The 284,325-nt window shown below is 29.6% G+C and overlaps 35 protein-coding genes and 2 long non-coding RNA genes across 78 annotated transcripts; 19 read left to right on the forward strand and 18 right to left on the reverse strand.

The window, feature by feature from the left end:
* Positions 1-1,457: 1,457 nt before the first annotated feature.
* Positions 1,458-6,639, reverse strand: LOC107072986 (sodium-independent sulfate anion transporter). Of its 2 annotated transcripts, XM_015333351.2 has the most exons (12): positions 6,282-6,639; positions 6,091-6,140; positions 4,993-5,177; positions 4,693-4,888; positions 4,314-4,534; positions 3,679-3,823; positions 3,368-3,532; positions 2,769-2,930; positions 2,355-2,495; positions 2,000-2,145; positions 1,754-1,918; positions 1,458-1,653 (listed from the first exon to the last, which is right to left on the reverse strand). In XM_015333351.2, the coding sequence occupies exons 2-12, from the start codon at positions 6,125-6,127 to the stop codon at positions 1,507-1,509; spliced, it is 1,710 nt and encodes a 569-aa protein (XP_015188837.2). In that variant the 5' UTR covers positions 6,128-6,140; positions 6,282-6,639; the 3' UTR covers positions 1,458-1,506. The 2 variants fall into 2 exon arrangements, with proteins under 2 accessions (XP_015188837.2, XP_089027371.1); XM_089171245.1 differs by lacking the exons at positions 6,091-6,140; positions 6,282-6,639 and adding an exon at positions 5,637-6,067.
* Positions 6,640-8,902: 2,263 nt separating this feature from the next.
* LOC107073012 (trissin receptor) lies at positions 8,903-39,057 on the forward strand. Of its 3 annotated transcripts, none has more exons than XM_089171249.1 (5): positions 8,903-9,430; positions 9,981-10,475; positions 17,800-17,990; positions 33,929-34,580; positions 36,048-39,057. In XM_089171249.1, the coding sequence occupies exons 2-5, from the start codon at positions 10,423-10,425 to the stop codon at positions 36,466-36,468; spliced, it is 1,317 nt and encodes a 438-aa protein (XP_089027375.1). In that variant the 5' UTR covers positions 8,903-9,430; positions 9,981-10,422; the 3' UTR covers positions 36,469-39,057. The 3 variants fall into 3 exon arrangements, with proteins under 3 accessions (XP_089027375.1, XP_089027374.1, XP_015188883.1); XM_089171248.1 differs by lacking the exon at positions 8,903-9,430 and adding an exon at positions 9,529-9,756; XM_015333397.2 differs by lacking the exon at positions 8,903-9,430 and having other exon boundaries at positions 9,529-10,475.
* LOC149033030 (uncharacterized) lies at positions 19,763-21,547 on the forward strand. Its single transcript, XM_089170952.1, has 3 exons — positions 19,763-20,462; positions 20,545-20,593; positions 20,695-21,547. The coding sequence occupies exon 3, from the start codon at positions 20,711-20,713 to the stop codon at positions 21,545-21,547; it is 837 nt and encodes a 278-aa protein (XP_089027078.1). The 5' UTR covers positions 19,763-20,462; positions 20,545-20,593; positions 20,695-20,710.
* Positions 39,058-40,326: 1,269 nt separating the features above from the next.
* On the forward strand, positions 40,327-47,206 carry LOC107073002 (uncharacterized). Its single transcript, XM_015333384.2, has 7 exons — positions 40,327-40,949; positions 41,679-41,819; positions 44,797-44,948; positions 45,037-45,389; positions 45,480-45,698; positions 45,778-46,209; positions 46,301-47,206. The coding sequence occupies exons 2-7, from the start codon at positions 41,685-41,687 to the stop codon at positions 46,543-46,545; spliced, it is 1,536 nt and encodes a 511-aa protein (XP_015188870.1). The 5' UTR covers positions 40,327-40,949; positions 41,679-41,684; the 3' UTR covers positions 46,546-47,206.
* On the reverse strand, positions 47,194-49,138 carry LOC107073042 (uncharacterized). Its single transcript, XM_015333446.2, has 5 exons — positions 48,778-49,138; positions 48,543-48,648; positions 48,232-48,423; positions 47,932-48,141; positions 47,194-47,848 (listed from the first exon to the last, which is right to left on the reverse strand). Exons 1-5 carry the CDS (start codon positions 48,930-48,932, stop codon positions 47,792-47,794), a joined length of 720 nt encoding a protein of 239 aa, XP_015188932.2. The 5' UTR covers positions 48,933-49,138; the 3' UTR covers positions 47,194-47,791.
* Positions 49,139-49,287: 149 nt separating this feature from the next.
* Positions 49,288-50,798, forward strand: LOC107073036 (nucleoporin Nup35). The gene is made up of 3 exons (XM_015333434.2): positions 49,288-49,471; positions 49,668-49,778; positions 49,855-50,798. Exons 2-3 carry the CDS (start codon positions 49,668-49,670, stop codon positions 50,713-50,715), a joined length of 972 nt encoding a protein of 323 aa, XP_015188920.1. The 5' UTR covers positions 49,288-49,471; the 3' UTR covers positions 50,716-50,798.
* Positions 50,799-51,522: 724 nt separating this feature from the next.
* Positions 51,523-52,928, reverse strand: Hou (GID complex subunit 8 homolog protein Houki). 7 transcript variants are annotated; one of them, XM_089171253.1, is made up of 5 exons: positions 52,788-52,894; positions 52,497-52,548; positions 52,286-52,410; positions 51,804-52,198; positions 51,523-51,720 (listed from the first exon to the last, which is right to left on the reverse strand). In XM_089171253.1, the coding sequence occupies exons 3-5, from the start codon at positions 52,404-52,406 to the stop codon at positions 51,544-51,546; spliced, it is 693 nt and encodes a 230-aa protein (XP_089027379.1). In that variant the 5' UTR covers positions 52,407-52,410; positions 52,497-52,548; positions 52,788-52,894; the 3' UTR covers positions 51,523-51,543. The 7 variants fall into 7 exon arrangements, with proteins under 7 accessions (XP_089027379.1, XP_015188959.1, XP_015189003.1 ...); XM_015333473.2 differs by lacking the exon at positions 52,497-52,548 and having other exon boundaries at positions 52,286-52,442; positions 52,788-52,928; XM_015333517.2 differs by lacking the exon at positions 52,497-52,548 and having other exon boundaries at positions 52,788-52,925.
* A 109-nt stretch (positions 52,929-53,037) lies between these two features.
* hyx (cell division cycle 73 hyrax) lies at positions 53,038-55,331 on the forward strand. Its single transcript, XM_015333364.2, has 4 exons — positions 53,038-53,197; positions 53,545-54,815; positions 54,907-55,048; positions 55,130-55,331. The coding sequence occupies exons 1-4, from the start codon at positions 53,067-53,069 to the stop codon at positions 55,164-55,166; spliced, it is 1,581 nt and encodes a 526-aa protein (XP_015188850.1). The 5' UTR covers positions 53,038-53,066; the 3' UTR covers positions 55,167-55,331.
* A 1,094-nt stretch (positions 55,332-56,425) lies between these two features.
* On the reverse strand, positions 56,426-66,192 carry LOC107073029 (doublesex- and mab-3-related transcription factor A2). Its single transcript, XM_015333420.2, has 4 exons — positions 66,097-66,192; positions 59,697-66,016; positions 58,593-58,808; positions 56,426-58,348 (listed from the first exon to the last, which is right to left on the reverse strand). Exons 2-4 carry the CDS (start codon positions 59,901-59,903, stop codon positions 57,617-57,619), a joined length of 1,155 nt encoding a protein of 384 aa, XP_015188906.1. The 5' UTR covers positions 59,904-66,016; positions 66,097-66,192; the 3' UTR covers positions 56,426-57,616.
* Positions 66,193-66,244: 52 nt separating this feature from the next.
* On the reverse strand, positions 66,245-74,333 carry LOC107073089 (GTP-binding protein Di-Ras2). The gene is made up of 4 exons (XM_015333536.2): positions 73,412-74,333; positions 72,351-72,581; positions 71,273-71,491; positions 66,245-70,853 (listed from the first exon to the last, which is right to left on the reverse strand). Exons 2-4 carry the CDS (start codon positions 72,486-72,488, stop codon positions 70,620-70,622), a joined length of 591 nt encoding a protein of 196 aa, XP_015189022.1. The 5' UTR covers positions 72,489-72,581; positions 73,412-74,333; the 3' UTR covers positions 66,245-70,619.
* LOC149033031 (uncharacterized) lies at positions 71,383-72,462 on the forward strand. Its single transcript, XR_016176140.1, has 2 exons — positions 71,383-71,523; positions 71,738-72,462. It is a non-coding gene; the product is annotated as an uncharacterized LOC149033031 (long non-coding RNA).
* On the forward strand, positions 73,803-79,822 carry LOC107072980 (putative ATP-dependent RNA helicase DDX10). Its single transcript, XM_015333343.2, has 12 exons — positions 73,803-73,940; positions 75,905-76,202; positions 76,279-76,470; positions 76,837-77,109; positions 77,197-77,318; positions 77,388-77,589; positions 77,672-77,834; positions 77,900-78,083; positions 78,164-78,570; positions 78,650-78,840; positions 78,944-79,332; positions 79,420-79,822. The coding sequence occupies exons 2-12, from the start codon at positions 76,107-76,109 to the stop codon at positions 79,547-79,549; spliced, it is 2,349 nt and encodes a 782-aa protein (XP_015188829.1). The 5' UTR covers positions 73,803-73,940; positions 75,905-76,106; the 3' UTR covers positions 79,550-79,822.
* LOC107073096 (ARL14 effector protein) lies at positions 74,840-75,650 on the reverse strand. The gene is made up of 3 exons (XM_015333548.2): positions 75,509-75,650; positions 75,097-75,362; positions 74,840-74,962 (listed from the first exon to the last, which is right to left on the reverse strand). The coding sequence occupies exons 1-3, from the start codon at positions 75,593-75,595 to the stop codon at positions 74,878-74,880; spliced, it is 438 nt and encodes a 145-aa protein (XP_015189034.1). The 5' UTR covers positions 75,596-75,650; the 3' UTR covers positions 74,840-74,877.
* On the reverse strand, positions 79,693-82,202 carry Idh3g (Isocitrate dehydrogenase (NAD(+)) 3 non-catalytic subunit gamma). Its single transcript, XM_015333409.2, has 3 exons — positions 82,049-82,202; positions 81,719-81,949; positions 79,693-81,572 (listed from the first exon to the last, which is right to left on the reverse strand). Exons 2-3 carry the CDS (start codon positions 81,932-81,934, stop codon positions 80,634-80,636), a joined length of 1,155 nt encoding a protein of 384 aa, XP_015188895.1. The 5' UTR covers positions 81,935-81,949; positions 82,049-82,202; the 3' UTR covers positions 79,693-80,633.
* Positions 82,203-83,075: 873 nt separating this feature from the next.
* CaMKI (Calcium/calmodulin-dependent protein kinase I) lies at positions 83,076-91,781 on the forward strand. Of its 4 annotated transcripts, XM_015334946.2 has the most exons (10): positions 83,076-83,872; positions 84,196-84,343; positions 85,641-85,775; positions 87,918-87,989; positions 89,134-89,208; positions 89,292-89,554; positions 89,636-89,776; positions 90,499-90,625; positions 91,168-91,255; positions 91,351-91,781. In XM_015334946.2, coding segments are annotated over exons 1-10 (1,236 nt in total). In that variant the 5' UTR covers positions 83,076-83,871; the 3' UTR covers positions 91,537-91,781. The 4 variants fall into 4 exon arrangements, with proteins under 4 accessions (XP_015190432.1, XP_015190433.1, XP_015190435.1 ...); XM_015334947.2 differs by having other exon boundaries at positions 83,076-84,343; XM_015334949.2 differs by lacking the exon at positions 84,196-84,343.
* A 536-nt stretch (positions 91,782-92,317) lies between these two features.
* On the reverse strand, positions 92,318-97,154 carry SH3PX1 (sorting nexin 33-like protein SH3PX1). 2 transcript variants are annotated; one of them, XM_015335015.2, is made up of 6 exons: positions 96,681-97,154; positions 96,320-96,509; positions 95,762-96,216; positions 94,962-95,657; positions 94,617-94,874; positions 92,318-93,546 (listed from the first exon to the last, which is right to left on the reverse strand). In XM_015335015.2, exons 1-5 carry the CDS (start codon positions 96,693-96,695, stop codon positions 94,623-94,625), a joined length of 1,608 nt encoding a protein of 535 aa, XP_015190501.1. In that variant the 5' UTR covers positions 96,696-97,154; the 3' UTR covers positions 92,318-93,546; positions 94,617-94,622. The 2 variants fall into 2 exon arrangements, with proteins under 2 accessions (XP_015190501.1, XP_089027373.1); XM_089171247.1 differs by lacking the exons at positions 92,318-93,546; positions 96,681-97,154 and having other exon boundaries at positions 93,553-94,874; positions 96,302-96,440.
* Positions 97,155-97,490: 336 nt separating this feature from the next.
* Positions 97,491-101,704, forward strand: schlank (ceramide synthase schlank). Its single transcript, XM_015334943.2, has 7 exons — positions 97,491-98,887; positions 99,109-99,226; positions 99,443-99,555; positions 99,625-99,955; positions 100,130-100,248; positions 100,364-100,508; positions 100,755-101,704. Exons 1-7 carry the CDS (start codon positions 98,709-98,711, stop codon positions 100,875-100,877), a joined length of 1,128 nt encoding a protein of 375 aa, XP_015190429.1. The 5' UTR covers positions 97,491-98,708; the 3' UTR covers positions 100,878-101,704.
* A 755-nt stretch (positions 101,705-102,459) lies between these two features.
* On the reverse strand, positions 102,460-108,066 carry LOC149033032 (uncharacterized). The gene is made up of 3 exons (XR_016176139.1): positions 107,923-108,066; positions 107,736-107,833; positions 102,460-107,230 (listed from the first exon to the last, which is right to left on the reverse strand). It is a non-coding gene; the product is annotated as an uncharacterized LOC149033032 (long non-coding RNA).
* A 7,579-nt stretch (positions 108,067-115,645) lies between these two features.
* Positions 115,646-119,072, forward strand: PIG-T (phosphatidylinositol glycan anchor biosynthesis class T). Of its 2 annotated transcripts, XM_015333997.2 has the most exons (9): positions 115,646-115,777; positions 116,455-116,600; positions 116,690-116,867; positions 116,967-117,198; positions 117,281-117,445; positions 117,507-117,804; positions 118,023-118,175; positions 118,367-118,613; positions 118,728-119,072. In XM_015333997.2, exons 1-9 carry the CDS (start codon positions 115,764-115,766, stop codon positions 119,026-119,028), a joined length of 1,734 nt encoding a protein of 577 aa, XP_015189483.2. In that variant the 5' UTR covers positions 115,646-115,763; the 3' UTR covers positions 119,029-119,072. The 2 variants fall into 2 exon arrangements, with proteins under 2 accessions (XP_015189483.2, XP_015189482.2); XM_015333996.2 differs by lacking the exon at positions 115,646-115,777 and having other exon boundaries at positions 116,337-116,600.
* Positions 119,073-120,167: 1,095 nt separating this feature from the next.
* On the reverse strand, positions 120,168-123,554 carry ova (ovaries absent). Of its 4 annotated transcripts, none has more exons than XM_015334003.2 (7): positions 123,158-123,554; positions 122,232-122,531; positions 122,019-122,159; positions 121,758-121,955; positions 121,501-121,683; positions 120,914-121,421; positions 120,168-120,835 (listed from the first exon to the last, which is right to left on the reverse strand). In XM_015334003.2, exons 2-7 carry the CDS (start codon positions 122,439-122,441, stop codon positions 120,201-120,203), a joined length of 1,875 nt encoding a protein of 624 aa, XP_015189489.1. In that variant the 5' UTR covers positions 122,442-122,531; positions 123,158-123,554; the 3' UTR covers positions 120,168-120,200. The 4 variants fall into 4 exon arrangements, with proteins under 4 accessions (XP_015189489.1, XP_015189486.1, XP_015189488.1 ...); XM_015334000.2 differs by having other exon boundaries at positions 123,062-123,211; XM_015334002.2 differs by having other exon boundaries at positions 123,044-123,199.
* A 12,867-nt stretch (positions 123,555-136,421) lies between these two features.
* Positions 136,422-140,902, reverse strand: Yod1 (Yod1 deubiquitinase). Its single transcript, XM_015334004.2, has 3 exons — positions 140,509-140,902; positions 140,079-140,395; positions 136,422-139,956 (listed from the first exon to the last, which is right to left on the reverse strand). The coding sequence occupies exons 1-3, from the start codon at positions 140,900-140,902 to the stop codon at positions 139,738-139,740; spliced, it is 930 nt and encodes a 309-aa protein (XP_015189490.1). The 3' UTR covers positions 136,422-139,737.
* A 1,265-nt stretch (positions 140,903-142,167) lies between these two features.
* Positions 142,168-145,371, forward strand: LOC107073366 (putative ATP-dependent RNA helicase DDX23). The gene is made up of 9 exons (XM_015333986.2): positions 142,168-142,781; positions 142,840-143,172; positions 143,248-143,670; positions 143,770-143,896; positions 143,976-144,099; positions 144,175-144,290; positions 144,385-144,645; positions 144,716-144,890; positions 144,966-145,371. The coding sequence occupies exons 1-9, from the start codon at positions 142,168-142,170 to the stop codon at positions 145,187-145,189; spliced, it is 2,397 nt and encodes a 798-aa protein (XP_015189472.1). The 3' UTR covers positions 145,190-145,371.
* A 666-nt stretch (positions 145,372-146,037) lies between these two features.
* Pbp45 (proximal sequence element A Pbp45) lies at positions 146,038-151,125 on the reverse strand. Its single transcript, XM_015333988.2, has 5 exons — positions 150,105-151,125; positions 149,692-149,986; positions 149,281-149,616; positions 148,130-148,383; positions 146,038-146,255 (listed from the first exon to the last, which is right to left on the reverse strand). The coding sequence occupies exons 1-3, from the start codon at positions 150,242-150,244 to the stop codon at positions 149,335-149,337; spliced, it is 717 nt and encodes a 238-aa protein (XP_015189474.1). The 5' UTR covers positions 150,245-151,125; the 3' UTR covers positions 146,038-146,255; positions 148,130-148,383; positions 149,281-149,334.
* fest (wurstfest) lies at positions 146,135-148,387 on the forward strand. The gene is given in 5 exon segments (XM_089171263.1): positions 146,135-146,722; positions 146,904-147,028; positions 147,102-147,219; positions 147,299-147,465; positions 148,162-148,387. Coding segments are annotated over 5 exon segments (1,224 nt in total).
* A 4,909-nt stretch (positions 151,126-156,034) lies between the features above and the next one.
* ND-42 (NADH dehydrogenase (ubiquinone) subunit ND-42) lies at positions 156,035-158,088 on the forward strand. Its single transcript, XM_015333987.2, has 4 exons — positions 156,035-156,326; positions 156,569-157,207; positions 157,328-157,723; positions 157,796-158,088. Exons 1-4 carry the CDS (start codon positions 156,264-156,266, stop codon positions 157,913-157,915), a joined length of 1,218 nt encoding a protein of 405 aa, XP_015189473.1. The 5' UTR covers positions 156,035-156,263; the 3' UTR covers positions 157,916-158,088.
* A 91-nt stretch (positions 158,089-158,179) lies between these two features.
* On the reverse strand, positions 158,180-160,672 carry Ykt6 (YKT6 v-SNARE homolog). 2 transcript variants are annotated; one of them, XM_015333990.2, is made up of 4 exons: positions 160,446-160,672; positions 159,864-160,059; positions 159,504-159,775; positions 158,180-159,388 (listed from the first exon to the last, which is right to left on the reverse strand). In XM_015333990.2, the coding sequence occupies exons 2-4, from the start codon at positions 160,051-160,053 to the stop codon at positions 159,248-159,250; spliced, it is 603 nt and encodes a 200-aa protein (XP_015189476.1). In that variant the 5' UTR covers positions 160,054-160,059; positions 160,446-160,672; the 3' UTR covers positions 158,180-159,247. The 2 variants fall into 2 exon arrangements, with proteins under 2 accessions (XP_015189476.1, XP_015189477.1); XM_015333991.2 differs by lacking the exon at positions 160,446-160,672 and adding an exon at positions 160,241-160,271.
* Positions 160,673-161,105: 433 nt separating this feature from the next.
* Positions 161,106-163,365, forward strand: Ing5 (inhibitor of growth protein 5). 2 transcript variants are annotated; one of them, XM_089171259.1, is made up of 4 exons: positions 161,106-161,828; positions 161,963-162,409; positions 162,492-162,670; positions 162,760-163,365. In XM_089171259.1, the coding sequence occupies exons 1-4, from the start codon at positions 161,792-161,794 to the stop codon at positions 162,862-162,864; spliced, it is 768 nt and encodes a 255-aa protein (XP_089027385.1). In that variant the 5' UTR covers positions 161,106-161,791; the 3' UTR covers positions 162,865-163,365. The 2 variants fall into 2 exon arrangements, with proteins under 2 accessions (XP_089027385.1, XP_015189480.2); XM_015333994.2 differs by having other exon boundaries at positions 161,107-161,828; positions 161,957-162,409.
* A 503-nt stretch (positions 163,366-163,868) lies between these two features.
* On the reverse strand, positions 163,869-165,585 carry beta3GalTII (beta-1,3-galactosyltransferase 6). The gene is made up of 2 exons (XM_015333992.2): positions 164,418-165,585; positions 163,869-164,343 (listed from the first exon to the last, which is right to left on the reverse strand). Exons 1-2 carry the CDS (start codon positions 165,140-165,142, stop codon positions 164,058-164,060), a joined length of 1,011 nt encoding a protein of 336 aa, XP_015189478.2. The 5' UTR covers positions 165,143-165,585; the 3' UTR covers positions 163,869-164,057.
* A 178-nt stretch (positions 165,586-165,763) lies between these two features.
* Positions 165,764-167,746, forward strand: Pmm2 (phosphomannomutase). The gene is made up of 5 exons (XM_015333995.2): positions 165,764-166,211; positions 166,527-166,608; positions 166,757-166,951; positions 167,019-167,286; positions 167,369-167,746. Exons 2-5 carry the CDS (start codon positions 166,549-166,551, stop codon positions 167,635-167,637), a joined length of 792 nt encoding a protein of 263 aa, XP_015189481.2. The 5' UTR covers positions 165,764-166,211; positions 166,527-166,548; the 3' UTR covers positions 167,638-167,746.
* Positions 167,747-168,436: 690 nt separating this feature from the next.
* lic (dual specificity mitogen-activated protein kinase kinase lic) lies at positions 168,437-171,180 on the reverse strand. 2 transcript variants are annotated; one of them, XM_015333965.2, is made up of 7 exons: positions 171,029-171,180; positions 170,623-170,815; positions 170,362-170,527; positions 169,965-170,201; positions 169,364-169,543; positions 169,056-169,273; positions 168,437-168,954 (listed from the first exon to the last, which is right to left on the reverse strand). In XM_015333965.2, exons 2-7 carry the CDS (start codon positions 170,685-170,687, stop codon positions 168,810-168,812), a joined length of 1,011 nt encoding a protein of 336 aa, XP_015189451.1. In that variant the 5' UTR covers positions 170,688-170,815; positions 171,029-171,180; the 3' UTR covers positions 168,437-168,809. The 2 variants fall into 2 exon arrangements, with proteins under 2 accessions (XP_015189451.1, XP_015189450.1); XM_015333964.2 differs by having other exon boundaries at positions 170,970-171,109.
* A 214-nt stretch (positions 171,181-171,394) lies between these two features.
* Positions 171,395-176,209, forward strand: Grip91 (gamma-tubulin complex component 3). Of its 4 annotated transcripts, none has more exons than XR_016176141.1 (11): positions 171,395-171,792; positions 172,006-172,172; positions 172,334-172,466; positions 172,839-173,256; positions 173,319-173,821; positions 173,890-174,085; positions 174,201-174,405; positions 174,505-174,726; positions 174,893-175,024; positions 175,197-175,396; positions 175,529-175,716. XR_016176141.1 is itself a non-coding variant. In XM_015333966.2 (11 exons), the coding sequence occupies exons 1-11, from the start codon at positions 171,714-171,716 to the stop codon at positions 175,703-175,705; spliced, it is 2,493 nt and encodes an 830-aa protein (XP_015189452.1). In that variant the 5' UTR covers positions 171,395-171,713; the 3' UTR covers positions 175,706-176,209. The 4 variants fall into 4 exon arrangements, 3 of the variants coding, with proteins under 3 accessions (XP_015189452.1, XP_015189453.1, XP_015189454.1); XM_015333966.2 differs by having other exon boundaries at positions 175,136-175,396; positions 175,529-176,209; XM_015333967.2 differs by having other exon boundaries at positions 173,893-174,085; positions 175,136-175,396; positions 175,529-176,209.
* fl(2)d (Pre-mRNA-splicing regulator female-lethal(2)D) lies at positions 175,920-182,091 on the reverse strand. 9 transcript variants are annotated; one of them, XM_015333970.2, is made up of 6 exons: positions 181,691-182,091; positions 180,707-181,077; positions 178,470-178,594; positions 178,206-178,384; positions 177,978-178,132; positions 175,920-177,852 (listed from the first exon to the last, which is right to left on the reverse strand). In XM_015333970.2, exons 2-6 carry the CDS (start codon positions 180,936-180,938, stop codon positions 177,125-177,127), a joined length of 1,419 nt encoding a protein of 472 aa, XP_015189456.1. In that variant the 5' UTR covers positions 180,939-181,077; positions 181,691-182,091; the 3' UTR covers positions 175,920-177,124. The 9 variants fall into 9 exon arrangements, with proteins under 9 accessions (XP_015189456.1, XP_015189458.1, XP_015189461.1 ...); XM_015333972.2 differs by lacking the exon at positions 181,691-182,091 and adding an exon at positions 181,560-181,661; XM_015333975.2 differs by lacking the exon at positions 181,691-182,091 and adding an exon at positions 181,522-181,628.
* Positions 182,092-182,245: 154 nt separating this feature from the next.
* On the reverse strand, positions 182,246-183,381 carry LOC107073365 (uncharacterized). Its single transcript, XM_089171264.1, is given in 3 exon segments — positions 182,246-182,688; positions 182,810-182,993; positions 183,101-183,381. Coding segments are annotated over 3 exon segments (621 nt in total). The 5' UTR covers positions 183,258-183,381; the 3' UTR covers positions 182,246-182,408.
* Positions 183,382-183,528: 147 nt separating this feature from the next.
* LOC107073364 (high mobility group protein 1.2) lies at positions 183,529-186,611 on the forward strand. 10 transcript variants are annotated; one of them, XM_015333982.2, is made up of 6 exons: positions 183,529-183,605; positions 184,508-184,675; positions 184,753-184,889; positions 184,977-185,116; positions 185,206-185,380; positions 185,530-186,611. In XM_015333982.2, the coding sequence occupies exons 2-6, from the start codon at positions 184,567-184,569 to the stop codon at positions 185,590-185,592; spliced, it is 624 nt and encodes a 207-aa protein (XP_015189468.1). In that variant the 5' UTR covers positions 183,529-183,605; positions 184,508-184,566; the 3' UTR covers positions 185,593-186,611. The 10 variants fall into 10 exon arrangements, with proteins under 10 accessions (XP_015189468.1, XP_089027386.1, XP_015189463.1 ...); XM_089171260.1 differs by having other exon boundaries at positions 183,587-183,605; positions 184,538-184,675; XM_015333977.2 differs by lacking the exon at positions 183,529-183,605 and adding an exon at positions 183,606-183,903 and having other exon boundaries at positions 184,538-184,675.
* Vps53 (vacuolar protein sorting 53) lies at positions 186,428-190,735 on the reverse strand. 2 transcript variants are annotated; one of them, XM_015333998.2, is made up of 13 exons: positions 190,237-190,735; positions 189,666-190,066; positions 189,459-189,579; positions 189,251-189,387; positions 188,681-189,122; positions 188,264-188,607; positions 188,020-188,175; positions 187,819-187,944; positions 187,656-187,734; positions 187,370-187,518; positions 187,117-187,297; positions 186,923-187,057; positions 186,428-186,850 (listed from the first exon to the last, which is right to left on the reverse strand). In XM_015333998.2, exons 1-13 carry the CDS (start codon positions 190,321-190,323, stop codon positions 186,821-186,823), a joined length of 2,388 nt encoding a protein of 795 aa, XP_015189484.2. In that variant the 5' UTR covers positions 190,324-190,735; the 3' UTR covers positions 186,428-186,820. The 2 variants fall into 2 exon arrangements, with proteins under 2 accessions (XP_015189484.2, XP_089027381.1); XM_089171255.1 differs by having other exon boundaries at positions 186,428-186,852; positions 186,924-187,057; positions 187,117-187,282; positions 190,237-190,733.
* A 16,895-nt stretch (positions 190,736-207,630) lies between these two features.
* Positions 207,631-210,939, forward strand: LOC107073060 (uncharacterized). The gene is made up of 7 exons (XM_089171116.1): positions 207,631-208,057; positions 208,417-208,644; positions 208,741-208,926; positions 209,005-209,460; positions 209,544-209,754; positions 210,225-210,384; positions 210,470-210,939. The coding sequence occupies exons 2-6, from the start codon at positions 208,428-208,430 to the stop codon at positions 210,226-210,228; spliced, it is 1,074 nt and encodes a 357-aa protein (XP_089027242.1). The 5' UTR covers positions 207,631-208,057; positions 208,417-208,427; the 3' UTR covers positions 210,229-210,384; positions 210,470-210,939.
* A 14,105-nt stretch (positions 210,940-225,044) lies between these two features.
* LOC149033033 (uncharacterized) lies at positions 225,045-227,225 on the forward strand. The gene is made up of 2 exons (XM_089171144.1): positions 225,045-226,694; positions 227,046-227,225. Exon 1 carries the CDS (start codon positions 225,599-225,601, stop codon positions 226,691-226,693), a length of 1,095 nt encoding a protein of 364 aa, XP_089027270.1. The 5' UTR covers positions 225,045-225,598; the 3' UTR covers position 226,694; positions 227,046-227,225.
* Positions 227,226-284,325: the final 57,100 nt, after the last annotated feature.

Raw genomic sequence — 284,325 nt, forward strand, 5'->3', positions numbered from 1 at the left:
GCTATAATTTAAACAAAAAAACCATTTAATTTGTCAATTTGAGCCTATCGAAGCGACTGTGTAAAACCAAAGAATATAGAATTAAATATATAGAACATCAAAAGTTCACATTTCGTATAGAAAATTCATCTTAGTTAGCATCAGAACTACCAGTAGGTAATAGTAACGCGATGATAATACAATACTATCGAAGAACGGTACAAACTATCAAAGAATGCAATATTCTCCCTATTATCTCTCAAGTTTGGTCCCAGTGTTAAGGTGAATTTTTTATATGAAAAGTGGACTTCTAATGTTCTATATAATTCTACATTCTTTGATACTGCTTATCAAGTTTTTATCAGTCAATAAATCGAAATCTACTTTTACCAACTGATTTGTAATTTTGTTGATAAGGTAAATATTTACCATGACTATCTGCGTTGATGGGTAAAACAATTACTTTTTTTGACTTTACTTTTTGAATTAGTCGGTAAGGATTATTGTATTGTAACAATCAAAGAATATGTAATATAGTAGAACATTAGAAGTATACTTTTCGTATAAAAAATTCATCTTAATTAGCACGAACTACCAGTGGCGATATACTTTACCCGATGACAATACAATACTATCAAAAAATACAATATTTTATCTACTAACACCCACTGGTGGTCCCGATAATAACTAAAATGAATTTTTTACATGAAAAGTCCACTTCTAATGTTTTACGATATTATATATTCTTTGGTAACAACACCATCAAACGGACAAAAAGGAAGAGAATCAAGTCGCTTGCAGGTATAGATAAATCATAGTTGCACTTAATCGCTTTTTACAATTCTCTTGACGTGATGGAAGACCTTGAATGCTTTGAGGACCTATAAGGCTATTCCGAATGGATGTAATCGTATTTAACAGATTTGCAAAGAGGAATCAGACAAAGAATAGATCCATGAACGTGAATAAATGAATGGATGGATTCTTGACTGAAGATTTAGTATAAATAATATAGTAGATACTTACATTACATACATTACTATATATATATATATATATATATATATATATATATATATCATTTGTTTTACTGTGCTATTTGTATTCCGACTCTATTCTCGAGTATGAATGATCATCGTAAAAAATAATTTATTTTATTTCTTACTTTTCGTATTTTAATTTTATTTACAAAAAGTACACTATCAGTCATGTTAGAAACTTGACTGATTGCACGTACAAAACAATCGTTCATACAATGAATTTCTAAAAATATTTTGTTTCTTTTTTTAGATCTGATGGATATTTTGATAAAGAAAAAAGAAGAATCAGAAAAAGATAAAAAAGGATAGAAGAACTTCGATTTTTTTTTTTTTTTTTGAAAAAAACTTAACATTTGAGAAGACAAATTCAGTATCATTTTACTTTGTATCTGTCTTCTCACAATGATTGTAAACTCGGTCGATGTATCTTCTATATACTTCCTATTATATCTTATCTTCTTTTCTCTTCGTCTATTTTCCACTCTTATCAAATATTCGCAATAGCAACTTCACGAAACTCAGTTTGTAATTCTGGTGCAACTGTCCTCAAGATATTCTCAACATTCTTGCAACAATTAACGTAAATTAGTTCTTGTCCTCTCAACGAGAGATCGTTTGCAAGTAATTTTATATTCTGCAAAAAGAAAAGTCATTTTTTCATATAATTTTAAAATTTACAAAAATAGATCATTTTCTTAATCAGCTTTTCATATTTATATAAATAATTATTTTACCTTAGCAACAGTAACATCAATTCTTTTAAGATTTTTGAAATCCAGTACAACGTTGCAACAACTTTCTTCTGTAAGCTTCATTACATTAGAACGCAAATGTTCGGCTGCTGGGAATGCAAGAGCTTCTTCAGGAATTATGTGTATCATAACTCGGTTCTGATCATTCTAACAAATCATGATTGAAATAAATGTACAACAAATGAAAAAGAAATATCAATGAAATATTTTTCTTCTATTATAACAAACCTGTTCGAGCTTAGTTTCGACGGATGGCCTTGCCGAAAAATATAGTAACGTCATTAGGTTAAGGACTATACCAATGGCTATTCCTAATTCAAGACCAAGGAAGATACATGGTAGGAGCGTTAATACCATTACGCAAAAATCGATCTCTAAAAAGTTTTCCCACTTTTTTTATACATAGATATTTATAAATATTTATTTAAAATAACGAAAGTTTAGATATTTTATTTATTAGATAATTAATGTAAGAAGTAAAAAACATTATGTTTTTTATTGTATTATATTAATAGAAAAATAGAATAAAACGGGTGGATAAATTTAAGATTAATTAAAAAAAATTTTTTTAAATAATACTTACTTCTCGCACGCCATAGTAATAAATAAGTATCAAAATCTAGCATATAATACATGGCACATAGGATGACACCTGCCAAAGTAGCTTTAGGAATAAAACGAAAGGTACCTGTTAAAAAACCTGCTGCAAGCAGAACGAGACAACCTGTTAAAGAAAAAGAAAACAAGAAAATATAAATTCCAAATGTTAAATGCAGGAAAAGAACTGAAAAAAGTAATGTTTTTTTTCTATTTTTCTATCTCACGCTTTTTCTTTCTATCGAAATTATGTTTTTGATTATCACAAAATCTTATTGATAAAAAAGAAATCTAAACCATGTAAGCTTTCGTTTATCGATTTATCAATTTAATCTCGAAATATCTAATAACGAAATACTAGGTATTTTCTATTACATTATATATATTAATAATTAATTACCTGTGAATAAACCACCGAAAGGTGTCCTCACACCTGACGCATGATTAACAGCCGTTCTTGTGAATGAACCTGTAACTGGCATTGATGATACAAAAGATCCTAAAATATTGCAGATCCCGAGAGCGAACATTTCTTGAGTTGCATCCAAAGATCTTCCCTTTGCTAATAATAATAATAATAACAAATTAAAATAGAAAGCAAATTTAAATTTTTATCCAAAATTATGAGGTTGGATTAAAAAGTTTTGAGCCTCAACAAAAGATTTTTACTTTTTAAAAATAGAAGTCAGTTTGATCGAAAAAAAATTGTTTCTGTGTTAGGCTTCCAAATTTTTCAACCAACTCACGTATATATAATATTCTTTTTTTTTAATTATTATATTATCATTATTATTATTTTATTAAATATGCAATATGACATTTATATGTATTTTATATATTTTTTTATTTTTTTATATAAATAAAAGTGTATGTAATAATATAATAATAGTATAATGTATGTATGTATTAATTAATTGTACAAAGAAATTGTTTCTTTTTTTCTTTTTTTTAATATCTAATTTTTTCTTCTTAAAATTTATTTATAAAAAAGGAACTTACCAAAAGCTTTGGCAATTGCCATATGTTCGATAGTAGAAACAATAGGAATGGAAATGATCGTTGATCCCATAATCGTCGTCATTTCTATGAAATCATAAGTTTTATTTTGGTAAGTCGTTGAAAAGGGCGGTGGTTGGAACGGTGGTAAACCTTGTCCCATTGATCCTAAGTATCATCGTAAGAATAAACTATTAATATTGTTAGAAAGGAAGAGTTTAGAAAATAACAAGATTCATGGCAATGATGTAATCTCGAAAATTGTTGATCTGTTTCTTAATATTTATTTATTTTTATTGTATTCTTTTTTTTACCTGTAAGTTTAAATATTTCTTCTCCATTATAATAAAAAATGTAAGCTATAATAGTTCCTGCGACAACGACTATAGCATTTCTAGCTAATGTTAAACCCCATAAAAATTTTTGCACCCAAGTACCGTTTCGTCGTCCAGGTAAATTCTATAAATAAAATAAAAGTGTATATATATAAAGTGTAATAATAATTATGATCTTTTATTTTCTAGTACATTAATCTGTCGATTAATTAACTCTTGACAAAAATAATATATATATATATATATATATATATAGTATAATTGTGATAAATGATATTATCAAATCAATTTTCGAGATCTTATCATTGATAAAAAAAAAAAAGAAAGAATATCTTATAAAAAGAAATTGTGTTTCTTAACATAATAACAAGGACGATATATATAATAAATGTATGCAGGATGATCCATTTTAATGAAATTAATAATCTTAATATCCTATACATAATTAAAAATGTTTTTTTTCTCTTTTTTATATTGAAATGTGATATTATATAAAGAAACATCAAACCCCTTGGGTCGTACAACGTAATAATATACCTCAAAAAGCAAAGTAAAGAGGAGTAAGTAAAAAATACAAGAAGAAGAAGAAGTAGAAGAAAAAAAAGAAGTTTTACCTTGAAAATAACCAGGACGATGATCGTGGATATACCCAAGAGCGTATCCTGATATCTGATCGCGTTTAAATTCGAAAAAACTTGTATAACGGAATCTAGAAAGCTTTCAGCCCTTCCCGGAATACCAAGAAGAGATTTAAATTGCGACGAGGCAATGTTAATAGCTGCAGCCGAGGTAAACCCGGTGATGACAGGTAAAGAAATGAAATCCAAAAGAAAACCTGTAAATCATTATGTTCAAAAGAAAGGATGTATATGTGTCTATAATTTTTTAATTAATAAATGAAAAGAAAAAAAATACGATAATGTTGGTCTAGGGTGAAATGATTTTCCATGCAGAGAAGAAGAAGAAGAAAAAAGTATGAACTTTCTAACATACCTAAATGAAGTAAACCCGATAACGTGATAATACATCCTTTTAAAAATGTCAACAATATAGCCATATCAGGACCATGACTCAATACAAGCGGTTGTACCATAGTTGCCATAATTGCTGTTGGCCCAATAGTTATGTTCTCACAAGATCCAAAAATAATATAAACGAAGGATGCCATAAAAGCTGCATACAAGCCATACTAAAGACGATCATATTAGATGAAAGATAATTGAATAGATAGAAACTACAGTTAACACGATTATTCTATATTAACTGTATTTACAAAGATAACGAATAAATTACCTCAGGACTCAGTCCAGCCACTATTCCATAAGCGATCCCTTGAGGGATTGCTGTGAGACCTACTGTAAAACCAGCAAGCGCATCTTGTAACAACCATGGCGCTTTATATCTTGGTAACCAGCCGAAAATTGGTAACCTACGTTTCAAGTAACTTTTGCAAGCATTTTTATCCGTTAATTTGATCGCTGCAGCAAAACAAATCAAAATTATAACTAACATAAGCTCCATTTTCATCTCATATTTTTATACCGATATATCATATTTACGCCTTTCCTTCATTTTTATTCATATAATCGAATATTTATACATATTTTAACGCAAACAAAATTTTTTATAATAGAACGTTGAATTTTTTAATTTACATAGATTTTTTATTAAAGCCGAACTATTCGAATTCTTTTCAACTTTCGGACAAGTAATTCCTTTTTATTTTTCAAAATGTAAGTGATAATCAAAAATATCTACACACACAGAAATATATATTATATATATTACATATATTTTTATTATTATTATTATTATTATTATTATTATATTTAAATATAATATATTCATACTCTTGTGCAGAAAATATTTAACGGTAGAACGTGAAGTTAATTCTCTATTAGAGGAAGTTTATTTTAGTTCTTGTTTAAAATGAATACCTGAAATTCTTTTCAATTTTTGAGAAAGTAATTTTGTTTATTTGTCGAAACGGAAATAATAATTAAAAGTGTAGAACAAAAAATTATGTGTATAATATGTATATGAAGGATCGCGTGTAATAAATTAAAGGAAACTATCGTGATCGCGTGAAATCGTAAGTTTCGAAAACTGAACGGACACTTATCGAACAATGTTACGTATTAACTCAACCCAATAGAGAGAGAACAAGAGAGAGAGAGAGAGGGAGAAAGAGAGAGAGAGAGAGAGGGAGAAAGAGAGAGAGAGGGAGAGATCGAATAATAGGGAACACGTTAGGATAGGATTTGTGTGTTCCAACAATAAAGTGGATGAATCGATCGTAGGAAACTTTACTAGGATAAAAAGCTAACATTTCTTTATCCTTTTTTACTATCCTAGTCGTCTAACTTGGAAACAAGAAGTTAAACAGCTTACCTGTCTCGCTCACTGTACCACGTATCCGGTTGAACATTATTTCACTTTATCTTCAATTGCAATAAAAGAAAAAAAAAAATAATAAATAAACAAAATGGAAAAAGTATTGATAAGAAAAACCGCAAATAAAAAAAAATGCAAATAATAACAATAACAATAATAATAATTAAAATCAAAATTTTCGAACTTACCTTTGAATGATAAATTTTCTCGAGTGCGCACCTGTCGCACTGACAGATACAATTCACTTATGTATCGTTCTATCGTATCGTTCAAACTTATATAAGAAATTTCTCGTTTTTTATCTTTTCCTTGAGAACTTTAAAGAGAAAAAAAAAAGAAATAAACTCGTTTATCGTAAGCAATAATAATGTTCGATTATACGTGACGAGATTATTAGGCTTTTGGTACGATTAGTGTTAATCAATAATAACAACAAGTAAAATTATTTGCTACGTGTTGATCGTTCATGTTTGAATGAAACAAATATTATAATGTATGTGTTAACGATACGAATACTAAACGATATCTCGGAACAACTTTCGTGTGACGAGGATGAAACACAACTGAAGAGGACTTATAGATGTAATCATTGGCAGAATGTTTTCTGGCTGTCTTTATCTCTTTCTCTCTCATACACTCTATCTATTTCTCTTCACTGGTTTTCTCCCTCCTCTTTAATTATAATACAATTGTCTCGGAAAAAAATTCTCTACCTTGCAAACTAGTGTAATCTTACACTTTCCTTCTTCTCTTCCTTTTTAATATTTTATTCCCTGTTTTTTATAATGTTCTTTTTTTTTTTTTTTTTTAAAGTAACAATTATCGGGAGTCGAGCAAATATTTATTTTAATTTATATATCAATAAATTTACAGGTGTGATTATGATTATAGAATTTTTAATAAATAATATTTTTCAATATTAACGAGAATGAATAGCAAAGATTTTTACCTCTATAAATTATTTTCTTTTCATTTTTTTAAAAGTGAGTTTGACGGAAACAAGATTGTTTCTATGTTAGAATTAAGACTTTTCAACTTAACTACGTAAAATATATGTATACATTGCTATACTATTATATTTTATAGTTTATTAAATTACATGACAATTATATGAGTAATTTTAATAATATAATAATAGTTATTTTTTATAATAACAATAATATATATCATTGTAATTATATATTTAATTATTAATAGAAAATCTAACAAAGAAGAATTTTGTAAGATTTTTTTATATTCATGAATATTAAATATATTATCAAATGACATTAGTAATCAAATGTTTTAATAGCAAGCAAAATTATTAGGGCATAGAGAAATTCTTGAAAATAACACAACAGGTAGTCGTATGTCACTATTAGGCATGCTTCGTTAGCATAACAGCCAATATGTCAGAAAAGAATAGACAATCGTAGAAGTTGGAAATTTACTTTTTAAGTTATAAATTTTTGATCATAATGAATCGCTAATTCAAAACAATTATTTAAAAACTTATCAAATTCACATCAAATAATTTAAAAATCAAAATAATATTTAAAATAATGAAAGAACATAAATTTTTATTCATAAATTCAGTTTGATAGAAAAATAAATAGAAAGAAAAAGAATATTCCATTTTAACTTTCGAACGATAAATTCGACAAATAACATATTGTTAGAAAAGATTACTCGAATATATTTGCCAATAAACCCAATGATTAATTAATATTTAAATCCAAATATGTAGATATATGTAAATGTCATGAATATGTGTAAATTTTCAGTCAAGAAATGATTGATTGTTATCTAACGAAATATAAAAGTAAAAAATGCAATATTACAATTCATATCTAACATGGATCAAAATAGTGGCAATACTTTTTTTTTTCTATCTATCTAAACACATTTGTTAATTCAATCAATATATACAGGGTGTTTCAAAAAACCATTCAATATTTATATGGTATATATAGGATATATTGTTTTGAGTAGAAATGCTTTAGTAAACATTTTCGTTTGTTATTATCATAATTGCTACTACTGAATTTTCGATGTTTACAGAAGATTTTCTACCTTCCATTTCTACACATGCTTGGCATCTTCTTTTTTACAGATTCGCGAACTCTTTTGAAAATTCCACATTTCTGTTTTGACAACCGTGATGAATAATACGCTTCCATTTTCACGATACTTTGTAACTGTGTAATATCTATAATCGCTGAACCGCAACTGACCGAAAAATCTACTTTCGGCACTTGAATAAGAACATTTAGAATGCGCTTTAAAAACACAATAGTTAGCATCTCATGCAATGGAAGCAATTAAGTCAGTCATGATACCAGCAAACAAAAATGTTTATATCACAGAAACGGTTGACTTTTCGACCTATGTTTACCAATGCTTTTTTATTCACTCAGTACAGTGTATCCCATTTATCATATAAATATTGAATGTGGTTTTTTTTAACACTCTGTATACATTAATTTACTCTTATAATTCTTTTCGATAGCGTATAAATTAAACAACCGAGATTTAAGATTTTTTCTCTCTTTTTCTCTCTCTGATTTTAAAATAAAAATGAAATATTTTGAAAAATGAAAAATAAACGATTGTAAATGAGAAGACCATAGCTATTTGATTTTATCGAATCTTTTGTTTTTCTTCTGTTTCTTCTATTTTTTTATTCTTCGTCGATCTGTGAGCTTGAATGAGTTTGTTGAATCGCACCGATATAAAAGCTACCATTACGCTTGCGCCTTTTCATAAATGGTAGGGGATATGTAAGGTGTTATTCGTTGAAGGTGGTAGTAGAGGGTAAACGAGAATCCTTTGCGATCAGTTCCGCGCGTAACGCCGACGATAACGTTAACATTATTATCTTATTCCATTTCAAATAGATTTTCATTAACTATACATTATTTTCAATTCAAATTATAAACAACAACTACGAGAGAAAAAAAATTAACAATTCTTCGTTTCGTCAGATTTGTGATAAATTATATTTCATTATTGAATTAATAAAAAAAATTAAATAAAAGTTTGAATAGACGGACGAACGAATAAATAAAACGAATAAATTGAATAATCAATAATAATTAACTCAATGTCAGCAAATAAATTCAATTAAAAAAAAAAAGTAACTTTCAATGAATCGCAATTAATGAAATTTAAAAAAAAAAACAAAGCACGAAATTAAAGTATAAATGTTTAAAAATTAGCATGAATAATAGCAATTAATTAAATAATTAATGTAGTGTATATATATTATTTTTATGATGTTTAAATGAATGTAAAAGCTATGTGTATATACGTGTTAAATTACGAACATTGACAAATGTTAAAAACTTTATATCTTAAAGTATTAATATTGATATAAATAAGTATAAATAATAATTAAATAAATAATATAAGCTATATATTATCAATTTTTAATATAATATGAATAAAGAAATAATCTGTACATAGTTCTGAACTGATAAACAATGAAAAAATTAAAATAATTTAAAATATAAATATCAATATAAATTAGTAATGAATAATTACTATTTTACTTTTTTGAAATATTACTATTTATTCAATTAATTATTGAATAAATAATATAATGTGTATGAATTATATTTATGATATGAAATGAATAAATAAATGATGTGAATGATACGTGTTAAATTATAAACATCGAATAAGGTAATAAATAGTTAAATTTGATTCGAAAGCATTAATTAAAAATAATACAAATAATAACTGACGTAATTAAAAAAACTTTAGTAAGGAGAAATCAGTGATGACGATATCAACTCGTATCAATTCGAACAAAATAATCGATGTCTCTTTTGGGAAAAAAAGAGTCGAGGGGTGGGAGGAGATCGTCATATTAATCATTTGATTTACTTTGTTATCGAAATGTGCAGGGAGATGCTGTGACGTGTCTGTTATCGGCTTGGTTATATCGGGATTGTTAAAGAAAAAAAAAAGAAAGAAAGAAGAGAAAATGAAAAGCAAACATTAATTGTCACGCGAAGGACACTACGACGAGTAATAATAATAATAGTAACAATAATAAATAGTATTTACAGTAGTAGTAATACTAGTAAATTTGTTAGTATAACAAAACAGAAAACGATAATATCAATGAGATTATTTGATTCGAAGAAATGAAAATGTTTATAAAAATTGAAATTTATAATAATATATTTATTTATTTATATTTTATTTACAAATAAACAAAAATTACCTACAAAAAAACAACCATTGAAGATTTATTCTTCAATATTTTTGTTGTTATTTGCGAATGAAAGTGGATTTTTAAATTGAAGAAAGATCGTGAATTTTTTCGAAAGGTAAAAGCAAATAATGATGGCCATCACAGAAGAAATGCTGTTAATTGGCGAGAACACGAGTATAAGGTAACAATTTTTTTATTGTTTTTATTTTTTAGTTTAATCACGCTACAAACAACTTCTTAAATTATTTTTTTAAATGTATACTTGAAAATTAATCTGTCTAGAGATGAATAATTAAATTATTCGTATTTTCAATATATTCGAACGAAAATAAACAATCATCAATATCTGATACTCCATTACTGGATTGTATTAATTTAATTTAAAAATAAAGTAACAGCTACCACTGAAATAAAATACTTTTATTTAACGGAGAAATAATTATATAATTAACAGATAAAATATTTTGATATATGTAAATAATATTATTAAATAATCCTGGATTATTATTTTATTACAACGAAAATAAACATAGAAAATCACTATTACAGTATACCGTTTGGTGGTTAAATGTACGTTTAAACAAAATTATTAGAGAATACTGATTGTTTGTTTTCGCATCAATAAAAACAAAATTTCTATTTATTTGTAATATATCAAAAGACAGAATCTTCTTCTTATTATTTTTCTTATTTAAAATAAACTATAAGATATAATTATTTGCTATTTGTAAACTCTGAATATATTGAAGGATATCATTGTCATTAAAAGGATTCAACCATTACAATCGATCGATTGATGTGGTTAAATTCGATAGAGTAGAGTTACTAATGAAATGCCTATCTAATCAATCGTTAATTCGATTTAGGTTCTACATTATATTTTTCTTCTTTCTTTTTTTTTATTTTATTGAAAACACAGACGTAAATAATAAAAACAGTTTAATTACGATTCGAAAAAAATGATCTCTAATAACGTTCGTTTTCTAATAAATCATTTTATTCAATTTCAATTCTTTTATCTTTTCTTTAATAATACAATATTTATTATTAAATTTATAAATATTTATACATACTAATTCATAAATATTAATATACTAAATATATATTCATAAATATTTATATATAGATTTATATTAAATATAATAATAATAATAATAATAATAATAATAATAATAATATATAATTTAAAATATAGAATTTTTGATAGATTTATTTTATTTGAAATTAAATATAATATTAAATAAAATATTATAGTTGATAGATTAATTTTTAGAAAATTCAATAAAATATAATAAAATGGCTACATTTATGATAGAAGTAAATAATAAATTAAATTAAGACAACTTATTTTAAGAAGGTAACGATGATGTTGGAATTATAAGAATGAACTTCCAACACAAGTATAAATAACTTACTCTTGCTTAGCTCAGAAAGTTTAATTAAAACTTTTGCTAAATATTCCGATTTCTTGGCTTACGCAGAAAAACCTGTCTACTGCGATACGATTTGTTGAGACTGCTTGCATGGAAAAAAATAGTAATAGTAATAATCAGAAAAAAGAAAAAAGAAAAAAGGAAAAAAAGATCAAATGTAAACATCGTTTATATACTGTAAAAAGCTTCGTAGTTACAACCGGGGATAGATTCAGATAGAATTCTAGTCACGGTAAGAATCTACGAACTTGACCTATCCGTTCGTCACTCATTCGTTTACATTTCCCTCGACGCGAACCTCCTTGAAATTTTCATTTCTTTTTCTCCAGGATAAACGATATCCACGTTTCTTGTTGATTTATCAATTTACTTTTTCTTCTTTTTTTCTTTTTTATTTCCAGTAAAAAATGGAAACGTTAACACCACCACGTTTCTTTAAACAATCTCGTACATTGAAATTACAATTTGATTTATGATTTCGTTTATAGTATGATAATAATCATCTATATAATATCTGATATTATCACAATTATATTATATTAAATAACAATAGATATGTATGATCTTTTTATTTTCTATAAGAGAATTTTGTATTATATGATATATGTAATAAATGTAGTTTGATAATAATTGATAAGAAAGTGTATACCACACCAGATCCATTATCTCGTCACAACTTTTTCATGTTATCGATATATAATTAGAATCGACCTTTCTAAATTACCAACGCGAACACTCGATACAATTTTTATTTAGAAAGAAAAAGGATTATATAAAAATAATAAGATAATCAAGTAAAATAAAATAAAACAAGAAAAGAAAAGACACAAATAGAATTTGAATATCTAATTGAATTTAGAAGTTTTAAATTATCAATGCAAACATTCAAAATAATTTTTTGTTTCGGAAAAATTATAAAATTATATAAGAAAAAAATAAAATAAAAAAAAGACAAATAGAATTTAAATATTTTTTTTATTCAATCTTAAAAGTTTTAAATTGTTAACGCTAACGTTTAATATAGTTTTTTTTCGGTATAAAAAATAAAATTATATCTAAAAATTTAATAAGAGAAGGCATAAATAGAATTAAAATATTTTATTCAATCTTAAAAGATAGATAAAAATGAAGGTCGAACCGAGCTGCGACAATAATTTTCTTAGTTATTCTCGATGGAAGGAAATTGATTTCGTTTCAATTGGATAATGTTTAATCTACTTCTCTCTCTCTCTCTTTTCTTTTCTTTTTTTTTTATGGAAAGAATTTACTTTGATTATAATCTATGCTTCTTCACGTTTTAACACCATGATTCTCACATAGACAAATTCGATTAGATTTCCATATTTAATATTAAGTTTTAAAAGTATTTTTCTCTATAATTTGTAGAAAAATCCATAATATACTAATAAGATCCTATTAATGGTTATTCCATACGTAATTAATAATCATATTACTGTCTTTCTATCTCTATTTTTTTTTATTGGGAAATTTAATTAGTTGAATAGCCGAATGAATAATCATTCACATAAAGAAATGAACATTTCTAGCCCAAATAGAAAAAAGAATTTCTATTTTTTAAATTTTTTATGATTGATAAATGCAAATTAAAATAAAAGAAAGATGAAGTTGAATGAACAGAATGATTTAAATAATTAAATATAATAAATTCAATATATGCTGCGTATTTTATTCTATAAATTAATAAATAATCATAATAATGATATATCTTAATTACTCTCTTTTACGGATTTCATGGATTCGTTCCCTTTACAATTGTTTCAGAACAAGTCTTACAATATGTCATTAAAAATAAATAAATAAATAAATAAATAAATAATAATAATATTAATAATCTTTTTTATAAGAAAAAATTATAACAAATTTCTAAAACAAAATTTTTCATAACAAAATATGAAAAATAATGTTCACGTAATTATTGTACGATAAAAATTAAAATAAAACAATTATTGAATTGACAGAAATTGAATAAAACATTTAGAAATATTAAAAACGTATGGGCGCTTGAAAAAGAAAATAATCCATGTTCGTTAAGAAAGAAATAAAGAAAGAAAGAAAGAAAGGAAGGAAGGAAGGAAGAAATAAAGGAAGACAAATTGTCCATATTTTTCCTGAAAGCTTATTTAAAAAAATAACCTTCTTATTCAGATATAAAGAAAAAAGTGATATAGTCAGTAAGGTTTTTTCTTCTTTTATTAAGTTCTCCTTTTGACTATTATCATCTTTTTCTTTGGTTTCAAATAAACGATCTCGTAGAACGTCCTAAGGCACATAAATATAAATAATATCCCGATCGTAGAATATCGATGCGAATGCAATGCTGGCTTATTCGCTGCAAAGATCAAATATTCCAACATCATATGTTAATACAAATTCCAATCGGATGCTGATCGTGTATGCTAAATATATATCTATTTATATCCATATATATGAATATATATATACATTGGAATATCAATTTAGAACGAGAGAAAGAAAGACAGTAAGAGATAAATTAAGCAAAGAGAAAGAAAGATATAAAGTGTGATAATAATAAATTAATTATTATCTATATTTTACACAATGAGTTATTGCATTATATATTTTTTTATTACACGTATATTGGTTGAAAGACTTTGAGTCTCAAGAAAAGAATAACTTTTATTTAAAAAAAAAGAAAAAATAGAAGATTTTGTTAAGGCACGAGTCTTATGTGTATATACCAGTGACTCAAACAATTGATCAAATGTTCTCACAGTGTTTGAATTTTTACATAACTTTCGTAATTCACATAGTACAGAAATAATTTAAATATGTTACACATTTTACATAGCTTTCGTAATTCACATAGTACAGAAATAATTTAAATATGTTACATATTTTAAGCAAAATTAAATGAAATTAACAAATCCGGAATTTGATCAATTTTTTGACTTTGCAAAAATAAAATTTTAGTATACCTTCGTATACCCTCTTTTAGCTTTCAATACGGCTTTCATGCGTCTTGACATGCTACCTACTAAATTTTTGCACTGTTCAGGTTTAATTTATATTTTTTTGCAAACAGCTTCAGACAAAGCTTCCTGTGCCACTTATAGGAGAGGTTTCTTTATTTTTGATCACGTTCAATATTAAAGTTTGGAGGAAGTCATATCTTGTACATTAGGGTTGCATGACCAGTGAGGTCGTCGGATGCGTTGAAAAAATTGAAGGTCGAATGACTGCAACATCATACACATTCATTCTGCAGAAAAGTATAATTGGAAGCTTGACAAAATGGAATAAGAACGCAGAAGAAGTCATTTTTCAACACAAAAACGATCCTAGACACCAGAAAAAAATCGTCAAAGAATGGTTTAAAGCTCATGGATTTACTTTTTTAGACTAACCCCCATAGTCTCCCGACCTGAACCCAATAAAACACCTATGGGGTTTACTGAAAAGAGCAGTTGTCAATTTTGATCATAATTCGAGAAGTATTATTGAATTGTGGTCAAAAGTAAAAGTCGCTTGGAAAAAAATTAAGCCTAAACAGTGCAAAAATTTAGTAGACAGCATGTCAAGACGCATAAAAGCCGTATTGAAAGCTAAAAGAGGGTATACGAAAGTATACTAAAATTTTATTTTTGCAAAGTCAAAAAATTGATCAAATCCCGGATTTGTTAATTTCATTTAATTTTGCTTAAAATATGTAACATATTTAAATTATTTCTGTATTATGTGAATTACGAAAGCTATGTAAAAATTTAAACACTGTGAGAACATTTGATCAATTGTTTGATCCCTGTAAATTATTATTAAATTATTACATGTATATAAATTTGTGTGTATGAAAAATGTGAGCACGATTAATTCGAACATTCGAAAGTTTAAATATTTTAAAATTCGAGTAAAATATTGTAGTAATACATAACGGATAATATTCGTAATACTTAAGGATTTAAGTTAGATGCAGAAATATATTCTGAAATCTGAGATAATAAATTGAAATAGTTTTAATTATTAATTTTCAACCGGATGTTATACGAATTTTGCCTTTTATTTCATTCCAAATAACTTTTCACTGTAATCATTAAAGTATTTCGTTCGGTTGATATATTGTGGAAAACATCTTAATATATAATTTAAAATATTTCAGTAACAAAATTTATCATAATTAATCGCAAATATATTATTTCAACAAATTTCGTAGAAATAATTTTACTTAAATGGATGACTAATATGATAGACTCACAACTTTTCAATCGATTTGCTTCTAAAATAAATTTATTGTTTCTTATTTAATATTAATTATATTAAAAATATATAAAAAAATTTTGTTTATTTGAATAACTATAGGAAAAAATAAGCAAACGATTGGACGAAAGTAGTCCTTGAAAAGTTTCTATCGTAAAAAAAGCAAATTAAATATCTAAACTTAAGTCCAACAATAGCTACGTGAATTTTTACCAAAGAAGAATATATACTTCGTACCGTCTACTTTTTTAGTTAAAACTCAAAGAATTGCAAATGGCCAATTTAAAAGAAAAATTTGAACTTTTTCGAAATAACTTTTTCGAGATAATCTTATTTATCCTTTCCTTTTTTATTTTTTCCTGGCTCTCTTTTTTTCTATTTCTAAAACGAATTCCTCAAAAGTAAAGGATTTCGAATAAAATGTTACGATCTTTGTGTATTCATATGAATAAAAATAATAAATAAAGTAAAATATAAGTTATTATTCATTAAAAACTAAAATCACTATATTATAAAATAATGAAAAATATATTATTTAAAATTAACTAATAAAGAAATTAAAAGAAAATAAATTATTACAAATGTAACAATAAATAAAATAACCATTTTTTTTTATATATTAATTTAAATTTTATTTATATATAATCAAGAATTAAGTAATATTATAATTACTATAACGCCAAATAACTATACTATACTATACTATACTATACTATACTATACTATACTATACTATATTTAATAGTATAAATACAAAATTAATATAAAAAATTACTTAATTTACAAATCCAATAACAAAAATTATTATAAACTTTTAAACAAGTTTTTATACCGTAATGCGTTTTTAATGTACGTGTAATAAACTTAGCGACTTTTAAAAAACAAATATAGCCGTTATTTAATTATTTAAATATCCTTATATTTAAATATTTTTCTTTTATACATTCAAACAAACGAAAAAGAAAGAGAGAAAGAGTGAGAGAGATTTTAAAAATGTGCTCGTCTCATGTAATTAATTTTCCACGGTACTTTGAATACTAGAAACTGGACGATAAATCAGGAATGGTTAAACAAAAGATAGAGAATCCGTGAACATGCATTTAATATAAAATGTCAGTAATTTAGTATACTTTATCGTAGTAGACATTTTATTTGTGTATGTTCGAATTCTGACTTTCCAACCATTACTTCCCTCTTCAACATACCTAATTTCTTTTCTCTATCTCTTTTAAACGATCTATCTCTATTTCTTATTAAACGATGATATTTATTTTACTTTTATTTTACCTTATTTTATTAATTTTCTTATTTATATTTTTAACGAAATTCGTATTAAGGCTTATTACAAATTTAAATTGTTCAGTTAAATTTATTTTATAATAAGCTTCAATTATCACCTGTTCTATGTAAATAATATCTTTGTAATTTACAAAAATTATCTAATTGAAATCGAAGAGATAGAGAGTGGAAAGAACGTCCCAACAAATTATCTGTCACCCATTACAAACAAATCACGTGTGTAGCAAACGGTTTCCTGAAATATCCAATTGCATTCTTTCGAAATAATAATAATAATAAAGATTGGAATTCGAAAAACCTTTCGTTGATTTCTATTCAATTATATAAATGAATTCGAAAAAAAGAAAAAAGAAAGATAGACAGATAATAAATAATATTTTATATTGTATAAATTTAATATAAACAAAAATATTCAATCATTTTTCATTGATCGATTTAAAATTTTAATGTTTTTATAAACGTATTTTTGTGATAACGAAAAATCAAATCTAATTGGAACATTTCGAAAATATAATTTCTTGTTTTTTATTATTTTTTCAGAATAAACAGCGATCCAGAAATAAACGTTTACGAATTGGATAATAATATAAATGGAACTTTCATCTACAATCAAAGTAACTATCATCTGTTTTATAATGATTCTATGTCAGAAGATTACATCTTCGATAGGACCGACGTTAAAGTGATTTTTATTTTACTCTACACCGTCGTTTTCGTTTGCTGCCTTTTCGGTGAGTAAACATTTATTTAGACAGATAAATTTATAATGACAAAAATTCATAATCGAATCATCGTAATCATTACAACCCAGTTTCTATATTAAATAATTATTTAAACGAATGATGTATATGTAAACGAAATGTAATTTCATTGATTTGTATTTCCATATTCGAGATACTTTTATTCAATTTATTTTACGTTCATAATTTTCTCATTAAAAGTGATTAAATTTTATCATTAATAAAGATAAAATTTTTATTATGCTACGATATTGACGTAATAATAAATTAAATGATAAGTAATTAGTTGAATAGATTATAAAAGAAAATACACAAGAATTCTTTAATTAATCTTTATTAGAGATTCATCTTATAAAATATATTTATTGTTTACTTCACTGCACCATCTACACTAAAAATAATTTAAATTAATACAAAATTTTACTTTCTTTGTATTATTGCTATTTTGAATTAGCAATAATAATATAGTAATAGTAATAATAATAGTAATTACAACATACTTAAGCATCTATACAAAAACAACAGCTGCAATAATAACACAAACGTAATCATAGTTAGAAAAAACTAACACGTATAAAAATAATGAAAATAAGAAAGAGAAAAAGAAAAAGAAATTGTTTTCCATTAAAATGTAATAATCTTGCCATCTCGAAAACAATGTTTCTGCATTGTCACAAATTAACGTAAATCTTATATACTTAAAAGAAAAGATACTTTCAATGAAAACAAGATATTAACGGGTTTAAAGATCATACAATTAGCATAATTCGGTCTAAATTTATGGTGATATTATCGTAGAGAAACCATAGGAACCATGTTTGTGCTATAACAATTCTTGGCTTTTTTCTCTAAAAATAAAAAGAAAGAAAAGAAACGTGAGGAACAGGGACAGAAAAAAAATATAAAAGGGACGAAAGTATTATATAAAAAGTATATATATATATATATATACCTAAGCCTCTTGGGTAACGTTTAGAAAACGAAATCCTTTGCCATAGATTAAAAAGAAAAAAAAAATTCTTACACATACACACACCTATACACCTACGCATACACCCTAAAGAAATTCTCGTTTTTTGTGCTATATCGAATTTCGAAGAGATAAATTGTAAAGAACGGATGAACAAAATATCGAAGGATAATAATAGCACATACATAATACTTTGATATATATATTATATATAATATGTCGGAGCCAGGTGATTCAAAACTAATCACGTTAATCTCTATATAAATTACACGTAGCATGTGGAAACGAACCATCTGCGGTGTAAAATAAACCAACGTAAATACATATTATATGCAATTTATTTATTTATTTATATAAGTGAAATAAAATGTAATCGGTAATTATTTATTGGATTTATATGCAATTTTCACATTTATTTTATTAAATTTTTGTTTAAATTAACAATTATACATCTATCATAATACTCCATTAATTTGATTGAAATATATTTATTTATTTATTTATGAGTAGAGTAGAATGTGTTTGATAATTATTTTTTAGATTTATATGTACATCTATTTTTTTTGTTATATCTATTCAAATTAAAAAACATACATCTGTCTAGAGTCATTCATTATTTTTAATGAAAAATTTTTTATTTATTACATTTTATACTTTTGAGAGAGTTGCATATATATAGATGTATATGTGTGTGAGATAGGTTTTGGAACAAAAAGTAATGATCGAATGAGAGTTTGAATCGAGCTGTCACTATAAATTATTATACATGATGTACTACTACATATATATATATATATATATATATCTATATATATATAAAAATCTCGTGTCACAGTTTTCGTTCCCATACTCCTCCGAAACGGCTTGACCGATTTTGATGAAATTTTTTGTGCTTATCCGGTATCTATGAGAATCGGCCAACATCTATTTTTCATCCCCCTAAATGTTAGGGGTAGTCCACCCCTAAACTTTTTTTTTCATTTTTTAGACAAAATTTGTAATTTCTATTTTTTTATGATACAGCATACAAAAATACATACAATCCTTAATTTTCACCCTTCTACGATCAACCCTTATTTTTTAATAGCTATTTTAGTAATTTAATCATTTTTCCTCTCCGGTCGATAACTGATCAATCGTCATTTATTTAGTTATTATTATCCCCGCCAGATGTTTATAGGTGTCACTTCTGACCCAGTAAACAGCACGGAGTAGGGATGAGAACGAAGCCGGTTTCCTTTATTTTTTACTCCCTACACAGTTGTCGGCCATCATTATTGTTTATGCATCAAGTGTAGTAGTAACGTTGACAATTATTATTTTGCTATCTCAGTGTAACTCTTATATTAACTTTTAATCATTCCTATTTTATCAATAATAATTAAATTATCAATTTTGAGTGTATTTTGCACGATTAGTTAATCAAGTGATTTTATAACCTCAAAAGTACTCAACACGTGACACGAGCTTCCAATAACAACGGATTTTGTGTTGTAAGTATACTTTTTTTATTTATGTTGTTGATCTTATAAAAATGTAATTTTAATTTAATTTTATTAAATTATCAATTTTGAGTTCAAGTGATTACGTGACACGAGCTTCCAATAACAACGGATTTTGTGTTGTAAGTATACTTTTTTTTATTTATGTTGTTGATCTTATAAAAATGTAATTTTAATTTAATTTTATTAAAAAAATGTAATTGAACAATTAAGATTTTCATAGTTTCCAGAAAATCACAATGCCAAGAAAACGCAAAGGGGCTGATTTGAGCCGCAGTACAAGTAAAGCTCGAAAGTTGCGAAATAGCAGATCCGAAAGAACAGAAGAACAAATCCAGCAACAAAATACTGATGCACGTGTCAGAATGGCGCAATTGCATCAAGAAGAGCCAGAAGATACACGAGCTGAACGCAATGAAGTCAGAAGATTAGAACAACGAAAATCACGCCGTTTCACAGTCAATAGACGAAGAACAAGTGACCAACAACGACAACAGGTACATCGAGCATTTATATCTGATTCATTCCTGCGTCTAGCATTCCAGTATGAGCCCGATATTGAATATTATGCTCATTCAAAAGTGGTAATTGGTGCTATGGACAAGGAATGTCCGCATTGTCATGCTCTGAAATTCAAAAATGAGCCAGCTGGGATGTGTTGCACGTTAGGAAAAGTGCAACTACCTGAAATTGAAACACCACCTGAACCATTGAACGGCTTACTTATCGGCACGGATCCAGATTCTAATGTGTTCCTGAAGTCAATTCGAAGTTTCAATTCATGCTTTCAAATGACATCGTTCGGAGCAACAGAAATAGTTCGAAATACTAATGCAAATGGTCAACAATTCAATTCTACATTCACAATCAGAGGCCAAGTTTATCATAAAATGGGCTCACTGCTGCCAATGCCAAACGAACCACATAAATTCTTACAGATCTACTTTATGGGCGGCGAGGATTCCGAAAGCGCACTTGCCAATCGCGTGAATGCACGTTGTGATTATAATAACCTTGATTCACTTTATGCCAGGCGCATCGTCAGCGAGCTAGATGCTCTTTCGTTATTTCGCTAATTCTTGCTGAAATACGATCAAATAATGGCATCGCATTGGCCGTTGCATCATCGGGCATTGCAGCAACTTTATTGGATGGAGGTAGAACAGCTCATTCAGTATTTAAGCTACCACTAAATATTCAGAATAACCCTGACGCAGTATGCAACATTAAGAAACAATCGTCCATGGCCACTGTGCTGAAACGGTGTAAAATTATTATTTGGGATGAATGTACTATGGCACACAAACATTCACTTGAGGCGTTGAACAGGACATTGAAAGATCTTAAAAACAGTGACAAACTATTTGGCGGAACTCTGTTGGTCCTTTCAGGTGATTTCAGACAAACACTTCCAGTCATTCCACGTTCAACATACGCTGATGAGATCAACGCTTGCTTAAAATCATCTCCATTGTGGCGTAATGTTGAAAAATTACAACTAAAAATAAATATGCGCGTTCAAATGCTTCAAGATCCATCCGCTGAAACATTTTCAAAACAACTCTTAGATATCGGTGATGGAAAACTTGCTATAGATGAAACTGGATACGTAAAATTACCGACCGATTTCTGCACAATCGCTGATTCGCAAGATACTCTCATTGAACAAATATTTCCCGATGTACACACACAGTACATAAATCATGAATGGCTTGCCGAAAGAGCGATTTTAGCGGCAAAAAATGTAGACGTTGACAATTTAAATCTGAAGATACAAATGTTGTTGCCAGGGAACTTGGTATCATATAAATCTATTGATACAGTTTGCGACGACAGCGAAGCAGTAAATTTTCCCACAGAGTTTTTGAACTCACTGGATTTGCCAGGCATGCCACCGCATAATTTACAATTAAAGGTTGGATCTCCAATTATCTTGCTTCGTAATTTGAACCCGCCCAGGCTGTGCAACGGTACGCGATTAGTCATTCACAAATTAATGAAAAACGTGATCGAAGCCAGGATTTTAAATGGCAAGTTCAGAGGTGAAAATATACTCATACCACGGATTCCTATTATACCTACAGATGTGCCAATTCAATTCAAACGTATTCAGTTTCCGATTAGATTGGCATTTGCAATGACTATCAACAAATCCCAAGGTCAAACAATGTCTGTTTGTGGATTAGATTTGAGAACACCATGTTTTTCACACGGACAATTATACGTGGCATGCTCTCGAGTGGGTAAACCATCCAGTTTGTTTGTGTTAGCTAAAGATGGACTAACAAAAAATATTGTTCACGCTATAGCATTAAGAGATTGATATTGTTTAATAGTGTTACTGTCGTAATTGTTTAATTAATGATATATAATTTTAAGGAATAAATTATAATAACTTAAAAATAATGTTTGCCTTTTGTTATTTTTATATTCCCTCATCATTCACAGCGCTCCATGCTTATTTCACGCATATACCACATTCTTACATACATACAATATACACACTCTAACATACATACATACTTACAAGGAGTAAGCTATTTTTTGTCTGGAATAAAAAATTATATACTGAATTTTATTAATTAATAAATTATCTTTGTTTTATCAGTTTTACGTTCTTTCATTTAACGATTTTTAAATCGATCTGATTATGAAAAAGATTTGTCTAAAAATCATCAAATTTAAATCTTCAATATCATTCAAATGGTGAGGTTTTCGGAAAAAGTATAAGATACCTTTTTTGTAGAGCATTAAATTTCCTACAAAATTCGTCTTGAACATTTTTCTGTACAATCAATAAATAATGAGGTATGAATTTTAATCTATTGAACTGAAAAAAAAATAAAAAACTGCGATGCGGAGGATCTTCCTATTAAAATTAAGAGCTCATATTGGGTGAGAATTCTTTTAAGGTGTCTAGGAACCCATTTTTGCGTGGCACTTGAAAAAAAAAAAAAGTCATTTTTTTGACCCACCCTAATATATATATATAATATATATATATATATATGTATACTTTTTAATTAAAACCTGGCAGAAAATAATAAATGTACGTCAAGTTCGATATTATTAAAGTGGTTATTGGTAATATGAAATTAATTGCGATACTTCAAGATTTCGTCCAATTTGTAGACAATATTTTATTAAATAAAATACATATTTTGCATTTATACAAAAATAATAAAAGATTATTGTAAAACATTATAATAATAAATAAATAACAGAAGAAGGAGGTAGGATTTACATATTATTATACGCGTATTATTATGATAATTGAATTTAACTTAAAAAAAAATAAATAAATAAAAAGGTAGAACTTGTAATTTAATTTTAACACAATAGAAAGTTTATTATTTATTTGTAATTTTCTTTCTACGTAATGTTACACGGAAAAGCAAATATAAAAAATTAATAGAAAAGAAAACATTTTTGGTAGGATCTTCACAACTTCGTTGAATTGTAAAAGTAACTGGGCAAATAAAAAATTCGAGAGAATAAAAGCACGCGATATGCAAACAACGCACGTGATACATGCATCATTCAAATAGGAAAACGTTGTCAGAAAAATGATTTCCGATATTCCGAATCATAAAAGAAATAATAGAATATATCTATATTACATAAGACAATGTGACACGTGATAAACATTGCTTTCACCTAATATAGAATTTCTATAACTTCAAAAACAAGATTGATTGAAGTTACAATCTATAGGTTTCTTCTCGATGAAATTTGCTTTCAAAAGACGACAAAATAATAACTTTTTTATAAAGATTAAACATATCTTAAAATATAAAGAGAATTTTTTTGGTTTTGTTTAAATTTAATAAATTATATAAAAATAATTAGTGTAAAAATTCGTGTTAAAAGTTCGATTTTTAAAAGATCATTTGGAAAGAAACATAACCGTGTAGAAGTATCGAATTTGCAGGAATGTTGTTCGGTAATTTTAAATATTTTTAAATATATAATAAACTTTATACAAAATTGAATAGTCAAAAAAATAAGTTAAAGTAAAAATGCGTGTTAAAAGTTTGATTTCTTGTAGAAAATATTTTGTTAGGAAACATAACCGAGTAGTTGAATAATATCAAATTTGTACTAATGTTTCCTGGCAAGGTATAAGATTCGCATAATAAGCTTTTAAAGTCACCATATGCACAGTAAAAGGTGCGGTGAGTGGAATGGGTAAGCTTCAATCGGATGTGCTTTTATCGATCCCTCGAAAGATTAAGATTAAAACTTAGCCAAGTTCCTTCTTGCTTCTTCCCTCAGAAACTCGGGAATGAAACTTTCTTATTCTTGCTCGAAAGATGGAAAGCTTTTGGAAATCTTAATGAAATTTATTGTCCCGATGACAATAATAAGAATGTTCGTTGAGCCGACACAAAATGCAATTCAGACTATTTTGAAATAAATTATTTGAATTGTCTTCTTTCTCTCTCGCTCTCTCTTTCATTATCAATTTAAACAACCTTCAAACACCTACACTTATTTGACTTTTATTGATTGGTAATTCTTATATTTAGTTGATATTTATATTCGTTATTATTTATTTTTTACTATTATATTATTAACTTTATATAGAATTTATATATTATTTAATCTGTTTGTTTAAACAACCCCCACTTCCGCCCACCCATTAATAATCTATATAAGTATACTACAATAAATACTACATGTGCTAAATATAATTATATATTAAAATTAGGAAATAAATTTAATAGATTAAGTTATTAAATTATATAAAAATTAATAAATGAAAATTTTTTTAATCTTAATTTTTTAATTTAAAATTTAAAATATTTTTAAGAAAAGAAAGGTTATATCGTAAAAAAGAAAAAACCAATGTTAAACATACTTTTATTCTTTAGCTATGAGCTAAAATAAACTACTATTACAACTATATTATTTTTATATTTCTAACATTATTTAAATAACATATAATATTTATTATATCTTATATTTTTTATCCTTTTTTTTATTAATTCTGGAAAAAATATGATAGATAAATGATTAAAGTTAAAAGGAATAAACATTTGATCGTTCTTATTCATGACATCCATAACTATACAACTTAGTATGATATAATCCAAGTAAATTCAACTAGTAAGCGGTCTTTACCGGATATCTACTCGGACTGAATGCAGCTGACAAGAGTTCGATGTCAAAGGGGTTATCAGTAGACTCATGTGTGGTATGTCTACTCTTAATTATACTGATATCTATACGACGTCAAAGTCTTTGTGGTTGTATTACACGTGTTGTTACTCTTTGAGTACAATTTTTTTCTACATATTTGATTAAACCTTTTGTCGTTTCAAAGAATCATTGCTAATACCTGCATACGTGTAACCTTTCTTCCAAATAAATTTAACGAAGCGTTAGAAATGTAAAATTGTATAAAATCACGTAGCTGTAATACATTTGTTTCGTTATATTTTAGAACAGTAGTAACACAGATAACTGAATTTTATTTACTAAAAAGATAACAAGTTTATGAATTTATTTGTATGCATTTGTGTTTATGTGGTGTGTGTGTGCGTGTTCTTTTTATCTTTCTCCAACTTGAAAATAGTTTATACGTGTGTGTGATAAAAGTGACCAAATGAAATTCGATCGATCACTTTTATGTGTATTCTTCCTATGTGTATTTTTCTATGTATGTGTAAACATCACATATGTAAACGTTGACGGAGACGTTAAAGTGAGAAAAAGTATATGGAAAAAAAAAGAAAAAGAAGAAGAAATATTCAACATAGATCTTTCAAGGAAAAAAAAAGAAACGTGCGAAGAGGAACATCATCAAAGAAATAGGAAAAGGGTGAAAGGAAGAAGAAGAAAAAGAAAAAAATAGGAAAAAGAAATACTTACGTAAGGGATATAAACGAACAAAACACCGAGTGATCGATCGTAGAACGTCTGAAAAAGGGAGAAAAAAGTTCGGATGGATAAAAAGTGAAGGAAAAAAAAACAAACAATGGGATTTGCGACAAAATGGAAGAGAAAAAGACTTCGACTAAAAAGTTTTTTTTTTTAATTAAACGAACACTATTGTTTTACGTATTATTATTCTTTCAAAAAAAAAAAAAAATTATTAACTCAGTGCACACTTTTGATGTTTTCCTTTTTTTGTTTTTTTTTTATATTACTCGTAGAAAAATATTTTTTTAGCAGTTTTATATAAAATTTCTATAATAACAATACTACTACTACTATTACTACTACTACTACAAATAATAATAATGATAATAATAATAGGTTGAGATATACAAATTTATGATTTTTTTTATGAATATATTTTATGATTATATTTTTAATAGCACGCTTTTCATTAAAAACGTTCTTAACATTTTATTTGAAGAAAGAAAATTTTGTTATTCTTTTTAGATTAAACAAAAGAACGTTGTTGACATCAAACGGAGGTGGATATATACATATCATATATATATTTGATATTTTTTGTTCTTTTCTTTTGAAATCGTATTTAAAAGGTAATACTCTAAAGAACGTTAAAAAAAAAAAAAGCTTTTAAAAGAATAAACGTGTAACGCCTACACGATGAGAAGTTACGAATTAGAACTATCAAGAATAGAACTATTTGCATAAGCCTCTTGATATTTGATCTAACGTAATCATTTATACAGTGATCCTACTCCTATCCCCTGATTCTGTTCGATACTACTATGAAACGAGTATAGTTCATGACGTATGTATACTTAATCGAACTCGTTCCCCTAAATAGAATTACACAATGTGATTAATATATATATTATACATATAATTATATATATGTAGTTGGTTACATTAGAATACCTAAAATATTTGTCAATGCAACAGGAAAATTTAAAGATAATAATTGAACTTTCAATTTTCAAAATTGTAAACATTTAATAATAGAAGTAATAATTATTACTTGTTTTATTATTAATAATTATTTTCTTTTGAATGCAATAATTTGTTCCTTGTTACATATTCGAAATGTTTAAAATTATGATATAAAGAAACATAATGACGAATTCGAGTAATCGTAAAAAAGCTACATATGTTTCTGGAAACTGGCTGAAGTTCGAAAAAAAATAAATTTTCTTGTAAAAATTTAGGAATTATATTTTTCGTTATTGTTCATTAAATGAAATAAAACTTACAGCTACAACAAGCGTTAACAGACGTATTATTATAATATATTATCCGAAACGGGAACATGCAAATTTTCTATTATTAGACTTAACGGATTAGGAACAACAGTAGAAATAAATGTGGGTTTCAAGCAAACATTTGGTTGTACAAGAGTAAGGTAGACGTCAGAAATCGTTTCGTTGAGTATCGCAATGTAAATTATTCCTTGTAAATTAATTCTAGAGAATAACGATGATATTAGAAGCTTTATCTGATGAATAAAAATTATAAAAGAAGAATTGAAAAGTCGAGCTCGTTACATTTTCTCGTGTTTTAATGTCATTTGTAAAATTACATTTCAATTTTACTTTATGTTCATACAGAAAAGAATTTAGAAAATGATTGATATAATTTTATAATCCTGTTTTCATTTTCTTTGCAATTTTTTTTACAAATCAATAAAATAATGTTGCTTGTGTGTATTTCTGTTTGAGTATGTGCACGCACGTGCTTCACAATTGTATTTGTTTTTATTCTCTACCTTTTCCCTTTCTTTTTTTTTTCGTTGATATCAACGTAAAGAGAGAAGGAAAAGTCTCAAGAGAGAGATTTTCCACAAATGTCTTTCCCCCGTTTCAATGTTTCGTAGAATATATTTACTTTTTTATTTCCCACTAGTATATAACTAATTTATCACTTTTTTTTACAAATCTTTCAACGTCCATTTAATAATGTCAACAATAATAACTACAATGCGCAACCAAATGTAATATAAATTCATTAAAAAAAAAAAAAAAATAAAAAAAACCCAAACTACAATAAAAATGATTGAAAAAAAATACCTGATACGTAGGATAGATAAATAAAAAAAAATGTCAAAAAAAGTATAAAAAGAAATATAAACATATAAAAAAATATGTCATATAAAATGTATAATATTTTATATGATATATACAAAAAAAGGACGAGTGTCAACGAGTGCAGAATATGAATTTAAACAAAATAAAAAAAGAATTAGAAAAGGAAATTAAAACGATCTTAAAGTATAAATCAGAACGCATTAAAACGGACATTAATCGAAGGTACATACGATTCGTAATGAACGAAAATTTCTTATCAGAGAGAAAGAAAGAGAGGGAAAGAAAGAGAGAGGGAGAGAGAAAGAGAGATTGTAATCAGTGATATCGATCTACCCAAAGGAACTTTCACGAGTCAGCTTTTAATACTCTTGTTAGATGGCCGCCAACGTGCTTCTCGTGTCCATTAGAATCAACTTTTCTTACTCTTTCTTTTTTTTTCTCTCCCTCTTTTTCCTATTTTTCTATTTATTTCTTTTTTTTTATTTCTAGAAAAATTATCTAATTTTTAAGACGCGATCCTCCGAGGAATCTATATTTATTTGTTATACACTTACATCTAAAATTTAATTTTGAAGTGTACTCTTTAATTGTTTTTAGTATTTATCGTTGGTTCAATATCCAGTTTGAAAGACATTTTTTTGTCCTTTTTTCGTTCTTTATTCCTGTTGGATAAATTTGTATAAATATATATTCTTTGTATTTGTAATAATATTTTTGAAATATTTTTAATATTCGGTACTGTCGTGATATTTATTTTATTCTATGAAGAATTCTATTCGTGATATTTATTTTATTCTATCATCGTTTTAATTAAAAGCATGAACAAGTATCTCGAGTTTGCACTTTTTTATTTAAAAAAACAACATCCATTTTTTTATTATTATTATTATTATTATTATTATTATTATTATTATTATTATTATTATTATTATTATTATTATTATTATTATTATTATTCTCGTAAGAGAACGTCTAATATTTCCAACTCATATATTAATTATGATATATAAATTGTAATAATTCCCAAAAAAATATGTATATAAATAATAATAATACAAATACTAGAATAATATTTTTAAATAATTTTAGAATAAAAGGAAAATTTATTAAAGTTAACTCAGACACATAGAAGAATAAACAATTGAAAAATATCTTATTTGATTTAATTTTCGGGATGTATGACGTTCCAATGTCACCTTTAAAATATTATTTCCCATTTATACTGGGATATTTTATGAATGTACGTGTGTATGTATGTATATGAATGCAAATTAATCAATATTATTTCATTGATATTTTTTCCCCATTGTTTTTGATCATTTATGAAATTTTAAAAGAATTACTAAGTCTGTGTTAATTAATTTCCCTTGCGAGTTTGATAGTAAGAACAGCAACAATGCGTGATTCGACTTACAATTAGAATCCTATACTTCGTACTTCTGACATAGAAGAGGCCATTCGTGATCACTTTGAATCGAGTAAATGACCATTTCAAAACGATGTTATATGTGTGATATTATGTGTGTATAAATGCGCTCGTGCGTGTTAGGTATATATGTGGTGTGTGCTTTATTCTCTCTACAATTGTTCCTGTCTACCTTCATCTCTATTATCCTTTCTGCAAATCTTTATTCCTTCCTATCTAACTCAATTAATTGGACTACGCAAAAAAATATTGATTTATTAAATTTAATAACCAAAAAAATATCATTTAAAGCTGATCGATTATCTTTCTTTTTCTCAAACGACTAAAAATCATCTCTCTTTTTTTCGTAACCTACAATTTTACTTTTATCTTCTTTTTCCTTCCCCTAACGAAGGGAAAGATTTAATCAAAATTAATAAAAAATTGTGAAAAATGCGGTGGTAAAAAATTTCTAATAGCTTTAAGAAGTTAAACGTTTAACTTTCTTCGGTCTAATTACAAAATTTTTTTTACAACAATTTTCAAAAACTTCTCGTTAGTTAATTGAAAGTACGTTTTTCTATTATTCAATAGTTTTATCGATTATTCATCGTTTTAATCAATTCCTCATCGGATATTATCTGTTTATTTTATCGTTTAACTTGGCAAATTTTTTTTTCAAAGAATCAAATATAATGTATATCTTTCTAAATCATTTATATGATTAAATAATTAATTGTAAATCCAAATTTGAAAATATTTTCTTTTATTAAAATATTTGTCAATATTTTCACATTTATTTTTAAAGATTTTATTAAATGTTATTTAAAGTGATTCTTTTTTTCTTTTTTATTAAAATGTTTGTTTTTTATCGAAACCCAGAAAATATTATCTTTCATAACATAAATGGTATAGTATCACAGATATTTGTACGTACAGTGATATCCAATTCAGAAAAATTTAAGTTGAATTTACTATGGGATCCGAGGTTTCGTTTAACATACGACTTCCATATAACACGATACGAATTAAACGTGTTATTGGAGGACTACTTATATTTATTGCAAAATGTGTGTCACTTCTTTTCTCCAGTGTATCGATAGGTAGAACCAAAGTAAAGAGTAAAGAAATAAATTGCCGAGGGCCAACTAGCTGCTTCTACTGGAAAACCATTTTACTCCTTTGATACACACCGCAATTTTATTTTACTACGAGAAAAAGAAAGTACAAATAAAAATATAAAGAAATTATTGAATTTTTTTCTTTCTAACAATTTTCTTAATTGTAAATTGTAAATTGTAAATTTAACAGTCAAAAACATAAACAATTGCGTTTAAGTAAAGTACAAAATTTATAAATAATATTTAAGTATTTTAATATTTCATATCAATTTAAATATTTTTTAATTATTTTATATATCTAAAAAACATAATTTTGTTTATTAAAAATATCTTAGTATATATTTACTGTTATTATTAAAATTTTGATATATTATTATCATTATTTTATTTAAATCCAAAACATTAAATCTATTAAAATTAAAAGATTCACTATACTACATTTTTAAAAAACAAAATTTATTTTTATTAAATATTTTTGTATACACATTTATTATTAGTATTATAATTTTATTTAAATCAGAAAGATAAAATTCAAAAAAACTAAACGATTCTTACACCCCTAGAGTATGATAAAAATATTTCATTTACCATAGAATTATCAAAATATATGAAATTAGGTAATAAATAAGAGTAGACACGTAACATTTGAATTGGAAATACTTAAATGAGATTTCTTCAAATTTCCTTCGATCCCCGTGGAAGAAGAAGAGGAGGAGAAAGAGGCAATGGTGGTGGTGTATTTATAAGAAAACGATCTAAAAGAATGTTCTTTTTATGTTCATTCGAAGAACACTGTCGAATAGGTAGAATTAATGGCTCGTGGATTTACGATTTAAAGGGATCTACCGCAAAAGTGGGGAACATTTAGACGAGGCCATATTTTCTCTTTCTTTCGAAAACCTCATACAATAAGGCGAAAAATAATAAAAAAAAAAATAAAAAAAAAAAATAAGAAAATAAAAAAGAAGAGAAAAAGGAAAAGAAAGAGAGAGATTAGAGAAAACCCCATGAATAAACGGCAATGGTTGAGATGTTGAATATTAAAATTGTTGAGTCTTTTTCACCATCATCTTCTTCTTCTTCTTCTTCTTCTTCTTCTTCTTCTTCTTCTTCTTCTTCTTCTTCTTCTTCTTCTTCTTCTTTTTCATGTTCTACGATCTACTTATTCTACTTCTTTTTCTTATTCTTTTTCTTTTACAACCATTATTTACATTTCATTTATCAATATAATTCAAAAAGTCTCTTTTTCAGTTCGAACTTTTAATAACGTGCAAAAAAAAGTTACAAGGACTTGAACTTCTTCATTTTCCCCCTCCCTCTACCCCCTCCACCCACCTCTCCCTCTTTTCTTTTGCTTTTTCTTTTTCCTTTAACAACAACTTTGAATTTTTTTCTCTCACTTTTTTTTCCTTACTTTTCTTTTTCTTTTTCTTTTTTTCTTTGTTTCTTGTTTTCTTCCCCTTCATTTTTGGAAAAATGATGTCCCATTGTCATTCGAGAATCGTACGAGCAACTTACAGGCGCGATACAAGAAAGCAGCATTGCTGAGCAATAAAACTCGAAGCTGGGATCGAACGTGATCGGCATTGAATTGAAAGTGGCAATGGAAGGTGAACCTTATGTCGTTGCACCTATCTTTCCTTTTCTTTTTTAATAACACGATCTTTCTCTCTCTCCCTCTCCCTCTCTCTTTCTCTCCCTCTCTCTTTCTCTCTCTCTCTCTCTCTCTCTCTCTCTCTCTTGGAAATAACATTTTTATATATAAAATATTATATATGATAATTTTTATTATTAATATAACAATAACCTATTTTGTTTCTTTACAGCACGGGTTATAGATACATATGTTTATTATTTCATATATTAATATTGAATTAATATTAAATTAATGTTTATGCTATGTCTTAAAATTTATTCTAAATTTATTTTAAATTATTATACCGGTAATTATATGGCAATGAACTAAGTGAAAAAAACATTGTGAAAAAAGAATTTTATAATTTATTTATTATTATAAAATAAATTTGTATAATTTTTTTTACTTATTCTATTATCATAATTATCCGACATAATTATTGTATGCATGCATGTACGTGAAATTATATTTTTGTAAGTTTTTACATTATTTCCAAATTCAACAAGATACTTAGGAAGAATATTTTCCTTAAAGAGTGTAAGCTGCACAAGCAAAACGATTAATCATTATTACGAGGTATTAGATCTAAGGGGCGGAGATCTTGAAAAATGATACTCATATAATTTCACCTGTGTCTGAGCCAGAAGACGAAAAGTATTTTTCGAATGAAAATGTAAAATTATTTTTTCCCTTTAAAATGTTTTTTTGTTTTTTTCAAATAAAAATTCCCACTTTCATTATAAAATATTATTTTAACTGTAAAAAATAAAAAATTGTTTATCGTCATAAAAAATATTTTAAATTTAATATGATAAGCTTAAGTTAATTAATTAATATCTACAATATGTTACTATAATAGAATTATAGTAGGAATTAGTATTGGTGAACGACAGATCGCAAATACATTTAGATAAATGGATCTTAAGCTCATCGGTATGCACGAATTTCCCTGAATAATTGTAAACCTCAAACGTGAGAACCAATATATTAAGATAATTCCAATATTTGATTTATCGAGATTAAATAAGAGAACAAACATTGTGCCAAATTCTAATTATTTAAATTGAAACCATAATCCCTTGGGATTGACACGTTTTATTTTTATTTTTATTTTATTTTACTTTATCCCATACAAATCTTAATAATATTTTAATTTCTAATAAAAAATTACATATTCGTGATATTTACAGTAATTTGAATGGCTAAGAAAAAAACGTATATAACGTATATAAACGTTAAGTATACCGGATAAGAAAAATATGATTAATAAGATAATCTGTCCAATCCAATTAACTAAGAGTAACTATCTGTTTCAGGTAACCTAATGGTAATTCTGGTGGTGACGTTTTCCCGTCGCTTACCCAACATCACGAATTTTTTCTTGGCAAATTTAGCAGTGGCAGACTTCTGCGTCGGTATATTTTGCGTCTACCAAACTCTGATAAATTATTTGATGAATAGTTGGCGATTAGGTAACTTTCTTTGCAAAGTTTATATGTTTGTCCATGCACTTTCATATACGGCAAGTATTTTGATACTGATGGTTGTATGCATCGAGAGATATTTGGCAACGGTACACCCAATAAAATGTAAATCGATGTTAACGAGAAGTCGTTTAAGAGCAGTCATTGGTATCATTTGGATAATAGCAGCATTTTATGCATCACCGAGATTTATTTATTTCGAAACAATAAGCAACGAATTGAGCGACGGTGACGTTGATATCATCTGTGGACCCAATATGAAAAAATACAAGAAACACGTCATCGATGCAGTTAACTTTATCTTCCTTTATCTTCTACCACTCGCACTGATGTCCTATCTTTACACTAAAATTGCTGTACGTCTATGGAGAAGCGGTGTTGCTCTCGGTGGACCTGGCCTAGTAGCAAAAACTAAGAACGGTAGAGTTCAGCATATCCATACTTCCTGCAGGAAGGTTCTTAGAACAAGACGTGGTGTCATAAGGTATTCTTCTTATATTTTGAAACATTTTCTTCCTTGAAATATACATACTTTATTTATTCTTACGTACACGTATATAAAATACAACATTGGGCACCAAAAATTCACTATTGATTGTCTCAATCAATTTTAAACTTATTTTGAAAATTGTTCTTTCTTGTAATAAGATAAATATAAGGATTTCCAAGTTTGTCATTTGTCACAGTTTGAACGGAATTAAATTATTTTCATATACAAGATTTCGATAAAAAAAATTAATAGATTTTTCAAATTATTTAAAAGTTTTATTCTTCAGCTAGAAATCTTCAGTCCATTCTTACATGTAGTACTTACATGTGGGCATGTGTCAAGCTCATATATAACTAAACTTCCACATTTCATTTCTCTTTTTATTTTACTTGTCTATCTTATTTTCTTTCTTATTCTCTGTCTTCTTCTTTTTCTTCTTTTTCTTCTTCTTTGTCTTTGTCAAACAAAATTTGTTTAATATTTGACGTTTCTCCAACTCACACAAGGTTCATTTTTTCAAAATGATTAGATTGAGGGCAAATCGTCAATCAATGTGATCGAGTAACCTCCATTTATCTGAACGAATGGAGCATCGATAACGCAATTTACCACGCTATTATTTTCCCCTCTTAACGATGATTTATTTTCGAATTTCATTTCGTTAGAAATCTACGTGGCTTGAAAGAAAACACATGGTCTTTCTTCCAAACTCACACAATCAGATTTATTTAAAAGTAATATTAAATAAAAATGTTCATTTTGATGGATACAAATAAATATACGTATATCAAAATATTCATTAATACATGTAAAAATATATTCACATACTTTAGACACATAGATAAATGTTACAAATGCATTTATACGTCATATAGAAAATATTGAGTTGCTTCGAAGGTTCTTATCAATTTATAAATAACTAAATATTCCGTGTATATACATATAAAATAAATATAATATTTTAATCAATAATTTCTTCTTACATAAATGAACACATAAAGGGTACATTTTAAAAAATAATAAATACATAGATATAAATGGATTTAACATAAACTTTATTTTCACCAGTAGTAGTAGTAGTAGTAGTAGTAGTAGTAGTAGTAGTAGTAGTAGTAGTAGTAAAAAGTAAAGTTAATTTTAGAATTGCTTTTTACTTTTTACAATATAAACTTCCATGTTTTTTTTTAAACGCGACTACAGAAATCTCTGAATAAAAAAAAAAATTACTATTCTTAAATCAGCACAAATTTTCCAAGCAATCCAATATAATATGCATGTGAAGGCGAAACTACAATATAATGTGAAACTATATTCATGTGTTGCATAAATAAAATATATCTACCTTCGGTTCTGATCATTTCCAATATGTGTATCCACATATTATTGTTATATAGTCATAGTTATATTTGTATTTAATTATAAGTTAAAAACTAATTTGAAAATCTTATGTATATTTAACAGGATGCTGATTGCCGTAGTAGTACTTTTCGCACTTTGCAATTTACCGCAACAAGTTCGCATAATTTGGCTACACTGGGGTCCAAATTACGACCGAACTTCGAATTTTACAACTCTCCTGACCGTATCGACTTTCTTGATATCTTATACGAATTGCTGTTTGAATCCATTTCTCTATGCCTTCCTATCGCGTAACTTCCGTCAAGGAATGAGAGAAATTCCTTGTTGCAAAGGTAAAGGAGATCGTGCAGCAGGTGGGTTAGCTTTAACTGGTTGTGCTAGTGGCGAAACAACAAGACAAGAAAATGGGACAAGCGGGAATCTCATTCCGCATACTATACTTGTACGATTGAGTTCGGTACAAGAGAGTCCTTGTACAACACATACTATACCGAGAAGGAATACTTACGAGAAGAGTACCTAGTGGCATTCATTTCAAACACGAATATTAATTTCATTTATCTAATTGAGTGTAATTAAATCCAATTTGAATTTTAATAACGTAAGAGATATTTATCAGTTTTTAAAAAAGAAGAAAATAAAAGAAACACCTCTGAAAATGATCTAAACAAAAAGATCTATCCATAATATAACATAGATCTCATGAAAAAAAAACAAATGAATTTCCGTTACAGAAAAAGATGGGTATTTTAGTAATAGCACTAAATAAAGTCAGATTGATTTATAAATCGTGTACTATCAAGTATCTGAATTCGTGTAATCGGAAGTTAACCTTAGAAAGGGAAGATAATGTCATCGGTATGTGATAACGATAATGCAATGAAACTGTTACGATCACGTAAAGCCATCATTTGTTGTTCAACGAATCATTAAACTTTTTTATTTAAATACGGATCAGAAGTGATCCGGAATTTCTTTAAGTACTTGTCAACGTCCTACCTTAAAGAGAATACCTTCCTACCTACCGACAGAAATAAATTTCCTATATGCTAGAACATTTGCACGAATATTTGCATAGAATGTATATGTAATTCATACGATTTACGTGTCAACTGCCCATATACCATCTACCACCACGACTACCTTACAATAAGAACGAATTAGGAATAGGCTTTTGAGCTTTTATTACATTTCAAATATCTATTAAATATGTATAATTAAAAAAATTAATACTTTCATTGAAAAAATAATACAACTCTTTTCAAATAAATCCAAATCAGGAATGGAAGTTTAAGTTTTTATTACATTAAATGTGTTTGGTAACAAAAAATATTTTTATTTAAAGAAACAGCTCCTTTCAAATAAGTCTAAATTAGAAATAGGAGTTTGAAATTTTATTATATTAAAAATTTCCATTAAATATATAAAGTAAGCTTTTAACTTAAAAAGCAGCTCCTTTCGAATAAGCAAGAATTAGGAGCAGAAATTGAAGCTTTTATTACATTAAAAAATCTATCAAATATGTTGTTATACATATAGTAATAAAATAACATTTACTGAAAAAAGAAAAGATTATGTGAAAGACAGAGAGAGAGAGAGAGAGAGAGAGAGAGAGAGAGAGAATGAGATAAAAATTGATCATATAATATAATCCCATCAAACAAAATGATACTTCACGTGGGCTTCCTCTCATAGAGAAAGATCGAAATATAAAGTGTATAAATGGAAACAAAAAAAGAAAATAACTATGAGACATACCAGTTGTACAATATGTAAGTGTGGCATATATTTAATAATATATTCTCGTTCCTCTTACCGTTCGAAAGGAAATCATTTCTCCTACTCACTCGAATCATGTGAGTGTTATCGAAAGTATTATATTTCTTGTTCACTCTCTTTCTATCTGTCTCTATCTTGTCAAGTGTTATCTATTTCGATGAGGTCTCGAGTTCACAAGCTTTTAACCAGTTAAAACTAGTATTAAAGTAAAGAAGATTTTCAGTTGAACCGATTTATCAATGCCGGACGTATCAATTTTTATTGCATTCATTCAAATGATACTTATTGACTTACTTATTTGCTTACTTATTAAAAAATAAATTATTAGAAATTAAGAAACATAATTAATTACAAATATTAGAATGTATTGTAAAAAAAAAACGTAATAAGTCATAAAAATGAAATTCTATTTAAATCTATGTTATCGTAATCCAAAAAATGAATCTTAAGGAAGAAAGAAACAAATAAAATTCAATGCAATAAAGCAAGTTATTTTCCATACATGGATAAGATAATTTTGTACGTTTGTTCTGCTGGGGGTATCCGAGTCGAAGAATTCTTATTAACAAATCAATATCGTGACGTACGTATCGTTTGCTTATTTTTTTAAATGAAATCACTGAACCGCTAAGAAAATAGTAGTCTTCTCTATCTTGAAACAGTGAACAACTTATTTCGTAAATGCAACTACTTTATTATGCCACTACTATCTTAAATTAAGTTTAAAATATCAGGTTTTCTCAATTTGTTTGTTAAGAATAATTTACATAAATAGATGTGTACGTACAAATTCATCGTATATTCATTAAATTTAAAAATACTATTTAAACTTCGAATAAAAAATTAGAAAAAATATTCTATTTTTTCTTTTAAATTTATTTACAAAATTCTAACGTAAAAAATGTTTATTTTAATATCAGATAATAGCAAATAGAATATTGCAACACATACACACATTGCAATTTTTATTTATTATTGAAAATCTAAAATACACTTTCATTTACTTTTTCGAATAACATAAAATTGTAAACTAGATCTGATAAATAGAAGCAAAAACGATAACAATCTATTTATAAGCAAATGAAATGGCTTCTATAAAGCCATATACAATTCTACCTAAATACGTTTGCTGATAACAATAATGGTTCCCAAAAACATAAAAAAAAATAACAGAAACGTTATATTATGATATTATCGTCGTATCATTATTACGAAATCAAATATTTTTTGGTAAAACGTGAAACAATATTTTTATCTCATTAGTTAATACGCGTTTAAATGGATCAAAAAATTTCTAAATATCTAAGATTTTAAAAATACAAAAACAAAAAGAGAGAGAGAGAAGGAGAGAAAAAGAGAAAAAGAGAGATAAGGCGTAATCAAGAAAAAAAAAGAAATCAAAAGTACTCATGCTACGTATGTCAATAATTATCGTAATAGTTATTATTCTTCACTCAGACCCCCAGCAACGATTGCATCACTCGACATCGTGTGACCCTCTGATAAATAGAAAATATGTTTCACAATTTTCTATACGAAAGAACAAATGAAGTTTGTGCATATTATTTTCTGCCTCTTCTTTTTCTTCTTTTTTTTAAGTAATTATTACATTACTTTTTATTTATTTTTTTCGTTTGAATAGGCACAATTTAATTTATATGAATATAATAATTTTATTCTTTAAATATTTGAGAGATAAAAATAATGTATTAATTAATTATCTTGCTTCATTCAAAGATAATTGTAATTTACAATCAAAATTAAGTGATAAATACAAAATATATATATATATATAATTTTTATTATATTTATATAATTTTATTTATTGAATTTATAAATTTATTAGTTATATGTTACATATATATTAGGGTGGGTCAAAAAAATCAATTATTTTTTTTTTACAAGTGCCACGGAAAAATGGGTTGCTAGACACCTTAAAAAATTCTCACCAAATATGAGCTCTTAATTTTAATAGGAAGATCCTCCGCATCGCAGTTTTTTATTTTTTCTCAGTCCAATAGAATAAAATTCATACCTCATCATTAATTGATTGTACAGAAAAATGTTCAACACGAATTTTGTAGGAAATTTAATGCTCTGCAAAAAAGATATCTTATATTTTTTCCGTAAACCTCACCATTTGAATGATATTGAAGATTGAAGTTTGATTATTTTAAGACAAATTTCATTTTTGTTTGTGAATTTTATAACTCGACAATAAATGACTATTATAAGATGCGCAATACAAATTTTTGTAAGAAATTAACTGCTCTATAAAAATGGTGTCTTATATTTTGGCGATTAAATTAAGCGTTCAAAAGATATTCGGAGACAGAAATCAGTACACATGAAAGTTTGATGATGAATGATGATGATTTTTTGTAGAGCATTAAATTTCCTACAAAATTCGTCTTGAACATTTTTCTGTACAATCAATAAATGATGAAGTATGAATTTTATTCTATTGGACTGAAAAAAAAAATAAAAAACTACGATGCGGAGGATCTTCCTATTAAAATTAAGAGCTCATATTTTGTGAGAATTTTTTTAAGGTGTCTAGCAACCCATTTTTCCGTGGCACTTGTAAAAAAAAAAATAATTGATTTTTTTGACCCACCCTAATATATATAAAATACGTAAAAGTAGAAAAAAGAGAAGCCATTTTGAAGAAAACACTCTTCCTTGTAATTTTGTAATATAATATATTAATTAATTAAGATTCTCTTGTATTTCGATTAATCGAAAAAAAGAAGAAATATTTAAAATAAATTAAATATACATGTATTATTTTATTCGATAAGTATAATATATCATTTTTGATTCGAAATGAGGATTTTTTTCTGTATTTTATTTTAGATACAATAATAAGATAATTGCAGATATTAATAGATATTTTGTTCCACCAGTTTCCTACTTATATTAATATGAATTCACACTAACATTTCGCTTAATACAATTAAAATATAAATTGTTCTAAACCTCTAACGAAAAAGCAAACAACTAAGAAACAGGAGCGAGGGAAGCCCACGATTTCTTATCGCTGGAGTGGGAGTTATGCTATAAGAAGATAATTGACTGTAGAAGAAAGCAGTTAGGTTTCAAACCAGCATCGAAGAAGGAACACCAAAGATATTCTTACGATATAATCATAACTACGAAATATAGTAAGGAAATCATTTCTATATCAAAAGAAAATCTTCAATTCAACTTTGTTCACTAAACGAGGTATGTTTAACGATATTTTCAATTAGAATTCTAATGATTAAAATTTTGTTTAAAATTATTTCTCCATTATAAGATTTTTCACTTCAACCAATGTATGCTAATTTTACATTATTTTTTTTTAATTTTATATTAAGCACTTGTAAAAATAAGTCGAATAACGTATATTTTCGAAATATATTCGTCGTAATAAAAATTAAAAAAAGAAATCTAGAAAAAGTGTTATTTCTATCCATATAATTATGAATAATGGGTAGCGTGTATTATTACATAAAATAGATGTGTAGATATTACATTCAAGGTGACTGAGTTGATCGAAGCGCGATCGTGTTATTTTATGTACGCTTGTGTATTATATTTCTGTTCGTATTCATTAAGACTTGTTTAATTGATATCATATATTATTATATCTTTTCTGAATTAAAATATAATATTTTAATAAATTTGAAATAATTAGTTAACATAAAATGTTAATACATATGTGTATCAACATAATGTATTTTATGTATTAACATAACATAAAGTGTCACAAATTATTTCCATAAACAAACATAACTTATTTATTTATTAATCTTTATGCATCTTAATTATTATTATTATTTGAAAAATAATATAAACGTTAACGTATAAAATTATAAAATCGCAGATATAAATTGATTTAGAATATTGTGACCTTCGCATCTTATTACCATTTCGAAGTAAACATCTTTCAAGGGCTATACTATGTTCAAGGATACCATGTCTATCAAGTTGAGAAACGTTCTCATAAGTGATCCGGTGGATGAGTCCTGCAGTTCTCTTCTTTCGGAATATGGTATTCCTGTAACTACAAAATACAAGCTTTCGAAAGACGAGCTTATTAAGGAACTACAGGTAATTAACAATGAACATTTATTTGTAAAAAACAACAATTTTTCATTCCATCGTTTCATCATAATTATACAGTACATTTAATTGTGCTTTACAAACAATTTTAACAAAGCAACTAATTATTATTTTCTTTAACATTTCAGTTAAATTAATTAGAAAACTTATAATAATTACGATAATTAGACAATTCATTAGCTTTGCAATCAAGATAGATATCGATTATATTGTTCGATCATTATAATTATTTTCTTTGATATTATAAATAATTTGTATTTATAAGTTCAGTACAGAATTATATCTTTTATTATGAATAACTTTTTTAGATCATTTCTAAAAGATAAATATGAAAAATTTCTTCATAATTTTTCTTTTTTACATAACTAAAAGATATTTATTTTTTTATCTATTTAAAAATAAATGTACAAAATAAAAATAATATCAAATCGATTCGTTATATTCATCGATTACGATAGAATACAAATTATACAATATAAATAACACTTATAATTGATTTTCGTGTGAGTATTGCCTATTTCCATTCGACTTACTCGATTCGAATCAAATCAAGGTTTTCATCGACATTCGTTCTATTCATATAAATCATTTAATATTATTATTATTATTATTATTATTATTATTATTATTATTATTATTATTATTATTTCAAATTTGAAAATACTCGAAAAATTTAATAGAAATATATTTTCTCATTTAATAAAAATAAATGATGTTATTTAAAAAATGCATGTTTTCAATTTCATTTGAATACGTCCAAGATAATAAGATAGAAAAAGAAAGTAAAATAATATTAAAGAATAGGAATCATTTGTTATTTTTAAATTAACATTTATCAATCATAAAAAATATTATGCAAGCAAATGTTCCATGTATTTTACATACAGAAAATGAAATATCGTACGAAATATTTCTTACAAAAGTATGTAATTTTTGTTCATAAACCGCATTTCATCTAACTTTAATATTTATAAAATTCTAATATTAATAGAAAATAAAAGAATACAAATGATTATTCATACGGTATTACTCATAAAGTAATTTTTATCAAACATACGAAAGATGTACATATGTGCATGCAATTGTGCAAATAAAAGACATTATACGAGATATTTTTTGCATAAGAAAAATATTCAATTTTATCTTAACTACATTCTTTTATAAAATTACAAATGAAAATATAGAAAAAAGAATAGGAATTAACGATCTATTATTCATAAATAAAAATTTATAAAAAATATAAGATACGTAAAAGTGTCTCGCAAGAATATGCAAATTTGTCCTAGCCAATTATCTTCAAACTTATTCTCCTAGTAGTGAGCCCATCCCCCTAACCACCCTTTTTCCCATATACACAATTTCTTATAACAGTTTAGTTTCCCTTTCTTTCTCCATCTCTTAATCCTAGCCGTGTTTCTCCGGCATCCTCGGAAAGTAAGCTTATTCGTACGTTTTTCTTTTATCACTTGCAATTCGGTCTGCGAATCCAGTTCTATCCAGTTTTGTCGAGGAGGCAGAATACCAGTTAACTGCATAGGAGGTCGTTGTACCAGAACAGCCTGGAGTCTCTGTTTCTGTCTCTTTTTCTCTCCCTCTCTCTCTCTCACACACACACACGCGCAGTTTCTCTCCTCTCTCCTCTCTTCACACTTTATTCTTCCTTCTATCTCTTTTCCACTTTCAGTAGTCAACTAGTTTGTTTCGTTCCTCCTCCTCCTCATTCTCCTCCTCTTCCTCCTCTTTCTTTTTTTCTTTTCTTCCTCACAGCATTCACTCCTTCTCTGAATAACCTTTCCTACCTCTTTTTCTACCTTCATATTTCAACAGACTAAAGTATCGACGCAGAAATTGCTTATATCTTTATATGAAACTTTTCGATCTCGATAGATCTTCATAAAAAAAATCAAAAAAACAGAGAAAAAGAAAGAGAGAGAACGAGAGAGTACTGAAAAATTGCTACTATTTCTTTTTACCTATACGAATTGTCGGACTTTAATCTCTGTCTTTTGATTTTATGCTTTTAAACAAAAATATGATAAAAATTATTTGTTATATTTTTCTTTTTTCCTAAAAAAATTTCACAAAAATTCAATAATAAAGTTCAGTTCATTTTATCAATTCATTTGTAACTGAAATATGATCGAAATAATTTTTAATATTATTTTGAAGAAGGAAGTTCAAAGAAATCCGATGATTAAAAAACGGTTCATTCCAAATATAATATTCTTTTATTATTATTTTTTGTATTTCTTATTAATGCTTAGTTTTCGAAAATAAAAATAATAAAAAATTCTCCTTGGTACGTACAACAGTCAGGACTAAAATACGGTTCTTTGATCAACGCGTTTAATACCTATTGTGTTTGTTTAAGCAAAACTAACACAGCTCGTGTAAATGAAACGTTTGTGGAAGTCGCTTAGATATTATGCATAATACAAATATCATGATCTCACTTATACATAGTTTTCAAACCTGTTTTCTACATAAATAGACAAACTAATAAAATATCAAAATTTAAAAAGGATGAATTAATTAAAATATATTACATTAATTTTTAATATTTACGTATTGCATTTATAATTTATAACATAAATATTTACGCAATAAACAAAATATTATATAATCTAAGATAATGCAAAAATGATCATTTACATATCTATCTCCTTTATATAAATATAAAGGATATATATAATATAGCAATAATAATTAATTCATTTGTAGAACCAAAATGGGTACAAGCCCATCCTCAATATCAAAAATAATACAAAATAATAAAATATAAAATAAAAGAAAGGACGAATTAATTAAAATATAGTATAACTAATTGTTAATCCTTACGTGTTTATTTAACTAAATCTAAATATTTACAAACACACATAAAATATAATATTAAAATAATAAAGTAATAATAATGTTCATATCTTAAGTCTCGTTAAATGTAGCAATAATAATAATTTTATTTTAGAATCACGATGCTCTAATTGTACGTTCAGAAACGAAGGTCACTGCTGATATAATATCGGCCAGTTCAAATCTTCGTGTAATAGGTCGTGCTGGAACTGGAGTGGATAACATTGATCTTGAAGCAGCAACACGCAAGGGAATCCTCGTATTAAAGTATGTGTATTTTTTGTAATCTCTAACGCAATTATATTTCCTTTTATCATCCTGATTATTAAAAATTTGTATATTTGTTCAATTGTAGTACGCCAGGTGGTAACAGTATAAGCGCTTGCGAGTTAACATGTTCGATGATATGTGCATTACCACGTAACATAGTTCAAGCAGGCCAATCGATAAAAGAAGGAAAATGGGATAGAAAATTGTATTCCGGTTTTGAATTGTATGGTAAAACATTAGCAGTCTTGGGTATGGGTAGAATTGGTCGAGAAGTTGCATTGAGAATGAAATCTTTTGGTATGATCATCGTTGCTTTTGATCCATTGCTGAAGAAGGAAGTTGCCGAATCTCTTGGTTTTAAAAAAATTACATTAGATGAAGTATGGGAAATTGCCGACTACATCACCGTACACACACCGTTAATCCCAAAAACAAGAAGTAATTTCAACCAAATATAAAATTTAGTTGTAATTTTATTTTTTTGTTGCAATAGTATATTTATATCTAATGCATTCTATTGAATTATAGATCTGATAAACGCTACGACATTGGGAAAATGTAAGAAAGGTGTGTACATTATAAATGTAGCTCGAGGTGGTATAGTCGATGAAGAAGCACTTTTAAATGCATTGAAAAGTGGTCAATGCGGTGGTGCAGCTTTGGACGTGTTTACAGAAGAACCACCTAAGAGTCCAGCTCTTATCGAGCTTATTAAACATCGTAATGTTATAGCTACTCCACATTTAGGTTGGTCATTGATCTTTCTTTATTTTAATAAATCAAAAATTATTTGTTGAATTTAAATAACATATCTATATCATGGCAGGAGCTAGTACTGCTGAAGCTCAGCAACGTGTCGCTGTTGAGATAGCCCAACAATTTTTGACATTAGCCGAGAAAACAACGGAATATTCTGTAAGTGGTATCGTCAATGCTCCTCTTTTAGCTGCAGCAATGATGGAAGATAATGCACCTTGGATAGAATTGTCGAAGAAACTCGGCCAGTTAGCAGCAAGGCTCGTTCAAAGGAAATTAAATACACCTGTGCATAGTCAAACTATTGGCCCAGATATGGAAGACAAGAAATTTATTCATACATCTGTATTAGTTGGTATACTTACAGGTCAAACGAAAAATGGTTTGAATTTGATCAATGCACCGATTTTGGCTGAAGACATGGGTGTTGATCTCAAGGATAGTCATGTGCCAGGTGATCACAGAGCGGTATTGGTTACTGTTGGATCGCATCAAATTAAAGGTAAATCTATTGTTTTGTTTTTTACAAAATTAACATTATACATATAATAAGCATTATATTAATTATGAATATTGTGATGTTAATTAAATAGGAACGATTCGTGATAACCAACCATTATTAGTCTCAGTCGATGATGCTCTCTTTCCAAATGACATAGCACTGACGAATCATATCTCTCTCTACCGTGCTAAAAGTGTACAAAATGTGGCCGATATTGTTAATGTATTTTCATCAAAAGGTATTAATATAAGCGGTTTAAATGCCAACGGCAACTGGATAGTCATACAAACTAATCACGAAGTCTCTGTTCCTGTTGATGGTATTGAAAGTTTTTAAAATGCATTATGCATTTATTCAGAACTCTAATAGTATCACCAAGACCCCTGTTGAATGATTACCCTTAAAAAAACAATGGAATCGTTAGTTTTGTTTTTTCAATCATCTCAGTATTTTAGAAATTTCTTATCTGAAAAGAGAATAACATAATGGCAAATTATATTAATTATAAAAAAAAGAAGAAAAAATGGCTTCAAAAAATTTATTTGAATCAATGGCAAATAAAAAGCTTATGTAGTTTATCGTATAAAAAATTGAGACAAACGAGCTTAAAATTGTACATAATTATACATATATATATATATATATATATATATATATATATATATATTTAAATATGTTAAAAATAAAATGTAATGAACGAAATAGCTCGTTATCGCTTTTTTTCTTGATATTTCTCCATCGAGCGGACCGTTTTAGAGTCCAATTTTTAAGATCTTATTAAGAAATTCATTTTTTCATGTTAAGATGAGATCATAATTTTATCGTTTAAACTTTTAAATATATTTATATATATAATTTTCATTAATATTCCTTTTTTACCAAACCCTGTAAGAAAGTCTAAATGTATACTTTTATAATAATAATTATGCTTATTAAAATAAAATTTTCACAATACATTTTGTAAAAATAAAGTGAAATAAAGAATTTATTTTTGGTATACCTTGTTATTGATTTTTTTTTATTCTTACATTGTCTTTCGCTTAAAAGAAAACCTTATTTATAATGGGTTTTGCATCTTAATTTTAGAATATATTTAAATATATATATATACTAGAATTTATATTTTAAATTCATAACAAATATCACATTTTTTCATTTATAATATGTACAAAATGATATCCGTAGGCAAAAGAATAATAAATATATATTTATCTTATCGGAAATCTGCTTGTGTGGTTCTGTGATTACAAACGCATGTATACATCATATATACATATACATCCTTGTGTGTATAGGTATACTGTAAAAAATTTGTAAAATAATGAATATTCACAGTAAAATGTTTCCGAATATACGCCGGATTACTAGCTAGCAAATGTATATGCTATATTAAATAACTTTCGTCTTCGTTCTTATCAAATATTATAGCACACAGATATGTTGTAATTTATAAATATACAATAAGATCTAACATTTTGGATATTTATAAACGCACTATTTTAAAGATGTATAAATTAGGACCGAGTTTGTACACATTAGGTATAGTATAAAAAAATAATATAGATAAAATCTCATCAGAGATTCATATTCTTTCATAACTATCTGCTCTGCAGCAGTTAAAAGTGAAAGTAATGCCATCCTAAAAGAAAATAATAAAATTTATTCATCAGATTTAATCGCACAATCGTTTATTTAGAATTTTTAATAGTATATAATACTTACTCTAATAAGCGATGGAAGATCACACCAAAACTCGTGATTAGGTAACATTTCCCAACCAGTCGCACCTCTTAGCATCCTTAATGTTATTGCACCACCAATAAAATATAATCCACTGAACACGAAGAATAGAATTACCAAAGTAGATCCTATCGAAATGGTAGCTAGAGGCAGTTGTTTCTTGCATGGATTTATTGTCCCCATTGGTGGAACCTAAAATAATATTTAATATCATTTTTTATTTAAATTTAAGAAACTAAATTATAAAGCATAGATTACCAATTACTTATATATTATACGTACATGATAGGTAACATTGTTGGAAATAAATTGTGCGGTACATTTTGTGCAACAACTAACCGTTGTTCGTAAAACCGAATTTTGATAAGTTATGGATACTGATATATTATTATACCCTGATACCAATTGTACGTCAGTTTGATTCACAACCCCTAATTCAGTAAGTTTTGTTGTATGAAAATTATTGGAGCAGAACTATGAAAATAAAAGATTAGCATTAATACAAATATTATAAAATATACAGATAAGTAAAGACCTAAAGCATGAAATAAAGCGTCACATTATATCATTGTTTTCTTTACTAATTATATTACCGATCCATTTTGTTTAGTACAATGGAGTTCATTTTCATTAATTTTTTCTGGTATATTCTCACAATAATCGATGTACAATGTATGAGGCAGTTTCTCTTCAGGTTTTCTGTAAAAAGAAACCCAAAATATAATAATTTAACATTTTTGTAAATATTCGATATTAGTGATTCTTTAAAGTTTTTATACAATACAATTATCAAAAAAAAGTAAGGCTAGAATCACCAACTATACGAACCCTTTGTATATAATATTAATTAATATCTTTGCTTCATTGTCAGGAACGATGCAAGTACAAGTCTCGATGTTATTACATTTTGCCGAAGTCGTGTCAAAAAATATTATCAAAAATAATCCGAATACAATAAACATTGAACTATACGTAAACATCATTTAACTCTTTTCCTACGAAACGTTATGCAACTTTACATAGCACTTCTCTATATTGTAGAATAAAGTCTATTATAAATGTAATTAGCTGATTCTAACCTCATTATTGTTAAACATTTCTTATTTAATATTTGGAAAATTTTTAACTTTCTATAATAGTATATAATACGTTTAAATATAATTCTTTTAATATTATTTTTATATAATAAATCATAGATCTTATAGTAATTGTAGATGAGAGAGAAAATATCTTCTATCTTTCTCACATGCATTCTAAATGAATCAACCAATGATCACGCGTTGCACAACATGTACTGCTCGCTGATTGACTAGAATCATTTTAACCAATCAGAAAACAAATAATCGTGCAAATGGTGACAATTAATGCGCATCGATAAAACGAAATCTTTCTCATAGATTTGTTTAAAATATTCAAAGAACGCTCGTATATTTAATCGTTAATTGCGTCTAACTCACTTGTAGTGTTATTAATTTTTGATAAATATACAATTTGTTGCTCAATATTTGTACAACTTGTTATAGTAAGTATTAAAAGGTTTAATTCTTATAACATTACTTTTTCAAATATATAACCTTTAACTCTCTACTGATTATTGTTTACAATTTCATGTTCTAATGAATACTGAGAGCTATTGAGATAAAAATTAATTAAGCTATTATTAGAAATTTAATTTGAATTAATTTAAGATAATTAAATAACAATAAATAATTACATAGATGGAACCTATGACTTTGGGATCACCTGTTAGCAATGCAATACCAAATCCAAGTAGTCCTGGTAGTAATACAATGTATCTTCCAAGTTTTCTTTTAGGAGATACAAATACTGTAATTAATAATTATTTGTATTTATTTATAAAAAAATTGTTGGTTAGCAAGTCTAATATATAACTAAAATTTTTAGCCTACCAAAATCGGAGGAACTACCCCCCAAGATAATAGTTTTAGACATTTGAATGCAAATATTAATATGATATCACCAATTTCACAATATGGTACACCAGACTATCGTATTAATCGTCAGAAAGCTGTTTTTGGTAATACTACGACACCTAATACATCACAAATAGGTACAGAAAATCATGTTGGTGGTCCACCAACTCGTGGATTATTCGATATTGTAGAATCTTCACCGGCTATAACGACTCCTAAAACAGCACTGAATCAAACTAATCAAAGTTTTTATTCAAATCATTCAAAAAAATTAATTAATTCGACCAATAATATGTTATTCCCAGATAGTCCATTAAGTTTGAACAATAATGAATCGCAAGGACTATTACAATGGGTTACTGTTTTTGGTTTTCCACCGAATGCGATAAATACAGTACTTTCGCATATTTCTAGCAAAGTTCGTATAATAGATAAACATTCACCACCTTTGCCTATAAGCAATTGGATACATTTGAAATGCGCATCTGAACAAGAAACGCAAAGGGCATTAGCATGTAATAGTAATATAGTTTCGGGCTCAATTATGATTGGTGTAATACCATGTACGGATGAAGCTGTTATTTTAAGTTGCGATAAAGAAAATCGTTCTATGTTAAATGGAAGTATGAAATCATTTTCTACATTTAATAAAATTGATTTGAGTAGAGAACAGAGTACACCTCATACGCCAATAAAAATTAAAAATGCAAGACCACTTGTAGCAGGTTACAGTCAACATTTAAGTCCACAATCAGTAACGTTGGCAGAAAATGTTCCACAAAAATCTACTGGATTAGTTACTAAAGCGATGGAATATGTATTTGGATGGTAATTTAAATAGTTAATTGCAATCTAATTTTTATATTAAATAAAATTGTACAATTCGAATTAAAAATAAACGCATTATTGAAGATATTTAATTAGCTAGGAATAAATAAATATTTCGTTACTTGTTTTCTATAATTATATATTAAATTTTTTCGTATCTTTATTTCTCGTTTTAAAAATTTTCAAATGGATATTAAGTAATTGTTAAATGATCAGTAATATTATTTCTAATTTCTAAATGAATCTGTTTTGATATGGTACCACACATCTAATCTTATTATTATTCTAATACATATATGAATAATAATTAAATCTTATTCTACAATATGATATATATATATATATATTTTTTAAATTACTTTTAATCATATGATAAATTTTATTCATTTGTAAGATATAATTTATAAAAACGGTAATTTTGCATTTGTTTCATATTCAAATATATTTCAAATTTTTTAGTATTGTTAAACAATTGTATTGAATTTGTAATAAAAATGACGATTTACGATAGATAATGAAATAATTCTAATGTATACAAAGAAAGTAATATACACTTTTTAATCTAAATATATTAATAGATATCAAGTCGTTATTACATACAACATGTTACATTTTTTTCATTCTATTATAGAGATGACGATATTTTTTACTTTACTTTATTTTTTTCATCTAAAACAGACAAAATCGTTTTTAATAATTGAAACCAAAATATTATAATAATGAGAATTAATATTTATGTAATAACAATATTAATATATAAAGATATTCGACCATTATAAACACTAATAAATAAAATATTTCATTAAAGTACCTATTTTTGAATTAATTAGTATTATTTTGGACTATCAATAGTCGCACTGCCTAAGTCGGTCATTTTAGGATATTTAACTTTTTTCTTATCCAATTCATCCTGTGCCCATAGGATCATTTTTAATAAATTATTTAATCTAGGACTGGTTGATTCCCTGTGTTCCATTTTCAATATAGCAGCGTTTAATTCACTGGCGATCTGTAAGTAATGTAATTATAAATATATATTAAAAATAATATTAAATAACCATGGTAAAACGAGAAAAACATATATTATATTACCTTTTGTCGATGCGTGGGGTGAAGAAGATCACTAAAAGGACTTTTATGTGGTTCGTCAAAAGCCAACAAGGCTAAAGTACGTTCCAATTCACACAAAATATTATCATCCGATTCTCCAGCTTCGCTGAGCTGATCTTGAGCAAATTGTAATGCCTCTTCGATTCTGCCAGTACGAATTAATTCAATGAGATGTAATTGTTGTAGGTGAAAATAAAGATATCTATCATTGTCGAGTAATTCAGGATGTAATTGATTGACCAAATCTGTAGCTTCTTGAATGCGACCATTTTGTATTGCATCTCTGATACGAATTCTATCATCCAATGAACTTAATTCTATCGTAGGACCAACTCCGGATTCTTGTTGAAATTTTTCAGCCGCTTCTTTAAATCCCTCTAAAAAATATACAATAATTATTAAACATAAATACAGTAGTAAATTAACAGATAAATGAATCTTTGAATATTAAAGAAAAGAAGTACCGGTTACAAGATAATTCATAATCAAATTATTCATAGATACTCTTTGCGTGTGGGATCCTTCTTCGAGTTTAGCTACCCACTCATCTTTAGTTATACCATCCTGTTTTTCCGGAAAACTCATTGTCCTTCGAAGAATATTCATTTAGAGAATAAACTACTGAAGATTAATAAACAGAATATTAGACTTCCTAATTATTAACTATCTACTCACGTACAAATGTATTATTGAAATACAATGTTTCAGAAATATGATTATTATATTCCTACAATTATATATACATTTATATACATATATATATATATATATATATATATATATGTATGTATGTACCGTTAATAATTTAGGATCACTCAAGAACACACTCTTTCTATTTAATTCTACACGTAAATAATCGACGAATATATAAAAGGGAAGAACCAAAAAAACAATTTTAGTTTGCACTTTGTATTTTCATTAGATATTTACTTCAAGATTATATATTGTATTTTAATAACAACCTACTTTTACAATTATTGATTATAATTTGAGCACTCTGGGAATGGAAACGTCCAAAAGTTTTACTCCACTTTGTAACAATCTTTTTTCTAATACGTTTTTTTAACTGTGTGTACGTTTATATAAATGGATTACCTGTCAACATAAAGTTGAAAACATTAGGCATTGTATTCAATGCATAACATAGTATAAGAAAACACAATTATTTACATTACATGTGAACTTACCCTTGTATTATCTCTTTGAACTGTCACCAGATGTCATCGTTGAATTCAGTTTGCAATCATGGCGGATCCATTGAGTTTGTTGCGTCAATATAATGTTAACAAAAAAGAAATTATTGAACGTGAAAATCAAATTATTTTTGGCGAATTTTCTTGGCCAAAGAACGTTAAAACCAACTATTTAACATACGGGTAAGTTTTTTTTTAAATCATCGAAAATAATATTTTTATTCGGTACAGTCTGTCTCTGATTATCACTATTAACGGGATTGAATATTGTAATGCTATGTAGAAATAAACAATATATATATATATATATATAATGCATCTTTAAATCGTATAGTATCGTACAATTGGTGAAATCTCTTTTCTACGTATGATATGCTTGTAATGCACAATTAGCTTACTTTTATATAATATATTACTTAGAAGAATAATCCAATATTTTATTATGAACTGTGTAATATTTATATTGCATTATAATTGTATTTTATATTAAATTAATATTTGTAAAGATTATCTTTTATATATATTTATAGATCCGGCAAAGAAGGAACAGCAAAGGAATATTATACACTAGAGTGCCTCCTATTTTTATTAAAACATGTACAGCTTACGCATCCTGTGTACGTGCGACAAGCAGCCGCAGAGAAGGTTCCTGTCGTACGTCGTCCTGATAGAAAAGATCTTTTGGCCTATCTCAACGGAGAAACTGCCACATCAGCCGCCATAGACAAATCTGCTCCGTTAGAAATTCCAACTCAAGTTAAGCGTACTGCAGAGGATAGTCTTGAAAGTGGGTCATCTAAGAAACCTCGTTTTGAAGAGACGCATGTACAGAAAGTCAAGGAACAACTTGCAGCAAGACTTGATGCTCCTAAAGAAGCATCAGTCACAGTCGACAATATCAAGTCTCTTTCAGAGGCTATGTCGGTTGAAAAAATTGCTGCCATTAAAGCTAAACGATTGGCTAAAAAACGTACTACTATTAAAGAAAATGATGATATTGGTATGGGCTCAGATTTACGTGTTATTCTTGATATGGATGTAGATGATACAAAAGATATAGTTTCGAGAGAAAGACAATGGCGAACGCGTGCTACAATTTTACAGAGTAGTGGTAAAATATTTGCTAAGAATATATTCGCCATTCTTCAAAGTATTAAAGCTCGAGAAGAGGGAAGACAAAAGGGTCCTGCCATTCCAACGCCAATGGTTACGCCACGTTCTACTCCTATGAGACCGTTACCTCAACCGGCTGTTTATAATCGTTATGATCAGGAAAGATTCATCAGGCAAAAAGAAGAAACTGAAGGATTTAAAATTGATACCATGGGCACTTATCACGGAATGACACTTAAGTCTGTGACAGAGGGTACTAATCCGGCAGTAAGGAAACCACAGGCCAATCCATCCACGACTCCAACTTCTGGACTATTACCGACATCTGCTGCCAAACTTACACCTCAACAGGCAGCACAAAATAAAAGACCTAGCAGAACTCCTATAATTATTATCCCTAGTGCAAATACTTCTTTGATTACAATGTATAATGCAAAAGATATTCTTCAAGATCTAAAATATGTTAGTCATGATGATAAAAAGTCTCAAGGTTGTAAACGAGAAAACGAAGTTCTTTTACAACGTCGTAAGGAAGGTGGCTTAACAGTACCGTATCGCATCATTGACAATACGCAAAAATTAACTCACGCCGATTGGGAAAGAGTTGTAGCAGTATTCGTTATGGGACCAGCATGGCAATTTAAAGGTTGGCCGTTCGACGGTAATCCAGTTGAAATCTTTTCTAAAGGTATGTATGAAATTAATTATTTCACATTTGAAAAAATACAACTTTTATTTATACTATTTAAAAATACTAAAGATCAATCATTCCTTTACAGTTTGTGCATTTCATTTGAAGTACGATGAAATGAGATTGGATGCAAATGTAGCACGTTGGGCTGTTACAGTAATCGAATTAAGTAGGACAAAAAGGCACTTGGATAGAGCAGCATTAATGATATTTTGGGAACATTTGGATAAGTAAATATTATCTTTTTTTTATATTTTCTTTTAATCAATCAATTCATCAAGAAAAATTTTAATAAATTCTTCTTCCTACAGACACATGATCAAAAATAAGCCCCACTTACGATTTTAAATCGACGGAGATTATTAATGGAACATAGTTATTGCGAACAATAAAAACAGCTATAATAAAATTCGCATTTTGGGTACTTTTCATAAAAGCGAAACTTGTATATAGATTATTAAGAAAAAATAGAAATAGAGAAGGAAATAAAAGAATTTTGTACATATAAATATATTTGCAAGATGGTATAGCATATATATTATCTTATCGAAACAGAAAACTAGGATTCAAATCTGCAAATTTAATTATTAATTATAAAAAGAAGCAACAAAAAATCGCTTACCATATATGGATATACGATTTTTATACATATCCACAAGAATGAGTATCATCATTGATAAGCGTAATGAACATAATTCACTTAATGGATGAGATTGTTCGTAACTGCCTTTGTTTCACGTTTAATAATTATTTAGCAAATTAATAAAAAATATTAACTATATGTGTAGTTAATACACATTAAATATACAAAGGTAAATCATTATAGGCTCGTGATACTAATATAAACGCATGTGCCTATTATTAAGTAATATATTTTAAGTAAAGCACATTATATACGTCTATACGTATATAAAAGAAAGAAACTGTACTATGATTTAATGTAAAATATTTGGTATAACAATGGCATTACACAAATTGAAAGTATTATTCAACGGTGTTACATTGATGAAATTTATTAAAAAACCAAATAACAATACAATCTTGTACATGTCATTTTTAATGTATTTTAAATTTAATGATACACACACACACAGTATACATATATTTTTTTCATTTCAATTATAGTATCAATTCCTCTATTTAATTTATATTCTTAGTAAAAAAATATTGCACTTACGTTCACACATATATAAATAAATATATATGTGGGTATATATACATAAAAAAAGATTTTCGTTTCTTATCACCGTAGTGTCAAATTTCAGGGTGTATTTAGTAATTCGAAGCACGATGGATCACGAATTCCCAAAAGGGGGTAGAAAAGGATCACCGTATTTTCTCTTCCTAAAAGTGAAGCCAAAGTAAATCCCTTCAGGGCATTGACTCTTGTGTTCAACCGATGCCGATTCTATTTACACAGAAAATCGAATCTTTCTAACTCGGTTACAGAATTTCTATTACTTTGGTAGAAATCCATTGCTTTTTCTCACGGAAACTGATAATAACAACACAGTAGTAAAGCTTTTATTTTTTATTTCCAAGTATTCCTTTAGGATATAAAACAAATTTACACCAACTTTTAAACTAAATTAACATTACACAGCTACGTATTTTTTTTTTTTTTTCAATATACGCATGTGTGTGTGTATATATATATGTGAAGATGAAGTATGACCAATAAAAAAAAAGAAAAATTCGATGGTCATCGAGTTTGATTAATCTGCATTTTATTTTACGCTTGACGATCAAAGGTCAATCGTTGAGGTGTATCATAATAAGTGATGCATGCATTAACACGCTCGAATTGACCTAACTGTTGCGCTGAACTTTGAAGACGAGCCTTTCCTGTAGAAAAGAAATTACCTTATCGATTCGTAAGATTCGTTAAATCCCACACAATATACATGCATACCTTATATATGTACACATGAGTTGATTTTTTTTAAACATCTAACGCCTATAATATATACATATATGTATGTGTATTCGTGCACGATGAACTCAGAACATTAAAGATTTGTATAGCTCGTTATATACAGGATATGTGTGACATTTAATTAAAGATCTCTTGCAAAAGGATAACATTTTTTTTTCTTTTTCTTTTTTCTTTTTAATTTTTTCCTTTTTTTTATAACGATTATGAAATAAACATATTTTCTTGCAATTAAAAATAAGCGGATTTATTTTCTAGTTTAATTTTATAAGATAAAAAACAAATGTTTACAAGAGAGAGAAAGAGAAGAAAGATTATTATATATTACATTATTAAAAAATACGTTACAAGATAAAAATTTTTTGTATGAAATTTAAAGAGTTTCCTTAGTTCATTTGTCAAGTTTTTCGAACGGTTTATAATTATAGAAGAGAATTGCCACACAAATTTGTTTAAAAAGTCATCAATTTTGTTCTTTTTCTTTTTTAAATATAAATAATAATTAACAATAACAGTATATAAATATCAAACATTTAACAGGTAGCGTATTAGATGTCTTGAAGAAAACATCAACTTATATTCATTAATATTAATTTATAGAAAAATTGGTAAAAAATAGAAACCAATTTTAATCTTAATGACAAATACAATTTTGACAATTTTCTCCTATAATAATACTTTATCTACCGCTCATAATAAACATTGATGATAGTTTTATAAAAATCAAAAATCCAGACGATACAAACAACATTTCTAATTTTATTTTCAAGCATCCAGTTGATCAAAATTTAATGCCCCATTAAATGGAATATTAATCAGTTAGCGGTAGTTAAAGTAATAATAATAACATTAATCGAAAAACGAATCAGAGTATATTGTAGGAACACTGAGTACAATTAGGAAGGACACAAGGAATAGCAGGAAAAACAGGTGGTAAATGTAAAGTAGCTGATCTTGGTGTTAACTGATCAGCTAGATGATCGGCAAGACGATCGGTAACTTGAGCATAAACGCGATCTCTAAGTTGTTGTTGCATGTTTGAAGCAAAGTAATCATTGTATCGAACAGTTAAAGCTACGGTTTCTTGGTCATAAGAAATTGGTAGAGTCGAAGGATCTGGAGATTCGGAATGATGGATCATCGATGTTGGATAAATCGTTGGTCCAGTATTTGGGGTGATATTTTTAGAAATGTGATCAGGTAAAACATTGAGAAGTCGATAAGCATCTTCAAGATAAAGATTTCTAGTTAAATTCGAGGAAATTGGTGATAATAAATTATTGCTTGATAAATCTAGATCATTCGTCGATCTTTCTCGATCCAATGGTACTTGCGTTTGAGGTGGTCGAAAGGCTGACGTTGGAACCTCATTATTTGACATGGAATCAATCCCAAGACTCTCACTAGCGAAATACTCAATGGCTTTTAATAAATCTTGACCACATCGTTGGAGGACCAATTGTAGGACTGATAATTTTGTTCTAGGAAATAAACGTGCCAAAGTTTCGACTGATCTTCGAGATACCGAAACCTCTTTATCTGTTGATCCATTTATAATTCCTTTCAACGATTTCGTTGTTCCTTCCTCGGTCGAATTCTGAAGAAGAAAATATCTTCTTCCTAGTATTTGGTAACGAAATGGTTCAGGATTTCCCAAAATTTTAAAATAACCAAAAATCACTATAGAAAACACATTTTTCACAATCTAAATTTTAAATTTTCATAAATGACATGTTAACTATTTTTATGTTTCAATATTCAACACAACTTTAATACTTTAGGAAATCTCTGCGACAGATAATATGGCTGATCTAGTCTTCCTGATCTCTACTCAAACTTACCTTCTTTGTAGAATCTTCCATCGGGGAATCAACTTTTCGTGGACTCATATCCCTACCATTTCCTTCTTCTTCTTTATTGGATATTCCTTTTGGTTCGGTTACAGACATCCCAAATATTTTCCCTGCTGGAAGTCGGCTTAATTTTTCACCTGTAGCTACTTTTGCCATCCTCAAAGCTATTGCATCCTCGGCAGCTTGTTGTCTCTTCAAAGCGACCTTATATTCGATACATTTTAATTGCGAATTTTCTTTTCTTATTTTCTTGTTTTCTCTATATTCGTTTTGTCTTCACCCCCCCATCCCCACCCCTTTTTCGTTAAAATAACTTTCGAATACATTGAATCGAGTTCGCGAGATAATTCATTTTCTTTTCTTTCTAAACTGATTCATTCGTTTACTTGATACTCTTCTACTGTATGTCTTTTATTAGCATCCATCGTATATAAAGTATACTAATGTGTCTACACACGTATGGAACCATTTGCCACACGTTATTTCAAGCTAGACCACCCACTGGAAATTCTTTTCTCGTGTTTTACAATTTACACGCTATCAATGATATCAATCAATTTTCGACAAATACAATAATAATTATTTTTAATTTATTAATTATTAAATAAATAAAATTTTTAAAAATATTTAAAAGGTAAAAGAGAGAGGAAGAAAGGAAAATTTCTTTTTCATTGTCCAGGGATTTTTTTTATACATTTTCGCACCCCTTTCATTGTACATTTAGTTACAGATTCACAACTACCACCACCGCTAATACTTCTTACGCATTTATTCGAGTTTATCTCGAAAAGATCGAAAGCCTTGATATTTGTAGTATGTGTGTGTGTATATGTATATATGTATGTACGTGTTTATGTGTGTAAGTTAGTAGAGACAGGATCGAGTGTCATAATGCCTATGCAAACAGAAATGAAACGCTATACCGCGGGTTAATGGATTTCGTTTTCATCTTTCTCTATTTTCTTCTCTTCTTTTTTTTTTCTTCATTATATGTAACGTTGAAAGATAAAAAAATGTTTAACAATACATTTATACTTATGTGCAAAAGCAAATAATCATTTTATTTAATAATAATAATAATGTAAAAATTACCTGAGCAGCCATAACTCGTTGACGTTCAGCAATGAGAGAACATTTTGGACAGAGACATTCTCTGTAACGACATTCTCGTTTGTGTCCCCTTAACCAGGAAATTAACCCGTGATTTCTACAACGCGCGCATTTTGGCCTCCTTTGTTTACTCTGTTCTTCATTAGGGATCTCTTCCGTAGATTTGTTTTTACTCTTGTTGCGCAGCATCGATATCGATAGTTTATCTTGTAAAATAAGTTCTTTTAAAAATTTTTTTTAAACTATTCACAAATGATTTAACAAAAATATAATTAGCACAGTATTTTAATGATATCTTTTACAACACACATGTTTCATTTCGTTTATATAAAAAAAAAAAAAAAAAACAAAAAAAAGGAAAAAGAAGTTTAAAATATATTTAAAGTTTTATAAAAGTGAGTAAAAATGTCCACGTGGATTTTAGATTTAAAAAATGTGTGTTAGATACTAAAAAAAAAAGATAACGGATATTAAATGATCAATGATCTCGTACAATTGTACGTTAATCACAAACTGGAAGAACTTTCTCACTCACTGAAGGAAGAAGATCTCAAAGCTAATCTCCTGGAGATTTAGTTTCTTCCGTAAGAAACAGACGATTGGCTAAGAGAAATGTACAGGGTGTCGACTTGAGTGCGATTCCAGCATCCCTTAAAGCAAGAAGGGGATATAGAGATCGGGGGAAGTATAAGAGAAGAGGGTAAAAAGACAAACATCCACCGGGCCAGCCTTTCCTCCCGATTGGTCCTGTTTTGTTTACTTTAACCGCCACTCCCACTCCGATCGAGAACTTACTCGTGTATATCCACTCGATTTTCAAGTATGTGTTATTATCGTTTATTCACGTCCTTCTCTGGATAACAGGAACTGAATCTCGATGTATAAAGTAATGCATATATATTACCGGTCATAACTATTTGACCACTTTACCAAATAATAGAAAGTTAACATAAATGCATACCATATCCAATTTATTTTTAGTATTTATAGGAAATTTAGAAAATAAATTGTTTGTTTAAAATTAATTATGTTCAATCCGAAAGTGTCAACTATTAATAAAAACTTCATTTGTGTAAAATGTACTTTCAATACACATTAATTATAAGTTTTTATTGATTGCATTTATAAGTCAATTTCAATTATTATTTAAAACAAATTACTTATACATACATACGATTACAGAGGTCGTTATTTAGGGATGCAAAGACTATGCAAAGCAATATTGAAGCAAGAAGTAGTGTGTTTTGATGAAGCTAATATAAGATTGAAATATTTCATAAGCATTCTATAAGTTCTTTATTTTTTTTATTTATTCGAAATATTTTAAAATTTCTCTACATGGTTGTAAAATAATTTTAACTAGTAATGTATATGTGCTTCTAGGAAAGATCTTTGACTTATTCTTAATGTGTACACTTAGGTATATAATAATTGATTTTACGTTAAACATAGGAATATAAGATTTTCATACAATTATAACGAAGGTCAAGTTTTATCTACTTACCGAGTAAAGTATATTATGTATAATTCATGAATAGACTGAAACTTGTTGCTTCAAAAGCATGAGGATCTGTCCTATAAGAAGTACTAAACCTAGAGAATATATATCATACATAGATAAGTATCTATAATGTTTACACGATCTATACTTACTACGATATATACCATGTAGTATCAATACATACTTATTATAATAATTACGAGTAAATGATCAAATTCATTGAAAATATTAACACGGAATGTGTTTTATCGAATGTTATTTTTAACAATCGTTTAATTTTATAAAAATAATACTTCTATTTTTTTAAGAATAAATATATATGGATTGGTTTGGAAAATTTTTAGCCTAACTTAAAAAACTTTTAAATCCATCCAAGTAAGTTAACCTATTAACTGCCAAATTATGTTTTGTTTAAAAAATATTTATATTTTTTAAAATGTCTTAAATGGAAATTGTGGCTGGTTGTACGAAAAGAACTAATAAGAGACTATTTCTTTTATTATATGCGTTATCTTATACATACAAAATATGCCATTATTATTATGCCATTTTTCCATATAGTCCAAATGAAACCGAGTGATATATGTAACATAAAATTCCAAAATTTCCATATAGGGATCGTGGCAGCTAATGGGTTAAATAATTTACATTTTTATAACATAATTATTATTCATTGTACATTAGTTTATACAATCTATCATATACTTTATTATTTTAAAAATTGAAAATCAACATTGTAATTTTTCAAATCAAATCAGAATGAACAAAAAATAAAGGGTCGATGGAGAGATAAAGGATATATGTATACGTAATAATTAAAAATAAGTAAAAAACAACATGTTTACTGCCAAGAATCAAGATCATTTTATTCGTATTTTTATCTTGTTTTTTCTTCTTTTTTTCATTTATTGGGGATTTTCTCTTATTTTCCTTTTTTTTGCTTTTCTTTCACGAATACAGAATTCATAGGTGGATTTTTGAACGAGATCTGTATGGAATAATAGAATGAATGTTACCATCGCAAATATTATTAAATCGGTCACATTCGGTGCATGTTCGCGCACTTATAGATTATTTTATTTTTTATTTATTAATTATTATTATTATTATTAATACAATATTAAAACATGCTTGTGCCGTACTATAAGTGCATTCTCTCGCGCGAGGTCTATTATTTAGACGCAGCCATGATATGTAATTCCTTCGTTAAATCCATCTGGGCACTTACGAACGATCGAAACAGATCGGAAGCTATTTTATTCAATGCCTTGGCTTCCTATCTTTTTACCACTTTATTTTTCTATGTTTTATTCTTCTTTGTCTTTTTTCATCTTTCTTTCTTTTTCTCTCTCTCTCTCTCTCTCTCTCTCTCTCACACACACACACACACACACAGCACAACGTTCAAAAATGCACACATTCACGCACGCACTCACACTATTATCGACACTATGCTACTTTCTTAAAACGTTCGCTTAAATATTCGTCACTTTTAATTTAATCTCTTTTATTTTTTTTTATTTTACTTTTTTTTTAGTAGATTGAAGTATTTTATTTGTTTTTTAATAGTAGTATTAGATCTTTCATGAAGCAAATTCGTAATAATAATAATAATAATCATCATCATCATCATCTTTTAACGTTTATTGTAATTTATAATACATCTACAATGAGTCATAGAAATATTCTAATATAAGTTTGGAAATATTTGATAAAACATTCCAAAGTAATTTTTTTTTATGGTTAGTTCGAAAATAAATTAGCGCGTACATGTAAGAAATATTTTTTCTATAGAATAATTAACGTTTTAATGAAAAAAGCCAAGGTTTTTTGTCGTAGCACGTTATTATATGCTTCTATTGGATATGTAATTAAGTTTAATATCAAAATCAACCTATCATAAAGCGAATTACGTTTATTTAAAGATTATTTATAGTATCGTAAGAAAATGATGAATTATGCAATGTAAGTAGATTTATTTTTGTATATTTATGTAATTATAATAATTATTTGAATAAATCTTTTCACAAGTGTAACTCGCTTCAGGATCGATCAACTTCGATAAGATATTTTTTGGTAGAATATGCATGTATATATAAGAAGAATCAAATGTACAAAATGCATATATATATAATTAGTGATGATTTTTTGTTCTTTGTTTTTTATAAAAGTACATGATAAAAAATTGAAAAAATTCACGTTTAATATCTTTTTTTTTGTTCCATGCTACGACAAAAGACCATCCTTTCTCTCTTCTTCTTGTTTTCATTCATCCTTTTGCACGAATAGTTTTTATATACATAGCACACTAATTTTTGTTGTTATTTTTTATATATTGTATAATATAATTATATATATATATATCTATTTTTGAAACTTCAAATTACTCGACTTGTAATAAGATACATACAAAACATTCTTCTTCTTAGATTTAAAAGAAGAAAAAAGATAGAAAGAGGGAAAAAAGCATTGAAATATTTCTCTAACTCGTTGTATATTTTTTTTCTCTAACGTGAATTCTACGAAGATAAGAATCAAGAATGGTTTTATTTAATTTTTTTTTATTTTTTTAATTATAATAAGTCGATTTTGTTGTTGTTATTAAACGACAAAGAGCTATTAATGATCTAAGAAAATGTTATCAACAAATTGATACAAAGTGGCACAAACGACCATTTTTTTTGTTTAATTTTCTTCTTGTTATTTTTATTGTTGTTGTTGTTGTTGTGTTGTTGTTGTTGTTGTTGTTGTTGTTGTTGTTGTTGTTGTTGTTGTATTGTGTTGTTGCTGTTTGTTTGTTGTTTATTGCATTATTCGGAAAAGGTCGTTCCTCGAAGGCGACAAATTTCATATGTCATTTTTTTCTCGAATAATTATAACATACATTGCACTCGAGTATTGTCAATAATGTCCGATATTCACACAAAACGATCGAGTAAGACGATTAAGTTCAGTTTTATTTCTTTTTTTTTGTTGGATATGGTCAAAAGATATGGTCCATACGTGTGTCATTTGTACTGGGTTTACAGATTGTGTTTATTTTTCAGAATTAATTGATCATCCTTTAATTAATTAAAGAACTTCGAACAACGACCCCGTTACCGAATCTTTTATTTCTTTTTATCTCTTTCATGTATTTTTATTTATGTATATTTGTAATCCATTACAGGTACTATACAAGTATCTTAAAAATCATTTGATCTTGGGTTCGTTAAAAAGACGAATAAAAAATAATAATACAATATTAAATGTTCATATAAACGGCATCGATTTGATAAAAATTATTGTAAAATGTATCATTCGTTTATTTATTTATTTGTTTGTTTGCTTTTTTATCTATTTATTTATTTTTTTTATTAATTTTTTTGCGTATATATAATCTTTCGGTCGTAAGTGCCTGTGCTTTTTTTGATGCTCTTATATTTTCTCTTTCTTTGTTTTTTTTTTCGTTTTATATACTTTATTTTATTTTATTTTACGTTTATGTTTATATTATTTATTTCTTTTCTTTGTCAATAGCATAATACAGGTATATGTTTTTTACGTAAAAGCGGTATAATGAAAATTCTTTTCTATTTTTTTTATCTTCTTTCTTCTTTTTTTTCGATGTATACATTTTGCTCGAGCGAATGTTAAAGAAAGTCGAAAAAGTATGAAATTTGTTCATACAATCGACGGAAGCAGATTTCTCTATTTATTTTTACTTTTTTATTTATATCCATCTATCAACCGAACAATAATAATAATAATAATAATAATAATAATAATAATAATAATAATAATAATCATCGTTTTTCTTCATCAGAATTGAGAAAAGGATACATCGGATCTTTAATAATAATCGTAATTCTGTTTGTTTGCTCGTTTGTGCTTGTCTTTTTTCTTTCTTTTGTAAAAATGAGCTTCGATGCTTGCTTGCTCGTTTATTTCCTTTCATGAAGGCAGTTCAATTTGCACGTTTTTTTTTAATTGTCATTAAATTAATTTATTATTACAGATATAACGAAAAGAGATTTAAAAAAAAGAAAAGTAAAGTTTATCAACGCGACAATTATTCGCAATTGAACTAATCGAATAAATAAATTGGAAGGGCAAATTGTTTATTTCATTCATTTAAATTAACTCTCAATCATTTAATTTTTATCTAATTAAAACAAAAAAATAATATTATAACATATACTATACATCGTATTAATTAATTTTTATTAAAAACTTACTCTTTTACCTTATATGCAAATTTTTAATAACGTATAAACCAATTAAAATTAATGTTGTAACGAAGGAAATAATAGAAATATGAAGAATAATTTTAAAAATGCACATTTAATTATAAAAGTAAATAAATAAATAAATAAATAAAAATTATATAACGTTATGGATAGAATAATTTCGTTGAAAATTAATGATATTAATTCATTTTGAATGATGAAAATGATACAAATATAGCAATTCTAGACTGCCTTTACATTACATTTCACCGCATAAAATTTCTCTCTTTCTTTCTCTCTCTCTCTCTTCTCTCTCTCTCTCTCTCTCTCCCTCTATCTATCTATCTATCTATCTATCTATCTATCTATCTATCTATCTATCTATCTATCTATCTATCTATCTATCTATCTTTCTATCTATCTATCTATCTATCTATCTATCTATCTATCTATCTATCTATCTATCTATCTATCTATCTATCTATCTATCTATCTATCTATCTATCTATCTATCTATCTATCTATTTATCTATCTATCTATCTATCTATCTATCTATCTATCTATCTATCTATCTATCTATCTATCTATCTATCTATTTATCTATCTTTCTATATATCTATCTATATATATATATATATATCTATCTTTCTATATATCTATCTATCTATCTACCTATCTATCTATCTATTTATCTATCTATCTATTTATCTATCTATCTATTTATTTATCAATCTGTCTATCTTTTTCTCTTTCTCTCTTTGCTTTCATACCAATTGGCCCCGAAATATCAGAGGATACGTTTACCCTATTTTTCTTTCTGTCTTTCTCTCTTTCTCTCTTTCTCTCTCTTTCTCTCTCTTTCTCATTCTTTTGCATTCTTTATTTCCTAATTTTTCCACATCAGCGGGACGTTTTTTTCAATATCGTTACCTCGACTTTTTCTCTCTTATTATTTAATTTTTCTCTCTTTCTCTGTATCTCTCGCAAATCCGAGAATCGAGGGTCGATTTCATAAAAGACTAAATTTTTGTTTTTGTTACTATTTTTTTTATCTAGATTATTATATACGTATTTTATTTATGTATATTATTTACTCTCATGCACTTTTCTATATATACATAGATGTTGCTAAAAATAACTATTATAAATCTCTAAAAACCGACCAATATATATAATGAAGTATTATATTAAGAGAAATAATAAATTCAATTAACTTATTCGAATTTATTATTACTAGTATTATTATTATTAATATTAGTATTAATATTATTACTAGTATTATTACTATTATCGTTATTATTAGTATTATTATTATTGTTACTATTATTAATTTCATTTGGTCGGTTTTTCGAAATATGTATCGCGATGCTATTACGACTGTACATAAAAACAGGTCCAAAAGAACAAATGTCGAGAAAAGAGATACAAGCATCCCTTTTTCACCTTACACATCTATTTTTTATTATTTAATTATTATTTTTCTTTTCCTTTTTGTTTTTTACTGGAATATAGAAAAAATCTTATTTACAATTTACAGCTAAGAAATTGATTGAACTAACGTGTATATATATTTATATATCATATGAGTTTGTATATACACGCATAGTATATGTGCGTGCTGATATAATGCATATACATCATACTCAGAGTAAGGGTGAATAAGGATAATTGAAGAGAGAGAAAGAGAAAGAGAGAGATAAGAAAAGTACAATATGATTTTTCTTTCACTTAAAAATTGTATAAAAACAATTTATAAGGGAAAAGATATCTAGAAAGTCGTATAAAAATTCAAATAATTCCATTTTGGTTGCTACTTTTTTAAGGAAAAATTAATTTTATCTCTTAAAATCGGATATGAAACCGGCCCCCGTTTGCATCATACTGCACGTTTTTTACATTTTTAAAAGCTTTTCGTATTTACCGACCAATAATATGCCTGGCCACATATTCAACAATAATATAAGATATGTATTCTTTTATCAGCTTGTATCATCACGTTTACATTTTAAAACATTCTCTTGAAAATCCTTCAACATCGTCTAACAAATTTATATATATGATAAACAAAACAAACGAATAATGCAAGAATTTTTTCAAATCATCGATCAATTCGACTTGAATTAATGTCGATAAACGTATATATTATACTTTATCTTATAATGTACGTTTGTCAACTCACGCGCAAAATATGGACACAAAACATTAGCGTTGGAATCGAGCAGCTAGTAATTATCTTATAAATTACTATTCTACACGGTCAATACCAAGGACGAAGGGAAAAAGAAGAAAATTTTGGTAAATTACAATTAACTAGAATTCGTTGAACGGTCGATATTACATCAACTTTTTTTCTAATCTTTAACGATTTAAATAAAATCCATCATTACCTATCAATAATTTACAATATCATCCTAATTAATTATTATTATTATTACTATTATCTTTTATTATGATTATTATTAATAATATTAATTATTAATTATTATTATTATTGTTAATACGAGTGTGGGCAAGTGTACAATGAACGGCCTACGATAATAATAAATAACGATAATCGGCCATAGCCCATGGATATTGTCGATAACGGTATATGCCGTAGGGCCAACTTTCGACTGGTTATTTTATTTTATTTTTTTTTTTATCTTCTTCTTTGTCTATCTCTCTCTTACTCTATCTTCTATCTATTTATTTATCTCTCTCTCTTTCTCTCTCTCTTTCTCTCTCTCTCTCTCTCTTTCTCTCTCTCTCTCTCTCTCTCTCTTTCTCTCTCGTAATATCGTTCACTCGTCCTGATTGTGAAATTAAAAATCTCTTGTTTTAACTTACGATCTACATCGAAAAATATCTAACGTCAGTTCCTAAGAGACTCGCTCTTCCTTTCCTATCTTATCCCTTCCTTTTCTTTCCTTTCTTTCTATTTGTTTATTTTTATTTATTTATGTATATAATCCTTTTTTAATTTTTTTTTATTCTTTTCTCAACGAAACAGGAATAAGAAACTATCGTGAAGTAAAATATACAGCGAATACACTCGAGAAAATTTAAATTTGTTCAATTTCTAAAATCTATAGGTATTTTTTTTTTTTTTAACGTAAGTAAATATGTATTGGAATTTGTGAAAAAACGAACATAGTAACTTTTCTTTTCTTTTTTTTTTGCAAAAAAAAATGTAATATAATCTTTCTCTCCCTCTTTCTCTCTTTCTCTTTCATTCGCGCATGTGCATTCTTTTAGGATTTTCTCTTGGCAAAAGAAAATCCGTCACCCACGTTTTCCCGTTAAACTCACGATAAAATGTCAAGGTGACAGCTACCAGAGATCTATTTTTACAGATAAAAAATAATAACCTACGAGGCGTGGGTTCGATCGTGCATTAAATCGACGAAAGTAAGATACACATCTCTTTTTTCTCTTTTGTTAAAACCATCCTTGCTTACTTCGACAACTTTTACTTTTCCGAACTCGATCTGTATAGTTTTCTTTTTTATCTAAGATAATCCACAGGAAATAAAGATAAAAACGATGACAATAATGATGCATAATTATGATCACGAAACAATGATGATGATAATGACGATGAAGATGATAATGAAGATGATAATTGATTCACCGTACATTCGCATATTTCGTCGCATCAAATATATGTATATGTATTTGTGATGGATATGTACTTACTTACGTATGCATTTATGTATATATATAAGAAAAAAGGACGAAAAACAGCAACCATAGAAAAACATATTTTCGCACGTAATTCTAATGATCACAACAGCTTCGACGGCGATTAGATAACTCGTGTCACGATTTCCGTATATGTGTCTTTCTTATTTTTTGTTGTCACATTATATATCATACGTCCATTATAACGCACACATTGAGTATCTATTTTTATATATCCATGCATGTATGTATGTATGTATGTATGTATGTATGTATGTATGTATGTATGTATGTATGTATGTATGTATGTATGTATGTATGTATGTATATGTATATGTATATGTATATGTATATGTATATGTATATGTATATGTATATGTATATGTATATGTATATGTATATGTATATGTATATGTATGTATATGTATATGTATATGTATATGTATATGTATATGTATATGTATATGTATATATGTGTTTATGTACACGTGCATATTACCGCAAAATATCTCTCTTCTCTTTCTAATATACTTTCAACGTGACGTAATAATAAATCTTAAGTAGCCGCGACGTTACAAAAATCTTACAACTATTTAACAAAAAGGAATCTCTTTAACAACTCTTATCTATTTACTTGTCATCACCTTTCTTTCCATACAAACATTATATATATTTGTTCCACTCTAATCCCTCTCTTCTTCTTCTTCTTCTTCCAAATCATTAATTCGGTCTCTCATCATCTCTCTTTCTTTCTTTTTTATTTCTTTGTTTTTCATTATTTTGTATAAAAAAAAGAAGCAGAAAGAAATCGATAAAGAAGAAGAAGAATATTATTAATAATAATAATAATAATAATAATAATAATAATAATAATAATAAAGACAGAAATGTGTTCTTTTATATGCTCGCATTACTCACATGTAGAAATAGTGTGATTGTGAGAGAGAGAATCATAATATATAAAATGTCGATTTTCATTATCAACGAAGGTATTACTAATTTTGTATTCATAATTGCGTCCCTCACGATTATTAAGCTCGTATTAGATTTTGGTTTAGAGAATTCTAAATTATATGGAAATGAAGGGATAATAATCTTTGAATAGACAGTGAAAAAAAGAGAAAGAGTATTGAAAATGGGAATGAAAAATAGATAGATAGATTGATAGATAAATAGATAGAGAGATAGAGAGAGAGAGAGAGAGAGAGAGAGAACAGGGTGAAAGAGAGATAGATGTTGAATTGGTCGACTGGGAAAGGTTTCGTGTAAAATCCGATCTCCCGATTGGAAAAAAGTTAATACTAAAATGGAATTCGACGACTTGTTATCACTGAAAATATTATCTCTCTGTGTCCCGTTTTAAAAGATGAAATTATCACGATTTAAATATGAGAGAGAAAAAAGAATGATGATGACGACGACGATGATGATGTTTGTGTTAATTTGTTTGACATGGAGTCGTTGGGATTGAGTAAAAATGTATCGAGATAATCGATAATTATAATAATAACGAATATATATATATAACGAAATTATTACATGACCGCGCATTTTTCCTTCAGGCTTATCGCATTGTGACTTTCCACCGGCTGTAAGGAAACCGAACGATTCTTCTCAAGAGTAAGAAGATCCCGGAATAGTGCATTAACGTTGTGATTAGTTTTAGCGGATGTCTCCAAGAAACCGCAGCCCCAATTAGCCGCTTCCGCTGCACCCTCGCTCATCGGAATTTCGCGTACCGAAGGACTCTCGTCACATTTATTACCAACCTGTTCGAGAGAAGTAATAAATGCAAATCGAAAGCATTCATTAGGAATAATAGGATGATTATTGGAATTGGTAAATAAGTACGCAAGTATTCGGAAAATAAATCTTCTATAATCATTTGTGCTAGAATAGGATTGATTACTGTCTGACATATAAACGTCAACGACTATGTATATATATCTGCACGTTTTTTGATTAGCAGATATATATAGAAGATAGTAATTTATTCAAAATCAATTTCAAGAATATTTGTTCACTGGGACAATTATATTTGACGGGTTTACCCTTTAAAAAATTTGTCTATAGCACAAGTGATTATTAGAGAAGTTTATGTACTACAAATAAATAAAGATAAATTGTTATCGTGGGTAAAAAAAGAAAGAAAAATACAGTGAAAGAAAAAAGTCGTATAGACTCTTACCAGCATTATCGGTATCTGTGAGATTTCTTGACCCTTCAGCTCCCTTATTACAGCCCAAATTGGTCGTAGTTCTTCGAAACTTTGCCGTGAGCATACCGAATATACCAGGATGAAGGCGTGACCCTTACTTATGGAAAGTCGTTGCATCGCGGGAAACTGATGGGAGCCGGTTGTGTCCGTAATTTGAAGCGTGCATATGTTTTTGTTGCAGCTTATCACCTAAAAATGATGTTTCTTATAGGAGACTCTTGGTAAGGGCCTCCTTCTTTTCTCACATTTTTTGTCTTTTCTTTCTTTTTTTTCTTTTTTTTTTCTTTTATTCTTTTTTTCTTTTTTATTCCTTTAGTTTTCTTTTAGAAGAAATATTTTTACACGCTTCTCGTCGCGCACACAGCACGAATCCCACCAGTGTCCTCGCGATACGTAAGGACGAAGCATTCTTTTTTTTATTATCTTTCTTTTCAGTCATTGCAGGCCATTCCTGATAAACGCAGGTAATAGAAACAAAAGACGAGAAAGAGAAAGAGAGAAAAAAAGAGATCAAATTAAAAAGAAATCAATTCGAAAAGTATCTAGCCGGCTGACTAATAATAGTATCTACTACTGTCGGTCCTACTACATGCTACTACTACTATTACTACTGTCTGTTCTACTACATGCTTCTACTATACTATTACTCTTCATTAATTTTTATCGTGTGTTGTAAAACAAATATAAATAAAATTGTACGATATATAAAGGAATCAAAAATAAACAATGATTTTAAAAGATTAGATTAACATTATTTTATCATTGAATATACTATTTATAAAAAAGGACAAGAAAATTAAAGAAAATAACTAAATATAAAGTGAGAATTGGAATAAGAAACACACGCGATGCGCGATGAATTGTGCGCCGAAGAAACTTGTCCGTCATTGTGTGTTGCGTTGCGTTACGTTGCATTACGTTGCAGTGTGTCAAAGGATTAAACAAAAAAAATAAAGATAAAGGAAAGATGGAAGGATGAATGAAAGAAAGGAAAGATTAATCAAAATAAATGACAATAAAATGATGTGATAAAATTTAAAACACTTACCTGTCTGTAAGTATCCTCGATGGTTGGTATATAGGACTCACGAAAGGTTCCTTTCACGAAGCGTAGGACGAGAGAACTCTTACCAACGCCACCCGCCCCAAACACGACGACACGATAGTCATTGCTCTGCTCCGGCATCCTGACATCTGCCGTCCCGATGATATAAACCCCCGTCTTTCGGGGTCCCCTTTCCACGTTTAGGAATGACACGAAACCCCCTTTCCGGCCGACCTACCGCACACACATACGATCTAACATCAAATGGATAAAGGAGTTTCATTTGGGGGTGAGATAAAAAGAGAAAGAAAGAAAGAGAGAGAGAGGGAGGCATCCCCTACTGCTACTGCTACCACTACCACTACCACCACCACCACCATCACCACCACCACCACCACCATCATCGTCGTCGTCGTCGTCGTCGTCGTCGTCGTCGTCGTCGTCGTCGTCGTCGTCGTCGTCGTCGTCGTCGTCGTCACCCCTACATCCGTCTCACCGCACCGCATCGCACCTCACTACCCACGACAATTCGAAACTTCGCGAAAAGGTTATGTCGCCCCTTCCCGCCGTCACTGATCTTTACTTATACATACATACGTATATATATGCATGTGTGTGTGTATTTTTTTTTAATATATAGAAAATGCGAACTTTATAATCGGCATGCCGCATGAACTCTACAAATCTTAAATCTTATAATATTATCTTATAAAGTAAAATATTGTATTAGAATAATTAAAATTTTTCTTTCTTTCTTTCTTTCTCGTAAATTTAATAAACATATAAAACAATCGTTTAATCGCGTTAATATATTCTATATGAAATCAATTGATTGACTAATTAATAATAATAAACATATTATTTGTGTTATCGTAATGTTAGACATCTTTAGAATATGTGATCGTTCTTTTATAATCCTTTAGCTGAAATAAATGTACATACTTTAAAGAATCCCTTTTCGAAATGGATAAAAATAGAGTAAGAAAAATACGCCGGCACGAATGGATATTTATGTATATTATTTAGGGGAAAAAATAATAAGAATAAAGAAGAATTTAATGAACCTATTTAGGTTGGACGACGCCCTCGAAGGAATATCGTTGCTCGTTGACAAGCTCGGTGCAGTTGTCAAGGTGGTTCGTTATTCTTTCAACGTCAATCACTCTTCTTTTTCTTTTTCACTTTTGTATTTTTTTTTCTTCTTCTTCTTCTTCCTTTCCTTTTCTTGTTTTTTATTTCTTTTTCTTCAAAATTAACGACAATTGTAGCACACGTTTACGTTCAAGGGAGTAGGTAAAACACTACACTGATGCGATAGGTGGATCCTGGGAGAAATGCCGCTACTGTTTTAGTCGTAAGCTCATCGACCGTCGTAGTCGTAGTCGTCGTTGTCGTCGTCGTCGTCGTGGTCGTCGTAGTCGTCGTAGTGTAGTCGTAGTGTAGTCGTGTAGTTGTGTTGCAGTTGTAAATGTAGTTGTAGTTGAGTCGTAATCGTAATCGTAATAATCGTGCACTAACTCGATCCTCTCCTATACTTTTAATGCTTAAAAAATGATAAGAAAATTATTGTATCTAATTGTTGGTAAAGTAAAAGTAAGGGAAAGAAAATTTGAAATTAGAGAGGAGAAAAAGGTGGAGGAAAAGGAGATACACATTTATCTAAAATATTATTTTCTTACTTGATTATTCTCACATTATAGAACGAAAATCTACCGGTTGCAGCACCACGTTCATTTAACACTGATCGATTAAAATACTTGCATTCGATTTTTTCGCGTCAACGACATCGGGATATTCTATACTCTCCTTCTTCCTTCCGCCCCCCTGCCATCATTCTCCTTCCCACCGAATTATTCACCCCCTACTTCAATCCCGTCGGTTTACTCACCGCACGATTCTCTCTCTCTCTCTCTCTCTCTTTCTCTCTCTCTCTCTTTCTCCCATCTGCTCACTATTCGCGAATTAAGTAAATGCGCACGCACCTCAGTTGGTGCGGCTCCTTACAATGAGGAACTCGTGTGATTCTCGATTAAAGGTTATTTTGCGTTAGATTTGAAATTGATCTTGATCGTATTTTATAGAAAATTAAGATTTAACAGATTCGATAAATGGAAAAGGAAATTAAAATTCTCAGCCTTTTTTTCTTTTTGTTTTTAGTATTTTATTCAGAACATGTTCTAATATCCATGTATTTAATAGTAACAGACACGTGCATTAGCTAAGTACGTGCGCATTACGTGCACACTTAGTCTAAGAAGAAATGCGAAAAATCAATAATATTTTCGTAGGACATTATCGCTTTATTGCATATAATAATTCTTTTCTCGTGGGTGCAACAAAATGCATAATGTTCGATGATAATAATTATTATAATAAAAACCTTTTTATATATAGTTTTCTTACTTCTTTTTATTACAAATGTATATTCAAATTTTGCTTACTTATATTATTGTGGGTAAATGTTGACGAATGTTTATTGATTAAAAGAAAAAAGAAAGAGAATAGATTAAAAAACAAACCTCATTTGTATTTAGGTTTCTTTGAGTATTGGATTTTTCGTTATGATGTCACTACCCTCGTTTTCGACAGAATCATAAGTCCACTTACGATTGATCCTAAAAAAAGAAATGCACTTTTCTTTATTTAGGCACAAGTAATTGACATTTATTTGACACCTTATAAACATAGAACATTATTTATAACAATATTTTAATGTAGGTAAAAAAAGAAAAAGGGGAAAAATAATCACCTGCATTCGTGTCCACATTTTCGAGATGAACATTTAGGACATGGAAAATGACATCCTGCGCATTCTAAACTTAAACAATCGCATAAATTGTCTCCAGTTATAATCCAAATGCCTTCTTCGTTGTACAAAGTATGCCGTTTACTTCCTTGATATAAACGACGATGTAATTTACGTTTCTCTCTTTCGCTACGTTCAGGATCGAAATTTCGTAGAAATTTGTTGGTTACGTTATCCACTGCTTTTTGCCTCGAACTTCGGGCACTTCTCTATACATTTACATAACGTAAAAAATAACAGAAAAGGAATAATATATTTATCTTTCGAATATCATTTTTGTTTGTTTTTTATAATTATAATATAATAAATATTCTTCCATTCTTTTAAATAAAAATATGTTTATATTAATATTTACAGATCGTAACTGCACTTCCCCACTGCTTGTTTGTTGCGTTGCACCTTCTCCGGAAGACGAAGTAGTTTCTATGTTAGTTTTCAACATTTTTGTGAATAATATTAATTATAAATAAAATATAATTAAGTATTAAGTATAAATACTAATAAGCATAATTATATGCATTGTATAATGTTGCAAAGATAAATGATGGAAGTATGATAAATAACGCTGATTCTTAACACGATAACATAACCTATATTATCGAATACTTAAATATTGTATAACAAAAATCCCTTTTTGCATATAATTTAAAAAAACTTCTACGTCTAATTTAATATGTACTTTTTTAACTATATACGATATTTTATGTTGATAAAAATGTTGAGTTTTAGAATTTATTTTCATTGAAAACAGATTTTCTTTTCCAAATTATTGGTGTAAGCTGAATGGTTAATCTCTTCCGGCTCAATTCAATTCGACTCGTTTCAACTCGATTCGATTCGATTTGATTCGTTTCAACTCGATTCGTTTGTGTGTGTATAACGTAACCTAACTTCAAAGTATATGGAAAGGCATGGTTGTTTATTATACGTAAGAAATTAGTTATTAGTTTATAATGAGTAAGGCAAAGGAAAAAGTAAAAATATATAAGAAAAAAAAACAAATTCCTGAGAAAAAAATTATCGAGGATCTACAATCTAAATATAAAGATGTAAGTAATAAAATAAATTTTAATCACAATGTATAACCTATTTCATTTAATTTCAAATATTATCTTTCATTTTTAGATTGATGAAACTAAAATAACAAAGTTTATTCATTTACCATTATCAAAAAAGACATTGAAGGGATTAAAAGAAAATGATTATGTTGAATTAACGGATATTCAAAGACAAAGTATTGGGTTGGCTCTGAAGGGTAATGATATATTAGGTGCAGCAAAAACTGGTAGTGGGAAAACATTAGCATTTCTTGTACCTGTAAGAATTTAGTCTTCAAATTATATATATATATATATATATATATATATATATATATATATATATATATGTGCTCATAATTATGAAAGTGGTCTAAGTCAAAATAAAAAAAAAGAGTTTATCAGTTATTACGCATCACATTATTTTAAACTAAATAAATTCAATTTAATTTTCACAATATTGTCAAAAATGAATCGTTAGATAATGCTTGTTATTTCAATATTATATAGAATTAATATAGTGTTCAAATATAAAACTTTAAATATCTCGAAACAAGAGATACACGACTTAGACCACTTTCATAATTATGGGCACATATATATATATATATAACAATTTTATATTAATACATTATTATTTTTATAGGTATTAGAAATTTTATATTGTAAGCAATGGACAAGATATGATGGTGTTGGAGCACTTATTATCACACCTACTAGGGAACTTGCCTATCAAATATATGAAACATTACGTAAGGTTGGTCGATATCATGATATATCAGCAGGTCTGATTATCGGTGGAAAAGATTTGAAATTTGAAAAGAAACGTATGGACAAATGTAATATAGTTATATGTACACCGGGTCGTTTACTTCAACACATGGATGAAAATCCTCTCTTTAATTGTGTTAACATGCAGGTATATATTTTACTATGATTTAACAATTTTATTTATTTATATAGATATATGTGAAAGAGTAGATAAAGTTATATTTTTTATTTACAGATATTAGTTCTCGATGAGGCAGATCGTTGTTTAGATATGGGTTTTGAAAAGACTATGAATTCTATCATCGAAAATTTACCACAAGACCGAAAAACGCTTTTATTTTCAGCGACACAGACTAAGTACTTATTGTTCTTTTTCTTTTCTTATTTATTATGTCCATTCTAATCTTTCTTTAATTTTTTTATTAGATCAGTTAAAGATTTAGCTAGGTTGAGTTTAAAAGATCCTATGTACGTATCTGTGCATGAACATGCTAAACATACCACTCCCGAAGGACTTCAACAATCTTATATTGTTTGCAATTTAGAAGATAAAACAGCCATGTTATGGTCTTTTTTAAAGAGTCACTTGAAACAAAAAATAATCGTCTTCTTTTCTAGTTGCAAGCAGGTATTATGAGAACATTATTTACTTATTCTGTTCTATATTAATTATTTTATTAACTATAATAATTGAAACATTTATGATAAAGGTCAAGTACATATACGAATCATTTTGTCGATTACGACCAGGAATTAGTTTGTTATCTCTGTATGGTACTCTTCATCAACTTCGAAGAATGGAAATTTATGAATCATTTTGTAAAAAGCATCATGCCGTATTATTTGCTACGGATCTTGCTGCACGTGGATTAGGTAAATTATTATTTCAACATTCGTTTCTTTTGTAAATAACAAGAAATTGACTAATACTATTGTAGATTTTCCTGCTGTAAATTGGGTTGTCCAAATGGATTGTCCTGAAGACGTGAATGCATATATTCATCGGGCGGGTAGAACAGCTAGATTTCAAGCAGGTGGAGAATCATTATTAGTTTTGTTACCATCTGAATTGGAAATGGTTGAACGACTTCAGGATCGTAAAATACCAATAAATATGATAAAGTATGATTATGAAAGTAATATAAAGCTTTACGTTATGATAAATATGCATACCGATTACTAATCATTTATATTATGTTTAGAATTAATCCAAATAAATTATATTCACCACATCGCAAACTCGAAGCACTATTAGCCCGAGATGTATATTTAAAAGAAAGCGCAAAAAGAGCTTTCAAAGCATACGTTAGATCAGTTTTCTTAATGAAAGACAAAAAAATATTTAATGTAAAAGCTTTAAATACCGATGAGTATGCCAAATCATTAGGTTTAGCTATACCACCAAGAATCCGATTTTTACAAAAGCCGCAAAAAAATACTTCTAATATACAAAATAAAATAAATAAAGAAAATGAAGAAAATGTAAATTCAAAAATATGTGATAATAATGAAACAAGTATAAATATTAGTTCTAACGAATCTGATAACGAGGAAGAAGACGATATAATGAAACCTATGAACAAATGTGATAATAGTGGTTTTATGAATGGTAAGTATAAATATCAATTTAATGAAAATGTGAATAATTTTATTATAAAATTATTTTTTCCATTTTTGTTATTATATAGATGATAGCGACGATGATTTATTGACCGTAAAGAGGAGAAATATAGACATTGACGATATGTCTGACGTTGTCGAAAATACAGAAGATAAGAATAATAAGAAAAAAGTTATTACGAAAGCTGCAATAGCAAAGAAAATACTTAAGAAGAAAATTATTCCTAATAGTAAAAAAACTTTTGATGACGAGGGAAAGGTAGTATTTCCATCATATTAGCATGATATTACTTGTGAATATACCTATTACAAATTTTTTTCTTTTTTTTTCTTTTATTCTTTTATTTAATTTCAAAATTTAGGAAGTGATAGATTCAACGAAAAGCAAAGTATCTGAATTAGCTAAGAAGTATGAGAATGAAATAGATTCGGGTATTAACATTGAAGTAGCGAAACAAGTTTTACGCGAAGAAGATCAATTTGATAAACAAAGATTTAGAGATAAAATCAAGGAAAAGCATCGCCAAGAAAGACTTAAATTGAAAGCTCTTAAAAAGGAAAAGAATAAAGATACAAGCGACAACGAGGAATTACAGGAAGAAAATAATGACGAAGCGAGTGAAAGTGAAGTTAGTGAACAGAATCTTTCGTGGTTGCCAGATCCAGATAAAATATATGGAGAACAAAAAGTAGACTCCGATAAAAATTCTCTAGATAATTCAGAAAGTGAAGAAAATAGCATGATTCATGTGTAAGTTAAAAATTAATATTTAATCATAATATATATATATTCTATAAGTACGCAGAATTATATAAATGAAATTTTATATTATTGCAGTCCTTCAAAGAGAAAACTAATAGAACAAAATGGTAAAAGTGTCAAAAAGAAACAAAAATTAACCAATGAAATTGTTAATTCCAACTTAAAAACAGTCGAGGAATTAGCTTTGCAACTTTTACAACGATGAAACTGAGTTACAATTTTTATATGTATTTATGATATAAAAAATTGTAAAGAAATCGTCTTATACAAAATATTTTTTTAATTCTTTTGTCTTATTCTTATAGTTTATATAGAATGTAAGTACAGGATTATAGAAATTACACGCTGCACAGTTATATGTATGTATTATGTATTATTATTAATGAAGCATTAATATTAATACTTCATTAATCACTTACATGTTTCATTGACTTAATAAGATTATTTACAAAATATATTTTACATTACTTCAATCGTAGATTAAAACCAGAATACTTAATGGCACGTTTTATTATCTAAAAGACAATAATGAAATATATGAATCATTCATAATATTAATTTCATTTAACATTGTGCAAATGAAATTACCCCTACTTAGTACTTAGAGTAATTTCTTTCCATCTTACTAACAAGCAGATATTACGGTTGTGCCCGAATGGATTTTAACGAGCTTTGGTATATTAGTAGTATATACCTTTAAGGTGTTCTCGTGGTAAAGTATTTTCATCAAATGCCCAGCCAATTTTAAGTAAAAAGCTTTTAAAGTTTTACTTTTTCTTATATTCGTCTTGTATTCTTTTAAATCTAAATATTTAGTAAGTAGTAGCGTTATTGTTTTTTGCTTTTTGTAAGACTTATGGATAGAAAAACTTCTAAAATATAAAACTTCTCTCAGAAAAAATCGAACACTATTCACCTGCAAGAGAAACGAGAACGCTTCTACTTACGCTAGCGCGTCAATTAATAAATACTTAGATTTAAAAAAATATAACGCGGATATAAGAAAAAACAAAAATTAAAATGCTTTTTTCTCAAAATTGGCTGGCCAATGGATAAAAATATTTAACTACGATAATACCTTAAAGGTATACTGATATACCAAAGCTCGTTAAAATCCGTTCAGACACAACCGTAATGTCTCCTCGTAAGATTTATATAAAATAATATAGCAACATGTCAGAATTAAAAATGTATCTTTATAATTTATAAGATTATCGTTTGTTATTTTATTTTATACAAAGAATCTACAAGTAATACGCCACGTAATATTCATTTACTGCTAAATGTACTTATTCTGATGCTATTTTAATATGTTTTAATATAGCATCAACAACTTCCCTACTTGTAGCTTGACCGCCAAGATCACGCGTATGTATTCCCTGATTGATAGTTTTATTTATTGCACTTTGAATCAAGGTAGCATGATTTTTGTGCCCCAAATGACGCAACATATCGACTGCTGCATTTAACATAGCAATGGGATTAGCAATATTTTTTCCAGCAATACTTGTGCCGGTATTACGAGTACCTGGTTCAAAAATTGTATAATGGTCACCATAATTTTTACCAGCTAATAATCCTGCTCCACCTAACAGACCACAAACTACATTGGAAACAATAGCTCCATATAAATTTGTAGTAAGTACAACATCAAACTGATGCGGGTTAGAAACCAATTGCATACAAGTGTTATCGATGATCATGTCATTATGAGCAATATCTGGATAATCTTTAGCAACGTCTCGTGATATTTCTAAAAATAATCCATCTGAAAGCTTCATTATATTAGCTTTATGAACTGTAGTAACCTTCTTTCTTCCATTTCGCTTAGCATATTCAAACGCATAACGTGCTACTCGTTCAGAATTAGACCTAGTTATAACTTTCATGCTTTCAACAACTCCACTTACGCTTTCATGCTCTAACATAGCGTATTCTCCTTCTGTATTTTGTCTAACGATAACGATATCAATGTTTTTCTGGCGAGAGTTAACACCCTTATAAGAAACACAATGTAAAACATTCACATAAAGATCTAATTCGTTACGTAGGGCAACATTACGAGAAAGTACTCCAGCTTCTGTACTACGTGTTTCTATATTCCCTTTCAATGCTACTCCATTTCTACGAATTGACGTGATTGCATAATCTAAATCATCGTTATTATCGGCATTGGGATCAATATCTATATCTTCAAAGTCTACGGGTACACCCGCATACCGAAAAACCTAAAATATAATTGATTTAACTAAAACAGATGAACAGAACTATGCACATAACAAAAATAAGTTTCACCCAAATAACTCTTCAATTTATTTTCATTATTATTCTTAATAGCTTAACTTATAACTACCTGAATTAATTTCTAACATACCTCTTTAACGTATCCCATTAACTCAGGTCCAATACCAGCTCCAGGTAAGACCGTTACTGTATGTCGTCCACCATAATGAGCCTTTGGTATTGGCATGGTTTTTTTTATTGTAGGCGTTTTATGTTGAATTTCAAATGCTGATTGAGAGGCACAACGGTGTATCTGATGTATCACTGTTTTTGAATGCAAATATCTAAGAACTGAACGAGCAGCCATTTCGAATTATTTTACCTATTTTAGATAATAAAAAGAAATTTTATTCAAATTTTTATATCCTCTAATATATTTAAAAATAATTTTAATTTATTAGATCTATTACTCAATACCTACTGTATTTTGCAATTCTATTTTCAAAGTGCTTCTAAGGTCCTTTAGATATAGAAACAAGAGCTGTTTGCAAGTGTGCAAATTTACGTTAGGTCTGTTTTGGATTTATAATAGAAATTCTAGTGATGTGATTGGTCAGAAAACAAATTTTAAGAAAATATTAATTAGAAGCTGGATTTAAAGTCTTTATAAAACAACTTTGAAATTAAATAAAAATATAAAAATTTTGTAATATTACTTGATATCGCAACTATAATTAAATGTCAATATCTGGACAATGTTTTCTATAGTACTTTAAATTGTAACCCTCATCGTTTTTTTAAATAATCATTCTCAATTAATTCCTTATAATATTATTCATTTAATTGTCACTATATAAAATTTAATGCAATTATAGATTTTTATCAATAAGTATGATATATTAACTGTTAATTCTTACATATATATATATATATCGCGAGTGAGTTATTAGCCAATCAAATTGCATTCGTCGTGACACTTTAATTTACGCGCCAATAACCCATCGTAATAGTGCTATGAAGGACGGTTGTACAATAATCTATTGTTCCATCATGGTTCCGAACCGATAGAAAAACAGATATGTTCGAATAATAGAATTTTTTGACAATACAATAATACTTAAATAGTTCTATTAATTAATAAAAAACTAAATACTTTCGGATTTAAAGTATTCGGAAACGGAACGTTTTATCATCATTTTAAAAACAAAGTTATTGAGCGCGCACAGTATACAGAAAAAAAAATTTATTTTCTTTCTTTATTTAATATATTTCAATTTCATATATTCAGCATTCAAATTATTGTATGCTAATATTAGTTTGTTAATATCAACAATATGTATACTATACTTTTCGTTTTATATTTATCGATTTGTTACTTGGTACTCGACATTTAGAAAATTTTAAACGAATTCAAATTTGGCGGCATATTAAAAACGCTTATCACTTGACTGCAGTTGTGTGCCACAAGACTTAAATAAGTCGATCAACTATAAAATTATGTTAGTTTATGGATTGCTTAATTAACAAGATACGTTAAGATGGTATCAAGCTGTGTATAATAATTATATAGAAAAGCTAAAATCAAAGAAATTCTTGTAAAAGTATATTTGAAGAGAAAAAATATCATTAATAAAAAAAAGATAAAAGAAGAAGATAAAATTAATGACCTGAGTGACAACATTTATAGACTAACAAAATTATTCAAAAAACATTAAAAATACGAGGCAAGGTTGATATATGCTTGTATAAAGTGATACGAGTGTAAGAGAGTATTGGTAAAAAGAACTGTAGCGGTGAAAGGGGTAGAAGAAGAGAAGTAGGGGAAGGGAAAAAGAGAAGGAAGAAGAAGAATAAGGAAAAGTGTAGGAGAAAGAAGAGTAGAAGGAGTAGGAGAAGGAGGTGGTGGTGAAAGAGGAGAAGGAAAAGAAGGAGGAGCTTATCTACAGTGCAGATCGTGAGGGCGCGGGGCCGCGACCCTGAGCCCGATACGCGTAATATTATCCTGGGCAGAAAGAGAGCCGAACCGGTAGTAGAATAGTGTAGTTGTGGTAAATGCAACCGAATGCTTTGGAATACTTATCTAAGAAAGTTTTATTCGTATGGAATAGAAGTGAGGTACCAGGATAGTTTCATATCTCGAGATAGATATCATTAGAGTGTATTAAAGGTCAAGAGTTCATGATCGGTTAAACAGAAAAGAAATGATGATCTGGGTCTTGCGAAAAGTTTGATGACAAACTTTGTTTCTTCGTTTATTCTTTTCTAGAAGAATATTTTTCTCAATCCCTCTACACAAAGATCTCAAGTAAATTTAAATTATTTTTATGTTTGAAAAGAAATATTTTATTTAGTAAGGTGTGCCGAAAGTTAGAGAGAGAAAGAAAGAAAGAAAGAAAGAAAGAAAGAAAGAAAGAAAGAAAGAAAGAAAGAAAGAAAGAAAGAAAGAAAGTGGTTAGCAAATAGTATAAGTGTATGCGGCCGTGCGACAAGTGATAGTTTTTTTTCCTCCTCTTCCTCCTCCTCTTCCCTTCCCTCCCTTCTTACCCCTTCATATCAAACCATACATAACTGATTACATCTTAGAATTATCTCTCTGTTAAGCCAGTCTTTTTTCTACTTTGTTAAAAGTGTTTGCTCGTGTGCGTAATCGTTTATCAAATTCAAAAATGCCGCTGTTCGGTAAGAAAGATTCTAATAAGAAAATGAAGAAGGATAGCAAAGACGATAAATCACCATCCGTCGAAGACAAATATATTTTAAAGGAATTACTTGGAACGTGAGTTTTAATTACCATATTGTTTTTGTATGTCATGTACACATACATATATATATATATATATATATATATATGTATATATACACACATATATATACTTAACATACGTAATGATACGTAATCTTCTTCTTAACTCTTATGTAGACATTGTTTGTTGAAAGTATCTCTACCACATGGACATGTGTTTCTGTTTATTTATCTCTTTTTATCGGTTTAAACTGTGATTCCACTTGTTTTTTATTGATAACATGTAGAAATCGCTTGATAGTATATAACATTTCATATTCTGTACTAAATTCATCAATTGGAAATTTATTTACATTATACTTGATACTATTTTGTGTTATTGAAAAATTTTATTTTATTTTATTTTATTTTTAATGTTTTACATTTTAATTTATATATTTATTTTTATAACAGGTTTTCTACACAACACACACACACACACACATGTTTGAAAATGTTGCAAGAAATTTCTATAAATAATTTGTTTTCTTTAATGAAAGTTATATATGAATTACAAAAATAAATTACAGAAAGTATCATTTTGCTATAATTTTTCTTATCAGGTTGAATTCTTTGAAATTTATTTATATATATGGACCGTTTATTTAGAAAGTGGTTTAAGTCCACTTTCTTTTGTTTCGAAAAAATTAAAGATTAACATATCAATGATTACTCAATTTCTTTTACCGATCAATTTTAAATTGTACAAAACATGGGCACTTTTTAAGAAATTAAATATTAACTAGTTATCCATAAAAAGTTCACATTAAATGAAGCATAAATTACGTGATATCTCATTTTTTTAGAATGTATATTTTTATATGTAATTGTATATATATATATACAAGGTGTTTTGTAACTATTAATACAAGACAGCAGAGGATGATTTTATGTGAAAAACTAAGTCAAAAATATAGAATACAATTTATTTTTATAAGACTTTGTTTTTGAGAAAAATAAATTTGAAAATTTTTGGAGTACTGACAAATCATTTGACTCAATTTACAATCCTAGAAACTAAAAGCCTTGTTCAATAAGGATAAAAGTAGAACTGATACAAGAAATTTCATCATACTGATAATGTTTGTAAACATATTTGAAAATATAAAAATGTTCTTCGAAATATCCAAAAGTAAGATAATAAAATCCGTCTAACTGAAAATGAATCAAGTATACATGTACTTCTCAAATTTTTAAACTTACTTTTCATCCCTACCCTAAACCGTATACTAAAATTTTTGACAGGTAATAATATTAATATATACACATCGTGAGCTTTTTTCTTATACAGGGGTGCATTTTCTGAAGTAAGGTCAGCAGAAAGTAAAGAAAAACCAGGACAAATGTTTGCAGTGAAAATAATAGATAAGAAGGCATTGAAGGGAAAAGAAGATTCTTTAGAAAATGAAATCAAAGTATTGAGAAGGTAAGATAATTATTTCTATTTAGTAAATATCGATAAAAATTATGTGATGTGTTGAGTTTTCAAACGCTGACAGGTGGTTGATTGATAATTTATTAGCTTTCTAATCGCTCGGTTCAACGTTAGTACTTTTTTGCATGTAGTTTATAATAATATAATATATATGCTTTTTATATAGATTATTAATTTTCCTGCCTGCATACCATTACCTTTTTCTTTCCTTTTTTTCTTGTACATTATATTACATCTGGGTTTTTAGTAATAATCGACACACATATATATATATATATATATTATATATTATTTTGTAGTTAATAATATTATATTTTTATCATAGCTTTATGTAAATATTGTTATATTTGACAAACTTATTTGTAAAAGAAGAAAAAAAGAAGAAAAAGTGACTAATATTCATCTATGTTCTGGCATAATTACATAGTGACATTTTGATGAACTTTAATAATTATCAAAGATTTTTTCTCTCTTTTGTTTATGTATATATATATATATATATATATATATATAATATAAATATATAAAATATATATTTATATAAAACATATATATATATAAAATACGTGACATTTTATTAAATGTAATACAAAATAACCCAAAATAATTAAATGAACAGTTTTTAATATTGAAGTAAAAGTATTATGTCATAGCATACTTATTTAAAAGATAGATAAAATATAGAAGATATAACTTCAATATCACATAGAAATTAAAATAAATAGTATCAAAGTAAAGAATATATATTTGAAAGCTCCATATACCCTAGTAGCACAAAATTTTAAAAAATATTGAATACATGTGTATTTAATATTAAAAAGAGATTTAATGTCTTTTTAATATTAAATACATATGTATTCAATATTTTGTGCTATTAGGGTACACTGACGTAGTGCATAAAAATAATAAACAAATTTATATAAATGTTTGTCCTATTTTTTGTTTGTCCTATCTTGATTTTGAGTTATAATTATTTTTAATCTTATATCAATTATTTATCAGTCGTAATAGAAATTGTTTCAAGTAATTATTTTCGATTGAAATATAAGCATCTTAAATATCTACTTACAAATTTCCTAGTTCATTGGAAAGAGTTTAGAAATTACTTGAATTTATTGGCAACCTTCTTCATTATGTTGCCAAAGTCTATCAGCAGAATATAGAATGAATTAATAGCTTCGTTTGACTCTGAATTATTAGAACAAAATAGTTTGGATTTGGAAACAAGGTTAAACGGAACAAATAATAATGCAAATCTTACTATTTTTATATACCAAATCTATCGATGTAAATTTATGTTTATTTGTATATTATAGTACATTTTCTAGAAAATGCAAATAACTAATTGCTATCTAACATTTTTAAGCACTGTATATTTTTATGATAATACAGAGTAGTTTATAGTATTATATTAATTTAATTTTTTATTAAAAGTAGAGTAAAAACAAATCTAAAATTAGAAAAAATAATTGCATATAGATTATATTAGATTCTATAATAACATTTATTTCAATTGATATAACCATTAGTTTATTTTTAATTAGAATAAATAGTTCAAAAAATAGTTGAAATAATTTAAATTACATGAACTACTCTGAATAGATCCAAGTTGGTATCTTGTATGTCATCACATTATATGCTGGATCATTTAAGAATTTCTTTTCTACTAAATAATTTATGTCATACGTATATAATTAAAAATTAATTTTCATGCAAAAATTATTCGCACCAAATATATTTTTTTATTAAAAGTTAATCGTAAATTTTTTAATTCTTTTATATAATTCATTTGATTATATTATATTATCACATGAATTCTTCTTGGATTAATAGGATTTATTTCTCTATTTCTCTCTCTCTCTCTCTCTCTCTCTCTCTCTCTCTCCTTCTCTCTTTCTCTTTCTCTCTTTCTCTCTCTCTCTTTCTTTCTCTCTCTCTTTCTCTCTCTCTTTTCTCTCTCTCTCTCTCTCTCTCTTTCTCTCTCTCTCCCTCCCTCCCTCTCACTCTTTCTTTCTCTCTCTCTGCACAAAGTATAAACTCAAGAAAAATCTGGAAAAAAGAAAGTTTGAGCAAGCTATAAGTTAATTTAAACATAAATCATGTAATTTTGTGTGGTATTGTTATAATTCGTAGGTTCAGTGAAAGAGTGACACCACAGAGTGGTGATGGACTCCTCAAGTCGGATAGTAGTGGCGAAACAGGATGGTAAGTGTGGGCCCTCTATTTGGGCACCAACTACCTATGTGGCTCAATTCCTGTATCATTCAACAATATCATACATTACTATAATTCAATTTACATCTTGCTCACATAAATTTGTATATATATTGATAAAAAAAAAAAAGAAGCAAAAAATGCCTGAGCACAATTTTCTCACTCGATGTATTGCGCATTTCAAACAAGTAGAAGAAAGTAATCGAATCCTCAATTGTATACAATTATAACTATATGATTGTAAAGCATTTCATTGATCAGTCATAGGCCTATTACATAAAAACCTATATTTTAATTTTTCTAATTCTATTTTAATCGCAAAAAAGTATACGTCTATTTTATAAATTTGAAACTTATTTTCGGAAAATTTGTGTTCAGATAAAAAGAAAAAAAGTTATTTATGCCTATACCTCATCATTGACATTATAATCATTATAATCAAATTTTATGTTTTATATCTCATTTATTTCTTCACATATATATATACTACATATTATTAAGATATAATATTAATGTTGTACATATAGTATTATTAGTAAAAAGTAAGTATATGTAGATTTAAACGAATTATATTTGAAATATAATTTATCATTATATATATTAATAATTGTTGTTAATGTCGTTTGTGCTTTTTCCTTTTTATATGCTATAATTGTTTGCTGTATTTTGTGGCCTTTATTTATTTTCTAGTATCCTGTACATACATATATATTATATATAAACAAGGTTTTTTTGCTTTGCTAACAAGTAGTATTATGTTAAACTGCTCATATTAAATTTTGAGAGAGTAGTTGAGAGTCTATTGCTTTAATACAGCATGTTATGTGATGAACAATATTTATACTTATTTTATTAAAAATGCAATAATTATAGTCAAGTATTAATATATCTTTAGTTCAATAATAAATTGTTAAAGAATTGAAATTTTCTAATAAATTTATTTTATTAAAATAAAAATTGTGTTATGAAGATGATTAAAATGTATAGTATTCTTGAAAAAATCTTATAATCATTCTAAAAATATTTATATAATAAAAAAAAAGATAGAAACTATATTTAAACAGAATATTTAAAATGTATAAGAGAAACATTTTCTAATAAGAGATTAAATGAAATTAAAATATGATTGTTACAGGCTAACACATCCTAATATTGTACAACTATTGGAAACTTACGAAGACAAGCTTAAAGTGTACTTAGTTATGGAGTTGTAAGTTTTGAACATTGCAATAACAATTACGTTTAATATCGATAATATATATGTATATAAATTATATTAATTTTTTATTACAGGGTTACCGGTGGCGAACTTTTCGATAGAATAGTTCAAAAAGGTTCCTATACAGAGAAAGATGCCTCAGATTTAATAAGACAAGTTTTAGAAGCGGTTGATTATATGCATGAACAAGGTGTCGTTCACAGAGATCTTAAACCAGAGAATCTCTTATATTATAGTCCAGACCCAGATAGCAAGATTATGATTAGTGATTTTGGTTTATCTAAGATGGAAGATTCAGGAATAATGGCCACTGCCTGTGGTACACCAGGATATGTTGGTGTGTAAATGAAACCATTTTATTTATATTTTTTCTTTTTTAATTTTTACAAGAATTTATTATTAAAATTATTATTTCTAGCTCCCGAAGTACTCGCTCAGAAGCCATATGGCAAAGCAGTTGATGTTTGGAGTATAGGTGTCATCTCTTATATTCTCTTATGTGGATACCCTCCATTTTATGATGAAAACGATGCCAATCTCTTTGCACAGATTCTGAAAGGTAATAAAAAGTTGATGTATACATATATTTATTGTTTTTAGACAACGGAGAAGAGACAATATCATCAGATATTCGGATTAATTGTAACATTTAGGATTGACAAGCACATGAAGTAATACATTAATTTGAAATTTTCATTTTTAAGGTACTATTTTAGTTTTCGTATGCAGCATTAGTACATACATAGCGTAGTAAGTAATGAAATTTCTGTGTGCGTCTGAGTCCTTGTATTTGATCGTTAATTATTATCCCTTTGATGAACGAGTGCTAATTATCTACTTACGAATGTTTTCATAATAAACAAACATTATATCGTTCAATTCTTTTAGAATCAACAGCTTTAAATCACATATAGTAAATACCATAATACACAAGTATATGATAATACAGAATGATACACATGTGGATCTATAGTACTGTGCTTGTTTATATTAGAAATATTTCATGTTAGAATGATATATCTCCAAGGGCTAATTTGTCGCATAATAGTTTTTTTTGATTAAACGAAATAAATAAAACATTAAATTATAAATGACCAGGAATTGTATCGACACTAATTATGAGGAACTCAAGATAAATAGTATCTTTTATTTTTGTTTCTTGGCTTTCTTTTTGTTTTTTCAAATTTATCTTTTTTTTCCCTTACAAATTATACATTTGCTCTATTTATACTGTCACAAAATCGTCTACTCTATAGCAAGGAGCTAATCAGACTGTTATAGGTGAATTTGAATTTGATTCACCATACTGGGACGATATCAGTGATTCAGCTAAGGATTTCATACACAATTTGATGTGCGTCAATGTTGAGAAACGCTTTACGTGCAAACAGGCCCTAGCACACCCTTGGTAAGAATATTTATTAATCATTTTCTCTTTAAAATAAAACTTATAAAATAAAGAACATTTTTAAGCTATTTAAAAAAAATGAAATATTTATTAAACTTTTAAAATAATTTTATATTTTCAAATTATAATGTAACTGCAGAAATTAATTAAGAATATGTTAAACATATATCAACTTCATAAAGGAGAGTATTGCAGAAATACAATTGATATTAAATAATATATAATTAATATCAATTAAGTAAGTAAAGAAATTCTATTCCCTGTGATGACTTGCAATTAATAATAATTTAATAATAATATCCTCTATAGCTTTTAGTTTTGATATGCAAATGAAAAATAAAAAAAGGAACAAATTAGAAAAATGATAATTATCAAGAAATATCATAAAATTAATAATTTAGATCTAACTATCCTATTAAATAAGATTCTGTCATTATAAAATTTTTTCTAATCATATAACATAAAACATTTTAATATTAGTTTAAAATACATTTAAATATATTTTATCTAATTTAACACATGTATAATTAATTCTTTTCTAGGATTTCTGGAAACGCAGCTAGCAATAAAAATATCCATGGTACTGTATCTGAACAACTTAAAAAGAATTTTGCCAAATCGAAGTGGAAGGTTAGTATGGGTATACAATTAGCAAATTCCTGATTGCGCATATATTTGCTCACCAGGCTCCGTAGGAAAGTCTCCCACTTCTCTCATGGTTCCAGCAAGCGTATCATGCTACCACGGTCATACGTCAGATGCAGAGATTGGCACTCAACAGCGGTCAGCAACAACAGGGCCCAGGATCAGGCCCCTGCACCGGCAACCTCACGCCGTGTCCCGATCAATCGCAAACCAATCCCAACAACCATCAGCACAGACCACTGGGACCTCAAAACAACTTCAATTGAAGGAAACGTTTGAGCCATCATTGTCCACACCAAACTTGGTGGATTTACCGACCTCTTCTCCCATTCCACTTACTCCTAGCTCTCCATTCTACTTACGCAGCAAACGCTTTAAATTATGGGGCAGTACACGCATTGCCCTCTCTACTCTTTTTCGAGTTAATGTCTCGTATCTTAGGAAGCAAAGAAAATATAAAAAATGTTGAATCTCACTGCTAAACATTCTCTAGAAGTTAATGTCAATGAAATCTAATGCTTTGTACATTATTTACAAAGTGTTGAAAAAGCTACATTACCTCAAGCTAAAAATGCTTTATTACAATTTCCTATGACATAGTTTAATGCTGATTATGTATAGTACGCAAATTTTAGTCGATTACACGGTAAATCACACGTTTTCTGATAATACTTCTTGCCTTTTTCCTCTTATTTTTTTTAAATATAATAAACTAGTAGATGTATGAAATTTATTTTGATTAAAAATAATATAATAAAATTATTAAAAAAAAAAAATAAATGTTTAAGAGCATATAATAATTTTTTAATACAAACAAGATAAATAAATGATTTTCCACTATTTTGTTTAATTACTCAAGAAAATGAAAACTTCATAAACAACTTAATTCGTCTTCGATGGTTACAAATTAGAAAGAAAACATGTATTTATGTGCTTGTTTTGTTCTCTTTAACGTAAGACAATTTAATTAACTCTTATAATTAGGCTTTTTGATCTAAAGTTTAAGGATAAATAAATATCTTGGAACAAATAAATTTTAAAATATTCTATAAAATAAAATAAAATATAATATTTCATTGATTTTACATTGTTGATTAAGGAAATTATTGAAAATGTTTATTTGTATTCAAAATATCTTAATAATATTAATGCTAAATAAAAATTAATGAAATATATTATAAGATTAAGTAAAGTTAAATAACTGTAAATTATAAATTAAAACTTGAAGCTAATTATTATTATTATTGTTGTTGTTATTATTATTATTATTATAACATTACTAGAAGGAAAATACTATCGAATATTAGAAATTAATACGGGAAAGAACAATAATACCTTTCGAACAAATAATCTTCTTAATACATTTTTCTCTGCTTATTACTGCATAAGACGTAAAATCTTCATATGCAAGTTTTCCTCGGCATATGCGTATAATATTTTATTGTGTGCTAATATTTCTTAATAATACCTTAAAACACAAAATTAATTATTTTTTTCATTCCTTCTACACGTTTGGTTTTATTCTATAATTCTATAAGAATACTACTTACTAAAAACGATTGATATTAATAAAGATTAAAAAAGATAACTATGATTGTGTGATTTGTGGTATATTAAATTTGTGTATAAAATTATATTGTACTCTTTATATTAATTTACATTGTTGTTATTTTTAAAAGAAGAATTACGTTTGTAAATAGGTTCAACAAATAATATTTAATAATAGTAAATAGACGAGTAGAGACTCGTCAATAAGATATTTTCATTTCTTAACTAATATATATATGCATAAAATTAATATTAATATTCATGAATGTTTATCAAGTTATACTAATATTTTGATGAAAATGCATTATAATATGTTATGTTAATATAGCATATATTTTTTTTTACATTCTTTATACTTACAAGAATGAAAATATTTTCATTGACATTGATAAGTAAAGATTATAATTACATATATTTGTGCTTAAAATTAAAACTATTTTGTACAATTAATAGAAAATCTGTGTTAATAACTCTTCTTTGATTAGAGATAAGTTTTCTTTTAACTGCTATGTTTATTTATACACATTATTTGTTGTTATTGTTATGATTATTATTACTATGATTAATTATATAACATTATACAATATTACATAAATTTCAAAAACAATTTTGTTTTAAATTATTATTTGCTTTTTATAAAAGATGCATGTTATAAGACGAATTTCATTTTAAAATTTCTTCTTTGATCTTAAGGTGATGACGATGATGTATAAAAAAAGAATTGTATTCTGTAAAAAAAATCAATATTCTAATGTTATAAATTTTTAAGAAAATTTTAGTTAAAAAGGTACTGAATGTAATTCTACTATTCAATAGTAGATATATACTAATAGCTTTTTTTAAGATTTGAAATATAAATATTTTTATCTAAATGAATAATTGTATGAAATCAAAATAAAGCTACTTAAATGTTAATTAAGTACATTTGTTCCGATAGTTATTGCTAACAATATATAGATTGAATTGTGTGTCATTATTGAATTTTTCAATTTATATTTATTTTAATAATACACGCACACACACAAACATAAATTATTTGTTGTAAAAAAACATAATATTTCTTATATATTCACATATATATGTATCAAATTGTACAAAGTATATATTTTAGTAATGTTTTATGTATATATATATATATACATAAGTATATATATGTATATATATACTTTAACAGTAGCATTTTTTTCAAATTTATGAATTTTAAGTATAATATAGCTTCCATATTTTCCTTGCTGTGAGGTATAAATATAAAGGTAGAAGAGAAAAGATTTATAAGTGTTATGTATTTATATATATATATATATATATATATATTTAATCACATTTTCAAATACTTAGACATAATTATTATTGTTGTTAGTTTTTAATATTAAAAATTAAATCATTAATTATAAAATTGAAACTTTATGTGAATTTTAATTCAACTAAATGCGTAGTATATTATAGAATGATATATATAGAAAAATAGAGTAATATTTGATTGAAACCAAATCAAATATTATTGGAAAAGTAGTATTATTAAATTAATTGTATTTAAAAAATATAAACACACATATTGCTTGTGCTATATATAATTTTATAGCACATGCAATATTAATACTTGGCCCCTCCATAATTCTTATAACAAAATCTCTGATTAGATAGAGAAAATGTGATTAAATTTCTTATTACCGTAAATGTATAAATAATAGAATACAATAAATTTACAAATAAGCGTCGTGGTGATCATCACCCATCAAAATTATTAAATTGTGCATGGAAAAGGTACATAATATTAGTATAATCATATTTTCAGTACCTGCGTTCAGTCTACATATGCATTCAACGCCTCCTCTAATTTATTTACAATTTTTTTATAAAACGATATTTGTTCTTGCAAATGCGTTTTCATAGCTTGATTAATATGTATATCACGTTCTGATTGAAAATGTGTTTCTTCTGCCATTAATGTGCGTGCTATTATATCCGTTCGATGAGACATTTCGCGCAATTGCTGTGTTTCCATTTTATGTTCTGCAACTAATCTCTCACAATCCTTTCTTTTTTGTATTGCGCTCTAGTAAAATGTCAAGGAAAATAGTTTATAATGAATAATTGATCTAAAAATATTAGAGATGTAAATTATATTAAAGAGAAATCATACCTTATGTATACTAATAACATCAGGAAAATTACTGATAATTCCTCTATAAATATGAAATTTATCAGCAAGCGGTTCCCAATCAAACTTTGGCTGTTCTTTATAAAGATGGCCAATATCATTGTACGCTTCGCCTGTTACCTTTAACGCATGAGTCAATCTCCTATGATCGCTGTCGTCTCCTTCCAAAGCGTGTCCTAATGAACAGAAGGATTGACCAATTTTCTGAAACTCTCTTTTATAAAGTTGTTGATGTTTTTTAGCTTGATCTACGGCCATGGCCATGAAATTTTTCACGACAGGATCTAAACCATTTATATATCTACTAAATGCATCTATTTGAATTTCCACTTTAATTGCATCTAAAGGTGTATCAATGCATTGAATGGCATTAAAATAATTCTCTCCTAATAATTCATCTTTTTCAGCTTGCCGTTTTCCTGCCTTCCACCTTTTCTCATCCGTACAAATCATAAAGTGATCCCATACTCGACTACGTGACAATACAGGATGACGACAAACATAATCAACAAATTCTTGTAATTGTGTGCGACGATGTTCTATAAACTGTTCTTCGTAACGTCCTGCTATTTGTTTATCAGGTAATGGTGGAATTGGTATAAAACAATATTTTTGTTCTAAACGTTCATGCAACCAATCGAAATGCTTATATCTTCTTGAAACTTGAATATTATTAAACTGTAATAAAAAGATTTACGTTACATCTAAACATAAAATTGAATGAATTTAAATAAGATTAGTTAAAATAATATGTAAAATAAGTTAATGTTATTTGAACATACCGTAGGTGTTAATTGATATACGATAAAGCTTTTAAGACCTTTTAATTTAGATTCTTTCTTAGGAGATGTAATAACACAATTATACGATTCCCCACTTGGTACCCATACACAACGTCCATCTTCATTTTCTTTGATAAATAGCTTTTCGCTTTCTGGTACATTAATTACCTTTGTTCCTAATAAAAAACTGTCTTCTCCAGATTTAATAATAGTAGAAAACTTATTATTCTTCTTTGGTACATTAGATATAGGTCTTTCAGGTATCACAGAATGTATAGTATGAATTGGAATAGAATTTCCGCTATCAGTGCTATTGGATTGTAATGCTATATGCATAGCTTGCTGTTGTTGATTTGTAACAGGAACATATGCTTGTGTTTGACCAATTTCTGAATCATCGTCCCAATCATCATCCCAAAAATCTCCAGAACTTTGTTGCGATACTGTCATGCTACCTAGTAAATAATAATATTAAATACTACAAATAAAATCATGACAAATCTAAGAGCTATTGTTTCACAATAGTTAAGTATAAATTACGTCTCTATTTAATCATACTCGAGACTGGAGCAGATGATTCTATAACTTGCACATATGCTGCTGGAAAAAGACCAGATTTTCCACTTTGATTGAATCCTTCGCACCATCCGTCACCGACATTATCTCTCATGACAGTCAAAGTCTCTCCTGCTATAATAGATAATTCAGCTGTTCCTGGCTGACCAGTAAAGTCGTATAAAGCTCTTACCTAAAAATAAAAATAAATATATAAATTAAATAAAATTGATTATACATTGTAAAAAAAGAAAACTAAATGTATAATTATCATGAATAAATATGAGTCATAAAAGAAAAGACAAGTTGATTGAACTTTTGACAATGACTTAATTAACTTGGTAATACTGATTTATTAACATACCTGGTGACCTTCCATTATAAATCTACCTTGAAATTTGGATAATGTCGATATACAATATGAAATATTATTTTTTTCAATTTGTTTGATAACGCCTGGTCACATACCTACAATACTTTGATTCTGAGTCGTGCAAGTGACATTTGCGCGTTTCTCGTAACTTATATATTATACCTTTAACGACATAAATGTATGCACATTGAAAATGACTGTACCAGTTCTAAACTATAAATCGTTGTCAATGAATGAATCGAGAGATTAATTTACTTGTTCAAAATAATCACTCTTACGTGATACTATAAATGAACAAATTGTGTTCTTTATTTAACGATATTAATAGCAAAGAGTAGGTAAAAAATATAACTTTAAGATATAAACGTTCAAAATCGCATACTGTCACATATCAATTAGAGGTTAGGCGTTAATACTCGGGTTCTAAAAATTCTTACGTCTGCACTGAAAACACATTGATATATGGAATCGCCTTTTTTATTACGATTTTATTACTTTTATTAAAGACTGTACGCTGGTAAAATTATTACTAGATTTAAGTGTGTTCTAGAATGGTTCGAATTCATGGAAATAAAAATACAAAATGTTTTCTTTAATATTAAATGATTGTTTAGCTTATTACAATTAAATACAAACAAATAATGAATAATAAATAAAATTACTTGTCAATTGAATTTATTTTCATATAGTAATAGAAATATTTTAATTTTACATGAAAACGAACGAAACTTTGTTTGTCGTATTAAAGTAATAAAAAAGAATAATATGTATGCATAGGAAGAGTCATTACCTCAGGAAAATGTCTCTTTGATTTGATCGGAATCGATTTTTTTAAATACAATAAAAAAAAAGCCGTTATCTAGGATTTTTTGTTAACATTCGAAAATACTATAATTTCATGTATTGTTGAGAACAATTCAAAAAGCTTTAACATTTTGTTACAAAGGAAAATAATGGTGTGAAACTTATCTATAAAACTAAAATATTATTTTTAAAATTAACAGTAAAGTAAAATAGTTGGTATATATATATATATAAAAAAAGAATAATAAATACGGTATTCCGAATAGAAGTTACCGCATTTTTCCGTCGTTGTACGTTACTGTAAGAAAATAACTCGTTATAATAAGATTTTTTTCTAATAAGTGTAAACAAGTGTTTTAAATCTAGAGAGAAATTTTTATTTCTCTTTTTTTATTCTTTTCAACTCAGTTCTTCTCTTAGAGGTATTACCTTTTGTGATTGCACACTGCTTTTATTATTCATCTTTACATAAGTATATATTTCTATATCCAAAAAAACTTTAAAAAATAGAAGATAAAAAAAGACTACCTACACGTAAAGTGATGACTTATTTCTTATTAAAAAAAAAATAAATAAAAGAAAGAGTTGTAATATCGAATAGAATTGAATTTTACTAGATAAAAACTTTATTATCATTGTGAATGCATCATTAACATTATTTCTTCGCAAAGAAGAAAAAAAAGTAAGGAGAAAAAAGAAAGAAGGGAGAAAATATAAAGATAACGGTTTATCAGTTACTACAATAATCTCGTTTCAAAAACTTCTACGGATTATTGTCACAAATGGACATGTGATCTAACCATTTAATATGATATATAATATATTTATATTGAAAATATACTATACAAGTTTCGACGGATAAGATTATTCTTATTTTCGATTTTATTTATAATTTTTCGATGAAATAATTACGATAATAGTTATCTATCAAAAATAAATTTACGCGTTTAGATTATTGTAATGAATATTCATGATGATTCGTGACTCCTTTGGATGGCGTGATATATGTCGAGTATTATAGGTAAAGTTATTTGCTGCGGTGTGGTTATGTGAATAATAAACTTGGAAAATAATTGAATAATACTTTATTATAAATAGTATATAATATCTATCTATATCTATATCTATATATATATATATATACATATATATGTAGAGAAAGAGAGAGAGAGAGAATAGATAATTAAAAGATAAGCTTAAACTAATTCATTAATAATGAATACTCTTAAAAATATAACGTCGGCGTTTTGGTCACCGGACATATGGTTACCGCCCAATATAACATGGGAGGATATTAAACCTAATTCGGAAAACAAATATGCCGATTATCAACATTTAATATTTCCTGTGCCAATGGCCTTCATTCTTTTACTCATGAGATATACTCTTGAAAGGTAAGGAGAATTTTAATTAATATCTACGTTTTCATTGATTTTTATCAACAAAATAATTGAATCAAAATGATCTATGACAAACAATTTTTTTTGCTTCTATTTATATTTATCGTTGTATATTAGTTTCTATACAATGCTAATGATTCAATCATTTTCTTCTTATTCTTTATTTTATTTTTATTGTATATATAAATATACTTTGTTAATTTTGTTGCACGCAGGAATTGCTTCTCACCTTTTGGCAGATCGCTTGGTATAAAGAATACAAGAACAAAAATAGCACCGCCAAATGAAATATTGGAGAAAGCTTATACTAGTAGAAAAATCAAACATAAACAGGTAGATATTATTTTATATACCAAAATGATATAAAAACATAGTCGTTACCAGTGCCATATATCTGTAACACACTGATTTCCATTGAGAGTTCAGTGTCACACATTTGTGAATGCAAGAAATAAATTCTGGGCTGTGGTTTAAATTTCTTTTTCATGGCATAGTAGCAAACGTATTAAATAAATAGTGTATATTTTTATCAATTATTATATTTTTAAGATATTAGCATTAGCTAAACAACTGGATTGGTCAGAACGACAAATAGAAAGGTGGCTTAGACTTAGACGTTCTCAAGATAAGCCATCTACTTTAACAAAATTCTGTGAAAACAGGTAAATCATAGTTTGATTGTTATATAGATTTATATTCATATAATATTTAATAACATCTTTTTATTATAGCTGGAGGTGTTCATATTATACATATTCATTCTTTTATGGCCTTATTATTTTATGGAATAAACCATGGTTATGGGATATTAAGCAATGTTACCGTAACTATCCGTATCATTCAGTGTCCAACGACGTGTGGTGGTATTACATGATATCTATGGCATTTTATTGGTCGTTGAGCATTTCTCAATTCTTCGATGTGAAAAGAAAAGATTTTTGGCAAATGTTTATTCATCATATAGTGACCATCGTATTATTGTCTTTCTCATGGGTCGCTAATTTAACAAGAATTGGTTCATTAGTTTTATTAGTACATGATTCCGCTGATATATTCTTAGAAGTAAGTTTGATATCATTTATTTTCTTTCTTTTTCTTCTTTTCTTTGTTACTTTTAATAAACATTGTATTATGTATATTATAATCATAAATGTATGTTTTTAATTAGATAACTATCGGTTGTGAAGTCATAGTTTTGTATTTATTACTGAATGTAATATATTATATTTTTTGCAGGTCGCAAAAATGGCAAAGTATGCTAATTATCAAAAATTCTGCGATTTTGTATTTGTTATTTTCACAATATTGTGGATTGTGACACGCGTCGGTATATTTCCATTCTGGATTATTTATAGGTAATTTTAGATATCTTTTATGGTTTTTCTTTAAATTATTTTATATAATGCAATAAAGTAGTTGTTATAAATATAAAATTATAATATGTTCTTAATTTAAATATGTTTCTTTTAGTACATTGATTGAAGCACCTAAGCTAGTACCAATGTTCCCAGCGTATTATGTGTTTAATACATTATTGTGCCTCCTACTTATACTTCATTTAATATGGACTTATGTTATTATTAAAATCGCATATAATGCCTTTTATGCTGGTCAGGTACATATCCATAAATTTAACTATGCTATTACATTTTTTCAATTACAACATTCTTCGTATTGTGATAAGTAATGTTAACAATAAATCTTATATTAAATTACAGAATTTGTGTTACTATAACACACATACATATATACATAATATAATTCACTTTAATTAATTTTATATTTGGAATTTACAGAGTTAATTAAAATGAGTGGCAATGATATAAGACTTGATTATGTATTTATTAAAAAAATGTTACAGATGGAAGGTGATATACGAAGTAATAGCAGTGAAGATGTTTCAGATGCCTCAGAGAATAATGCACTTGTCAATAATACAACGAACTACATCAACAAACGAAGTTCAAGACAAAAGGCACATTAACAAAACAACAAAATTAATTAGCTAAAAAATCTTAACATGTATAATGTTAAAGATAAAACGGCAACAAAAAAAATAATAATTAGCCTGGCGCTAAACGATCATTCTTCAAACTTATTCGAATTATAAAGCTATGATTATTTATTATTATAAAAAATGAAATCATAACTTTATTGGAAATATCGAAAGTAAAAAATATAAAAATATAAAAAGAATCGAAAAAAAAAATGATAGACTTATAAATTACGAAATTTGTTGCTATAAATATTTTTTAAAGCAATATCTTAAGTTTAACTCGATGTAAGAAGTAAGGAGAAAGTGATTCACTATAGATGCAATGTCCAAATTTCATTTTTTACCATATTACCAGTATTGTAAGAAAAATGAAAATCCTTTAGTCATATTTCACTTTCATATATGTATTATATCATTTATTTATAATTATTTTATTTAAAAATTTCGGTACCTGTATGTATTATCTCTTAAAACAACTTTAAGTGTGTGTTTAATTAAACAAAGAATGGACCAAAGCTTTAGATTTTTGTCGGAAGGTAACCTTTTTTAAACTTATGATTCGTAATATTTAAATATTTTTATATATATTCATTTTCTATATATTCTGGATATATATATATAAACACGTATATTTATATATGTATATACATCATGTATAAGTTTAACAATAAAATAGAATGGAAGAGCTAATTACGCAAACGGAACTGTTTTCACAAATAGCATTTATATTTCTTCGCAAAGTTTTATGTGAATTTCTTTGATTAAATGTTAAATAATAGTATTAATCAGTAAATAAAAATCTAATTGAAAAAGTATCAAGTGTAAATTCTTTTTTTATAAATTATGGTGTATATATCTATAAAATACAATTCAATGAATGTAATAATTAATAAAATATTATAAATATTTTAATTAAGTATATTGTTTCATCTAAGAATACGAGGTAATTGATTGATTATAAATTTGTTATTTATTTATTAAATCATTTAATTTAAAATTCTTTCTGCGTTTTACTGATTAATATATAGATCATTTTATTCTTCTATATAAACAAAAATTATTTCTAAATATTGTCAACATTGGATTAAAATAATTTAAAAATAGATAATTTAAATTAATTTTACAATTTTAAAGTTTATAATAAAATATATACAATATAAAAATGAAGGATAATCTGCGTAGAAAATTGTGGTTAATGTATATCAAAGTATGATAAACCGTAATTTTAAACAAATATACAAAGTAATTTTATGTAAAAAAGTAAAAAATTCAAAAAACCTTTTTGATGGAAATCAGCATAGAGTACTAACCAATGTTAGTTATTGTTATCTAATATCAGGTATTGTCAATACAATACCTGACCATACTTTCTTGGTTAAAAATAATATAAATGTTCTATTAAATTTATGATGTCACAAAGATCAATGAGAAAATTGACTGATTAATTTATATATATATATATATTTATATATATTTAAATATATTTTATATATATAATATATAAATTATATATATGTTGTTATGCCTTGGGAGAAAGGTTTAACTTTCTTTCAAAATAACTTACACAAGATTTTAATGTCTAAACTATACTCACATTTAATTGTTTATTTGATAACGTAAAGTCGCTCTTCAAGATTCTTTAATTTATTCTCAAATATTTTCTGTAACTAGGAATGCATAATGATTCGTAGTGTATTCTGTGAGTACCATTCTGTAACTAACTAAAAAGGTGTTAGAGAACATACACCGCAATTTTAAGTATCACTACGCCATGGGAATAAACAGGTAATAAGGTGTGCTTTGCCCAGCCGCTAGCGTGTAAACAACATCGTCAGCAGTTTTGAAGGATAACGTTAAAAGAAAAAGAAAAATCTACAGAGGCATAACACCCCCACCCTAAGATTAAAAAATCCCCTTTTACAATATACAATCTGGGTTTTTCCTTTGGAATATTTGAAGTGCATTTTACATAATTGCTCTTAATACAAAAAAATTTTTAAATTAGGCATAATAATGAGTACAAGTAAAGTTGAATATAATAATAATAATAATTACATATAGTAATACCAAGACAATAATCACATACAAAACATATAAAATCCAATTGACTATTTGTTCGTAAATAGTTTTCGTTCTTTCATGATTTCCAATTTCGATTGCCTCTCTCTTAATCTCAGTTAAAGTTTTTCCGTATTTTGTTAAATCACTCAATTTTAAATCTGGTGCTTCTACAGCACGGATTTCCATTAAACTTAAATTTAAAAGTGGATCATTTAATTCTTGGAAATGCTCGCTAAAATTATACGTTATTAAAGGAATAAAAGCTTTCTTATTAATTAAATGTCTTTCAATATATGAATTTAATATTACATCGTTTGTAACCCCACTACACCCTGGTGCCATGCGCAATAATTTAGTACCATTTATTATATTATTTTCAACTTTATCTCCGCAAATAATTCTAATAGTTTTTGGAATAGGAGCAGAATAAACCCATTCATGGCCATTTTTCAATTGTATCCAAATTGTATGTTTTACAGTAATTATTTTTAGTTCGCAATCATTCTTTTCTAATTTCAAAGGATCATTTACAATTTTACTCAGACAAGCATCATGTTTTTGAATATAATATTTAGGATGAATTGTCTTACACAAAAAAAATAAACTAGTTTATGAGTTTTACAATGTTCTAAAAAAAAATTTTCTTCACTAGGAGTATACAATAATTTTTCGTTATTAGTTATTATGTACTCGTGTGGGTTTGAGATATAAACAGCTAAACTATTATTTATTATTTTTGGTACTGGAATAGCTCTATATGCTTTATAATTGCCGATTTCTAATAAAGGTATTTTAATCAGATAAATAAATCTATATCTTATTACACTAATAGTTACATCACTTATTTCTAAATATTCAAAAATAATTACCATCATGGAGAGCAATTGGCATTTCATTTGACCCTCTTTCGTCTCGAATTAATTTTATAGAACTTATAAGTACTTCTGGTGGTTATAATTGCGGATTTATTTGACCCATCTTCGCAAATATTAGTGATTGAGTGAACATATTTACATTCTTACCAAATTCCGTCAAAGCTAATTCAATTTCCAAACACATTTCAGTTATTAAAGAATCTCCTTGCAACGAATTTTCTTGTAAAACAATTTTTTTATGTTATTATCGAAATTTTGAAAATTTGAATTTATTTCTATGAATTTTTTATTATATTCTCTAAAAAGACTTTCAGTTTTATGAATAGTTAATTGTAATATATATGTTTGATTCTTAAATAGTTCTCCAATTCTTTTATTGTCTTTATGAACTGCATCAATTTCAGAATTATAATAATCTGCATCGTCCTGACTCATAGTACCAAAAAGTATTTTACTAATTTTACCAACAAAATCAAATATCCCCCATCTATTTCTAATCAACGTAGGGATCCCTATAGCAGAGAATAGCTTATACTTATCTTGTTTTAGACTTTCTAACTGATTTCTTAACCTCATAATCAAGTGTGATTCCGTACAATTATTTTGACACGATGATTCGACTTGATCAATACTTTTTAAGATTTCTGACTCCTGGAATGTTAATTGAAGTAGGACACAATATTGTACGTCTCATGGAAAAATCTTACGTCTCCTAAATACTCCATGTAAATATTTGGTAATGTAGAAAAATTTAGTTCTTCGTTACTTTTGACCTCCATCATAACCAAATGGATTAGAATTCTGAAACAAACTTATATTAGCATATTTTAATTTATTAGCGTGCACGATTATACTTTTAATTCTTTTCTCTATCTTATAATTAACATCTGACAATTTATCTAATGATTATCTATCTTATAATTAACATCTGACAATTTATATAATAATTATTAATATTAATATATTTTATATGGCTCCTCAAATGGAAGATTCAGACCGTGTGTTTTATCATTCGCATTACCTTCTTTCTTTAGCTAAACCAAATCATCTACTTTAAACTCCTTTGGATTCGTTAGTCGATCATAACGTATTTTTGTCCTTTGCTTACTTTCTGCTATTATTCTTTTACTTTCCTCGATAGTTTTATTGATTTTTGCTTGTAAATCACCCATATACTCCATATATGTTAGGTTAGTAGTCTTCAATGATGATACATTCCTTGGATTCATTCCGAAAACTAGTTCTGCAGGAGTAAATCCCGTACTGTCATGTTTGGATGTGTTGTAATATAATCCAGCTAAATGAATCTTCGTATCCCAATCATCAGAATTCTTTTTTGAAAAGTGACGTAGATAATCTTTTAATACTTGATGACTTCTTTCCAGACTGCCATTACTTTCTGGATGAAAACTTGTAGTTGTAATATCTTTAATGCCCAACATCTTTTGAAAATGTTTCATCAATTCATTTGTAAAGTTAGTTCCTCTATCTGTCAATATATTACATGGTACTCCAGAATAACCCACATAATGCTTCAGAAATTTTTTTATAATTGTTAAAGCTGTACTGTCTGAAATTGGTATTCCCACGAAATATTTAGTCAGGCAATTTTGAATTGTCAAAATACGATTATTGCGTCTTTCTGTCAATGGCAATGGTCCACAAATATCCTGTTATGTCTCTGTAGATTTTTCTTATTCTTTTAACGTTATCTTTCAAAATTGTTGACGATGATGTTCACACGCTAGCGGCTGGGCAGAGCACACCTTATTACCTGTTTATTCCCATGGCGTAGTGATACTTAAAATTGCGGTGTATGTTCTCTAACACCTTTTTAGTTAGTTACAGAATGGTACTCACAGAATACACTACGAATCATTATGCATTCCTAGTTACAGAAAATATTTGAGAATAAATTAAAGAATCTTGAAGTGCGACTTTACGTTATCAAATAAACAATTAAATGTGAGTATAGTTTAGACATTAAAATCTTGTGTAAGTTATTTTGAAAGAAAGTTAAACCTTTCTCCCAAGGCATAACATAAATTTGGTGGCAGCTAAAAAGGATATCTTGAGTCAGTGCATCAGAAACAATTGGAAACATGAGAACAAGCATCTTAATGTAAGTAAGATTAGGTTATTTACATATGCAAAACGGCAATTTCGTAAATTATCGCGACATAAAAATTTATTCTGACGAAAGTGAAGAGCCTAGTGAAAATTCGATAAACTTGTCAGAAGTGTCTTTCAAAATGTCAAAAACACAAGAGGAACTCCTAGCTATTATTGATTCACTACAAAAACAAAATAATCTATTAAATAAGGAAGCTCAAGCTCTCAAGGAAGAAAAGGAGGAAAATGAAGAATTACGAAAGATGGTGCAATTATTACGAGAGCAAAACATTAATTTAAGTGCGCAGTTGGAAATTTTTACAAGAGAAAAAGATGAAAAGCGGGAAGGTGAGAGTACACACGTTCCCAGTGAATCAGATTATTAAACTCTTTAAGAATGAAAGATTTGAAATCTCATTTAGAAGTAATCACGGAATTTGACGGTAATAATATATCGATCGAAACCTTTATTTTCGAAATTAAATCAATTTTTAATGAAGTTCCGGAAGAGTCACGGGTGTTATTCATTCGGTTAATCATTTCAAAGAAAATAGTTCGTTATGCTAGAAAAGTGATTGACGGTAATGATATTCGATCATTAGAAGACTTGATTCAAATATTACGTATTAATTTTGGGGAAAATAAATCATATGATGTCGCGTTATTGGAACGAAGTCAATGTCAACAAAATAACCAAAGTGTTCTCGATTACAACAAAAAGTTTAATGATTGCCATTTAAATGTAAAACGTGCGCTTAATAATAATTCAGAATTTGATGCGGAAAACCGAATGTTTATTTTAAAGAATGAAGAAAGACAGGGTCTCGCTCACTACGTACGGGGTCTTCGCGCTAGCATTAAATTATTTGTAAAATCTGGCAAACCAACCACGATTCGAGAAGCTCAAAATCTAGCATTAGAAACAGAAAAAGAAGAATTGATTTCACAAATTATTTACAAAAAGACTCCTGTCAACAATTACAAGGCTTCGAATAAATCACAGGAAAATAAAAATGCAAGGCCATTAGGTCAAGGAATTCCACAGAAACCAGCGCAGGAAAACAAATATGCTTGTCATAATTGCGGAAGTTTTGGACATTTTATGAAAGTCCTCTTAAACGACGAGTATCATATCAAAATTTTCCATCACGGCAGGTGCCAAACGTTCCACCAAATCAGATAAAATATACTTAATGTCAAAAAACAGAAGAAATCCAAGAGCAAGCTTCATGCTCAGAGTCGACACCGCCGTCGGACAGCGAAGTCATTCATTCCTGGCAGACACAGGAGCAGCTGTAAATGTTATTAAATTAAAATGTACACTAGGGTTACCAGTAAGAAAAATCAACACAGAAATTACTAGAATTAATGATATCCCAATTATTTGTAATCAAGAGTGTAAAATTACAGTTGATAAAATAGATCATATTTTCTTAGTAGTTCCGAATGATTTTCCGTTAGAAGAAGATGGAATAGCAGGTCGACCGTTTTTAGAAAAAGAAGATGCTATAATACTTACGAAGAAAAGAACAATTATTTTTAATCGGGATCAGTCACAAATTCTCAAGTTGCGATGTGAATATTCAGTTGAGCGTAGTCAAGTATTAAAAGAAAATACTCGACTGTCTTACATTATTAAAGCTAAAGAGAAAGAAGAAATTTGGGAAATCATTGATTCGTATCAAGATATTTTTTATTTACCGGGTGACCCTTTACCTACTACAAATTTGGCGGAACATACAATAGAAACAACAGATGAGATTCCTATCAATGTTAAACAATATAGGTTTCCACCTACCCAACAAGAGGAAATTGCCCGGCAAGTTGAAGAAATGAAGGGGAAGGGAGTGATTCAAAACTCAAGTTCCCCTTACAACTTGCCATTATGGATTGTACCTAAAAAACAAGATGCATCAAATAAAATAAAATGGAGAGTTGTAACGGATTTCAGAAAACTAAATGACAAAACAATTCAGGATGCATACCCGATTCCCAACATTGAAGAAATTCTGGATCAACTTGGAAATTCCAGGTACTTTTCTGCTTTTGATCTTGCAAGTGAATTTCACCAAATTGCGGTAAATCCAAAGCATCGTATGAAAACGGCATTCAGCACACTCCAAGGTCATTTTGAATACTTGAAAATGCCTTTCGGCTTGAAGAATGCTCCAGCTACATTCCAGCGAATGATAGATAACGCTTTAAGGGGTCTTATCGGAAAAGTATGCTTCGTTTACCTCGATGATATCATTGTATACGGAAGAACATTGGTTGAACATAACGAAAATCTGAAAATTGTGTTCCAGCGATTAAGAGAAACTAATTTGAAGCTTCAGCCTGATAAGTGTAAATATTTGAAACCCGAATTGCAATATCTAGGTCACATCATTACTGAAGATGGAGTTAAACCGAACCCAAAAAAAATGTAAAAGTGTTTCAGAATTTCCAACTCCGAAAAATATTAAACAAATAAGACAATTTTTGGGAATGACCGGATATTATAGAAAATTTATTAAAGATTATAGCAGGAAAGCGAAAGCCCTAACTGATCTGTTACGGAAAGATAAAAAATTTTATTGGGGACAAGATCAAGAAAAATCATTTAATCTTTTAAAGAAAGAATTGTGTTCAGAACCAATATTGGCATACCCAGATTTCACTAAGGAATTCATTCTTACAACAGATGCTTCTGGTATCGCCATTGGTGGCATATTATCCCAAATTAAAAACAATCAAGAACATCCTGTTGCATACACTAGTCGTGTTTTAAATAAAGCAGAGAAAAATTATTCAACAACTGAACAAGAATTACTAGCAATCGTGTGGTGCGTAAAACATTTTCACCCATATTTATACGGCAGAAAATTTAAAATTGTTACTGACCATCGACCTTTGGTTTGGTTAATGAACCACAAGAATCCTCATTCAAGATTAATGAGGTGGAGAATAAGTTTAGAAGAATATGATTATGAAATTTCCTACAAAAAGGGTAAACTCAATACTAATGCTGATGCATTATCGAGAAACCCTATTTTTGTATTTCGAAGAATGGATGCTGATACTTTATTGGATTCAGCATCAGAAGAAGAAGATTCAGAAGAGTGTACATCAAACAAGAAAAGAAGAAAGGATATATTGAATCCAAGTTCAAGAAAAAGGGTACGTACTCGAGAGGACGATCCTACAAACAGCAACGAGGAACCAGTAACCCTAGCCGGTAAACGGAAACGGAATTCAATAGAAATGGATTCAGAAATAAATAAAAAACGAAGAACATTGGAAACAGAATGCAGAAAAGGTAGTGAACAAAATAATCAACCTGAAGAACATCATCAAGAAGATCATCACCAAGAAGATGTTAGAGAAAAAGAAGAAAATGAGAGAGAACAAGAAATTATTAAACTAGGAAAACAGTTATATTTGACAAATTCAGCGATACCCGAGGGCAGCGTTGATGTGTCATTTGTCCGAGATAATGGAGGACAAACAACAGAAGTTTATCTTGAAGAAGATCACGGGGAATATCATATTATCGTCGAAGCAAATTCACATAAATCAAAAGATGAACTGAAAGAAAAAATTAATGAATTGTTGTACTTAGCCGTTGCTGAAGAATTCAAAGAATTCGACCACAATCAGTGTGCTCGATTAACGGGATTTTCCAAGAAAGAAATTGAGAAAATCTGGAAAGAAGTATTTTGCCAAGGAAATACTACAGTTTTTCTACACGATAAAGAAAGAATAGTACCCAAGAAAGAAGATATCAAGAAAATATTGAAGGAAAATCATGATAGTCTCCTTGGAGATCATGGTGGAATAAAGAAAACATATTATAGAATTAGTGAGAATTACTTCTAGAAAACTTTAAGAAGAGACGTCGAAGCTTATGTAAAAAGATGTCAAATATGTCAGAAAAATAAGGTCAATAGACATCCTACGAGAATGCCGATGATAATCACAGACATTCCGAAGAATTTCAATGACATAATTGAGTCAGGACGATGCAGATTATTATATTTCTGAAAATTGATTCAGTCCATAAAGACAATAAAATAATTAGAGAACTATTTAAGAATCAAACATATATATTACAATTAACTAATCATAAAACTAAAAGTCTGTTTATAGAATATAATAATAAAAAAAAAAATTCATAGAAATAAATTCAAGATTTTCAAAATTTCGAGAATAACAATAGACAAAAGGAAAGAGATGGTTCAAGAAATGTAGTAAATATTCTAGTATAAGCGAAGATGTCCTTCCGATTAAATAAAAGTACAAAAACTGTTATCCTCTGTTGTTACGATATTAATAAGTGAGAGTATTTCTAGAACGGGATAAATACATTTCTTACATAAACACAGAACAAAGGTGTTTTCATATAAATAGACGTAAACAGATATTTCTAAAGTAGGTCAAAACGACCTTCTTACAAGTTTAAATATGTTTCTATATTGAATAAAGTGTTTCTATTGCTTATGATGGTAATTATTTTTGAATATTTAGAAATAAGTGATGTAACTATTAGTGTAATAGGATATAGATTTATTTATCTGATTAAAATACCTTTATTAGAAATCGGCAATTATAAAGCATATAGAGCTATTCCAGTACCAAAAATAATAAATAATAGTTTAGCTGTTTATATCTCAAACCCACACGAGTACATAATTACTAATAACGAAAAATTATTGTATACTCCTAGTGAAGAAAATTTTTTTTAGAACATTGTAAAACTCATAAACTAGTTTATTTTTTTTGTGTAAGACAATTCATCCTAAATATTATATTCAAAAATATGATGCTTGCCTGAGTCAAATTGTAAATGATCCATTTTTAAATTTAAGTTTAATGGAAATCCGTGCTGTAGAAGCACCGGATTTAAAATTGAGTGATTTAACAAAATACGGAAAAACTTTAACTGAGATTAAGAGAGAGGCAATCGAAATTGGAAATCATGAAAGAACGAAAACTATTTACGAACAAATAGTCAATTGGATTTTATATGTTTTGTATGTGATTATTGCCTTGGTATTACTATATGTAATTATTATTATTATTATATTCAACTTTACTTGTACTCATTATTATGCCTAATTTAAAAATTTTTTTGTATTAAGAGCAATTATGTAAAATGCACTTCAAATATTCCAAAGGAAAAACCCAGATTGTATATTGTAAAAGGGGATTTTTTAATCTTAGGGTGGGGGTGTTATGCCTCTGTAGATTTTTTCTTTTTCTTTTAACGTTATCCTTCAAAACTGCTGACGATGTTGTTTACACGCTAGCGGCTGGGCAAAGCACACCTTATTACCTGTTTATTCCCATGGCGTAGTGATACTTAAAATTGCGGTGTATGTTCTCTAACACCTTTTTAGTTAGTTACAGAATGGTACTCACAGAATACACTACGAATCATTATGCATTCCTAGTTACAGAAAATATTTGAGAATAAATTAAAGAATCTTGAAGAGCGACTTTACGTTATCAAATAAACAATTAAATGTTAGTATAGTTTAGGCATTGAAATTCTTCGGAATGTCTGTGATTATCATCGGCATTCTCGTAGGATGTCTATTGACCTTATTTTTCTGACATATTTGACATCTTTTTACATAAGCTTCGACGTCTCTTCTTAAAGTTTTCTAGAAGTAATTCTCACTAATTCTATAATATGTTTTCTTTATTCCACCATGATCTCCAAGGAGACTATCATGATTTTCCTTCAATATTTTCTTGATATCTTCTTTCTTGGGTACTATTCTTTCTTTATCGTGTAGAAAAACTGTAGTATTTCCTTGGCAAAATACTTCTTTCCAGATTTTCTCAATTTCTTTCTTGGAAAATCCCGTTAATCGAGCACACTGATTGTGGTCGAATTCTTTGAATTCTTCAGCAACGGCTAAGTACAACAATTCATTAATTTTTTCTTTCAGTTCATCTTTTGATTTATGTGAATTTGCTTCGACGATAATATGATATTCCCCGTGATCTTCTTCAAGATAAACTTCTGTTGTTTGTCCTCCATTATCTCGGACAAATGACACATCAACGCTGCCCTCGGGTATCGCTGAATTTGTCAAATATAACTGTTTTCCTAGTTTAATAATTTCTTGTTCTCTCTCATTTTCTTCTTTTTCTCTAACATCTTCTTGGTGATGATCTTCTTGATGATGTTCTTCAGGTTGATTATTTTGTTCACTACCTTTTCTGCATTCTGTTTCCAATGTTCTTCGTTTTTTATTTATTTCTGAATCCATTTCTATTGAATTCCGTTTCCGTTTACCGGCTAGGGTTACTGGTTCCTCGTTGCTGTTTGTAGGATCGTCCTCTCGAGTACGTACCCTTTTTCTTGAACTTGGATTCAATATATCCTTTCTTCTTTTCTTGTTTGATGTACACTCTTCTGAATCTTCTTCTTCTGATGCTGAATCCAATAAAGTATCAGCATCCATTCTTCGAAATACAAAAATAGGGTTTCTCGATAATGCATCAGCATTAGTATTGAGTTTACCCTTTTTGTAGGAAATTTCATAATCATATTCTTCTAAACTTATTCTCCACCTCATTAATCTTGAATGAGGATTCTTGTGGTTCATTAACCAAACCAAAGGTCGATGGTCAGTAACAATTTTAAATTTTCTGCCGTATAAATATGGGTGAAAATGTTTTACGCACCACACGATTGCTAGTAATTCTTGTTCAGTTGTTGAATAATTTTTCTCTGCTTTATTTAAAACACGACTAGTGTATGCAACAGGATGTTCTTGATTGTTTTTAATTTGGGATAATATGCCACCAATGGCGATACCAGAAGCATCTGTTGTAAGAATGAATTCCTTAGTGAAATCTGGGTATGCCAATATTGGTTCTGAACACAATTCTTTCTTTAAAAGATTAAATGATTTTTCTTGATCTTGTCCCCAATAAAATTTTTTATCTTTCCGTAACAGATCAGTTAGGGCTTTCGCTTTCCTGCTATAATCTTTAATAAATTTTCTATAATATCCGGTCATTCCCAAAAATTGTCTTATTTGTTTAATATTTTTCGGAGTTGGAAATTCTGAAACACTTTTACATTTTTTTGGGTTCGGTTTAACTCCATCTTCAGTAATGATGTGACCTAGATATTGCAATTCGGGTTTCAAATATTTACACTTATCAGGCTGAAGCTTCAAATTAGTTTCTCTTAATCGCTGGAACACAATTTTCAGATTTTCGTTATGTTCAACCAATGTTCTTCCGTATACAATGATATCATCGAGGTAAACGAAGCATACTTTTCCGATAAGACCCCTTAAAGCGTTATCTATCATTCGCTGGAATGTAGCTGGAGCATTCTTCAAGCCGAAAGGCATTTTCAAGTATTCAAAATGACCTTGGAGTGTGCTGAATGCCGTTTTCATACGATGCTTTGGATTTACCGCAATTTGGTGAAATTCACTTGCAAGATCAAAAGCAGAAAAGTACCTGGAATTTCCAAGTTGATCCAGAATTTCTTCAATGTTGGGAATCGGGTATGCATCCTGAATTGTTTTGTCATTTAGTTTTCTGAAATCCGTTACAACTCTCCATTTTATTTTATTTGATGCATCTTGTTTTTTAGGTACAATCCATAATGGCAAGTTGTAAGGGGAACTTGAGTTTTGAATCACTCCCTTCCCCTTCATTTCTTCAACTTGCCGGGCAATTTCCTCTTGTTGGGTAGGTGGAAACCTATATTGTTTAACATTGATAGGAATCTCATCTGTTGTTTCTATTGTATGTTCCGCCAAATTTGTAGTAGGTAAAGGGTCACCCGGTAAATAAAAAATATCTTGATACGAATCAATGATTTCCCAAATTTCTTCTTTCTCTTTAGCTTTAATAATGTAAGACAGTCGAGTATTTTCTTTTAATACTTGACTACGCTCAGCTGAATATTCACATCGCAACTTGAGAATTTGTGACTGATCCCGATTAAAAATAATTGTTCTTTTCTTCGTAAGTATTATAGCATCTTCTTTTTCTAAAAACGGTCGACCTGCTATTCCATCTTCTTCTAACGGAAAATCATTCGGAACTACTAAGAAAATATGATCTATTTTATCAACTGTAATTTTACACTCTTGATTACAAATAATTGGGATATCATTAATTCTAGTAATTTCTGTGTTGATTTTTCTTACTGGTAACCCTAGTGTACATTTTAATTTAATAACATTTACAGCTGCTCCTGTGTCTGCCAGGAATGAATGACTTCGCTGTCCGACGGCGGTGTCGACTCTGAGCATGAAGCTTGCTCTTGGATTTCTTCTGTTTTTTGACATTAAGTATATTTTATCTGATTTGGTGGAACGTTTGGCACCTGCCGTGATGGAAAATTTTGATATGATACTCGTCGTTTAAGAGGACTTTCATAAAATGTCCAAAACTTCCGCAATTATGACAAGCATATTTGTTTTCCTGCGCTGGTTTCTGTGGAATTCCTTGACCTAATGGCCTTGCATTTTTATTTTCCTGTGATTTATTCGAAGCCTTGTAATTGTTGACAGGAGTCTTTTTGTAAATAATTTGTGAAATCAATTCTTCTTTTTCTGTTTCTAATGCTAGATTTTGAGCTTCTCGAATCGTGGTTGGTTTGCCAGATTTTACAAATAATTTAATGCTAGCGCGAAGACCCCGTACGTAGTGAGCGAGACCCTGTCTTTCTTCATTCTTTAAAATAAACATTCGGTTTTCCGCATCAAATTCTGAATTATTATTAAGCGCACGTTTTACATTTAAATGGCAATCATTAAACTTTTTGTTGTAATCGAGAACACTTTGGTTATTTTGTTGACATTGACTTCGTTCCAATAACGCGACATCATATGATTTATTTTCCCCAAAATTAATACGTAATATTTGAATCAAGTCTTCTAATGATCGAATATCATTACCGTCAATCACTTTTCTAGCATAACGAACTATTTTCTTTGAAATGATTAACCGAATGAATAACACCCGTGACTCTTCCGGAACTTCATTAAAAATTGATTTAATTTCGAAAATAAAGGTTTCGATCGATATATTATTACCGTCAAATTCCGTGATTACTTCTAAATGAGATTTCAAATCTTTCATTCTTAAAGAGTTTAATAATCTGATTCACTGGGAACGTGTGTACTCTCACCTTCCCGCTTTTCATCTTTTTCTCTTGTAAAAATTTCCAACTGCGCACTTAAATTAATGTTTTGCTCTCGTAATAATTGCACCATCTTTCGTAATTCTTCATTTTCCTCCTTTTCTTCCTTGAGAGCTTGAGCTTCCTTATTTAATAGATTATTTTGTTTTTGTAGTGAATCAATAATAGCTAGGAGTTCCTCTTGTGTTTTTGACATTTTGAAAGACACTTCTGACAAGTTTATCGAATTTTCACTAGGCTCTTCACTTTCGTCAGAATAAATTTTTATGTCGCGATAATTTACGAAATTGCCGTTTTGCATATGTAAATAACCTAATCTTACTTACATTAAGATGCTTGTTCTCATGTTTCCAATTGTTTCTGATGCACTGACTCAAGATATCCTTTTTAGCTGCCACCAAATTTATGTTATGCCTTGGGAGAAAGGTTTAACTTTCTTTCAAAATAACTTACACAAGATTTTAATGTCTAAACTATACTCACATTTAATTGTTTATTTGATAACGTAAAGTCGCACTTCAAGATTCTTTAATTTATTCTCAAATATTTTCTGTAACTAGGAATGCATAATGATTCGTAGTGTATTCTGTGAGTACCATTCTGTAACTAACTAAAAAGGTGTTAGAGAACATACACCGCAATTTTAAGTATCACTACGCCATGGGAATAAACAGGTAATAAGGTGTGCTCTGCCCAGCCGCTAGCGTGTGAACATCATCGTCAACAATTTTGAAAGATAACGTTAAAAGAATAAGAAAAATCTACAGAGACATAACAATATATATATATAAACTATTAATATGTAATAAAAAAAATAGTAAATGTTTTATTATATATATAGATATTTGTTTTTTTTTGTTTTGATAACAATAACATCAATTACATATAATATATATTAAATACTTAAATATATATTTAATTTAATATTAATTATTTCACCATTGTACATTATTTTTCTTTTTATTATTGACTATTTCACTTTTTTACATGTTTTCTTTCAATTTTTTTTTAAACTCCTGACGACATGTGTGTCACCTATAGATATTTTTGTGAACTATGAGATTAGTAAATATTAAGCGTTATTAGACTTTTAAGGCGAATTATTTTTACAGATTATAAACCTAAACACCTACAAGCCTAAAATGTAATGAAAAAAGATTAATTTATTTCTATAAGATAACTTATTAATTTATATCTCTTTTCTTAATTTATATCTCTTCAATCAATTAATTTATATCTCTTTTGGAGTAAAACTTTTTACTCCAATTGTATTTTTCATTCATTTATTTAAAACTGTCAATGATTATTAAAAAATGAGATCGTCTAAAGTATGCTTCTTACTTGTTATTAGTGTTTTATTAGGAATAATAAATACCGTTAATACGCAAGCTGATTGTTTTAATGAAGAATTGTTTTTAAAACCTTTACCAAGCGGTCATATTTATGCTTATTTTCAATTTACAACGTTATGGAAATCATCAAATACACCAAAATCTTGTATGTAAAGTTTTTGATTATCTTGTATGTCACTTTTGCATGAAAATATAATTTTATACAAATATATTTAAATATAATATATATTTCAGTTCATCACACACATTTGTTTCCCAGAGGATTAGGTGAAATTATAGGACGTCATAAAATAGATGAATTGCATATTACTTTAACTCAAGGTTTATGGAATTATCAAAAATGGGGTTATCCTTTCTATGATGCTGGTCCTGGAGCTGAGATATATGCTTGGTTTAATAAAAATGTTTCCAAGTAAATCAAATTATTTATTTATTATACTTATATTATCTCTAGAAAAAGTGTTGTCATTAATTTACAAAACTATACTTTTCTATTTTTTTTCTTGCATAGCATTGATCAAGAATGGAAGGGATTTACTAATGCATTATCAGGTTTACTTTGCGTCTCCTTAAATTTTGTTGATTTTGCTAACAGTGTATCACCAAAATTTACTTTTCGTCCTCGCGGTGTTGTTAAACAAACACCAAATTCTACTCACTTGCGATATTCTTCTTTACCACGGGAAATAGTTTGTACAGAGAATTTAACACCATTTAAGAAATTATTACCATGTGATTCCAAGGTATTGATTTAAAGTATATGTGTGTATAATAGTAATAGACATTATTATTAACAAAACTTACAGAATAATTTTTATTTTATAGAAAGGTCTAGGAACTCTGTTGAATTCCGCGTACATTCATAATACAAATTATCATTCTCTTGGAATACATTTTCGTTCAATATGCACTAATAAAGCATGCACGGATACATTTTTAGAATTGCAACTAACAGTTTCATTAATATATGACAATATGATAGATACGCAGGTAAGATACTATAAAAAACGAAATCTTAAGAAAATATTAATCATTATATTTGTTATTACAGGATTGGTCAATAAGGAAATTTTTTGGAATAGGAATTAAAGGATCGTGTCCTCTTGCGATAATAAGTAACATATATATCGATATATCAAGTAATAATACGCATCATATTTATGAAATAACACCTAAACCAACAATTAAACTTAAAAGCTTACGCGGAGGGCAAGAGAATGATATTGCTGTATATGATATTAGATCACATTCTGCTGAAGGGATGTTTAATATTGCAGTTAAACATAGTACAACAAAGACTGCAGTCATTAATTATCCTTCTATTCTTTACGCAAACAGGTATATTATAGGTACGTACTTGTTTCTATTCATAATTATCACAATGATTTATTATTATAAATTTAATTACTATTATTAAAAAATTACTATTGTAATTGTTAGATAAATAAGTATTATCTCTCTCTATATATATAGATATAATATTTAAAAAAATACTTTCTTTAAAAGTTTATTATAATTCTTATTATAAATCATAAAATAATATGTTTATTCATTCTATATTTAATAGGTTCTGGTCAACAGAAAGGTAGTTTAGTAACGAAGATTTATAATAATCATTGGCAGGCACTTGATATTGTATTATTAGAAAACATTCCATGGTATCTATCAGTCTATTTGCACACTATTCAAATTACATGTAATGGGAAAAATGTTGTTCCACGTAAGACATTTTTATTGTTTCTTTTATTTAGTAATAAAAATTAATAATAATAATAGTAATAATAATATTATGAAACCTTCATCGTTATTTTGTTTTATACAATACTATTAACAAACGCATTTTTATTATTAATATATATAAATAAAATAATTTTCATTAGATTATATTTATAATGATAAAATCAATTACAGTAGCACTTCATTACATGCCAGGAAAAGAAAGGATAAGTCCATATTATTTAGAATTAATTTTACGTCTACCACCTCATTCAGTTACAAAGTTTTCTATAGAAATTGAGTATCTATTTTTAAAATGGCAAGAATATCCACCTGATGCAAATCATGGATTTTATATGGGTCCAGCTATTATCACAGCATTGCTACCAATTGCAAGAAATTATACTGCTTTACCTCTTGATGGAAGTATTATATCATTAAGGTACATATGTTTAATCATATTTTATATAATACTCTTTCTCTCTTTTTTAATGGAGTTACTTCTAATATATTATAAAACTTATTATTAATACAATTGATCAAATGCTTATTTCAGCTTTAATGCCTCGCAAGATAATTATTTGGTACAATTAAGAACAGAATCTTTACTTATCAGTCTTCCAACCCCTGATTTTAGTATGCCATACAATGTAATTTGTTTAGCATGCACAGCAGTTGCTCTAGCATTTGGACCGCTTCATAATATATCTACAAAGCGATTGGTATTGAAAAATATTGAAAAAGATTGGAGAGATCAAGTATTTTCCTTCATCAGAAAAAAGATTTTTGGATCAAAAGAAAAAAGGAATGAAAATCGTGCGTGTTATTTGTCTTTTTTTTATATGTATAAAATATAAATATTTACTGAAAATAAATAAAGTATTAATAATTTGTTAAGCAATCCTACGATAAAAAAATATTCTTATTTCAAATGTTACTTTTAATGAATAATTTTAAAAAGATTGCCTTTCATTTCTTTTTACTAACATTTATTTATAATCTTTTTAAATTTGGGATTATCGTTGCTCATATTAAAACTTCATAAATATTGTATCCTTTATGCAAATAAAAGTTGTTTAACGAAAAGCAATAATAGCGTATATAAAAAGTTTTTGTAAATAAAAAAATCACATTGATTAAAATAAAATAATAAACAAATTTAATAAAAACGTAATTATCAGACACTATTATTGCTTACTATATTCTACATACGTTTTCAATAATCACTAAATGATAACATAACTATATTCTTATATATATATCGGTATATACAAGTAATCATAGTATAATAGAAAACAGAATTAGTAATGTTATTTTTCTTTTTACATGGCGTTTCGAACTCGAAACTTTATTATCGTTTCAACACAAGAACGTTATTCCTCTCGGTTTTACGCGAGTTTTGTCCACGGTGTATTTACACTAGCGATTCCCCTTAGATCGAATTTAATGTTTTCTTCTCCTTTACGCCTCGGTCTTCTTAATGACCTTTTGCTACTCTATTTTCCTAACAATACTCTATGTGTCGTTCTTTCATCCCTTCATGTATGCTACGTGTCCTGTTTATTGTAATTTTCACGCTTTTACTACTCTTACGATGTTTAAAAAGTCTTGTAGTTCCATCACTTCGAAATTATATAATTCCCTAAATTTTCGTTGATTTCATACTTTCTTGAGCTAAATATGTTTCTTAAGATTGTTTTCGAAGACCCTAAATTTCTTTTCATTTTTTTGTGATACTACGTAATTGTAGAAAGATAATGAAGTCACTTTTTCTTTCTTTCTTTCCTTTTTTCGAAATTTTCTTACTTTTTTTTGTAAAAAGAGATACAAGAATTTTAATTCTATATATTAGTAATGTATATTCTCCACAGTGCTATAAGTGATAATAAATTCTTTAAATCATTGCTATAAAAAGTATTATGGAATCAACGTTAATATAACAAAGAGTAATTTTTTAATCATATTTTTCATGATGTAAAAATAATAAATATTGATATTATGATTCAAAATGAAAATATTCTATTATATTTTATGGTGCTGGTCTTAATACAGGAGAAATTTGGATGCGTGTGTTTAAAACGCCACCAATGTGACATCGATTTACATGATTTTCATTATCTTCACTAAAAATACTTTGCATTAACCAATGATTTGAATTTTTAGGATAAATGCAAGCTTTTGAACGAACTTTATTTGGTGATAAAATAGGTAATGAATTTTCTGCGAGTATAGAATTCATTGGATCCCGATTTTCATCAAATTTAAGTGTCTTCTCAATTTCTTCTTCATCGGATGAACAAAGATCAATAACCATAATTGATTTCTGTTTTACTGAATATGTTATTTCTGTTATTTCATTTGTACTATCTTTAGTGACTGATTTATTTTCAGAATAATTATTAAAAGATGTAACAAATGGTGTATTAGATTGTATTATTGGCATACTTTCTTCTGTTATCATTTTTTTAACTGGTACTTCTTCCAATATCTTTAATTTAGTTTTTGATGCTGGTCCAGCTTTTTTATATGATCGTCTCGTAGAAGAATTTCGATGTTTGAGAGAATTGTGTTTATAATCTTCTATTTGTTTTTGATTTAATTTTGCGAGAGTAACAAAAACGGGTCGACAAGCAGCATATAGAATTTGCGATTTTATATCCAAAACTAAAGGAAGAAAAGAAATAATTAAATTATGTCATTTAAAATGTATTTATTCATTTAACATTTATGCATTATACTTACTTGGTTTTCCTTTTAAAGCATCAGAAAACTTATATTGATGTACATAATCAATTTGTTTATCTCGACTGAATTTATATGTTGTAACCCACTTATCACGTTCATCTTCTTTATCTAACCATTTTGGTCTACACGAACTTGTTACAGGTGGTGCAAGTACATGCCTTTCTATTCTTTCTAATCGTTCTTGTTGTGTTTCTTCAGTCATTGTTTTAGATTTTTTGGCTAATATCATACCAGCAGGTGAAGAAAATGGAATTGCTCGAGATTTAGTTAAATTAATTGATCCTCTAACACGAGACGAGGTCCTAGTTGCTATATACGTATTATTAATCGCTTCGCTTTTATTTGACACAGTTACTTCGCCTTCTTTTTCTCTCGAACGTAATTGAAAATATTCTAAAAATTCATTTTGGTCTGTTTCTGGTTGATTGATAGAGAAGTCTGGTGTGTTGGGACGTGAACTGTTGCTTTCGTGATATTGTTGTTCACAACAAATCAGCTCATGCTCCTGAAATATTATAACAATAAGCTCATAATAATCATTCATAAAAATAATATTTATAGATATTTTAATTAGTATATTGTACCTTCATTTTTTCAAGTCCAACGAATTCTGCATCACAGTTGTCGCAAAGATATATGTCATCACAAGGCGGTTGAACCATCATAAAAGACTGTGTTTGTTGTTTAGATTTATTAGCAAAATTGGATGTAATTCCATTATGAAAAAGTAATGTTTTCCTTAGATTTTCATTCTTCTTATCATAATTCTAAAAAGAAAGAAATGATAATAATAAATAAAAATAATAATAAGAATAATAAGAAATAATAGGAAGATACATACCATATTCTCATTACGGAATGTTACTAAGAGTTTATTAGTACTTTTGTGATATAAACTGGTAGTGGAATCCCAATTATTAACATAGCCTAATTCTTCGTGTGAATATCGTGCAAGAAATGAACAAAAACGTAACAAATATTCACTTTCATGATATGTATAACATCTGAGCACTATTTTTTTTAGATTTGCAATCCAATTCTGTCAACAGTTTACATATAGTTATTTTATTTATCGAATATAATTAAACGTTTTCTTACTTACGTCTGTTAACTTTTTAGGTCGTATTAGAGGATTAGAAAATTTTATTTCTTCAGGCCACCATTCTGGTTTATTTATAACTTCGTTAATATCATGTCCTGATGAACACTCAATCATAAATGTTACAAAATTTTCTAACTGTGTCTGTAATGTAAGAACAAATTAATATTGAATTATATTATTATAGAATTAAATTTAAAGAAAATATTAACATACCAATGTCATATTTTCTAAAGAAGTTGGATACCCATTAACAAATAGAAGTGGAAGATTAGAAACCATAGAACTTTCTTCATGAGAATTTTCACAAACTAATTCTATGGTTTCATTAGCAGATTCCGTCATATTATCATATATAAGATCTGAGAGGTGGTTTTGACGCAAATCTACCTCGTAAACATCTACTTGCACGCTCGAATACTTCATTTTACATGGAGATTATTAACATCCGTTTATTTTAATAAAAATTAATTACAGGAACACTACTGTAGAAGGCTGTTTCTTAGTTTTAGTATTCTACACACAAAACAAAGAAAGGCAATATTTATTATTTATTATAGTAAAACATATGCATTTAATTAAATCAAAAAATACAAACGTGTAATGCAAAAATTAAATAAATAAATTGATTTACAATGATGAAAATTTTTAACTTATTTTTTTATAGTATATAAACAAATATTTATGCTCTAATTAGATGACAGATATATATTGATAATTATTTTATCAATAAAATATAAATGCCTTTACTTAAACGAAACAAATAAGAAATATTTACATAATAATCGAATTTATTTTTACTTTTAAACAGAGATGTGTATGTTGATGTAACTATTTTTTATCGAGATATATTTATTCATATATTTATTTATTTTACAAAATTACAAGAAAAAAATGATAATTTCTTAGGAATCGCACGCTATGCAAAATGCCTTCGTTGTAAATCTTTATAAGGCATTTCACATTAAGAGCGAAGATCACACACAAAATGTTTTCAAATGGAATATATTGTATTTAGATTAACATACATTAGATTGACTACATACGATTGAATTTTTTCACACTTATCTATAGCCATTATCTTGATAAATATACCATAATATAACTTCAAAAAAGTAAAAGAATTTACCCACAACACACACCTACTAAAATACATAGGGGTTGTACTAAACTGTTGGAATGCGATATTGAAGGTCCCTGCACATTTTAATGCAGTTTACAAACATATAGATAGCGTAGTGATAGGTTGGTATGGTGGCACTATGGAGGGTAGAGGTAAGCCCCGTTTTCCAATTACAGAGCATAATGCGACTCAGTGTCGCACAATGTCGCATTGTGCTAATGCTTAATTGGAACATGAATTAGTTTTCAAGTGCACCAGCAGAGTGCGCTAAGTTCAGTGTTGAAACAAAAAATATTCATAGACTTAGCAACCTCATTAATGTATAAATAAAGTGGTAAACAATAATAATTGGTCGAAAACTATTTACGGTTATTTTAAGTAATTTGGATTTTGATTATTTCATTAACATTTTTTTAATAAATTTATTTATAGTTTATTTTATTTTTTTCATAAATTTATTTATAGTTTTGTATTTTAAAATGAAATTGTACTCACATTTTATGTGTAGAATATAAAAAAAAAATAGTCAATGTTTATACCTTCATCCATACTTATATTTATTTTTTAACAGTCTGAATTAACTTTTTATTATTTCCAAAAAACTACGACGAGAAGAAAGCTTTAAGAATTTTTTCAATAATAAACAATATTACTAACGATAATATCATACAATTTCGATCAATGCCAACTTAAAAAACATTTGGTTATTTTCAACTACTGAGTTGGTATCGATTGCAAGCATCATGCGAAAGCAACACTTTTTACAGTGCTCGATTGTGCGATGCGATGCTCTAGTTGAAACATTCAACGTTGAGCATTATGCCGCATAATGCGCTTTAGTGCTGTAATTGGACAACGGGGAAGGAGTAGTAACATCTTTGTATATGAAAAGTGTCCGTCGAAATCGAACCAATTGAGGTGACGCAACATTAGCATCATGGTAAATTTTAAACGAAGCGCCAAATATTATTAGAGTAGGATTGAGAAATAAACTGTGGGCGCCAGCGATCCCATTCGTACGATAATTATCGTACGCGTCATATAATTTGAAGCCTTGTACGATCCAAAATTCAGCCTGTACGATAATTTTCGATTTTACGATAATTCGATATTATTTGATATGTACATAATTGTATCGATAAAACAAACCGAATTTTTTCGAGAAAAAAAAACCACCACTGTACCATCTGATCTCCGTACCTACGACTTGTTGAAGTTGAAGACTAAAAAACAAAAAAAAAGGTCATCAACTTTGAAAAAAACTCTTTTTTCAGATTTTAAAAATCAAATCCGAACAAATTTTACGGCCCTGTGTCGATCAGACGAACTAGAGCACTATAGAGATGCTCACATCCGCCATTTTTGCTCCTCGAGTGAGCGGACAGTTTTAAAAAAACATATGTAGTGAGAGTCTGTGAGCTTTATCATTATTTTTTGCAATTTTTTTAATTCTTTGTGAATGAATAAAGAAGAAATTTTATTGAAATCGTGTAATAGTCGTAGACAACTAGTGATTTCTGTCTGAAAACATATTTAAAAATACATTTGATTTACTAAAAGTATTATTTAAGAAAATCAACATTGATTTTCCAAGTTGTTGTTATGTTAAGTATAAAATAATTAAACATTTTTTCAATGTTCGTTAGTATTGCGTGAAAAATTATTATGAGAACTGCAAACGTCATACCAAAGTGTATGGATCTGCGACTATGAAATGAAGAGTTTTAAACATTTAATTTATGCATTTGCTGCATATATATTGTGCATTGTTAATAATGATGTTAATTTTATTATTTATAATTTTATAATATTTTTACAACGGAACAAATGAATAAATAAATATAGATATATTCATATAAATGATACAAATTTATTTTATTTCAAATGTACAATTCTAACTACTCACTTATGCTATGTGCAGTTCATTACTTTTTTTTTTTAAATATATACAATTTTTACTATGTTTAATTAAGTTCATGATTATGAAACATTGTATTTGCTTAAATATTCTGAAGCTGCTGAATACGATTTATATTCTTTTAAAATTGCATTCATTCTCTCTATTTGAGCCCTCATAGACTTTCATATAGAAAGATTTTCAGCAAGCAAAGACATAATGGTCTCTTTGTTAACGATTTTATTCCACTTTCATACTTCTAAAAAAGATACAATTATTATTTTTAAATTTACAACTAATTTACATATTTATATAACATAAACATAAATAATTAATGTTTCAAAATAAGAATATAATACCATTTTGCTATTAGCAAAATGATCTTTTGTTGTCTTCCTTTTTTACTGGCATACTTTTCATCTGTTTTAAAATAAAAATAAGAGTTATTGAGCTTTTATTTGTAATATGTTATTCAATATATTTAATATATATTATTAAATAAATCCAGTATTTTTATAATTTAAACAGATTATCTATTTTTCAGAGAAATATTAAAACATTACTTACCAAATTATTACTGAAACGTTCCAAATAGAGAGGTTATCCATGTTTATAAATCAATCACTGAATAGTATTTTGTAGTTTAATCTATCTTTTAATGTTAAAAATAGAAAGGTTAAGTACTAACATCAACTATCAAATAATTTTTTTAATGAAATTTAATACAATTATCAATAAATAATTCAATCTCGCTTGGTGTCAACAAACGTGTTTTTTTTTCCTTGAGGTTTGTTTACCCGGGCGCTCAGTCTCTGGACCATTGTACCCGGGCCCTTTGCGGGGAAAAACCTATGACCATAGCGGTCCCGCGGGCAGCCCCGACTCCCTTGCAAAGCGCAGGAGTCTGGCCGTCCCTGAGCCCACTAGATCGAAGTTGTTGTCGGTGGTCCCAAGGACATCATTTCTGACGTCCGCGAGCCCAATGCATTGAGTTATGAGATGGAGGGGGGTATCCTCTCCTTCGCCGCACCTGCCGCAGACCGAGTCTTGTGCAAGGCCCAGTCGCGTAAGGTGCTTTCTAAGGTGCCAGTGCCCGGTGACCAATCCTACAACCAGCCTCAATTGGGCTCGGTCCAGGTTGATCAACTCGGTACCTAGCTCCTCCGAAGGCCCTGAAAACAGAGCCTTCGTGTGCCTCATGCCAGGGCATTGCACCCAGAGATCCCTGAAGCGGTCCGTAGCCCACTTCTTAGACCTCCACCGCATGAGCCCCTCTGACACGCTGATGTGGCATTGGCTTGCCAGATCGTGCCGTGAAGCTCCAAGTCTGGCAAGCTCGTGCGCCCTTTCGTTGCCCTGAACGCCACTATGACCCGGCACCCAGAGCAACCTTACTCTGTTGACACTGCCTAGCCGTGTCAACAAGTCGACACAGTCCTTCACCAGCCCTGACTTGACCACGGTGCTGTGTACAAGTCTGAGCGCAGTGTGGCTGTCACTACAAATGTAGATATGTTTGCCATAGTACCCCCTTTCGAGGATACTGTGGGCGCAGGCCCAAATGGCAAACAGCTCCGTCTGAAGAACAGAGGCGGTACCGGTTAGGGTGTAGGACAATTCGGTCCTAGGCCCTCCAGACCAGACCCCTGCTCCCGCTTTGGAACCCGCTTTAGCCCCATCTGTATACCAGACGGGCCCTGCGGGTGCCAATAAATGATTTGGGTCCTCTGCCCATGACTGTCTATCTGGGAAGAGGACCTCATAGTTGTACTGGAAATGGTACTCCTTTGGGCACCATTCACCCCCAAGACGGTTGACTTCCTCGAAGTCCTCCGTTCTTGACAGGATCGATGCGTGCCCGTAGGAGGCCCGTCTCCAGCTCCCACTGACTAGCAGCCTAAAGGCTGCGCTTCTGGCTCTTTCCTCCGCCGCAATGTGCGGAGGTAAGATGTTGAGCAGAGCCCCTAGAGCCAGGGTCGGGGTAGTGCGCATCGCGCCCGTAATTCCCAGCCCTGTTAGCCTATAGACCCTGTCTAACGCTTTCCTGTTTTGAGCCCGCTTGACACCGGGCCACCAAACTAGGGAGGCGTACGTAAGTTGAGGGACCAGTATGACGGTGTAAATCCACCTAACCATCCGTGGTTTTAACCCCCACGTCTTACCAAACGTCTTCTTGCAGGCCCAGAAGATATTAATAGCCTTCCTGGCCTGGTTGTCGATGTGGCATTTCCAACTGAGCTTGCTATCGAGCGTCACCCCCAGGTAGCGAACTTCCCGGGAGAACGTCAGCTCAGTTCCAAATATTGAGGGAGGCCTTATATTGAAAAGCCTCTTCCTCGTAAAGAGCACCATCTCAGTCTTATTCGGGTTCACCCTCAAAGACATCGACGTGCACCAATCCTGAACGATGTCGAGCGCTCTTTGCATCTTGCTCGACATTGTGGCCGGGTGATTGCCGGTGACCGCTATGCAGATGTCATCGGCAAACCCAACTGTTTTAACCGCTAGCTCCCCGAGCCTGCTCAGGAGCCCATCGACAACCATGAGCTACATCAGTGGGGAGGTAACTCCACCCTGAGGGCACCCTCTGCCGATGTGCGCCCTGATGTCCGTCCCGCTGAGACTAGCAGTGATGATACGTGAGCGGAGCATGAAGTCCATCCACTGGACGATAGTGCCGTCAATGTGGAAATCCCTCGCTGCTCCGCATATAGCTTCGAAGGAGGTGTTATCGAACGCCTCCTCGACGTCTAAGAAGACACATAACGTGGCTTCTTTCCTGTCGAGGGCATCTTCTATCTCGCGAACGAGGCCATGAAGAGCCGTCTCGACAGACTTACCTGCTTGGTAAGCGTGCTGCGATGGCTGCACCGGCATCCTCGCCAGCGTTCCATCCCTTATGAACCTATCAACGAGTCTTCCCAGCGTTTTCAGCAGGAAAGACGTCAAGCTGATAGGCCTAAAAGCCTTGGCTTGGTCATATCTGTCTTTTCCCGTTTTTGGGATAAAGACTATTTTGACCTCCCGCCATGGCTTAGGTATCTCAAGGCGAGACACGCTCTAAAGACACGGATTAGATGCTTGACTAGCCCATCCCCTCCATTCTGAAGAAGAGCGGGGAAGAGTCCGTCAGCCCCCGGGCTCTTGTACCCGTCGAACGAGTCCAGAGCCCAGCGAATCCTGTCATACGTTACCACTGCAGCAGCAGTGGTCCAGTCACCGGGTCTCGTGGCGCGGAGCTCCCCCTGAGTCAGGGGGTTATGCTCGACCTGTCCGGATCCAGAGAAGTGTACCTCCAGTAGGTGGGCAAGAATGTCCTTGTGTTTCTCAAGCTGCTCCCCGTTCGGGACAGAGAATCCACCGAGGCTTGGTTGTGGGCCATTGGCGAGGACTCTGCGAAGTTTGGCTACTAGAGGAAGAGCCTCAACTTTAGAGCAGAATTTCTCCCAAGCCTCGCGTTTGGATTCCTTGATGAGCTTCTTATAGGCCCTCTGCTCGTTCCTATAATTAGCCCAATCTTCAGAGCCATTTGATTTTAAGGCTCTATTTAGGAGGCGGCGAGAACTCGAGCGCAGTGAGCTCAACTCCTGCCACTCCTGCCACTCTTGTCCTGCCCCTCCGTGTCCTAAGAGGGCAAGCAGCTTCGAAGGCCTGAGTGATGGAAGAGGAGAGTAGGCTCACCCGTTCCTCAATCAGACCCTCAGTCCTTAGCCCTCCGCTTATACCCCCGAGCCTGCCTTCTAGGTCCCTCTTGTAGAGAGCCCAGTCAGTGGCCCTTGGGTCTCGGTAGGTCCTGACAACGGGCTGTGCCGTCTCAGTCCTGAGCTTGAAGAGGATGCGGCGGTGATCCGAGAGTGAATCCTCATTGTCCACTCGCCGCTCCTCCAGCAACCGAGCCACCCTGGGAGTGCCCAGTGTTAAGTCAATCACCTCTTGTCTCCTCGAGGTGACGAAGGTTGGTCTGGATCCCCTGTTGAGGATCTCCAAATTCGACGACGAGAGGTATTCCAGCAAAGCCGTCCATCTCTTATTTATATTTGAGCTGCCCCATGCGACATGGTGCGAGTTAGCGTCGCACCCGATCACAAGGTCCAGCCCTTCTCTGCGGCAGTGTTCCACCACGGCCCTCAGTTCCTCTGTAGGCGGATGTTCGGCAGAGTCGTAGGGGAAGTACGCTGAGTAAACGATAAGGTCAGTCAGCCCACCTCCCAACCTTAACCTAACCGAGGCCACCGCAAGGTCCCTGCTGCAGAATCTGCTTAGCTTCAGGGCGTGGTGCCTTTTGGATACAAAGACACACGCCCTTGGGCCGGGTTCGCATGGGTCATAAACCAATGTCCCCATGCTGCGATCAATCCCTTTAACAAGTTCACCACAGATCCAGGGTTCCTGTATGAGGGATACTTCTGTCTGCTCCACTGCTAGGTTCTGGCCAAGAACCGCCGAGGCCGCTATGCAGTGTTGCAGATTGATTTGAGAGAGTTGGAGGCACGCTACCCCCCCCCTAGGTGATGGCGTGTGCGCCCTTTTCCCTCTTTTTGGTTTAGGGAGAGGGAAGAGGAGGGGGAGGGAAAGGGAGAGAAGGAGGGGATAGGTACTGGAAATAGGTGGTGGAATGGGGAAGAGGACAACAGGTCACGCTACCGGCCATCGTCCTCGATCCCCTGTCTCCCAACTGCCTTCGGGGCCTCTATGGTCCCCTGGGGCGTTATGGACGGCTCCCGTTAGGGACCCAGCAATGGTCCGTTGGACAACACGCCGGGTCTCCTCACGGGTCGTCTTGACCAGGGCGATGGCCTTGGGCGGTCTACTTCTGGACTTCGCCCCGCCCTCCGTTTTTCCGTCGGACTGAGCCCTTGCCCCCGCATCGATTGCGTCAGTAGGCGCTTGTGACGCGTTGGCAGGTTCCCGCTCCTTCGGCGTCAGCCTGGGGACGGCTTTCTGCGTAGCGGTGGTCCCTGTAGTCGCAGTCGACTCCACCGGACCCCCTGCTGCGCGTCCGCTCCTGGATCACTCTTGGTTTCCATAGGAGCAGGTGCTCGCCCTCCCGCCTCCGCTCCGACCGGGGCTTCGTAAAAATGGGCCCTGCCCAGACCGAAGTGAGGGGCGAGCTTCCGCTTCTTCAATTGGCCTAAAGAGACCGCATCCACACCTAATACAGCGTGGATTTTGTCCTGGACAGCCCTTCGGTCCCACACCCTCCACAAGGAGGCTGAGAGTCCTGGGTTCGGCCTCTGGAGTCTCCTGAAGATAGTCGGCATGTCTTCGTCCGTGTCGAGGAACACCGCCGTCATCCTCTTCAGCCTCGGGAGGTATTGCCTCTCCAGCACCTGGAGTTGAGCTCCCTCCCATGGTTTAAGGCTCAGGACAATGGCTTTAAGCCATGCCTTCGCCTTGTCGTCCGAGCAGGTTATCCAAAGGACTCCCTGCCCGTAACGGGTCCTCTCGAAGCACGGGACTACCTGATCCGTTGGGATCGAGTCCAGCGCCCTAAGGAGTGCCCGCACTAGTGGTACACCCTGCTCCTGGCCGAGTGTCACTTCGGGGAAATCAACCGGCGCAATGGTCAGCCTCATATCCCCAGCCACAGCATCTGCGTAATTAGTAGGACTTATGGCGATCCTACTCTTCTTGATTACCGCAGACCTTTCCGGCGGGGTGTTGTCCGAAGGTCTGGGCCTTTTGGTAGGGCCCTGACCATCGGCTGCCCCCTTCTCCTCATCCTCGCGGTGCGGCTTGGGGGTTTGGCCCTGCAAAGCCAATCTGGCTTTGCGTGCCTTTCTCTTCGCAGCCCCGCTTCTATTTTTCTTCTTCTTAGTTGTTTTGGGCGATGAGTCCGTGGGTCCGGCTTTCGCCGATCCCTCATCCCCAGCGTTCGAGATCAAATCTTTGGCGACTGGAGTGGGTTCTTCTTGCGAAGTCCCCACGCCAGCTTGTGTTTTTGTTTGTGTAATTTTGTTGGATTCCATAAGAGTCCCACGAGTAGTCAGAAAATAAGCGGTCCATCACCACAGAGCCTGTTGCGGTGATAAGGCAAGATAGAATGGGGGGTTGCCCGGTACCCCAAGGGCATCGTTTGCGACACTTTACCCAAGTGCCATCCAGCCATCGGCACGATTGCTTCCACCTTAGCTTGGGGAGTTGTCCGCGGCGTGGCTTTCGGTCCCCTAGGCCGATTTTTACGTCAGCCGAGTCCCTTATAGCCTGCGCTATCCCGGGGTTCTTTAGGCTCTCGTGCTCGGGGTTGAAGTCGCCAATGACGCTCCGTTCCCCGCCACGAAAAACCAACTTCCCCCCTGGACGTCCTTCTATCCGCCACCTGAAGACGCGCCCGGTTGGCCTCACCCATGCCCCCGGACCTCTACACGAGGCCCGGTGAGTCTGGGAACAAACGTGTTTACTATACGAAACCATACTGGTGTCTTCTCTGTAGGAGCAAAAATGGCGAATAAGAGTACTCATCTCTATAGTGCTCTACCTTCTGTCAACACCAGCGCCATTCTGGGAGGTTTTTGAACTGTTATTGACAGAAAACGCTGAACACTTTTCCAAATTTTCTCCCATATGAGATGATACTCCTTATCTCTACCCTCCATAGGTGGCACTCAACTGCGCGATAATATGGTGTTATATTATATATATATATATATATATATAAAATATTGTAAATTTGGTAAAAAATTATTGAAGTAAGTAATATAAACGAGATCGAAAAGAAACTCTAACTGTCACATGTCTATTTAAAAATGGGAATTTTTTCAACAATATGGCGACCAATTAATAACATGATATATTATTATTTATGGAGGGTAGAGGTAAGGAGTATCATCTCTGTATATGAAAAGTGTCCGTCAAAATGCATTCAATTAGGGTGGCGCCCCAGTAGTTTCAGGGTAAATTTTAAAAGAAGTGTCAAATATTATTAGAGGAAGATTGAGCAATAGTTTATAAAATAAATTTTTCATACAAAATTGATTTACATACTGTTGATTGAAAATACGAAAAAGGCTGAGGCGAATCATTTTTTCTGTTTTTGGATTTACGCCGACTTGGACAACTTTTCACAACACAAATTTTACCCATAACTGTTTTGTTATTCACATACTTTTTCATAAAATTAAATGATAAAAAATCAATGAACGTACTATTCACAGTTTATGAAATAAAATCACTCTAGCTACACGTTTTCTCATAATAATTCTTTAAGGTTATATTTACTACATTATTTTGTACTACGCAAGTAGTTGAAATTTTCCATAATTAACTACTTTAGTCGCCAATAATATTAAATTTTTTAACTCGGCATACTTCAATTCGTTTACAATTGCTACATTCATACCATACCCTTTGTCTACACCAGCGCCATTCTGGAAGGTTTTTGAACTGTTATTTATGGCATACGATGGACACTTTTTAAAATTTTCTCCCATAAGAGATGATACTCCTTACCTCTACCCACCATAATATTATAAAGTATTTCATGCCTACAGTAACAGCCGATATCTTCTAAATTATAATTATACAAGCGACTCATAACTTAATAAAGAAAAAGAAGCGACAATTTAAAAAAAAATCATGTGTGCAGATCACACGTGCTAAAAGTGAAACCTTCAAAAAATTAAATTTCGAGAGAGTATGACGAATGCACAATTTCAAGAGTAAGATAATTGTAGGATTTATGTATTATAATATTGTTATCATATATATTAAGGGGACACGTCACCTTCGAGTGTAAAAAAAAGCGGTTTTTTGTGAATTTTTTTTGCAGCCAGTTTTATTAATATCAATACAAATTTTTGGTATATGTAAGTTATATATCTGAACTATATTCACAATTTTTTGTGTGTAAAAATATTGTAAATTGTGTTGTCTGTGGCCACTTTTCTAAGAGTCCAAAAAAAAAGGTGATTTTCGGTGGTCCTCACTGGCAAAAATTGGTTCATCATAAACAAAAAAACTGAGTGTTATATTTTAGTAGAGATGTTGGCGCAGGGAATGAATGAAAGGAAATTTTGATTTTTTAATTTTTCTCAAAATAGTCGACTTTTTGCGAAAAAATTGACATTTTTGCAGACAAATCGCCGAGTTTTTGAAGAAGAAAAAAAAAAATTGGCATTTTTTCGAAAAATATTATCCCTAGATACGTGTATCTAGTATTACTGTACAAAATTTGGTAAGGATTGGATAAATGGTCTGGACGCAGCGAGGGCCACCGTTTTAAAAACGCGAATAGGAGAAATTAACGTTTAAAGTTTTGGTAACATACTTGGAGCGCTACGGCGCGCTCCGTTTAAACTACTACAGTTTCGTAAATAATGCGCGGCTCCTTACCAAAATTTAAAGAAATATTTTTAAAATAATATTCTTTCAGAAAATCGAAAAAATAAAAATCGATTTTTTTGTTGACGTGTCCCCTTAAAGGCCATCAGTATGATCTTGAGATGGGGTAGCTGGTAAAAACTACACTTTTCCAAATTCCAGCAATAAAAGAGGAATGCTGACTGCGATAGTCATAGATAGACACCAAAATTGTAGGATGTTTATCGAGTGAAATATAATTCATCGTAAACTAAGTAAATATAAAATATTCCTTTTGTGAAACTCAGGTATAAAATTTTATTTGTTAGGATGGTTTTCGATTTATCACTTTTATTTACATTTCTGCGCTGTCTAACAAACATTATAGGAGGACAAAATAAAGACGTTACGAAAAACATATGGAAAATACTACTGGACTGAACGAAGGTTCTGGTAAAATGCAATGAGAGATCTGATAAAGATATTCTCTACAAATGTTTTTTCAACTCTGTAGCCTACCACACTTCGAGACCCTTATTATTTATAACATATCTCGTCCTTATTCTTTGGACCACAAACTTATGTTTCTAAATACTCTCGTCTAAATAAAGATCTGAACAAAGAAAAATCTAAAAAATACATTGAATCGTATCGCTCTCTCAGCTTATCGAACTGTGTACACTACGAGTCTCAAATTTCAGCCCCGTGGTAAGCTCCACCGATTCATGTTGGGCGTTCAATATCTTACAAATGTTTTTATTTTATTGAAAAATTAAATACGCTTTTTTCTTAAATACGCAAATATCATAATTTATAATATAATTTTCATATATGCATGGGTCAGTACATCTCTTTAGATATTTTTCATAGAAACATATAAAAATCAAATTTAATAGACATATTTTATCTTTAGGTATCAAATATATTTTATAAAGAAGCAAAATAAAAATATAACAGTAATTTACTTGCTTTTGAATGGAATTTGTCAGCTGCTTCTCATTTATTCCACAGTATTCTCTAATTCTTTTTCTCTGATGTATCTGGTAATTCTTTTTTTTTTTTAATGTTTCAGACAATACAATTATTATATATTCTATGTACTTCATAATCATTTATTATAATATTTGCGAAATAAAGAATTTAATACTAATTTTTTAATAAAATAGAAACATTTTTAAATAGAAAAGATATGAACCGTTTTGTAAAAAAAATAACTATAGGCATGAATATTATCGCATCGATAATAATGATTATAAATGTATATCGCGCGAATCCTGGGAGAGAATGAGGCGGAAAATAGCTGTACAGTTTTTCCTATTCTCAATCTCCTCTTTATGCTCTGCTTCGTAGGTATAGCTCCTGGTTGTATATGTGTGTGTTTGTGTGCGACTGCATACTACGAAGCGTGGACACATATTATTTCGATACTCGAAATGTTTGTAGGTAGGAGCGAAAGAAGGGTAGAAGAATAAACAGAGATAAGCGCGTAGGTATGCGACAAAAGTATTAGGTCCAAACAAACCGACGGTCGAAATAAAGAAAGAAGGTGCGTGGTCTGTTTTTATTTTACCAAACGTGGTATTTCTTTTCTATTTAAAAATGTTTCTATTTTATCGAAAAATTAATATTAAATTATTTTTTTCGCAAATATTATTATAATTAACAATTATGAAATATATAGAATAAAATAATTGTATTGTCTGCAATATTTTACAAAAAAATGAAATGATTATCAGATACATCAGAAAAAAAAAATTAAACAACATTGTAGAATATTTTTCTTATAAATATCCAAAGACATGTTTTTTAATTATAATGTTTGCGTATTTAGGAAATTTATACTAATTTTCCAATAAAATAGAAAAGTTTTTAAATAGAAAAAACTAGACACGTGACAAAAACAAATAAACCTTATTTACTTTATATTTCCAATAAGAATAAAATAATACAACTTATTTTACAAATATAGAAAAAAAAATATAGAAAATAAATTTTTAAACAAATTTTTAATATTATAAAATAAAACAACGAAAATAGAAATAGATTTTAAAATCGTTGTAATTCAAAACCCGATGAAACGAAAAAGATACTACCACAATTGTTCCCTTCTTTAACAGCATTTACAGTTATTAGTTGCAACACAAAAATAAATACTTGTGCATGCTAACCCATGATAAAGATATCTCACGTTCACAGAAAGTGTGAAAAGTGTAAAAGAAAAAAAATTTATCTACCTGAGTTTCAAAAAAAAATATTATTTTTACTTCGGTTAGGACGACGTATCTTTCTTTCGATAAATATTCTAGAATTTTTTTTTCTATCTATGACTATCGCATTCAGCATTCCATCTTGATAGAGAGAACTTTGAAAATATTAGTTTTTGTCAGCTACCTATACCCCAAGGTCGGTTCCTTTTCATGCGAAAAGAATTATAAAAAACAGGGAAGGTCTGTTGAAATTCGATCTACATTTATAATCATTATTATCGATGCGATAATATTCATGCCTATAGTTATTTTTTTTACAAAACGGTTCATATCTTTTCTATTTAAAAATGTTTCTATTTTATTAAAAAATTAGTATTAAATTCTTTATTTCGCAAATATTATAATAAATGATTATGAAGTACATAGAATATATAATAATTGTATTGTCTGAAACATTAAAAAAAAAAAAAGAATTACCAGATACATCAGAGAAAAAGAATTAGAGAATACTGTGGAATAAATGAGAAGCAGCTGACAAATTCCATTCAAAAGCAAGTAAATTACTGTTATATTTTTATTTTGCTTCTTTATAAAATATATTTGATACCTAAAGATAAAATATGTCTATTAAATTTGATTTTTATATGTTTCTATGAAAAATATCTAAAGAGATGTACTGACCCATGCATATATGAAAATTATATTATAAATTATGATATTTGCGTATTTAAGAAAAAAGCGTATTTAATTTTTCAATAAAATAAAAACATTTGTAAGATATTGAACGCCCAACGTGAATCGGTGGAGCTTACCACGGGGCTGAAATTTGAGACTCGTAGTGTACACAGTTCGATAAGCTGAGAGAGCGATACGATTCAATGTATTTTTTAGATTTTTCTTTGTTCAGATCTTTATTTAGACGAGAGTATTTAGAAACATAAGTTTGTGGTCCAAAGAATAAGGACGAGATATGTTATAAATAATAAGGGTCTCGAAGTGTGGTAGGCTACAGAGTTGAAAAAACATTTGTAGAGAATATCTTTATCAGATCTCTCATTGCATTTTACCAGAACCTTCGTTCAGTCCAGTAGTATTTTCCATATGTTTTTCGTAACGTCTTTATTTTGTCCTCCTATAATGTTTGTTAGACAGCGCAGAAATGTAAATAAAAGTGATAAATCGAAAACCATCCTAACAAATAAAATTTTATACCTGAGTTTCACAAAAGGAATATTTTATATTTACTTAGTTTACGATGAATTATATTTCACTCGATAAACATCCTACAATTTTGGTGTCTATCTATGACTATCGCAGTCAGCATTCCTCTTTTATTGCTGGAATTTGGAAAAGTGTAGTTTTTACCAGCTATTCCACCCAGAGACCATACCGGTGATCTTTATTATATGTGGTAATAATATTATAATAAATAAATCCTACAAATATCTTACTCTTGAAACTGTGCATTCGTCTCATTCTCTCGAAACTTACATTTTTGAAAGTTTCACTTCTAACACGTGTGATCTGCACACATGATTTTTTTTTTACTTTTCAGATCACTCCTATTCTAAAGAAGTTTTCACTTCAGAAAACAACATTTTTTATAGAATTTAAATTCAATTATTTTTTTAGTATTTTTTTTTGTTAAAGTACACTTAAAAAGAAAAAATTAAAAGGAATAACGTTCCGATAGGTCTATTTTTGACAAAGTTATGGCTATTTGAACAAAAAATTGAACAAAAATTATGAATTTTTCAAAAATTTATAACTTCTTTTGGTTTGAGTAAAAAATTTGGGAAAATTTTCAAAAAGGTTTTTAATGAAGTTGAAAATAATAAAAAAGTTTCAGCAAAATCGAAAGGGGTCGGGGTCAAAAATGTTCGATTTAACATGGAATGCCCTACAATTATTATGAAAGTGGCCCATCTCCATTTTCCAAAAAATTCGAGTTAACTACCGTAATAGTTACATTTTTACGTGATCTTTTCATTCTGAAGCAATTTATTACAAATATATTTAAAATCATGAAGATATTGTAACACGAAAATTTGCCGATCAACAGAATGATGAAAAGTTTATTTTGAAAGTGGCTTATCTCTATTCGTCATTTATTATTTTCCGGTGTTGTACCTGGTTATTGTACAACTTTATGTTATGTATCAATAAAGCACTTGATTTTACATATATTCCGAGTAAATATGACAATACTTTATTGTAAATAAAATGAGATCAAAAGATTTTGCAGTAACAAAATTATTAGAAGACACAATTTTTAAAAGGGTGAAGAATTCTGATGAAGAATCAATAAACTGCTTTAAAATATGTTTGATGCGTTTTTTTTAGATATAAATCGTATAAAATTTTCTATAAGATATCAATGAATGAGAATGAAAATTTGAAAGTCCTGAATTTATTAGCACGTCGACCAAAAAAGGTAGACCAAAAAAGTTCGAAAATATTGTATTAACACCACTATATAAAATATCAGACAAATTACAACAGCAAAATTCAAGGACATATATGATCTATTACGATATATATCACCGGAAAATCATGATTTCTTCAAACCCCTTTCACACATACAAAATGTAGATGACAAGTCAATTGTTGTGTAGGTTAGTTTGTAATTTCGTACATTATGTAGTTAAAAAATGTTTTCAATCGCATAAATTATGTTTCTGAAGTGTTTTAAAGATATGTAAAATAAATTCAGTATTGGTTTTATTTAATTTGAAGCATCTTAAATTATGTTGAATAGAGTTAAGTTCCTTCGAAATTTATAACAAATCAAATTGTTGATTTTGACAATGACCTAACTCCATTCGTGGTTAGAAAACGCACATTATTCGCTTAATAATTGCAACTATTTTAATAGAAAATATAAATTTAAAGCCTTTAGATACACTTAAGCAGTATAACTCGTTAGTATCTTGTACGTATATTTTTCATTGCATTGAAACGCAAACCCTTCAATATCTCGATTCAAACATAAATGGAGATGGGCCACTTTCAAAATAAGCGGCCCATTATTATAGATATTATGTATGTAAAGATGAAAATTTCATTAGAGGAATTATTATTTTTGTAAGTAATATTATTATCTTTATATAGGTGTATTTTGTTTTAATTTATAGCTATAACATTTTTCTTTCTTTGTATTATTTTTACAAGTTATACTTGAGATATACTTAATATTCTTAATTAAATTAAACTGACTATACTATTGTATATATTTCATAAAATGACTCCATATTATTATCAGCTGTCATTTCTAAAAAAATATTATGAATGAAAATATTATGAAACATGTTTTGGCCTAATAAAAATGATTATTTTTACAACAACGTATTTAAGGATTATCACAAATTCTTAATCTAAAGATGCTAGACATATAAGAAAAATATAAAATATATATTTTAATAATATAATATGTGTGTGTGTATGCAAATACAATTAAGCTATGCTCTTTTTATATAAGTTTAAACAAAATATTATTTACTCTAATAAACGAAAGATAATAAATGTAATTTTTTCCCCGAGTATTTTACACTCACACATATTATAAATGAAATTAAAAGTCTATAATTTCAGTCATTTTGAAAAATAAATGATATTAATATATCCAATTTTATAATAAAATAATATATCCCTCTTTCTCTCTCACTCTCTTTCTGTAATAACAATATCACCAAATATTCTATCAAAGGATTAAATTAAATAATAAGTGAAATAATATTTCCTAACTTTAAGAAAAATAAGATAATAAAAAATGTATAAATTTTTGTTTAAAATACGTGTAAATGAAGTTTCTTCAAAATATGTACAAGTAGACTTTTTTGTTTAAAAATATAATATGCATGATTTTATTTGTAATGATTTTATTATATATAAGAAAATAAAACACATGCGTGCGCACACCAAAGATTGAATTATTACGTATGATTATTGATGAAAAAAAATTTTTTTGATTAAATGAAAAACCAGCATATAATTATTTGTTTATAAAATTCTATTAGAGAGTGCATTGTATGTATTCGTACTTAGGACAGGAGAAATATTGGTGTATAGTTTTAAAATGTTTTCAAGCCTTGATTAAGTGACAAAATCAGACTAATTGAGACTAATTTATCGAACGCCTTATATAGCAGTCTGATTAAAAATACTTATCAGATATTAGATGATTAAATTGAAACTACATTATACAGGCACTTCTCCAAAGCTTTTGTGACCTGTTTCACTGGCATGTTGTCGTGCTGCGACTGGTCCATTTAATTTAATATTGCAAACATAGCACATTAATTTAAATTTTTGAATGTCTGTATATTGGCGACTAGACTTCACTTCTCTTGCAAGCTCTGCAGCTTCTAACAACATTCTATCATCTTCTGTTGAAAAAATGGTTTGAATAGAACCACCCTAGAAAAAATGAAATGTTTTTAATAAATAAGCTTTTAATAAATCTGCCTTAACATATAACTCAATAAATGTAATAGAGTAAGTATTATTTTAATAGAATTTATTTATTATCTACAACTCACATCAAGTGGTTCCAAGTAAAGTGGATCATAATGTATTCCATCAAATATAAGAAATACTCTTTGAGCATAATGTTGATCTTCTCCAAACCTGTTTATAATAGCATTGATACTATCGATTACAGCTATCTCCAATCCATAAAACTTCGACAGTATAGATAATTCTATTGCTCCTCCCCACGAATCTGGCTTTAAAATCCACTTGCAATATTCTGCATTAGGTCTACCCAAAAAAGCTTCAGAATATTCCTCTATATCTGAGGCGACTGTATTTGCGATGATTTCTCTCATAAAACTTGAACAACTACTATCAACTTTTCCTATATAATGAAATATATATATCTAATTTATATAAACTTTAAACGTGTTCTACTATAATATTATAATAATATTATATAATAATTTAATAATGTATTTTAAGAGTATAACATACCATTAAGAACATAACCAACACTAGTGAATAAACATGAATTATCTGCCGGTACAACCATTTTCATGAGGACGCCAGGTGTATTAAGAAAAGTTTCATCGTTAACAATGTGAGATCTACCAATTTCAGTTTCTATTTGAGCGCCATTAATAACTTGTTTTTCTTCAACAATCAGGGTATCGCCAGAAACTATACCACTATCCATAATAGTAGCTGATCCATTATCAAGATTGATCGCTTTAGGTGGAAAACCACCAAGAACATGAAGAGAATCGACAGAAATACCTGTCACATCGGCTAGCTTCGATTTCAATGCAGCTACTTTATCTTGTGGGACAAGCCCATTTACAACTTTCTGTCCTGACTTTGTTTTAACCTTTAACACAAATCCAGCCATGCTTTCAAGCGATTATTATGATTTAAACGAAAAAACAGGAGAGAGAACAAAAATTAAACTTATTGTGACTTTTCTTTCAATCAGCTGTCCCAACTTCCTTTCAAGGAATCAATCATATCATATATGTAGAGTCATACCAATATCATACACTGACTTTGACTTATTATTTATTAGTCATACTCATCATTTCTTTATTTTGATTCTTGATTTTGCTTTTTTTTTTGGTTATGAAATCAAAATAATACAAAGCGTCTAAAATATGAATTATTAACAAAATATAATATAGAGCCACAGTACCCGTTATATATTAACATATATATCTATCATTGATCATGTGATCTGATAATAACCCATTCACCACATGCATATTATGTAGTATACGTACATATAAGTTAAGAATAAGGTCGAATTTTAAGGGACTTTAATCGCTAAGCACGTATAGACACACAACATCGATGCTAATTTCGTTTTTTCTTTCTTTCTCTTTTCCTTTCTTCTTCTTATTTTTTCTGTTTTTTTTTCTCAATCTTATGCGACTACGTCGCCAACTGCATTAGATACGTTGAAAAATTTTCATGATGCACTTAGTAGAACATTGCACAAGGTTAATGACTGAAGAATAAATAAATCTCAATATTGCAGATAAAAATTTGATGATATTATTTTTACATCTATGCATACATCAAAAGCAATGTTTAAAATATAGTATGTTGATAATTATAATAGGTATGATGATAATTAACAGTCAAAATGTTAACTTTGTTCATAGAAATTTAAAAAAATCAACAGCAAGTTCAATTAGGATTAGAAAACAGATATCGATTTTTTAAATACGAGCTTACGTTGTACTCACACTAGGTAGTGCTGATGTAAACAAATTTTTAATCGTGTTGGAATTCTACGCAATATCATATATTATGGCTTAAACAATATTTTTGTTATAAATATAAATACATGTATATATATAGTAGTGTTTAATATATAAAAAGTTTTTTAATAGAGAATTAAAATATTCATAGAAATTAATTTCTTAATTATATAATTCTTATTGTATCCAAGTTGAGTAATAGTAGAAATTACTGAGAAACTTAACCTCAAATAATTTAAACAGTATTAACCCCTTAAGGAACAATTTTTTTTTAAACCGGCCAAAATAAATCAATTTTGGCTCAACGTGGTGATACAACGCCGCTCAAGTTAACTCAAGTGTGCAACTTAAGGGGTTAACAGTATAATCATTCTCTATCTTTACACTAAGTATAAAAATGGCACACGATAAGAAAACAGTTAGACGTAGTAGATCTCGTGAAAGAGAACGTGAACGTGAAAGAGAAAGAGAACGCCGTGATCGACGTCGTTCCAGGAGCCGTTCGAAAGATCGAAAAAAGGATAGGAAACGTTCGAGATCTAGGGAACGTTCACGTGAACGTGATAGATCACGGGACAGAGATCGCGAACGTTCCAGAGAAAGGGATAGATCTCGTGAGAAAGATCGTGATAGATCTAGGGACAGGCGGGACGCCAAAGATAAGGGAAAAGATGATAAAAAACGTAAGGGAAGTCCAATATTTTCTGTTGAAGAAGAAGCAAAGAAAGAAGTCAAAAATGATGTTAAAAAGGAAGAAGAAGAAACCGATGAAAAATCTAAATCAGCACAGAAAAGAGAACCACTGAGTTTGGAAGAGTTGTTGGCTAAAAAAAAAGCAGAGGAAGAAGCACGTGCTAAGCCTAAATTTTTAACTAAAGAAGAACGTGTAGCTTACGCATTAGAAAAACGTCAACAGGAAGTAGAAGCTATAAAGAAGCAACAGGAGGAAGAACGAAAAGCATTTTTCTCTGGAGGTGAAATTAAAGAAAGAGATTGGGATGATAGAGAACGGTAAGTTTATTAATATTTTATGTTATATTAAAAGCTGACTTTCTTTTCTTTTTAAAAGACGTAGAGATGCTCAACGTTCACGAGAAGAAGAAATAAAAGATAAAGATAAAGAGAAAGAAGTGGAAGCTATTAAAGAACGTTATCTTGGTCTTGTAAAGAAGAAACGGCGTGTAAGAAGATTGAACGATAGAAAATTTGTGTTTGATTGGGATACATCGGAGGATACATCTGTTGATTACAACAGTATCTACAAAGAAAGACATCAGGTACAATTTTTTGGGAGGGGTAATCTCGCTGGTATTGATATTAAAGCTCAGAAACGTGATCAAAGTAAATTTTATGGTGAACTATTAGAAAAAAGACGCACAGAAGCGGAGAAAGAACAAGAAAAGTAAGTATATTCATTTAGACGATTATATTGTAGCTTTCAAAGTTATACCATAATAAAAAATTTTTTATTTTATAGAATGAGATTGAAAAAAGTGAAAAGAAAAGAAGAGAAACAAAAGTGGGATGATCGTCATTGGTCTGAGAAGGCTCTTAATGAAATGACTGAAAGAGATTGGCGTATATTTAGAGAGGATTACAACATTACCATCAAAGGAGGACGTATTCCTGATCCTATTAGATCATGGAAAGAATCTGGATTCCCGAAAGAAATTTTAGATATTATTGATAAAGTGGGATATAAGGATCTAACGCCTATTCAAAGACAAGCTATTCCCATAGGTCTCCAAAATCGTGATATTATAGGTGTTGCTGAAACTGGTTCTGGAAAAACATTGGCATTTTTAATTCCTCTTTTATTATGGATTACTAGTTTACCTAAAATTGAAAGATTAGAAGAAGCCGATCAAGGGCCTTATAGTATAATTTTGGCACCAACTCGGTACGTAAATTTAAAAAAATATTTTCTATTACATGCACACAAATATTTATTCAAAGAAAATAGAGTATTATTATTTTTAATTTCTTTGATTTTTATTAGTGAATTGGCGCAGCAAATTGAAGAAGAAACTAACAAATTTGGACAACCCTTAGGTATTAGGACTGTTGTAGTAGTGGGTGGTTTGTCTAGAGAAGAACAAGGATTTAGATTACGTATGGGATGTGAGGTAAAAAGAGATAAATTATTAAGAAAATTGAATTTTAATCTAATTGTAAATTATCTTCAAATATCTTTTTTCATTCTAGATTGTTATCGCCACTCCTGGAAGATTGATAGATGTTTTAGAAAATCGATATTTAGTTTTAAATCAATGTACATATATTGTATTGGATGAGGCTGACAGAATGATAGATATGGGTTTTGAACCAGGTAATTTATATATTAAAATATTAATTATTTACTGAAAATTGACATAAAAAATAATAATTACATTTATTTTTATAGATGTTCAGAAAATTTTGGAATATATGCCAGTAACAAATTTGAAACCAGATAACGAAGATGCTGAGAATGAAGAAAAACTTCTAGCTAATTACAATACTAAGAAAAAGTACAGACAGGTAATTGATATATAAATATATTATGATAAAATAATATTCACGTAATTGTCTCTTTTACAACATTTTTAATTTTTTGTTTTTAAATCTTTTCTAGACTGTGATGTTTACAGCTACTATGCCTCCAGCTGTGGAACGTTTGGCTAGAACTTATTTAAGACGGCCTGCTGTAGTTTACATCGGTAGCGTTGGTAAACCTACAGAACGAACTGAACAAATAGTTCACATAATGGGTGAAGCTGATAAACGCAAGAAACTTATGGAAATACTTAGCAGAGGTGTCGAGCCACCTGTTATTATATTCGTTAATCAAAAGAAAGGTGCTGATGTACTTGCTAGAGGATTGGAAAAACTTGGGGTAAAATATAATGATTTATATATTACATGCATATATATACAATTGCGTGATAAAAATATTGTATGTTTAGTATAACGCATGTACTCTTCACGGTGGTAAAGGCCAGGAACAAAGAGAATACGCTCTTGCATCTCTTAAAAGTGGAAGTAAAGATATTTTGGTTGCTACCGATGTTGCTGGACGTGGTATTGATATTAAAGATGTATCTATGGTTATTAATTACGATATGGCAAAAACTATTGAAGGTATGTTAATAAAATATCAATGGAAAGTTATAATTGACAATGTTTACATTTACTAATGTTATTTTTTTTTTATAGATTACACACATCGTATTGGTAGAACAGGACGTGCTGGTAAAGCAGGTCTTGCTATATCTTTCTGTACAAAAGACGACAGCCATCTATTCTATGATTTAAAACAAACAATTCTTGCAAGTCCAATATCAACGTGTCCACCAGAATTACTTAATCATCCGGATGCTCAACATAAGCCTGGCACAGTGGTTACTAAAAAACGTCGAGAAGAAAAAATATTTGCATAGATAATAATTGACACAAAACGCAACTTTTTTTTCTAATTCTTTAATTGAAATACTTACTATAAGTTAAATACATTCATAATAATTATATTGTAGATGTATAATAAGATAGGTAATATTTTACTATATATGATTTTTTTTATAGTATAAAAATGTAATTAAAAATTCATGTCACAATATAAAAACTTGTTAAAATTTGTTACCTACAAACTTTAATATATGTCTTGCTTTAATAAACAATCGACTTTCATATATACATCTTTGCTTCTCGAATTGATATCACTGTTCAATTTACAAAGATTAAAAGTAACTGGATATTGATATTAGTCTATTACGATAAAAGTATAACAGGCCAACTAGAATAATAAGCTACCTAGAACATACGAATAATGCAACGCTTCCAAAAAAATATAAACAAAGCTTCATCTCTGGTCAATTTCGTGATCGTCAAGGGCAACGCACAATCAAATTTATCATTTGTTTTCAATTGCAAAGAACACGGAATTGTTCTTCAAAATGAACTCCCCTTGGAATATTATCTATCATCAATTTCGAGTAATTTTTGCTTGACTTGCATTCCTACTTTTTTTCCTTGATCCAGAAGAAAATCTTATTGAAAAAAGGGAATAATAAATGATAATTCGTAGATGACGTTTCACGTTAACGAAACATAGATTTAGATAAAAGGAGGACAAGCTCGAAGATTTCTAAAGTAAAGAAAAAGTGTACGCCAAATTTCGAGATTAGGAAAAAATTGCTTCAGCCGTGGATCACATAAACGAAGGAAGACAAGCGGCGGTATCCAAACCCCGAAAAACTCGTCGCAAAAAAACGAGAAGTCTTACCAGAGATTCCAAGGTTTATCTACAATTTATTATCTTAATATGTGTTATAATTTTAATATCTCACTAAAATAAAACGATATTATAATAATAATAGGCAGAAGTTATGGCAAATCCCTGTGGCGAATTTCGTAAAGATATGCAGAAAGGTGTTGCTTTGGCAGCACCACAAGGAACAACCCTATTACCAGCCTGTTCCATGGCAACGATTCAAAGTCAAAGCACACCTGCAACGCCAATACGACCACGATCACTTTATACATCACACAGTTATCATGCACAAACTGAGGACACTAATTTTCAAGTATATAATAAATACATTTAATACATATTTTTATGTTTCCTATTTTTTAATTGTCCAACAATGGTATACTGCTTTCAGCGGTATAGTGAATTTTCCAAGTACTTTGAAACACCGCCAGCAGATCAGTGGAATGGTATAACAGGAGCAACCACTTATTCGAGTTCAGCAGCTATTTGGAGACAGCCAAGGACTTCAAAAACAATAGCTACTCCGTATTACACAGCTGAGGAAGCCTGTGTTTATACGGAAAATTGGAGAGAACATGAAAGCACTGATGCGAGTGTAGGAGGTGCTATTGCAACACCACATGGCACTATTTCTTTGAGACTTCGTAATAGGATTAGAGTCGATATGACAGTGGATCGTGCTGTAAGAGTGATCAATTTTAAGGTGTGTCTATTATTTTATCCTTATCTTAAATCACAACCCTCATTTTATGATCCTTCTGCTTGTATATACGTCATAATTCTATAATTATCCTTACATTAACACTGAATCATAATAATATTATAGTGTCAATGGAAAAGAGAATTCATAGAATACTTAAATATATTTTTTTTTGTCAGTGCAGAATAATATTGTGCTTTCGTTAAGCTGTTCTGGAGCTGCTGCTGCATTATTACATCCAAATGGAAGAATATATCAATATGGATCGCGCGTTGAAATTTTAGCTCACGATACCCATGGAAATAATAAGTTAGTTGTAAAACATTACAGAAAGAAAAAAAATACATTATAATCAAATTTGTATTTCCACCTATACTATTAGATATGCGAAGATGTGGTACAAGGGTGTCAGTTTTACTTGTGAACAATGTGCTCTTGTATATTTAGTGGATGCAGCAGGAACCAGAACTACTACTGACTCGTTTTCGGATATGAGTCAAGTATAATAGATTCACAATCTTGTTAACAAGTGAAGATTGTAATTATATCCGATTACACTTCATTTCGACACCATTTTAGGACTTTTCCTTAAGCGTTTTTTATTCTGGCTCGCGACATGGATCGTCGTGCTTTCAAGAAGCAATCACAGCACTTGGAGCTGCTCAATATTGGATGACAGATGAAGGTGTTGAAAACTGGATCATCAACAATGTCAGAATTTCCCAGACCCCAGATGGTCTTGTCAGGTATCTCTATTATATATATATCCGTTTGAGTACTGAAGTATTTCGAAAAACGCGGTCAAAAACAGCTGAGTAGCGCGATATTGCTCCGTTAATTATTAAGTGTCGAAAAAAGCCGAAAGTCACAATTGCACTCCTTTAATTAACCCTTTCGCTACGAGCGGCGACTATAATCACCCATGATGTTTCGTGAACAGAGTATATTTGTTATCGTCATGGTTACCCATTGAAATTGTTGTGCACTTTGTGCATACCTTTTAAACTGTCTATAAGAAATTACAATATTAAAAGTTATGTTATTTAATTGCATTGTGTAATAATTTTTCACTTTTTCCTTTCTACGGGCGATTACAGATGTTCAGTCAGAGTAGAGCACTGAAAAATCGGTCCATAGCGAAAGGGTTAATAGTCGGGAGTGATAAAAGCGTGCCTTCAGGTGCCTTTATCGACGAAATGCGCAGGCAGGCTTTTTTCGACAAAAAATTTGAAGAGCGCAAAAGTGGCCCGTGGTACTCCAACAGATATATATATATATATATATATATATATATATATATATATATATATATTAATATATTAATATATTATTTATTTGTTTAATATGTATTATGTAATAATTACATAAAATAACGAAAATATATAATAATAAAGAATAAAAATAACTTACCTCGGTAATAAATTTATTATAATATTTGACAGAATTGCGCGTAACAGCAATAAGTATCAACTACGAACTTCGCCTAGCAATGGAACAGCATCCCTGACGACACCTTTTTTACATTGCACAGCATCACTGGGCCAAACATCTCATTTATTTGTACGTCGAGGAGAGCGGCGCATGCATTATGATGGAACAAGTTTCATTGTACGCAATGCAGGACACAGTGCTGGATTTGACGACAATGACCAGTTGAAAGTTTACTGAAAAGTTCAAATATCTATTAGATGTTGCTATAAGATTATATTTTTTAATTAAAAGTATGTGTATATGTGCATAAGAGCAAGTATAAGAGGCATAGTCAATAATTGAATATGTTTATCGTTCAAAGTAGTTTTCAACAAATGACAATATCGAAAGAGATTTTATAATAAAAAAGCAATGCACTTCTTTTATATACGCAAACTATGTATACATCTTATACATGTGTATGTATATTTGTGTATACAATTATAATAATGCTATAAAAAAAGATCAAACCAAAAAGACCAAAAGTTATCGATTTTTATAAGTTTAGAAATTTAAATGAATTGTATTTCCAATATATGTTTAGGAATTTAATTTAATTGCTTTAATGTCCAAAAACAAGAACGTATGAGACATTATTTTTTAAAAATATGAAATCTTGTTATATATATTCAAGCAAAAACTACAAAAAATTGTTAAATTTGTAATAATTAAGGATTTTCTGTGAGTCATGTTCTTTACTGGTATTTTGTGTGCTTATTAATAAATGCATAAGAGTCTACACATTGCGTGTCTTGTTTTAATAAATGATATATGTATATATGTTTGACCATAATTATGAAAATGATTTAATTTAAATCATGTATTTCTTGTTTCAAGATATTTAAAGGATTACATATGCAAAATAAATTTAATTACATTGAAATAATTAGTTTAAAATAATATAATTTGAGATAATTAATAAAATCATTTTTTTTCATTTTGATTTATACCATTTTCATAATTATGGATACATATATATACCTCCATATTTCTAAAATCATTTAGAAAGAGAGAGTAAGATAAAAATCATTTCTGACTAAAATAATAAAATAATGAAATATATAAATAATAAAATAATAATATAAACTCACGGAGTTAATTAAGTTGGTCACTTTGCAAAGATCTTATATTTAGTTACATCTTTTTTAATCTTCACTTTGATCCATTTCTTTATCGTATTGCTTATTTCCACTTAAATTATAAATTTCGTCTACAATTTCAGAAGCAAACTTAGAATTAAATAAATTTAAACTTGGACTATTTTTATTGTCGCAAATTGCTTCCGATTTCTTCTGTTGATAAGCTTTGCTAAATTTATTTATTTTTTCAAATATCAAATCTTTTTCAATCACATCTGTAATAGCTGATGAAACTGAATAATTATTGTGATAAAAGTCTTTCTTTTTAAAGCTTTTTTCAAAGCTGATCTATAAATAAGTACATAACTTAGATTTATCAAATCTGATTTTTTTTAAACCGTAATCATGTATGTGTATATATACCTCTTGTTCAAAAAGACAATGTATAAAAGCATTATTGACGATAAGTTTGCTTAATATGTAATTGGCATCATGATGTTCTCCCTCCCTAATTTCATTGTGCAATTCTAAGATCATTTGCCATTCTTTTTGCGTAACTCTAATTTTAAATTGACAACATGGCATTTTAAAATATATTCCATACATGAGATATAATCCACAAATGCGATCTTTGAATGTACCAACAAACAAATATTGTTTAACTAAATGTAATGTCTCCTCACAAAACTCCATTAATTCAACCATACGTTCTTTTCCTCTATGAAAAGAATTAATAGATTAATTCAATATATATACTCTTGTTAACGTACCAAATATATATTACAATATGTGATATATCTAATACATTAAATTACAAAAAGTTCATTTGAACTTACTTAAATATTAAACTAAATTTGGAATCTTTCCAAATATCACAAAAACTTTTAAATCTTATATCGCTTACTTTATTGAAACGTTCTATTAATGTTGTACAATCTTCTTCAAAACCACTGGTTATATTAAAAGGTTGGTTCATAGTTCTATTTTATTTAATTTAATTATAAAATTTCACACAAATTGTTTTTTATAAAAGATCACAAAAATGATAAAATTATAAATACTGAATAATAAAATCACGGAGTTAGAGAATATCTTTATCTTCGTCAGTGATCCTAGAAGCTTATGCTTGCTGATCGACACAGTGCCGTAAAATTATCGGGTTCTCAGTAAAATTATCGTACATACAGAAAAAAAAGTTTTGACTACGTTAACAAAGATTTTCTTCGCCGGATTTTCAGATTTTTTGTAATGTAATTTTTATGCAAAAGTGCAAAAAAGTACGAAAAAGTATATTTTCGCGACTGGACTTGATGACTTGATTTTTTTTTTTTTTAGCTTGTCTATGCGATTGTGGGGTATGGCCAGTGATCCCAGAGACTTTAGCTTGTCTGATCGACACAGGGCCGTAAAATTATCGTACACACAGAAAAATTATCGTACGCACAGGCAAAAATTTGGAATTTTAGGAATTTTCGATTTGACACTCCTGATATTCTTAACATTAGTTTTTAGATTTAGAAATTGTATAACTTTTTGATTTTCAAATCTGCAAAAAGAGTAAAAGTACCAACTTTTTCAAACTTGATAACCGTGTACGGTAGGGTGCGCTACAACCGACAACCAAATCGCGAAACAAAATCAAAATCAAGACTTATCGAAATTTCGAGTTATCGTTAATTACATACAAGCTGAATTTTGGATCGTACAAGTTAAATTTTGGATCGTACAATGCTTCAAATTATGTGACGCGTACGATAATTATTGTACGAATGGGATCACTGACATTATACTAAAAACTTTTCCAACTACATAAATAAAACCGTGTACCGTACAGGGCAATAGGGGGCGCTGAGCGAGCACTGCGTGTGGGGAACAAGGTTAACGGAAAAGGTTGATCTGGAGATTTACGCGATAGTCGTCAATTAAAGTAACAAAAATATATAAATTTATTAACAAGATACAACTAAACTCTTGGACGCCATATATAGGACTAACTTACATTTCGACCGTTACGTTCAACTTGGGTTTAGTTAGTCTAGTACCCGCATAGGGAGGAAGGGCGCCAGTGTGCCGCGTCGATACACTAGGCACGTATCGCCACAACCACTCCCTCCCTAACATTTAACCTATCTTATTCTTAACAATATGTACAGTCTTTGAGGTTAATAATCTTTGGTACCTAATAAGTTTTAAATTGCACAGTTTTCTTTTCTTGTAGGTTTTCAAAAAACGCTGGTTTTAAACGTTCTGTAGACATATTTGTTGCTATTCCTTTGTAATCTATTTTAAAAACATGATCTGTCAGTCTTTCTATTATTGGAAATGGTCCTTCGTATGGTGCGTCTAATGACTTTTTCATTGCGTCTACTCTTACAAAAACATGGGTGCAGCTGTACAAGGTTTTGTGTACGAAAGGTTTGCTTTTTATATGATGTGCTGTTGGTACAGGACGTATTCTTCTCATATGTTCTCTGAATTTTTCTATATACATCTGTGGATTATCTGGTAGCTCTTCATTTAGAAAAAATTCTCCGGGAAGTCTTAGCGTTACTCCATATAGCATTTCTGCTGCGCTTGCTTTTAAATCTTCCTTATAGCTAGTACGTAAACCTAATAAAACTGTTGGTAAAATATCAACCCATTCTGTTGAACCGCTACAAATTATAGCTGTTTTGAGAGATCGATGCCATCGCTCTATTATTCCATTTGAAGCTGGATGATAAGCTGTTGTGCGAGTTCTTGTGCAACCTAAAAGTTTAGTCAGTGCATTAAATAATTGAGATTCGAATTGTGTACCTTGGTCTGTAGTAATCGTAACCGGAGCTCCAAATCTAGCGATCCATGTGCTATATAATGCGGTTGCTACTGTGTCAGCTGTTATATCTTTTATTGGAGTGGCTTCAGGCCATCTTGTAAAACGATCTATCATTGTAAGACAATATGTATATCCTTTTGATGGTGGTAATGGTCCTACGATATCTATATGGATGTGTTCGAATCGTCCCTTGGGTACCTCTATTTTTTCCGGAGTGATTTTATTATGGCGTTGTATTTTGCTTTTCTGGCACTTAATGCATGTTCTACTCCATTCTCTGATGTCTGCGTTCATTTTTGGCCATACGAAACTTTTCGCGATGATTCTCTTGGTGTTTCTACCACTGGGATGCGATAAGTTATGGGTGGCATTGAAAATTCTTTTACGTAGACTGTTCGGTACGTATGGACGTATATCATCTTTCTCTATGTCACAATACAGGTAGGAGTTTGAATCGTTTATTCTAATTTTGTACAGCTTCCACATAGGCATGCTTCCCTTTAAAATCTGTTGAAGTTCTTCATCTGTAGTTTGTTCTCTGATGAGTTCTTCAGTGGAGATTATGGTTGGCATGTCAATTTGCTCGATTCTCGATAGCGTGTCTGCTATTTGGTTATTTTGGCCTGTTATATGTACTATTTTTGTTGTAAATTGGCCGATATAATCTAGGTGTCTTAATTGTCTTGGAGTGGCTTTGTCGGATTTCTGGTGAAAAGCTTGAGTCAATGGTTTATGGTCGGTTTGTATAGTTATGTCTTGGCCTTCTAGAAGATGTTTGAAAAATTTTATACTTTTGTAGATGGCCAAAAGTTCTCGATCATAAGTGCTATATTTGAGTTGAGCTTTTTCGAGTTTTCTAGAGAAAAATCCGAGAGGTTTCCATTCGTCATTTTCCAATTGTTCCAAGACAGCTCCAATCGCCTTGTCTGAAGCATCAGTTGATAATCGTAGTTTTGCGTTTTCCTTAGGATAGTGTAGCAGTGATGTATCTGATATTTGTTTTTTACATAACTCAAATGCTTCTTCTGTGAGTGGAGTCCATTTTATCGGACGTTTGTCTCTTTTTTTGTTCCAGTTAGTAAGGAGTTTAGCAATATATGAGTTTCTGCTGCTTTTGGTATAAACCTCCTATAGAAATTTAGTATACCTAGAAAACGTCTTAGGTCTGTTATCGTTTTAGGTTTGGGGTAATTCTGAATTGCCTGAACTCGTTCTGTCAACGGTGCAATACCAGCAGAGCTTATTTCAAAACCCAAATACCTGACTTTTTCCTTTGCCAATATGCATTTGTCTATATTTATAGATAAACCGTACTCCTCTAATCTTTTAAATACTGTTTGTAGATGTTGGTAATGTTCTTCTACTGATTTAGAAGCTATTAATATGTCATCTATATAGCAATAACAGTAGTGAAGGTTACGTAATACCGTGTCCATAAATCTCTGGAAAGATTGTGCTGCATTGCATAAACCAAAAGGCATTACCAGATATTCGAATAAACCGAATGGTGTAATTAATGCTGTTTTTTCTCTGTCTTCAGGAGCTATGGGAATTTGATGATAAGCACGAGCGAGATCTAAAACTGAGTATATTTTTGAGCCTTCTAACTGATGTGTAAAGTCGTGTATATGAGGAAGAGGATACCTATCTGGTTGAGTTATACTATTGAGCCTACGGTAGTCACCGCATGGTCTCCATTCTCCAGTTTTCTTCCTTACCATATGTAAAGGACTAGCCCATTGACTTTTCGACGGTTGACAAATACCTTGTTTTAGCATTAATTCGAATTCTTTTTTTGCAGCTTTAAGTTTTTCGGGTGGAAGACGTCTCGCTTTTTCTGTAATTGGAGGGCCTTTAGTTACTATGTAATGTTGAACTCGATGCTTTGTACTATTGGTGAAGTTTGGCTTGGTGATCGCCACGAATTTCCTTAGCAGCTCGTGACATCCACTACTGCTATTGATCGTAGTAATTGTGGGGTGACTGGAATTGCTAATTTCACCTCTGCTAGAAAGTTGCGTTTTGCCATCAATCAATTTTTTATTTTTTATGTCCACCAGTAAATTATAATATCCTAGGAAATCTACTCCCAAAATTGCTCTTGTTGTTTTTGCAACTGTGAACTTCCATATAAATTGTCTACGTAAGCCTAGGTTTATGGAAAGTACTTTTTTACCATACGTATGAATGGTTGAACCGTTTGCAGCATATAGGTTATATTCGCTGTCTAATGTTCTCCTGTCACCAGATGTTTTTGGGATAACAGATATATCAGCGCCTGTGTCTATCAAAAATCTTATTCCGGATATTCTGTCTGGAATTATGAGGCGGCTTTGTCTCTGTGCACCATCTCCAATCGCCTCAATATTAGATGGTGTATCTAGTTTCCCTGTTTTCGCTGATCTGGGCCGGTCCAGTTACAAGGTTTACGACATCTCCATGACTTTTCGCCAAATTTTGCATGGAAATAGCATGGTCTATTCCTATTACGACTCCTAGATCTTGATCTATTCCTGGAATGATAAACTGGTCGATCATATTGTCTGCCATGATATTTACCTCTTACTAAGGTTTCCAGGTGGGCCATTTTTTCTGTGAGCTGTGCCATTTCGTCATGTAGTTTTCTATCTTGTGTTTCGTCTCCCGAGCTTTTGTCAACTATGGTTGCTACCTCATAATGCCCTGTTCTTTCTATTGTTTTATCGGCTAGGGTTGCTAGACGTTCGAGACCAACGTCTTCTACGACTGCTAGTACTTCCTGTATTCTCGTTGGCAATCTCTGTAACCATAGGGTTTGTAGGACTTGGGTACTTACATTGTCTCCTGCTAATAATTTCATTTCTCTTAGCAGAACTGAAGGTTTTTTGTTCTGTAGCTCCAAGCCTGTAAGGAGTTGTCGAAATTTTGATTCTTCCGACGCTGTTAAGCGTGTGATCAATGCCTCCTTTATTTCAGTATATGAATCGTTAGACGTGGTGGCAATTATGTCCGCCACAATTTTCAAGGTCGCAACATCCAAATGTCGGACAACTGCTGCGCTTTTTACGGCATCAGAGCGTACATTATAAGCTGCGAATTCACGCTCTAGCATCATGAACCATAGCGTTGGTTCGTCTCTCATGAAAGGAGCTAATTTAACGCTACGAAATTCGCTTGCCTGTATCTCGGGTCCTTTGTTCTCTGTTCGACTATCTGCGCCATTTTTTGCTGTACCGGTCTTTGTTCCCTGAATTTCCATTTTTTTTCCTTTTTTTTATATTCCCGGGTTTCGGCACCAATTATTTATGTGGGGAACAAGGTTAACGGAAAAGGTTGATCTGGAGATTTACGCGATAGTCGTCAATTAAAGTAACAAAAATATATAAATTTATTAACAAGATACAACTAAACTCTTGGACGCCATATATAGGACTAACTTACATTTCGACCGTTACGTTCAACTTGGGTTTAGTTAGTCTAGTACCCGCATAGGGAGGAAGGGCGCCAGTGTGCCGCGTCGATACACTAGGCACGTATCGCCACACTGCGCTCCACAATCGAACAAAAACAAAAATCAAGATATATCGAAAATTATATTTACATATAGAATTATCGTAAAAATTATCGTACAAGTTGAATTTACGATCGTACAATGCTTCAAATTATGTGACGTGTACGATAATTATCGTACGAATGGGATCACTGATTATTCTTCGTGAATCTAGTCTCCATGTTCGTGAATAAAACGAAACCGGTGAGACAAGGACAATATTGTCTCAAAAGATAAGCTAACTTATTATACGTTTTTTATCGAAGCAAACGCCATCTGCTACATTTTATATAAAATAAAATTTAAGCGCAACATTTAAATTCTTTTGAATAATACGTTATAATTTGTGACATATTTAATTTTTTAACTGTGTCAATACTCGCACCGTTTTCTCGATTAGGATTATTTAATAATATAAAACTTAAAGAATATGTTTATTATTATGACTTGATTCATCGTAAATTCGATTTTGTAATAGCGCTACTTATTGAGGTCTTTCTTCGATCAAGTTAATGTCATAAAGAAGAACGTATGGTTGGTCTGGTGTACTGTTTAAAAAGAATTAAATGAAAGAAAATGTTTGATTAATCTTTGTGCATCTAAAATACAATTATTTATTATTGTATTATCCTATTTGCATACGTTTAAACAATGGCTTTGCGTGCATGCATTGGCAAACATTTGTTAAGTGGTTTATTTAATCGATTATATAAGGTTAGTCTTTTTAAAAAATATTCATTTTCTTATATATTAGAATAAAATATTATAATATGCATATATGTGCATTAGAAATGATTGTATTTTTCTCAATGACTATATTTAAAAATTGTTATATTTAGAATTGAAATTTTTTTTGTATTCATATTGATTGTTTTATTCTAACCGAACTATTAATTTTCATATATTGTATTTATTTTCAATGATTTTAACCTAACAATAAATGATTTTAATCATAGATACCAAAAGCCATTAATGGGGTACAGGTAGCACATATTAGTGGAAAACTTAATCGAATCCAACGTATTCGACCACCACCTTTTCCCTATCGAAAGAAAAAATATACATCCTTCCAATTATTAGAGCCCACTATAGAAAGATATGATGAAAACAGTAAAATTATTGTTGTCGAAGGGCCTATTGCTGCTGGAAAAGATAAATTTGCTAGAGAATTAGCAAAAGAGCTTGAGATGGGATATATGCCAGCTCCATCATTTGATTTAATATATAAAAATGCTTACGGTTTTGATTTAAGATCGTATAATTCGCAATTACCAAAAAGATTAAGATTTACCGATGAGAAAACCTTTTTAACTGATCCAAAACACCCTAATATGGGAGCATTTCAAATTACCTATTATTTATTAAAATTTAATGCTTATTTAGAATCATTGTTACATTTGTTATCAACTGGAGAAGGGGTAGTGCTTAATCGTTGTGCATATTCTGATTTTGTATTTATGGAAGCTATGTACAAATCGGGATATGTTAATCGTGAAAGTCGTCGTTGTTACAAAACGGTTGTAGAGTCAACTATTGGATGCTGTAAGAGACCTAGTTTGGTTATTTATTTGGACATTCCAGTCAATGTTGTTAAGGTAAATATATTATCATTTGTATATTTAAATAATTGATTTAACTTCTAATTTAATATTGGATATATTTATTAAATACAAATATGTATTATATTGATTTAAATTTACCTTAATATTATAAAGGAAAAAATACAGAAAAGAGCTTTACCTTATGAAGTAAATTCAGAAGTTTTAACAACAAAATATCTTACCGACATAGAAACTGCATATAAAGAATATTATTTACCAGAAATCTCTGATCATGCATATTTATTAATGTATGATTGGACAAATGGTGGTAATGTTGAAGATGTAATTGATGATATAGAAAAGATAGAATTCGATTCTGATATCAAAAATCCAGACAAAGAAAAAGATTGGACGTTTTTAAATCTAAGTGATTTGGAAGAGAAAAGACAGTTATATGATCATGTCAACAGACCTTATATCTTATCAGAATCTGCACGATACATGAATGAATTTCCCGAAATGCTTTATATAGGTGAAGATGCAGAAAGACTATATGATTTAATAAACTCGGTAAATATATAAAGTTAAATCTATCTAATAAATATTTATTTATAATGATTAAATTGTTTCTTTTTTTTATAGTCCCCTGGTAGTGAATATTCAGAAGGATATAATCCTAGTATGGGTGACAAAGTTTTATGGAAGACCAACTTTGAATGTGCTCCTTATATACCTGTTGTGATATCTAATAAGGATCTGTAAGCTGCTAAATAATTGTAAACATATAAATGAAAATAATTATTTTAAATTTCAGATGTACCTATGTTAATTTTTTGTAGTAGAAAACTGAATTAAATAGGTAGTGATGTATAAAATGAGCTTGAATATGAGCTTGAATATGAGCTTGAATATGAAAATAAATATCTATAAACTTATACCTTTTCTTTGCGTTTAAATAATGCTTGATTGCAATTATTATAAGTTTTATTTCAGTCAGAGAAAAAGGAGAGAGAAAGAAAGAGAGAGTCATTATAATTTATATATATTTACAAACACATAAATATATTTATGTATTTATATATCAAAATATGTATTGTAGAATTATATGATGTTATTAATACAATTCATTCTTATTACATTAACATATGTATGCATGCATACACACACGCATATAAAATAAACGAATTTCTTCATCTTTCTCTCTCTCTCTCTTTCTCTCTCTCTCTCTCTTTCTCTCTCTCTCTCTCTCTCTCTTCCTTCCTTTCTATCTTCTTTTATACATATATATTGCTCATAAAATTTCATTGAATATTTATAATAAAAATAAATCGTGCATTCACATATATACGAACAAAAAATTGTACCTTTAATTGTGCAGTAATATTTTTGATTACTATCATAATAATAACACACGAATTATTTTATCAGCAATAAATCTCATATGAAAAATATTAACACATTTGCATTATTCTATGCATATTTATACATGACGTACACATTCAAACATTTATAATTACTATAATATATAATATAGTATATTAATAATTTCGTTTTCTAATGAAAAACATTAATTTAAATTAGAATACATAAACAGGTACATATCAAATAGATTCTGTTCAAGAAGTGACCATATAATAATATTTATTTGTTATTCTATATGTTATTCCGGTTTTGTTAATCTCTCTGAAAGTTAATATTAAAAATTTTATATGTAAAATATACAATGTATCGCGGAATGTAATGATAAGTTTCAACTCAAATAAACACAATAAGGATAAATTATTTGATAAAGTTCTTAAAAGGCAAATGAACTCCATATAGCAAATACAGTGGACCGGTTTATACTAAAGAAATAAAAAAATAAAAATAAATAAATTCAGAAAATATACTTTAGTTATTTCATATCATTTAATACAACCGGCAGTGGTTTTTTCCTGTTTTTTTCTAATTTAAACTTCCGAAATTAAAATTTCATAATTTAAAGCGATTCTTCTTTTTTCCTTTTCCTTCTTCTTTTTAAAGGTGGAAAATGGCTAATTTAATAGCTATATTCAAGAAAATATAATCAATAAATATCATTAAAAGGAGTTTTTTTTATGGGGCTAAACTACAGCAAGAATTTGTTTTTCTTGCTGTTTTATAAAATGCTTTTGATTGAGCACTAAGTCCTTCTGATTTAGAAACTAGATCATCTAGCTTTTCACCTCTTTGGAGCACAGCCTCAAGTGTATTATGCTGAAAACAAAAAATTACGATAAATTAATAAAAGAAAAATAATATCTATATAATAGCAACATATTATTTTGCGCTTTGTCTCAGAAGATAGCATTTTAATATTTAATTTACTTACTAAGATAATTTTAGTTTCATCTAAATCATTTTGCATCTTTGTAAGTGAATCTGCTTCGTTAGGATTTTGATATTTTGCCAAATAAATATTAATTTGAGCAAAATCAGTAGTAACTTCTTTCAATGTTGGCCACGTCATAGGTGGATATTTAACAGAGAACTCATCTAAAACTTTAGTAATCAAGGTATGCGAAACTCTTCTAGGATATTCATGATCCGAAATAAGAACTCCTGCTAAGTTATCCGCACGAACATAAACATGGCACATATATTCTGTTGAAAAATCATTTCCATTAAGAATTCCACAAATTTAATAAATAAAGAATATAAGTCATTTAAAATGAAGACTTCAATTTATTACCTCCTTCTTTGACGCTCTGCCTGGCACTTATTTGAGTTCGTTCGACGATGGTCTTACTGACAAAACCCATAAATTCCTTTATACTACCTCTTTGAAAGAATGAAAATGATTCGACGTCATAAGCAGCCTTTAACGTGATGGCCGAGGTTGGATTTTTATATAAAATCGTCAATGCATATAACTTGACCATTTTAAACTGAAATATTTTATATTATATATATATATATATATATGTATAGTTTCATTAATATAATTCATTAGAAAATAACTTTATTTTAATTAAAATTTGATTACATTAGTGTTAGAAATTATGTTAAAGATAATTATTTACTACACTAATGACATACTTAAATATATATTCTATATATTACACTAACCTTTTATCATAACAAGAAATTTAATTTGCTGCTAATCAATACATTTAAGAAAATTTGAGTAAATAATATCATATATATTTTACATACTATAAGAAATAAATAAAAGAAAAAAGAAATAAATAAAATATCATTCCTTACTTTTTTATTATATGTTTCAACTTTTTTCATAAATAAAAAATAATATAGAATTATGTCATTGACATACCTTAAATAAAAGAACTTTTCTATCTATATGTATATGTGTGTATATACATATATATTAGTGTCAAAGGCTTCGTAATATCAATCATACAATATTTGTACCAAATAGTAGTCGTATTAGTAACAATTACTTTTATCTAAATCTTTATTAATGAACCATTGTTATTATTAGCTACGTGTTCATCTATTCTAAGCTGACGAATAATGGAGGAAGTCATCTTATATCTTCGACAGTGGTTCCCAAATGAATATCATTTTCTTTTTTATATTTGTTTTATCTAAAACATTATTAATTTGTTATTAATTTTTTTTATCACGTCTTGATTAACAGTTACTATAAATTATAAATCCGTATTATTCTGTCGATTATTTTTTCATAAAAAACAATATTGTATCAATATATTTTATATATGACGTAATCCAATTTAGAAACATAAAATATAAAGTATTATTAAAATTATCTTTGAGAATACGTCTTATATAAATTATGTGTACATGAATTTATATTGATTTCATAATATTGAAAAATGTTATGTAGTAGTGATGAGTGTACTTTTTAAAAATTCGCGCCTTAGTTAGTGTTGCCAAATTAAAACTTGAAATTTCCCTATTCACTAGTGAAAAAATTACTACTTAGTAACAAAAATCCTCACCGCTTAATTTTAATTGATTCAATTCCACATTATATTACAGAACTATATTTTACACATCAGAATATATAAGTTAGTTTATACATTTAAACACATGATTAATTTTTTTTCCAAATATCACTTTTTTAAAAATATCTAAAAACAAAAAATTTAACACATATTCCCACATAAATACGTTTTATTGTCAAACACTTTCGATGATAAGGTTATCTTTAGTTTCACTATAATTGTATAGTGAATAATGTACATGTTAATTATAAGAATTTGTTTTATTAATGTAAATTTTTTTGTTTATTATTAAAAAGAGGTTAATACCTTTTCACGAGTCTAGCTTGTCACTTCTCTGTGTTTATGGGGCCTGTAAAATATTGGAAATTTTGTGGGATTACAGACTAACTATTTAATATTATATTTTTATTATTATATTGACTTTTAAATTAATGCAAGCCAAACAAAATTAAAAAGGAATTATAAAAACATTTTTTGAAAGAAAAGTCAATCGCAAATAGTGAGAAAAGGTCCTCACTTTTAACAACACTGATTGTAGATTAATACAACCGTGAATAGATAGTTCACTTGTGGGAAGATTTTATAATATTTCTTTTCATAATTTATGTAAAAACATTATCTCTTAAATTGTTTATATTAACTTTTAATTAAGAAGAAAACACATCGTATTGTTAATTACGTGAAAACAAACATGACTACTGCACTTTATTTGGAACATTATTTGGACAGTAAGTATCAGAAAAATATTAAAATAAATAATTATTAAAAGATAGGTATATATAAATATATTTATGTTTCTATAAACATATAAAAGTACAAAGTAGTTTAAGCTTTAATAACAGTATTTATTCCATAGGTTTAGAACATTTACCAATTGAATTGCAAAGAAATTTTACATTGATGCGAGATTTGGATGCAAGAGCCCAAGGACTAATGAAAGAGATAGATAAATTGGCAGATGATTATTTAAAGAATATAAAAAAGGAATCAACAGAAAAGCAAAAAGAACAAATATCTCATATTCAAAGTTTATTTAATAAAGCTAAAGAATATGGCGATGATAAGGTTCAATTAGCAATTCAGACGTATGAACTTGTGGATAAACATATTCGTAGATTAGATTCTGACCTTGCAAGGTTTGAAGCAGAGATACAGGATAAAGCTTTAAATAATAGCAGAGCTCAAGAAGAGAGTACTTCTACTAAAAAAGGAAGGAAAAAATTAAAAGAGAAAGAAAAACGGAAGAAGGGTACTGCAGGTGCTAGTAGCGAAGATGAATCTAAAAGTGCTAGGAAAAAACAAAAAAAGAGTATGTTTAATGTATTTATATATCGTCTATATGTATATAATATAATATTTGATTTTTATATTCTTACATCATATTTCATTAGGTGGCTCAGTTGCTTCGGCTTCTTCAGGTGGAGCTGTTGGAAGTGGTGCTCAAGTAGATTCCAATACGCTTGGCCATTCCGCAGACGTTTTGGATATGCCTGTTGATCCAAATGAACCGACTTATTGTTTGTGTCATCAAGTATCATATGGAGAAATGATAGGCTGTGACAATCCAGATGTAAGTTAAAATCTATCCGGATATTAATAAGAAGCAGTAGCTTCTGTCTTATCGATTATTAAATAAATTATATTTTATTTATTTTTTAGTGTCCTATTGAATGGTTTCATTTTGCTTGTGTTGGTTTGACTACCAAACCAAAAGGAAAATGGTATTGTCCTAAATGTTCACAAGATAGAAAAAAAAATAAATAGCAAAGGACTATAGTTCTTTGAACACTTCAAAGGAAAGGAAGAAAATCGTCAGTCGTACGTCAGTTCTAAAATTAGTTAATAACATCGTGGTTAAAAATGAATTGAGAATTATATACGTAATAAAATAATAGGAAATTTATATAAAAATAATATGCGAAGTCCTGTATTTTTATTGCATTCAAAATTGATGAGTGATTCTGAGATAGTATAAACTTTTTTCAGATGATAAGATAAAAGAATTAAAGTAATTTCAGAAAATTTCTAATGATTCATTAATTTTGAATGTAATGAAAACACAGAGCTCAAATGCAGCATATCGCAGAAAATGAAAGTTTGAGATCCGGCCATAATTTTATTATCTTATTTTTGTTTATAATCTATAGTTTATAAAAGTAATTATAAATTTATATTTAAGAATGTGATATGTCTATAATTCTTATACATTATACATCTTTGTCTTCGGCCGCTTTTTGAACAACTGTGATTTGCTTAAAATGAAAATGTTTTCTTATGATACGATAATGAAAGTTATATTCTATATCTTAGTAGATAGAATTTTTATATTTTATAAATGTGAATACAATTAATTAGAATAAATTTTTTGTTAAGTAAATTAAAAAACTATACATATGTATGTATTTTAAAAAAAAAGAAATATATTATATATTTGATTTGCAAAAATAAGGATTTTAATTCACTTATCCTCTCTATTTTTGTAAAATATTTCAAATGAGGTGATATTCATTAAGAGATAGAAATATAGCCGAGAAATTGATGTATACATACAAATGATGATATAGCTATTATATTACATGTCTGGCACAAGTAGTACCAAGTAAGTGAATAAAAATAAATAGTGCAAGTATGGAAAATATATTTCACTTACACTCATATGAATAGAAATTATCAATTACTAATTTTCTATTACAAAGTATTTACAGTAACTATGTACAGATACAATCGCTATAACAGTAGCTGAATTATATTAAATAATACTAATAATATATGTCGCAAACTTTAATTAAGTATTAAATTACATATCTTGCAACACATTGTTAATATCACATACTGTGTTGACTTTGTTTTGTATAATATTTATAGTGTATTATTAATAAAATAAAGTTAAAAGAGAGATAGCTTTATGAGACTAGAACACCTAATAGGACAATAAGAATATTAATAGGAATATTATGTTAAGGAATTCCTGTTTGTCTAGTACAACATTGGCTTGGTGGTACAGTCCAATTATATCTATAACTCATACGATTTCTAATTTCTTTAGGACAAATTGCTCCAGAAGCTTGATAATACTCATACATGTTTCTCATGTTTTGTATAGTTTGCTTATGCATAACTATATATTGATTAGAGCAACCACGTGATCTATATTCTGTATCAAAGCGTACATCATGCTTTCTTTCTATATTTGCTAATGGCGCAAGCCATAATCCAACAGACACATCTTCTGAATTGTATAACCTGAAAAAAGTACAATAATAATATATATTTTATTCTAGTCGTACTCTAATATTTCATTGTCATGAAATATTTACTTAAGAATTTCCATATTATTAACAATAAACTGGATAAGATTGTATGACAAGAGATATCCACCGCCTAATGCATATGGCAAATAATAGTCGCATAAAATCCAATCCATTTCTCTCCAAGGTCCGCTTCTTTTAACTTGTGCTTTACCATTGAAAAAGCCCCAATACAATTCTCTCTTTGTACCTTTATTTTGCCATTTATCTAATTCCCTTAATATTTTATGTACAATAACATAAGTGTCGTCATCACATTTAAGTAAATAATCAAAATCGTAATCCTTATTAATATCTTTTAGAGAGTAAAGAAGTTTCTTCGTTAACGTGCCATAAGAATCTTGCAGCTTTGGTAACAAAAGTAAATCATTAAATTTATGTTTCTCTGAGAGTAAAGTATCTTTTTGTTCTGGTAAAATATCATATATTCCCGTTGCAAAAAGATGCTTAACTGATGCATGCTTCTCAGAAAGCCACGTTTTTCTAATAGTATCCCTCTGCTCCAAATTTTCTGGACTTGTTAATATTAATATTATTAACCTAAATTTAGATTTTTCTTGTATCATTTTATCGTTAGACGAACACTTTGCAGATGATAAATAATGTACGATTAAAAAAAGAAATGAAAGTGTGACAATTAACATAGGAATATTGATTCTTAAATAATACTTTTTAGTTAACATTGTTACGAACTTATTTTTTACATTTCGACGAAAAGACGACATACGTTTCATTTAAAAAGAATGTGAAGTCAATAACATATTTTCTGTCATGTTTTTATAATAAAAATTATTTTAGTAGAAGAAATGTTAAATTTTCCATTTTATTTTATTTTTTTGACAATATAATTTACAACTTCAGGTCAACTTTCCAGATGGCAGTACGTTTATTACGAATGTGACGACATCAAGCGGTCCAATTAGATACTATAAAACTAAAAAAAATCTCATATCCCCATGTAATCCGATTGTAAAAATCAACAGAAATAAATAAATAAATTAGCATTTACGCGTGGTTGCTTGTTACTTTTAACTATTTGACTATCAATTATTGCGGTGCTAATATATTTTTTAAATTATAGTGAAATATGCTACTATCTTTTAACTTATAAAACCAATATAACTGTATACAACAATTAAATTGTGAATAAAAAAATATTAAAAATAAAACTTATATTAACGTTAATTATTTGATTAAAAAATATTTTATTATATCTCTTTCCTTCTCTTTCTTCTTAAAGATGTTTTAATTAAAGGTTTTTTCTTTATTACTAAATTTAATTTCATAAAAGCATCACGTTTTTAATTTTTAAATTAACACATAAATTAATATATATTTTTAAAGAATAATTAATTATTTCTAAAATTATTTGAAATTAGTTTATGCATCTAGCTTGCGTTAAAAAATTAGATTAATTAAAATATGTATATTTTTAAAAAAGACACTCCATTTATTGTTGGTAGGAATTCATGAAATCTAACTGATAAGATAATGCATACATCATGTAAATTCTTACTTCGGAAATATGTTGTAACATGTGATGATATAAGAAAGACGTGAAAATATGGACACTTTTCTTTTCATACATATGTTCTGACATTCTTTAAAAAAGTTTTTATTACGATATTTTTAAAAATTATGAGATAATAAATTAAGAAGTTTATTGGTCTACATGTTATCGCCATTATGTGGTTAGATTAATAACAATAACCCAAAGAAATACTTATTAATCTTCAAGGAAACATTTCAAACAATTTTGATTTGAGCTTCACGCGTGACGTGAAACTGTTTGTAAAGGATACGGTAAAATATATATATATATTATTTTTTCGATATTATTTATTAAAATATTTATATTGTCGATAATACGAATTGATTTGTCTATCTAAACTGTATTGATATTGTAACATAATTGTTATTTTTGCATTTTTTGCTTTATCTTTTAATCATTTCTGATATTCGGGGGTGTGTTTTTACACTTTATAAATGTATTACTTGTACACCCACATTTGTTTTCTTTGTCTTTTTTATTATTATTATTATTATTATTATTATTATTATTATTATTATTATTATTATTATTATTCTTTTTACATGTCACATGTACACGTGTTCCAGATTATTTGAAGAAACTATTAAGATGTCGAAAAAAATCATATGTTTATTTGATATAGATGGCACATTAACTGAACCAAGACAAGTATGATATTAATAATATTGCATGTACAATTGTATTCCTCGTATTCTTGATATTGTTGTTTATTATTAAAAATATTTTATTCATTTTCTTTTGTTCTTCGTTCCTTTATTTTTAGCAAATAATATATACTTATGATTTTTATTTATAGCCAATAAAAAGTAATGTTGAAAAATTTCTTTTGAATGTATTGAAAAAAGAATTTGATATTGCCATAGTCAGTGGATCGGATTTAGAAAAGATCAAGGAACAACTTGGTAATGAAGATATATTTGATAAATATAAATATATATTTGCTGAAAATGGACTTGTTGCTTACAAGGATGGCAAATTATTACCATCGCAGGTATTCCATTAATTATTTATTTGTTAGCAACTATATATTATATTGATATTTTAATATCTTCGTATAGACTATTCAAAGTATAATCGGAGAAGATTCGCTACAAGATTTAATCAATTTCACTTTAAAATATATATCCGAATTGAAATTACCGTTTAAACGTGGAACTTTCATAGAATTTAGAACTGGTATGCTCAACATTGCACCAGTGGGACGTAATTGTACAGATGAAGAGCGAAATCAATTTCATGAATACGACATAGAAAATCATGTGCGCCAAAAGTTCATACAAGCACTTAAAAAAGAATTTCCTAATTTGGCTTTGATGTATAGCATAGGTAAGCTATTCTAATTATTTTAGGTATTTTTTATCTGGTATAAAATATTTATTATATAATGCAATATTTTTTAAACTAAAAGGTGGACAAATATCTTTTGATGTCTTTCCTGTTGGTTGGGATAAAACATATTGTTTAAGGCATATACAAGGTTACGAAGAAATACATTTTTTTGGTGATAAAACAGCTCTCGGTGGAAATGATCATGAAATTTATGAAAGTGACTTAACCATTGGACATCGTGTAACTGGTCCCGAGGATACAATTAATCAACTAAATGTTCTTTTGACTTTTGTTAAAGAGAATAAAAAAAGGAACAAGCAACAATACGTTAATAATGTTCTAAGTTAAATTGTACGTATGTTGATATAAATTCTGTTATAAATATTAAAATCTTGTTAAATATTATGCTTTATATATATACCATATTTTCGATATAAAGAAAATATTAATATTTTAATGATGTAGATTTTCTTCCAATATATTTCATAAAATTCTTCTTTCTAATTTATCCTTTAAAAAGGAATTAGATAATAAATAAAGAACTTATTCATTATCGTTATACATTTCATACATTAAATAAAACATATCTTCTATATTGCGTATATACACTACATTGTATTAAAATATAAATATATACAATTTAAGTACTTGTTTGGACATTTTAATAATTTATGTTTTACATAAAAAATTCATTAAGTAAGAATGATTATATTTTAATAATAAAAATTTTTATTTATGACATAATTATGTGTGTATGCCTGTTATATATATTATATATTAAATATATAATATTTTAATTATTATGTTATATATTAAATATAATAATTAAATAATAATATTTAATAATTAAATATATATATATAATATAAATTATTTATTGAAAATCTAATGATTTTATAATTATTTATGTGTTATGTATAAAAAAAGATATATTTGATTTTATCATTCCAACAAACATTTTATAATTAAGAGTTATCGGTTTGAAATAATTTAAATAATGCACACGGTGTTCGTTTATTAAAGACTTATGAAGATGAGTTGACTAAGAGTTTTTTTTTTCTTTCTATCAAGCGACTTTATTATAATCAAAATACTATTAATTATTTAAAGGTTGAATGTACGTCATAAAGGTACAATGAATTTCAAATTGTTTTAGAAAACGTATATATATATATATTATGGTTGAATATAATTTACCATTAATTATGAGAAAATGTTGATATAAGGTTGTAAATTTATATTATCGAATTGTGTAGAAAAAATTTGTTAATATTTACATGTCTTAATCCACTACTGTGTAATTTTATATGAATCGATAAATGTATAATTAGAATACAGAGAATGATTCAATTATTAGAAATTGTATTTTTCTACTTTTTTACTTTAAAATTAAATTGGATAATTTGAATAATTTGATTCGTATAATGGGGCGCAACAAAAAATAAAATTAAATGACTTCATTGTGAAGTACAAATGTACATTAGAGTTACAATATAAACTCTATATGAGTAATGCTTATACTATGCAAGCTGCTCAAAATCAGGTAAATCTAAAATTTGTCCGACAAATTCAGCAACGTCAGTATCTTTTTTCGCATGTTCTTTAATAAAGCTGAGCTCAAGAAGTTGACTGTAATTTGGACGAGAAGTGTAATCCTTCATTAAGCTGAAAAGTTATTATTTGAATAAATTTTGTATATAGTGTGGCATAGATTTTGAATTAATTATAAAACGATCATGATTATAATCATGTTTATTTTAAATTACCATTTGTTAATAAATTCCTCAAAACTAGATGAGAATTTGCCAGAAGGTAATTTTGGTGCTTCGTCTTTAACAACTTGTTTCAATTGTTCGAATGGTGTTCCCCAAGACTCGTAAGGAAATTTCCCAGTAGCTAATTCAACAAGAGAAATTCCTAAAGACCAGACATCAGATCTGATGTCGTACTGTGAAGGGTTTCCTGATGGATCTATCCTTTCTGGCTGAAAAAAGATAATGATAAGGAATTTAATGTATAAAAAAATATTAAATAAGAATAAAATAGAAATATAATATAACACATAGAAACATACTGCCATGTATGGTTTACAGCCAGCATCTATAGTTTTAGCAACAGAATCGACAAGGTAGCCAGAAATTCCAAAATCACAGATTTTAACTTCCCCTTCTCGATTAATTAAAATATTACTGGGTTTTACATCTCTGTGTATAACTCTTAGTTGTGAATAGAGATAATGTAATGCGCTTACTACCTGTAAATATAAAAGATAACAATGAAATGATTTAATCAATAAACTTGCATACAATTTTGATGTTAACAATGAGTAAAGGTTACAACAATGCATCCCTTTACCCGTCATTCATGCCTTTATCCAGTTTCATTAACTCAGCCAGCTCATCCTATTACAGCGTCAGTGTACATCAGGTTTAAGAAAAGGAGCAATGGAAGTGGATGTGTGAATGAGAGCACTGTCTTAACAACAACTGGCTATAAACTGCATTTACCATATCTAGGCCCTATTGATAAGTATTAAAAGTTTCAACACAAACATACTAAAACTAAGTTTCAATTTAACACTCTCTTTAAAAAGTCATTAATTTGATACGTATACAAATAGAAAAAACTGTATAAAACGCATTTGATTAAATAATTAAAGAAATTGTAATCCTTACAGCAAATGCCACTTTTCCTAAGATATCTTCTGGAATTGAATATCCATGTTTGTAGATTTTAGTGTAAAATTTATCAAGACTCATATCCATCACCTCCATACAAATCCAAACATCACCTTCTCTAAATAATGCTCCATAGAATTGTACAGTATACGGACACGCTGAACTACGCATAGAAATATCCAAATCCATAACTAAACGTTTCTGTTCTTGAGTATTGACCGTGGCAGTTATCCTCTGTGTGAATATATATATATATATATATATATATATATATATATATATATGTATATATAAATGTATATATAAAGTATCTTAAATTATTTATATCACATATAAAAACTTATTTAGTTCAAAAATATATCAATGAAAATAAGTTATTAGTATTTTTCTTTACCTTAACTGCCATAATGGTACCACTTTGTTTATGTCGCATTTTGTCGACAACACCATACGCTCCACGTCCAAGTATACACAACGTTTCTAAATCATCAGCCTCAACGACAAATGTTTTCTCACCTATAGTTATCGTAGTTCTTTTATCTAAGTTTCTTGGAGGTGTCCTATAATAAAACAAATTCTATATGAATTGATATGAATTGATATTTTTTGTTTTTGTTATAAATATCATTTAGTTTCTAGTAATATTACTACGTACACTGGAGCAAGAGCTTCATCAGGAACTTGCAATTTCAAGTTTCGTTTTCCTTTTCTAAAAGCCATGGTATTTTAATTTACGCTGAAGAGATGCTTTTGTATATCAGTGAATTCAAATGAGTTTTACAAATCAGTAAAATTCATATTTATTTCTATTAGAACACATTAATTTGTATATCTAATATATAAATTGTCTGTAAAAATAAAAAGAGAAGTAATATTAAAAATTTATATAGAATCATCATTTATAATATAGACATGACGTTAGGTTATTCCTCATACAAAATATCAACTTAATTCATTGTTGAAATTAGACAATTGTAAAGAATAGTGTGATTTTTTTATTACTTCGATCAATAAACCATAATCCATTGTTAATTCTGCCTAGAGAAAAAACATTACGTTACCTAAGTGGGGTAACGATAAAAATTCCACAACCCCTTTGCCCAAATATGAAGTTTTTCACAAACTTAAATGACAGACTGAAGATATTCACAAAGATCAGTGCTACCATAATAATAATTACTTATGATAATTGACCTTTGACTTTTTACCAATATATTACCTTTTACATTATTTTGATTGGATTACTAATCACATAAATTCCCTATCAAATAATATTATACAAATTTTGTACAATTGCATGTTACTGACGTATTTTTTGAAATGGAAATACAAACAACCACTACCAACTTGCATCGAATAAATATAAAAATATCTTGATTATTAATAAAATTCGATTTAAAAATACTTTCGTGGAGGGAATATTAGTAACATTTCAAAATGTCACAAAACTCAATAATTTTTAATAATTTTTGAAAATTATCTTAATACATTTTCCTCTTCATTTAAAGTTATTTCTTTTCTTTACTTTTTATAGTTAATCTATTTAATAAATTTAGTCTTTGTAATTCAAAAAAATACATATTAGTCTATTATTTTGATTTTAATAACACACATGTGCGCGCGAGAAAAGTCTTAAGTTGCATTGTATCTTTCAAAAGCCAAATAAACAAATAACATTTATATTGTTAACATTCTTAATTACAAAAATTTAATAATTTGAATTGTTTATTTTTTTTCTTTTTCAAAATGAATGGTTCAGAAGAAGAAAATGTTGCTGAACTTGTTCAGAAAATGGTCATTTCATTTTTTGGGGAACAGAAGCCAGGTTAGGTCTATAATATTATAAACGTTTGATTTAATATTGTTATTATATTATCATCATTCTTTATATTATATATTATTACAATAAATAATATTTTTATCTTAATATTTATATTAAACTAAAGTAATTCACAATAACTTTATATTACAATACAATTTTTATTATTTATGTTCATTATAAAGAAAATTGTTTTATAATTGTCTATGTCAATTACAGAAGTTATTAGAAGATTTATGAGATTCTCCTTGGAGTTATTTTCATCTATTCAAGGAATAGAAACGTTGAGGGAAGATGAAATATTGGTTGCTAGTTCTATAAGAAGTAAATTGTCGTCACAAGATGCCATAAGATTTGACAAATTGCACAATGATCTGAGAACCGGGGTAATTGAACACTTTACAATTGAAATTTAGTACTTTGTTATTATTACTTTTGGACTATTATCTATCATTATTATTTTTAACAATTTTTTATATAAAAAATGTATTTTAAATGTATACTACATATAAATAAATTTATATAATCATTATTTTATTTTATATAGCCCTTGAGAAACCGTATAAGCATTCTAGTGTTTTTATTTAATCTGAATCAAACAACCGAACAAAGAAGGGACAAGCTTTTTTCTCTTCCAGACATAAAACCTAGTTTGAATACTCCGATTGTGTCTGTTAGCGGTAATCAAATTTATATATACTTTAACACATTAAAGCGCAGATGAGAAATTTAACGTTTGAACGCGCTGGCAAATTTTAGCTACAAAAGCACTAACGCTGGACTTAATGCGTATTTCTGAACGAGTAGCTAAAGAAAATATTTGATTGTTTTCAAATTATCGTATACGTTTTGTTCTTTTAATTAAAAATGTAAATTAAAAATGTAATTATATAATTCACTCATACAAGTAAAAAAATTCCGCAACATTTCTCAAACGATAGACTCAGAATCTCGTGTTAACGTGAGACTGGCGCTTAATGTGTTAATTATTATCTTATCTTTTACAAATTGATTTTATAAATTAATACAATTGTTTAATGGTTTGTAATTAGGACAACCATCTCAGTCGTCATGGAATCAGGGACAAGTGATTTCGATAAATACTATGGATACAAATTTACGTGGTTCTCTTATAAATCAGAACAATATGTTAAGAGAAGAATATGTTTCCGAAGATGTATTGATTCAAGATTTAATATATTGCTTTCAAGGTATAGAAGGGAAATTTTTAAAATTAGACTCTAATTATGGATTTCAAATCGACCCTGTAGTGAACATCAGTAGTTCGCAAAAGCAAGCTGTTTTGAGATTGAGTGAGCTTGGATATTTGTATAACACTTTACGTAGAAGTTTAGAAAGAATATCTGCTGCTGGTATCGGCAGAGTTGCTGAAAGTTTTGTTGCAGTATTGCAGAAAGAATTATCTGAATATTATAAGTTTATCGCTATAATGCAGGAAGAAGTAAACAGGTATTAAAGTTTTATAAATTTTTGTTTGTCATGCCATTCTTAAATGACTGAATTCATATTAGGGCACAAAATCAACTGGGTTATTATGGAATTACACTTTCACATTTACATATTTGGGCATACGATCCTTTGGAAACTTTGAAGTGGCTAGCAAGTGTGACAAGAGCTTGTCAAGGCCAAAAAGGAGGATTACTAGCTTCAACTATATACGAGTTCAGTTATCATGGTGATGCAAATGCAAAGAAATTAATGAAAAGAATTTTGGAAAGTGTCTGCGTTCCTTTGTATAATATGTTAATGAGATGGATCACGGATGGACAATTGGATGATCCGTACAATGAGTTTTTTATTGAAACATGTGCAGATGTAGCTGGAGATAGAATGTGGCATGAAAAATATCAAGTTAGAAATACAATGGTGCCTTCTTTTATTACTAAAGGACAAGCAAAAATGATATTAGGAACAGGAAAAAGTATTAATTTCTTACGCGAAGTATGTAAGGACTTTTCACCATGGCAAGGTCGAGAAACAGAAATGTTTAAAAATACAGAAGACCAATATAATGGTTTGATTTATTTCATATTTTTTCACATTTATTCTTTATTTTTTTAAACAATGTTTGTGTATTTATAGCAGTTGAGATATTTCTTGATATGGATCCGGATGGTCGTTTACAAACAATAATGGATGCAATTTATAAAGAAACATCTACAAGAGTTGTTGAAATTCTAACTAAACAATGTCACCTTCTTGATCACTTACAAGGAATAAAAAGCTATGTACTACTTGGTCAAGGACACTTTATTCAACACCTCATGCATTTATTAGAGTAATATAATAACATTTGTTTAATTTTAAAATAATATTTTTCTAATATATCTTTTATCATAATTGAAATTTTCATTTAGAAAAATTTAAAAAAATTAAAAAAATAATTATTTTAGACCGGAATTAGCCAAGCCAGCAAATTCTTTATATCCACATAACATATCATCTATATTGGAAACAGCCATAAGAGCAACAAGTACAAATTTAGAAGATATAGATGTACAAAGACGTTTGGATGTTAGATTATTAGGACCTTCGGATAGTGAAACGGGATGGGATATTTTTATATTGGATTATAATGTTGATGGACCTATAGGGACTGTAAGTAATCATTATTTATCAAAAATGAGAATACATCATATGTTTTTAAATAATTAACTTATAAAGATATATTATACACTTACATTACTTTTAATCCAGATTTTTGAACCATGTAGTCAGACTTATCAAACAGTATTTTTTGCATTATGGAGAGCTAAACGAATGGAATCAATATTATCTGCAATATGGAAGCAACAAATTACGTCGGCTAAAATATTTCGAAAAATGCCCGAAATTTTGCCAATTCAAAATCAAATTCATCTTATTACAAGCAGTATGGTTCATTTGGTTCATCAATTGCAATATTATTTTTTATTTGAGGTAAAATTAACTTTTTTTCTAATGAACCTGTTATAATCTTGTATATATACACAAATGTAAAAGTTTTTAAGCTAAATGGAAATTTAATCATTATTATTAATTATTATATATATTATATTATATTAAAAATAATAAGTTATATTATTATATAAATATAATATTTTAGGTAATTGAGTGTTCTTGGGATGCATTTAATAAACAACTTGGACAAGCATCCTCACTTGATGAAATAATAGCTGCTCATGATCAATTCGTAGATACAGTAAGACGTGGTATCTTATTAGACGAAAAATCTCAAGTAATTATTTAATTCTATTTTAAAATATAAATAAATTATGTAATTAGAATAATTTAAATATATATATATATATACATATATATATATATACATATATATTATGTGTATTAGGAATTAATGGATCATCTACGTTCTGTGTATAGTCCAATTCTAGATTTACAAAATCTTGTAGAAACATTTCTTATACGTGCTACTCAAGAACACGAAGCAAAATTATCTACTGAAAATTTTACGCAAGTCATAAGTGAACAAACAAAATCGTGGGGACGAAGTACCGCAAGTGATATAGATACCAAAGAACGACAAACAGCATTTTTAAAATATTTGAATACTCTTTCTATTCAACTAAGATTATTATACAGAACTTATCAGGTAATAATCTACAATTATAGAATGTACCATGGATTGAGAAAATTGTGATTACTTTATAGTAACATATATTGTTCGTTATTCACATATACTGCAAGTGTTTTATTTAAACACAATATGTTTTCTATTTTGTAGGATAGAGTGAAAAAATTTCTACTAATGCTTGCCTCAGCAGAAGACGTTTCTTTGCAATTACTCAGCGTACGACTAGATTTTAATGAATATTACAAAAGAAAAGATAGTCGATTAGTTGCGCCATTGACATATCAGCATCGTAGACAGAGCGATCAAAGTTTTCTTATCGCTAAATGAAGATTATTAACAAGAGATTTACTGAAAGATTTTTAGACTAAAGATATGATTGTTAAATATACTTATATATATTACTTTAATACTTATTGTTGGGCAATATTTTATCCTAAATTAATAATGTCATATGATTAATATTGATGTAAGTTAAACTTGAATCATTAATTGAATTAAATATTGCCCAAGACTAATTTTAATTAATACTCAACAAAAAATGTATTGTTTATAGAAATGATTTATTTTTTTATAGAATATGTGTGAAATGTCAAATTTTAGTGTATTTTTTCTTTTCTTAAGTTAATAAAGAAGAAGTTTATATTTCTCATATAGTTAATACAAAGTAATATAAACGCGTTTTGTACATTTATCATTGTTATCTGACAAAATTAGAAATACAAATGCATAATTTTTGTAATGTATCTTGTTTTCTATTTTTTTCTTATAAAGTCAACATATTTAACTGAAATTAATTATTATTTTATTTTTTGTTTGTATATATTTTATAAGTATTTTATAGACTAACAAATAGATCTTCCTACGCATAATTGAAAGCACAATTCATACATGACATGTGCGTGCATACACATGTTTAATATGGAGAACAACATAGGTCATACACACGCGCAATAAACACTAGATTTATCTTCAAGGGTTATTTGTATATATTACCCGTAAAGATATTTTTTCTATATACTAATGAGAATAATATAATTATTTAGTGTGTATGCGTGTTTAGTATGTATAGGTATGTGTATATAAAGAGCTACCTAAAAATTTATTTATTTCACTGTTGTTTGTTTTTGCTTTATTACTTCCTTCAATGAGGTACAAATAAATTAATTTTCATGCAATTTTGAAATAAATTTGGTTAATTATTAAAAAATAATATTCAAAAATACCCTTATTTCACCTAAATTATCCATTGATAATTAACTAGTACGTAATTAGATTATTTCACAATTTAGATCATGTGTGACTCACAAATTTTTATTTACAAATTAAATTTGTTTCAATTATATGTATATATTTATATAAACGTCAAAAAGTAGAATGAATTGAAATGTAATACTATAGAATAGAACAGGATAGAAAAAAATACGGATAATACAATATAATATACACTGAGAGTGATTTAATGAAATATGAAAATGAGAGAATAGCTTATTAGACTCAATCAAAAGATTACCAATAGTATCAGAAGTACAAAGTTACATATGATAATTTGTTTACGAACTAATACTATAAGATTAGAATTAGCACAGAATTTTGTTACCAAGAAATAAGTACAAATTCTGCTTTTCTTTTTTTCTTTTTGTACAATTGACATTAATCCTATATTGTAAACCACATTAGTTCTTTAAAAAATCACGTTCGATGAAACGATAATGTATACATGTAATTGAGAGATTATTTCTTTTTTATTCACTCAGGATCACTTTGAAGAGTTTCACCATTAGTCAGAACTAATGCATCATCGTCAGCATCATTATAATCTAGAGAAAGAACACTTTCTCTTCTTTTCTTTTTATGCGTCCTTTCGTCGTCACTGCTAGGTGCACTTTTGTCCCTTTTCGTCCTTTCCCTACCCCTAGTTGCTCTAGTCAATACTTCATCCCCGTTAGTTTTTCCACTGTATTTATCGTAACTCTTAGTCCTCGACGTTTTCTTATTATTTTGATTTTCTTCGTGATCTTCTTCCCTATCACTCAACTCTTCATTTTCAACTTTAATTATTAAAGCAGCCGAATCGCTTGAGCTCTCATCGTTATGATCTGTTTGATTTGTTTTTCTATCTATCCGATCTACTCTTTCAATGCTTGCGTGTTCACTTTGAAGTAATTTATTATCTAGTAACGGTGAAGTTCTCGTTGTTTTACACATATCACTTCCTTCTGTCAATTTTGAGTTCTTAACATCTACTGCTAAGTTTTCCTCGGATTTTTCCTTTTTGATTGATGGTGTATGGGGTGACAATCCATTAGTTAGATTCATTGAATTATTATCACCAGAATTTATTTTCAATACCGTATTTTCTTGTTGCAATAAAATAACCGACTCTCGTGCTTTACGTAATTCTTGCTGCAGGAAATATATTGTACTTTGCATACCCTCCACGTCTTCATCTAAATCTTGAAGAAATTCGTCTAACTCTATTCGATACAACATGAATAAAAGTTATTATATAGTATATAATTCAAATAATAAAATTGCTTTTTAATTTTAATTTCATCATTATCTGAAACATAATATAATACTTTATTATACATATACATACCTGATTGAGATTTTTTAACTTCTTCACTGAAACTTCTTTGTAATGCAAGTTCACCCTCTAATTTAGCAATTCTTCCGCTAGCTATCATTCGACCTAATTCTTCATTTTCTTGATATAATAATCTACATTTGGCCATCAATCTTTTACCGGTGTTACTAAAAATACACATTTAATTATATATATATATAATAAATCTTGCTTAAACATTAAACAACTATAATTAATTACCTATCTGGTGTGAATTTCCATGCGCTTAGTTCGCTCTGTGTATCTTCTAATTTAGCTTTAGTTGTGACCAATTCTTGCCTCAATTTTTGTATTAAAAGATTAACAGCAGGATCTAGCAAAGCAGATCTCAAAGAAGTAACAGATGGTACTTGAGCTGCTTTCATCTCTGATATTTGATTCTGTTGGATAATAAAATGCTTTTGTGAGTGCATATGTTATATCCAAAATTATTAGGATTGACAGAATTAAATGAAAAATACATACGACACATTCTTGAAGTTCTTGTTCTTTAGAGGCAAGCCTTCTCACTAAGATTTTTTCACGATGAGAAGCTTCAATATGTTGTTGTCTGAATTTATCCTCGGATTCTCTCAATGTAGCTAATTCACCTATAAAATGGTATTGTGTCAACTTTTGCAATACGTATTTGTTTCTTTTACTATCCATTTGCATGGTTCACATATATTTTTGTTTTCGAAGAGTACTAATGTTAATGTTCTAATAAATAAAAATATAGTAAATTGTATTGATTACATGCGATAATAAAGTTATTATGCAAATTAAAATAGTATCTTATATCCCTTAGTACATTTAATATCTTTAATCAAAAATATTTGTTTCAGTATCAGCTTCCTAACTTTCTTCCGTTAGTTAATTTATTTATATGTGTGTGCGTGTTGATAATGGCTTTGATAAAACTAAAATATTTGTATTATTAAACATTATTTCTTCCTTGCATTTTAAAATGAAAGTAAAGTATTAAATAACTTTAATACTATATACACTATTAGCCCATTAGTTTTACTGAATCAATTTCATATTTGTATCCCAGAACATGAATTAAATTGTCTCCATGAAAAAGATATATTACTGTGTCTATATACTTCATTAACGATCTAATTTAGATTTATTTTCATTTTCTTATAAGTTTCTAATAAAAGCAGTTTTTATTTGTCCAAATGAAATGTCTAAAATATTTACTCTAATTACGATATAATAGAGTTATTATTCTTAATATATTTCGTCAATGGCAATTATTTTCATCATAGTATGTATAAGAAATACATACAGATATAATATTGATAGTACTTATAGACAATAGTGTGCAATCACATTTAATATCTTTTAAAAATTCATATACTTTTAGATTTTTTTTTGCTTATTATTATGAGATTATTGTTGCGTATATATATATATCTTATAAGTGATATATACATATCTTATAGGTGATATATACATATACATATCTATAAACACAATAATTATAACAGTATCATTCAACCATATTAAATGGATAGAATGAAAAATCAGATAAGATAGAGGATGCATAAATTTAAAAAAATAGGGTATCCAATTATACACAAAGGATTCCAGATGGCGACCAGATCAATTAACATTTTCAAGACCCACCATAATATTCAGGACCAGCACAGTGTTTTCTAGGCCGAAGGATGCATGGGACCATTCTTTACATTCCTCTGGGTTGTAAAGTTAGCATCGGGGTAGATGTTATATCCCTTATGATCCTCATAAAGTGAAAACTTCATATTGAATGTGTACACATACACGCACACACATGTTTCATTGCCAACTTTAATGCTTATTACACTATAGAACATGCGCAGCACACCGCACTTTCACTTATAAGATCAAATTAAAAATAATATTTCTCTTTCAATTTCACGAAATAAAAATAATTAAAAGCAGACATACAGATGTTAAATGAAAAAATTCATTTTATCTGCGTAATATGCACAGCATCACTTTTTTTTTCTTTCTTTTTGTTTTGATTCGCACTATACACCTTAAAAGAACACGCATGTTTTAGAAAAAAGTATAATGCATCTTGAAGTTTTGCATGATGTGTATAGACTTCTTCCATAATAATTATATTTCATGTGGCAAGTTGCACTATAAAATTGTCACCTGGTTTCCACAAATATAGTGTATCACTCATTTCTATTATCTTTTTCTTTTTTTCTCTTTTTTTTCAATGCACTTGAAAGACAATAATATATATCCTTTTACTCTTACTACATATAAAAAAGTAGTCAATGATATAATTTAGAAATATGTACAATATTATATCTGAAATGCACATTGCGATTCAGATAAGTTAACTAAGATTAGCAATAATAGGAATACTCAGCATGCTCGATTCAACTTAATAAGCCCCAAAAAATGAAGAAAACTCCAAAGTATACTTAATTAATTTTCTAACTAATTTATAAATAAATTCCCTTTAACTTAGAAACTTATATATATAAGTATATATATATATATATATATATATGTATATATATATATATACACTTATGTATAATGTATATATATGTTTAACATCATTATTATCCTATACACTGATTTAAAACAGTTGAGATCTAAGCTTAATGTCCCTATAAGAGTCTTATCTCATGTGAGAGATTGCAGTGTTCTGGCATTCATTAATCTGGTTAAGAAATGTGGAGAGTGAGTTGGCCTCACTCAAGTGATCTCAGTACCTTCCTGGGCTGCTGCTTGGGCCTCTAGATATTCCACATATAAGTCCTGTTCTTGCCACTTGACTGCCAATTCGTCTTTAGTTAAGCTATCCAATTGTTGTCCTGTAAGCTTTATACGCCTTGGCTGCCGTGGAGAATGTGGACTACAAGCTTTAGTCCCTGTCCCATTGCTGAGCGGACTTCTTGGCGAAGATGGTCCTGTTGATTTAACCTCATTACACTCCTCTGCCATTTCACGTTGCTTTTTTACTGCACGATCATATAAAGGATTGTCAGAATATCTGTTTGAGTTATCTGCAATCCTTAATACTTTAGTTACAGCTTTGTTAGAGATAGGTCAGTGCAAATAGTAATAAGATGATGCCAAATATCTGTGAAAGACAAAAAAAGATTTATTAATATTAGAAAAATAATTGAATATTACTTAATTATTATTCAAACTTTTTAGTATAAATAACATCTTCTTTAATGTTAGAAAAAAATGGCTTTTTACAAATCTAAGAAATATTATCTTATACACATATTTTAGTTTTCTTTTTTACAAATCGCTAATAAATTTATTAATAAGTGTAAAATTAATTTTTTATGATGTGATGAATATCAAGTTACGCGAGAGATTTTTATAGAGAGAAAAATTACAGATTATCTGATTCCAAGGATCAGCGTGTATAATCAAAAGTACATAGTTGTGACGCCATTTCGTGAGGACATATTTTCGATTAGAATTTCGTATCTACAGTTTAATTTAAACTATTATTTAATTTATAATTTTCTATGTACAAAAAAAGGAAAAATCTTTAAAGGCAAATAATTACGTAATTTCAAATATATAAACATAGTTGTACATTCATACAATCACAGAGATAATCCAGATGTTAAGCCATAAGGTAAATTTCTATCGAAGATGTAACTAACTTGCTGTTACCAACTGTCAATTTTATTTACTGAATTTTATTTTCTCCAAAATAATTACATGCTACGTACCCGATGAAAATGATATTTGCATATCATTCATAGATGTCAATAAAGAAAGTTTGATCGTGCATGATGAAAAATGCATCTATTTATACATATGTATGCGTTTACAAGTTGGCAAGTACACTACGAAATGAATGTTCACATTTACTTGAATTCCAACCAATTTAAAATCCTATTCGATAATAATTTAGCTTTTTTTAAAACTAGACTAATACTTTTATATTATACGAACGAAAATTACGCGAAATTAAGAAAGGTCATTGAAACTTGCAAAATCTTTCGATACTACTCTCGTATTATTGGCAATGGGAGAAGAAACCCGTACATTTACACACATCTAAACTGACCCACCACCTAACCACACATACAGAAATAAAACAGAATGGTGGTACGAACAGGCACTTCGATTTAATCTCGAAATTCGAGTTTATGCGCATGCGCCATTCACAGAATGCTGAACCTGGATTTTCTTTCTTTTTGTTTAAGTTAAAAGCTTTTTCAATTAATATTATATTTTTCTTTTATCACTTAAATATCACACAAATATGAAATGTACAAACGTAAATAATTAAATTATTTATTTGTACTATTTGATCTTAACCATAAGATCGTTTGATTTTGTACAAAATATTAATATTTATAATATACGAGTCTATATTACTAGTTTTATATAATATAATAAAAAATTCGAACATTAAATATTTATTGCAGTCTTTTAAAAACATTAACTAAATAAAGATTTAAAAATTTCGTCTCTATTTTGGGGCTCGGTTTCTCCTTTTATATTTCTAATTTCCTCATCTGTGTCCCTTTGTTTGATTTTAGGTAAAATAAACTTTGTTGTGTTTCCTTCAATTTTCTTTTTACTTAACTTCTTACTTCTATCAATATTATTAGAAATGTAATTAGTTTCTCTCTTTGCTTGTGCAATTTCTGTTTGAAGTCTTTGCTTGTGAATTGCTCGTTCATATGCTAAGCGTTCACTTAAATGAATCCATTTAAATCTAAAAGAAAGAACATAAATATTAATATATAATTTGCAATTAATAAATAATACATTATAAAATAAAAATAATAAAGTACATATAAATAATAAAGATGTGTAATTACTTAGCATTTTCTTACCTTGGTAAATATTTAATATTCCATATGACATCAAAGAATTTACTTTTCTTACGCATTGAAATTTGTTTGTTATTTAATGTCGTAGCTACATATTTGGCTACTCTCTTACTTTCAAATTCCACCCATCCTTCTGTAAAATGTTTTATCGGCTTTTTTTCTTACCACTCTCCGCTGTAGAAATAAACTTTGTTATAAATACAAATATCTTATTTTTTCAAAGAGATTATCCTTAATTCTTTTATTTTTAAATTGCAACAGAAATATCTTAAAAAATATTATGTTATAACTTACGATTTTCAGCAAGTTGTAAATATACTCTACCAATTTTTCCATAAGTGGAAAACATTTCTCTAACCGTAGTAATGTTCATATATTTAGGAATAGATGATAAATAAATAATTCCACTTTTTTTCTTTTTGACACTTTCCACTTCCTGTCTATCAGACATTTTTTATTATGTTTATAAAGATCCACATAAACTAAAAACTTTTGTATATGCTTAACCAAAATATGTATATACTTTCATATATACTTAAGTACTTGCATATATATAATGATTTCTATATTTAACCAAAATATGGTTAATAATTAAATATTTTTATTCTATTTTATTTCAATAATAAAAATACAAAATAATATTTTCTATATAATCCAAAAATTCAATAATTATAATAAAACTGAAATGTGGTAGGTTGCTACAATATATAAAAGGTTAGGTTATTCACAGGATGCTCTGGAAGAATTAAAATGGAAAAGTTGGTATCACTGAACTGCGCCATAAAGGGACGGAATCAAGGTACTTGTATTTCAACGTCAAATTACGACATTTATATCAACGTTATCAGTTAGATTAATTTTTATCGTGTAAACTACCGGCATATAGAAAGCATACATTTAATCAATGCGACTAAATTTTACGAATCTTAAATCCACATCGTATAACTTTTGTACGATGCAACAATATAATCGCGTAGCAACTATCGACGGACATTTACATTGAACATAGGGAACGGTTGTAGCTGATTCTGATTAAACTACGTGGATACAGCAGCTTATGCTAAGGTACTCTGTTGCGACTATTGTTGTCACAATAGGTAAATTAATGCTGCTATAATTAACTGTATCCTTTGTTTTGTGATTTTTTTTCTTTTTATTTTATTATATTCTGGTCGATTATCGTTCTTTTAGTGTTTTTTTATTTCTTTTTTCTTTCTTTTTCATTTGTACGCGAATATGTGGAATTGCTTCTCCCGTGTTCACAAAGAAAAAAATTGATGTGAACGACTAATCTTTATAAAAATGCTTTATTTTTGCGAAATAATAGATCAAGATTTAAAATATGAAGATTATTATTAATTAGAAAAAATATATATATATATATATATATATATATATATATATATATATATATATAATATAAATATTAAATTATTAATAAATAATTTGATAGGTAGTATTTGTAATACTTGTTGTTAAATTATTTTATTCTGTATTTATTTATTTGTTTTTTTCAGAATAAAAAAAAATATTTTAAATATTGTTTTTAAGTGTCATGACATTAAATTAAGTATATATTTAAAATAATACTTATTTGTGTGGTAAGTAATCAGGCTAATGAAATAAGAATAATAAAAGAAACATAAGGTGGTACATAGTAGTAAGATTAAAGTTTAGGATAAATATAAAAAGTATTTTTAGGTAACTAAACAAATAAATATCTTTATAAAGGACGTATTAAGATAAAATTCTTCGCAGTCATGGAGTCTAATGATAGAAAAAATGTATATCTTTCTAAAAATCCTGATAATTCTTTAAATTCTGGAATGAGAGATACTATGATTGTTAATCCTGGAAATATACCCCCCGGTAAGTTATATTTCATTTTTTATTTAATTATTATATATTTATATGTACATATTCACATATATATAATTTGCGAAAAGTCAATTATACTTTTGTAGAATGTGGTGACGGGGTAATGAAGCCTGTTAGTGTTTCTGGTGTTTCATCCAATCAAGCAAAGTGGTCTAATGCTCAAAATAAAAATTTTATTATTAATGCTGTTCCGGTTAAAAATGAAGTGAGTTTAACTTTGCGATAATTTAACTTTAGTTTAATTATATGATTTTAATAAATATTTATTTGATTTACTTATGTATATTACTAGATAGTTCACCTTGAAGGTGGGACTCATTGCAATAAAAAGATGTATTACTACGATAGACATTATGGTCATGAAGAAATTGAGAAACCAACACGTAGAGGAACTAAGAGATATAGAGACAAGGATGCTCCAAAGCGTGCACTGTATGTATACCTTTGTTCACATTCTATGTTCTTTGTTTTTCTAATCTTTATTAGATACATATAAAAGCTTTCTACTTATTTGTTATTAGTTCAGCATTTTTCTACTTTTGCCAAGAATTACGTGGTAAGATGAGAGAATTGCATCCGGAAATGGGTGTTGGTGATATTGCTAAAGAATTGGGTAAACTTTGGATGACAACCGATTTACAAACTAAATCAAAATATATGGCTATTGCTGAAGAAGATAGAGTTAGATATGAAAGAGTATGTAATATATTTTTGGATAAAACATAATTTTAAAAGATAATTAATTTGAATGTTCAGTACATTTTAAATACAAATTAGAACAAAGAATTCAAAAAAAATTAAATCTTTCATTAAAAATTTTCTTCATTAATTTTTTCACTGTTCAGGAAATAATAGCGTACAATAAGAGGATGAAAAACTATGATCCAGAAGATGTTGGAACAGTGTAAAATAGCAACTATAAGAAATAATCTTATAGACAATATATATGGTCTTAAATTCATGGATATATAATAATTTTGAATACTAATCTGTTATAATTATTCTTTGTATATAATATGTACACAGTCTATATTAATATCCAAAATGAGTACTGCTCTAGATTTTAATCTTTCACTAACAGTAAAAAAAAATCTATGACTTATCGGAAGAGAAATAATTTATAATTATACTTTTTAGTGATATAAGACATTTTATGAAATATTTTCATTCGGCATATATTTTAAGTTTTGAATTTTATCAGTATGTTCTTAAAATTGGTCTTTATATTATCATATAGAGTGAGGAATATAATAAGGATGTTCTTAAATTGAACAATACTGATAATGAATCTTTGCTGAAGTTCTCATTGAATTTGAGTTTAAACTAGACCTTATATTTTTGAAATATCCCAAGAAGGAAATGTAAAATTTTATTAATGTTATCAAAATTATTTTTACGAGATAATGTGTGCTATTATATTTACAAAGGAAGTATAATATTGATATCAATATAACAGTAATAAAAACAACTATAATGGATATAATATATTATTATTATTAATAATAATAATAATAATAATAATAATAATAATAATAATAATAATAATAATAATAATAAAGTAATAATAATAATAATAATAATAATAATAATAATGATGATGATGATGATGATGATGATGATGATGATGATGATGATGATGATGATGATGATGACGATGATGATGATGATGACGATGATATGCAATTATAAGTATATTATATTATAAAAATCGTCATATTGTAGAAAGCAATCAAGCAAATAGAGCTTTGTACAATATGCTTGTTTTATTCAGTTACACACATATTATATACGTTTGTAACAATGGATGCTTGAGTACTCAAGATATACATTCAAGGCTCACTATAGCATATTCATATATACATATACATTCAATTTATGTGTATCTTGTTCTTTTTTAAAAAATAAATATATAACAAAATAAAATGTATTTGAAATTATAATATTTTTTTCACCCTTAATTATCTAAATAGTATACGGTCATAAAAACAAAGGGAAAGTAGGTAATTTACATCCTTTTTTTAATAAGTTTTTCTAATTTTTTAATTTGACCTGCTTCATGCTCAGGACTTTCTTGAATGGTACTATTTCTCGAAGTTAACGATAAACCTGCACTTTCTGGTTGCTTGAATTGTTCTATTAATTGAATTTGTTCTGTTTTTTTAAACCCTAAATAAATATAATGAAGATAAATTAATAGTATATATCGTAGTGATATCTGATTATATGAACGATCATTACCTTCATATCTAAGATTTTTTGAAATTCTGATACTTGTAAATCTGGTAGGTGCATCTTACATTCTTTTACAAAGTCATTCGGCGACATGACAATTTTAAGAATCATTTCAGCATTTGTCATACCTTTATTAACAATCTGTTTACGAAATAAAATTATTATTTATTATAATAATTGTTTTGAAATGAATATATTACCTTTGTATAAGAAGCTGGTGGTTCTCTCTGAATTTGATAGCCAGTAGAAGGTAATTTTAAAAGTTCTGTTTTCAGCATATGAACATCCAGCAATAATTGTTCCGCACCTACTGCACTTAACGGTTTACATTTATATAATTGTTGCACCAATTTAGTTATAAAAGAACTGTAATAAAAATTTCTATTTAAATTATAAATACAATTATATTATAAATAAATATTAAATAATTCCTGTATTAGAAAAATATTATACTTTGCGAACTTCACGCATAATTGTGTGAAATATTTCCGACAAGAAGATAATCTATCTCTTATCGTGGGAATCGTCTGTCGTAGATGTACCACTATTGTATTAACATAATTACTTTGATCTCCAACCGTTTCTATAGAACTCCATTGTATCTGAAAGAAAACAGGAATACGATTATTTTATGTTTGTTTCTTTAAACAAATACTTATATTTTAAATATTGTATCTGTGCAAGTTTATTAACAAACTCTAAGAATATTATATTTATTTATTAAGTTTAGTTAATGTACCTTGGTCATTGCAGTTAATGCAGAATCGCAAGTTGCTTCTAAGTCTTGAACGAGTAACAAGATACATTCTGAAATAACACTAAGGGCAAATGTTTAAAATTACATTTAGTTTAGTAAAATTTTGCAATTTTTAATATCAAAATATGAGATAAAAATACTGTACTCGTGAAAGATATCCTGCTCTTGAGATAAATTAATTTTTTTCGCATAACATTGATCTGTTTTTTCACGTAATTTTTCTTCTAACTGTTGCGTCGTTTCTAAGCAATATTCTGCCGTTGTTAAAATGCTGAAAAGATTCTTAAATGTTCATTTATTTAGCAAGAATTTTTTGAATATTTAAAAAATGTTAATTCACTTTTACCAGCAAATACGTGCTTGTTCTTCTTTACAAAATTTCGTACTTTCACCTTCTTTTAAAAAATTTTGAACATTTTGTATAAATCCGGATGTTGATAAACCACGAAAATCTCGTGTTATACTACTCATACTCGTACTAATTCCTAGACTGCTTCCATTTCTGTATCCAAATTTGTTGTATGAGCAACAAGATAGTTAACAGAGAATCTTAAAAATTAGTATATTGATAAATATTTAGTACTACTAACTTAGGTAAATTATTTTGAAGTATCTTCACGGCGTATTCTCGTAAATATTTTTGAAAAGTTTTAGTAAGGTTCAGCATTATTATTCCTGTACTAAGTTGTGTGCACTGTAATATACATTTTTTATAGAAAAGAAATAATTCAGCACACGATAGAACACTGTTGGAGCCTTCATTATCATCAAAATCTTTTCCCCCTAGTGGTTGAGTTTTAGAATCAGATACAAATTTATTCATTAAATCGGCTAGATTACGGTCTAAACTGTCGATATATATATGTAAGTATGGTTCAAAACATTTTCCTATGAGGTTTATAAAATGAGATGTTTTTGACTTTTGATATTCCACCTGTGTGAAAAAAATTTTTATATTACTATAGAAATATTTTAAGAAATATTAAAAATAATCAAATTAATTTTACTTGTTCGTCTTCCTCAAATGGGTTTCCAGATCCTTTATTGTCTTTATTATTCACAGTCGAATTTTCATTTTCAGTAGATATTGCAGTATTATCGGTAGATAATTTGCTTCCTGCAAAACGTTTAGCTAATAATGATTCAAAATTCGCTGTTCTTTGAATAGCATAGAGTAACAATTTGACATCTATTTCTGCACGTCTTTTATGCATCAATTTGGTCAAAGCATCGTTTGTAACAGAACAGAATTGAATGGCAATACGTTCAGATACTTCCCAATCGGGTGGAAAGATTGTACCGAATTTAGATTCAGAGTCAAGTAAATGTTTCTTAAGCCATGCATATCGTTTGTCTATTTTATCTAGCCATGCGTAATCCTGATTTTCGTCAAATAAGTGTGCATATTCTTTTAATTGAATATCTATAAACCATGTTAGTAGATCTTTCCTATTAAAAATAAGAAAGAAAATTATTAGCATATAATTTTCCTACATTAAATTTTGTATTGTTTTCAATTATTTTTAGATATACATTATTTTTTTTGTAATTAGAAAAATTGGGATAATAGTACATACTTTACTTTTGGATCTAATAAAGATATTACTACGCATCCATCTGTCAGTTGATTAAAATATTTTGGATTTTGCCCGGAAAATGTTTCTTTGAAATCTGTTGTAATCTGTTGAGCTAATTCAACATGTATTTGTCGAACCTGAAATAAAGAAAGAAATGAAAATTATTTTATATACATTTACGTTAACAATATAATATAAAATATCTTACTTCATCTGATAATTTTTTAATTTCTGGTATATCCATGTAACTATCGAAGTGTTGCATGACTTCTGTCATTGCTTGTAATGGATTAATAATTTCTCCGTATTGTTTTTTCTGTATAAATATTCTAAAAGTAGACATAAATATATAATATATAATATTTTAAATAAAAATTTAAAGTACAAAGAGTATAAATATAAATAAAATGCATACTTTAATGTGTCAACTCCTTCGACAAGTATATGTAAATGATTTAATGTTGTTATAGAAGTTACAAGATTTCTTTTAGCGAAATCTAATTGTTTAATATCTCTTGTGATCTCTTGGACTTCATCTTCGGATTTTTCCGCTTTATTTTTTATATCCTTAATATGAATAAATAATTGTTTAATTACTTTTTGAGCATCTTCTAATGCCGCTTTACCGTCTTGACCTATATTTGTCTGTCCGCATACAACAGCGCTCATCTCTTTGTCAATAGTATCAATTTTCTGTTCCATCTCATTCATTACATCATCGATATTAGACAAAGATTGTTCGGTTGGAAATATAGAGTTAATATAATTAACGACTGTGAAATTAGCTTCATCCAATGGATCATCGCTGGATAATACCTATTAATTAATAAAAAATAGACAATATATAAATACAAAAGACAGATAATATATATTATGCATGTATTGTATATGCTCTCAAATGTTATTAATACCCAATTAAATAGATGTCAACCTTGATTTATAAGGTTAATAGAGTATAAAAGTTAGAAATAAATAAGAGCACAAACCTGATCTATAACATTTTGTACACTCGAAGGGAATGTATAAACGCCAGATCGTAGATCACTCAAATCACTATCTTCATTAATTTCCATTATGTTTTATTATCTTTGGGATATTATCTTACATGATCTTTTTCTCTTAATTTCTAACCTCTAATAAAGTGTTAAGAAATTTTTTTATACACTTCCATAGCGTTAATATTCTTTCTTAAAATTATAGAATAAGTTTCCTTTGTTAATAATTAGATAATTTCTTTTTTGCAAGTCAATCTATTCTTACTATTTAAAAATGACAATTGATATTGTTTCACTGTCAAAATGCTTCACCATTTTATCTTCAATGCATGTGCGATTTTAGCGTCACGTACGAACAAAATTTAAATTACGAATCTAACAGAAGAATCCTCACCTTACTTCTAACCTATGGAGGGTAGAGGTAAGGAGTAGCATCTCTTATGGGAGAAAATGTAAAAAAGTATCCAGCGTTTTCTGTCAATAACAGTTCAAAAACCTTCCAGAATGGCGCTGATGTAGACACTTGGTTAGGGACCCTGTGGGGGGGACGAGCCAAAGAATTTTGGGGGATAGGAACTTATGTAATCAGGTGATTGCGCGCGAATGAATCAAACATTTTAAATAGTATAAAAGTTGTATATAGAAATGTGGGAAATGCAATGTCCGCGGGCCGAATGGCTAGTTACTGACCACCGTAACGACTAATGAGGAAGCCGGACACAACAAGGGATTTCACCTTTTTTATTTGCGATCTCTCAGAACAGATTTTATTCAACAAAATACAGAATTTATACACACACGCACAACGAGATACAGAATGATTATTGATACGGAAGAGAGAGCAAGCGCAGTCGACTGATAAGCTTGGCGAGTGATATCGAACTCCTGTCGAGAAATCCGTTGGATCGATGATCTCCGAGAAGCGAGGAGATGATCCGGGATGTTCGTTACTAGGCCCGACCAATCAGATTCCCAGGCGCAATTATACCACGAGTTCTGACCAATCGACCGCCTCTACATCAAGGTTTGGTTACAAAGCAGAGGCAGAAAGTGTCGCTGAAAGAAACGCGCACCTCTAGTAGTTTTTGGGTACGTCTGCCGAACTTGGCGCTGGCAGCCGCGAGATGTCGGCACCGTCCTGGTGCATGTAGAGGGTTTCTCTATAGTAAATATAATATTAGACTGAATTTGTTTTATGATCTTTATTGTTAGGATGCGACTTGCTTTTCTTTCTTGTAGTCCAGTCAAAATAGCCCTGAAATCGGGTTTTTGAGCTATACGGCTGAAAAAATATGGAAATTATCAGAAAAATGCGTACAATACTGTGGGCAAAGTAAAAAAGTTCTCAACCACCGGGAAAGGGGTGAAAAAAATTAAAAACTACCCCAAAATACGATTTTTGGATTATATGTTGAAAATATCAAAAAAAGTTTCAAATAAAAGTTGTAGAGCATAAAATTTTAGGCCTATCTATATCAGACCATTTTTCCCCTAAAACGCACCCTTTCACCCCTACGACGGTTCAAAGTACTCAAAAAATGAAAATTCAATAAAAAATATAAAAATTGGACTTTTAAAAATTTTTTTTTTTAATTATCTTTAAAAAACTACAAAGAACAATCGTAGGGAAACAAAAAATTTTTTTTTTCATCCCTTCTATTAAAAATCAAGGGGTGAAAACGGTTTTTGCTCGATATTTCGCTTAAAACGGGTTATTTAAAAAAATTTTCTTTTTCATATGAATTTTTAATTTATTTTTTAAATTTTGGTGTTGAATTTATATTTATAAATATTTACCTGTAGGAAATATCCCAATTTAAAGACAGGTAATTACTCCCTTAGTCCTACGCCTTTGTAGAAAGAAACAGAAAATGAAGCTATCCTGCTCTTACTCATTGTGACGTAGTTTGCCATGGCACGCATGCGCAAACTCCTAACTTCCATGCGTGCAAGAGAGATAGACAACCTATTGTTAGCTTCGTCTAAATGTAAACAGTATAACGCGATGAAACCCTTTTTCTTAAATATATTCTCTTTTTCTTCTATATTCTCTATAGCTCGAGGGTCTCGCGCGCATCTGTGACAGCATGATAGATTTTTGAAAATATCTCAAAAAGTAAGCGAGATAAAGCGATTTTGTATTAATTATGTTTTGTAGACAATTTTATTTGCTACAAAAAAGGTTCAGTACTAAAATATATTATCTTCCTCACTTTTCGAGATATATTAAAAAAATTAAAAAACTATTCCCACCTTTTCTTACATTTTTGAAAATATCTCAAAAAGTAAGCGAGATAAAGCGATTTTGTATTAATTATGTTTTGTAGACAATTTTATTTGCTACAAAAAAGGTTCAGTACTAAAATATATTATCTTCCTCACTTTTCGAGATATATTAAAAAAATTAAAAAACTATTCCCACCTTTTCTTACATTTTTGAAAATATCTCAAAAAGTAAGCGAGATAAAGCGATTTTGTATTAATTATGTTTTGTAGACAATTTTATTTGCTACAAAAAAGGTTCAGTACTAAAATATTTTATCTTCCTCACTTTTCGAGATATATTAAAAAAATATGATTACTCTCTTACCTGATACTTTTTATTAAGTTTCACCACTGACAAGGACAGCGCAAGGTCTTGCCCTCTCGGATTTTGTTCAAATTTTGCAGGATGATAGATTTTGCTTACCTTTTTACGAATATATAGTGTTATAGGAGCCACTACTCAATTATTTTTGAGATATTTGCAATAAAAAATGCTTATGATGCTATCTAGTGTTTAAATTTATTTCTGAAGTAAGCAATGGTATGTAATAGGTTTAGGATATTGACAACGATTCGGCGATTCGTTCCAATAGTGGCCGAGTGTTTTTAGGGTTCGAATCTTGAGAGATAAAATTTTTTTTTTTCTATTTTTATATGTAAAGATACATAATAGAGTTTAAATAAGTTGAAAATGAAATGTCTTAAATGACTAGAAACCTTATAAGAGTTTTTTTTTTTATTAGCATTTGTATATGTTCTCAATTCTCACTATTTTCAAAATAAATATCAATGATTAGACTGCTAAAATTTCTCAAAAAATCACGAAAATATATCAAGACTTTTCTTATTTTTGTTAATTATTAATCTTAATCAGTAATTAAGACTTTCCTATGCTTGTTATAATAAAAAAAAATATGTAAAGTGTTTTAAAATACATTAATAGAGAGAAATAAATGATAAAATTTATTAAAATGTAATAAAAAATTTTTTTTTAATTTTTAAAACTCGAAAAAAGATAGTAGTTATTGAAGGCCCACGGCCAGAGCGGCCTAAAACGTAAAATTAGTAGGTTTGCTTTAAAAATTTTGAAGAAAATCTAAATATGCACTCACTTTAAAAAATGCAATTTAAAGTTTAAAAATCGAAAATTACGTATTAAGACACTTTAAATAATTTTTTTGAATTTTTTTTCGAAAAGTACATTGAAAAACAAAACTTTTATGTCGAATGGTAATTTTCATTTGGATGAGTTTTAAAAAAGGTACGGGCTAAAAACCACAGAAAGAGCTGCTTTTTGAGAATTCGATATCTTTGGAACGGCAGATCAAAAAATGCCACAATTTAGGAGGAAGGGTTTTTCAGTGGGTACTAAAAGATACCAAAAAATGGCGGAAATCAAAAATAAAAATTTTTAAAACCGTCCGATTTGGCGTGGAATGCCCCATATGTACAGAATAATATTTATTACAAAACAATAAAAGCATTTCCCAAGTGAGAATAAGATGGGGGATTCCCAAGGCTGAATCCCCAGTGATTCAGCCCTACGTGAGAATCTGAATGTACCCTGCCTACATATCGATGCCGAAGAACACATACTTCTGATTCCGCAAAAAAATTAATTTGTCTCGATATTTTAGTATTTTTTCAAAATCATTGATATTTATTTTGAAAATAGTGAGAATTGAGAACATATACAAATGCTAATAAAAAAAAAAACTCTTATAAGGTTTCTAGTCATTTAAGACATTTCATTTTCAACTTATTTAAACTCTATTATGTATCTTTACATATAAAAATAGAAAAAAAAAATTTTATCTCTCAAGATTCGAACCCTAAAAACACTCGGCCACTATTGGAACGAATCGCCGAATCGTTGTCAATATCCTAAACCTATTACATACCATTGCTTACTTCAGAAATAAATTTAAACACTAGATAGCATCATAAGCATTTTTTATTGCAAATATCTCAAAAATAATTGAGTAGTGGCTCCTATAACACTATATATTCGTAAAAAGGTAAGCAAAATCTATCATCCTGCAAAATTTGAACAAAATCCGAGAGGGCAAGACCTTGCGCTGTCCTTGTCAGTGGTGAAACTTAATAAAAAGTATCAGGTAAGAGAGTAATCATATTTTTTTAATATATCTCGAAAAGTGAGGAAGATAAAATATTTTAGTACTGAACCTTTTTTGTAGCAAATAAAATTGTCTACAAAACATAATTAATACAAAATCGCTTTATCTCGCTTACTTTTTGAGATATTTTCAAAAATGTAAGAAAAGGTGGGAATAGTTTTTTAATTTTTTTAATATATCTCGAAAAGTGAGGAAGATAATATATTTTAGTACTGAACCTTTTTTGTAGCAAATAAAATTGTCTACAAAACATAATTAATACAAAATCGCTTTATCTCGCTTACTTTTTGAGATATTTTCAAAAATGTAAGAAAAGGTGGGAATAGTTTTTTAATTTTTTTAATATATCTCGAAAAGTGAGGAAGATAATATATTTTAGTACTGAACCTTTTTTGTAGCAAATAAAATTGTCTACAAAACATAATTAATACAAAATCGCTTTATCTCGCTTACTTTTTGAGATATTTTCAAAAATCTATCATGCTGTCACAGATGCGCGCGAGACCCTCGAGCTATAGAGAATATAGAAGAAAAAGAGAATATATTTAAGAAAAAGGGTTTCATCGCGTTATACTGTTTACATTTAGACGAAGCTAACAATAGGTTGTCTATCTCTCTTGCACGCATGGAAGTTAGGAGTTTGCGCATGCGTGCCATGGCAAACTACGTCACAATGAGTAAGAGCAGGATAGCTTCATTTTCTGTTTCTTTCTACAAAGGCGTAGGACTAAGGGAGTAATTACCTGTCTTTAAATTGGGATATTTCCTACAGGTAAATATTTATAAATATAAATTCAACACCAAAATTTAAAAAATAAATTAAAAATTCATATGAAAAAGAAAATTTTTTTAAATAACCCGTTTTAAGCGAAATATCGAGCAAAAACCGTTTTCACCCCTTGATTTTTAATAGAAGGGATGAAAAAAAAAATTTTTTGTTTCCCTACGATTGTTCTTTGTAGTTTTTTAAAGATAATTAAAAAAAAAATTTTTAAAAGTCCAATTTTTATATTTTTTATTGAATTTTCATTTTTTGAGTACTTTGAACCGTCGTAGGGGTGAAAGGGTGCGTTTTAGGGGAAAAATGGTCTGATATAGATAGGCCTAAAATTTTATGCTCTACAACTTTTATTTGAAACTTTTTTTGATATTTTCAACATATAATCCAAAAATCGTATTTTGGGGTAGTTTTTAATTTTTTTCACCCCTTTCCCGGTGGTTGAGAACTTTTTTACTTTGCCCACAGTATTGTACGCATTTTTCTGATAATTTCCATATTTTTTCAGCCGTATAGCTCAAAAACCCGATTTCAGGGCTATTTTGACTGGACTATTGTACACTTCTCAACGGCTACGCACAGACTGTACTCGTCTGGTGACCACACTTGCTAGCGTGGTTCCCTAGCCTTCTAGTAACTTAGATGGCGCGACCATCGGTCGTACCGCTACATTACTCCCTTCGGAGCATTTTTCTTATTACATAAAATGCGCAACTTAAAATTATAGATGTTTACAAGTATATAAAAATATAAAAATATATAAAGATATATAAAAATATTGCATTATCTCTATCCTAACCTAATAAGTTTTAATTGGTACATACGAATCGGTATTGCAATCTTTTTCGACGAACGCTGGTTTTAGTCTTTCTATAGATAAATTTATATGTTTTCCTTTATAGTTAATTTTGAAAATATTATCTGTAAGTCTTTGTATAATTTCGTATGGACCTTCGTAAGGCGCTTCTAATGGTTTTTTTACAGCATCGACCCTTAAAAATATGTGCGTACATGTATATAACCTATCCTGAATAAAATGTTTCTTTTTGGTATGGTGTGCTGTGGGTATCGGTCTGATTTGCCTTATATGTTGTCTTAATTTTTCTAGGAATATGTGTGGATCTTGTAATAGCTCTTCGCTGAGGAAAAATTCTCCTGGTAGTCTGATGTTTTCACCATATACCAATTCCACAGCTGAAGCTTTTATATCTTCTTTTAGACTTGTGCGTAGACCAAGGAGCACTGTTGGTAGTATTCCTACCCAGTCTTTTTCTTCATGGCACATTATTGCTGCTTTAAGTGATCTATGCCATCTTTCTATCATTCCATTTGATGCAGGGTGATATGCTGTTGTTCTAATTCTTTTCGCTCCGACTAATTTGGTTAATGCTTCAAATAGTTGACTTTCAAATTGTGTTCCTTGATCAGTTGTAATTGTAATAGGAGAACCAAATCTTGAAATCCACTGCGAATAGAATGTTGTTGCCACTGTATCTGCTGAGGTATCTGGCATTGGAATTGCTTCTGGCCATCGAGTAAACCTATCGATCATAGTTAGGCAGTATCTCATATTTCTAACCGTTGGTAGTGGACCTATTATGTCTATGTGAACATGTTCGAAACGTCCTTGTGGTACTTCTATTTTCGAAGGTACCTGTTTGTTATGACGGCTTATTTTGCACTTTTGGCATGCTAAGCATGTACTTGACCATTCTGCAATATCTTTGTTCATCTTTGGCCACATGAAGTTTTTTCCTATAAGGTGTTTTGTTACTCTGCCGCTGGGATGTGACAAATTGTGTACGTTCTTAAAAATCTGCCTCCTTAAAGAGACTGGAACGTATGGTCTTATGCTTTTTCCTACTGTCGCCATAAATGTACTTATCAGAGCTATCGAGGAAAATCTTTTGCAGGTTCCATTTTTCTTCTGCCAAAATATTCTTTAGTTCGTCATCCTCTTGTTGCTTTGCCATTAGCTCTTCTGTTGATACTAGGACTGGCATGTCTATGGTTTCCAGTCTTGACATAGCGTCAGCTGCCACATTGTCTTTTCCAGCAACGTAGACAATTTTGGAAGTAAACTGTCCTACGTAATCCAACTGTCTGGCTTGTCTTGGGCTTGCTTTGTCCATATTTTGCTTAAAAGCGTATGACAGTGGTTTATGGTCAATCTTTATTATTAATTCTCTTCCTTCGACAAAATATCTGAAAAACTTTAAACTTTTATAGATTGCTAATAATTCCCTATCATAAACACTATATCTAATTTGCGCTTTTTCTAGTTTCCTTGAGAAATATCCTAGTGGTTCCCATTTGTTATCGCAGAATTGTTCTAACACTGCTCCAATTGCGTTATCGGAAGCATCAGTCTTCAATTTTAATACTGCTTTCTCTTTTGGGTATGCCAATAACGTTGCTGTGGCAATTGCTTCTTTGGCTTTTTTGAAAGCTTCTTCCGCTGCTTGATTCCATTCTATCAGTCTTTTGTCGTGCTTTTTGGCACCTATCATATACTTGTTAAGTGGGTCAAGCCATTCTGCAGCCTTTGGTAAGAACCTCCTATAAAAATTCACTACCCCAAGGAAACGTCGCATATCTGAAACAGTTTTTGGTTTGGTATAGTTTTGTATAGCGTGGACTCGCTCATCCAACGGCGCTATAACCTTACTATCTATCTTATAACCTAAGTAGTTTACGCTATTTTGAAAAAAATTGCACTTTGAAATATTTATTGTGAGTCCATATTGCCTAAGTCTATCAAATATTGCACGCAGATGTTTTTCATGAGATTCCTTATTTTTAGACGCTACTATTATATCATCTATGTAACCGGCACAGAAATCTAATTTGCTTAACACTATATTCATAAACCTTTGGAATGTTTGCGCCGCGTTACATAAACCGAAAGGCATCACTGTGTACTCGAACAAAACAAAAGGTGTAATTACCGCTGTTTTTTCTATATCTTCCTCAGCCAACGGAATTTGGTTATATGCTCTAGACAAATCTATTGTGGAAAATATATTACAGTCACGAAATTGTTGCGTGACGTCGTGTACATGTGGAATGGGGTACCTGTATGGTACCGTAGCGCTATTTAATCGTCTATAATCTCCACATGGCCTCCATTCGCCATTTTTCTTTGGTACCATATGCAGAGGGCTCGCCCATTGACTCTTGGACGGGCGACAGATTCCTTCGTTGACTAGTTGCTGAAATTCGGCTTGTGCGATTCGCAGTTTTTCCGGATTTAGTCTTCTTGCTCTCTCTCTGCTATCGGAGGACCTTTTGTGATTATATAATGTTTCACCGTGTGGCTGATGGGTTTCCTTGAAGTTGGTTTCGTTAAATCTGCGTACTCCCTAAAAAGTTCTAAATACGGATTATTACAATTAATGGTCAAAATGGTTGGAACGTCAATATATACTAATTCTAGTTTCCTAGAAAGCAATGTATTGCCATCCAACAATTTTTTGTTTCTTAAATCTGGTAGTAAATTATAAAAATGTAAGAAATCGGGGCCTATAATTGCTTTAGATACATTCGCTATAATGAATCTCCATGAAAAATCTCGACGAAGTCCAAGATTTAGGTTTAAAAGTTTTTTTCCGAATGTCTCTATTTTTGCATTATTTGCCCCATATAACTTACACGTATTGTCTTTGGTTTCATTTAACGAAGTACGTGGAATCACTGAGACGTCTGCACCAGTGTCTATTAGAAAACATGCTCCTGTTTTCCTATCATTTACCATGAGGCGCGGGTTTTTCGTCGCGTCGTCAACCGCCTCTGTTTGAGACGCTTGCACCAGTGCTGTCAGATCGTGGGTAAATCTTACCCTCTCCCTGTGCCACTGGGATTGCACACAATGAAAGTTTTCCATGTCCGTGTGTTTGGGATGTCGAAAGAAGCCGAGTGTAACCGAAGTTGGCGGGCACGCCGGAGTGACACACTATGAAAGCGACTCGTGTCGTCCGAACACATGGACACGAGTCGCTTTCATAGTGTGCCACTTCGTGGCCAACCGCCAACTTCGGTTACACTCGGCTTTCCTCGACATCCCAAACACACGGACATGGAAAACTTTCATTGTGTGCAATCCCAGTGGCACAGGGAGAGGGTAAGATTTACCCACGATCTGACAGCACTGGCTTGCACTAGTTTTCCGAATGCTTTTGTGGCGTCTCGCACCAGCGCAGTGCCGACATCTCTTGGCCAACAGCGCGCAGCTGTAGCAGCGCGCGCAGGAAAAGTGCTGACATCTCTCGGCCGACAGCACTAACTTACGCAAGCACCTTGGATCGCGGTTCCGCAGGGGCATCCGATTGGCCTGACCACGCCCTTTTGGCTGGCCAGAGCGGAAGAGTGACCACTGCGACCGTTGCTCTCCCCACTTCCGGATGCCTGGATCGCCGTGGCGGTACACATGCAGGAAGAAACACTTCACTTCTGCTTCGTCCATCGCACCGTCCGGTCGCATTCTTCTCATCGCGCTCTTGTGTCTCTCCTGTGTACAACTTATCTCTGTACGTGACCACGTGGCACACCACGCCGACAAATAAAATATCGTCCTACGGGATCAAAGAAATAATCGGAAATTTCTTTCCTCCACACGGAGTCTCCTAGGCCCATTCCTTTCTCCGCGGCCCGTTCCTCGCGTTGGTGTGAACGCACCTTAACGCGCCTAGTAACCTAGGGAAAGAAATTCCCAAATTGGTGACCCCGACGTGATACCGAGGACCATCTTCAGCAGCCCCACGTGCTTTCCACACCACTGGTTTCTCAGCACCACGTGCTCGGCAACACCACGTGTTCTTCATCACCACGTGCTCTCCAACGCCACGTGTTCTCAGGCGCTACCCATCTTCGTGTGAGTACTGACTTTGCCTTCATCACCGGCACTTCTTCGCCTTAAAAAAAGAAAAGAAAGAGAGAAAGATGCCCATCACACGCGCCGAGGCTTCCCAGCGCGACACCGAGCGCCAGAATACGGCACCGGCCACTAAGCCGACCTCCGACGTCTTGACCACTGCCTGCACCCGCGCCGAGGCCGGCCAGCCCAGCGACGCCGGACGCCGACCTGCCCGCTATCCACCCTTCACGCGTCGATACCCGGACCTCTGGTTCATGCAGCTGGAGGCCATCTTCATGAACCACGGGATGTACTCGGACGACGAGCGCTACTACGCCGCCTTGGCGGAGTTGGACCAGGACACGATCGAGGAGCTCCAGGATGTGCTGAGGACGCCACCCGCTACCGGTAAATACGAGCAGCTCAAGAAGCACGTCATCGCTCGTTTAGGCGACACCGTGGAGAGACGGCTGCAGAAGCTGTTCTCCGGCCTCACTATGGGCGACCGCTCGCCGTCTCAGCTCCTTCGCCACATGCGCCACCTCGCCGGCGACAACGTCAGTAATGACGCCATCAAGGTCCGGTGGTTCGACCTCCTGCCTCCGCAAATCTCCCAGCTGCTGCGGCTCCTGCAGACCATGGACCTGGACGAGCTCGCCGCCAGGGCCGACGGCGTCTGCGAGTTCGCGCCGGGCGTCTGTGCTACCCGACAGGGGCGCTCTCTCTCTCCGCCAGGCACCGCCCTACCCGGGCCCCCACCTCGGCGGGACAACGTGGAAGGGGAATACACGGCGATGCACGCGACACTCGCCAACCTGACCTTCTCTAACAATCGGATGGCCGAGCAACTCAACCGGATGGCCGATCAACTTAACCGGACGACCGATCAACTTAACCGGACGACCGATCAACTCAACCGGATGGCCGACCAATTCCACCGGTTGACCGTCACCCTCGGCGGTCGATCACGCTCTCGATCACGCTCCCGGCCACGCGCAGCCGGGGGGGGGGCGCCACGACACATGGACACGAGTCGCTTTCATAATGTGCCACTTCGTGGCCAACCGCCAACTTCGGTTACACTCGGCTTTCCTCGACATCCCAAACACACGGACATGGAAAACTTTCATTGTGGGCAATCCCAGTGGCACAGGGAGAGGGTAAGATTTACCCACGATCTGACAGCACTGCTGTCGGGTAGCACAGACGCCCGGCGCGAACTCGCAGACGCCGTCGGTCCTGGCGGCGAGCTGTCCAGGTCCATGGTCTGCAGGAGCCGCAGCAGCTGGGAGATTTGCGGAGGCAGGAGGTCGAACCACCGGACCTTGATGGCGTCATTACTGACGTTGTCGCCGGCGAGGTGGCGCATGTGGCGAAGGAGCTGAGACGGCGAGCGGTCGCCCATAGTGAGGCCGGAGAACAGCTTCTGCAGCCGTCTCTCCACGGTGTCGCCTAAACGAGCGATGACGTGCTTCTTGAGCTGCTCGTATTTACCGGTAGCGGGTGGCGTCCTCAGCACATCCTGGAGCTCCTCGATCGTGTCCTGGTCCAACTCCGCCAAGGCGGCGTAGTAGCGCTCGTCGTCCGAGTACATCCCGTGGTTCATGAAGATGGCCTCCAGCTGCATGAACCAGAGGTCCGGGTATCGACGCGTGAAGGGTGGATAGCGGGCAGGTCGGCGTCCGGCGTCGCTGGGCTGGCCGGCCTCGGCGCGGGTGCAGGCAGTGGTCAAGACGTCGGAGGTCGGCTTAGTGGCCGGTGCCGTATTCTGGCGCTCGGTGTCGCGCTGGGAAGCCTCGGCGCGTGTGATGGGCATCTTTCTCTCTTTCTTTTCTTTTTTTAAGGCGAAGAAGTGCCGGTGATGAAGGCAAAGTCAGTACTCACACGAAGATGGGTAGCGCCTGAGAACACGTGGCGTTGGAGAGCACGTGGTGATGAAGAACACGTGGTGTTGCCGAGCACGTGGTGCTGAGAAACCAGTGGTGTGGAAAGCACGTGGGGCTGCTGAAGATGGTCCTCGGTATCACGTCGGGGTCACCAATTTGGGAATTTCTTTCCCTAGGTTACTAGGCGCGTTAAGGTGCGTTCACACCAACGCGAGGAACGGGCCGCGGAGAAAGGAATGGGCCTAGGAGACTCCGTGTGGAGGAAAGAAATTTCCGATTATTTCTTTGATCCCGTAGGACGATATTTTATTTGTCGGCGTGGTGTGCCACGTGGTCACGTACAGAGATAAGTTGTACACAGGAGAGACACAAGAGCGCGATGAGAAGAATGCGACCGGACGGTGCGATGGACGAAGCAGAAGTGAAGTGTTTCTTCCTGCATGTGTACCGCCACGGCGATCCAGGCATCCGGAAGTGGGGAGAGCAACGGTCGCAGTGGTCACTCTTCCGCTCTGGCCAGCCAAAAGGGCGTGGTCAGGCCAATCGGATGCCCCTGCGGAACCGCGATCCAAGGTGCTTGCGTAAGTTAGTGCTGTCGGCCGAGAGATGTCAGCACTTTTCCTGCGCGCGCTGCTACAGCTGCGCGCTGTTGGCCAAGAGATGTCGGCACTGCGCTGGTGCGAGACGCCACAAAAGCATTCGGAAAACTAGTGCAAGCCAGTGCTGTCAGATCGTGGGTAAATCTTACCCTCTCCCTGTGCCACTGGGATTGCACACAATGAAAGTTTTCCATGTCCGTGTGTTTGGGATGTCGAGGAAAGCCGAGTGTAACCGAAGTTGGCGGTTGGCCACGAAGTGGCACACTATGAAAGCGACTCGTGTCCATGTGTTCGGACGACACGAGTCGCTTTCATAGTGTGTCACTCCGGCGTGCCCGCCAACTTCGGTTACACTCGGCTTCTTTCGACATCCCAAACACACGGACATGGAAAACTTTCATTGTGTGCAATCCCAGTGGCACAGGGAGAGGGTAAGATTTACCCACGATCTGACAGCACTGCCCGACAGGGGCGCTCTCTCTCTCCGCCAGGCACCGCCCTACCCGGGCCCCCACCTCGGCGGGACAACGTGGAAGGGGAATACACGGCGATGCACGCGACACTCGCCAACCTGACCTTCTCTAACAATCGGATGGCCGAGCAACTCAACCGGATGGCCGATCAACTTAACCGGACGACCGATCAACTTAACCGGACGACCGATCAACTCAACCGGATGGCCGACCAATTCCACCGGTTGACCGTCACCCTCGGCGGTCGATCACGCTCTCGATCACGCTCCCGGCCACGCGCAGCCGGGGGGGGGGCGCCACGACACATGGACACGAGTCGCTTTCATAATGTGCCACTTCGTGGCCAACCGCCAACTTCGGTTACACTCGGCTTTCCTCGACATCCCAAACACACGGACATGGAAAACTTTCATTGTGGGCAATCCCAGTGGCACAGGGAGAGGGTAAGATTTACCCACGATCTGACAGCACTGGTTGAAACATTCAACGTTGAGCATTATGCCGCATAATGCGCTTTAGTGCTGTAATTGGAAAACGGGATTCGTCTGCGATGGCCAGGATCCCTTGTGCCCTGGTTGATAGCCTTTGCATCCATAAAGTTAGGAGCATTTTTTCACTAACACAATCATTTGCTAAGCGTTTCATTTCTTTCCAAAGTTCGGATGGTTTTTTGTCTCCTAATTCAATCCCCATTAATAATCGCCTTAGCCGTTGTTCGTCGGACTTGGTTAGTTTGTGTATTAATGCTTCTTTTAAATGTGTGTACGTACATTGCTCGGGGGGGGGATGCTAAGATGTCGTATACCTCTTTTATCAGCGTGGTATCCAAATTCCTTACCACCGCTGAAACCTTTACGGCATCCGATTTATTGTTGTACGCCGCGAATTCTTTTTCCAACATTACGAACCATAAGTTTGGTTCTTCTTTCCAAAAAGCTGGAAGCGTTACAATTCTGAATTCACTGGCGTTGATTTCCTTAGTGTAAATGTCGGCACGGGTCACGTCGGTTTCGCTGGTTGGTTGCGCCATTTTTTTATTCTTTTTATTTTTTTTATTTTAGTTTTTGTATTATTTTTTATTTTTCACGCGGACGTTCCCGGCTTTCGGCACCAATTTACTGTAGAGGGTTTCTCTATAGTAAAAGTAAAATTAGACTGAATTTTCTTTGTTACTTTTATTTAAAGGACGCGACCTTCGGTCGCGTCCTCTAAAGTTACTAGAAGGCTAGGGAACCACGCTAAAAAGAAGCGGTGACTAGTCTGTACGTAGCCGTTGATAAGTGTACAATAAAGAAAAGCAAGTCGCATCCTGTAAATAAAAATAATAAATAAAATTCAGTCTAATTTTACTTTTACTATAGAGAAACCCTCTACACGCACCAGGACGGTGCTGACACCTCTCCAGTGATCCCATTCGGGAATTTCGAAAACTTGATGACCTTTTTTTTCTTTCTTTTTTTAGTCAACAAATTTAGGAAAGGTGCAGCACCACCTCTACCACCACCCATACCACCGCCACGATCCGTGTACGATCTCTGTACGAACAAGTCTATCTCCCTGTGGACCGCCGTTTTCATCGTTTTCATGGTAGAGTTTTGAACTTGATGAGTAGAAAAAAAAAAAAAAAGTCATCAACTTTGAAAAAGTTGGATCTTGGACACTTTTTCCACATTTTGAAAATCTCGTCCGAGAAATTGTCGGATTTGAAATTTTCTTAAGGCGTACGATAATTTTCCGGAGCGTACGATAATTTCACGCCCCTGTGTCAATCAGACGAACTAAAGTCTCTGGTATCGCTGCACCTCTCGGTCGCCAGCACTAGCGTCGTTATATGCGCCACGGGATGCGGCTCCGCAGGGATTGCGCAGGTCTGCCAGGGGCATTTCGACCCTGGCCTTGCGGCTTGACCACCACGCAGGGGCATCCGATTGGCCTGACCACTCGGCGTATGCACGCCCGGGGCATTGATTGGTCAGGGCTGCAGCGTGATCGCTACGACCGTCGCCCTCTCTCCTTCCGGATGCCTGGATCGCCGTGGGAATTCATTATCTCGGACACTTTCTCATTGTCCGCCGAACCAGCTAGTCGCGCTTCTTTTTATACTCTGCATAAAGCATCTTTTGTATTTCACCACACGTGGTACACCACCTATTGTGAATAAAGGCTTGTCCCTGAAGATTAGAATTAAAAAAGGATATTTCTTTTTTACTACATCACGTGTTCCCATTGGCCTATTCCTCATTCACGGCCCGTTTCTCGCGTAAAGGGAAACACGCCTTAACGCTTCTATTACCATCGAGAAGGAAATTTCAAAGATTTATATCCCCTATTGAAATTTTTAAAATGTTCTCCTTTTGACGATATTCGTGTATTTCGATTTTATCGTCGAAAGGAGATTATTTCAAAAATTTTACTAAACGATATGTATATATCCATTTTTTCATTTTGTATAGGTGTTCCAGTAACTGTCCACCTTATACCTGCTACAAGACCGCACACTGCTTGAGATGCTTGAGATGCTTGAGATGCTTATGATTTCTTATTTGATGTTCTTCAACCTCCGTGGAACTGATAAGAGCTTTTGTGGTTATGTCATTCCTAGGTATTCAACCTTCAAAAGACATAATAGCAGAAGATCCAGCTGGTGTAAAAATTAAACTAATGCCACATCAACAGTAGGTATGCATTAGCATAAGTTGATCTACAAGAGATTCATGCAGATCTTGTAATCCTTCCGCTGTTAAGTTTAATTCATTATCTAATACTTTTTGTGGTTTTTTTCCTAATTTCTTTAATTTGTCTTTTGTTTTTGCTGATTCCATATAATTAAATTTTGATGTTTTAATAGATTCTCTTTCTAAATTTGCTTTAATTTTTTCCATATTTTTTATTTGTACTATAATATGTTCTTGCGATTTTTTTTGTCTTTATCTGGTAATAAATCTAGATTTGCAGAATTGGCGTGTAACTAAAAGTAAAACATTTTTTAAAATTAGTATAAAATATTACAAATGCATAAAATATATTTTCTTACCTTTAATTTATCAAATTGTTTTTGTACTTTACAAATAAAGCATATTGCATTGTCTTGAGCTTCTTGTGGATTTATATTAATGTAAGCCCATTGATTTCCTTTGTACATGAAAATAGATTATAATTATAAAAGATTTTGTATTAATCACTGTAATGATTAACACTAGAACTACCAATAGTTGTTATATACCTATTTCTACCAAACCAGTCATTTTGACCAGTGCGATTTAGTTGGCCAAATATAAAAGTTCAAAAAAAGTTTTAAAGAAAATGAAATATATTTTATTTTAATATTGCAATTACGTAATGTATACATCTATTTACAAAAAAGGTAGTAAAGACATTTTTTCAATGTGCATTTACCACAAACATATTTCTTACAGACAGCCTATACATTCATAGTTTTATTTTCTTTACAAAAACCTATTTGGCAAGTTTTTCGTACATTAGAACTCTCGGGGCTCTTCAAGAGGTCATTCAAATTTTCCAGTTCAGATGGATCTTTATACTCTGCGCTAAGTTCTTCTGCTAATTGAAAAAAATACTTTTTCTCGATATATTTTCACCAGTTGTTTCTTTGTATAAAACCCAGGCATTTATCGCTGCTAAGTCAAGAATGTAAAAGAATACTTGAAGAAGCTACCTTCGAGATTCTGACTTCACACTATACTTTCTTGCCATCTAATCCGTCATGTTTACCCCGAATTTACGTACGTCTGCGCATTTTTAGGATAAAGTTACAAGACTAGATAAAAATTGTAGACTACCTAATTATGCACGCCTGCTCGCTGTATCCTTATATAATATATAGAACAATAATTCGTTATATTTACCCTCTATATTCTCTTATCACGGTATAACCGCCTCTCTTTTCAAAACTTTCTATTTATTTTGTTTACTTCACTATTCCTTCTAACCTTCACTAACCTTTTATTTATTCTGTTTCTTCTATCCTGTTTACTTTATGTATTTGTCTCGATATAACCGTCTTTCTTTTTGAACCTTCTAGTTAATATTATGTCTATGTTATCACGTTTAAATTAAAGAAAATATATTTTGTGACAGGTGTAGTGATGGATTGACATAGTTTCTAAGAAATTTTCAAATTAGAAACATTAAAAATGACGACCGGTCGAAATGACCGGTAGGGAATAGTGTAGGGAATTTTATTGCCAAAGTCATATATTGCCAAAGTTATCCACTGCGTGCGCTAGTGTCCATTTCGGCTTCCCCTACCATGACTTCGCACGGTGCCAATAGATCGTTGGAGGGGATATACGTTGATTGCTGGGTGGAAACCGATGGAGGGGTTATGCGATCGTCGATACCTGTAGACCGATAGATGGGGTACACGACAGTGCTGTCAGATCGTGGGTAAATCTTACCCTCTCCCTGTGCCACTGGGATTGCCCACAATGAAAGTTTTCCATGTCCGTGTGTTTGGGATGTCGAGGAAAGCCGAGTGTAACCGAAGTTGGCGGTTGGCCACGAAGTGGCACATTATGAAAGCGACTCGTGTCCATGTGTTCGGACGACACGAGTCGCTTTCATAGTGTGCCACTCCGGCGTGCCCGCCAACTTCGGTTACACTCGACTTCTTTCGACATCCCGAACACACGGACATGGGTAACTTTCATTGTGTGGTGCAATCCCACAGTGGCACAGGGAGAGGGTATGATTTACCCACGTCATCACTTGATTAAAACAATATTTAATCAATTGAGAATTTTACTACAGAATACTTCAACCAAATAAATACATTAATTTTTTTATTATTGATTACTAACTGTAAGTACTTTTTTACGTGTGTAACAATCATAAAAAGATTACTTAACATTCTAATCTAACATATTTTGTTTAAATAAGCATGTTGCACCAGTTTAATATTAGAATTTTTTAATAAATAAATGATAATATAAATTAAATTGACCTAACATACGCAATTTTTATCTAGTAAAAACACATTTTCCATATTATCTTATTATTTTAAGTTGAAAAATAATCCCATTGTTAATTATGTCTGTATTATAAAAAATAATACAGGCTGTAATATTAAAGATATTTCAATTTTAAATAAATTTCTGGTGCTCCTCAGAGCATGCAGACAATGCAAAGTGATTTTTAAAAAAATATTTACGTTTTTATAGTGAACAAGACTATGGCAAAACTATATGCAGTAGTTCATTTTATTAAACAAGACTCGTATTCTGAAATTCCAAGCAATTGGCTTCTAAATTGCGATGAAGCTAAAACAAAAAGGACGAAGTGTCAATGGCCACCATCTTTTGTTAAAAATCTACAGCAATTGTTAAAACATATTGTTGAACCAAATGATGATTGGCCTATTTATGAAATTAACATTTTAAGATATTGTGGTAAGTAATAAAATTTTTAGACCTGCTAATTAAAAATTACAAAATAAGTACGTAATAATGGATAATTGCATAATTATTATAATCATTTCTATTTAGATACTCCGACTGCAGCAAGAAAATCTGCCGAAGATTCGGACTATGAATCAACGATCGAAAAACCATTAGGAAGAGGATTTAGATCGAAGCGACCTACTCCTGCTGCTGCTGCTGCTGGTAGTTCAAAATACATCAACGTATCTGATAATTCTGATGAAGACGGCGATGATAGGACAATTAAACCAGGTAAGAAGAAATTATATTTAGTGTACCTTTATTTAACGAAAAAATTGTGTAATATTACATTCCGGTCTCGCTTTACAGCTTCTCCAATGCCTACGATGCCTACAATTGAAGATCAAAGAAAGACTCCCTTTGTTCCAAAAATATCATCGTCTGTGCATAAAATTAGTGAAACTAATGATGATATATTCATTATGCAAGAACATTTTGAAGACGAGTCGAGAACAACTGGATCTCAATACAAAAAGAATAATAGAAAAGACAATCCACAAGAACTTTATGAAGACGAGTCAAGAACAACTGGATCTCAATACAAAAAGAATAATAGAAAAGACAATTCACAAGAACTTTATGAAGACGAGTCGAGAACAACTGGATCTCAATACAAAAAGAATAATAGAAAAGATAATCCACAAGAACTTTATGAAGACGAGTCAAGAACAACTGGATCTCAATACAAAAAGAATAATAGAAAAGATAATCCACCCGACTGTGAAAATTATGATGATGACGATAATCGCTACAATACACTTAATGGTATTATTATTTCCTCAAAATGTTTCCACCTTTTGTATAATACTTAAAAATTGGTTTTAATTTATAAATTTCATTGGTTTTAGCAAAGTTGAATAAGTGTTTACAACTTTTGGGCACATTAACGGTAGATATAAAAGATCTAAAGCAACGTTTAGCAGTTAATCGTGGGAATGCCTATGATATTGATAATGAAACTGCCTTACAAATGAAAAAAGATCTGCCACTAAAATCAAGGACAGAGGTGAACGTCTTCGAAAAAAACTGTCAAACTCGCAGGATTATCGTCAAGAATTTGTAAGTTCATGAAAATAATTTAATTATTTAATTTATTGCAGTTATGGAATTAATAAGTATTATGTTAGTGGTTAATTTGAATTTATTAATATTCGAGAAGCTAAAAACATGAAGTAACTTAGACGATATTTTCTGTTTATGAATTGTGAATACGAAAACTTTATACATGTATATATTTATATGGCTGAAAATAACTTCAAAACCTTGCATTTGTAAAAACCAATCGATAATATTAGAAGAATTCAAATCCAGAATTAACTTTTCTATGCAGTTTTATAAATGGTAAATGTTAATAAGTGGAACTGTGTGTATTATCACAAGATTTATTTTTTACTCTATTTTAAATTAAACTAAATTGTGATGCTAATTTATATAAAATGATAAAATGAAACAAAAATGAGATTTCTAAACTGATTTTTAGCTGATTAATTTTTGTACTGAATATTAATAATAAATAAATATTTACGCAGGTAAGGTTTATTAATCAGATTAGAGGAGCAAATGGTAGAGATTACACGGAGAGAGTACCAAATGCCATATTCTCGCAATCATTTGCTACTAATAATACTTGGGAAGGCAAGGTGACAAAGTTTAAAATCAATAAGTTGAACTTAATTACCATTTGCGAAGGTTAGAAAGATTGAATACATAAATAAAATTAACACTTGATTGAAAACTAATATTTATGTTAATACAATCAAAAATTATTTTCCAGAGGTAATATTGAAGAAATTTAATAATTGGGACAGTGCTGAATTTGCTAAAGCTGGAATAAATTGGTTTCGATTAGGAAATCAGAGAGCAGGTAAACAACCAAAACAAGTTGAAAAGAAATCTATGCCACCACCAAACAATAGCAATACCAAAGAAGAAGAGTACTGCCGAGTTTCCTGAGTAAGTGAATTCAAGCGAATTCACCCAATATTCAATTAATGTAAGATTTATACTAGTATACAATCCAACAAGTGAAAATAATATTTTACTCAGTATTAGTATGACTGATTGAAAAATCCTATATTTAAACTTATAATTGTTAAAATTTTCACTTTTTGGATTGTGATAATTACTGTAAAGAACAAAAAATATTTATTTTTTTCTTATAAAAATAATTAATTACTTCATTTAACAATGTGTGCAATACTTTATCAATAAGAAGTTTACTTATCTATCTTCAATCCAAAAAGTGAAAATAATAATTTACTTAGTATTAGTACACTAATTTAAGAATATATGTTTATACTTTTTATTGCTAATATTTTCACTTTTTGGTTTGTAAAGATTACAGTATGAAAAAAAGAATATTTATTTTGTTTAAATATAATGGAAATATGAATAAGTAAAAATTCCAACTCTGGAATTTCGAATAATATTTGTTAATTTTAGTAAATTTGAAACAGTAACTACTCTGAATAATAAGAAATAATTTGAAATCCAGTAGTAGTTCACTTTAATTTAAATAAGTTAATGTGATCTTATGTTTAATAAAATAATTGTAGCAAGTCGTTTTTACGAAATATTGTTAAAGTTGAGTATCAATAAATATTTTCTCGAATAATTTAATGTTGTACTTCTATCATTACATATGATTACAATCATTCGGAACCAACTAGACGTCACTAAAACAATTTGACATTGCTATGATATCATTACTATGTCAGCTTAACGTCAATTAGGTAATAGAGATGTCAACTGGAAATCATACGTGCGTCATATTTATTACGTAAAAGTCTTACGTCAATAAGTGTGAAATAATGAGTCACATGTGACTCATATCTGACTTACATCTTACGTAAATCATGACATCGCGCAAAATCATTTTGACGTCATTTTGACGTAATTGTGTTCACTGGGTGTTGATTTTCTCAAATAATACTTTTAATAAATCACAGTTACTATTTCTAATTATCACATCTTGGTATAAAGTGAAATAATGTTCACAATGTAAAATTAAACTATAAGTTTCCATACATGGTTTCTTTAAACCACCTTTGTTTAACCCTTTGGTGTAATACTTTGCTTTTTTTATAAAATCTATATTTGGCAAATTTGAAGATGTCAAAAATTGCACACAATTTCTACAAACACGTTTGGCTACAGCATTAGTTGTGCTGCCAGCTAAATAAAAGATGCTATTTGCATCATAACGAGAAATGCAATTGCTAAACTCATCAATTAAAAATGTTTGCACACAAAACTGAGTATCACTTGTTTGTAGCTTTTTTACTGGAGGTGCAACAGTCTTATTTGCAGCCAATACTGGATGGTTATTACAAGCAAGCGTTAAAATAAGAAATTGTAAACTTTACAATACTATGATCATTCTATTTATATACAAAAAGAATAAACATACCTTCAATTTTTGCTAGACAAAGCCCAAAAATCTTTGTAGTGAAATTAGAAATTTTTATTGAAAATGTATTTTTCAATATGTTTTCAGACAGATATTAATAGTTGTTTACGACTATTAAATGACTATTAAACGATTTCAATAAAATTTCTTCTTCATTCATTCACAAATAATTTAAAAAATTGCAAAAAATAACGATAAACCTACAGACTAACACTCACTACATACGTTTTTTTAAAACTTCCGCTTACTCGAGGAGTGAAAATGGCGGATGAGAGTACTCATCTCTATAGTGCTCTAGTGCAAGACATCGGAGCTACGGATAGTCAACCATAATGTGTCAGCACCGAGCAGGTGCGGGACGCTACACCTTTTATCAAATCAAACTTAATTAAATCTTTCTTTTTGAATTTATAATCATTTTTTGTGTAACCTATTTTATTTTAATATAAATTTTTTAATTATCATTAAATATGGTTCATTTTTTTCTGTATTATGCAATTCATTATTTCATAATTTTTTCAAACCAATTCACCAGTCTGCCCCCTCACTAATCACTATTTCTGTGGCGTCTAAAAATCCGTCAAAAAATGACGGCCTATGTTACTACCACTGGAAATTCGCGGAACGATCGTGGAAGTGCAGATCTCCGTGCAAGTGGACAGGCCCGGACAAAAGAAAGCCTTCGGAAAACTAGTGCAAAAGTCTCAAATAGAGGCGGTTGACAACGCCACGAAGAACCTGCGCTCATGGTAAATGATAGGAAAACAGGAGCATGTTTTCTAATAGATACTGGAGCAGACGTCTCAGTTATTCCACGTGCTTCGTTAAATGAAACCAAAGACAATACGTGTAAGTTATATGCGGCAAATGGCGCAGAAATAGAGACATTCGGAAAAAAACTTTTAAACCTAAATCTTGGACTTCGTAGAGATTTTTCATGGAAATTTATTATAGCGAATGTTTCTAAAGCAATAATAGGCCCCGATTTCTTACATTTTTATAATTTACTACCAGATTTAAGAAACAAAGAATTGTTGGACGGCAATACATTGCTTTCTAGGAAACTAGAATTAGTAAATATTGACGTTCCAACCATTTTGACCATTAATTGTAATAATCCGTATTTAGAACTTTTTAGGGAGTACGCAGATTTAACGAAACCAACTTCAAGGAAACCCATCAGCCACACGGTGAAACATTATATAATCACAAAAGGTCCTCCGATAGCAGAGAGAGAGCAAGAAGACTAAATCCGGAAAAACTGCGAATCGCACAAGCCGAATTTCAGCAACTAGTCAACGAAGGAATCTGTCGCCCGTCCAAGAGTCAATGGGCGAGCCCTCTGCATATGGTACCAAAGAAAAATGGCGAATGGAGGCCATGTGGAGATTATAGACGATTAAATAGCGCTACGGTACCAGACAGGTACCCCATTCCACATGTACACGACGTCACGCAACAATTTCGTGACTGTAATATATTTTCCACAATAGATTTGTCTAGAGCATATTACCAAATTCCGTTGGCTGAGGAAGATATAGAAAAAACAGCGGTAATTACACCTTTTGTTTTGTTCAAGTACACAGTGATGCCTTTCGGTTTATGTAACGCGGCGCAAACATTCCAAAGGTTTATGAATATAGTGTTAAGCAAATTAGATTTCTGTGCCGGTTACATAGATGATATAATAGTAGCGTCTAAAAATAAGGAATCTCATGAAAAACATCTGCGTGCAATATTTGATAGACTTAGGCAATATGGACTCACAATAAATATTTCAAAGTGCAATTTTTTTCAAAATAGCGTAAACTACTTAGGTTATAAGATAGATAGTAAGGTTATAGCGCCGTTGGATGAGCGAGTCCACGCTATACAAAACTATACCAAACCAAAAACTGTTTCAGATATGCGACGTTTCCTTGGGGTAGTGAATTTTTATAGGAGGTTCTTACCAAAGGCTGCAGAATGGCTTGACCCACTTAACAAGTATATGATAGGTGCCAAAAAGCACGACAAAAGACTGATAGAATGGAATCAAGCAGCGGAAGAAGCTTTCATAAAAGCCAAAGAAGCAATTGCCACAGCAACGTTATTGGCATACCCAAAAGAGAAAGCAGTATTAAAATTGAAGACTGATGCTTCCGATAACGCAATTGGAGCAGTGTTAGAACAATTCTGCGATAACAAATGGGAACCACTAGGATATTTCTCAAGGAAACTAGAAAAAGCGCAAATTAGATATAGTGTTTATGATAGGGAATTATTAGCAATCTATAAAAGTTTAAAGTTTTTCAGATATTTTGTCGAAGGAAGAGAATTAATAATAAAGATTGACCATAAACCACTGTCATACGCTTTTAAGCAAAATATGGACAAAGCAAGCCCAAGACAAGCCAGACAGTTGGATTACGTAGGACAGTTTACTTCCAAAATTGTTTACGTTGCTGGAAAAGACAATGTGGCAGCTGACGCTATGTCAAGACTGGAAACCATAGACATGCCAGTCCTAGTATCAACAGAAGAGCTAATGGCAAAGCAACAAGAGGATGACGAACTAAAGAATATTTTGGCAGAAAAAAAATGGAACCTGCAGAAGATTTTCCTCGATAGCTCTGATAAGTACATATATGGCGACATAGTAGGAAAAAGCATAAGACCATACGTTCCAGTCTCTTTACGGAGGCAGATTTTTAAGAACGTACACAATTTGTCACATCCCAGCGGCAGAGTAACAAAACACCTGATAGGAAAAAGCTTCATGTGGCCAAAAATGAACAAAGATATTGCAGAATGGTCAAGTACATGTTTAGCATGCCAAAAGTGCAAAATAAGCCGTCATAACAAACAGGTACCTTCGAAAATAGAAGTACCACAAGGACGTTTTGAACATGTACACATAGATATAATAGGTCCATTACCAACGATTAAAAATATGAGATACTGCCTAACTATGATCGATAGGTTTACTCGACGGCCAGAAGCAATTCCAATGCCGGATACCTCAGCAGATACAGTAGCAACAACATTCTTTTCGCAGTGGATTTCAAGATTTGGTTCTCCTATTACAATTACAACTGATCAAGGAACACAATTTGAAAGTCAACTATTTGAAGCGTTAACCAGATTAGTCGGAGCGAAAAGAATTAGAACAACAGCATATCACCCTGCATCAAATGGAATGATAGAAAGATGGCATAGATCACTTAAAGCAGCAATAATGTGCCATGAAGAAAAAGACTGGGTAGGAATACTACCAACAGTGCTCCTTGGTCTACGCACAAGCTTAAAGGAAGGTATAAAAGCTTCCGCTGAGGATTGGTATAGGGTGAAAGCAGCAGACTACCAGGAGAATTCTTCCTTAGCGAGGAATTATTACAAGATCCACACATATTCTTAGAAAAACTAAGACAACATATAAGGCAAATCAGACCGATACCTACAGCGCACTATATCAAAAAGAAACACTTTATTCAGGATAGGTTGTATACATGTACACACATATTTTTAAGGGTCGACGCTTTAAAAAAAACCATTAGAAGCGCCTTACGAAGGTCCATACGAAATTATACAGCGAATTACAGATAATATTTTCAAAATTAACTATAAAGGAAAACATATAAATGTATCTATTGAAAGACTAAAACCAGCGTTCGTCGAAAAAGATTGCAATACCGATTCATATGTTCCAATTAAAACTTATTAAGTTTGGATAGAGATAGTACAATATTTTTATATATTTTTATATACTTGTAAACATCTATAGATTTAAGTTTCGCATTTTATGTAATAAGAAAAATGCTCCGATGGGAGTAATGTAGCGGTACGACCGAAGATCGCGCCCTCTAAGTTTACTAGATGGCTAGGGAACCCAGTGCTGTCAGATCGTGGGTAAATCTTACCCTCTCCCTGTGCCACTGGGATTGCACACAATGAAAGTTTTCCATGTCCGTGTGTTTGGGATTTCGAAAGAAGCCGAGTGTAACCGAAGTTGGCGGGCACGCCGGAGTGACACACTATGAAAGCGACTCGTGTCGTCCGAACACATGGACACGAGTCGCTTTCATAGTGTGCCACTTCGTGGCCAACCGCCAACTTCGGTTACACTCGGCTTTCCTCGACATCCCAAACACACGGACATGGAAAACTTTCATTGTGTGCAATCCCAGTGGCACAGGGAGAGGGTAAGATTTACCCACGATCTGACAGCACTGATGTAAGTTAGTCCTATATATGGCGTCGAAGAGTTCAGTTGTATCTTGTTAATAAATTTATATATTTTTGTTATTTAAATTTACGACTATTTCATAAATCTTCAAATCAACCTTTTCCGTTGGCCTAGTTCCCCACAGCTAGCTGTAGACCGATAGATTAGGTGTCCGGTTATGACGTCACGGCGTCTTCGTCCTCTAGTCGACCGTTTAAATAAAGGAATGAAGCGTGGCGCTTCGTTAGTCGCTGGTAGTGTTCGATCCTCGTAACTTGTACTGATCTATAGTCTTAATTGATAGAATCGGACGCGCCTGATTTGAATACTGCTATTTACCGTACGATCAATTCGGATGGTACAGAATATAATAATTTTATTGTCTGCAATATTTTACAAAAAAGAATGATTATGTCACGTCCCAGTGACGACTAATTTCGAACTTTGCTGCGCTAATTATGCGAGTGTCCTATTTATAAGTCGTTAGTCGATTACTATTTAGCTATATTCGTACCTTGTAAAATTGTACTCCTAATTTTGTCTTATAACCACTTTCATGAACGACCATCGATATTGGCATTAGTTGATCACACGTAAATGTGATGGCAAGGATCCATTGTCGTTCATGATCGTGAAAAAGTAGGTAAAGGGTAGACTTTTGCAGTCCTACAGTATCCACTTTCTTGCTGACTATAGTTGAGATCACGCTTCAAAGATAGAACGCGCGTGACTTTTTGTAAAATCTACGGGTAACCGTAACTGATATCTGTTTAGACGAAAAACGATATTTTTCTAAATTAGCAGAATCTACAGTCGATAGAAACTGATATTTTTCCATTTCGAGGAATCGTAGTCAGCAGCATGTAATATCCCAAAATTTGCAGTTTACCGAATGAAAGTGGGTAGTGAGGGAGGTATTTTGCGCAAGTGGGAGGTGTTCCCACCCTTTCGGATTGGGCCCGACGGGAAAAACTGTGTTCTTCCCTGCCGGCAGTCTACCATATTCCGCAGTAGAGTTCGCATTAAAATTAGCCTTTACTTTGTTAGCGATTTACAGCATCTATCGTTTACTTACTCTTCGCGACTAAACTTAACTTCTAACTTAGCCATATTAGTACTTTATTTTGCTTTACTGTTAATAAAGATCTTGTGTAATTTTAACTTTATTTAGTAATACACTGTTATTTTCGTAAAATTGGAAGTGTTTGTGCAAAGTTGAATTAATTTCCTCATCATACACCAATCCTGTTGCCTACCTACACGGCGCTAGCACTACGGAACCCGAGCAGCTTCAGGGGTCTGACGATCAAACGACCAAGGAAGGGCCATCTTCCAGGAAATCTTAAACATCTTAAAGCAATAGTAACATCGGGTAAAACACTATCATTTACTCGTTTGGTGGGTTACTCTCTCTCTTAGCCCAGATCCCGGGTAAAGTCTGGCTTTACAGATTGACCCAAAACAGGGCACATCTTCCTTTGACCGAGTAAACGCTGGTGGCGTGACCGAGTCAAAAGAAATTATCTTTGAAATTGTTCTTGTTCGTTGACATCCCCTTCTGGGACGTCACAATTACAAGATACATCAGAGAAAAAGAATTAGATAACACTGTAGGATACATTAGGAGCATCTGACAAATTCCATTCAAAAGCAAGTAAATTACTGTCACATTTTTATTCTGCTTCTTTATAAAATATATATGATTCATAAAGACAAAATATGTCTATTAAATTTGATTTTTATATGCTTTTATAAAAAATATCCAAAGACATGTACTGACCTATGCATATAAGAAAATTATATTATTAATTGTGATATTTGCGTATTTAAGAAACTTATACTAATTTTTCAATAAAATAAAAACATTTTTAAGAAGTTGAACGCCCAGCGTGAATCGGTAGAGCTTACCACGGGGCTGAAATTTGAAAATCGTAGTGTACACCGTTCGATAACCTGAAAGAGCGATACGATTCAATGCATTTTTTAGATTTTTCGTTATTCAGATCTTTATTTAGACGAGAGTATTTAGAAAGCAAAGTTTGTGGTTCAAAGAATAAGGATGAGATATGTTATAAATAATAAGGGTCTCGAAGTGTGGTAGGCTACAGAGTTGAAAAAACATTTCTAGAGAATATCTCTATTAGATCTCTCATTGCATTTATATCAGAACCTTCGTTCAGTCCAGCAGCATTTTTCATATGTTTTTCGTAACATCTTTATTTCGTCATTCCTTAAATGTTTGTTAAACAGCGCAAATATGTAGATGAAAACAAGAAATTGACAAGTAAACCTAAAAAATAAAATTTTATACCTGAGTTTCATAAAAATGATATTCTATATTTACTTAGTTTACGACGCATTATATTTCCTTTGATAAACATCCTACGATTTTGGTGTCTATCGATAACTATCTCATTCAGCATTCCATTTTTATTGCTTGAATTTAGAAAAGTGTACTTTTATCAGCTAGTCCACCCAGAGACCATACCGTTGACTTTTTTCTATATGGTAATAATATTATTATAAATAAATCCTACTATTATCTTATTCTTGAAACTGTGCATTCGTCAGATTCTTTCGAAACTTAGTTTTTTGAAGGTTTAACTTCTAACACGTGTGATCTGTTTATTTAATAAATAAAAAGATGATTTTGTTGGAATATATGAATATGATACTGTACAGTACCAATAGTATGAGTGAGTGAGACAGAGAGATGAGCGAGTGTGACGTACACAGGATGGTGTAATGCCGAGTGAGAGGGAGTGTGTTATAGATAGCGATGGTACTTAGTCGTGTTGACCTCGCATGTAAGAGTGTGATAGACAGTTATAGAATTAAAGATATAGAAAACTAAACAGAAATTATTAATATTATTTTTTTATTTCAACATTTTTGCAGAGCATGGTTATTTGAAGTAGTTATTAGAAGATTCGTGGTTGATTAAAAATTTGAATGCAATAATAAGTGGATAAATATAATAATATCCAAAAAAAATCAGAACACGAAGGAAAGTTAGGGAGTATAGAAATGACAAAACAAAACGATATTCAAATTCAAGTATTTAACGGCAGTGATTACGCCCAGTAGAAATATGAATTAAAGTTACTATTAGAATTTAAAGATTGCAGCGAAGTTATTGAAAACGATGTAAGACCAAAAAAGATAACAGAAATAGAGTGGAAAAAGAAAGAAATAAGAGTTAAAAATTATATTGTTAATAGTATGACAAATATCCAGCTAGAATTAATTATCTCAGAAGAAACTGCAAAGAACATGATAAAAAAGTCAGATGAAAATTACTTTATCAAAAGTGAGGCTGTAAGATTATTATATAAAAGGAAGTTGCTCGATTTAAAAATGGAAAAACATGAAAACCTAACGGAGTTATACAATAAATTTGAAAAATCAGTTAACGAATTGAAGACTCAGGAGAAACAATAACAAAAGAGGACAAATTAAACTATTATTTGTTGATGTTGCCAGAAAGTCTATCACACTTTAATGATATTGTGGACGCATAACCGGAAAAGGATAAATCAGTTGAATTTGTCAAATCAAAATTAGAAGTCGAGTTCAAGAAAAGAAATAGTGAAAAAGAACACCAAGATAGAAATTTAAATGCATTTACCGCAAGTAACCAGGGATGCTACAAATGCGGAAAAGCAGGGCATTTTGCAAGGGAATGCAAAAGCGGAAATAAACCAAGGCATAACGATAGACATTGGCGAGGATCAACGCGTTGCAGAGGACGCGGGGAGAGTAGCAGAGGTAACAACAGTAGAGGTCGAGGCAACGACAGAAGACGCCGTGGTAAACAGGGAATACAGCAAAGCGGCAGGGAATTAAGTGCTTGGATAGCGACGGTAAATGTAACGCATGATGATACGCTGTGTGAGAAAGAAACCGAGAGGCTGCTCGAAAGCGGTTGTACATATTACAATATAAAAAACAAGTAATTTTATAAAAATAGTTAAAAGTGTGTACTTTTCGAAAATACGAATAGTTATTGTGTAACTTTACTGCCTCATATTAAAAATTTACGATTTAAAAAATTTTGGTAAAAAATGTATAGATTTATTTTTTTTTCACTATAAAAAAATTTTCGATATTTAAAATTAATAAAATTAAACCTAAGTGTAGGAAAAGGCTGTACTTTTCAAAAATAAGAATAGAATTTGCGTAACAAAACAGCATGGCTATAGTCTAGATTCCTTTATTAAGAGTCCTCTGGTAATTAGTTGCTAGGAATGAGGAAGAAGGGATTAGAATAAAATTAATGAAACATGTGGTTGAGCCAAACAATGATACAATTCTTTATTGGCTTGTCAGGGAAAAGCCATTCCCTTTCTGTCGGGATGGGCCACTCAGTCTCTGGGGTTGCGAGCGAGGGTGGTCCATGGAACCATGCCTCGTTCCTAAGGAAATCTCGCGGAGGTTGTCCCCTAGATAAAGTGTCCGCTGGGTTGTCTTCGGATCGCACATGTCGCCATGTGATATCTTCACAGATTTTATGTATTTCGCTCACGCGATTCGCCGTATATATTTTTAACGTACTGAAGTCTCTTTTAGGCTAACTCAGTACAATCATCGAATCGGACCAGAAAGTTACCTTGTCGGGTTTCAATTCGCCGGCAGTCCGGACTTCTCTGTACAATCGCGCGAGTATTAATGCTCCGCATAATTCTAAACGTGGTATAGTGGTGTCCTTAAGGGGAGCCTCGCGGCTTTTAGCGCAAAGTAGACGTACGCGTGTGTTACCGAATTCATCTCGCGATCTTACATATAAGCAGTCGCCGTAACTAGATCGACTCGCGTCGCAGAAACCGTGTAATTGCACGTCGATCGGGTCATCGAGTGTAATGCGTCTTTCGATCGTTAAATTATCAATTAATGTTAATTGTACCGCGAACATTATCCAAGAGGTATGTAATGCGCTGGGCACCGATTCGTCCCAGTCGACGTGTATTTTCCAGCAGTCTTGGATGAAGACTTTGGCTGTTACAATGACGGGTCTTAATAGTCCGAGTGGATCAAAGATTTTTGCGACTTCGGATAGAATTCGTCGTTTGGTAATTCTTTCGCGAATGTCTATGGACGCGACGGAATAGATTAGATAATCATGATGGGCGTTCCATGAAATACCGAGTGTCTTTAAAACAGGATTTTCCCCATAGCAGAGTTCGACGTCGACGTTCTTTATGTCTAAATTTTCAAGCACCGGTTGAAAGTTAGACGCTCGCTGTCGTATATTAAACCCGCCTCGTTTCAATATTTCGATGGTTTGATCGCGTATCCTTCCGAGGGTTCCGATATTATCCGCTCCCGTAATAAGGTCATCAACGTATAGATCACGGTTTAGTATTTCGGCTCCGAGAGAATAATTCGCGCTTTCATCTTTCGCGAGTTGTTTTATGGTTCGTATAGCAAGAAAAGGTGTTAAGGTTATTCCGAGTGTCACCGTGTTAAATTCGAACGCGCGAATCCGTTCGTTATGTCACTAAAATATCTGTTGATATTGGCGATCGTCTGAATGAATTAATGTATGTCGATAAATTTTCTCGATATCCGCGTTCAGTACGTACTGATACGTTCGGAATCGTAACAAGAGTTTTACTACAGTATCTCGAATTGTAGGCTCTATTAACAAAGTGTTGCCGAGAAATACATCTGATCATATTTTCGCGGAAGTGTCGAATACGACCAATACCTTTGTTGTCAAGCTGGCTGATTTAATGACCGCGAGATGGGGAAGATAACAGCCTCCCGTACGTTCGTCTTTAACATTCGACATATGTCTTAAACCGATATATTCCCGTATGATCCGTTCATATTCCTTCCGGCGTTCGGTATTCGCGTGTAACTTCTTCGAGAGATTGTAGAATCGGCGTAAGGCTATACTTCGTAGGTGACTGTGATCGTGTCCTTCCTCACGAAAGGATATACGCACCATGTATTTTCCCGATTCGTATCGTCTCGCATTTTAGACATAATGAATTTCGCCTTCTAATTTGTTTACTGAATTCGATCGCGTTATCTTAGGGACGATGAGTAGCGAAAAGTTCTGCCTATATTTATTGTTTAGCGATTAAATGATTATCTCGATGACGCTCATCGATCAAGTTCTGGTATCGTTGATAGCGTGAGTGGGAACCTAGTATGGTATAATCTGTTAGCGTATCTCTCTCGTGACCTTTCCGGCAATGAAGTGTGCAGCGATGCACGTATCTAAGGATGCCCGAAATTGTTTAAAGGTCCCGTTTCGCCTTTTCTAACACGGTACGTGCAGTGCTGTCAGATCGTGGGTAAATCTTACCCTCTCCCTGTGCCACTGGGATTGCACACAATGAAAGTTTTCCATGTCCGTGTGTTTGGGATGTCGAAAGAAGCCGAGTGTAACCGAAGTTGGCGGGCACGCCGGAGTGACACACTATGAAAGCGACTCGTGTCGTCCGAACACATGGACACGAGTCGCTTTCATAGTGTGCCACTTCGTGGCCAACCGCCAACTTCGGTTACACTCGGCTTTCCTCGACATCCCAAACACACGGACATGGAAAACTTTCATTGTGTGCAATCCCAGTGGCACAGGGAGAGGGTAAGATTTACCCACGATCTGACAGCACTGGGTACGTGGCGCTCATAAGGAATTAATTCGGTACACCGTGCGAATTGACATGAAGGATCGGTGTTAGTCGCGGTTAGTCCTCGCGGGGGTGTGGCTCTCCTGTTTTGTGATCTCATGCTCGTCATTGTCTATATGTAATGACGTATGATGGGATCGGCTGCAGATTTGACAATGTGAACTCTTACATGGGTCTCGATGCTTCCATAAGCAATTTTTACATAATCCATAACGTTCGACCATCGCCAGTCTGTCTCGTTTCGTCAGATCATGGTATCGGGGGCATTGGTATAAAAGATGTTTATCTCGTTTGCAAAGAATACAATTAGTTAAGGTCCGAGTAAGAAACGTACGCGTTATATGTGTCTCTTGTCGCTTTCGTGGCCGTAAAGTCATCGTATCAGTATGTCTACGTTTTGCGTGAGGCTCGTTTCTCGATGTCGATGGAATATTCGACGACGCGACGCTACGGAGTGTGTACTCGTTCACAAAGTCGCAAAGCTGATTCATGGTCGGATAATTATCCGCATCTAAATGTTTGTCCCATTCTTGTCGAAGGTCGTAGGGTAGAATGCGTTCGCCAAGGCGGACCATCAGTGCGTGTGGTATATTGAAAGAAGTAATAGTATCTGCATGGGCCCGCAAGTCACCCGCAAACCGTGTCATCTCTTCTATTGACATGTTTTTCGGCCGTGGAGTGTTTATGAAGGCGTCCATGGCCCGTGCAAGGAGTATGCGTTGCCGGTCAAAAGTTTTCAATAAAATTTCCCACGCGTTCTTATAATTCTGCCCGGTCGGTGCATATGTCGCGATCGTCTGAAGCGCTCTACCGGTAAGAGATTCGTGGAGGTATATATTTTTTTCTAAATCCGACATGTCGGTGCGCGCGTCCACCAGCGTTACGAAACTCCCCTTGAATTGGATCCACTTTCCGATGTCTCCGTCGAATTTCGGGATCTCGATTTGGCGTAATCGTATTTGCTGATCGCGGGTATTTGTAGCACCGTCGTCTGTATGAGAACCATTCGCATTATTAACCGCGGCCGTATCGCCCGAATCAATTTTGCCTCCGACTGCGAAATATCTCTCTATAATCGGATTTAAACTGTCGACTCCTCCTACTTCGCTGATAGTAGTGACGCACTTTTCATACAGTGTTTCGTATATCTGTACTAGCTGAGTAAGTCGTTCATAACGCTTTCTTATTTCCTGTTTACTTAGATTTCCTTCTTGGATTAGAATTTCGACGTGTGTTAAACCCGATTCTAAAACTAACCGTTTTTGTTCGAGCTGTTCGAGCTGTTTTTGTAATGCCATTACGGACCGTTATTAATTATTCTACTCTTCGAAATCCATTCAATCAATTTATGGTAATATATAAAAATCCCCTTTATATGAATGAATTACCGCGCGTTGGGTTCTCGATCACGTGGTACGGCCCTGAGGCTAGATCGTTGGAGGGGGGTATACGTATATCGTTAGTAGTAGAGACCGATGGATGGGGTGTCCGGCGCTGACATCACGGCGTCTTCGTTCTTGTCGACCGTTCAACTAAAGAAAGGTGGCGTGGCGGTGGAGCCGCCGAAAACGTTATCGTTTTTTGTACGAGGATAAAGCGTATTCCGAGATGGATAATAACGTTCGAGTATATATTATGTATTCGTTCAAATTTAGAAATAAAGTTCTATAAGTCTTTCCGATATTAAGATGTGAATTTTACAGAGAAAATGAGCGCAATGCATAAATATATAAGAAATTGCGAACTTCTACGGGGTTCGAAGACGCAATTTCCCTTGAGATATATATTAGTAACTAGAGGTGTGTACGCATAGGCGTACTCACGGATAATTAAAACTACTTACCTCGCTTCCAAATCCTTTGTGGTACTGTCTCGGCTGAACGGTGTAGATGTTCGCAAGATGGCGGAATTTCTCGACTTTGTTGTTTTTTAATCGGTTTGCTCGGCGTGGTTATCGTCTATTCACTGCTTCGTAACTCAGAAGTCGGGAATTCGCAACTTACAGGATTGCACCAAAATGTTATGGCCTAGATTCCTTAAGGGTTCATTCTGGTTTATAATTTTGAAAAAATTAATTTTTTTTTTTTTGCATTTTTCGAAAGTAGACATATGTAGAATTATCATACAAAAATTTTAGAACGATCCGAGCAGTCTAAGTATATTATTTTGCGACCCAAACACAGAGATATTACAGAGAGAGGAGACAAACCATAAACGGTTGTTTAAGTGGAAATATCTCTGCATATTATTCAGAATGGTGTAGGAAAACAAAACTAGTATTCAGTTTTTTTCGCTATATTCTTTTTTTTGGAAAGGTTTTTTTGTATTGGTGTGCATGGTATAAATATGTTTTGCAAACTTATGGACCTCGGAAAAGGTTTAAGTATCTCTGCATATTATGGAATCGTTGACTTTATACTAATCGCGGTCAATACTGTTTTTAACGTAGTGTCGCATAAAGCCGTCACCGAAGAGCAACTCGAAAACAAGATACGAGGAGAACCAGAGGATATTCTGTCTGTTTCTGGCGACGGCTCTTAGGCCAAAAGAGGATTCTCTTCGTTGATTGGAATAGTTTCTCTAATTTTAAAATACAGTGGAAAAATTGTCGTCGTTTCTATAAGGTCAACTTACTGTAAAGGATGTGAGATGTGGAAAAGAAAAGTGAAGGAAGTAAACTATCTTGCCTGGTACGAACAGCATAAAACGCATTGTACGATAAACTATGAAGGTAGTGCCGGGAAGATGGAGGTTGATGGTATCGTGGAGATGTTTCTTCGATCACTCAAGAAGTTCTCCGTAAAATATGGTTTTTATATCGGCGATGGCGACACGAAAACTTTTCAAATGTTGCTAAATGTTTTTCCCTACGGCGAAGATTTTGTTATCAAAAAATTAGAGTGTGTTTTACATGTTGCCAAACGAGTTTTCAACCGTGCTAATGAAGCACGAAAAGCACTGATTCAAAAGAGAAAAGCTTTGAAACAAGCGGAAGCCAAGAAACCTGCTGCAAAAAAAGGACCGAAGAAAGTTGTAAAAAAGAAAAAAGTTATTAAAAAAAGTGTTCCAGTGATTAAAACTCAACGATTGACTATAAAGTTGATGAAGGAATTGTCAACTAACTATGGGTTAGCTGTTCAAAGAAATAAAAATTCAATTGAGAACATGAGAAAGGAAATTTGGGCGGGGTACTATCACAAAATTTCTACTGATGATGACCCGCAACATACATACTGTTCTAGCAACTGGTGTAAGTATCGTAAAGTTGAGGCAGCTAAAACCCTTGATACTTATAAACATCCTCCTCCTCTCGCTAAAGATGTCCAAGAAGTATTAAAGCCAGTGTACGAAGACCTGACAAAACCAGAATTGCTTGAAAGATGTTTAGGTGGCAACACTCAAAATAATAATGAGTGCTTCAACAAATGCGTTTGGGCTATGGTGCCTAAACATCTATTTAATGGTAAAAAAATTGTGGAAATAGCTTGTCAATTGGCAGCTTGTATATTTAACGAAGGTTTTGATCCAATACTAAAAATAATGCACGTTTTGGAGATAAAACTTGGCCCTATCGCAGTCAATTACGCTAGTCACCGCGACAACACGCGTGTGCGTTCAGCTAATCGTTTGAGCGGAGAATCTTTAAAAGAGGCCAGGACACAACGAAAAAAGGTTAGAGTTGAAGAAAATGAGTATTTTGAAGAAGCAGAAGGCATACTGTATGGTGCAGGCATCGCAGAATAAGGTAGAGTCAGACTTTTTAAAAATTTGTTAAAAGAAACTTTAAACGCGTTTTTCTCGAAACAACGTTTTTTCGGTTGGCGGGCATGATATCTCCAAAACTACTCAACCGATCCTTCTGAAATTTTAACCACATACTCTACACATGAATGGCTATCTCGCATGCTACAACCAAGTCAAAATATTAATTTTTACTATTTTTTTTTTACAAAAAACTGCGAAAATAATCAAAGATTTTTTTTTTTTTCGAAAAATGGCTGTCATTTTGTTTTGCTTTCATAAAAATTGATAGTTTTAGCATACCCGATAGCCATTGTCATACTAAATTTAAAACCGTTTAATTTTTTTGTTTTAGACCACCCGTTCTCAAATTTCGATGCCCGCCAACAGCATACCTTTTTTTGACGGGTTCACGTTTGTCAGCCATTTTGGATGTCAAAAAACGTTAAAAACAATAAAAAAAATTTTTTTTCTTGTACTTCTAGAGTGTATTTATCATACCCAACAACTTTCATATGTATATGTATCCTACTAAGCCTAAAAAAAAATCGTGAAAATAGCCTTTATTCTCGGCGTAGAAACCAGAATGAACCCTTAAGAGTCCTCTGGTAATTAGTTGCTAGGGATGAGGAAGAAGGGATTAGAATAAAATTAATCAAACACGTGGTTGAGCGAAACAAAGAAACAATGTCTTTTTTATTGGCTCGTCAGGGAAAAGCCTTGCGGCATAAAAACCCTGGATGTGGTTTAATTATAACAATGAGAGTCCACCACGTGGTATTACCACGCGGGAAAATACCGTCAATATAAAATGTATATAATGGAAAGATCTCACCTCTCGCTCGCTTTGCTTACGTTCCTTAACTAATTTAACTTAACTCCTTTGATTTAGACTAACTCCTTTTTGATCTAGATTTTGAAAAAGATCTAGATTTTTACTCAACAAGTTCCCAAACCCTATCATGTAAACGATAAAAACACTAAAAAAAAAAAAACAAAGGTCATTAAGTTTTCGAAATTCCTTATGGATCGTACGCCACGATTTTTGGATCGTACAGGGCCTCAAATTATCGTACGCGTACGATAATTATCGTATGAATAGGATCGCTGCTTTTTGTACTGGCCCAGCAGGGCGTACGCACTAGGAGTGAGAAGTGGGGATGCGAGAGGTGGGGGTAGCTAGAGAAGCGCTTCGACAGTTACTGGTAGTTGATCTGTTAGGCCCAACGTGAAGTATACCTGCTTAGATCTTGATCCCTTGGAAAACCTGTCTAAATCTGCTAGGGCTAGTAGATAAAACCTACACTTGCGCTGCATACTAATTTAAGGAACATCCGTTTCTACTTTTTCACGCCGAACATAAAATTTGGAATTTTAAACAATCCCCCACTGCACCGTGAGAACACCAATAAGAATCCCTTAACTTATGAAAAAACGCCCTTCTTCTAGAACATTCCTTGTTCCTATTTCCCTTAAAAGGGGCTCCTTCGACATCCGAAACTCTCTTCTATCCTGGCCGTTACGCTTGTAAGTCGTTTTGTATCCGAACGTAAATCTGTTGTAAATAAAAGTTATTCTTTCCAAAACTTGGAAATCCTTGTTTTTAATACAATCACAAGAATTCAATAGGCCGAATTCTTACGTTATCCGGAAATCAACGCGAATTTAACTTCACGTGAACATTTCCGCGTAACAATTTGGTGGCAGCGGTACGGGATTTCCAAAGGAAAGAATCAGCGACTTGAGGGTCCTGAAGAAGATAAAGTTCGGCAAGTCGACCCGAGGGCACTTGAGAAAGCAAACGACGCATCAATTGTACAGTAAGTACAAGTTTTTATTAACCCAAATACTGATATAGACGTGTCTAATATCCCTACTGACGAGTCAGTAGTTAAGTATTTGAGAGATTATTACTGAAAAAAAAATAATAATTAATAAATAAATATAAAATGGCTAAGAGTATGGAAGTAGCAGAAATACAAAAATTCTCCGAAATCGTATCGGAAAGAATGAATCAGATGGGTGAACTTTTAATGCAGCTACAGGGTAAAATAGCCGCGATGGATGAATGTCATGGAAAATGAAAAGCATGTCGAAGAAATCAGCTCTGCCGGAACAGAAAATAGAATCGGTAGATAATATAGACGATAAGGAAAATATAACGGAAGACGAGGAAGAAAGTTGCGTTAGTATTAATAGTCGAGGCAGTAATATTCGAAGTCTAATGGAGCATTTGAACTTTATAAACGAATTTGACGGAAAAACTACGTCAGTCGAAGGATTTATTTCAGAAATAAAAGGTGTATTAGCTATACTTATCGAAAATGAAAGAAAACTATTCGTTAAATTAGTCCGGACAAATAAAATAATTGGCGAAGCCAGAAGTATGCTAGATGGGTGTGATATTCGCACCATAGATGAATTTATTGAGACTCTCCGCTTATATTTCGGGGAGGTAAAAACCCTTTCATGCTGTAGAATAGATAGGAATAAATGTATACAAGGAAGAGACACAGTATTAGCTTACAATAGAAGATTTACAGCAGCCCATCTAGACGTAAGGAGAGCAATTATTAACGACTCTTCTTTATCAGCATCACATAAAAAGATTAGCTTATCGGACGAGGACAAACAAGGACTAGCAGAATATATTTGCGGGCTAAATCAATATATAAGAATTGCAGTACGGGCTTGTAGACCGGAAATATTAAAAAAGGCATAGAATATGGCATTAGATATAGAACGAGAGGAAAAAGCGTCGCAATTAGCTCACAGCCAAGCCAACCGATATTCAATACCACAAAATAATAGGAATTACAACCCAAGTATGAATCGTAATCCTTTCTTAGACAAAACTAAACAGCATTTACCACCGCGGAATTTTAACATACCAAATACACAACAGACCCCGAAGAATTTGCACAATCAAATTAAATGTTTCAAATGCGGGAGTACGCAACATCTCGCTAACGAGTGTCCGAAACGAAATTTTTACATAACAGACCTCAATCGGGCCCCGCCCGACAGCATAGAATCTATCTCGCAAGAGATAGAGCAAACCCAGGAGCCGAACTCAGAATTAGAATCGGAGGAGATTATCGAAGATTCTTGGCCGATACCGGAGCCTCAGTGAATATAATAAAAAATTCAGCAGCCAAGTCTTTACCACTACGAGAAAAACGCAATGAAATCACGGGAATAAACCCAGAACCCGTTATTACAAATCACGAAGCATTATTAAAAACAAACGGAAATTTTCACATATTTATCGTTGTAAAAGATGATTTTTCTTTAGACAGTGATGGAATCCTCGGACGCCCATTTTTAGCACAAGAAAACGCACTTGTTGACGTTAAAAATCGCGCAATAATCTTCAGAGGGAGAAAGGTACAAAAACGTTCTGTATATCACGCGAAAACAAGTGAGGATAGGTTAGAAATCTTAAGGCAAAATTCGCGTCTCGAACAAATACAGTCCCTTAACGAACAGCAAGCAATATGGAATATAATATCGAAATTTTCGGATGTATTCGCGCTACCGGGAGATCCATTACCATGTACGAATTTAACTTCCCATACTATTGAGACTACAGATAAAAAGATAATAAATCAAAAACAGTACCGCTATCCTCATTGTCACCAGACTGAGGTAGAAACTCAAATAAAAGAAATGCTGGATAAACAAATAATTCAAGAGAGTTCGTCACCATGGAACGCACCACTTTGGGTGGTACCCAAAAAAACCGACGCAAGCGGTAGAAGGAAGTGGAAAATTGTCATAGATTTTAGAAAGCTTAACGAATTAACTAGGCAAGATGCCTATCCGATTCCTAATATTGAAGAAATCCTCGAACAATTAGGACGAGCACGATATTTTTCCGCGTTTGATTTAGCAAGCGGATTTCATCAGATCCCGTTAGAAGAAAAAAGTCGAAAGAAAACTGCATTTTCTACGAATCAAGGGCATTTTGAATATTTAAGAATGCCATTCGGATTAAAAAATGCCCCTGCTACATTTCAGAGAATGATGGACCAAGCCTTGAGAGGTTTGATAGGGACAGTTTGTTTTGTATATTTAGACGATGTTGTAGTTTACGGAAGCTCTTTAGAAGAACATAATGAAAAACTCGAAATTTTATTACAAAGAATTAGAGATGTCCAATTAAAGTTACAACCAGACAAATGCGAATATTTAAGACCAGAACTACAATATCTGGGTCATTTAATATCTTCTGAAGGAGTAAAACCTAATCCGAAGAAATGCCGAGCTGTAAAAGAATTTCCGCAACCTCGAAACGCGAAACAAATAAAACAATTTCTAGGATTGGCCGGATATTATCGTCGATTCATTAAAGATTTTAGCAAAATTGTCAGACCATTAAACAGATTGCTTCAAAAGAATGTAGATTTTGTATTTGGGAAAGAAGAAGAGAATGCTTTTAATACATTAAAAAATGAGCTATGCTCTGATAAAATATTACAATATCCGGATTTTTCAAAGGAATTCATACTTACGACGGACGCCAGCAACGACGCGATAGGCTCAATCTTATCACAAGGAGAAGTAGGAAGAGATTTGCCATGCGCATACGCTAGTAGAACATTAAACAGCGCCGAACGTAATTATTCAACTACGGAAAAAGAACTGTTAGCAATAGTCTGGAGTATCAAACATTTTAGACCATATTTATTGGGACGAAAATTTAAAATAATAACAGATCACCAACCGCTTCAATGGTTAATGAAGAATCGAGACCCTTCATCGCGATTGATGAGATGGAGAATAATGCTTGAAGAATACGACTACGAGATAGTATATAAGAAAGGCAAGTTAAACGTAAACGCCGACGCGTTATCGCGTAATCCAATACTAAAAGTCGAGACTTTAGTTAGGAACATTAGGCTCACGGACGAGCCGATGCCCCAAGCATCTGAAGAGGATAAGATAGTGCTGTACGAGCTAGACGATACGGTGAACGGACACGAAGAGGTCCTCTTTCCCGAACCATATGTTTCGGTACTTAAAGTAAAGCCTGGATCAATCACATTACCTCACGGAAACACGAATATCCACGTATATTTACGACACCTCGAGAGGGTCGCGGGTGAAAATAGGGAATCTATCCTAAAAAAGATAAAAACAAGATTCAAAGAAGATACCGAAGGAACAATATTCATACACGATGTAAATTTAATATTACCTGATAAAGAGGATATAGGAAGAATTTTGAAGGAGAACCATGACTCTCCTGTAGGTGGACATCGAGGTGTCCACAAAACCTATCTAAGAATTATGAATCAATATTATTGGAAAGGAATGCTCCAAGATATAAAAGAATACGTAGGGCACTGCGAAATTTGCCAAAGGACAAAAGCTAATCGTAGGCCAACAAGAATGCCAATGGTAATTACAGACACGCCAACTACCTTTAACGAAAAAATCGCTATGGACATTGTAGGGCCATTAAAAGAGACACAAAAGGGAAATAAATACATTTTAACGTTGCAATGTTTACTTACAAAATATTGTTGGGCATGGCCCCTAACTAGTTACACCGCAGAAAATTGTGCAGCCGCATTCTTAAAGCATTACGTATGTATTTATGGAACTCCAAAGAAAATATTAACAGATAATGCACAAAATTTTACATCCAAATTCATGAAAGAGTTTGAGAAACGATTAGGGATCCAACATATAAAAACTACAGCTATACACCCCGAGAGCAATGGTAGTCTTGAAAGAAGTCACCAAATGCTAAAAGACTATTTAAAAAGCTATTGCAACAGACAACAGGATAAGTGGGATGATTTTGTCGAATTTGCAACTTATAACTATAATACTTCTTTTCATGAGTCCACAGGGTATACACCATACGAACTAGTATTCGGAGCACCACCAAATCCAATAAGTAGTCACGCAAACGAGTTCAAAAACACATACGAAAATTACATCCAGGAACTTGGAACTCATCTAAAGGAAATGCGTAACAATGCACGAGAAGCATTGAAGGAGGCAAAGAGGACTTCCAAAGAAAGATACGACCGATTTGCCCGTCCTAACGTTTACAGACAAGGAGACATGGTCTGGTTAAAACGAGAAAAAAGAGATAAAAATACCGGTCTCAATGTCCCTTTTGAAGGACCTTATGAAGTGCTTGACGTACCAAGTGACGTCAATATATTAATAAATGTTAAAGGGAAACCCTTACTTGTACATTGTAATCGGTGCAAATTCGCTAATACCAATTTGTTGCAGGAATGCTGCTAACCATAATATTGATGAGCCTGTTGCCAGGCCAATCATCCAGCAACTTACAGGAGCAGAGGCCTCCATACTATATTCATACGTTCACTACACTACCCGCAGTCTACTTGGAGCAACTAGGCGAGGTTCGCCTTTATCATTCTACGTGGACTCTGCTCGCATACGTCGACCTCAACGATCTCGAGGCCCATGAGCGTCACCTTATCCGAGGAACGACACTTGTTTTAAGAACTTGTAAAGACTGTCTTCAGAAAACGTCTATCCGCAACCTGCAGCATCAACTATTAATGGCTAAGGACAGTCGCGAGCGACTATTCTCCTCCATTGGACATCAAGTAACAAGTACAAGGCGCCGACGAGGTTTACTGGACCCGCTCGGCGAGATATGTAAAATCTTATTTGGCACTATGAGTGCCAGCGACGCGCAATATTATAATAGCGAAATAGATTTAGTACATAAGGATAGCAAGCGTAACGCGGAATTATTCAAAAATCAAACCCAACTAGTAAAGATATCTTTAGAAAAAACCAACGAAATGTTAATAGACTATAAAAATAAGTTAAAAGTCATAGAGGAAAATTTTAGCACTCTTTCCAAACAGAACGCAAACAGTAGAGAAACTGAACAAATATTTAGTCATGTATTTGATTTAGAAGTAGCAACCACCGAGTATATACGAACCTTAGACTTACTCCACCAGGTAATCATAAATGCTAGAAGGGGTGACATTTCTCCACAGTTAATTGAACCGGCGCTCTTAAAAAACGTCTTATTACAAATTAGATCAAAGGAAGGCTCCGATCGTTTACCGATAGAAATCAACGATAATAATTACTTTGAATATCTAACCGTTAGTGAAATAAGCATAGCATCTATCAAAAATAGACTACTGTATCACATAAAAGTCCCCATCATGGAAAAAGATATATTTAAAGCAACTAAACTAGTAGTCATACCCGGTAGAAGTAAGGAAGGACGGTTCATCTATATAGACAATCAATATGAATACATTTTAACAAACTTAGCTAGAACTGTAATCATACCCATAGACAAGGAATACCTAAAAGATTGTAAAACATTAGAGGGTAAATATATTTGTAAAAGAAAAGCAGCCAAGTTTCTCACAAATATGCAAGGTGCATGTCTAAAATCAACTATAAATTCTGTAGATTACGTAGACGCCTCCAAATGCACACCTCACATGCTTGTCATAAACTCACTCACATTCATTGCCTTATCAAATGGCCGGTCTTGGGTTGCTATACCGCCCACCGAACAAGAAATAAAAATCATTTGTAATAATTTATTATACAGTACTACTATAAGAGAACCATGCATATTATCTATGAGACCTGGTTGCACTGCGGCAACAGATACAGCAATATTAGACGCGCAAAGTAACACAAACAGCGAAAATCAAGAGAAAATCAAATTAGATATTATTCACTTTAATATGACATCATTACAAGACGATCTTAACAAAATCGATAATGCAACATTATATAGTCTTAAATCCTTAGAATCACCGAAGATAGACACATCCGACTTTAAATTATATGGCAAAAAATTGGACGAACTAGTAAATGAGGCCGAAGTGATAGGTAGTCATATCCGAACTCGTACTCTTATAGAAACAGCTTGGTACTGGATGCCTTATGCGGGTTATGGCCTCCTAGCAACCCTTTGTTTGTACATTGGAATCAAATGCAAAATATTCAAATTATTATCAAGATCAGCAGAACCTTGTACCGTAGTATATAACAACTGTTTCAATTCAGGGGGAAAACACAAGATTTCACAAGACACAGAGTGCTCTATAGCTTTAGGAAGTATTAAGGACATAAGACCAAGTACTTCTGTTCATGTACAATCACCAATGGCAAAAAGAAAGCGTAGCTTCAGATTAGCCATTCCATTATCAGAATTTGATGAAAATTCTATATAAATCTATAATTTTCATTCTTATCGGGGGGGGGGGAGTGTTAGGCCCAACGTGAAGTATACCTGCTTAGATGTATTATCTTGATCCCTTGGAAAACCTGTCTAAATCTGCTAGGGCTAGTAGATAAAACCTACACTTGTGCTGCATACTAATTTAAGGAACATCCGTTTCTACTTTTTCACGCCGAACATAAAATTTGGAATTTTAAACAATCCCCCACTGCACCGTGAGAACACCAATAAGAATCCCTTAACTTATGAAAAAACGCCCTTCTTCTGGAACATTCCTTGTTCCTATTTCCCTTAAAAGGGGCTCCTTCGACATCCGAAACTCTCTTCTATCCTGGCCGTTACGCTTGTAAGTCATTTTGTATCCGAACGTAAATCTGTTGTAAATAAAAGTTATTCTTTCCAAAACTTGGAAATCCTTGTTTTTAATACAATCACAAGAATTCAATAGGCCGAATTCTTACGTTATCCGGAAATCAACGCGAATTTAACTTCACGTGAACATTTCCGCGTAACAGATCGATGCTCGCAATGAGTATCGATCTAGAATCCTAATCGATGGAAGAGGACGCGCGCGAATTTTGAATACCGTTAATTACCGTACGATCCTTTCGGATCGTATATCAGTTTCTCAAATCACTAAGCATGGATTCTTTGTACTTTTTGAAAGATATGGTGCAAAAGTACTGCGTAAAGATGGCACAGTAGCAATTGCTGCAAAAGAACGAAATGGCCTGTACGTAGTGGATGAAAAGATCCAGCACAGAGCAATGGTACAGACCGATAGTGAAAGTAGTGTAAAGAAGTGGCATGAGCGCCTGGGACACTTGAATTTTAATGAAATAAAGAATCTTAAGTCAAATCAAATGGTACTCGGTATTAATAATAATTTGCAGGAACAAATTCTGATTGTGAAATATGCAACAAATGTAAAATACATCAGTTACCTTTTAATGCGTCGCAACATAAATCAAAGCAAGTATTAGAGTTAATTCATGGCGACATTGTGGTCCGTTTGATGTTTCATCAATAGGGGGAGCAAGTTATTTCATCACCTGCATCGATGATAAATCAAGGTATGTATATTTTTGTAAAAATGCTAAAGAATAAGTCAGAAGCCTTTAAAGCGTTCAAGGAGTATAAAGCATATGCAGAAAATTTCACGGGAAAGAAGATAAAGAAGATAAGGATCGACAATTCGAAAGAGTACTTGTCTGAAGAATTTAATGATTTCTTAAAGACAAATGGAATAACGAGGCAATTATCAGTGGCCTATACACCTCAGCAGAATGGAGTTGCTGAGAGGGCAAATCGGACATTAGTAGAGATGGCGAGATGCATGTTGTTGGAGGGAAAATTACCCTTATCTCTTTGGGTAGAAGTAGTGAACGCAGCAGCAGTTATTAGAAATAGGTATCCAACAAGGGCAAATCCACAGGTAACTCCGTATGAAGAATGGAATGAAGAAAAGCCATATATTGGTTTCCTACGGAAGAAAGGAAGCAAGGTCATTGCTTTGAAGAAAGGACCAAGAAGAAATAAGTTTGAACCGAAAGGGAAAGAGTATGTATTAGTTGGCTACTCAAATGAAGCAAAAGCGTACCGGTTATGGGAGCAAGGAACTCGAACCGTTACTGTAACAAGAGATGTGCATTTTTTGGAAGAGCAAAATAAAACAGCAATCCCTGAAACAATTCACTTTGAAGAAATTAACACAAGAGAGAGTTGTGAAGAGGATATTTTAGATAACGTAGAATCTGAAATAGAAGAAGAATCAGTACAATATTATGAGACTCCTGTTAACTCTAGGGGTTCTGGACGGTTCAGGTTGCTAAGGACTGGAAACAGGGGCAGACTAAGAAAAGTTTATGCCACGAAACAAAGCGTGGAAGAGCAAGAGATAGAACCTACGACAGTAGAGGAAGCAATAAGCAGACGAGATTCTAAAAAATGACTAGATGCGATGAAAACAGAATACAAGAAACTAAAGGATAATAGCACATGGAGCTTGGTCACAAGACCTAAATTTACTAAAACTATAAAAAATAAATGGGTGTTTAAAATAAAAAGACACCAAGATGGAAGTGTTAAAAAATATAAGGCCAGATTAGTCGCACGTGGTGACCAACAGAAGGAAGGTGTCAATTATGATGAAGTATATGCACCAGTTGCAAGACTAGAAACTATTCGGACCCTGTTGGCAACAAGCGTAATAGAAGGTATGCACGTGCATCACATGGACGTGGTAAGTGCTTACGTGCAAGGAGATCTATATGAAGAAATTTACATGGAGCAACCATATCCGTTCGAGGAAGGTAGTGCAGAAGATCTCGTGTGTAAACTAAACAAACCCTTGTATGGTTTAAAACAATCGGGTCGAAAGTGGTACAGAAAATTAGACGATTATCTAAACAGTATAGGTCTAAGTAAAAGTGCAATTAACCTATGCGTATACGTAGAATTAAATACAAAAGGTGATGTAATAGTGTTAGTGTATGTTGATGATCTCTTGATTGCGTCCCGAGATTTAAACGAAATAAACAAAGTGAAAAAAGCGCTGGACCGTAACTTTAAAATGAAAGACTTAGGTAGCGTTAAAGATATATTGGGAATAGAACGCAATGGAGATACCGGAAACATAAAAATTTCTCAGAGAAAATACATTTTAGATTTATTGGAAAGATTTAAAATAAAAGATTGTGTACGATCCGAAATGATCGTACGGTAATTAGATGTAGTTAAATCGCGCGCGTTCGATTCTATCGATTAGAACTACAGATCGATACTCATTGCGAGCATCGATCAACCAGTGCTGTCAGATCGTGGGTAAATCTTACCCTCTCCCTGTGCCACTGGGATTGCACACAATGAAAGTTTTCCATGTCCGTGTGTTTGGGATGTCGAGGAAAGCCGAGTGTAACCGAAGTTGGCGGGCACGCCGGAGTGGCACACTATGAAAGCGACTCGTGTCGTCCGAACACATGGATACGAGTCGCTTTCATAGTTGCCACTTCGTGGCCAACCGCCAACTTCGGTTACACTCGGCTTTCCTCGACATCCCAAACACACGGACATGGAAAACTTTCATTGTGTGCAATCCCAGTGGCACAGGGAGAGGGTAAGATTTACCCACGATCTGACAGCACTGCGATCAACTACCAGCAACTATCAAAGCGCCCCTCTAGTTACCCCCACCTCTCGTATCCCCACTTCTCACTTCTAGTGCGTACGCCCTGCTGGGCCAGTACAAAAGGACATTCTTTCATTCCATTATCGGACGCCTGTGAATATATATCGAAATCAAAGGAGTTAAGTTAAATTAGTTAAGGAACGTAAGCGAAGCGAGCGAGAGGTGAGATCTTTCCATTATATACATTTTATATTGACGGTATTTTCCCGCGTGGTAATACCACGTGGTGGACTCTCATTGTTATAATTAAACCACATCCAGGGTTTTTATGCCGCACGGCTTTTCCCTGATGAGCCAATAAAAAAAGGCATTGTTTCTTTGTTTGGCTCAATCACGTGTTTTATTTTACACCTTAACCTAATCCTTTATTCTCCACTTCATAGCATACAACTAATAATCAGAGGACTTTACATTGAAGAATCTTTTGGTCATAACAGATTGCAATTCGTTAAGTACACTGGTAGAGTTGTATAAAATGAGGACAATGAAAAATCACTGGATAAGCCATATAGAGAATTAAAAGGTTGTTTGAATTATTTAGCAAACGCGACAAGACCTGACATATCATTCGCTGCGAATGTACTCAGCCGTTTTTGTAATAAACCAAAAGAAACACATTGAAAAATGGCGTTTTGCGCCATGTAAAAGGAACAATAGATTACGCATTAAATTATAATAACAGTAACCGAAAATTAATAGCATATGTAGATTCTGATTAGGCAGGAGACACTATAAATAGAAGATCCTGTACTGGTTACGTTGTAAAATTAGGTAGTAATCCTATTAGTTGGGTAAGTAGAAAACAAAAATCTGTGGCATTATCCACGATGGACTCAGAATACATGGCATTGTCAGAGGTTACCAAAGAAATTATATATGTACGTAGTTTATTTAAGCATATGAAATTAAATTCTGTATCTGAAGAACCTACTAAAGTATTCTGTGACAATCAAAGTGCTATACAGTAAACTAAACACGAGGTCTATCATGCTCGTTTCAAGCATATTGATATTCGTTACCATTTCTCCAGAGAAGCTCAGGAGAAGGGGGAAATTGATATAGAATATATAAGTACTAATATTATGGCTGCAGATATAATGACAAAGGCGCTTACTAAAAGCAAGCATGATACATGTATCAGATTGATAGGTTTAAATGTAGAACGGGGCAGATATGCCGATGAAAGGGGGAGTGTTGGGAAAATAATATAAGACCCTGGGTCATCGTCATGTATATACGGTCCTGGGTCATCGTCATGTAGGTACGGGCCTGGGCCATATGTAGCTTCGAGCGTTTTTTTGTTTTTGGAAAAGATATAGTCGGTCGCACAGTTGTTGTAAAGTAAGAGTTCAAGAGATACATAAGAACATGTGATTACTTTTATATTATAATTAGTTCAATAAATGTGATTATTCTTTCTGTGCAAATGAGCAGTTCTATCACAATCACCCACAGATCCATTAAAACAGCATTATAGTTTAAATTTACGTTTTATGAAATTTAGGTAAAAAATGCATAGAATAATTTCGTTTTTTCACTATAATATAAATACCACACATAACAAATCGGTAAAATAACACTCAAATTTTTGAAAAATTGTGTACTATATGAAAATTAAAAAATTTTTTTTTAAATTTATTGCATCATATAAAAATTTAGCTGTTTTAATTATTTGGATTTTTTCTAGAAAAATAACTTCTTGTGACTCAAACTCCATAACGTTAAAGCCATATGGTGACAAAAGTGTTAACTTTTCAAAAATATAAATAAATTTTGAGTAAGATTAGTGCATCATAGAAAAAATTTTTAAAATATCACTTACATCTTCAAAAAATTGTGTACATTTCGAAAATAACAAAAGTTTTTTTGTAACTTGACTGCATCATATAAAAATTTGAGTCTTACCAAAATGAGTCAAAATACGTATAAATAAATGTTGATCTCTCACTATAAAGAAAATCCAGCGATTTAAAATCAATAAAATGACATCTATAGGTTAGAAAGTATATTTATTTTCCGCAAATATCAAAAGCATATATTGTGATATGACTGCATGATATAAAAATTTTTGCTTTTTTTTCAGAAAAAAGAAATCTTTTGACTCAAACTTCATAAAATTACACCTATATGTTGCGAAAAGTGTTTACTTTACAAAAATACGAATAGTTGTACTGTAACTTTACTGTCTTATATTAAAAATTTACGTTTTAATAAATATTGGTAAAAAATGTATTGATTTATATCGTTTTCTCACTACAAAAGTATTTTCGATATTTAAAATCAATAAAATTACTACTAAGTCTAGAAAAAAGTCTGTACTTTTTAAGAATAAGACTAGTATTTACGTAACAAAACAGCATTATAGTTTAATCTAACATTTTGCTTGTAATTCTTTCGATTTTAATTCAAAGGAATTTTTTTTAGTAGACATACAAATTCTATTAATATATTTACATCAAAATTTTGTAATCCTACAAATTTTTCTCTTATACAGGTAACCAACAAACAAACTTTTATTATCTGCAATAATTACAGACATTCAACAACATAATTAGTGTAGTTTAATCGATTCTGTATCACAGGTAATTTTTGTATATTAAAAAAACGAGATATTTCGAAGATTATGAAATGGGATTTATTTAAACTGACCAATTTTTCTATGATGCAGTAAATCTAGAAACATTTTTAGATTGCTAGAAAATAGACAATGTAAATATAACATTTTGCTTGTAATTTAATCGATTTTAAATGACAAAAATTCTTTTCATTTCAGATACTAGAATCTACTAATAAATTTACATAAAATTTTTGTAATCAACTAATTTTTCTCAAATGCAGTCAAGAAACAACAAAACTTTTATTATCTGTTAATAGTAGATACATTAGTCAACTTATTTTTTGTATTTTAGACAATTTTGGCTCATAGGAAATTTGTGTATATTAAAAAAACGAAATATTTCGAAGATTATGACATGGGTTTTTTTTTAAACTAACCTGTTTTTCTATGATGCAGTAAATCTACTAACAACTTTTTATTGCTAAAAATTGTACAGTGTTAATCTAACATTTCGCTTGATATTTTATCGATTTTAAAAGACACGAATTCTTTTCATTAAGGATACAAGAATCTGCTAATATACTAGCATGAAACATTTTAAATCCTATACCTTTTTTCTAATGCAGAAAATAACAAATAAACTTTTATTATTTGCAAAAATAAGGTGCATATTTCGACATAATTTGTGTAATTTAATCGATTTTGTATAGTAGATAATTTCAGTTAAAAAAAAAAAGAAATTATGACTTTAGAATTTTGTAGACTAATAAATTTTTCTTTGATACAGTAAATATACAAACATCTTTGAATCAGAAACCCTGAAAAATGTACAGTGTTCATCTAACATCTTTTATTTAATTTTATTGATTTTAAATGACGAGAATTCTTTTCTTTAAAGATACAAGAATCTACTAATTTATTAGCATCGAATTTTTGTAATCCTAGAACTTCTCTGTAATGCAGTCAAAAACATACAAACTATTATTATCTACAAAAAGTAGATGCATATTTCGAAATAAATAGAGTAATTTAATCGATCTTGTAGAGTAGGAAATTTTTGTTTATTAAAAAAACGAAATATTTCGAAGATTATGACATAGGTTTTTTTAAACAGACCAATTTGTCTATGATGCAGTAAATCTAGAAACATTTTCAGATTGCTAAAAAATAGACAATGTAAATATAACGTTTTGCTTGTAATTTAAACGATTTTAAATGACAAAAATTCTTTTCATTACAGATACTAGAATCTACTAATAAATTTACATATAATTTTTGTAATCAACTAATTTTTCTCAAATGCAGTGAAAAAAGAACGAAACTTTTATTTTTGTTTAATAGTAAATACATTATTCAACTTATTTACTGTATTTTAAACAATTTTAGCTCATAGGAAATTTGTGTATATTAAAAAAACGAAATATTTCGAAGATTATGACATGGGATTTTTCTAAACTGATCAATTTTTCGATGATGCAGTAAATCTACAAACATCTTTAGATTGCTGAAGAATGTACTATGTTAATATACCATTTGACTCTGTATTTATTCGATTTTAAATTATAAAAATTTCTTTTCATTATAGATACAAGAACCTACTATTATATTTACATCAAATTTTTTGATCCTATAATTTTCCTTAAAAGCAGTCAAGAAACAAATAAACATTTATTATCTGCGAAAAGGATATTCATCATTCAACATAATAACTGAAATTTATTCGATTTTGTATCATAGAAAATTTGTGTATATTAAAAAAAACGAGATATTTCGAAGAATATGACACAAGATTTTTGTAGACTTAGAAATTTTTTTACGATGCAGTAAATCTACAAACATCTTTAGATTGCTGATAAACGTACAATATTAATGTAACATTTTGCTTGTATTTTTTGTCGATTTTAAAGGACAAGAATTCTTTTAATATAGATACAAGATCCTACTATTATATTTCCATCAAATTTATGTAATCTTATAATTTTTCTCAAATGCAGTCAAGAAACAAACAAACTTTTATTATCTGCAAAAAAGAGATTTAATATTAAAAATAAGAACTGAAATTTATTCGATTTTGCATCATAGGAAATTAGTGTATTTTAAAAATACGAAAAATTTCAAAGATTATGACTTAGTATTTTTGTATACTAACAAATTTTTCAACGATGCAGAAAATCTACAAATATCATTGGATTGCTTATAAACGTATAATGCTGTTCTAACCTTTTGCTTGTAATTCTTTAGATTTTAGAAGACAAGAATTCTTTTCTTTATAGATACAAGATCCTACTATTATATTTACATCAAATTTTTGTAATCCTATAATGTTTCTAAAATGCAGTAAAGAAACATACAATCTTTTATTGTATGCGAAAATTACATACATTTTTCCACATAATAACTGTAATATGGTCGATTTTGTATCATAGGAAATATATGTATATAAGACCAGAATAGGAGTGTTTCAAACAAAACGATCAAGAATAGCACAAAGTGTTGTTCTGAAACAAAAAACGACAATTATGTCTATTCTTCACTTTTAGCACTCACTTTCTTAGTCCGTTAAATCTATCTATTTTCTTTAAGTATTTAATCTGATTTGTATATGTAACGTCTTTTCTCTCTTATTTATATATTTATTACATATACGTTACGTTCCTTTGTCTCTCTTGTTTGTATATCCAATCAAGTTCATACACATAACGCCTTTCCTACTACCTTCTTACTCATGAAAGCGCGCGTAATCACAACGGAAGAAAGTACACTTTCTTTACATCTCCCCCCCTCCGAGTGAAAATACTTCATAATTTGTATTCTATTTGTGATAGTTATCATTCTTTATCTGTGTCTTCTGTTTCATCGGTGATTGGTATGAGCTTTGTTATATGGAATAAATCTGTATTTCTTTTTTTCCTTTTTTTATGTTATATATTGAATCCGATATCTGACCTATTATCTCATATGGTCCAGTTCTCAATTTATCCAATTTCGTTTTATTTAATTTATTTTCATTCTCTATATATACTAAATCTTCTATGTTAAATTTGTGTTCTTTTCTATTTTTATCGAATAGCGTTTTATTATAGTTATGAGATTTAATCGTATTTTCTATTGCTGTTTTTCTGTTTTTAAGCCATATCTCTTTTTCTTCAACTTCTTTTAATTCTTCTGGTACAATACTAACGTCTGATCCATCTAATAATAATCATCTAATAATACTGTGATAAGTAGTACGCTAAATCGCCTAGTTCTTCGTCTGTTCTTGCTTTAATATTCCAGTTTTCCAGTGGTTTGTGGTCTGAAAACACTGTGAATCTTTTCCCAATAAGCCATTGTTGCCAGTATTTCACCGCTTCCTTTATCGCCAGACATTCCAAGTATATAGCCTTTCTCTTCTAATGAGTTTCTGTTAATTTCTTTGAAAAATAAGCTATTGGCTTATCTTTTCCATAAGGTTGTGTTTATTTAAGTATTGCTGCTATACCTTCTATTGATGCATCTGTGTATAGTTTTATTTCTAATTTTGGATCGAATATTTCTAATATTGGTTTTTTGCATAGTAGCTTTTTTATTTCCTGGAATGATTTTTCACAATCTTCTGTCCATATAAACTTTTCATTTTTTCTCAATAATTTGTCGAGTGGATCTAGTATTATGGCACTTTTCGGAATATATTCATGGCAAAAATTTATTTTGCCTAAAAATTGTCTTATGTTCTTTTGAGTTTTTGGTTGTGGAAAATTTTCTATTGATTTTAGGTTGTCTTTGATTGGCCGGACTGTATTATTTTTTATTATGTGTCCCAGGTATTTAGCAGAGTTAGAAGCGAATGTACATTTTTTAAATTTCAATCGAAATCCTTCTTTTAGTATCGCACTTAACACTTGTTCTAAGTGTTCTATGTGCTTTTCAAAGGTTGGTGAAAAAATAAGTATATCATCTATGTAATTTTCCGAAAAATCTTTTAAATTATTTTTTCTTAAGATATTGCTTAGTATCCTTTGGAATATCGCTGGTGCTGTTTTTAAGCCGAATGGGAGGCAGGTCCATTGGTAATGTCCATCTTGTGTTACAAAACCGGTTTTTGTTCTATCTTCTATTCTAAGGGGAATTGACCAAAAGGCAGAATTTATGTCTAGTGTGAAGAAAAATTTGTAGTCCCTTGTTTTTACTATTAAATTTTCAATTATTGGGAAAGGTTGTGCTTGTGGTACAATCAGTTTATTTAAGTCTCTAAAGTCTATGCACAGTCTTGATTTTTTATTTTCTTCTTTTTTAAATGCTAGAGTGACAGGTGCTGCAAAAGGGCTATATGATTCCTCTATTAGTTTCTTTCCCAGTAATTTTGCTATTTGCTGCTCTATTTCTTTTTTATCTTCTATTGTACATCTGTATGGTCTTTTACTACAATATTTTTCTTCTATCAAATCTATTCTTGCCTCATTATCTTTAACTGTCCCAATGTCATACTTATCTTTTGCGAACACCGTATTATACTTCTGTATTACTTCTTCTATCTTATTTCTTTGGTTTTTCTTCAGGTGTTCTAATTTTATATCGCATTCCCCTTGTATGACATGTTCGTTGAAATTTACTTTGGCTTCTTTATTATTCTCAGTCTTATATCCTATATCTAGGACTCTATCTATCTTTTCATTTATTTCTCTTTCTTTTAAATTTGTCCTTTGTGATATTTTTAGGTTTTCATCCTGAGAGAGTCTAAATATTTTTATCATATCTAGTCCTATGATAAAATCTTCAAAATTATCTTTTTCTATTATGAATACATCTATTTCTTTTTCCAATTCAAAAATTTTTATCTTTATTGTTATTAAACCTTTCGTTTGTGTCACACCATTGACTGTTTTTAGAAATGTTTTATTCATATCTTTCCCTTTATTTCTAATTTTTATCCATTTTGAATTTATTAAAGAGACTTGTGATCCAGGATCGTAAGTCCCTTCTATTTCTAAAGTATTTTCTATTAACATTTTTTGTTTAATCAATGGTGTGATTATCAGTTTTTTTGTTCTGTGTTTAAATTTACTTCTATTATTAAGTTGTTTTTTACCTTTGGATACTTACCCTTTTCTTTTTCACCTTCATTTATTTTGTACCAACATTTGTCTTCGGGATGATATCTGATGCCTTTATTCATTTTCTCGCATATATTGCATGGTTTCTTTTCTTTTTTTTCCTTTATCCAGTTTCTTTTATTTTCCCTTGTTCCTGCATTTGTCCTCATTACCATGCTTTCTAATTTTCGTATTTCTTTAAAAAAAAAAATTCTGTCTGTTATTTTATCTTTCTCTATCCCTTCTCTTATATCTTCAGGCATTCCTACCGCTATTAATGCGGTTTTTGTTTTCATGTCGATTTCCCTATCTGCATCTAACAATAACTTTTCTTTCCGTATTGCATATTCCAATAATGATCCTTCTCTGTATCTGTATGCTACAGCGTATGCCCATCTGTTCCAACCTTGATCTTCAAAGGTTTGTATAAATTTATCTCTCCATCCATCCCAATCTCTTTCTCCAAGTTCTGCGTTAGTTGAAAGATACCAATCCTGGCCTGATTTGTTTAGGAATAGTCTTAGTATTCCGATCTTCATGTTATCCTCTGTGATGTCAAATCTTCTGCATTCTTTCTCAAACGTCTCTATCCACTGTTTTGTATTTGTGTTCTTACTAATGAATTTTTCTAATATAAATTTTTCTGAAATATTTTTTAAATCTTTTTCTCCATCTTTTTTTCCATTAGCTATTGTTATTTGTTCTATTAGTGTTTTTAGATCTTCGTTTCCTGTGTTTTCTTTTTTCTCCTCTATTGTATCCAAAAAGTAGCTTTTAAATTTTATATTTCCATACTCATCCATATAAACCTTTTTTAATTCTTCTGACAAACCTATCCATAATTTTTTCTTCTCGTGTCTCTTGGCCGATTCTTTCAAACTTGCAAACACGCTTGTTTTCCTTTATTCGGTATGCTGACTTACATTCTGATATTCCTCAGGTAGGACATATATTTCCCCATTTTCTGTCTTAATTGTAGTTATAATCATAATGTTTGTTTTTGATTCTGTTGGAGAAGGTATCACCTGAAATTCAAACTGTAGTTTTTCCATTTTCTTTTTGTTCTATAGAAATTGTCGTTTTATAAGACCAGAATAGTGGTTCAAACAAAACGATCAAGAATAGCACAAAGTGTTGTTCTGAAACGAAAAACGACAATTATGTCTATTCTTCACTTTTAGCATTCACTTTCTTAGTCCGTTAAATCTATCTATATTCTTTAAGTATTTAATCTGATTTGTATATGTAACGTCTTTTCTCTCTTATTTATATATCTGATACATATACGTTACGTTCCTTTGTCTCTCTTGTTTGTATATCCAATCAAGTTCATACACATAACGCCTTTCCTACTACCTTCTTACTCAAGAAAGCGCGCGTAATCACAACGGAAGAAAGTACACTTACTTTAAATGTATATCTAAAAAAACCAAATATATCCCATATTATTACATCAGATTTTTGTGAACTTACAAATATTGTCTATAATGCAGTTAATCAGCAAACAAATTTAGATGTCTCAATAATGTACAATGTAATTCCAACATTTTCCTAGTAATTCTATCGATTTTAAATGACAAAATTTCTTTTTATTAAAGATATAAGAATCTTCTAATGTATTAGCATATCATTTTTGTAATCTTATAGAATTCTCTAACGCAGTAAAGAAACATACAAACTATTATTGTATGCGAAAATTACATATATTTTTCAACAAACTTACTTTAATATAATAGATTTTGTACCATAGGAAATATATGTATATCTAAAAAAACGAAATATTTTCGACATTATCACATCGGATTTTTGTAGACATAAAAATTTTACTATAATGCAGTTCATATGCAAACATCATTATTCATATAATTGAGATATTATTAAAAAAGTAAAAAAAGGTTAAAGTTTGTTTTTTATTTTTTTAATATATTTAGAAAAGAAAGAGAACTACAATATCTTTGTAAAAACCCTTTTTTGTAGCAAATAAAATTGTCTACAAAACATAATAGACAAAAATCGATCTATCTTGCTTACTTTTTGAGATAATTTAAAGAATGTAGGAAAGGTGCGAATTCGTTTATTATTTTTTTAGTATATCTAAAAAGTAAGGAAAATACAATATCTTTGTAAATAACCTTTTTTGTAGCAAATAAAATTGTCTACAAAACATAATAGACAAAAATCGATCTATCTTTCATACTTTTCGAGATATTTTAAAGAATGTAGGGAAGGTGCGAATTCGTTTATTATTTTTTTAGTATATCACGAAAAATAAGGGAAATACAATATCTTTGTAAATAACCTTTTTTGTAGCAAATAAAATTGTCTACAAAACATAATAGACAAAAATCGATCTATCTTTCATACTTTTCGAGATATTTTAAAAAATGTAAAAAAAGGTAGTAATTTGTCTTTAAGTATTTTATTATATCTCGAAAAATAAGGGAAATACAATATCCTTGTAAATAACCATTTTTGTTGCTAGGAAAATTGTGTACAAAACATAATATATATAAAATCGCTCTATCTTGCATACTTTGTGAGATATTTTCAAAAATACAACAAAAGGTTGGAATTTGTTATTTATTTTTTTTTAATGTGTCTAAAAAAAGTAAGAGAAATACAATATCTTTGTAAATAACCTTTTTTGTTGCTAGGAAAATTGTGTACAAAACATAGTACTTGCAAAGTCGCTCTATCTTGCTTACTTTTTAAAATATTTTAAGAAATGTGAAAAAAATTGAGAATTTGTTTTTTATATTTTTTTTAATATGTCTCAAAAAGTAAGAGATATACAATATCTATGTAAATAACCTTTTTAGTTGCTAGGAAAATTGTGTACAAAACATAATATACAAAAATTTGCTCCATCTTCCTTACTTTTTGAGATACTTTAAAAAATGTTAAAAAAATAGAGAATTTGTTTTTTAATTTTTTTTTAATATGTCTCAAAAAGTAAGAGAAATACAATATCTTTGTAAATAACCTTTTTTATTGCTAGGAAAATTGTGTACAAAACATAATACATGCAAAATCGCTCTATCTTGCTTACTTTTTAAGATATTTTAAAAAATGTAAAAAAAGGTGGGAACTTGTTTATATTTTTTTTTAATGTTTCTTAAAAAGTAAGAGAAATACAATATCTCTGTAAATAACATTTTTTAGGAAATAAAATTTTCTAAAAATCATAATATACAATAAATTGCCCTATCTTGCTTACTTTTTGAGATATTTAAAAAAACGTAAAAAAAGGTGGGAACTTGTTTATATTTTTTTTTAATGTGTCTTAAAAAGTAAGAGAAATATATTATCTTTGTAAATAATCATTTTTGTAGAAAATGAAATTTTCTAAAAAACATAATATATAATAAATTGCTCTATCTTGCTTACTTTTTGAGATATTTTTAAAAAAAGGTAGGAGTTTGTTTTTTATTTTTTTAATATATCTCGAAAAGTATGCTAAATACAATATCTTTGTAAATAACCTTTTTTGTAGCAAAGAAAATTTTCTAAAAAAAAAATATATAATAAATTGCTATAACTTGCTTACTTTTTGAGATATTTTTTAAAAATGTAAAAAATGGTTGGAATTTGTTTTTTATATTTTTTATTATGTTTCAAAAAGTAAAAGAAATACAATATCTTTGTAAATAATCCTTTTTGTAGAAAATAAAATTTTCTAAAAAACATAATATATAATAAATTGCTCTATCTTGCTTACTTTTTCAGATATTTTCAAAAATGTAAAAAAGGTAGGAGTTTCTTTTTCATTTTTTTAATATATCTCGAAAAGTAAGGGAAATACTATATCTTTGTAAATAACCTATTTTGTAGAAAAAAAAATTTTCTAAAAAACATAATATATAATATATTGCTCTATCTTGCTTACTTTTTGAGATATTTTAAAAAAGTAAAAAAAGGTAGGAGTTTGTTTTTTATTTTTTTAATATATCTTGAAAAGTAAGGGAAATACAATATCTTTGTAAGTAACCATTTTTGTAGCAAAGAAAATTGTCTACAAAACATAATATATAATAAATTGCTCTATCTTGCTTACTTTTTCAGATATTTTCAAAAATGTAAAAAAGGTAGGAGTTTCTTTTTCATTTTTTTAATATATCTCGAAAAGTAAGGGAAATACTATATCTTTGTAAATAACCTTTTTTGTAGAAAAGAAAATTGTCTAAAAAACATAATATATACTAAATTGCTCTATCTTGCTTACTTTTTGAGATATTTTCAAAATTGTAGGAAAGGTGGGAATTTGTTTTTTAACTTTTTATTATATCTCTAAAAGTAAGGTATGTACAATATTTTTGTATATAACCTTTTTTGTAGTAAATAAAATTCTCTAAAAAACGTAATATCTTAAAAATTGCTCTATCTTGACTACTTTTTGGGATATTTAGAAAAATGTAAAAAAAGGTTAGAATTTGTTATTTATTTATTTAATATTTCTCGAAAAGTAATAGGAATACAGTTTCTTTTTATATAAATATTTTTGTAGGAAATAAAATTGTCTACAAATGGCAGTACATGTAAAATCGCTCTATCTTGATTCCTTTTTGAGATATTTTAAAAAATGGAATAGGGAGTGTGAATTTATTTTTTTTTTTTTTTAAATATATCGAAAAGTAAGGAGATAAAATATCTTTGTATATAACCTTTTTTGTAGGAAAAGAAATTGTCTATAAAACATAATATGTGTAAAATCGCTCTACCTTGCTTAGTTTTTGAGATATTATAAAAAATGTAAAAAAAGTTGGACATTTGTTTTTTATTTTTTTAATATATGTCAAAAAGTAAGAAAAATTCAATATCTTTGTAAATAACCATTTTTGCAGGAAATAAAATTTTCTAAAAAACGTAATATCTAAAAAATTGCTCTATCTTGCCTACTTTTTGAGATATTTAAAAAAATGTAAAAAAAGGTGGGAATTTGTTATACATTTTTTTAATATATCTCGAAAAGTAAGGGAGATACCATATCTTTGTATAGAACCATTTTTGTAGGAAATAAAATTGTCTACAAATGACAATATCCGTAAAATCGCTCTATCTTGATTTCTTTTTTAGATATTTTAAAAAATGTAAAAAATAGTGGGAATTTGTTTTTTATTTTTTAAAAATATTTTTAAAAGTAAGGTAGATACAATATCTTTGTATATAACCTTTTTTGTAGGAAAAGAAATTGTCTACAAAACCTAATATTTGCAAAATCGCTCTATATTTCTTAGTTTTTGAGATATTTAAAAAAGTGTAAAAAATAGTGGGAATTTGTTTTTTATTTTTTAAAAATATCTCGAAAAGTAAGGGAGATGCAATATCTTTGTATATAAACTTTTTTGTAGAAAATAGAATTTTCTAGACAAGACAATATATGTAAATCACTCTATCTGCCTTAGTTTTTGAGATATTTAAAAAAATGTAAAAAAAGGTGAAAATTTGTTTTTTATTTTTTAAAAATATCTCGAAATGTAAGCGAGACACAATACCTTCGTGTATAACATTTTTTGTAGGAAATAAAATTGTCTACAAAACATAATACTTGTATAATCGCTCTATCTTGCTTTCTTTTTGAGATATTTTTAGAATGTAAAAATAGGTGTGAATTCGTTTTTTATTTTTTTAATATATCTCAAAAAGTAAAAAAAATTCAATATCTTTGTAAATAACCTTTTTTGCAGGAAATAAAATTTTCTAAAAAACGTAATATCTGAAAAATTGCTTTATCTTGCCAACTTTTTGAGATATTTAAAAAAATGTAAGAAAAGGTGGGAATTTGTTATGTATTTTTTTAATATATCTCGAAAAGTGAGGGAGATACAATATCTTTGTATATAACCTTCTTTGTAGGAAATAAAATTGTCTACAAAACATAATACTTGTATAATCGCTCTATCTTGCTTTCTTTTTGAGATATTTTTAAAATGTAAAAATAGGTGGGAATTCGTTTTTTATTTTTTTAATATATCTCAAAAAGTAAGAAAAATTCAATATCTTTGTAATTAACCTTTTTTGTAGGAGATAAAATTTTCTAAAAAACTTAATATCTAAAAAATTGCTCTATCTCTCCTACTTTTTGAGATATGTTCATAAATGTAGGAAAGGTTGGAATTTGTTTTTTAACTCTTTATTATATCTCGAAAAGTAAGGGAAATACAATATCTTTGTAGGTAACCATTTCTGTAGCAAAGAAAATTGTCTACAAAACATAATATATAATAAATTGCTCTATCTTGCCAACTTTTTGAGATATTTAAAAAAATGTAAGAAAAGGTGGGAATTTGTTATGTATTTTTTTAATATATCTCGAAAAGTAAGGGAGATACCATATCTTTGTATATAACCATTTTTGTAGGAAATAAAATTGTCTACAAAACATAATATTTGTAAAATCGCTCTATCTATATTTCTTTTTCAGATATTTAAAAAATGTAAAAAATATTTAGAATTTGTTTTTTTTTTTTTAAAATATCTCGAAAAGTAAGGAAGATACAATATCTTTGTATATAACCTTTTTTGTAGGAAAAGAAAATGTCTACAAAACCTAATATGTGTAAAATCGCTCTATCTTGCTTAGTTTTTGAGATATTTTAAAAAAGTAAAAAAAGGTAGGAGTTTGTTTTTTATTTTTTTAATATATCTCAAAAAGTAAGGGGAATACAATATCTTTGTATGTAACCATTTTTGTAGCAAAGAAAATTGTCTACAAAACATAATATATAATAAATTGCTCTATCTTGCCAACTTTTTGAGATATTTAAAAAAATGTAAGAAAAGGTGGGAATTTGTTATATATTTTTTTAATATGTCTCGAAAAGTAAGGGAGATACCATATCTTTGTATATAACCATTTTTGTAGGAAATAAAATTGTCTACAAAACATAATATTTGTAAAATCGCTATATCTATATTTCTTTTTCAGATATTTAAAAAATGTAAAAAATATTTAGAATTTGTTTTTTTTTTTTTTTAAATATCTCGAAAAGTAAGGAAGATACAATATCTTTGTATATAACCTTTTTTGTAGGAAAAGAAATTGTCTACAAAACCTAATTTGTGTAAAATCGCTCTATCTTGCTTAGTTTTTGAGATATTTTAAAAAATGTAAAAAAAGGTGGGAATTTGTTTTTTATTTTTTTAATATATGTCAAAAAGTAAGAAAAATTCAATATCTTTGTAAATAACCTTTTTTGCAGGAAATAAAATTTTCTAAAAAACGTAATATCTAAAAAATTGCTATATCTTGCCTACTTTTTGAGATATTTAAAAAAATGTAAAAAAAGGTGGGAATTTGTTATACATTTTTTTAATATATCTCGAAAAGTAAGGGAGATACCATATCTTTGTATAAAACCATTTTTGTAGGAAATAAAATTGTCTACAAATGACAATATCCGTAAAATCGCTCTATTTTGATTTCTTTTTTAGATATTTTAAAAAATGTAAAAAATAGTGGGAATTTGTTTTTATTTTTTAAAAATATTTTTAAAAGTAAGGTAGATACAATATCTTTGTATATAACCTTTTTTGTAGGAAAAGAAATTGTCTACAAAACCTAATACTTGTAAAATCGCTCTATATTTCTTAGTTTTTGAGATATTTAAAAAAGTTTAAAAAATAGTGGTAATTTGTTTTTTATTTTTTAAAAATATCTCGAAAAGTAAGGGAGATGCAATATCTTTGTATATAACCTTTTTTGTAGAAAATAGAATTTTCTAGAAAAGACAATATATGTAAATCACTCTATCTGCCTTAGTTTTTGAGATATTTAAAAAAATGTAAAAAAAGGTGAAAATTTGTTTTTTATTTTTTTAAAAATATCTCGAAATGTAAGCGAGACACAATACCTTCGTGTATAACATTTTTTGTAGGAAATAAAATTGTCTACAAAACATAATACTTGTATAATCGCTCTATCTTGCTTTCTTTTTGAGATATTTTTAGAATGTAAAAATAGGTGTGAATTCGTTTTTTATTTTTTTAATATATCTCAAAAAGTAAGAAAAATTCAATATCTTTGTAAATAACCTTTTTTGCAGGAAATAAAATTTTCTAAAAAACGTAATATCTAAAAAATTGCTCTATCTTGCCAACTTTTTGAGATATTTAAAAAAATGTAAGAAGAGGTGGGAATTTGTTATGTATTTTTTTAATATATCTCGAAAAGTGAGGGAGATACAATTTCTTTGTATATAACCTTCTTTGTAGGAAATAAAATTGTCTACAAAACATAATACTTGTATAATCGCTCTATCTTGCTTTCTTTTTGAGATATTTTTAAAATGTAAAAATAGGTGGGAATTCGTTTTTTATTTTTTTAATATATCTCAAAAAGTAAGAAAAATTCAATATCTTTGTAAATAACCTTTTTTGTAGGATATAAAATTTTCTAAAAAACTTAATATCTAAAAAATTGCTCTATCTCTCCTACTTTTTGAGATATGTTCATAAATGTAGGAAAGGTTGGAATTTGTTTTTTAACTCTTTATTATATCTCGAAGAGTAAGGGATATACAATATCTATGTAGATAACCTTTTTTGTAGGAAAGAAAATTGTCTACAAAACATAATAGAAAAAAATCGCTATACCTTGCTTACTTATTGGGATATTTAAAAAAATGTAAAAAAAGGTGGAAATTTGTTTTTTTTTTTTTTAATATGTCTCAAAAAATAAGGGAAATACAATATATTTGTAAATAACCTTTTTTGTAGCAAAGAAAATTGTCTACAAAACATTATATATACTAAATTGCTCTATCTTACTTATTTTGAGATATTATTAAAAAATTAAAAAAAGATGCGAGGTTTGTTTTTTATTTTTTTTATATATCTCGAATAGTTAGGGAAATACAATATCTTTGGAAATAACCTTTTTCGTAGCAAAGAAAATTAAAAAAAAAAAAAAAATATATAATAAACTGCTCCTTCTTGCTAATTTTTGAGATTTTTTAAAGAAATGTAAAAAAAGGTGGGAATTTTTTTTTTTTTTAGTATATCTAGAAAAGTAATAGAAATACAATATCTTTGTAAATAAAATTTTTTGTTGCAAAGAAAATTGTCTGCAAAACATAATCGACAAATATCGCTCTACCTTGCCTTATTTTTAAAATATTTTTAAAAATTTTAAAAAAGGTGGAAATTTTTTTTTTTATATATTTCGAAAAGTAAGGGAAATACAATATCTTCTTTAATAACCTTTTTTTTAGCAATGAGAACTGTCTACAAAACATAATAGACACAAATCACTTTATCTTGCTAACTTTTTGAGATATTTAAGAATATGTAAAAAAAGGTGGAGACTTTTTTTTTATTTTTTCAATATATCTCAAAAAGTAAGGGAAATACAATATTTTTGCAGATAACATTTTTAGAAGGAAATAAAAGTATCTACAAAAGATAATATATTATATGTTGCTTTTTATTGCTTACTTTTTGAGATATTTTAAAAAATGTAAAAAAAGGTTGGAGTTTGTTTTTCATTTTTTAAATATATCTCGAAAAGGAAATGAAAAACAATATTTTTGTTAATTAACATTTTTGTAGCACAAAAATTGTCTAATAACAAATTGAAAAACAATCGCTCTATCTTGCTTACTTTTTGAGATATTTTAAAAAATGTAAAAAAAGGTGGGAATTTGTTTTTTATTTTTTTAATATATTTCAAAAAGTAGGAAAAATTCAATATCTTTGTAAATAACCATTTTTGCAGGAAATAAAATTTTCTAAAAAACGTAATATCTAAAAAATTGCTATATCTTGCCTACTTTTTGAGATATTTAAAAAAATGTAAAAAAAGGTGGGAATTTGTTATACATTTTTTTAATATATCTCGAAAAGTAAGGGAGATACCATATCTTTGTATAGAACCATTTTTGTAGGAAATAAAATTGTCTACAAATGACAATATCCGTAAAATCGCTCTATCTTGATTTCTTTTTTAGATATTTTAAAAAATGTAAAAAATAGTGAGAATTTGTTTTTCATTTTTTAAAAATATTTTTAAAAGTAAGGTAGATACAATATCTTTGTATATAACCTTTTTTGTAGAAAATAGAATTTTCTAGAAAAGACAATTTATGTAAATCACTCTATCTGCCTTAGTTTTTGAGATATATAAAAAAATGTAAAAAAAGGTGGGAATTTGTTTTTTATTTTTTTAATATATATCGAAAAGTTGGGAGATACACTATCTTTCTATATAACAATTTTTGTAGGAAATAAAGTTGTCTACAAATTGGGATATCTGTAAAATCGCTCCATCTTGATTTCTTTTTGAGATATTTTAAAAAATGTAAAACGTGTAGGAATTTATTTTTTATATTTTAAAAATATCTCGAAAAGTCAGGGAGATAAAATATCTTTGTATATAACCTTTTTTGTAGGAAATAAAATTGTCTACAAAACATAATATTTGTAAAATCGCTCTATTTTTCTTAGTTTTTGAGATATTTTAAAAAATGTAAAAAAAGGTTAGAATTTTTTTTTTATTTTTTTAATATATCTCGAAAAGTAAGGGAGATACAATATCTTTGTATATAACCATTTTTGTAGGAAATAAAATTTTCTACAAATGACAATATATGTAAAATAGCTCTATCTTGCTTTCTTTTTAAGATATTTAAAAAAATGTAAAAAAAGTGGGAATTTGTTTTTTATTTTTTTAATATATCTCGAAAAGTAAGGGAGATACAATATCTTTGTATATAACCATTTTTGTACGAAATAAAGTTGTCTACAAATTGGGATATCTGTAAAATCGCTCCATCTTGATTTCTTTTTGAGATATTTTAAAAAATGTAAAACGTGTAGGAATTTATTTTTTATATTTTAAAAATATCTCGAAAAGTCAGGGAGATAAAATATCTTTGTATATAACCTTTTTTGTAGGAAATAAAATTGTCTACAAAACATAATATTTGTAAAATCGCTCTATCTTACTTTCTTTTTTGAGATATTTAAAAAAATGTAAAAAAAGTGGGAATTTGTTTTTTATTTTTTTAATATATCTCGAAAAGTAAGGGAGATACAATATCTTTGTATATAACCATTTTTGTACGAAATAAAGTTGTCTACAAATGGGGATATCTGTAAAATCGCTCCATCTTGCTTTCTTTTTGAGATATTTAAAAAAATGTAAAAAAAGTAGGAATTTGTTTTTTATTTTTTAAAAAATATCTCGAGAAGTAAGGGAGATACAATATCTTTGTATATAACCTTTTTTGCAGGAAAAGAAATTGTCTACAAAACATAATATTTGTAAAATCGCTCTATTTTGCTTAGTTTTTGAAATATTTTAAAAAATGTAAAAAACGGTTGGAATTTGTTGTTTATTTTTTTAATATATCTCGAAAAGTGAGAGAGATACAATATCTTTGTATATAACATTTTTTGTACGAAATAAAGTTGTATACAAATTGGAATATCTGTAAAATCGCTCCATCTTGCTTAGTTTTTGAGATATTTTAAAAATTGTAAAAAAAGTGGGAATTTGTTTTTTATTTTTTTATTATATATCTCGGAAAGTAATAGAAATACAATATCTTTGTAAATAACCATTTTTGTAGGAAATAAAGTTGTCTACAAATGGCAATATTTTTAAAATAGCTCTATCTTGCTTTCTTTTTAAGATATTTAATAAAATGTAAAAAAAGTGGGAATTTGTTTTTTATTTTTTTTAATATATCTTGAAAAGTAAGAGAAATTCAATATCTTTGTATATAACAATTTTTGTAGGAAATAGAATTTTCTAGAAAAGACAATTTATGTAAATCACTCTATCTGGCTTAGTTTTTGAGATATACAAAAAAATGTAAAAAAAGGTGGGAATTTGTTTTTTATTTTTTTAATATATATCGAAAAGTTGGGAGATACACTATCTTTCTATATAACAATTTTTGTAGGAAATAAAATTGTCTACAAAACATAATATATGTAGGGATTTAATTTTAGGGTGAGAGGTGCGAGGTGAACATACACCCAGTTTAATCCTACTAATAAGATTTATTTAAAACAGGTATTAGAAAAGGTACAATATTAGTTTCACAATCTTACGGTTACAACTTAGATGAGCAACTGAATTCTTATGACTGTTACGACTGTTACAACTGATACGACTGCGACTGTTACAACTGATATCTAACTAAGGCTACGATTGCTACTGTGCTACTTTTACGACTGAGACTGCTCTACTTCTACCACCGAGACTCTGCTTTCTTATTCCTTTCCATGTCTTTTATATTAGAAATCATCTACACCCCTTTTTGAGAGGGAAGAAGCTTACAAATCTAACTAACCAATAGCATAAGGATCCACCCCATAGTCCACCGACAGGTACAGCCTATGGTTTTTTCGGTAGTGGGAACTATGCATACAGCAACTTAATCTAGCACATCGGAATGTCACACCTTTTATGGCATCGCCTATGTTTACACAGGTATCGGAAATTCTTCAAAGGGTCACTACACTGCACACATGGTTTTTTATTACACCAATATCCTAATAACCCTCAAGGTTCGTTTATGGTTTTATGGCCCACCTAATCTTTTCTTTTAATCTGGATAGATTTCTCTTTTTCAAATAAAATGAGATCTACAGAAAGGACTTAATACCAGCTTTTGTCTATCTCTGCTACACTTAAAACTCTCCTACATATATGTAAAATCGCTCTATCTTGCTTTCTTTTTAAGATATTCAAAAAAATGTAAAAAATAGTTGGAAACTGTTTTTTTTTTTTTAAATATCTCAAAAAGTAAGGGAGATAAAATATCTTTGCATACAATCTTTTTTGTTGGAAATAAAATTGTCTACAAAACATAATATATACTATATTGCTCTATCTTGCTTACTTTTTGAAATATTTTCAAAAATGTAAAAAAGGGTTGGAATTTGTTTTTAATTTTTTTAATATACCTTAAAAAGTAAGTGAAATACAATATCTTTTTAAATAACCTTTTTTGTAGCAAATATAATTGTCTAAAAAACATAGTATATAAAAAATCGCTCTATCTTGCTTAATTTTTTAGATACTTATAAAAAATTAAAAAAAGGTTGGATTTTGTTATTCATTTTTTTAATATATCTCGAATAGTAGGAAAGATACAATAACTTTTTATATACACTTTTTTTGTAGCAAATAAAATTGTTTAGAAAACGTAAATATAAAAAATCGCTCTATCTTGCTTACTTTTTGAGATATTTTTAAAAATGTAAAAAAAAGGTAGTAATTTGTTTTTTATTTTTTTATTATATCTCGAAAAGTAAGGAAGATACAATATCTTTGTAAATAACCATTTTTGTAGTAAATAAAATTTTCTACAAATGAAAATATATGTAAAATAGCTCTATCTTGCTTTCTTTTTGAGATATTTAAAAAAATGTAAAAAAAAAGGGAATTTTTTTTTTTTTTTTTTTTAATATATCTCGAAAAGTAAGAGAAATTCAATATCTTTGTAAATAACCTTTTTTTGTAGGAAATAAAATTGTTTAAAAAACGTAATATTTTAAAAATTTATCTATCTTGCCTACATTTTGGGATATTTAAAAAAATGTAAAAAAAGTAGAAATTTTTTTTTTATTTTTTTAATATATCTCGAAAAGTTGGGAGATACAATATCTTTGTATATAACCATTTTTGTAGGAAAAGAAAATGTCTAAAAAACATAATATTTGTAAAATCGCTCTATCTTGCTTTCTTTTTGAGATATTTAAAAAAATGTAAAAAAAAGAAGGAATTTGTTTTTATTTTTTAAAAATATCTCGAAAAGTAAGGGAGATACAATATCTTTGTATATAACCTTTTTTGTAGAAAATAGAATTTTCTAGAAAAGACAATTTATGTAAATCACTCTATCTGCCTTAGTTTTTGAGATATATAAAAAAATGTAAAAAAAGGTGGGAATTTGTTTTTTATTTTTTTAATATATATCGAAAAGTTGGGAGATACACTATCTTTCTATATAACAATTTTTGTAGGAAATAAAGATGTCTACAAATGACAATATTTGTAAAATCGCTCTATCTTGATTTCATTTTAAGATATTTAAAAAAATGTAAAAAATAGTGGGTATTTGTTTTTTATTTTTTAAAAATATCTCGAGAAATAAGGGAGATACAATATCTTTGTATATAACCTTTTTTGTAGAAAATAGAATTTTCTAGAAAAAGACAATTTATGTAAATCACTCTATCTGCCTTAGTTTTTGAGATATATAAAAAAATGTAAAAAAAGGTGGGAATTTGTTTTTTATTTTTTTAATATATATCGAAAAGTTGGGAGATACACTATCTTTCTATATAACAATTTTTGTAGGAAATAAAGATGTCTACAAATGACAATATTTGTAAAATCGCTCTATCTTGATTTCATTTTAAGATATTTAAAAAAATGTAAAAAATAGTGGGTATTTGTTTTTTATTTTTTTAAAAATATCTCGAGAAATAAGGGAGATACAATATCTTTGTATATAACCTTTTTTGCAGGAAAGGAAATTGTCTACAAAACATAATATTTGTAAAATCGCTCTATTTTGCTTAGTTTTTGAGATATTTAAAAAAATGTAAAAAAAGGTTAGAATTTGTTTTTTATTTTTTTAATATATCTCGAAAAGTAAGGGAGATACAATATCTTTGTATATAACCATTTTTGTACGAAATAAAGTTGTCTACAAATTGGGATATCTGTAAAATCGCTGCATCTTGATTTCTTTTTGAGATATTTTAAAAAATGTAAAACGTGTAGGAATTTATTTTTTATATTTTAAAAAATATCTCGAAAAGTCAGGGAGATAAAATATCTTTGTATATAACCTTTTTTGTAGGAAATAAAATTGTCTACAAAACATAATATTTGTAAAATCGCTCTATCTTGCTTTCTTTTTGAGATATTTAAAAAAATGTAAAAAAAGTGGGAATTTGTTTTTATTTTTTAAAAATATCTCGAAAAGTAAGGGAGATACAATATCTTTGTATATAACCTTTTTTGTAGAATATAGGATTTTCTAGAAAAGACAATATATGTAAATCACTCTATCTGGTTTAGTTTTTGAGATATATAAAGAAATGTAAAAAAAGGTGGGAATTTGTTTTTTATTTTTTTAATATATATCGAAAAGTTGGGAGATACACTATCTTTCTATATAACAATTTTTGTAGAAAATAAAGATGTCTACAAATGACAATATTTGTGAAATCGCTCTATCTTGATTTCTTTTTAAGATATTTAAAAAAATGTAAAAAATAGTGGGTATTTGTTTTTTATTTTTTAAAAATATCTCGAGAAATAAGGGAGATACAATATCTTTGTATATAACCTTTTTTGCAGGAAAGGAAATTGTCTACAAAACATAATATTTGTAAAATCGCTCTATTTTGCTTAGTTTTTGAGATATTTAAAAAAATGTAAAAAAAGGTTAGAATTTGTTTTTTATTTTTTTAATATATCTCGAAAAGTAAGGGAGATACAATATCTTTGTATATAACCATTTTTGTACGAAATAAAGTTGTCTACAAATTGGGATATCTGTAAAATCGCTGCATCTTGATTTCTTTTTGAGATATTTTAAAAAATGTAAAACGTGTAGGAATTTATTTTTTATATTTTAAAAATATCTCGAAAAGTCAGGGAGATAAAATATCTTTGTATATAACCTTTTTTGAAGGAAATAAAATTGTCTACAAAACATAATATTTGTAAAATCGCTCTATCTTGCTTTCTTTTTGAGATATTTAAAAAAATGTAAAAAAAGTGGGAATTTGTTTTTATTTTTTAAAAATATCTCGAAAAGTAAGGGAGATACAATATCTTTGTATATAACCTTTTTTGTAGAATATAGGATTTTCTAGAAAAGACAATATATGTAAATCACTCTATCTGGTTTAGTTTTTGAGATATATAAAGAAATGTAAAAAAAGGTGGGAATTTGTTTTTTATTTTTTTAATATATATCGAAAAGTTGGGAGATACACTATCTTTCTATATAACAATTTTTGTAGAAAATAAAGATGTCTACAAATGACAATATTTGTGAAATCGCTCTATCTTGATTTCTTTTTAAGATATTTAAAAAAATGTAAAAAATAGTGGGTATTTGTTTTTTATTTTTTAAAAATATCTCGAGAAGTAAGGGAGATACAATATCTTTGTAAATAACCTTTTTTTGTAGGAAATAAAATTGTTTAAAAAACGTAATATTTTAAAAATTTATCTATCTTGCCTACATTTTGGGATATTTAAAAAAATGTAAAAAAAGTAGAAATTTTTTTTTTATTTTTTTAATATATCTCGAAAAGTTGGGAGATACAATATCTTTGTATATAACCTTTTTTGTAGGAAAAGAAAATGTCTAAAAAACATAATATTTGTAAAATCGCTCTATCTTGCTTTCTTTTTGAGATATTTAAAAAAATGTAAAAAAAGTGGGAATTTGTTTTTATTTTTTAAAAATATCTCGAAAAGTAAGGGAGATACAATATCTTTGTATATAACCTTTTTTGTAGAAAATAGAATTTTCTAGAAAAGACAATTTATGTAAATCACTCTATCTGCCTTAGTTTTTGAGATATATAAAAAAATGTAAAAAAAGGTGGGAATTTTTTTTTTATTTTTTTAATATATATCGAAAAGTTGGGAGATACACTATCTTTCTATATAACAATTTTTGTAGGAAATAAAGATGTCTACAAATGACAATATTTGTAAAATCGCTCTATCTTGATTTCATTTTAAGATATTTAAAAAAATGTAAAAAATAGTGGGTATTTGTTTTTTATTTTTTAAAAATATCTCGAGAAATAAGGGAGATACAATATCTTTGTATATAACCTTTTTTGCAGGAAAGGAAATTGTCTACAAAACATAATATTTGTAAAATCGCTCTATTTTGCTTAGTTTTTGAGATATTTAAAAAAATGTAAAAAAAGGTTAGAATTTGTTTTTTATTTTTTTAATATATCTCGAAAAGTAAGGGAGATACAATATCTTTGTATATAACCATTTTTGTACGAAATAAAGTTGTCTACAAATTGGGATATCTGTAAAATCGCTGCATCTTGATTTCTTTTTGAGATATTTTAAAAAATGTAAAACGTGTAGGAATTTATTTTTTATATTTTAAAAATATCTCGAAAAGTCAGGGAGATAAAATATCTTTGTATATAACCTTTTTTGTAGGAAATAAAATTGTCTACAAAACATAATATTTGTAAAATCGCTCTATCTTGCTTTCTTTTTGAGATATTTAAAAAAATGTAAAAAAAGTGGGAATTTGTTTTTATTTTTTAAAAATATCTCGAAAAGTAAGGGAGATACAATATCTTTGTATATAACCTTTTTTGTAGAATATAGGATTTTCTAGAAAAGACAATATATGTAAATCACTCTATCTGGTTTAGTTTTTGAGATATATAAAGAAATGTAAAAAAAGGTGGGAATTTGTTTTTTATTTTTTTAATATATATCGAAAAGTTGGGAGATACACTATCTTTCTATATAACAATTTTTGTAGAAAATAAAGATGTCTACAAATGACAATATTTGTGAAATCGCTCTATCTTGATTTCTTTTTAAGATATTTAAAAAAATGTAAAAAATAGTGGGTATTTGTTTTTTATTTTTTAAAAATATCTCGAGAAGTAAGGGAGATACAATATCTTTGTATAAACCCTTTTTTGCAGGAAAGGAAATTGTCTACAAAACATAATATTTGTAAAATCGCTCTATTTTGCTTAGTTTTTGAGATATTTTAAAAAATGTAAATAAAGGTTGGAATTTGTTTTTTATTTTTTTAATATATCTCGAAAAGTAAGGGAGATACAATATCTTTGTATATACCCATTTTTGTAGGAAATAAAATTTTCTACAAATGACAATATATGCAAAATCGCTCTATCTTGATTTCTTTTTAAGATATTTAAAAATGTAAAAAAAGGTTGGAATTTGTTTTTATTTTTTTAATATATCTCGAAAAGTAAGGGAGATACAATATCTTTGTATATAACCATTTTTGTACGTAATAAAGTTGTCTACAAATTGGGATATCTGTAAAATCGCTCCATCTTGATTTCTTTTTGAGATATTTTAAAAAATGTAAAAACGTGTGGGAATTTATTTTTTATATTTTAAAAATATCTCGAAAAGTCAGGGTGATAAAATATCTTTGTATATATCCTTTTTTGTAGGAAATGAAATTGTCTACAAAACCTAATATTTGTAAAATCGCTCTATCTTGCTTTTTTTTTGAGATATTTAAAAAAATGTAAAAAAAGTGGGAATTTGATTTTTATTTTTTAAAAATATCTCGAAAAGTAAGGGAGATACAATATCTTTGTATATAACATTTTTTTTAGGAAATAAAATTTTTTAAAAAACGTAATATTTAAAATTTTGCTCTATCTTGCCTACTTTTTGAGATATTTAAAAAAATGCAAAAAAAGGTGGGAATTTGTTATATATTTTTTAAAAATATCTCGAAAAGTCAGGGAGATAAAATATTTTTGTATATAACTTTTTTTGTAGGATAAGAAATTGTGTACAAAACATAATAAGTGTAAAATCGCACTATCTTGCACAGTTTTTGAGATATTTAAAAAATTGTAAAAAAAAGTGGGAATTTGTTTTTTATTTTTTTATAATATATCTCGAAAAGTAATAGAAACAGAATATCTTTGTATATAACCATTTTTGTAGGAAATAAAGTTGTCTACAAATGGCAATATTATTAAAATAGCTCTATCTTGCTTTCTTTTTGAGATATTTAAAAAAATGTAAAAAAAGTGGAAATTTGGGTTTAATTTTTTTAATATATCTCAAAAAGTAATACAAATACAATATCTGTTGATATAACCTTTTTTGTAGGAAATTAAACAGTCTACAAAACATAATATTTGCAAAATCGCTATATGTTGCTTAGTTTATGAGAAATTTTAAAAAATGTAAAAAAAGGTGGGAATACGTTTTTCATTTTTTAAAAATATCTCGAAAAGTAAGAGAGATAAAATTTCTTCGTATATAATCTTTTTTCTAGGAAAAAAATTGTCTACAAAACATAATATTTGCATAATCGTTCTATCTTGCTAAGTTTTTGAGATATTTTAAAAAATGTAAAAAAAAGTGGGAATTGGTGTTTTTTTTTTTAATATGTCTTAAAAAGTAATAGAATTACAATATCTTTGTATGTAATTTTTTTGTAGTAAATAAATTTGTCTACAAAACATCATATTTGTAAAATCGCTCTATCTTGCTTAGTTTTTGAGATATTTTAAAAAATGAAAAAAAGGTGGGAATTTGTTTTTTATTTATTAAATATATCTCGAAAAGTAAGGGAAGTACAGTATCTTTGCATATAACCTTCTTTGTAGTCAATAAAATTATCTACAAAACATAATATTTGTAAAATCGCTCTATCTTGCTTAGTTTTTGAGATATTTTAAAAAATGTAAAAAAAGGTGGGAATTTGTTCTTTATTTTTTTAATATATCTCGAAAAGTAAAGGAAATACAATATCTATGTATATAACCTTTTTGGTATGAAATAAATTTGTCTACAAACAAAATATTTGTTGTATCGCTCTATCTTGCTTAGTTTTTGAGATATTTAAAAAAATGTAAAGAAAGGTTGCAAATTTGTTTTTTATTATTTTAATATATCTCGAAAAGTAGGCAAAATTCAATATCTTTTTAAATAACCTTTTTTGTAGGAAATAAAATTGTCTACAAATAACAATATTTGAATAAAATCGCTCCCTCATGATGTACTTTTTGAGATATTTAAAAAAATATAAAAAATAGTGGGAATTTGCTTTGTTATTTTTTTAATATATCCCGATAATTAAGGGAGATACAATAACTTGTATATAACCATTTTTGTAGGAAATGAAATTGTCTACAAAACATAATATATAGTAAAATCGCTCTATCTTGATTAGTTTTTGAGATATGTAAAAAAAGAAAAAAAGATGGGAATTTGTGTTTTAATTTTTTAACTATATCTCGAAAAGTAAAGGAGATACAATATCTTTGTATATAACCTTTTTTGTAGGACATAAAATTGTCAACAAAACACAATATATTGTAAAATCGCTCTATCTTGCTTAGTTTTGGAGATGTTTTAAAAAATGTAAAAAAAGGTTTGAATCTGTATTTTATTTTTTAAAAATATCACGAAAAGTAAGGGAGATACAATATCTTTGTATACAATCTTTTTTGTGAGAAATAAAATAGTCTACAAAACATAATATTTGTAAAATCGATCTATCTTGCTTAGTTTTTGAGATATTTTAAAAAATGTAAAAAAAGGTGGGAATTTGTTTTTTATTTTTAAAAATATCTCGAAATGTAAGGGAGATACAATACCTTTGTATATAACCATTTTTGTAGGAAATAAAATTGTGTACAAATGACAATATTTGTAAAATCGCTCTATCCTGATTTCTATTTGAGATATTTAAAAAAATGTAAATAATAGGTGGATATTGTTTTTTATATTTTTAATATATCTCGAAAAGTAAGGGAAATACAATATTGTCACGTCCAGTGACGTCTAAATTCGAATTTTGTGCACTACACCCAAAAGTTTTAAATTTAGTAAACTCTGTGGTATTTGAATATTATTAGTCTGTCTGATTTTTGCGTAAGAGTAATTTGTTAAACTTTAGTTTGTATGATTTTTGCGTGAAAATAGTTCTATAAGTACTATGTAAACCCTGCGAGAAAAATTTTTCTTTTTCTATATATACATATATCTCCTACTGTTGTTTTAGTATATAAATTCGATACTTTGTATGTACATTAGTTATTGGATCAATCATAATAGATAATTTTCGTTCGCGCTAATGTACCTTGTTTTCACGCTATATACTTGAATATTTGGTAATTACACTTTCTTTTCTATATTGTTACTATTCTTTGTAGGGATAATTCTGTATTTCTTATGAACGACCATCGATAAATTGTATTTTGTAGAATGGATAGAATAGAGTATTGAGAATCCATTGTCGTTCAAAGAGGAATCTGCATTACCGACAGTGTGGGTCGGTAACTAGTTTAGTCGACAAGTAAATGTCGGTAATACCGACTTTGCGTTCTTCCAGTACTGACTTATCGGTCGACGTTATATTGGAATGGTTGCTTTTAAATTATTATTTCAATGTGCATAAAATATTCATACTTTATTATACTATATTCGTTACTCATATTCTGTCTGCACGTGCATTTTTGCTGACGGCGCAGTCCCAGGAGCTCGCGCTTGATAACATTCCAATGTAACTGACACTTATCTTTCTTCGGAGAATTCGCGCTTGATAAAATTCCAATGTAAGTAATACTTATTTCTCTTCGAAGAATTCGCGCTTGATAAAAATCCAATGTAAGTGATACCTATTTCTCTTCGAAGAATTCGCGCTTGATAGTAACTAATATTTTTGTCAGCGAATTCTTCTCCTTGACTTGGGTCTCACGGTGTGGAAGTCAGTAGTGGAGGAAGCATTTTTGCGTAAGTGGGAGGTACTCCCACTCTTCCGAAACGGACGCTTCTTGCGATGCTACGTTCGTCCATGAAGGCAGTCCACCTTAAATTATCATCGAGTACGTGTCTAAGATTTTTCTAAGAGTAGTCTAGTTTTGTAATAATTTTCTAAGCCCATTTATAAGTCCATCTTATATGATCATTTAGTACTTGTCAAAAATTTGTCTTAAGTTTTGTTCTGGTATTCCAAGTGTACTTATAAAGTCCACCTTATATGATTATTGAGTACGTGTCTTAAATTTGTCTAACATTCGTCTGGTTTGATTTTAAGTATTATTATAATAATCTACTATTGCGTGTATCAAAATCTTGTGTTTGTTAAATATCGTGTGTGATCTGGTTCAATTATCAACGGTTTATGAATATTAACTTGGTATTTTGACTTAGCCTGATTATCAATCAGTTCATTTAAATTTTGTTACTAAGTTCTCTCTCTCTTGTTTAATAGAACTTAGTCATTGTCTTTGAACATTTTATTCTTAGTTATTATTGTTATCATAAATCTTTGCAAGCCTAAGTCCTTTATTTATTACCAAATTAATATTCCGTTAACATTGTTCATTAATAATTGTGTGTGTGTGTGGAACAAAGTGTTTATTGTGTAACAATTTAAATCTGAATATAAATTTTAAAATATACTATATTGTTATTCTACATTGTGATTGTGATTTAACATTGCACCCTTCCTTCAAACGCCAATTTTAGTCGGCATATTTGGATTGCATCTCCTGTTGGCCAGCACCGGAAGCCAGGTAAGAATTAAAGATTTGGTTAACATCCAGGGTTGAGTTTTCTTTGACATATTGACGTCCGACGCTCCGGTATCCGCGAGTAAAGCGCCTATCCCGGGTAAAGTACTGAATAAGCAGGCTGACCCAAAACAGGCATTGACTTTTCTTCTCTGATCCGAGTAAACGACTGCTAGGTCGTGACCGGTTGAGAAATCTCTAAATTCGTTCTTACTCTTCAAGTAAGAACTGGTGACAACGGCCACTCGTGAAATCTCTTCTCGAGACGTAACAATATCTTTGTATACAATCTTTTTTTGTGAGAAGTAAAATAGTCAAAAAAACATAATATTTGTAATATCGCTTTATATTGCTTAGTTTTTAGAAATTTAAAAAAGTAAAAAAAGGTGGGTATTTGTTTTTTACTCTTTTAATATATCTAGAAAAGTAAGGGAGATACAATATCTTTGTATATAAAATTTTTTAGTAAATAAAATTGTCTAAAAAACATAATATTTGTAAAATCGATCTATCTTGCTTAGTTTTTGAGATTTTTTAAAAAATGTAAAAAAAGGTGGGAATTTTTTTTTATTTTTTAAAAATATCTCGAAATGTAAAGGAGATACAATACCTTTGCATAGAACAATTTTTGTAGGAAATAAAATTGTCTACAAATGACAATATTTGTAAAATCGCTCTATCCTGATTTCTATTTGAGATATTTAAAAGAATGTAAAAAATAGTAGGAAATTGTTTTTTATTTTTTTAATATATCTCGAAAAGTAAGGTAAATACAATATCTTTGAATATAACCTTCTTTGTAGAATATAAATTTTTCTAAAAAACATAATATTTGTAATATCGCTCTATCTTGCTTAGTTTTTGAGAAATTTAAAAAAATGTAAAAAAAGCTGGGAATTTGTTTTTTATTTATTGAATATATCTTGAAAAGTAAGGGAAATACAGTATCTTTGCATATAACCTTCTTCGTAGGGAATAAAATTGTCTACAAATGACAATATTTGTAAAATCGCTCTATCTTGCCTTGTTTTTGAGATATTTTGAAAAATGTAAATAAAGGTGGGAATTCGTTTTTTATTTTTTTAATATATATACAAAAGTAAGGGAAATACAATATCTTTGTGTATAACTTTTTTTGTAGTATATAAAATTGTCTACAAAACATAATATATGTAAAATCGCTCTAACTTGCTTAGTTTTAAGATATTTTAAAGAATGTAAAAAAAGGTGGGAATTTGTTTATTATTTTTTTAATATTTTTGAAATGTAAGGGAGATACAATATCTTTGCATAAAATCTTTTTTGTAGGAAATACAATTGTCTACAAAACATAATATTTGTAAGATCGCTCTTTCTTGCATAGTTTTTGAGATATTTTAAAAAATGTAAAAAAAGGTAGGAATTTGTTTTTTCATTTTTAAGAATATCTCGAAAAGTAAGGGAGATACAATAACTTTGTAACGAATCTTTTTTGTAGGAATCAAATTGTCTACAAAACATAATAATTTGTAAAATCGCTTTATCTTGCTTAGTTTTTGAGACATTTTAAAAAATGTAAGAAAAGGTGGGAATATGTTTTTTATTTTTTTAATATATCTCGAAAAGTAAGGAAAATACAATATCTTTGAATATAACCTTCTTTGTAGAATATACATTTTTCTAAAAATCATAATATTTGTAAAATCGCTTTATCTTTCTTAGTTTTTGAGATATTTTAAAAAATGTAAAAAAAGGTGGGAATTAGTTTTTTATTTTTTTAATATATCTCGGAAAGAAATAGAGATACAATATCTTTGTATATTACATTTTTGTACTAAATAAAATTGTCTACAAATCATAATATTTGTAAAATCGATCTATCTTGCTTAGTTTTTGAGATATTTTAAAAAATGTAAAAAAAGGTGGGAATTTATTTTTAAATTTCTTTAATATATTTCGAAAAGTAAGGTAGATACAATATCTTTGTATAAATATTTTTTGTAGGAAATGAAATTGTCTACAAAACATAGTATCTCTAAAATCGCTCTTTTTTGCCTTGTTTTTGAGATATTTTGAAAAATGTAAATAAAGGTGGGAATTCGTTTTTTATTTTTTTAATATATATACAAAAGTAAGGGAAATACAATATATTTGTGTATAACTTTTTTTGTAGTATATAAAATTGTCTACAAAACATAATATATGTAAAATCGCTCTAACTTGCTTAGTTTTAAGATATTTTAAAGAATGTAAAAAAAGGTGGGAATTTGTTTATTATTTTTTTAATATTTTTGAAATGTAAGGGAGATACAATATCTTTGCATAAAATCTTTTTTGTAGGAAATACAATTGTCTACAAAACATAATATTTGTAAGATCGCTCTTTCTTGCATAGTTTTTGAGATATTTTAAAAAATGTAAAAAAAGGTAGGAATTTGTTTTTTCATTTTTAAGAATATCTCGAAAAGTAAGGGAGATACAATAACTTTGTAACGAATCTTTTTTGTAGGAATCAAATTGTCTACAAAACATAATAATTTGTAAAATCGCTTTATCTTGCTTAGTTTTTGAGACATTTTAAAAAATGTAAGAAAAGGTGGGAATATGTTTTTTATTTTTTTAATATATCTCGAAAAGTAAGGAAAATACAATATCTTTGAATATAACCTTCTTTGTAGAATATACATTTTTCTAAAAATCATAATATTTGTAAAATCGCTTTATCTTTCTTAGTTTTTGAGATATTTTAAAAAATGTAAAAAAAGGTGGGAATTAGTTTTTTATTTTTTTAATATATCTCGGAAAGAAATAGAGATACAATATCTTTGTATATAACATTTTTTGTACTAAATAAAATTGTCTACAAATCATAATATTTGTAAAATCGATCTATCTTGCTTAGTTTTTGAGATATTTTAAAAAATGTAAAAAAAGGTGGGAATTTGTTTTTTATTTATTGAATATATCTCGAAAAGTAAGGGAGATACAGTATCTTTGTATATAACCTTTTTTGTAGTAAATAGAATTGTCTACAAAACATAATATTTTTAAATCGCTTTATCATGCTTAGTTTTTAAAATATTTTAAAAAATGTAAAATAAGGTAGGAATTTTTTTTTTTTTTTTCCAATATATCTCGAAAAGTAAGAGAGAGACAATATCATTGTATATAACCTTTTTTGCAGTAAATAAAATTTTCTACAATACATAATATTTGTAAAATCGCTCTATCTTGTTTAGTTATTGAGATATTTTAAAAAATAAAAAAAAGGTAGGAATTTGTTTTTAATTTTTTTAATCTATCTCGAAAAGTAATAGAATTACAATATCTTTGTATATAATCTTTTTTGTAGGAAATGAAATTGTCTACAAAACATAATATTTGTAAAATCGCTCTATTTTGCATAGTTTTTAAGATATTTTAAAATATGTAAAAAAGGTGGGAATTTGTTTTTTTATTTTATAATCATGTTATTTGAAAAGTAAGAGAGATACAATATCTTATTAAAGAATCTTTTTTGTAGGAAATGAAATTGTCTACAAAACATAGTATCTCTAAAATCGCTCTTTTTTGCCTACTTTTAAAGATATTTATAAAAATTTAAAAAAAGAAGGGAATTTTTTAATTTTTTTTAATATATTTTAAAAAGTAATTGAAATACAATATTTTTCTATAAAATATTTTTCGTAGGAAATAAAATTGTCTACAAAAAATAATATTTGTAAAATCGCTCTATCTTGCTTAGCTTTGAGATATTTTAAAAAATGTAAAAAAAGGTGGGAATTTGTTTTTTATTTTTTTAATATATCTCGAAAAGTAATAGAAATACAATATCTTTGTATAAAAACTAATTTGTAGGAAATAAAATTTTTTACAAAACACAATATTTGTAAAAACGCTCTATGTTGCTTAGTTTTTAAGATATTTTAAAAAATGTAAAAAAAGGTGGCAATTAGTTTTTTATTTTTTAAAAATATCTCGAAAAGTAAGGGAGATACAATATCTTTGTGTACAATCATTTTTATAGGAAATAAAATTGTCTACAAAGGATAATATATGTAAATTCGCTCTATCCTGCTTACCATTTTTGATTTTTTAAGAAATGTAATAAAAGGTTGGAATTTGTTTTATATTTTTTAAAAATATTTCGGAAAGTAAAAGAAGATTTAATATCTTTGTATTAAATTTTTTTTGTAGCAAATAAAATTGTTTACAAAACATAATATTTGCAAAATCGCTCTATCTTGCTTAGTTTTTGAGATATTTAAGAAAATGTAAAAAATAGTAGGAACTGGTTTTTTTTTTTTTAATATATTTTGAAAAGTAATAGAAAAACAATATCTTTGTATGTAGCCTTATTTGTAGGAAATAAAATTGTCTACAAAAATTCATGTTTGTAAAATCGCTCTTTCTTGCTTAGTTTCTGAGATATTTTAAAAAATGTAAAAAAAATGTGGGAATTTACTTTTTATTTTTTTAATATATCTCGAAAAGTCAGAGAGATACAACATCTTTGCATAATATCTTTTTTGTTTGAAATAAAATTGTATTCAAAACATAATATTTGTAAAATCGCTCTATCTTGCTTAGTTTTTGAGATATTTTAAAAAATGTAAAAAATGTGGGAATTCGTTTTTTATTTTATTAATATATCTCGAAAAGTAAGAGAGATACAATATCTTTGTGTATAACCTTTTTTGTAGGACATAAAATTGTCTAAAACAAATAATATTTAAAAAATCTCTCTATCTTGCTTAGTTTATGAGATATTTAAAAACATGTAAAAAAATGTGGGTATTTGTTTAGTATTTTTTTAATATATCTCGAAAAGTAATAGAAATACAATATCTTTGTATAAAACCTTATTTGTAGGAAATAAAATTGTCTACAAAACTTTATGTTTGTAAAATCGCTCTTTCTTGCTTAGTTTTTAAAATATTTTTAAATATGTAAAAAAGGTGGGAATTTTTTGTATTTTAAATCATTTAAATCGAAAAGTAAGAGTGATACAATATCTTATTAAAGAATCTTTTTAGTAGGAAATAAAATTGTCTGCACAAGACGATATATGTAAATTCGCTCAATCTTGCTTACTTTCTGAGATATTTAAAAAAATGTAAAAAAAGGTGGGAATTTGTTTTTTTTTTTTTAATATTTCTCGAAAAGTAAGGGAGATACAATATCTTTGCATAATATCTTTATTGATTGAAATAAAATTGTATTCAAAACATAATATTTGTAAAATCGCTCTATCTTGCTTAGTTTTTGAGATATTTTAAAAAATGTAAAAAATGTGGGAATTTATTTTAAATTTCTTTAATATATTTCGAAAAGTAAGGTAGATACAATATCTTTGTATAAATCTTTTTTGTAGGAAATGAAATTGTCTACAAAACATAGTATCTCTAAAATCGCTCTTTTTTGCCTACTTTTAAAGATATTTATAAAAATTTAAAAAAAGAAGGAATTTTTTAATTTTTTTAATATATTTTGAAAAGTAATTGAAATACAATATCTTTCTATAAAATATTTTTCGTAGGAAATAAAATTGTCTACAAAAAATAATATTTGTAAAATCGCTCTATCTTGCTTAGCTTTGAGATATTTTAAAAAATGTAAAAAAAGGTGGGAATTTGTTTTTTATTTTTTTAATATATCTCGAAAAGTAATAGAAATACAATATCTTTGTATAAAAACTAATTTGTAGGAAATAAAATTTTTTACAAAACACAATATTTGTAAAAACGCTCTATGTTGCTTAGTTTTTAAGATATTTTAAAAAATGTAAAAAAAGGTGGCAATTAGTTTTTTATTTTTTAAAAATATCTCGAAAAGTAAGGGAGATACAATATCTTTGTGTACAATCATTTTTATAGGAAATAAAATTGTCTACAAAGGATAATATATGTAAATTCGCTCTATCCTGCTTACCATTTTTGATTTTTTTAAGAAATGTAATAAAAGGTTGGAATTTGTTTTATATTTTTTAAAAATATTTCGGAAAGTAAAGAAGATTTAATATCTTTGTATTAAATTTTTTTGTAGCAAATAAAATTGTTTACAAAACATAATATTTGCAAAATCGCTCTATCTTGCTTAGTTTTTGAGATATTTAAGAAAATGTAAAAAATAGTAGGAACTGGTTTTTTTTTTTAAATATATTTTGAAAAGTAATAGAAAAACAATATCTTTGTATGTAGCCTTATTTTTAGGAAATAAAATTGTCTACAAAAATTCATGTTTGTAAAATCGCTCTTTCTTGCTTAGTTTCTGAGATATTTTAAAAAATGTAAAAAAAATGTGGGAATTTACTTTTTATTTTTTTAATATATCTCGAAAAGTCAGAGAGATACAACATCTTTGCATAATATCTTTTTTGTTTGAAATAAAATTGTATTCAAAACATAATATTTGTAAAATCGCTCTATCTTGCTTAGTTTTTGAGATATTTTAAAAAATGTAAAAAATGTGGGAATTCGTTTTTTATTTTATTAATATATCTCGAAAAGTAAGGGAGATACAATATCTTTGTGTATAACCTTTTTTGTAGGAAATAAAATTGTCTAAAAAAAATAATATTTAAAAAATCGCTCTATCTTGCTTAGTTTATGAGATATTTAAAAACATGTAAAAAAATGTGGGTATTTGTTTAGTATTTTTTTAATATATCTCGAAAAGTAATAGAAATACAATATCTTTGTATGAAACCTTATTTGTAGGAAATAAAATTGTCTACAAAACTTTATGTTTGTAAAATCGCTCTTTCTTGCTTAGTTTTTAAAATATTTTTAAATATGTAAAAAAGGTGGGAATTTTTTGTATTTTAAATCATTTAAATCGAAAAGTAAGAGAGATACAATATCTTATTAAAGAATCTTTTTAGTAGGAAATAAAATTGTCTGCACAAGACGATATATGTAAATTCGCTCAATCTTGCTTACTTTCTGAGATATTTAAAAAAATGTAAAAAAAGGTGGGAATTTGTTTTTTATTTTTTTAATATATATCGAAAAGTAAGTGAGATTTAATATCTTTGTATATAACCTTCTTTGTAGGAAATAAAATTGTCTACAAAACATAATATTTGTAAAATCGCTCTATCTTGCTTAGTTTTTGTGATATTTTAAAAAATGTAAAAAAAGGTGGGAATTTTTTAATTTTTTTAATATATCTCGAAATGTAATTATAAAGAAATGATATACAATATCTTTCTATAAATTATTTTTCGTAGGAAATAAAATTGTATTCCAAACATAATATTTGTAAAATCGCTCTTTATGGCTTTGTTTTTGAGATATTTTAAAAAATGTGGGAATTCGTTTTTTATTTTATTAATATATCTCGAAAAGTAAGGGAGATACAATATCTTTGTGTATAACCTTTTTTGTAGAAAATAAAATTGTCTAAAAAAAATAATATTTAAAAAATCGCTCGATCTTGCTTAGTTTTTGAGATATTTAAAAACATGTAAAAAAATGTGGGAATTTGTTTAGTATTTTTTAAATATATCTCGAAAAGTAATAGAAATACAATATCTTTGTATGTAACCTTATTTGTAGGAAATAAAATTGTCTACAAAACTTAATGTTTGTAAAATCGCTCTTTCTTGCTTAGTTTCTGAGATCTTAAAAAAATGTAAAAAAAGGTGGGAATTCGTTTTTTTTTTTTTTAATATATCTCAAAAAGTTAGGGAGATATCTTTGTATATACCCTTTTTTGTAGGAAAAAAAATTGTCTTTAAAACATAATATTTGTAAAACCGCTCTATCTTGCTTAGTTTTTGAGATATTTGAAAAAATGTAAAAAAAGGTGGGAATTTGAATTTCATTTTTTAAAAATATCTCGAAAAGTAAGTGAGATACAATATCTTTGTTGATAGCTTTTTTTGTAGGAATGAAATTGTCTACAAAACATAATATTTGTAAGATCGCTCTATCTTGTTTTCTTTTTGAGATATTTAGAGTAATGTTAAAAATAGTGGGAATTTGTTTTCTATTTTTTTATTATATCTTGAAAAGTAAGGGAAATACAATATCTTTGTATACAACCTTTTTTGTAGGGAATAAAATTATCTACAAAGCATAGTATCAGGCAAATTGCTCTATCTTGCCCGCTTTTAAAGATATTTTTAAAAATGTATAAGAAGTTGGAAATTTGTTTCATATATTTTTTATATATCTCGAAAAGTAAGAAAAATACAATATGTTTGTATATTTATCTTTTTTTGTAGGATATAAATTTGTCTACAAAACATAGTATCAGTAAAATCGCTCTATATTGCTTAGTTTTTGAGATATTTAAAAAATGTAAAAAAAGGTGGGAATTTGTTTTTTATTTTTTAATATATCTCGAGAAGTTAGGGAGATACAATATCTTTGTGTAGAATGTTTTCTGTAGGAAAAAATATTGTCTACAAAAAACAATATATGTAAATTCGATCTATCTTGCTTTCTTTTTGAGATATTTAGAATAATGTAAAAAATAGTAGAAATTTGTTTTTTATTTTTTTATTATATCTCGAAAAGTAAGGGAAATACAATATCTTTGTATACAAAATTTTTTGTAGGAAATGAAATTGGCTACAAAACATAGTTTCTCGCAAATCGCTCTATCTTGCAAACTTTTAAAGATATTTTTAAAAATGTATAAGATATTGGAAATTTGTTTTTTATTTTTTTATTATATCTCGAAAAGTGAAGGAAATACAATATCTTTGTATATAACCTTCTTTGTAGGAAATTAAATTGTCTACAAAACATAATATTTGTAAAATCGCTCTATCTTGCTTAGTTTTTGAGATATTTTAAAAAATGTAAAAAAAGATGGGAATTCGAATTTTATTTTTTAAAAATATCTCGAAAAGTAAGGGAGATACAATATCTTTGTATATAACCTTTTTTGTAGGAAATAAAATTGTCTACAAATTAAAATATTTGTAAAATCGCTCTATCATGCTTTGTTTTTGAGAAATTTAAAAAAGATGTAAAAAAAGGTGGGAATTTGTTTTTTTTTTTTTTTAATATATCTCAAAAAGTGAGGGAGATACAATATCTTTGTGTATAACCTTTTTTGCAGTAAATAAAATTGTCTACAATTCATAATATTTGTAAAATCGCTCTATCTTGTTTAGTTATTGAGATATTTTAAAAAATGTAAAAAAGGTGGGAATTTAATTTTTTTTTTTTTAATATATCTCGAAAAGTAAGGGAGATACAATATCTTTGTGTATAACCTTTTTTGTAGAAAATAAAATTGTCTAAAAAAAATAATATTTAAAAAATCGCTCGATCTTGCTTAGTTTTTGAGATATTTAAAAACATGTAAAAAAATGTGGGAATTTGTTTAGTATTTTTTAAATATATCTCGAAAAGTAATAGAAATACAATATCTTTGTATGTAACCTTATTTGTAGGAAATAAAATTGTCTACAAAACTTAATGTTTGTAAAATCGCTCTTTCTTGCTTAGTTTCTGAGATCTTAAAAAAATGTAAAAAAAGGTGGGAATTCGTTTTTTATTTTTTTTAATATATCTCAAAAAGTTAGGGAGATATCTTTGTATATACCCTTTTTTGTAGGAAAAAAAATTGTCTTTAAAACATAATATTTGTAAAACCGCTCTATCTTGCTTAGTTTTTGAGATATTTAAAAAAATGTAAAAAAAGGTGGGAATTTGAATTTCATTTTTTAAAAATATCTCGAAAAGTAAGTGAGATACAATATCTTTGTTGATAGCTTTTTTTGTAGGAATGAAATTGTCTACAAAACATAATATTTGTAAGATCGCTCTATCTTGTTTTCTTTTTGAGATATTTAGAGTAATGTTAAAAATAGTGGGAATTTGTTTTCTATTTTTTTATTATATCTTGAAAAGTAAGGGAAATACAATATCTTTGTATACAACCTTTTTTGTAGGGAATAAAATTATCTACAAAGCATAGTATCAGGCAAATTGCTCTATCTTGCCCGCTTTTAAAGATATTTTTAAAAATGTATAAGAAGTTGGAAATTTGTTTCATATATTTTTTATATATCTCGAAAAGTAAGAAAAATACAATATGTTTGTATATTTATCTTTTTTTGTAGGATATAAATTTGTCTACAAAACATAGTATCAGTAAAATCGCTCTATATTGCTTAGTTTTTGAGATATTTAAAAAATGTAAAAAAAGGTGGGAATTTGTTTTTTATTTTTTTAATATATCTCGAGAAGTTAGGGAGATACAATATCTTTGTGTAGAATGTTTTCTGTAGGAAAAAATATTGTCTACAAAAAACAATATATGTAAATTCGATCTATCTTGCTTTCTTTTTGAGATATTTAGAATAATGTAAAAAATAGTAGAAATTTGTTTTTTATTTTTTTATTATATCTCGAAAAGTAAGGGAAATACAATATCTTTGTATACAAAATTTTTTGTAGGAAATGAAATTGGCTACAAAACATAGTTTCTCGCAAATCGCTCTATCTTGCAAACTTTTAAAGATATTTTTAAAAATGTATAAGATATTGGAAATTTGTTTTTTATTTTTTTATTATATCTCGAAAAGTGAAGGAAATACAATATCTTTGTATATAACCTTCTTTGTAGGAAATTAAATTGTCTACAAAACATAATATTTGTAAAATCGCTCTATCTTGCTTAGTTTTTGAGATATTTTAAAAAATGTAAAAAAAGATGGGAATTCGAATTTTATTTTTTAAAAATATCTCGAAAAGTAAGGGAGATACAATATCTTTGTATATAACCTTTTTTGTAGGAAATAAAATTGTCTACAAATTAAAATATTTGTAAAATCGCTCTATCATGCTTTGTTTTTGAGAAATTTAAAAAAGATGTAAAAAAAGGTGGGAATTTGTTTTTTTTTTTTTTTTAATATATCTCAAAAAGTGAGGGAGATACAATATCTTTGTGTATAACCTTTTTTGCAGTAAATAAAATTGTCTACAATTCATAATATTTGTAAAATCGCTCTATCTTGTTTAGTTATTGAGATATTTTAAAAAATGTAAAAAAGGTGGGAATTTAATTTTTTTTTTTTTAATATATCTCGAAAAGTAAGGGAGATACAATATCTTTGTGTATAACCTTTTTTGTAGAAAATAAAATTGTCTAAAAAAAATAATATTTAAAAAATCGCTCGATCTTGCTTAGTTTTTGAGATATTTAAAAACATGTAAAAAAATGTGGGAATTTGTTTAGTATTTTTTAAATATATCTCGAAAAGTAATAGAAATACAATATCTTTGTATGTAACCTTATTTGTAGGAAATAAAATTGTCTACAAAACTTAATGTTTGTAAAATCGCTCTTTCTTGCTTAGTTTCTGAGATCTTAAAAAAATGTAAAAAAAGGTGGGAATTCGTTTTTTTTTTTTTTTAATATATCTCAAAAAGTTAGGGAGATATCTTTGTATATACCCTTTTTTGTAGGAAAAAAAATTGTCTTTAAAACATAATATTTGTAAAACCGCTCTATCTTGCTTAGTTTTTGAGATATTGGAAAAAATGTAAAAAAAGGTGGGAATTTGAATTTCATTTTTTAAAAATATCTCGAAAAGTAAGTGAGATACAATATCTTTGTTGATAGCTTTTTTTGTAGGAATGAAATTGTCTACAAAACATAATATTTGTAAGATCGCTCTATCTTGTTTTCTTTTTGAGATATTTAGAGTAATGTTAAAAATAGTGGGAATTTGTTTTCTATTTTTTTATTATATCTTGAAAAGTAAGGGAAATACAATATCTTTGTATACAACCTTTTTTGTAGGGAATAAAATTATCTACAAAGCATAGTATCAGGCAAATTGCTCTATCTTGCCCGCTTTTAAAGATATTTTTAAAAATGTATAAGAAGTTGGAAATTTGTTTCATATATTTTTTATATATCTCGAAAAGTAAGAAAAATACAATATGTTTGTATATTTATCTTTTTTTGTAGGATATAAATTTGTCTACAAAACATAGTATCAGTAAAATCGCTCTATATTGCTTAGTTTTTGAGATATTTAAAAAATGTAAAAAAAGGTGGGAATTTGTTTTTTATTTTTTTAATATATCTCGAGAAGTTAGGGAGATACAATATCTTTGTGTAGAATGTTTTCTGTAGGAAAAAATATTGTCTACAAAAAACAATATATGTAAATTCGATCTATCTTGCTTTCTTTTTGAGATATTTAGAATAATGTAAAAAATAGTAGAAATTTGTTTTTTATTTTTTTATTATATCTCGAAAAGTGAAGGAAATACAATATCTTTGTATATAACCTTCTTTGTAGGAAATTAAATTGTCTACAAAACATAATATTTGTAAAATCGCTCTATCTTGCTTAGTTTTTGAGATATTTTAAAAAATGTAAAAAAAGATGGGAATTCGAATTTTATTTTTTTAAAAATATCTCGAAAAGTAAGGGAGATACAATATCTTTGTATATAACCTTTTTTGTAGAAAATAAAATTGTCTACAAATTAAAATATTTGTAAAATCGCTCTATCATGCTTTGTTTTTGAGAAATTTAAAAAAGATGTAAAAAAAGGTGGGAATTTGTTTTTTTTTTTTTTTAATATATCTCAAAAAGTGAGGGAGATACAATATCTTTGTGTATAACCTTTTTTGCAGTAAATAAAATTGTCTACAATTCATAATATTTGTAAAATCGCTCTATCTTGTTTAGTTATTGAGATATTTTAAAAAATGTAAAAAAAGGTGGGAATTTAATTTTTTTTTTTTAATATATCTCGAAAAGTAAGGGAGATACAATATCTTTGTGTATAACCTTTTTTGTAGAAAATAAAATTGTCTAAAAAAAATAATATTTAAAAAATCGCTCGATCTTGCTTAGTTTTTGAGATATTTAAAAACATGTAAAAAAATGTGGGAATTTGTTTAGTATTTTTTAAATATATCTCGAAAAGTAATAGAAATACAATATCTTTGTATGTAACCTTATTTGTAGGAAATAAAATTGTCTACAAAACTTAATGTTTGTAAAATCGCTCTTTCTTGCTTAGTTTCTGAGATCTTAAAAAAATGTAAAAAAAGGTGGGAATTCGTTTTTTATTTTTTTTAATATATCTCAAAAAGTTAGGGAGATATCTTTGTATATACCCTTTTTTGTAGGAAAAAAAATTGTCTTTAAAACATAATATTTGTAAAACCGCTCTATCTTGCTTAGTTTTTGAGATATTTGAAAAAATGTAAAAAAAAGGTGGGAATTTGAATTTCATTTTTTAAAAATATCTCGAAAAGTAAGTGAGATACAATATCTTTGTTGATAGCTTTTTTTGTAGGAATGAAATTGTCTACAAAACATAATATTTGTAAGATCGCTCTATCTTGTTTTCTTTTTGAGATATTTAGAGTAATGTTAAAAATAGTGGGAATTTGTTTTCTATTTTTTTATTATATCTTGAAAAGTAAGGGAAATACAATATCTTTGTATACAACCTTTTTTGTAGGGAATAAAATTATCTACAAAGCATAGTATCAGGCAAATTGCTCTATCTTGCCCGCTTTTAAAGATATTTTTAAAAATGTATAAGAAGTTGGAAATTTGTTTCATATATTTTTTATATATCTCGAAAAGTAAGAAAAATACAATATGTTTGTATATTTATCTTTTTTTGTAGGATATAAATTTGTCTACAAAACATAGTATCAGTAAAATCGCTCTATATTGCTTAGTTTTTGAGATATTTAAAAAATGTAAAAAAAGGTGGGAATTTGTTTTTTATTTTTTTAATATATCTCGAGAAGTTAGGGAGATACAATATCTTTGTGTAGAATGTTTTCTGTAGGAAAAAATATTGTCTACAAAAAACAATATATGTAAATTCGATCTATCTTGCTTTCTTTTTGAGATATTTAGAATAATGTAAAAAATAGTAGAAATTTGTTTTTTATTTTTTTATTATATCTCGAAAAGTAAGGGAAATACAATATCTTTGTATACAAAATTTTTTGTAGGAAATGAAATTGGCTACAAAACATAGTTTCTCGCAAATCGCTCTATCTTGCAAACTTTTAAAGATATTTTTAAAAATGTATAAGATATTGGAAATTTGTTTTTTATTTTTTTATTATATCTCGAAAAGTGAAGGAAATACAATATCTTTGTATATAACCTTCTTTGTAGGAAATTAAATTGTCTACAAAACATAATATTTGTAAAATCGCTCTATCTTGCTTAGTTTTTGAGATATTTTAAAAAATGTAAAAAAAGATGGGAATTCGAATTTTATTTTTTAAAAATATCTCGAAAAGTAAGGGAGATACAATATCTTTGTATATAACCTTTTTTGTAGGAAATAAAATTGTCTACAAATTAAAATATTTGTAAAATCGCTCTATCATGCTTTGTTTTTGAGAAATTTAAAAAAGATGTAAAAAAAGGTGGGAATTTGTTTTTTTTTTTTTTTTAATATATCTCAAAAAGTGAGGGAGATACAATATCTTTGTGTATAACCTTTTTTGCAGTAAATAAAATTGTCTACAATTCATAATATTTGTAAAATCGCTCTATCTTGTTTAGTTATTGAGATATTTTAAAAAATGTAAAAAAGGTGGGAATTTAATTTTTTTTTTTTTTTAATATATCTCGAAAAGTAAGGGAGATACATTATCTTTGTGTATAACCTTTTTTGTAGAAAATAAAATTGTCTACAAAACTTAATGTTTGTAAAATCGCTCTTTCTTGCTTAGTTTCTGAGATCTTAAAAAAATGTAAAAAAAGGTGGGAATTCGTTTTTTATTTTTTTTAATATATCTCAAAAAGTTAGGGAGATATCTTTGTATATACCCTTTTTTTGTAGGAAAAAAAATTGTCTTTAAAACATAATATTTGTAAAACCGCTCTATCTTGCTTAGTTTTTGAGATATTTGAAAAAATGTAAAAAAAGGTGGGAATTTGAATTTCATTTTTTAAAAATATCTCAAAAAGTAAGTGAGATACAATATCTTTGTTGATAGCTTTTTTTGTAGGAATGAAATTGTCTACAAAACATAATATTTGTAAGATCGCTCTATCTTGTTTTCTTTTTGAGATATTTAGAGTAATGTTAAAAATAGTGGGAATTTGTTTTCTATTTTTTTATTATATCTTGAAAAGTAAGGGAAATACAATATCTTTGTATACAACCTTTTTTGTAGGGAATAAAATTATCTACAAAGCATAGTATCAGGCAAATTGCTCTATCTTGCCCGCTTTTAAAGATATTTTTAAAAATGTATAAGAAGTTGGAAATTTGTTTCATATATTTTTTATATATCTCGAAAAGTAAGAAAAATACAATATGTTTGTATATTTATCTTTTTTTGTAGGATATAAATTTGTCTACAAAACATAGTATCAGTAAAATCGCTCTATATTGCTTAGTTTTTGAGATATTTAAAAAATGTAAAAAAAGGTGGGAATTTGTTTTTTATTTTTTTAATATATCTCGAGAAGTTAGGGAGATACAATATCTTTGTGTAGAATGTTTTCTGTAGGAAAAAATATTGTCTACAAAAAACAATATATGTAAATTCGATCTATCTTGCTTTCTTTTTGAGATATTTAGAATAATGTAAAAAATAGTAGAAATTTGTTTTTTATTTTTTTATTATATCTCGAAAAGTAAGGGAAATACAATATCTTTGTATACAAAATTTTTTGTAGGAAATGAAATTGGCTACAAAACATAGTTTCTCGCAAATCGCTCTATCTTGCAAACTTTTAAAGATATTTTTAAAAATGTATAAGATATTGGAAATTTGTTTTTTATTTTTTTATTATATCTCGAAAAGTGAAGGAAATACAATATCTTTGTATATAACCTTCTTTGTAGGAAATTAAATTGTCTACAAAACATAATATTTGTAAAATCGCTCTATCTTGCTTAGTTTTTGAGATATTTTAAAAAATGTAAAAAAAGATGGGAATTCGAATTTTATTTTTTAAAAAATATCTCGAAAAGTAAGGGAGATACAATATCTTTGTATATAACCTTTTTTGTAGGAAATAAAATTGTCTACAAATTAAAATATTTGTAAAATCGCTCTATCATGCTTTGTTTTTGAGAAATTTAAAAAAGATGTAAAAAAAGGTGGGAATTTGTTTTTTTTTTTTTTTAATATATCTCAAAAAGTGAGGGAGATACAATATCTTTGTGTATAACCTTTTTTGCAGTAAATAAAATTGTCTACAATTCACAATATTTGTAAAATCGCTCTATCTTGTTTAGTTATTGAGATATTTTAAAAAATGTAAAAAAGGTGGGAATTTAATTTTTTTTTTTTTAATATATCACGAAAAGTAAGGGAGATACAGTATCTTTGTATATAACCTTTTTTGTAGTAAATAGAATTGTATACAAA

This window comes from Polistes dominula, unplaced genomic scaffold, assembly GCF_049000335.1.
Source record: "Polistes dominula isolate Pdom_NZ unplaced genomic scaffold, Pdom_raw_medaka contig_31, whole genome shotgun sequence".
Classification (NCBI taxonomy): Eukaryota; Metazoa; Arthropoda; class Insecta; order Hymenoptera; family Vespidae; genus Polistes; species Polistes dominula.

Bases quoted from the DNA above. Each gene is read 5' to 3' on its own strand.
- Ing5 (XM_015333994.2), top strand. From the start codon at position 161,792: ATGACTACTGCACTTTATTTGGAACATTATTTGGACA. The intron at 162,410-162,491 runs GTATGTTTAATG...ATATTTCATTAG, and splicing joins TAGGAAAAAACAAAAAAAGA to GTGGCTCAGTTGCTTCGGCT. The intron at 162,671-162,759 runs GTAAGTTAAAAT...TTTATTTTTTAG, and splicing joins TAGGCTGTGACAATCCAGAT to TGTCCTATTGAATGGTTTCA.
- LOC107073002 (XM_015333384.2), top strand. From the start codon at position 41,685: ATGTCTATCAAGTTGAGAAACGTTCTCATAAGTGATCCGGTGGATGAG. The intron at 41,820-44,796 runs GTAATTAACAAT...ATTTTATTTTAG, and splicing joins AGCTTATTAAGGAACTACAG to AATCACGATGCTCTAATTGT. The intron at 45,390-45,479 runs GTAATTTCAACC...ATTGAATTATAG, and splicing joins GTTAATCCCAAAAACAAGAA to ATCTGATAAACGCTACGACA.
- LOC107073096 (XM_015333548.2), bottom strand. From the start codon at position 75,595: ATGTTGAAAACTAACATAGAAACTACTTCGTCTTCCGGAGAAGGTGCA. The intron at 75,363-75,508 runs GTAAATATTAAT...GTAAATGTATAG, and splicing joins GGGAAGTGCAGTTACGATCT to AGAAGTGCCCGAAGTTCGAG. The intron at 74,963-75,096 runs GTGATTATTTTT...TTCTTTTTTTAG, and splicing joins AAATGTGGACACGAATGCAG to GATCAATCGTAAGTGGACTT.
- LOC107073364 (XM_015333977.2), top strand. From the start codon at position 183,864: ATGCTAAGGTACTCTGTTGCGACTATTGTTGTCACAATAG. The intron at 183,904-184,537 runs GTAAATTAATGC...ATCTTTATAAAG, and splicing joins GACTATTGTTGTCACAATAG to GACGTATTAAGATAAAATTC. The intron at 185,381-185,529 runs GTATGTAATATA...TTCACTGTTCAG, and splicing joins ATAGAGTTAGATATGAAAGA to GAAATAATAGCGTACAATAA.
- SH3PX1 (XM_015335015.2), bottom strand. The intron at 95,658-95,761 runs GTATGTTCAAAT...TTTTTATTACAG, and splicing joins TATATCAATTAACACCTACG to TTTAATAATATTCAAGTTTC. The intron at 94,875-94,961 runs GTATGATTTCTC...ACATTTTACTAG, and splicing joins ATGTTATTAGTATACATAAG to AGCGCAATACAAAAAAGAAA.
- LOC107072980 (XM_015333343.2), top strand. From the start codon at position 76,107: ATGAGTAAGGCAAAGGAAAAAGTAAAAATATATAAGAAAAAAAAACAA. The intron at 76,471-76,836 runs GTAAGAATTTAG...TTATTTTTATAG, and splicing joins CATTAGCATTTCTTGTACCT to GTATTAGAAATTTTATATTG. The intron at 77,590-77,671 runs GTATTATGAGAA...TTTATGATAAAG, and splicing joins TCTTTTCTAGTTGCAAGCAG to GTCAAGTACATATACGAATC.
- Yod1 (XM_015334004.2), bottom strand. From the start codon at position 140,902: ATGGCTGGATTTGTGTTAAAGGTTAAAACAAAGTCAGGACAGAAAGTT. The intron at 140,396-140,508 runs GTATGTTATACT...TTCATTATATAG, and splicing joins TGTTGGTTATGTTCTTAATG to GAAAAGTTGATAGTAGTTGT. The intron at 139,957-140,078 runs GTGAGTTGTAGA...CATTTTTTCTAG, and splicing joins TTTACTTGGAACCACTTGAT to GGTGGTTCTATTCAAACCAT.
- Pmm2 (XM_015333995.2), top strand. From the start codon at position 166,549: ATGTCGAAAAAAATCATATGTTTATTTGATATAGATGGCACATTAACT. The intron at 166,609-166,756 runs GTATGATATTAA...TTTTATTTATAG, and splicing joins CATTAACTGAACCAAGACAA to CCAATAAAAAGTAATGTTGA. The intron at 167,287-167,368 runs GTAAGCTATTCT...TTAAACTAAAAG, and splicing joins GGCTTTGATGTATAGCATAG to GTGGACAAATATCTTTTGAT.
- Hou (XM_015333473.2), bottom strand. From the start codon at position 52,427: ATGAATATTCTTCGAAGGACAATGAGTTTTCCGGAAAAACAGGATGGT. The intron at 52,199-52,285 runs GTACTTCTTTTC...TATATTTTTTAG, and splicing joins TATGAATTATCTTGTAACCG to AGGGATTTAAAGAAGCGGCT. The intron at 51,721-51,803 runs GTAATATAATAT...CATTACTTACAG, and splicing joins ACCCCACGCATCGACAAAAG to ATCGCCAGTGAATTAAACGC.
- ova (XM_015334003.2), bottom strand. From the start codon at position 122,441: ATGAAGTATTCGAGCGTGCAAGTAGATGTTTACGAGGTAGATTTGCGT. The intron at 122,160-122,231 runs GTATGTTAATAT...CTTACATTACAG, and splicing joins CTTTAGAAAATATGACATTG to ACACAGTTAGAAAATTTTGT. The intron at 121,684-121,757 runs GTATGTATCTTC...CTTTCTTTTTAG, and splicing joins CATTCCGTAATGAGAATATG to AATTATGATAAGAAGAATGA.
- Pbp45 (XM_015333988.2), bottom strand. From the start codon at position 150,244: ATGAACCAACCTTTTAATATAACCAGTGGTTTTGAAGAAGATTGTACA. The intron at 149,987-150,104 runs GTAAGTTCAAAT...TTCTTTTCATAG, and splicing joins AAATTTAGTTTAATATTTAA to AGGAAAAGAACGTATGGTTG. The intron at 149,617-149,691 runs GTATATATACAC...ACTTATTTATAG, and splicing joins ATTGTCTTTTTGAACAAGAG to ATCAGCTTTGAAAAAAGCTT.
- LOC107073042 (XM_015333446.2), bottom strand. From the start codon at position 48,932: ATGATGTTTACGTATAGTTCAATGTTTATTGTATTCGGATTATTTTTG. The intron at 48,424-48,542 runs GTAATATAATTA...TTATTTTCATAG, and splicing joins GTACTAAACAAAATGGATCG to TTCTGCTCCAATAATTTTCA. The intron at 47,849-47,931 runs GTAAGTATTATA...ATTTTCTTTTAG, and splicing joins ATCTTCCATCGCTTATTAGA to GATGGCATTACTTTCACTTT.
- LOC107073060 (XM_089171116.1), top strand. From the start codon at position 208,428: ATGGCAAAACTATATGCAGTAGTTCATTTTATTAAACAAGACTCGTAT. The intron at 208,645-208,740 runs GTAAGTAATAAA...ATTTCTATTTAG, and splicing joins TAACATTTTAAGATATTGTG to ATACTCCGACTGCAGCAAGA. The intron at 208,927-209,004 runs GTAAGAAGAAAT...CTCGCTTTACAG, and splicing joins TGATAGGACAATTAAACCAG to CTTCTCCAATGCCTACGATG.
- lic (XM_015333965.2), bottom strand. From the start codon at position 170,687: ATGGCTTTTAGAAAAGGAAAACGAAACTTGAAATTGCAAGTTCCTGAT. The intron at 170,528-170,622 runs GTACGTAGTAAT...GTTTTATTATAG, and splicing joins GATGAAGCTCTTGCTCCAGT to GACACCTCCAAGAAACTTAG. The intron at 169,544-169,964 runs GTAAGGATTACA...TTATATTTACAG, and splicing joins TAGGAAAAGTGGCATTTGCT to GTAGTAAGCGCATTACATTA.
- CaMKI (XM_015334946.2), top strand. The intron at 84,344-85,640 runs GTGAGTTTTAAT...TTTCTTATACAG, and splicing joins TTAAAGGAATTACTTGGAAC to GGGTGCATTTTCTGAAGTAA. The intron at 87,990-89,133 runs GTAAGTGTGGGC...TGATTGTTACAG, and splicing joins AGTAGTGGCGAAACAGGATG to GCTAACACATCCTAATATTG.
- LOC107073366 (XM_015333986.2), top strand. From the start codon at position 142,168: ATGGCACACGATAAGAAAACAGTTAGACGTAGTAGATCTCGTGAAAGA. The intron at 143,897-143,975 runs GTAAAAAGAGAT...TTTTCATTCTAG, and splicing joins GATTACGTATGGGATGTGAG to ATTGTTATCGCCACTCCTGG. The intron at 144,100-144,174 runs GTAATTTATATA...TTATTTTTATAG, and splicing joins AGATATGGGTTTTGAACCAG to ATGTTCAGAAAATTTTGGAA.
- Idh3g (XM_015333409.2), bottom strand. From the start codon at position 81,934: ATGGCTGCTCGTTCAGTTCTTAGATATTTGCATTCAAAAACAGTGATA. The intron at 81,573-81,718 runs GTATGTTAGAAA...ATTATATTTTAG, and splicing joins TAATGGGATACGTTAAAGAG to GTTTTTCGGTATGCGGGTGT.
- beta3GalTII (XM_015333992.2), bottom strand. From the start codon at position 165,142: ATGAAACGTATGTCGTCTTTTCGTCGAAATGTAAAAAATAAGTTCGTA. The intron at 164,344-164,417 runs GTAAATATTTCA...TACTTTTTTCAG, and splicing joins AATAATATGGAAATTCTTAA to GTTATACAATTCAGAAGATG.
- LOC149033033 (XM_089171144.1), top strand. From the start codon at position 225,599: ATGTGGAAAAGAAAAGTGAAGGAAGTAAACTATCTTGCCTGGTACGAA.
- LOC107072986 (XM_015333351.2), bottom strand. From the start codon at position 6,127: ATGTTCAACCGGATACGTGGTACAGTGAGCGAGACAG. The intron at 3,824-4,313 runs GTAAAACTTCTT...TTTTATTTATAG, and splicing joins TCGTCCTGGTTATTTTCAAG to AATTTACCTGGACGACGAAA. The intron at 1,919-1,999 runs GTTTGTTATAAT...ATGATTTGTTAG, and splicing joins TCGAAACTAAGCTCGAACAG to AATGATCAGAACCGAGTTAT.
- ND-42 (XM_015333987.2), top strand. From the start codon at position 156,264: ATGGCTTTGCGTGCATGCATTGGCAAACATTTGTTAAGTGGTTTATTT. The intron at 156,327-156,568 runs GTTAGTCTTTTT...TTTTAATCATAG, and splicing joins TATTTAATCGATTATATAAG to ATACCAAAAGCCATTAATGG. The intron at 157,724-157,795 runs GTAAATATATAA...TTTTTTTTATAG, and splicing joins TATATGATTTAATAAACTCG to TCCCCTGGTAGTGAATATTC.
- LOC107073089 (XM_015333536.2), bottom strand. From the start codon at position 72,488: ATGCCGGAGCAGAGCAATGACTATCGTGTCGTCGTGTTTGGGGCGGGT. The intron at 71,492-72,350 runs GTAAGTGTTTTA...CATCATTTTTAG, and splicing joins TCGAGGATACTTACAGACAG to GTGATAAGCTGCAACAAAAA. The intron at 70,854-71,272 runs GTAAGAGTCTAT...TCTCTCGAACAG, and splicing joins CACAGATACCGATAATGCTG to GTTGGTAATAAATGTGACGA.
- schlank (XM_015334943.2), top strand. From the start codon at position 98,709: ATGAATACTCTTAAAAATATAACGTCGGCGTTTTGGTCACCGGACATA. The intron at 98,888-99,108 runs GTAAGGAGAATT...TGTTGCACGCAG, and splicing joins ATGAGATATACTCTTGAAAG to GAATTGCTTCTCACCTTTTG. The intron at 99,556-99,624 runs GTAAATCATAGT...TTTTTATTATAG, and splicing joins ACAAAATTCTGTGAAAACAG to CTGGAGGTGTTCATATTATA.
- LOC149033030 (XM_089170952.1), top strand. From the start codon at position 20,711: ATGCCAAGAAAACGCAAAGGGGCTGATTTGAGCCGCAGTACAAGTAAA.
- LOC107073012 (XM_089171249.1), top strand. From the start codon at position 10,423: ATGATGGCCATCACAGAAGAAATGCTGTTAATTGGCGAGAACACGAGT. The intron at 10,476-17,799 runs GTAACAATTTTT...TTATTTTTTCAG, and splicing joins GGCGAGAACACGAGTATAAG to AATAAACAGCGATCCAGAAA. The intron at 17,991-33,928 runs GTGAGTAAACAT...TATCTGTTTCAG, and splicing joins TTTCGTTTGCTGCCTTTTCG to GTAACCTAATGGTAATTCTG.
- Vps53 (XM_089171255.1), bottom strand. From the start codon at position 190,323: ATGGAAATTAATGAAGATAGTGATTTGAGTGATCTACGATCTGGCGTT. The intron at 189,123-189,250 runs GTATGTACTATT...TATTTTTAATAG, and splicing joins TTATTAGATCCAAAAGTAAA to GAAAGATCTACTAACATGGT. The intron at 187,283-187,369 runs GTATAATATTTT...TTTTTATTACAG, and splicing joins TTATGCGTGAAGTTCGCAAA to TTCTTTTATAACTAAATTGG.
- LOC107073029 (XM_015333420.2), bottom strand. From the start codon at position 59,903: ATGCTGCGCAACAAGAGTAAAAACAAATCTACGGAAGAGATCCCTAAT. The intron at 58,809-59,696 runs GTAATTTTTACA...ATCGAATATAAG, and splicing joins AACGAGTTATGGCTGCTCAG to GTCGCTTTGAAGAGACAACA. The intron at 58,349-58,592 runs GTAAGTTTGAGT...TTTCTTCTTCAG, and splicing joins TGGAAGATTCTACAAAGAAG to AATTCGACCGAGGAAGGAAC.
- Ykt6 (XM_015333990.2), bottom strand. From the start codon at position 160,053: ATGGTCAAGTTATATGCATTGACGATTTTATATAAAAATCCAACCTCG. The intron at 159,776-159,863 runs GTAATAAATTGA...ATTTTTCAACAG, and splicing joins GCAGAGCGTCAAAGAAGGAG to AATATATGTGCCATGTTTAT. The intron at 159,389-159,503 runs GTAAGTAAATTA...TTTTGTTTTCAG, and splicing joins ATGAAACTAAAATTATCTTA to CATAATACACTTGAGGCTGT.
- PIG-T (XM_015333996.2), top strand. From the start codon at position 116,417: ATGAGATCGTCTAAAGTATGCTTCTTACTTGTTATTAGTGTTTTATTA. The intron at 116,868-116,966 runs GTAAATCAAATT...TTTCTTGCATAG, and splicing joins TTTAATAAAAATGTTTCCAA to CATTGATCAAGAATGGAAGG. The intron at 117,805-118,022 runs GTACGTACTTGT...TATATTTAATAG, and splicing joins CGCAAACAGGTATATTATAG to GTTCTGGTCAACAGAAAGGT.
- LOC107073036 (XM_015333434.2), top strand. From the start codon at position 49,668: ATGGAACCTATGACTTTGGGATCACCTGTTAGCAATGCAATACCAAAT. The intron at 49,779-49,854 runs GTAATTAATAAT...TAAAATTTTTAG, and splicing joins TTTTAGGAGATACAAATACT to CCTACCAAAATCGGAGGAAC.
- Grip91 (XM_015333966.2), top strand. From the start codon at position 171,714: ATGAATGGTTCAGAAGAAGAAAATGTTGCTGAACTTGTTCAGAAAATG. The intron at 172,173-172,333 runs GTAATTGAACAC...TATTTTATATAG, and splicing joins ACAATGATCTGAGAACCGGG to CCCTTGAGAAACCGTATAAG. The intron at 173,257-173,318 runs GTATTAAAGTTT...AATTCATATTAG, and splicing joins ATGCAGGAAGAAGTAAACAG to GGCACAAAATCAACTGGGTT.
- hyx (XM_015333364.2), top strand. From the start codon at position 53,067: ATGGCGGATCCATTGAGTTTGTTGCGTCAATATAATGTTAACAAAAAA. The intron at 54,816-54,906 runs GTATGTATGAAA...ATTCCTTTACAG, and splicing joins AGTTGAAATCTTTTCTAAAG to TTTGTGCATTTCATTTGAAG. The intron at 55,049-55,129 runs GTAAATATTATC...TTCTTCCTACAG, and splicing joins TTTTGGGAACATTTGGATAA to ACACATGATCAAAAATAAGC.